The 235,855-nt window shown below is 41.9% G+C and overlaps 14 protein-coding genes across 21 annotated transcripts; 9 read left to right on the top strand and 5 right to left on the bottom strand.

Annotated features, from left to right (window-relative positions):
• Positions 1–1,556: 1,556 nt before the first annotated feature.
• On the bottom strand, positions 1,557–17,099 carry dctn2 (dynactin 2 (p50)). Its single transcript, XM_083972322.1, has 14 exons — positions 16,879–17,099; positions 16,486–16,554; positions 12,761–12,857; positions 10,236–10,297; positions 9,913–10,011; positions 8,690–8,850; positions 7,913–8,066; positions 7,598–7,663; positions 7,289–7,327; positions 7,031–7,108; positions 6,341–6,412; positions 4,810–4,912; positions 3,562–3,653; positions 1,557–2,377 (listed from the first exon to the last, which is right to left on the bottom strand). The coding sequence occupies exons 1-14, from the start codon at positions 16,912–16,914 to the stop codon at positions 2,291–2,293; spliced, it is 1,215 nt and encodes a 404-aa protein (XP_083828448.1). The 5' UTR covers positions 16,915–17,099; the 3' UTR covers positions 1,557–2,290.
• Positions 17,100–18,727: 1,628 nt separating this feature from the next.
• kif5ab (kinesin family member 5A, b) lies at positions 18,728–80,201 on the top strand (the record flags this gene model as incomplete). Its single annotated transcript, XM_083971972.1, has 28 exons — positions 18,728–18,853; positions 37,408–37,495; positions 39,127–39,200; positions 39,580–39,684; positions 40,105–40,153; positions 41,433–41,488; positions 44,496–44,583; positions 44,839–44,963; positions 46,418–46,522; positions 47,536–47,684; positions 49,047–49,195; positions 53,598–53,821; positions 54,622–54,690; positions 57,226–57,432; positions 62,292–62,438; positions 63,480–63,668; positions 64,217–64,334; positions 66,302–66,366; positions 68,230–68,339; positions 70,461–70,562; positions 71,071–71,131; positions 71,244–71,315; positions 71,490–71,594; positions 73,857–74,076; positions 75,662–75,935; positions 76,819–76,883; positions 78,958–78,985; positions 80,102–80,201. The coding sequence occupies 28 exons, from the start codon at positions 18,728–18,730 to the stop codon at positions 80,199–80,201; spliced, it is 3,270 nt and encodes a 1,089-aa protein (XP_083828098.1).
• Positions 80,202–86,976: 6,775 nt separating this feature from the next.
• Positions 86,977–102,533, top strand: soat2 (sterol O-acyltransferase 2). Its single transcript, XM_083971695.1, has 16 exons — positions 86,977–87,098; positions 89,484–89,624; positions 89,934–89,992; positions 90,158–90,285; positions 90,391–90,444; positions 91,239–91,346; positions 92,224–92,506; positions 94,861–94,936; positions 95,762–95,846; positions 96,155–96,200; positions 96,480–96,609; positions 97,785–97,882; positions 99,286–99,384; positions 99,697–99,832; positions 100,737–100,882; positions 102,161–102,533. The coding sequence occupies exons 2-16, from the start codon at positions 89,546–89,548 to the stop codon at positions 102,215–102,217; spliced, it is 1,584 nt and encodes a 527-aa protein (XP_083827821.1). The 5' UTR covers positions 86,977–87,098; positions 89,484–89,545; the 3' UTR covers positions 102,218–102,533.
• A 4,785-nt stretch (positions 102,534–107,318) lies between these two features.
• Positions 107,319–122,185, bottom strand: igsf8 (immunoglobulin superfamily, member 8). 2 transcript variants are annotated; one of them, XM_083971409.1, is made up of 8 exons: positions 122,048–122,177; positions 121,646–121,809; positions 118,012–118,392; positions 115,673–116,155; positions 113,204–113,382; positions 111,631–111,883; positions 110,560–111,021; positions 107,319–107,843 (listed from the first exon to the last, which is right to left on the bottom strand). In XM_083971409.1, exons 2-8 carry the CDS (start codon positions 121,698–121,700, stop codon positions 107,716–107,718), a joined length of 1,941 nt encoding a protein of 646 aa, XP_083827535.1. In that variant the 5' UTR covers positions 121,701–121,809; positions 122,048–122,177; the 3' UTR covers positions 107,319–107,715. The 2 variants fall into 2 exon arrangements, with proteins under 2 accessions (XP_083827535.1, XP_083827534.1); XM_083971408.1 differs by having other exon boundaries at positions 107,320–107,843; positions 121,646–121,813; positions 122,048–122,185.
• Positions 122,186–151,365: 29,180 nt separating this feature from the next.
• sp7 (Sp7 transcription factor) lies at positions 151,366–154,335 on the top strand (the record flags this gene model as incomplete). The annotated part of the gene is made up of 2 exons (XM_083971720.1): positions 151,366–151,386; positions 152,989–154,335. 2 exons carry the CDS (start codon positions 151,366–151,368, stop codon positions 154,333–154,335), a joined length of 1,368 nt encoding a protein of 455 aa, XP_083827846.1.
• An 8,217-nt stretch (positions 154,336–162,552) lies between these two features.
• Positions 162,553–169,623, top strand: tarbp2 (TAR (HIV) RNA binding protein 2). Its single transcript, XM_083972693.1, has 7 exons — positions 162,553–162,743; positions 163,468–163,782; positions 164,732–164,801; positions 164,921–165,038; positions 165,366–165,493; positions 165,718–165,913; positions 167,667–169,623. The coding sequence occupies exons 1-7, from the start codon at positions 162,691–162,693 to the stop codon at positions 167,822–167,824; spliced, it is 1,038 nt and encodes a 345-aa protein (XP_083828819.1). The 5' UTR covers positions 162,553–162,690; the 3' UTR covers positions 167,825–169,623.
• Positions 169,624–169,752: 129 nt separating this feature from the next.
• On the bottom strand, positions 169,753–178,622 carry tespa1 (thymocyte expressed, positive selection associated 1). Its single transcript, XM_083971671.1, has 12 exons — positions 178,483–178,622; positions 177,727–177,938; positions 177,313–177,355; positions 176,265–176,305; positions 175,759–175,812; positions 174,851–174,890; positions 174,380–174,430; positions 173,466–173,561; positions 173,128–173,336; positions 171,845–173,007; positions 170,521–170,590; positions 169,753–170,067 (listed from the first exon to the last, which is right to left on the bottom strand). Exons 2-12 carry the CDS (start codon positions 177,869–177,871, stop codon positions 169,976–169,978), a joined length of 2,004 nt encoding a protein of 667 aa, XP_083827797.1. The 5' UTR covers positions 177,872–177,938; positions 178,483–178,622; the 3' UTR covers positions 169,753–169,975.
• Positions 178,623–181,041: 2,419 nt separating this feature from the next.
• On the top strand, positions 181,042–189,385 carry sp1 (sp1 transcription factor). Of its 3 annotated transcripts, none has more exons than XM_083972331.1 (6): positions 181,042–181,128; positions 182,628–182,710; positions 183,546–184,956; positions 186,388–186,529; positions 186,813–187,006; positions 187,371–189,385. In XM_083972331.1, exons 2-6 carry the CDS (start codon positions 182,654–182,656, stop codon positions 187,676–187,678), a joined length of 2,112 nt encoding a protein of 703 aa, XP_083828457.1. In that variant the 5' UTR covers positions 181,042–181,128; positions 182,628–182,653; the 3' UTR covers positions 187,679–189,385. The 3 variants fall into 3 exon arrangements, with proteins under 3 accessions (XP_083828457.1, XP_083828456.1, XP_083828455.1); XM_083972330.1 differs by lacking the exon at positions 181,042–181,128 and adding an exon at positions 181,899–181,968 and having other exon boundaries at positions 186,816–187,006; XM_083972329.1 differs by lacking the exon at positions 181,042–181,128 and adding an exon at positions 181,899–181,968.
• A 173-nt stretch (positions 189,386–189,558) lies between these two features.
• On the bottom strand, positions 189,559–194,117 carry LOC310986346 (cell division cycle-associated protein 7-like; the record flags this gene model as incomplete). The annotated part of the gene is made up of 9 exons (XM_083972198.1): positions 189,559–189,604; positions 189,837–189,973; positions 190,746–190,895; positions 191,145–191,288; positions 191,584–191,736; positions 191,971–192,066; positions 192,279–192,644; positions 192,865–192,951; positions 194,070–194,117. 9 exons carry the CDS (start codon positions 194,115–194,117, stop codon positions 189,559–189,561), a joined length of 1,227 nt encoding a protein of 408 aa, XP_083828324.1.
• LOC310986345 (bone morphogenetic protein receptor type-2-like) lies at positions 194,116–198,729 on the top strand (the record flags this gene model as incomplete). The annotated part of the gene is made up of 9 exons (XM_083972197.1): positions 194,116–194,152; positions 194,846–195,049; positions 196,380–196,465; positions 196,548–196,766; positions 197,228–197,342; positions 197,764–197,921; positions 198,006–198,150; positions 198,383–198,519; positions 198,616–198,729. The coding sequence occupies 9 exons, from the start codon at positions 194,116–194,118 to the stop codon at positions 198,727–198,729; spliced, it is 1,215 nt and encodes a 404-aa protein (XP_083828323.1).
• Positions 198,730–200,544: 1,815 nt separating this feature from the next.
• Positions 200,545–202,000, top strand: LOC310985821 (uncharacterized protein; the record flags this gene model as incomplete). Its single annotated transcript, XM_083971483.1, has 3 exons — positions 200,545–200,600; positions 200,716–201,224; positions 201,953–202,000. The coding sequence occupies exons 1-3, from the start codon at positions 200,585–200,587 to the stop codon at positions 201,998–202,000; spliced, it is 573 nt and encodes a 190-aa protein (XP_083827609.1). The 5' UTR covers positions 200,545–200,584.
• Positions 202,001–203,319: 1,319 nt separating this feature from the next.
• Positions 203,320–206,972, top strand: LOC310985865 (uncharacterized protein). Its single transcript, XM_083971526.1, has 4 exons — positions 203,320–203,455; positions 204,627–204,681; positions 204,786–205,246; positions 206,308–206,972. Exons 2-4 carry the CDS (start codon positions 204,666–204,668, stop codon positions 206,347–206,349), a joined length of 519 nt encoding a protein of 172 aa, XP_083827652.1. The 5' UTR covers positions 203,320–203,455; positions 204,627–204,665; the 3' UTR covers positions 206,350–206,972.
• Positions 206,973–207,366: 394 nt separating this feature from the next.
• LOC310986716 (poly(rC)-binding protein 2) lies at positions 207,367–219,275 on the top strand. 5 transcript variants are annotated; one of them, XM_083972766.1, is made up of 13 exons: positions 207,367–207,578; positions 208,942–209,070; positions 210,253–210,276; positions 210,380–210,412; positions 210,559–210,675; positions 210,755–210,886; positions 211,056–211,184; positions 211,905–211,979; positions 212,692–212,733; positions 213,984–214,056; positions 214,641–214,693; positions 215,324–215,493; positions 217,951–219,275. In XM_083972766.1, exons 2-13 carry the CDS (start codon positions 209,002–209,004, stop codon positions 217,985–217,987), a joined length of 954 nt encoding a protein of 317 aa, XP_083828892.1. In that variant the 5' UTR covers positions 207,367–207,578; positions 208,942–209,001; the 3' UTR covers positions 217,988–219,275. The 5 variants fall into 5 exon arrangements, with proteins under 5 accessions (XP_083828892.1, XP_083828890.1, XP_083828891.1 ...); XM_083972764.1 differs by having other exon boundaries at positions 213,957–214,056; XM_083972765.1 differs by having other exon boundaries at positions 210,740–210,886.
• Positions 219,276–221,606: 2,331 nt separating this feature from the next.
• LOC310985764 (mitogen-activated protein kinase kinase kinase 12-like) lies at positions 221,607–234,962 on the bottom strand (the record flags this gene model as incomplete). Its single annotated transcript, XM_083971411.1, has 13 exons — positions 221,607–221,693; positions 221,824–222,103; positions 222,661–222,728; positions 223,858–224,569; positions 224,668–224,805; positions 225,342–225,458; positions 225,596–225,705; positions 228,379–228,487; positions 228,664–228,822; positions 230,305–230,463; positions 230,652–230,843; positions 231,187–231,370; positions 234,473–234,962. The coding sequence occupies 13 exons, from the start codon at positions 234,960–234,962 to the stop codon at positions 221,607–221,609; spliced, it is 2,805 nt and encodes a 934-aa protein (XP_083827537.1).
• Positions 234,963–235,855: the final 893 nt, after the last annotated feature.

The raw sequence follows: 235,855 nt of genomic DNA, 5'->3' as shown, positions 1-235,855 counted from the left end.
ACACTGCTAAAATACGGGAGGAACCAATAGCAGCAGGGTCACATGAGGTATCTAATTGAAAATATCCAGTGGCAGACATGCCCAAACATGTCTCCATCCAACTAAGGGGGCAATTATGGTAATCTAGGTTAACTGTTATGAAACTGATAGTCTGACTGTGTGTTTCTCTTGGCAACTCTCTGCATCCCAGTAAACTGTTAATCATCCACTGGCGGTGGCTACTTATCTGTGGATGACTCATCAGAAGCAGCTGATCTTTACCCTACTGTATGTTACCTGTCTGCCTTTTGACACCAATACCATCACCTGACATCAAACATTAGCCAGCTGTTTGATTTTAATGCCCGGCGTAAACCTCCTAACACTTGATGGATTTGAGCTTGACTTCCTCCTGTTAATTCACACTGAACGCCAGATTATGTTCTGACACATTTAAAACCACCAATTTGATCTCACTGGCCTGGGTGCTTTAGTGTTTCCCCTACATCTTCTTTGTGTCTCAGTACACTCCGCTTGCGCGTCTTCATTTCGTGTCAAGTACGACCGTGGGTGTGTTCACAGCAGGAGGGGAGTTTTTGGATTTCAGTCCTTTAGAACAATGTTTCTATCAGGTTTTAAATACTGATGAATATAGGTATATGATATATGATGTATTTTTTATAAATAGGACATTTTCTGCCTTTTAGCTGACAGTAATGTGTAGGGGAATGACAGACATTAACAATGGTAGCTCATGTTTTTAAATGTCAGTTTTCTAATGTTCTTCCATTGTGTCATATTCAACAACACTGGCATTTTTCTAAACTTAATTTAATCAAAGAATGTCTGGTTGCTTTTCTTTTGGGGATAACCATTGTACATACAAAGTGGGTTGTTGGGAATCTAACATTTTAAGGCTGTGATAATTATTTCCATTTCTCCTCCACGAGACAGAACATGTATTAAATTAAGTAAGTATGGCTGAGCAGTTTGCACTCATCTCTGAAAGCTGAATACAGTCTACACAGTGTGTTTGGCCCTTTTTATTACATGCTATGCTGCCACCTGTTGTTCACAAAGTGGCATAACAAGTCTTTCATAATAGGAAAATCACAAGAGTGTTTTCTTAAAAGCTTTTCAGCACCTATTTATGCAACAGGTTGGAATTTAATGAAGAGAGAAAATAGGATTTAAATTTTAGCTGTATGTGAATGTTGGCGTGACAAAGTATGATGGTTACATTTCTCAGTACCAGCAGCTGGTGAGTCATTACGAGGAACTTGTTTTGTGCTCATACCTCCACTGAAGAGGGTGGCATGTAACCTTGCATCAGCCTTACATTCATCTGGTATTCTCCAAACTGCAGGCATCTGGCTGAAAACATGTCCCCATGCTCTATAGAGGGGGGAAGGAAAATACTGTAAAACGTCCCACTAGATCCATCGTTATTTAGCAAAATTAATACAATAATGATGGAATTTTATATTTTCCATTGAGCTGATTCAAGAATGAGGTCAATGATTGTATAATATGTAAAAGAAAAAGGTCTTCATCACATGAAACAAATCCAGTCAAGCTTATCGCACTTTGTTTATTTATTGATCATTTTCCATCACCACAGATGAACAATACAGTTGGACTTGTAGGCAATGACAAAGCAGATTAAAAGTTTGTCTGTGGCATCTGGTCTCAGTCATAATAATATAGTTACAAGCGACTGAGCGTGAAGAAACAATAAGGTACACAGGCATATTTACAAGCTTTCCTTCCATCACTTGGCCCTGACACTGGCACAAACGTGCTCCTGCTACAACACTATAGGACAACCCAACAAGTTTTCTGTACAGCTGACAACATCTTGAGCGTGTCACCCATCAACCCAACATTGCTCTGATCCATTCAGTTTGACCAAAGTATACAGTACAAATCTAGTAATAGTGTAAGGTTCCAAAGGAATGGAAGAATTTCTTATGTTTAATACTAATAATTATAAAAACAATCCAGTCTAAAACTCAATAAGCTTAACAGGGGGACTGCAATCAGTGGCATGTACAGAGTGGAGAAAAGTGTTTTCAGTGGAGGAAAGGAGGGTGGACAAGTTTGGTCTCCTTTTTTTTTTCCTGTCTTTCCGTCTTTTCCAATTTTCTAACATTCCACTTAGTGAAAAAAAGGCAGAGGCAGGAGTGAAGAGCAAGAGAAGGACAGTCAGAAAGGAAAGCCTTAAATCCCAATCCCCTCTCTGTGCCCTCTAGCCGACGCTTATTTGTCCATGATCTACACTCTCCTGGACCGGCCCAAACTCTGCCAGCGTTTATTTAGAGAGCTTCTTCATCCGCTGGTCTAGTGCAGCAAAGTTCTCCTCTACAGCCACCAGGTTTTCCTTCATCGTCTGCTGAACCTGAGGGGGAGGAAGACGGAAGTTAGGTAAGAAGTGACCAATAGGCAGAGAGAAGGAAACAGTGTACGAGAGAGAGAGATGGATGAGAGAGGAGTGGAAGGAAAAGAAGTTGAAGTGGAGTGGAGAGAAGCAGTGATTACAAAGAGAGAGCAGAGATTCGAGATGGAGAATGGACAGTGTTTCAGGAGAGAGTCAGACAACGGCGGTAATGAAATGCAGAGGTTTCTAAATTTACACTGAACTGACAGAAAACTAACAAATATTTTGAATCCAATAACTGCTGAAGTAAATTTGCTCTTTCAACAAAAATGCCAAATGTTTACTGGTTCCAGCCTTTTAAACTTCATGTCTTCTATCAGCACAAATCAAATAATGGATTTTGGAGAGTTGTTTGGACACAATGAAAAATATATAACAGGTTAACTTATTACATTTCACAGGGAGCTAAAACACAATTACTGAAAGTGCTGTTAAAAGACATTATTAGAAAACAAGGACGGTCCAGGAGACTACAGGTTAACTGGGCTCGCTAAATAAAACACTATGTTTTCTGTGAAAGCATGTGAATGTCAGTTTCAATAACCCTCGAAAGCCTTGGGCCGTTTCAGAATACAATGCAAGTCTATGGTAAGTAAGCAGCGTGAGCAGAATGTTTTTGACTTCAGAAGATTTCAAGTTTCAACAAACCTCATCAAAAAATAAAGGCTTTATTTGACAAGGCGCTGCTTTGTCCGTGTAGCCAGAAGCCCTGAGCGGCGAGAGCGCCGGCTGATTATCGACTCCATGTGCAGGCTGTGGAGAGCCTCTGTCCTAACAGGCAGCTACACCTGGTTACTGCTGCTCATGAAAAGCTGCCTTTCCTCACACTCTGAAGTATAATGGAGGACACTTCTTACACAGTTATTCCACATGTAAAAGAAGGTTACGGCCAAGTGGATGAATTTCTCCCATATTTTAATGAATTCTCTACATTTTCAATCCCTCTATGCAGCCACCAGGCGAGGTCAAGGATCCATGACCGTGTGCAGTTCCACTAGCGTTATTTAATACTTATACATCTCTCCAATAGTCCCATGGTCGTTGTAGCTCGCACGCAAGATGAAGATACAAGTGGCCAAAAAACCAAGTCGCGCACTTAAATATTTATCTTGTCTCACTTGTTCAACAGAGCTTGAACTTCCCACCTGTGTTAGCAGGGTGTTATTATCCTTCAGAGAGTTGTTGATCATCTGCTGAGTGGTGTCCAGGTGGGTCAGCAGCTGGCCAAACTGCATGGCTACAAGACAGGGAGGGAGAGGAGGAGGAGGGGTGGGGAAGGGAAATTAAAAAGGCAGGAGATGAGAGATGGGGAGAAGAAATAATCAAGATGGGTTCACAAATTTAAACATTAGTGATTAAAAAATGCATTGTTTCTGCTCTCAGGCAAAGTGCAGGGGAGTAGAAAAAAGTGAAACCTAAATCAGAAACTGATGAACGACTAATTCAAAGATTAAACAAAGTGTCTGGTTTTGCTTGTTTGCATTCATCAGGGCGGGGGAAAGACATTGCTGCGGCTAAACCCTATCGAGCGAGGAAGACTCGGGCTGCAGACTGTGACAGATCGGTGCAAAGAGAGGCTGATGATAAATGACCTCCTTCAGCTCTCAGAAATGAATTATCAATATAATCTATTAATGCCAAGGTTCTGCTTTCATGTGCTAAATAATAAAAAGATGATAATGTGATATATAATATCATGCATCTCTTTCTCCCCAAGGGGGTGTTTAACAGTACTGCAAGATTTAGTCTAATTCTATTACCATTTTGAGTCTCCCTTTCACTGATTTTTTGCCCTTTGTTATAATAGAATGGCATGGTTTAGGCTAATTCCATTATCCGTTTGAATCCCATTTGCGCTTAGTTTTCATCTTTTGTCTCACTCACACAGACGTCCCCATTGCGGATGCAAATCTTTCAGGCCAAGTATCACTTCCCAGCGTGAATGCTGTTTGATACTTGATCCGGGTTCACACCCTGTTATGTTCACTTTCTACATCCTACATATTTTGAATCTTTAATGCTGCTCCCCACCCCCACTAACCTACATACATCCTCTCCTTGAACTCTCATGGGTGTCATTTCAAGGTTCTTCTCCCCTCACATAAAAGACTAGAACATAAATTATCCAAGTTTTCATTGTTATTATCCTTAGTGGGGTGAAATCTGCCCCCGGAGCAATATTAATACAATATTTGCAATATGAACCAATTACTCAACACCGGCACACTCATTTAATGTTATGGGGTAAAGTGAACTGACAGTAAACTTCTCCACTTCCAAACACCTCAACGACTGATATACTGTCTCGTGACCTACAGTAGGGTCTGATGTAAGGAAACAAAGTCGCCACTCATCTCCAACCTCATGCACCAGTTCCAGTTCCTGTGTGTTACCTTGCTCGTGCAACTCCTTTACAGCAACAAGCCTCTGCACCACCTGAGGTATGGAGGTGGACATAGCATCCCACTTCTGCACCACATCATAGAGCTGTGACACCTGACAGGAAATAACACACAGGCACATTTAATACCAAGAAAAAGTCATACAGCTACAGTAATATGTCATATTCATTTCAGGGAATGCTATAGAGCAGGGGTCTTTCAGGCCAAGGACCCACAAACTGACGGAGAGATGGAGCAGGGACCCCTACCTTATTAGAAAAATGGGTTAGGGTTGTATTATATTAAACTGGGTCCAGTAGGCTACCATGCATAAACGTAGCTTGTTATTTTGCATTCAATACTGATACAAAAGGTTCATATATTCATGTTACAGTGAGTAGGAGGCTGTCCCTCTGCCATTTATAAACAGACCTTGTTCACTTGTCCACTGCAGACAAGCTATTCAAATTGACTTAAAAAAAAAAAAAACATAAATGTGGAAACTAAAAGATATAAAACATTGTCCAATCAACTAAAAATTCAACGACCCCCTGCAGCACCTCCACAGACCCCCTCTTGAAGACCACTGCTATAGAGCCATAATGTACAGTGATGTACTGTAATGATATAATGCACACACAACCCAGACAGTATACAACCAATTGACTATTGTGATGTAGTCTACATCTGATCAGTGTGGGTACCGTCTGCATTTTATCATGATTAACATCAGCACCTACATTCAAACGGACTCCACGGTGCTGAGGTACCGAGGTGAAATCCTGCTCACACTACTCCAGGTCTGCCCTCCTTACTACTTTTTTTTTCGGGCCATCTGTTCACTCAGTTTACATACCAATAGGCTGGAAAGTGCTGATGCTACAAACAGCCTTCAAACTCACGTTTGCCAATTCCACTTGTATTTTATGGCTACAGACGTGAGTCCAGTTAGTGCGGGTTCAATAAAATTACACATAAGCTCACATTACAGCATGCTTTTGTACTATTCACTTTGATTCCCTTCATTCTATCCAGTAAATCTGCTGCTAATACTAATTAAAGTATTTTCTCAAAGCCTATAACAGCCATGTATAATAACCTTAAAATCTATTAAATGAAACCACTATGAGTGACTTTGTCATTCACTATAATAATAAAACATGACCTGCCCTCTGCTGGTTCATTAAGGGTAAAACACTTAATAGTTGATGGCTGAAACAGACAACACATCCCCCTACACATCACATAGACCTCACAACCACATCTGAGATGAAGTCAAATAGTAAAAGAAAAAGGAAAAAGATGGATGATTTCATTTTCAGAGGCTAAATAATTAATGAATATATTATACAACTTCTGACAAAAACATCTCAGCTCTTATTATTGCAGGTGTCTGCCATCTGAAGGTGCTTTGTATAGAGAAATTATGTTGGCTGTACAACTGTACGGACACTATTAGCTTCCACTGACACAGTATAAACGTGTCAAATGAAGCTGAGATGATGACGGCATTAAGTCTGCATTTTGTATGGGGATTACAAACCTTGTTTTGTGTATCAGCATCCTCAATCGCTGCCTTGTGTTTTGCAATCTCATTCATCTTGCCAAGGACGCTCTAATGGAAAAGAAAGAAAGAAGTGTTTTATTCTGACTTTGTTAAAGGTGTAAAAGATGTTTTAAGGCATTTAGATAAGATTAACGTTGACTAGGGAGCGGTCAATACTGTGGTAAACTAACAGTGTTTCATGGCTCCATCACAGGTGACCCAATGGTAACAAAGTCACAATTTGTCAGTATTTAATCACAAAGGAAATGCAGTTGAAAGAGAAATACTTTAACTGCTGTAAGCTGATGCCCTATCACCACAGAAAGAAAGAGGAAGCAAAATATATTGTTACAGCTGGAGTTGGAATATCCTTTCCACTTATCCCCAAACTTTATATACTGTCGATTCTTTTTATCCAGGGACCTGCACTAGACACTAATACAGAAAATAAAATAACAGTTCTATGTTCTATTTTCTGTTACTGTTTTTACATTTGTCAGATTGATAAGACGCAACACATAGAGAAGTTTGAATAAGCTGGGCAGCACTTTTGCTAAACTCCCTCCAGCAGGTCCCTCTGTCTGGCACATTCCACATTTCTCTGTACTGAGCATAAAAAAACTGCTTCAAAATAAAGCCTCCCTTTGCCCCTAACCCTGCGCTGCAGACTGTGCATGGATGAGTTACCTGCAGTCTTGCCTCCACTTGATCCAGAGTAGCAGAGTCCAGTGCACTGACTCTCGCCTGCAGGAGCTCAATGGTGTCCTGAAAACACACACACAAAAGTTACTACTAGCACAGCAAACAAACTTGGAGGAAACTGGAGCTGATGTCATCTTTGAAGTGTGACCCAGTTCTCTGGCTGCACATCAGACACACTGTTATGAATACAGACAAACTCCAGTGTGTAGTGTGCCAGTGTTGCTGCGGTGGTCAACTTCTTACCATCAGACTAGCTCCCTGTACGCTGGCGCTCAGAGGTCCCTGCAACATAAACACATAGGGGAAGAGCACATTTTAACATGAGCCAATGAAGCTGCTGCTGTGATTTACACACAACAAGAGGAAGATTTTTATTTCAATGTCACTTTCTGGATGGCTTAACAGCCAAAGAGGCATGAAAATTCTGCTGGTGCGAGAGTGAAAGAGAATGGAAGATAAACTGAATTAGTGTGAATGAAACATAAAGGCATTGAAAAGAGGATGTGTGTGTGTGAGAGTGTGTGTGTGTGGAAAGACTGAGTGGCTGTGTACCTGCTTGTCTGATCCTGAGCCAACAGCGATCTCCAGCTCAGCTAGACGCTTCTCCAGTTCCGCCATCTACGGGGACGAAACAAGGCAACACATGGTTGGCAATGACAACAGCATCCCAAAAGACACACGCATACACACACCTCTCTACCTTTTATCCTGTTTATTGCCATCAAATATTATCACATTGCTCTCATGAGAATGAAAAACAAAAACACATTGAGGAGATCACGCCGCTGAAAACATTTGCTGGTTTTGTCGCGCTGCATTCATCCCAGACTCTGGGTTCTGCTGCCTCCGTCTCCCTTTCCACTTTACCTTGGCAGACTCGTTGAATTTTTCCTGCTCTGGTCTGCTGTGTAGCTCGTAGAGTACCACTCCATCTGGGCCCTTGGCCGCCGCCGTCGGCTTGCTGTCTCCTGCGGAGCAGACACGGCTGCCCTTGGCCGCCTCCAGCTGGGTGAGCAGACGCCTGCGGGACGGAAAGAAAGGAAGACGCACAAAAGGATTTCATGTCCAATATTGTTATCGGCCCCGTGCGCCGCCGTGTCCGCGTTTCCTCCGTCTTGTGCTCCCAAGTCAACACATGCTCTGTAGTGAACTTCAAGGTCAACGTGAGCTTGGATGTTTTTAAGAACAGTTTTCATCCTGTTCTTTCACCTGTGTCGCAGCCTCTTTCCCTCTCTATCCTCAGCTGCCCTCCATCATGCTCAGTTGGGTTCTGACATTTTTCTAGTTCTCACTTAATCTTTCACCTTGTCCAGTTTTTAGCTCTCAATCCATCAGTTCGTGTGCTCCCCAGGTAGTGCTTTACTGAGACTGGCAGAGTTCGTGTGGACAATTGATAACAGCCGTACTGCCTTTTCCGTATCTCTCGCCCGTCTTATAGGGGTTCTAGTCCTCTGGCCGGTGAATTGAATTCCCCTGTAACTCTCTCTGACAAACTCTTGCTCATCTCTGCCTCTCCTCCCTCGCTCCCTTCCCTGCCTACAAGCTCATTACTCTGTCAGGGTTTGATAGGTTGTAGCATCAGGTTTCAGAATCCAGATGCTTGTCTTCGTGCTTTATTGTCTCGCCACCCTCCTCTCGGCTCACCTCGCCAGCGCTCCATCTGGATCGGCTAGGTTGATGTGTGCCTGTGGTCCCAGCAGCGAGTCGAGATGGGCAGAAACCAGCTGCTGTTTGAGCTGGGCAGCCTGCTGGGCAAGCACCACTGGGGTCAGGCGCTCCTCTGCATTGCTTTCCTTAGTGGCAGCCTGCAAGAAGAAAAGGACACCATGAGTAACTGGAAAGCAGTGACAGTTTTAATGCAGAGATTGATGAAACTGACAAGTAGAAATCTGTCTGGGCCAACTAGGCAACTTCTCCACAGAGAACATATGTCCCATGCCAAATTACAAAAAAAGGAAAACATGGCAGTAGTGACAGTGTTTGCTACACATTCGATGCAGCTGACTGAAACTGAGCAGCCTCCTGCATGAATATTAGCCACTGTCATGACAATGCTTGTTTCTCTTTGTAGGTGGGTGACTTCCTACAGGCCAAACAAAAATACACAAACAAAAGGACTACCAAGAATGCTTGCTGCAAAAAGGGAAAATATATGAAGCACATCTGAAAAACCAACATAAGTCTTTAATGCCATGTTAGAAAATAACAGATGTTTTCTTTACAACTAGCTCTGGACACACATGAAGTCATGCTCTACTGCTGGTGAACAGTCAGATGTCTAGTGTGATCCCTGCACGATAAGTTCATTGAAACTATGCCATTACTTCTCAGTCACGGTAGTCTGTGTGAGTGAATCGCAGCATGTTTTCGCCTCGTCTTTTGACTTTTGTGTTTTGAACTCATCATGCAGAGCATGTCAACTGCCACACGGAGGTCTTTCATAAATCTACATTTAGAGACTGTGACAGAAAAACAGCTTGTTCCCCCAGTAAGGCTCAATGCTCTGTCAGAACAACCTGCATGCGCTCATAACCACCAGATGCTGCCAGTGAAACTGACAAAGCCCAAGTTGAATTTGAATTTGCACTGGACTCAAACAGCTACAGACCCTGCTCTGTGTGCACTGGAGTTAATGACACCAAAGGTTTAATTAGTTTCTGGGCTGTAGGGTCAAAGCAAGTCTCCAACACTCCTCCGTGCACTGGTTTTAATCAAAACTCATTTTCAGGGTGAATTTAAAGCGTCAGTGCACACACAGCACACTGAGCTTTGGATCGGCTAGTCAGGTGAGAACTGTGCAATAGTAGTAATATGTACCATGCGTATCCAAGTGCTTTGTGTTTGTGTGTGTCTTGCTGTCAGTTCACCTGAATGGTATCCACCTCCTGAGTGAGTTCCTGGATCTCGTTCACCAGGCGCTGGTACTTCTGCTGGGGCGTCTCCTTCACTCCACAGCCCTCTCCAAGCTTCACAAGGACAAGAAGAGGGGGAAATGGTAAGGATTACTACACAACGATAGAGTGGTTTTAGCAGAGTGAGTCAACACCATCCCAGACGGTTTGACTTCATCATAAAACGCATGTAGTGAGGGAAATAAAAAGCACACTAGTGTTGTTATCGTCAAAAAAGGGGAAAATCTAAAAGAATAAAAAATGAAGTGATGCATTTCTGCTGAATAGAAGGTACTCACAATTTCAAATTCTCCCGACTCATAGCCCACTCTTCTGCTTCTACTGATTCTGTCTGAGAAGTCTGTGAAAGGGAGACAAATGGATTGTAAAAGAAATCAAGACACAGACACAAAAAAGCAAACTGAGTCAATGTGAAGTTCAAACTAGGCCATAACAAGATTTGGGGCTTTAAAATCACAGAAGTTAAGGATCTGTTTTGTTGCAGCCATAAGGGAGGGGGAGCAGCTGTTAAGCCTTGTCTTATATTACATAAAGGGTTCTGTATGTGATGTTGTGTTTTGTATTATCTATAGCCACCTTGGATTTTCTTGCATATTTCTTTCTATATTAAAGCAGAAGTAAGCGGAATGTTTGTGTTAATATAAGTCTTAAATAGTTATATCTTCCGACGGCAATCACTTATATAGAGTGTTTGGTCTGAAACACGGGTCTGTCAGTCATTCTGCTCTGCTGTAAGCCGAGGAGAAAACTTTCCTTGTATCCTACAACCTTTATCCAATGAGGAGAGAGAACGGCATAAAGGGGCAGTCCTCTCTGTGGCCCTCATTTATCAAACTTGCGCAGGATCTGGTGTAAATTCTGGTGTAAATATCAGTGTACGCCAAGTGTCACGTGTGATTTACTAAAAGAGTGTACGCTGCTGATTTCGGCGTAGAACCGGCATGGTGTTGATAAATCCGGCGGGTGAAAACGAGCGTAATTTAAATGTCACGCCCCCCAATATATTCCTGCTTTAGAGGCGTCGCCCTGCCCCTTTTACGACATGGAGACACGGAAGACGGCCAAGAAGAGACTTTACTGACATTACCGCATTGAACAGGGAGAGGGCGGCAACATTAAATATCTGGACATTGATAGATTGATAGATTTTGTGATTGATAAGCGTCATCCCGGTGGATGGAGGCTGCAGACGCACGTGTCACAGACCACGTCAGGAAAACCAGCGATCTCATGAAATGCTCCTGCAATTTACTAAACACAAGTGACTGAGGAGAAATCATATAGCCTAGGCATATTACTGCTGCGAACGCGACTTTATGACCATCAGCACCGATGATATGGTTCGGCTGATGGAGGGATGTGAAACACCGGCCCGATGTCCCGCTGACAGGTCCCGGTGACGGGAGAAAAAAAAAAAAAAAAACTCCGCCGCGGAGATCAGCTGCACCTGGACAGGTACCGCAACATGTGCTCCACATCGCTGCGTTATTAGACTATGGTTTAATAATCATTTTGACACAGCAGCACTCGTTCCTGCATGTTCTACGCTGGTTCCAAATGTGCGTACACCTGGTCAGAGCTGGCGTGAGATTTGTGCGTACCGTACGCTCACGCTCAGATTGATAAATACCGATCCTTGCGGTGAATTTGGTGTACACCCATTTTTTTGGTGTACGCAAGTTTGATAAATGAGGGCCTGTGTGTGCAGCCAAGGGATGCGCGTGAATGCGGTGACGTAGGGACGAGGGCGGGGACTGCTAACTCCATCTGCTGACAGGAAGTTAGCCAAAACCACCGGATCGCTTACTTCTGCTTTAAGATAAAAATACTGTACTTTGTTTCAAATTGTTCAGAAAAGATGGTAGCCATGATCTTAATATTTACAGGGATCTTTTAGTCACGTGACTGATAGATAAAAGGAGACAGCAAACCACCATTAAAGAGGAACTATGCAAGTCTGGTCGCTTTACCTCTGTTTTGCTAACCCTCCTCTAGGCCATGTGCATTTGTTTTTAACGAAGCTGGCGAAAAATCAATCCATGGAGCGATGGAAAACGTTGTATAACACGATGTTACAACGTGTAGTCTTAACTGTCATAAACAAAAGATTGTGGGTTACGAAGCGCGTTTGTGTCGCGGTGCCACAGAGACGAGAGCTGGGACACCAGGTCGGCAGCCAAGTACCACACTGATGTTGCAAGGTTAGTTTTCAGCCATGAGACGCCAGGTGGAAGGCAGAGAGCCTTCATTCTCACTTGTAACAAGTCACAAGTCATGTAGTTAACTATCACAATTACTCCTACAGTAGCATAGCCACGGGAAAAATCCTGCTTAGTTCCTCTTTAGCTTGACACTAAGATTAAAACTAAGTTTCTTGTTTAGCCAGTTAGTTGCTCAAAATCCCAATTCCACCAGCTGTTATTGAAGACATAAATCTTAAAAAATTCAACAACCTAACAGCTCTAACACCTGTTTTCTAGTTTTTTAGAAAAATAACTCAAAGTTGGGTATCAGTGTATTTGTTGGGGACTACTCACAGCTGCAGTTCTGTGCTTGATAGATTTAGTATGTGGGATCAACTCCACGCAAACCACAATGCTCATGTTCATTGTAATGGGTGAATAATTCATGACACAACTAAGATATTTCCTCTACCAGTGCAACCGTTTGGCTTATTGATGTGTTTTTACAGTTTGCGTACATGAGTGGTGGTTACTCACAGAAAGAAGTGATGTCATGCTTTAGATAGACGGAAAAAACATATACAGTATAGACAAGTCATCTGATTTCTCTACACACTGACCAAGTCCTTTGGTGCCGACATGCTTGTCTTTGAACTTGTCGTAGGCTGCGTTGGGGTTGACCACAATCCTCTCTACGCTGTCACTGCAAAGCTCCTCCTGTTGTTGGAAACACCAGGAAATTAAGTCAGAGAAACAAAAACAAAATGGTAAAGGGCATGTAAGCCTATAGAGAAAGCCAACACTTAAAATGAGCCTTGGTTTACCGAGTCAGTGAGCAAATAGGGCTGGACGCCCGAGGCAGACGTGAAATACGTTGACAGGTGGGTAAGATCTGAGAGGAAATCCTACACTTGATCATTGCTCCAGAATATATGATTTCAAAAGATACTGAATTATGCGTTTGAGCCCAGGGTGTATAATCGCTCACCAAGGTCTGATACCCTCACAAATTGTAGCCATGAATCATGAAAATCTGCCAGAGCTTCACGGACATTATTTGGGGTGAACCAGGTGATTTCAACATGATTTAGAGTAGCGGGAGAGACAGAAGATAAAATTAGATATCACAGCTATGCTGAGGATTGATTGTGTCATATGAAGAACAATCCCTTAAAAAGGTGTAACTCACCGTAAAGATATGTAACTAATTACAAAAATACATACCAAATGTGGCATAGCTCTTCTAGGTTAACATGAATGAAATACGCAAACTAAAGCTAGAAGCCATTACTCTCACATTTTCTAAATGATGATATTTGATTAGTGATTGTTTGGAGTCTATCATTTGATCAACACCTCCTTGTGATCAATTATGATGAACTAGAGGCCATGAGGAGAATTACAATGCCACTGACACATAGAGATAGATGACATGAGTCCGGACTCACACACAGATTCAGATTAAAAAGACAGACCGACAAATCACACAGATCACAAGACAGTTACACAGATGTCGGGGGTGAGGAGGAAGAAGAGGGAGTGGAGGAAGAGGAGGAGAGTTAATCAGGCTCTTACCAGCTCCTTGGGTTTCCAAAGAGAGTTAGAGAAAGTAACGGAAGAACAGAGGGAGATAAAAAAGTAGGGGGGAGAGAGAGAGAGAGAGAGAGAGAGAGAGACAACACAGATTAATGTGGTTATCACATGCCATGCACACAACAGGAACAGTTGGCCAGGGTCGGGGAAAGATAAGAAAGAAAGCAGTGTTCTGAGAGTTGCTGCTAAAAACCCTGGAGACACTTTGCACAGAGAACTTGTGATGTCTCCAGTTCTTTCTCTCTTCCCCGAATAGGGTGGTGTGATGGTCCATTAACACCAACAAGTTACTTTCTCTTTTCTGATATTATGTTGTATTTCATAATGCTGTGTGACCTTATGCTCATATGTAGGGCATCGTAGGTCTCACAACATTATGTTATGTATGAAGGGGATAGGTGAATAAGACAACCATGAGTCAGAATGAAGGGTAACAAGTGGTTTAAAGGGACCTGAAATAAGTCAACAACATTAAAAGGCCACAATATCCTAAAATGCAGTCTCATACAGAATTTGTTGTATATCAAAACTCAATCTCAATAACATGTAGTTATCCTAAATAAAACTCCTAGACTAAGCAATTTAAGGTAAGTACAACCATGTTAAGGCCCCTGTACACAGTATGACAAATGTAACGATATCTTTGATGGCAAATAAAGGCTGCATTGAAAGATCAAACCAATCTTCAATAAATTATACAAAAATGGGGACAGTGCAATCAAACGTCCTCTTCCGATAAGGTAACACGAGGCCAGGAATAGCTAGGCACTCAAAGGTGAGTCTGTAAAATGCTTTGACTGAACTTAATTGTACCTGAATGACAGCCAAGAGACATTACTTGTTAATGATTAAGAAACCGTCATCTCAGCATGGATCGGTCACATCTGTCCAAGAGCTGATCCACTTATCAGATCAGTCCTGGTGCAGGTGCTTTCCTGTAGCATTACTACATATGGTAAACACTGATTAATATCAGTGTTTATTGAATTCTTGACTAAAGGAAAAAATTAGGCATAAAAGAAAAAAGATGAGTGCAAAACTAAAGGAAAATGCCAAGAAGACCTCGGCCAAAGATTCATTAATTTTCAAAGTATTAACGCGTAGCTGACAGCTTGTTTTTGCTTGCATTTTCTTCTGTTTACATCATGATGCGATGTTTCACTAGATACTCAACAAACAACCTGGCATGTTTAATATCTAACAGTCTAATGCAGATGGTGACTCATATTTAATCATATTGTGCATTATATCCATCTCACAGTATAACAGGGGATGAACCTTTTAGACGTAATCACACAGTGTACAGGGACCTGCAATATGTCTAGTTAGTCAGAACAGTGTGGTTAGCCAGGAAGCAATTGTTAGAGCACAATGACAGGTTAACAAGGGAAGTCACTCACACAAACAAACAGATTTCTTTCTCCTGTCAGAGCCACACACTCACACAGACACACACTTGAGCCTTCACTGCTTTGTCAAAGCATGACAAAGTAAAAGAGCGAATTGCTGCTGAAGAGCCATCAACATCATTATGCCCTTGGAAAGTTTAAATGAGCAACACAAATAGGAGGAAAGTAATCAATCTCTTGCACTTCAAAAGAATCAAAAAATGATGAATTAAAGAGCACAGAAGGGTCACTCCATTAATCTTTTTCTCATTTCACCCCAGTCAATATAAGTAGGAAAAGTGTCCATGAGATCTTTTTAAAAAAACATGCATGAAAAGCATGGCTTGGAGATCGCCGACAGTAAAATGCAGCCAGTCTTACTTGTACAAACTAGGGTCCCGGAAGGGTTGGGGGAGAGTCAAAACAAGGGCAAGGGTATGGGAAGAATGAATGTGGACACATGGAAGGGAAAATGTCAATTAGGATTCACTCAGCTGGTCAGTAAAATGCCCAGACATGTTGAAAGCAAAGTCAATCCAGCATCTCTTCATGTGTTTACACAGCATTTCTCAACAGAACTGTCAAAGAAGACTGAACTCTGGCAATGACACAAACTAATCTAGGTGGCTGTTTTGTGTTGAAGGTCACACGTAAATAAGCACATACTATATTGATGATAACTATGATGTATAGAGGAGATGTTGCTCTGTAGTTTTAAAGGACAGTCTGGTATCTGGAATACAATTTTAACTTGACATACTTGTAGGGGAAACTTAAGCTATATCCTCATGACTTTGACTTTGTTCATTGAGCATCTTGAAGTCACAAGTTGTTTATATGCTCATCTGGATTTATTAGCAACACCCAGCTAAAATACAACACTGAACAACACTAGAGCATTCATGAGGGTAGAACTGATTGCATAATGTAACTCAACCATGAATGCCTAATAAACTGACAAAATTAATACACAATTCACACATCTGGACGTCATGATGCTTTAAGAATTGGTGTTGATGTTTTTTTTCTTTCTACAAAGAGCATTTTAAAATATATTAGTAAAGGAAAAACAAATGAAACATGACTCACAGTTCACTAGTTAATATCACTGGACACCAGATTACTTCAATGCATTAATGCAGCTAACCTACTATCACTTTTCTACCATGCAGGCAGTGTGATCATGAGCCAAGTTATTATAGTGTGGTAATGCACATTGAACAAATTAGAGAAATCGGGAGTTGGCCCGAAATATTTAGTACAAGTATTGACTAGCCAGTTGGGTTAGCTTAGTGTGCAGCAAAATAATCCAAGCATCAGTCTGCAACCTGACCAACCCCAGTGAGAGAAAAACGTCCACTTACCGACTCAAACTGAGCCTGGTCATCCTCTGGGAGGTCGCCGGTCTCGTACACGTCCGGCTCGTTAAAAGCCTGTTGAAACAAATGGGTAAACAATTCATGACAGCACCAAGATATTTCCCTTTTATTATTATCGTCAGCCTGGCCAACGCCCCGGCCCATTCAACAAACACGCACACAACAAACCACCTTTGCTCTTTTATCACACCACACCACATCACCGGAAGAGCTAGACCCTTAAATATACATGTATTAGTCGTGTGGTAGCTGGCTGTAAACAACACAAAGGCAGCGGAGTCGCCAGCTGAGGTGTTGGTGAGCTCCGCTGTCACTGACTGCAGCTAGCTCTGCCGACTAGCAACACAGCTAATCTGTCTGCTAGCGTTAGCCACTTACAATTCCTGGCAAGTTTGCGTATTTAGGATCGGCCATTGTCAGCGGGAAGCAAGGACGAGACTAACAAAAGCACTGAAGAATACGTTAACAATTCTCGAAACGAGTAAAATATCGATTAACCGTGTCTAACTCTGACAAAAAGCTATCGATAGATGAGCCAGCAGTCTCCGAGCCGGCGGACGCTTCCAGGCTGATGTGGTCACCAGCTCGATGTGACAGCGTGTGCGTTGGGTTTGTGTCAGGCGGAGGAGAAAGGGCGGTGCTGTGCTCGCTTAAGTCAATATGGAAGGAGAGCGACGGCCCATCGAGAGCAACAAAACAAACATCCCCGAGGAAGACGACCGTTTATACGCATGCGTCACATTTGACCAATCCGGACCTGTGATTTCCCGGTCCTCTGCGTCGGTCAGTGTGTTTCGTTTGGGTTTCCTTTCAATCATGATATCTGCCGTTGCAACAGCGACACATTTAATAACTAATTTCTTCAACAACAGAATTAGTTTGTTGTTAATTTTCTGTAGCTACGTGGTTGAATTGTCACACGGTGGCGCTAAAGGCACGTGCAAACAATATGTTCACACAGTCCATGCAAACAACTTAATCAATGGACCAAAGATGGTCGATAAGAAGATGTTTCACTCTGTTAGGAAAAAAAATAATTTACCGTTCATTCGTGTGCAAGTGTGTGGAAATAATAGACACAGCACATCGTGTTTTATAGCATCATTAGTATGACACATTAACTGTTCATTTGATACCTAGCTACATGTCTGTCGCACAACAGTGGTAGTCATGTTTTCAAGAACAGCCACAGAGTGATGGACAAACGAAAAAGAGCAATCAGCTCCACTTATCTCCATTGACAACCAGGGATTTTCTCATAAACATTGCTTCAACTGCTGAACAGATTAAACTTTTCATTTGTAGGTCTATTCCTTTGGGATGCAACATTGTTTTCCCTAATTTGTCTAATATGATGTTTGACGTCTGCTGGTTCCCTACTGTAAGTGATCCATTAGTTGAGAGCCCTTTAAATTTCTCAGCAGACACGATGGAGCCTGTGGTTCCCACATCCCAATCCAGTCATGCAAAACAGCATTACCATGGCGACCAGTCTGGCGCACCCCTGCTAAAAAAAAAAAAAAGAGAGAGAGAGATGCTCTTCTTAACACTCAGAACTGGTCCAGTGGCCTACAGTTTAAACTCACAATGCTGTCAGCTTTTGTGCAAGTTACTGGCATTTGGTTAAACAAAAGGTGTCACTCACAACTTCTAGTAGCCTATGTAAAGTCAGTGTAATTGTGGTAGCGGGAAAAAGAGGCAGAGTCGGAGCTCCTCTCCTCGCTGCTCAGTGGTGCTGATGAGAGAGGATTGGAGTCGCTACTTTACCACGCCCCGCCCCCAGTGAGAGAGAGCACGGATGACAGTGATGCAAGGCATGCTCCTGAGGAGCCTGCAGCCTCTCCAGACACTGTCGACCGGACCAGTGTGGACTCTACTCCCCGGTTTACAACTCTCCATTTGTTGCCCACAGCTCACCTGCACCTGAGTTCCGGTTGTGGATATTTTAACAAGAAACACTCTCAAAGGGACTTTTTTTTGTCCACGTTTTATATTTCTTCAATGAATTTGGCTGTAGCCTACTATCTCCCAAAACTCGTTGTAGTCCATTCTTCCAAATGCCTCGCCTGCTAGTCTCGCTTTGCATGTGGGTATAGCCGAAGGTTTCAGCCTGCGTACGGGTGGTTTGCGGGAAAACATCGGAATTTTTAAAAATAATCTCTTTTTTATAGGCTATATAAATTCCTCTTTCTCTTTTGGGAGCGCGTATACATTTTTTTCCCACACAATGGCCGATAATGCAGAATGCAATATCAAGGTGTTGTGTCGATTTCGTCCATTGAACAAATCTGAAATTATCCGGGGAGATAAGTTCATCCCAGTATTTCAAGGAGAAGACACAGTCATCCTCGGGGTAAGTTCTCTCTAAAGGTCCCTCCTTTTTTAATGTTGTCACCTCTCCGTGCAGTCCATGGACGCAGACGCTGGCACTTAACATCTCCTACACACACACATAGAAAAAAGACTGGCCAGACAAGCTTCAAGGCTTCTGACTGGGATCAAACTAAGTATAGCCTATCAATATTCTGATCAGCATGTTGCATCATTCAGGTGGCACCAAGGCTTCCCAAAAATCTGTCATTAAGGCTAAGCCTACCAGAAAATACAGAGTGTAGATCAAAATGATGAACAGGGGCTCAGGTCATGTTTTTTTGACATTTTGCCAGCACCACCTCTCTGTTTTTGAAATTTAGCACAAGATCAATAAATTCCACAAGCCTGGGCTGAGCCAACATGATGAATGAAAAAAAAGAACTCTTAAAAATGCATTTTGACCCCACCTTTCTGATCCCACACAGGGCCCTATTATTTCTTTCCCCTGTGGTATTGATCTTCTGAATTTTTGGTGTGCTTTCCTGCCTCAGATGATCATGCAGGATTGATTGATGTTGTTGATGGTTCTTGAAGACAGCCTTTAATACGCCAGTGAATTATCAGGTGCTGCAGATCTAATAAGAGTCATAATTCTGCTCTGTGGGGTTTTTTCCTGTCCAGCAAATAGATCTTGGCTTTATCTCAGCGCAAACCGAATAGCAGCTGATGATTACAGTGAAAATGAACCAAGCTATAAAATGTTTATCAGAGTGATGAATACGAGCTTGAGGCTGAGGTTAACAGTGTGTTTGCGAACCCTTCACCGTTGACATTTTGAGCTGAATAAGTGGCCTGCAGGGGCAAGATTAGAGCGCACTATGCAAATGTTCTCATTGTTTAGATGTAAAGCACATTAGGGCCGACACTAACACATCCACAATTCCACACACATTATACATACACAACAGAAATTGACCTGCATGCATTTACAGAAGCACAAACACACAAACACAGAGAGAGAGAGAGTAATCCACACCCATTTGGCCCAAGGGTTGACTTCCAGTGATGATGAAGACAGCAGAAAATCCCTATCAGTTTACTTTACCTTCACACACCTGCATGAACACACTTGGCACGCGCACACACGCACACTGAAATGCAAGATGCTGGCTGGGTAGATACTGTGTCCCTGTGTGTGACTGCCTTGTGTGTCTGGGCTGTAGCAGCAGGGTGTCTTCCACAAGCAGAATGGTGGCTCATTATCACATTATTTTGATGCTGTTTGAGGATGGCAAGGTTGGCATTACAACTGTGTGGCATCAGTCATTCTTGCATCAGTCATGGCAACTGCGAAAATGTATTCTGGGTAATTTTTGGAGACAGTTGTTGAGGCATTCAGTTAATTTAAACTATTGCATCCCGGAATTTTACACAAGGCCCCGACTCACTCACTGGGATGATTTATTTATTTAATGTCCATGCTTCTGTGTCATTACAGTTGTAATGTGTCTGACAGGAAATGCATATTTCATTTTATAGACAATGAGAGGCTGTGACTGCGTTCAAAAATGAAGTGAAATCATATAATGTACAGGGAACTATGATGTGTCACTGTGACAATACACATGACACACACATTACGCAGCTGTTGTGTCTATGTGGTAGGTGGAGCCTCCAAACTGATCATATCCAGAAACAAAAGCATGCACTTCAGTACTTTCTGTATGTTTCCAGTCATTTGATGCACTAACTGCCCCTCAGTTTCTCTCTATTTGGATGAATGTAATCACAAAAGCATGCGCTTGGTTTCCATCTTTGTAAATGTAATTACTTGGGAGGCTTGCAGGCTGTGAGGGGCTTTTAGCCATGCAAATGTCTTAAGTGTGCGTTTTCCTTTTCTTGTAGCTCTGGAAGACTCTCTGAGGAAGTTGTAAAAAAAACAAAAAAAACCAGATATGTCTCCAGAGAGTTTGAAATGCTGCGGCCGTCAGATTTGATCAGGATTTAAAATATCAGGCCAGCGGGGGAAGCAGGGACGCTGTGGCGACCCTGTAGAAACAGCTAAGCACTTGTATTCTCACGTTTGATAAATACAATTCTCGGCTGTGCAGCGCTGATGGCCCCACATTTGTCTCCTCATAGAAGGCTTAGCCCAGAACTTGTTGACTGACAGAGGCAATGATTGCAGTAGTTGAGTGATGGTCCGGCTGCACCTGAGTGGCAGACAGGAGGAGACTTTGGAGAGATTGTGGATTGGGTTTGGGTTCTCTGAACTGATGATCAAATGACTGTGGGGTCCCGAAAAACATTGTAAACAGGTGAGGTGTGACAGGACAGGTGTGCTGTCCAGAGAGACACTGAGGACTTGTGAATCAACTCTATGATGACTTGTCCTTGACATTGACATTAACTTGGACATTAGCTATGCATCCTTGTCAGCATCAAGATTCAAGATTAAATTTCCCTTTTTTCCAGGTCTGTTGAGTCTGTAGAGTTTTCTGAGCCCCCCATATGAAGCATGTTTGAAGCAGGGAAGACCCAAACGTATTGAAATGATCAATGTTGCATTTATATGTGGTGAAATCAATGGTAAAGTTTTAGGGAAAGCTTGTGTTATTTCCTTCAGGAGTTACATTACTCAAAAGCATCATGAATTGATTTTGCCTTTGACATTATAATAATTTTATACAGTAGCTAGTGAGCAAACATTTGCCAGTTTGTATCCAGGAGACGCAGAGAAACATTTGCCCCCTTAAGGAGTTTCTTGCCACTTGGATGTTTTGCTCTCCACCAACTCCAGGGAGAAATACCTCTTTAGATTCAGCTCCTCTGCTGAGTTCACCAGCTGGATGTACAGTTGGTTTGTCTACCTTTTAAATCTGGCCTGGTAGCGGACAGTGGTTTGTATGCTGTGGCTGGAAATGAGTCTGGTGAAAGCACTGCCATTGAAACAAACAAGAAAGCAAGCTTAAACCTACGTCCTTTGGGAGATAATTGTATGCAATCACTTTCTAGCTTGAGATTATTGATCTTTTTGATGTGATATTGGAGACAAACATGAGTCACATGAACTCATTGCATGTGCACTTGTATTTCATCCTCAGGACTTAAAGAGGAACTATATGCAGGATTTTTACCTTAACTATGCAACCATTTTTACCTTAATATAACAGCTGTGGAGTAATTGTGATGGTTAAGTAAATTACTTGTAACTTGTTCCAGGGCGAATGGAGGCTCTCTGCCTTCCACCTCTTGGTTGAAAACCAACCATGTAAGATCAGAGCCTCCGATCTGGTACCAGCACCGTACTGTAACACAAATGGCCTCATAACTGTAATCTCTGTTTATGACAAATAAGACTACACAAATATGTGTATGATATACTATAACGTTATCCACCGCTCCATGAATTGCTTTCAGGGAGGAGGGTTAGCAACACAGAAGAAAAGAGACTGGACTTGCATAGTTCCCCTTTAAAGAGGAACTATGTAACTGTTTTGCTAACCCTAGCTCCTCCTGTGCATTTGTTTACAATGAAGCCGTCAAGAAATCAATCAATAGAGCAGTAGGTAACGTATCATATACGATGTTACAATGTGTATATTTGTGTAGTTTAATCTGTCATAAACAAGACGTTACTGGTTATGGGACTAGAGCTGGGACGCCGGAGCGGCGGCCCCGATCTTGCAAAGCTGGTTTTCAGCCCAGCCCAGAGACTCAATAAGTGACACACACGTTGAGGGCAGAGAGCCTCCATTCTCCCTCATAACAAGTTAAGCCATTTATTAAACCATCACAATTATTCCAAAGCTGTTTAATTACGGTAAAAATGTAGCATAATTAAGCTACAAATCCTGCAGAGTTTCTCTTTAAGATTTAGCTTCAGCTTCAGCCTCAACAGATCTATGCTACATCCACTTGACACCAGTACAGGGAGGACTCACTGCTGTTTCTAGAGCAGCACTGCTACAATAGTGCAACAGGCATACTGACTACGGAGCAGAATCTCTCAATCAACCCTGAACCCATTGATACAGCAAAGGTTTGATCAACAAAAGAAGTGCATGTGCTGGAATGAAACACAGAAAAAACTGGAAAATCTTTCACTCCGCATCCACAAGCGAGACAGTCGGTTTTTCTCAGCAGCTGCTTGAAGCACTTTGAGAGGTTGACACACTATTTTTCCCATGGGTAATTTTAATGGCAGCAGCGATACGTTACATCCTGCACCTGTGTGACACAAAAATGAATGTGTTTATTATTATTATTAGTTTCTTCCTCGTGTGCCTTTTCATCTCTCGTGCTAGGCCACCTGTGGAGCCCCGCGGGGCTGCGCGGCTGTATGTGCCAGCAATAACCGAACCCACTCCGCCACATGGACGGCCTCAAGGCCTTTGTGTCTTCAGGTTCAGCTGTCTCTAGTATTTCACTGTCTGGACTCTGGAATAACGTTGCGTCACAGGGACCAGATTGTCCCTCCAAATCTCCTGGCAGGCGAAAAAGACTGCCACGATGAATCACGCCTTGGATTCAGTTCTATGAATAAATAAATCATCATGGCTGACTGAAAGGCAGCAAGAGATGGGATTTTTTCTTCTTCGCTTTCAGGCGATTACATATAGATATCACATGCAAGTGCAATATGAACTGTACACAGGCTAGGCGTATAAATAATAGATTGTATATGCATATATGCATCATACCAGTGGCAGTATGTGATGATTAGATACATATTAAGTGTCCGTATGGAAAATAAATCTGTGCTTTTCCCCACCATGATTGTTGTTGTTTATTATTTTTAAGCTGCAAAAGCTTCACTGGTGCTCAAGAGGATAAACAGCATCATTTTCATTCCATTTGTCCAAAATGAAATAATGTTATGGTTCATTTGGCTGCCGATGTTCCAAACCGTTGTGATTATTTTTAGCTGCACGCTTGGGCTGAGTTTAACTTAAGGGGGAGAGGGAGTATGACACAACTTGTTAACACAGAGCATTAGATCCCTCCGCATTTTCCAAGCATAACTATTTTTTAAGATTTAAATCTCCACGGTGGATTTGCTCGTCAGTGTCGCGTAAACCATAGGTCGTCGTGTCACTGAAGCCATGGGTCGCTCTTATCGTGGGCCATTACTTTCCTGTATCAGAGGTACATTTTAATGAGGCTGCGTCCCGGAGATATAGTTTAAGGACCAAAACATAAAAAAAAAAAAAGTTTCTTCTCGATGTTTGTTACCCAAACTGTCAGCAATTATCGTGTCAGACGCAGCCTTGGGGTATGAGTGTGTCTGTGTGTGTATGTTGTGTGGTTGTGCTATGACTATAGTTTGCAAAACTCATTACATCAAGCCTGTAACCTCCACACTGACCTCCCTGTCACGGTCATATGGAACTGTTTGATTTTTTTTCCTTTTGGTTGACTGTGATAAATAGGAAGGAGGGTCAACTTGTTTACACCGAACTGGGCCCCTCCACTGACATTAGTGAACTCAGTTGAAATGTGCACATCGAGGCGCTATTGATTCTCTATTTTCTGCCCACCATTTATAATTCTATGGATTACCTCTCCCTGGCGGCTGCTCTCTTGAGTGCTTACAAGTCTTCTATAGAAACTCCATGATGCTAACGGCTGCTGTTGTCACAGTTGTGAAATACATACACCTTGTTTACTTTTGTGGGAAGAATAGAGGATTAGAGGAGCCCTGTCAAAAGGTTCACAGAAATGGAGTATATTTTGCACTTAAGCTCACAATTCTCATTGGGGCTTTGCTCTCTCTGCAAGAAAGCACTGAATTTCTCATTCTGAGATTAATGAAAAAGAACTCAGATCATAAGGTGTGTTACTCTAGCAGAAAATAGGCGTGCAGTATCATTTGGAATTAACCGATTATTCATCAGAAGCCACTTAATTTTCAAAGAAGCCTGATCTCCAATGGGGCTGCGGCTCTTCTTCCTATCGTGCACGGCTGAGAGCTCATTCTCTTTTCTCCTCCTATCCCCTCCCTTGATTAGTCTCCGAGGTGGAAAACAGGAGAAGAAACAGCTGCTGTTGAAACAAACTGTTTCCAGAGAATGTCAGGCACCGCGTTAAGTCCTCTACCTGTCTCATACCTTTTGTTATTTATAGTTCCGATGGAGCTCTTTCTCCTCAAGGATATTTCTGTGCAATGGCTTTAACTGTCTGCAAACCAAACAGAATCAGAAATGGAGGTCCAAAGGGCTCCCCTGCTCTTCCACTTTAGCACTCTAATTCTATCACAGCAGTGCACACACCCTATCCAATTAGGCAGTGTAATGGGATTGCTGTGTAGGGTCAGGGTCTGCACTCATTTTTCCCGTCAGACGCTGCCATCAGAGCGGCCACCACTTGGGATCAGACATCATCTTCCCTCTCCCTTTCTCTTTCTCTTTCTCTCTGGCTACCTCTCTCTTCTTCTATACAAGCTTCACTGTATTTTTTTTTCTGCCTGGCTGTATTTCATGGTGTAATGATTCCACTCCTCGTTTCCTCATGACTCAGCAGTAGTTTTGGGGAGACGGGTGAGAGAAGAAGTTCGGTGAAGGGAGGGGCTCCTGTCCGTCAGGAATCTGAACATTAAGGGAATTCAAGTGCCAAACTACAAAGTGAGAAGCAGTCTTGCTGGAATAAATTCACCAGTACTCTGTGGCTATCTTGTCTCGCTTTAAACTGTAGAGAGCCTCGTCGAGCTACCAGCAGCCCATACCAATGGACCGCCAGCTCTCCGTCTCATCTTTTCCCAAATATTAACATTATACCAGCAGCAGTTTTGTCAGCTGCTGCCAGTTCCTTCAGCTCATCTTTATTTTTACTCATCGTGCACACATGCACAGGGTTAGATAAGCTTGCACCACTTCATCACTACCTTTTCTGTGGATTTCCTCCCCCCTTTATGACAGAAGTGGGCTGTGACTACCAGGCTTTTAGCTCCGAGCAGCGTTAATGGAGCATTCCCCCCCTCATTAGCCACGGGCCCTGCCTAGGATGCTGCTTGGTCCCCGTGTCCGCCGTCGGCCTCCACGGGCATTACATCGTATAACCAACCGCACATGCTCACGCACGTGTATGCATATGCCGAGACCCCAAGCAGCTGGCGCTATACTGTCCCGCTGATATGGCACATGAAGGAAATCCCTCAGAGGGGAAAGGAGCTTCCCTGCCCTCTGCACGAGCAGGAATTCTGTTTCCCTCGGTTAATCACAGTTCAGTTTATCGAACTGACAGTCGAGAACATGACATCCACTCTAGGTCACCGCCCCCCCCGCCCTCTCTCCGTCGCTCCTCTTTCTCAGGGGAGCCATGCTTTCAAGCACATTTTTCTTTACAGTTTTTTGATCCTGTTTAATCTAATTTGCCCTGATTTTATTTAAACTACAACAGAGAGAGACTTGGAGGATCTTGGCAAACATCAATTTCAAGCTTATTTTAATCTTACTGTGGATCAGGATTGGTCCCAGTCCAGACTTTAAAAAACACTTCTTCGGGCTACAGCACCAGGAGGCTGTGTCTTTGTGGCTCCCAGTCGACACATCAATAATCACAACACACTGAATTTTTTACCTCCACCTTCCTATTTCTAATTAATTCAGTTTTATGCGTACCTTTCTTTCTCTTTGGGTTCTTTTATTATCCACATTTCGTCCCTGCACAGCTCAGTCGTAAATGGTGGCAGAATTACAACAAGAATTCACACAACCGCGTTGTTGATTTTTAGAGCAAATTTAAATCATTTCTCACTACTAGTTCTTGGATTGCTTTCTTTTCCACCCGGCCATTCCCCACTGGGTTTAATAATTGCTGGCAGCGTACACAAGTTGAGAGAAATGTGTGCCACATTTCGACGGCTTCTTCTGTGCTACACTTCTAAAGTCTAATTTATTATTCATTCACTGGCACATGTGGTCATTAACAGGGCTCATGCTAATGGTGCCACGTAGCTCATTGGCAAAAGTGGAAAACTGCATGTGTCTTCCTCCGGCACTTTTGAGGATCAGTCACAGTGTTCAGCCTCTGGATTCAGATTTAATTGGAACTGTGGACCAGCACCACACAAAGTCTCTATTTCGACTTGGCACAGAGCTAGACGTGTCTGCGGCTGTTGCATCCTAAGTTGCCTGCATTATCATTTCATCGGAGCATTACCTCTCGACAGTTGGCTCACGGGTTTATGCACTAATTGAATTATTGGTAGAGAGGGATCGATGGCTCAGTTAAGAGCTTTCTTTCTGCTTCACTATCAAAATGAGTAAGGGAACAGTGGGCCCCCTTTTTGACAAGAAAACATACGGATAAAATTAAACTAGTGAGGAATTGATGCATTGCCTGTTCCCTAAGTGTTAAGTGGATTACTTTGCACATTTGGAGCTAAATCAACACTTTGGCATGGTGCTTTTTGAAAGTCTGTGTGAAAAACAAGATTTCTCCCTTTTCCTGTTTTGCAGGAGCGAGGCAGACAGAGACAAAGCTGCTGCCACGAGTTATCTCACATCCTGTGTGAATTAATTTTGGCTACGATTTGCTTGTGCACAGGTTGAGTTGAAAGCATGTGGCCGCTGGCTGAAATGGAGATATGACTATGACAGACCTCAGTCAGATATTTCCTTTGACATCAGATATTCCCTTTGAGATGAAGAACAGCTAATAGCAGGGCTCTCAGACTGTCTCAGGTTTTGATCGAAGCTCTTTGCCCCAGGCTGAGGGTGGGCTGTTCTCAATTCATGTCAGACAACTCATTTCTCTCTCAAAGTGGGTTTTTTTTTTTTGTGGGATTTCTATAAATCTATAACATAAACACCTGGAAGGCATGCGAAGGCTGGAGACCCAATCAAACGTGACATTGTGGGCAAGCACTGAAACCTTCAGAGTGTCATTTAGATGATGAGGTTTCTCCTCACTTCTTCCTGCTCCCTTTGTTTTATCCTCTGGGTCTCTGCGGTGCATTAGCAGTCTATTTGAACTAGGTAGGCTATAGCTTTCTGTGTGCTTTGCTGTTAGTGGATGTTCTGACCTCTCCTGGGTGTAGGCTATAGTCAGTGTGTGTATGTGTTAAGCTCTGTTCTGCTCCTAGTGTCAATATAAGAGTTGTTTCAAATACTATTGAAAATTCTTTGGGGGACACTGTTAATAGCTTTCTTGCAGAGCTCCCTGGGAACAGCAATATGCATGTATGAAAAATATGAATCAGCGGCTGGCTAGTTTAGCTTAGCCCCAAGTCTGGAAGCAGGGAGCTGACCCTAGTCCAGTGTTTTTCAACCTTGGGGTCGGGACCCCACGTGGGGTCACCTGGAATTCAAATGAGGTCGCCTGAAATGTCTAGTAGGCTTAATTGATAACTAATCATTATTCTTTTTAAAATTATGATTAAAAACATAACACATAATCCTAAACAATAATCGATACTTCCACTTTCTCGAATATAATCAAGTTCAAATAAAATGCATGCAGCATATAAAAATATTTGAGCTTGTGCATCTTGATTGACAGCCGTGATCGTGTGCTGTCACGTGATTGCGGGGTCGCCAGAAATTTGTAATGTCAAAATGGGGTCACGAGCCAAAAAAGGTTGGGAACCACTGCTCTAGTCCCTGCGAAGCCCCGGCTTATAAACACACTGTTCACTGTTTTAACACTTAAACTGTAAATCAAACACACAAAATATAATGTGGTAACTGGTGAGCTTTGGAGTTGCAGATTGTTGTTTGCCTGGATTCGCTGCTTTCCATTTCTCCAGTTAAGTGTTTTTCAATCTTCTCAAACATGCAGCGAGCAAGATAAGTTAAGTGTTTAATATTCATTCAAATAGATGCAGAGATATGAACAATATAGTTTCCATGTTGCAGAATGAACTTTAAAACTCAATTTGAAGTCAGTAATAACCAGTGGTAGAACAAGTAAACAAGATTTGCTAATCTACACTAGCTTTCAGGGCATTCAGTTTCTGAATTCCAGTGCTACAAACAAACACATTTTGATCTGAAGTATTGAGGTTCAACATGGAGTAATAGAAAAGGAGCAGGTTGAGCTGCTGTGGCACTTCTGGAGTGGTGTTATTTTCCACACGCACTAAGAATATTTCTTCACTTTGTTTATTGCTGTCTTTCTTTCTATTTGAGTCTATTATTTTTGTCATTTCCTGGCTCTCGTCTCAGTTTATCTGTCATGGTTCGCGTTCAGTCACTGTCTTCCCACTGTCTCTCCCTGCGTCGTCCTGAACTAACAGTGTCGACGTGACTCAGAAGCTCCATTTTTCTCACCCCCTCTCACTCCGGTGTCCGTAGGGAGGTCAGTGTCGCTCCTATTTTCTGGTCGGAAACTCGGTGAACAAAACTCAATCTTCCCCGTCCCTGAGCTCTCCATTCCTCTCTTCTCCTTCTCCTCTCCTCCTACTCACCCTGATGAATTATGCAGAGTATTCCACTCTGATGGGGAGACTAATTGCTCCATTTCTACGTGTGGATCTTTAATAAACAACTTGACACGGGGAAAATAAGTGAAATTATTAGCTGAGTGTTAACAATGTAATGCTGGATGGTTAACTTTGGCTCCCTAAGCAAGCGATTAAGAGAAATAGAGCTCCAAAAATTACAGTGCTAAATACAAGATAGCTGCAAGACAACTCGAAAGAATAAACCACCACCACTGGATCTCGGCATTCAATCTTCGCTGCTGTATATCCGAGGCAGTGAGAGCCGCTTTTTGCCCTCGAGGCACTGTGCCAGTCGACTCTGCTTGTCTATAGAGTGAATTAGGAGATACAGTAAGATTTGGTAATGTTATGTGACTGGAGCGTTTGCAGTTGCGAGGGGTTTTCTGTTGTCGAGAGAGCTGCTAATGATGCTGTTATCTGGAGCTGGAAGCCTGATTAGCTTGACGGATGCAGCAGACGTTGGCAGCCTGAACTCCTCTCTCCTGTCAGTCTCCCTTGCATGTGGATTTGTGTGTGTGAGGAGAGAGTGAGGGGAGACTTGATGAGTTTGTGTGGGGGAGACACACACGGAGGCTGACAGAGGCTGAGGCGCAAACACACACATACACAAGACTCTGATAAGACAAAAAACGGGGCCCCCTTCCTCCTCCTCTTCCTCCTCTGCCCTCAGTCAAGCTTACACACCAACTCTAAAACCACTGCAAACGAGCCGTGGAGCAAAAAAAGTGAGCAGTCGACTGCCTGCCTGACAGTCAGCCCACCAATGTGTAGGAGGAGGAGGAACACATGCCTAATCTTCTTATCTCACCCAGCTCTGCCTTTAAAACATTTAGCTATATGTCTCTGGTTGGTGGGAGGGACATATTGGTTTCAAACTAGATAGAGAGGATGTGACAAGCATTAAAATTCCCTGAATGGAATTGTAATGTGCGCGCGTGTGTGTGTGTGTGCGTGCATGTTGTTGGAAGGTGTTGTTCCCTCTCAGCAAGTATTGGCAATCAACAAATGCTCACCATATGCAGAGGGAGCTGTCTTCTGTGGTAGCAATTCCTTGCAGGCAATGTAACTGCACCTTTGTCCTTATAAAAAAAAGAAATGAAGACATTGGTCATTTGTGCAGACACTTAGAGCAGGCTATGCTCACAGTTACTTGACAAGTGACCTTTTACAGCCGTGTGAGTAATGTCTGTTGTCCGTCAGAAGTAGAGGTGAGGTAATTACAGTACAGTGCTGTAAAAGCTCACAGAGCAGGAGGCTGTGAATAACGTGTGACTTTGGCATGGCACTCTGCTGTCACTGTCGCTTTTTGTAACCTTGACTGATTTGTTTTGTTTTGTTTGGGCCATAATCCTGATCTTTCTGTAACCTTAGAGATGCCACGTGAGGTTTGTTGTAAACAAAGTTACCTTTTACTGATTTTCAACGTGACGTGAGCATTGCATGCATCCTTCATGATTCAAAAACTAAACAAGACAGAAAAAAAACAGAAACCACAAAACACTTCTCTGTAGCACAGACTATAAGAGTGAAAAGTTCATCCTAAATTCAAGGCCTACTGTATCTCATGATTTTGTGCTGACGTGTTTCCTGTGCTGAAAGTCGTTCTCCTGCATCTTCTTGCTCTTTGTCAGGACATATTTGAACCTTTCACCTTTCCAGCTGTTTGGATGTGTTTCCTCCAATATACAGTACGTACTGGGATTTTTGTCTGAAATTCAGATGAATTGCAGCTGTTTGAATGTGACAGAGTTATATGGTGGATGTGTTCCCCCTGTTATGAGAATTTGGCATTAGCATTCTCAGTCAGACAATCATAAAATACTATACTCCTGGGGTGATCCATCATCAGGTAAAAATGTGTTGAATACTTGGATTTATGACCAGATACATGGAAAAAAAAAAAAAAAAAAAAAGACTTCCTATTGTCCAGATGGACTGAGCTACTAGCATTGCTTATAGAGTCTCATGATATTGACTTACATCATATGCATTTTGGACTGCACTGACAAACAAACTCCATCCATCCATCCATGTGGATATAATTTATCCATGCAGGGTCATGTGGTTCTTTAACCAATCCCATCTGACATAGTTTGAGGGCAGGGTACAGCCACCACCAGCCTACAGTATATAGGTGAATGAGGCACACACACTTACAATAATACCTACAGGCCATTTACAGTCACCAATCCACCTACAGCGCATGTCTCTGGTCTGTTGGAAGAAGGAAAAACAACCTGTTATAATTAATTTTTAAATCTTTGCGCCTGTCAAGTCATGTTTGCATACACCAATATCCGCGGTCCGGTTGGATGAGTCAGTAAAGGTTAACAGCACTGAGGTTGGCAAACACAGGATTTTGCCTTGTCACTGTGAGTCACTGCCAGTGAATGGTTAAGTTGAAGGTTGCTACACAAGTACCCTTTTTCCTCTATAAAACACATTTGATAAATGTACAGTTGGTTCATAAAAAATAATATTGAAACTTCTTCAGTGAGGAAGGAGAAAGGTGGAGATATGTGCGAGCACAGAGCAGCAAGACGCAGGCGAGAGACTTTCAGCACAGGAAAGACAGGCAGCAGAAAATCAGGAAACAGGACACAAATTGAAGTTCAATTTGCTACTATCATAAAAGGTGTATTTTTATTTGGTCCATACTGGTTGGCTGATTGGCTCACCTAACCTATTTGTAAAAATGACGGCATGCCACTGATTGAATGGATCGAGATTAAATAAATACCTATAAAACTAATGACATCCCATAGCTGTTGAGCTGGTGGCACTGCTGTACAGTCTCTAGATCATACTGTATGCATTTATTTGGGACTGTACTGACAGTGTGTATTGTCATTTCATGGCAAGTTATTGTTTGCATACAGACAGAAGTAAAATTTTTGAGCCTAAATGTGTCTGTTCACTGGATTTACCATGTGTGTGAAGCTCATGCCAAGCTCTCTGGTTAGGGAGGGGCCTCTTTGGTCCCCAGGGTCTTAAACCTTACCAGCAGACCCCATCTAAATTCAACAGCCGCATGCTGCAAACCTTCATCCCTCTCTTTTTTCTTTTGCTTGTTCGTTAGCTAATTCTCCTTTGTCATCACTCGATCGTCTCTCCTGTTGTCTGTTTTCCAATCCCCTCACCTGTCGTTTTTTAGTCTTGATTGCATCCTGCTGTTACTATTGCTCTTTTTGCTGTTGTTTATACCAACGGTGGGAGAAGTGGCTCTCATCATGTCTCCTCGCTGCTGTTATCTGCTTGTGTTTTTCAGCCATCGATGAGTCTCACAGTTTCTGTTGATTATTGCGGTTTTTAATTCTCCCTCTGTCTCTCTCTCTCTCTCTCTCTCTCTCTCTCTCTCTCTCTCTCTCTCTCTCTCTCTCTCTCTCTTTCACTGCCTGCAACCCACCGCCTATTTGTCTCCTGGCAGACAGCAGCAGATTGCAGGCTGGACATTGGATGTGGGTGTTTGACATAACACACAAAGCTGAGGGCCATGAACAATGTCTGCATGTACAATAATAATTGGCATTATTTGCACACATGCGCATGTACAGACACGCACACACACACGTGCACACTCTTTGCTTGCTGTTCCAGTGTTCTACATCGTTGTGCATGTGCATAATTGAAGAGACGTGCCTTAAATTATAGAAACAGACAAACCAGTAAGTGTTTCTATACCTGGCTGCAGGAACCGGTCTGACAGAGAGATGGACATGCAGCTGAGAGCAAACAGAATGTCTGGTTTATTTACGCTATTATCATATATTTATTCAGCACAAGAGCAGATTTGTACTTTTTAGCGATGGAGCCAGTGGACCAGATGATTGGCAAAGGGCTGTTTTTCATGCAGCTTACATAACTGACTAATTTTATTCACGTCGATGAAGACCACATCACAATTCCCCTCTCTATCTCTCTCATTTAGTATATTTTTGCATTTGCACTCTGTGTTGCATTACAAATGGCTCATTGGGAATTGAGTCAGCTCTAATCAGTTCTGATGGGAAACATGTTAGTACCTGCAGCTGTGATTAATGCACTCAAAAACAAGAAATTAAGAAATAGGGGAGACATAGAGAAAAATAAATGGAAGATTGGATTCTGCCTAACGGTCTCCACCCTCTGTCGCAAACAAGTTTTATGAAAAGCTTGAACAGTCAAGTGGGTGGTCACTGTGGAAATGTCTCCACTCAGTGATTTACCCTGCAGTAATACAACCAGATTTTCAGCTATAGCTCTTGGGAGTGGCACAAAATTGTGTTTTATTTTCCTGCCTCTTTAGTGTCAGCTTTTCCTCATGAAAGAATTGTTGAATCAGTCTTTTTTATCAGTTTTGGACTACGGTAATATTATTTACAGACATGCAGCAGCTACAACCCTCAAACCTCTGGATTCCATTTATCACTCTGCTCTCAGATTTATTACTGGGGATAGATATGACACTCATCATTGTATACTATATGAAAAAGTTGGTTGGTCCTCCCTTTCTGACAGACACATGAAGCACTGGTATATGTTTATCTTCAAGGCCCTTGGTAAGCAGCCCCTATACATTCCATCTCTATTAGAATGGCGCTCTGGATCTTATTCTACTAGTTCTAGTGGCTTGCTGTTTCTTAAGGTCCCCTTTGTACATTCAGAGCTTGGTAAATCTGCCTTTTCCTTTGATGCTCCAAACTCGTGGAATATTCTCCAACATACTTTGGGGCTGGAGAATATTCTCTCTCTTGCTGATTTGTGCGACCTTTGTAAATCATCCTGCAATTGTTATTCAATGTAATTGTATTGATGTTCTGCGGCTGCTTGTAAACTTGTCGTCCCTGTAAATGAGGGAAACCTTAGTGACCAACAAGTTAAAATAAAGATTTAAATAAAATATGGAGGCACCATGTGGACCAAGAGCAAAACACCACCAATAAGCAAAACATCTTGATTCTCTAGAAATCATGTCCCACAAGCTCAGTGTCTCTCATTATTCTGCTCACAAAATATTTAATTATTATACTTTTGTTTTTATTATTGATGCACAATGTGAGTGTTCACTGTGTTCCAGTGTGCTACGATACCAGGCTGGCAGCATGTTAAACCATGGCAACAGTGAAAGGCTGCTATGCATAACACCAACTGTATCTCATGCATCTTAAAAACTAATTATTTAATTCATATATAAGGTCATAAAAATATTTATTGGTTTATATGGATACTGCCCTGCAAAATACAGTACAATGCAAAACAGAGACTATGCTAATTTACCCTCACTTTCATGACCTCTCTCCTATAACTAAAAACAACTCTAATTTAATGCATCTTAGGAGCTGAGCTTCATACTGTAATTAACATGAGCTAAACCTAATAATAACAGAGAAAAACAAGTAACAGCAGTTAAAATAGTCCTGATCATTGTAAAAGCCTGGCTCCACACAGAGCAGCAGTAAACTGGCTGCACTGAAATCCATGAGATTTGATGTGGGGCTGTGGGTGAACTACATGACATACAGCTCTAGGCCTGTGTGAGACGCTGATGACTTTATAAACTTTGAGTTTTCATCATTCATTAGTTCCCATAATTAATTATTGATCATACAAACAATAAAATCCTTTCTGTGGCAATTGTAGAAAACCTTGTGCATAAATTGACAGATCAATGCAAATTGTTAAACTGAATGTGACATGAAAACCAAACTAACTAAACTAATGCACTTTTGATCTGAAAAAGGAAACATGATGAATTGTGAATTACATTAAGAAATCACCCATCCTTGAAAGTCTGGCACAGAGTTTATTATTCAAGCCAGTGACAAATATGTAATAATATGTGTTAGGGACTTTGTGTCAAGCTTGTTGTTGACTGTGTCTTTTAAAGGGTTGAGAAGCGGGCTCCTATGCAATACTTTCAAGACTGCTGGTGCAGAAATAATTGCTGTTAAGAGCTACCTCCTGTGTTGTATGGCTTTTATGGAAAGGAAAAAAAAGCATGCATTGACTAAAATGTTTTTGTTTTTTTTCATGGCAGATTATGTAATTATGAAAAGCATATATGGATTGGTAAATCCAATCAAAAATCAAACAAACAAAACAACATCATCTAAGATAGAATGTCTGGTAACTTTACAGAGCACCTCTCCTTCTCAGTTTTTGAGTCGAAACAGCTATTCCTTTTTTTTCTTTCTTTAATCCCCCGAGGGATCAATACAGTTTATTTTTAAGGATTAATAATATGTTATTCCCATAAGAGAATTATATTTTCTTTTCCTTGCGCAGGAACAGGAATAGAACAAGACACATGGAGTCAGTATGGATTTAATGCCTTGCTTATGTAACATGGCTCACCCACTATACATCCCTCACAACAGTAAGGATAGAGAATAAAGCTGTTGGTCCGTGTCCATCACACAGTTCATCCAGATTACATAAGAAACCTTTATTGTCAGTCATGAAATGTAATGCCCTTCGGGAAGGCTGCGGCCTGTCTGGAGGCATAGCTGACTCACTTCTCTATGATTAATGATGCTTCAAGACTAAAAATGAGTCCCACGTATGGTAGGTGGTACTGTTGTCTAGTCCACGCACCTTTAATAAAACTGAACTGAATTAATGTAATTTGATGCTTTGCACATTATGCATTAAAAAATTGGTGAAGTGGTTCAAGGTGGTTGCAGTCACCTGTTGTGGCATTGACACAGAAAGATAGGAAATAGTTGGTTATGGTTATATAATGGCGCTGGTTACTAAAATAATGGCAATAGCTTGTTTAGGTTAAGGCACTAAAACTACTTGATTAAGGTGAGGAAAAGATTATGATTTGGGTTAACTTTGTAGTCAACATTAGACAATCTTTGTTGTCAGGGTTGTTAGAAACACATGGATAATAGAACATAAACTGTTGGCTGAGATGCTCTTTATGCTCCTGTCATAATTATTATGTCCAAACAATAACCATGGGTCATAATAACCTGCTGCACAAACAGCCTAGGGCTCGTTTTTTGAGAACAGTACTCCAACACAGAAAGAGGATAAAACTGTGTTTAATGACTTACTGCAAACACCACTACAGTGAATTTTATGTTCATATAGTATGCATACCCATACACCCATACCCATACAGACTCGCACAGTGCATAAAATTGGGCCTATTAGCAGTGAGGCATGTTTAATTAAAGAGACTAGACTTCTCTCACTCAATATCTTCATCATAACAACTTGGCTGATGTTGGACTAAATATATCTTGACTGAGTGGTTGACTGAATATCTGGGTTAACTTGCTTTTCAACTGAATGATGCTAGCTTGCTAATTAAATGGCAATCCCGGCCCGTGTGTTGAATTAGCACATCTCTGTGTTGGCTGATAGTCAGCTGCTGGTTGGCTGACTTGCTTGGTTCCCTCAGTGTGGAACAGGCTGTTTTTACTGCCGGGCAGGCTGGTTTGCTGACATTCAACCGGCTTCATTCGCAAACACAGACTCTTTTCTTTCAATCCTTCCTCGCCTTGTGTGTGTCTTTTTTTCTCTCACATGTAAACATTGGTTTCAGGTCATCCGCTTTCCTCTGCCCTTTTTGCATTTCCACTCCTCTGCTCTACTTCTCTACTCCATTTTTCTCTCCACTCCATCACATCAAGTCTTCAAGTCCTTGAACACTCCCTCTAATGGCTTCACCCCAGACGCAATCACTCTCTCTCTCTCTGGCTTTCTCTTTCTTGGGGTCACGCACTCTTTTGCCCAAGGTTTCATGCTGCATTGCTCTCATTCAAAACACCCATTGCCTCTCAATAGCACAAAATGCAGGATGTGACTGCACCACTCAAAAAGGGACAGATGGGCCTCTTAATGTGATATATGCACTGCTATTCTGGTCTAATACACACATATGGACACAGGGTCTATAAAGCATGTTCACTGTGCATAAAGGAAGTATTGATGTGGCACTTTCTTATATAGGCAATATGGCTTTTACATAATGTTTTAGTGATAAACATGATGTGTGAGTGAATTCACACTCTCTCACAAACACACACACACACACACAAGCTTCCCTGCGTGTATTTTATATCAAGTCACAGGGGAGGCTGAGGTGTTGACAATAATCTAAAGTACTGTCTAAACTGCCTGTGCTGTGTGGCTGACTGTGCTTATGCTGGCCTTCACAGGGGAGGACGTACGTGTTTGACCAGGTGTTCCCCACTAACACCACCCAGGAGCAGGTCTACAACGCCTGTGCCAAGCAGATTGTCCGAGGTGAGTCCCACACATCACCGCGTTCTTGAGATCTCCACATCAGTTTTGTCACTTTTACGCTCCATTCATTAGTAGCTCCGCACAGGCGGCGAGAAAACCAATTTCCGTGGTGTGATGTAGTCACACGACCTACAGGTATGAGCAGCGGCGGCACGGCGCGGCGCGGCGGGGATTGATTGAAGAATCCTGAAGATCAAACGAAAACCAACACCCCGGAGATTCAAAGCTTCTTTCCTTCGCCCCTCCCTCTGTCTGCATCTGCCCTACATGTCTGTCTCTTTTTTCCCCCTCTCTGTTAGGGTCTCATTTTTCTCCCACCTTCAAAGTGTCTGTGGAACTCCATTGAGCTGCTTCTAGATGGGATATGAAAAAGGGAGATTGATTTGGAGGGTGAAATAACTTATAGAGTGTGAGATTATGATGTAGGCCCAGGACAGGAAAAGGAAAAAAAAAAAGAAAAGGCACGATCAATGGCACAGGAAAGATTCATGGTGTGGGATTTAGGAAAAGAAAGGGATGAGATGAGATGTGTCCGGTCGGTGGAAAGGGTAATGAAGACGGCAAGCAATGCCAGAGTAAGTTGGTTTAGAGAGACTTCTTCATATTCTTTCTTTCTGTCCTTTTTTTGTGTCTCCAGCTGTTTATCTTTTTTTTTATGTCTCCTCCTTTGCCTTTGTTCCCTGTCTATCTCTCATACTCATGCTGCCTTTCTTCTCTGTTGTCTAGAGAGCTCATCTCCCGATGCCGTTATTATCTTTCATGCTCTTTATTCCTTGTTCTCTTATGCGTTGGTTTCTCACTATACGACCGGCAAGAAGAAGCAGAGGAGGACATGTTGCCAAACTGAGGGCTGGAGGAGTGGGGGGGGGGGGGGGGGGGGGACTGCGTGGTGTCGGCTGAAAGCCTCTGTGATTAGTCTGTGGTCAGCTAACGTGTGGCAGCTAGGTCTTTCACAGCGATATGTTTTTCTTAATGCATGTTTGACTTTTACCGCAGAGGTTTATGAGCCTCTGTCAGCAAAGGGACATTCAGCGGTGTAGCTGCTTTATAACCCCAACTGGCGAGGCCATCATGTTGTTTGCACTGCAGCTCCTTCCAGATGGATGGAGAAGATATACTCAGTTGGTCCCTTGCTAAGTGACCAATTGAGTCAGCCTTTTATCCAGAATTAAGGGTTTTATGTCCCAGGAGAAGCTGATTCGTGCTTGAGTTTTAACCAGAACAAAGAGATCACATCACCCCAGTTCTTAAGACCTTACAATGACTCCCAGTCAGCTACAGAATAGATTTTAAAGTTCTGTTACTGGTCTACAAATCACTGAATGGTTTTGGTTTTTATGTAAAGCACATTGAGTTGCCTTGGTATGAAATGCACTATATAAATAAAGATGCCTTGCCTTGCCTTGCCTTAAACGCTGCAGGTTTTGTTTAACGTGTGCAGCTGCAGTGGTTGAACAGCTTCAGACTAAGGTGCTCCTCAGTGCACATGAGGCACAGCCTGATCCGTCTCTGGAGCAAAGGCCAAAGATATTTGTCTCACTAACTCCTCTGCCGTCCTGTCTTATTGTTGAGGCATCTGTCAAATTTTCTTTTTGAATGACACACACATGTGCCATTCTTCTCCATTTCAGATGTACTGGGTGGATACAATGGGACTATCTTCGCCTATGGGCAGACTTCCTCTGGAAAGACACACACCATGGAGGTACAGTATCGTTAAATAATTCAAAATCTTGCTGTGGAACACACACACACACACATACACACACACACACACATACACACATGCACACACATTTTTCTTCTTTATTTTTTTATTACCTAGCATATCCCCTCCTCTGCGCTCCCAGACATTACATCTCCCTCCATCACTGTCACTGCTCTCTATCTCACTTCTCCAGCCTGCTGTGGGAACTAACCTCCTTTACAACCCTCTCTGGGAAACAACTCTGTTCCTCTTTCAACTCAAAGGCCTATCTGTTCTCCTTTCTTTGTCTATATTCTGTACTTAATTCATCTTAGGGTCCTCATGTTTCCCGACCCTTCACTCGCATGTTCAAATCAGAAGTTTTTTCTTCTTGTAGGGGAGCCTTCATGATCCCCAGGGAATGGGAATCATCCCTCGGATCGCTGAGGATATTTTTGAACATATATTTGCACTGGATGAAAACCTTGAATTCCATATAAAGGTTGGTGTGGATTTCAAATTGTGTCTCTTCATGCGTGCATTTGTTCACAGGGATGTGCCTGTTACATTTTGCTCTTACACACTGTGATGTATTCAGTGGGAATTTCGGCCTGGAACCTCTGAGGTAATCCTCACATGGCTGGGCTGAGCGGAATACATTGAGCAATAAATAAATGATGATATATAAACCACGATAATCCTGCGATATTTGTTGCTTTATTCCCTTTTACATCACAGTTTCATAACAGAGGATAATACCTCACCAGGCACACAGGATGAGGGATTACTGTACTGCAACATCATTTTTGCATATTTGTCCAATGAGCATTCATCTTCTTCCCCTCATTTATCTGTATTATTTTCTCTTTCTCTTTCCAAGTTTCCCTGTTGTTGATTTTATTTATCTATTTATTGATTCCAGGTATCCTACTTTGAGATCTACATGGATAAAATCCGGGACCTGCTGGATGGTGTGTCTATGCATGCACTGAAAATGTGAAAACACAACCCACATAATACTTTAAAGCACTCCTGCAGCACTCAGTCAGAAATTCAAACCCTTATAACATCACCTAAGGGCATCGGAATGAATTGTAACAGTGTCATTATGGGTGTGATATCCACTGAGGATAAATGGGCTACCCCATCACAAGATCCTATTTTATCCCACCTGAGAGGAAGGTTGCAGGAATAATTCAGCAAAATATGTCGGCATATTTTATCGAGTAAAACAACCTATATTTTATTTACACTTACAGGGCAAGGTAGAAAAATGAGCTGGAATTGATCATCCTTAAAAAATAGATAAGCAGAGTGCACAGCTCTTAGGAAAACGCCTTTCAAGGAAACTGAACATGCTTCAGGGTGTAAGGATGAATGCATTAACAGCAGCCAGGACTGTATGATGCCTTCTGTAATGCTTTGCTTATCAGCTTCAGACAATAAAACTTAGTGGTTTTAGGCATTACCACACACGAAGGCACCACAATGTTACAGTTCGTAGTCTTATCACTGAGATATATAACCGGTAGGAAATGATGGAGAGGCCAGAACAGAGAGCCGTAGGCAGCATCCCTGTGATTAGATCCTAAATGGAGCCAGAGACAGTGGTGGAAGCCCAAATCTGTATGCAGGGGGGTTCTCAGCCGCTGAGGGACATTTAAGCTATGGGCAAAAAGAAAAAAAAAGAAAAGAAAAAAGGAGTCAACAGCAAGATGAATTGATGCAGCACAGAGAGCAGCCTGTGTAGGTATTTGCAAAGAAGAAAATGACTGTAGGGGATAAAACATGCAAACAGAGCACAGACACACACACCTGCACACATTAGTTCACATAAGGGGAAAAAAACAGCACCACAATCGGATGAGATTTAATTATCACTGACAAGATAGGACGTTCAAATGTGAAATGACTAATGCTAGAATTTAGGCCAATAAATGGCTTATCCAAAAATGAGTATTTTGTTTGTTGACATGAGCAGAGTCCCATGCTTAACCTCCCCGTGTCTTTGGCTGATAGTTCAGCTTCATTAGGAATATTCAGACATGGAGCCTGAAACATTTTTTGCACACTGCTTTAGCAAAGTGTGACTCACAAACACAGAGGGAACATAGTCAGGTCTGATTATAGTTGTGCTGAGTGTAAGAAGCACATTCGCATGCCAGCTCTCATTTGCACACACACGCATATATGCACATAATGCTTTGGTTTAAACACTGACCTCTCTCCTTGCTGTCCCTCACACCGCAGTGACAAAAACCAACCTCTCAGTGCATGAAGACAAACACAGAGTTCCTTATGTGAAGGTGAGTCATCGCGCTCTTCGTCAAAATTCAGTGTGGCAGCAAACTCTCAATTTTCTCAATTATGTAGATGCTGTCGGTGTCAAGGTTAGATGTTAAAAGAAAAATTTGACACCCAGGGAAATATGATTCCTTGCTTTCATTCTTCTAAGGCTGTTAGCCTAGCACAAAAACTATAAAACAAAAGGGAAAGACTAAGACTGCCTCTGTCAAACCAAAACTAAATAATCCACCAGAACTTCTGAAGCTCACTAATTAACACATTATACCTCGTTTGTTTAGAGGAGCTATTCATACGTTTTACTATTGCTGCTTAATAGCCCTTTAATTAAAAGTCTCTAGAGGTCAAACCAAGAGCTGTCTCCAACAGAACCAACACCAATGTTTTTTTGTTTTTGTTTTTTTTAACCCTTGTATGGTGTTCATATTTTGGTTACTCAGCCAGTGTTCGTGGGTCTGGTGGACCCGCTACATTTTTGGGTCTCCAAATCAACACAATCAAACAATTTTATGTTAAAATACTCAACAGATGTTTACTTCATCCTAATTACAAGCCATATGAACAGCATATATGGTTAATATTTGCCCTTTACCTTTGTTAGATCACATTTATGAATTAATATGCTACTCGTTTTTTGTTAGTTTTTTTAATAAAATGTAATAAAAATAGAAAATCAGTTATAATCAAGATATTTAAATCAACAAATTTACAAATGAAGCAAGATTTTTCATAACTATTGATTTTGAACTTCATTAGAAATGTTACCTATTCAGGCCAGTTGACATAACTCAAGCTGAACACATACAGTAACCATCAGCCCCATTGAACACATTGCCATTTCACACCAGCCTATACAACACATGAGGGCTGCCCCTCATGTGCTGTATAGAGAGTTTTGTGTGGTTTTTGTCACTATCAGACTCTGAATCTTCAGAATTGTGGTCCTCACATTCTGAAACCTCTTCTTCATCATCAGAAGCTTGTCTCTTCCAAAATCAATTGCAAGGCCCTCTCAGCATATAATCTTTTGGCCGTCTTGATCAGTAGTGATCAATTGGGGCGGGAGTGGCTCAGGCCGTAGAGCGGGTCATCCAGAGGGTTGCTCTGTCCTAGTCACTGTCGTAGTGTCCTTGGGCAAGACACCTTACCCACCTTGCCCCGCGTGAATGTGTTTGAACGTGTATGAATGATCATGGTGGTGGTCGAAGGGGCCGTTTGGCATGAAATGGCAGCCACACTTCCGTCAGTCTGCCCCAGGGCAGCTGTGGCTACAGACGTAGCTCACCACCATGTGAATGTGTATAAAATAAATAATGGTTTCTGTAAAGTGCTTTGGGTGCCATGAAAGCAATATAGAAATCCAAGCAATTATTAGTATTATTTGATAAGGAACCACCCTGGCAAAGGTGTGTTGTCCCGCCCCCAATTTGTAGGTGGGACAGAGTATGAGTGCTTGAATTTTGCAACGGAGACACACACGCACACACGCACATACACACACACACACTCACACATACACACACACACTCACACACACTATCAGCAGCCCCAGACAGGAGGAAGACATAGTGAAGGTACACAGGACCTACACTTTCCATGCTAATATTAGCCCCGGGTCCAGTGGACCCGAACACCCTGTATGTAATATAAACGTGTAGGGGGGGTCTACAGTATGCGGTCATTGAAAATGTGTTCTGATATATGTTCTTCACAGAAAATGAGCCAAGGCCAGTGAATCTGAGTTTGAAAAAATAATGTATCATTTCATTTTTCTTTTGATAAAAAATGAAAACGGGTCCCACAGACCCGAACACCACACAAGGGTTAATGGGAACAGGCATACAATGTATAAACCGACAATACACTGATCAAAAAACAGACAAACAACAGAGCAAAAACCAACAACACAACAAACATGACCAATACAAGACAGAAAAGTATCTGTCACGTGGGTTTTGCAACCTTTAGGAGACTAGCAGCAGCCAGGTCTCGTGTCTTTTGACTCCAATGGGAGAAGTGAGCGTGAGCACAGATTATGGTCTATTCTTTCGCCCTGTAGTCACAAAGTGAATATTGGACTCATTTTTCACAAGCCACACATCTTCTGAGCATTTTGACATGAAAATGGCAAATTTCAGACAGACAAATCAGGAGAAAATGAACTTTGTTCAAGACCTGTCTCAGTCTCAACAACACACAACACACAGATTTGGCACAGATCTCCTATGCACTTAGCTAACGTTCCTGAATGCTCATGCTATCTCATTTTTGTAATGCTAAATATGACTGTGAGCTGCGTAATGTTATCTTAAGAAAATATACATAGCTCACGTCTACCGACAACTTTTATAAACCCACACAACACGAGGTGGGGGCACGGTTGACCATGCCCACTTAGGATGGGCCATTTCATATCATTGGCCCAGCTTGTAATGAGCCATCTTGTCATTGTAGAGTATCATTGTTGTCACTCTTCGATAGCAACTCACTGCAGCTGTTGTAGTAATGGCTGAACCTCTCGTTAACCTGCTCCCACAGTAAAACAACAATGAGCTGTTTTAAGGGTTACCTAACACACAGCATTGGTTTCTCCTGGCGTCTGTTGCAACTATTTCTTCAGAGCCAAGAAATATTTAGAGACACAACTGTATTTTTCATGGTTTTGTTTTTGTACTGATGGAGCAACAGATATAATGTGCATGCAGTTATCTTTCCCATTTTCTAGTTCTCTTGCTTTGCTCTATAAAATCTTAATTTGAATTTGATATTGGCTACCTAGCCAATATAACAGCAAATAATCTTATTTCCCAAAATGTCATAATTGTGCTTTAATGTGTGTCGGAGTAAAGGAAAATACTCACTTCTGTTTTTATGCAGACTTAGATATATCTGTCCATTTCTATGTGCAACTTAAAATGGCCTCATGTATTTATGAGTAGGTGCAGATGTGTGTGTTTTTTGTTTTTTACTGCACAAATGACTCAATGTGTGTGTGTCTCTTTGACTAAGGGCTGCACTGAGCGCTTTGTCACGAGTCCTGAGGAAGTGATGGATGTGATAGATGAAGGGAAGGCCAACCGTCACGTTGCTGTCACTAGTGAGTCACGCTGTTGATCTTCCTGATGCTCTGACACTCACACTGTCAGACGTGTCATGTCAGACATTTTTCACCGTTAAAGCAAAACCATAATAAGGTGCAAAGGTGAAAAATGCGTGATGTGGTGCAAAGTGAACATCTTGCTTAACAACTCTGTTAGGGGAACGAAAATGAATGACATTTTAGGTAAGAAGTCTGAATTAATGTCTCTCCTCTCCTCTCCTCCTCCCATCTTATCATCACTTTGTTCTTTAGACATGAATGAGCACAGTTCCCGCAGTCATAGCATCTTCCTGATAAACATCAAACAGGAAAACGTGGAGACGGAGCAGAAGCTGAGTGGAAAGCTGTACCTGGTGGATCTAGCCGGTAGCGAGAAGGTAGGGCGAATGGGCTGTTTTCTTTAAAATAACATAAAAACAATGTTTTACATCCCTATTAAATCACACAGTCACAGTCAGCAGGATTTTGTAACCGAGCGAGTTGATGTTTTTTCTCTGAAATGGGGTTTTTCGGATATCAAAAGAAGATAAACAATGTATTAAAGCTGTGAATCCTCCCTTAAAGCATGGCACTCCACTGAATTTTTAATCAACATCACATCATAAAGAATCTGTCTCGCAGACTGTGGACTTGTTAGCATTTTTACAGCTCAGCTTTGTCGCTGGCGCTATACCAGGGTGAGTGTTTATTGAGTTTGAGGAATATAATGAGTTCCTCTGATAGAGATGCAAAAAAAAAAAAAAAAATCATTTTCTGAGGACACTCAAAACTACTTTTTTGCAGATCATCATCAGCCTCAAAAGAGGTTTCAGCCTAGGCAGAGGTCACATTGAAGGGAGCCACAAACAACTGCTATCCCTTGTTTCAAGGTCTTTTGGTTGAAATCTGAGTCAGCTCGCCTCATCACATCTTTTATAAAACAATCCAGGACATAGGCTACACCCGGGAAAGCATGCAGACAGAAAATACATTACATACAGGGCTGTACGTGACCCATGACTCCTTGGGTTGATAGAATTGACCGAAAATATAGAATAGCGTGTGCTTAAAATAGCAGAGGGCCATGTGGTCTGGCTAGATGCTGATTTGCAGCTAATAAGTGCTGATGCCGCATCAGTAGGTCGTTGTGGTCATCCCTGGGGGGCGAAGGAAGAAAACGGTTCTGCTCCAGCTACTTCTCCTAAAGTTTGATACAAAATATTATGACTGAACAGGGAGCTGGTGCAAACTCCATTAAAAGGCTTTGATAGGACAACTTGCTCTCCTCTATAATTAAGCTCCTCATTATCTTGCTGTAAATAATTGTATCCCATGACAATTATGACACAAGAAGATGTGCCTTTCCTTTTGATGTTAAATGACTTGCAGAATCACTCTGAGACATCTGTTTGTAATTGTCAGTGCTATTATTATAATTATATTATAATAATAATAGTACCAAATAATGTATATTTTTGATTTTAATTTCAAATTTAAGTTATCTGGCACTTATTGTAGGGAAACTAGAGTTTGTCTGTAGTTAAACATTTTTGCATTTTCAACTGACCTGCTGGCTGTGCACTGATTAAATAGACTCTTGGTTAAGCTAGCAATTAATTAGCATTGATTAATTGGATGTCTTCCAACTAAACACTGTCAGCATTTTCTCCTATAATTAGAGCTGTATAACACTTTCATTTCCAGGAGCTTTGTTTTTTCCAGTTACAAATCATTCCACTTGATACATAAGGAACTATGGGACATGTAATATGAAGCATCCCAGGAAAAATGAATTTTAATGCCAATAATGAACTTTACCAACTAATTTCTTCCGTGTTTCTATGTGTGTCAGGTCAGTAAGACGGGTGCAGAGGGAGCAGTGCTGGATGAGGCCAAGAACATCAACAGGTCTCTGTCCGCCCTGGGGAACGTCATCTCAGCCTTGGCTGAGGGAACGGTAGGGTGGAGAAATCTCTGGCTTTCTTCTCTATGTGCTGAAGGCTCTTCCTTCCTGCTTGTTTGTCCTCTAACAGAAACTAAATGCTTGGTGCCAAAAACAATGTGTTTTTACAAAATTAAGTCCAGGCTGCAGTAAATTAGCTGAAAGTATTAGATTAGAGCAAATGAGGAGATTTGTTGAGACACCAACAGTCAGTCAAAGCCAAATCACAGTGCAGTCTATCAGCTCAGAATTATACCCACAATCCTAAACCTACCTTAAACAAATAGGTCATTTTGGTAAAATGAGCTACCATATACATTTAAAATAAAAAGTGGAAACAGGAGCAAATTGCAATCCCGGCTGGTGTGAGGTATGTAATCAGTCCTTTCTGAATGTGATCTGGGGTTTTTGCAGAATCCTCTTAAATTGACATTTTTGTGTGGTGGGGTTGGATGAATGCTACAGGGACATGTGAGCCACTGTTTTTTTCCCCACATAATCCCAATGCTGCTAAAGCTGGTAACGTATTTCCATAAGTCACCAAGTTCAACCAGCACATTCAAACACCCAATCTATTCTGCCCACTCTGTGGTACGCCGGTGCTTCATTATCGTAATTAAAACACTCCATCTATTATTATATAACTCTAAAGGCTTAGGGAAGTCTTCACAAATCTAACAGAAAAGCTCACAGACTGTAACTGCCTCACAAATCTTTCATGAATCCACTGGCATTCATTCTTAATTCAGCAGTTGAGCAAGGACACAGTCTTTTTAAAGGTGTTCCAAAGGTTAAGATGGTAGAATTGTGAATGATGCAGCAGATGGAGAGAAACCTCTTCTTTCTTTGTTCCTTGCTGATGCTCACAACACAATATTTTTAGTTAGAAGACAAGGAAAGGAATTTGCTTCTGCAGCAATGCAGAATGAGCTCCACGGCTTCTTTAATCCTTTGCCTTTCTGTCTTTTTTATGCTTTTCTCACCATCTTTGATTCCCTTTCATCCTTCCTTTCTTTATCTCTTTATAGAAATCCCATGTGCCGTACCGTGACAGCAAAATGACTCGTATCCTGCAGGACTCGCTGGGCGGGAACTGCCGCACCACCATGTTCATCTGTTGCTCTCCCTCCAGCTACAACGATGCAGAGACCAAATCCACCTTGATGTTTGGCCAACGGTAACGTGCTTCCATGTAGCCATGGGCTGCTGCACCCAGCAACACAACACACAATTGTTGTCCCGCTCAGCCGCAGCTGCTGGGATGTTTTTCTGCCCAAATATGTTTTCTACTCAGATATGCTATTCACATATTGCTGCCTCCAACTTTGCTTTTGACGGCTCACACATGGTTTCAGAGACCGGGTTGTGTTGCAATTTAGTTTCTGATCGTGCTGGGATTGCACACAGAGCATCTTTTTTAATCTTAAGAGTAAGCCACAGTGATAGAAGCAGAGATTGGGTTTGTTTGCCAGCTTCCCACTCCTATTGCTCACTGTCAGCTCAGACAAACCTCAGATAGAAAGAAAGATTTTAAAAAAACATGCATCTCCAGCCCTTTTCCTCTAACAATGAACTCTTTGAATAGAGAAAGACACGATAGCGTTGGTTGAAATAAATAATGTATGACCGGGCTGAGGGAATGACAGACTCCACAGGAGATATTTGAATTTTACTGAACAGAAGATTTGGTCTGTTATCTTCCTCTGTGAGCCGCAGCAGGTGCTGAATGCCACAATTAATCAGTTTTTCTTGTTTTTCTTTTTTTGGTAAATCAACACCAATATCACCCAAACAATATCTCTCATACTCTATTTTAATAGTTCAGTGTTATCAACTAATGAAGTGATGATAAGGTTAGGGTAAAAGTCTACAGGTGTAAGAAAAAAAGACAATCTGTGGTTTGGCTCAGGGTTTGGTTCATTATATAAAGACATAAGTTAAGACATTAAGTTTTGTAACCTGATGTTTGAATGCAACATTTCATTTCACAATGTAACTCATAACGACTTGGTAGATTGTGATGTGATGAGACCATATTTAGGTGGAGCTGTTTGTCTCACTTATTTCAAGCACAGCAGTGTTTTCTCACTCAAGTGTGAAATTATGTGAAAGTCACAACCAGAGCTGGAGTGCTGTGGCTGCAGCATCATGAATGTTTCAAGTGTATCGTGCCACTTATTTGGGTTATAATTGAGAAATAATTTATAACCACACACTGTACGTTCTCTTATGAACTATGCTGTTTGTGTATGTGAGACATTGTTGTCAAAGGTCTGAAGCATTACATTTTAATTTTTTTGCAACTGTATACCTCCCTCTACTACATGCTTCATCAAACACAGTTGGTAGAAACCCAATTTGCATAACAATTAATGAGATGCAAACCCATTCTCATTGAGCAGCCAGGGCTGAAATACCCTTGTTGACAGTTCTCCCATTCTCTGATGCTGCCTCCATCTTTTTCCTCTCACCTTCCGATCCTCACACTGTTTCCCCTCCTCTTCTCTCCCTCTGATTCACACTGTTTCCTCCCAATTAGAGCCAAGACCATTAGAAATACTGTGACTGTGAACCTGGAGCTCACAGCAGAGCAGTGGAAGAGGAAGTATGAAAAGGAAAAGGAGAAGAACAGGTCAATGAAGGAGACGATTCAGAGGCTTGAGGCTGAGCTGAACCACCGGAGGAAAGGTAATACTGACACTAGTGTGATGCTAATGGCTCACAAAAGCACTCTGCTCTGGGAGAACCGAAGTTGTTACCTGCAGAGTTTATCAGCATTTTTATAATACTGGTGTATATTTTCAGCCCCACAAGTGGAGTAGTTGTTATTGTTGTGGTTGGTCTACACTCGTGGCTGACTGAAATTATGAATACCAGTGGACAAATCTACATGAAAGTTTGTACAGATATTCAAAGTTCTCAGAGGATGAAGTGTGATCCCTGACATTTCTTTCAGCAGCACCATGAGGTTCACATTTGTAATTCTGAGTGCAATGCAGTTGCAGGGGATTTTGGTCCACATAGGCCCTATTTATGTTCCCTTCAAAGAATCTTAATGACATTGATGATCCTCTAAATATTCAACTGGAACCACACACACACACATTATATGCCACACATTGCCACAAGCACACAACATAATCAACAATGCAACTCGACCGCCAACAGTTATGCTATTTGCTGCTAATGCAGCCTCAATCTGCAGCCTCAATCTGCACACAGAGCTAAGGGATGTGTGTGGAAGTTATTGGGTTTTTTTTTTTTTTTTTTTTTTTTTTACACAACAAACAAATGAAAATTAAACAATTAAACCCAAGTTTCAAAGCAGTTGTAACCCAGGATCCTAAATGCTAAACCACGACTAAAAAAGTAAGAGGAGCTTTTTCAAGTTCAATGGACACAGCTGCTCTGTGGTCCCTTTGGAAAAATCCTATCACTTAATGTCCCTGTGTTATAAGTATAGGGGTTATAGCTCCTCCTTTTACTTTTTCTTCTTTTCCGACTGATTTTCACATAAGCCCAGTGGACTACACGTAGGCGTAGCTCACAGTCGGCCATATTGAGGACAGGCAACTTGCTCTCACTCTGGCTGCAGTTAGAGTGCAGTAGATAGGTGATCCAGTCATCTTCACTAAAAAAAACTATTCATAACTCTGTGAAAAATAAATCAGTATGTAGCAATTACTTCAACTATTTGCATAATGTTACTTTTATAAAAAAAAAAAAAAAAGTACATGATTAAAATTCTCCGTGATTTTAAGTATGCTGCATCATAACTGCATAAACATTCATAAAAAATCGAACCGTTTGGAAATCGGACAAAAACTGAGCAAGTTCTGAGGGAGAGAGAGGTTGCGGCTGGATGGCGTAGGCCTACATGAGCTGCAGGAAGTGACGTAGAATCTTACCAAATCTCGTCGAGAACTCCCGGCTGGTTAAGTTTAGTAAAACTGACATGTCCAGGTGTAAAATAGGACAAAAAAAAGCAAAAAGTAAGTGAAGCCATTGGTTGGGTTTAGGCACAGCTAAGTAACGATTGCATGGCATTCTGCAGCTCATGTACGCCATCTAGCCACTGCCTGTCCCAAGATGGCCGCAGTGTGGCTACGCCGTGTCACTGGGCAGCAGCGGCGGGCGAGTCATCTGGTCTAATACACAGGTGTGGTTCATCTGTGTTAATGAGATGACATCGCTGTGAGAGGCGTGTGCATCCACTGGAGTTAATGAGGTAATGAGACTCACCTGTGTGGTGGGCGCCGTGGCAGCAGTAACACTGGAGACACCGACCTGAGAGGAACACAGACACAACTTACACTTCTAAGGAACCAGTCTGATTTTGTTATAAAGACCTGTCCACCATTAACCTAAAACCTGAGCTGAGGGGCATAACTAGCTAACTGCTAATCCAGCTGACTGACCCACCTCCACACACTGTTTTATCCTATGTGGAAAAGCAGCCCACCTCCTCTCTGTTTCTTTTCCTCAGGCTTTTCTCCTTAACTAACCCAGGTTAGGACTATAGTATTTGTTTGTGAGCACAAGTCTGTAACACCTTTCTCTTCTAGTCTCTCCTCAGAGTAGCTACTACTCACTAGCTGGACTTAAAATTTCACTAGCCACTTAGCCTGCAGACATTACTTTTCAGTACACGTAAGTGCAGATTTAACCTCATTTGATGTCTGAACATATGCCCTATGGAGATATACGAGGAGCAGCCAGACTTTTTGGATTCGTGCCTAAAACACTTAGGAATCTCTTTTATAATATTCAGACTTTTACATTTTGCAGAGCTGGATTCCCCACATTGTGTAGGGAGGAACCGCTGGGGGCTTTATGTTTTATGAATCCTTATGTATTAGTAATCCTCAGAGCGACAAAGGTTAATCGCATCTAACAGAGAGTCATAACTTAAACTTGTCCTCCTCCGTGTCATCACACTCAAGCCTGTGTCGGTCCGCAGACAAGATCACAAGCAGGTGAAGTTTCTCCGTAATTACACACGTAGACGCACCCCAACATGCAGCCGCCCTCTCCTGCCAGACTTCAGGTCGATTCAAATGTCAGTGCTCTCAATGGTCGTGATCGGTTGACATTTAAGCTGTGTAATGAATCCTCTCCGGTGTTTTACTGAACATCATTCAATCACTGCTTGACCTGAATTTTAAAAATGCAGTAACACATCTTTATTGAACACCTATCAGAGAAAATGATTCCTTTTATTGCCTCATCCTACTCAGCTACTCTGATTCTCCTTCACACACACATACACAATCTCTCCCTCGACTCTCCTCTCCTCTTCTCTGTCTCTTACAGTTTAGCACTTTTAATTTCCTAATGGATCATTTTGACAACATCGTTGCCCCCACTCCCTCCTCACTGCTCCCTGTATTGTTGCACACCCCAGGCCAGGAACTCCCTGAGACGGATGCTGTTGACCTCTATCTTGCACCACATTACCCGACTCTTTACTCAAGGGTGTCCCAAAGACAGGAGCAGCGGGCTCACACAGCAGATTCCATCCAGTGTTCAACCAGTTAGTGTGCAATGCAGCTTTTGTAGCATTTTACCTGACAGATGTTTTTACTGATGTGCACAGCCTCAATAAAACAGAAGGATGTGATCTGAAGGGTGTCGGTTGTCTTCAGTATGGATTATTTGACCTTGTCTTGACTCTTGAAGGGGCGAAGCACTCAATTTACAAATTGATCCTCTTCTTTTTCAGTTACACTACATTAACTCAGTCAAATCAGCAGTGTGAAATGCAGGAGTCACACACAAAACAGAAGTAGCAGCCGCTTCCAGACACACAAGAAGAGAGAGGCAGAAAGGTGACAACATTTAATATGCTGTAGATGAAAACAAATACAGGCACTTAGCAACGCTCAAGCTTAGCCCCCTTCAGGCAGGAGCGTCAAGCTGTTTATGTTGTTGTGTCTTGGGAATTGTGGAAAAAGCAGAAGGTGACTTGATGAATATGTCACAAATTCAAACTGTTAGTTTACAATCTTCTCATATAATGTCACTATTTTTACACAAACAACAGAATATGACAGGAAAATCATAGTGACGACAACATTTTGGTTCAACCGCAACAATGGCACCAGCAATATAATTATGACTGACTGACTGACTGTTTTTTTTTTTTTGCTGCATTGTCAGTTGCTCTTTTATAAAATGAACTGGGATAAACCATTTCTGTTAGGGGGCATTTACAACCTGCAATGTTGCAAACATAGCTCGTTGGAAACAAATAGCCTTAGCCTGGCTCGCCTCGGGTCCGTATCATGGTTTGTGTAAGCTGTGCATTGTGAACACAAAGCGCTCCAGCCCCACTTTGCTTTTTGCCTTTTTATTTCAGCCTGGCTGTGGACAGATAACATGCCATTACACTGGGATGCTTGAAAAGCCATATAGACATATAGACAGAGGCAGGTGATAACAATAGCAGTGTGTGTGTGTACAGTTGCACAATATATTCCACTATATCACAATGTATGGCTGGTTCTTTGGTGATTACTGTATAAAAAATGGATCATTTCAGTACAGCATGTCCATTTATTTATTCATATGTCATATTCTGAGATGATTACATAACCCTGAGCATGTGTGTAAGAATTCCACTTTTGTGTGGTCTTTTGTGTGTCTTTTTATTTGTTTTTTTTACAACACTCTCAAGCTGCTCACTTAATGCTTTTCTATAAACTCATCTGTGGAAGAGCTGCTTTACAATCTTGTCAAGTAGCTGTCAATACAGGCTCTTGTTTGTGTTTTTCATGACATTAATTGCCTGTTTGTGTGAGTAAGTGTATTGAATCTTTTGAATTCACTTTCATGCTTTCAACAGCTCCCCCTCATTTTGTGAATTTCCGAAAGAATCTCGGCCAAGGCCAGGTGCAGGAAGCCTGGCTCTGAAATAGCTCAGCCCTGAGTTTTAAATGCATTCAGGAGAATAGAAAGGACATATGTTGACGATTAACCCACTAATCCCTTTTTATGCATTAAAACGTGGAGGAGGATTTACTGTACCTATGATAAGAGGCTCACATTTACAAATAAGAAAAATCCAATGTTTTGTCTATTGTTTTTCTAGTTGAGGATGATGTTGAGCTGGGCCAGTGTGGAGGATTGGAGGAAATTCCACTCGTGGCTCCAAAATCTGAAGAGCCGGTTCTTGACATCTGCAGTCCCTGCAGTCCCTGCAGCCCCTGCAGCCCCTGCTCCATTGCATCCTCCATTGTGGTTCACATTTCAGAGGAGGAGAGGCAGAAGTATGAGGAGGAGATCCGCAAGCTGTACAAACAGCTGGACGAGAAGGTGATGAATGGAAGCTGCATGAGGACAATTTGTGAGCATGAATGTAGCGCTGATTACACAGCATGGTGATTCTTTTGTAATGGTATGCACACATGAATAAAATGAGCCTATCATATATGTATTATTCATGTTAATGAATTCAGGATTAGACACGTAGTAGTGACTAATATGGCAACTCTCAGGAATAAATGTCATTTGGGAAATGGTAATGTTCTACATTTAAAGGCATTAAAGCTTTTATGTTGAACACCTCATACAACCTATGCATCTGTAGACCATACAGTACTACAAAACACATCAGTGTGCTATGATAGTGTTTTTATCAACAGATATTGCATTAAATATGCAGAAGTAGTCGTGGTGTATCAATGTGCTGGTGCAAGTTTTTTTTCCTTCACAGGAAAAAGAAAAAAATAGTCATGTTTTGTGTGTGGATGCACATACTGCGCAGGGGAATCCATGGGGATGCATACTGTATATACTGTATATATTCTCTCCTTCTGGATGACGTTTATGAGCAGTAGTAGATCTGGACACTCCGGGAACATTTTCATTATTAAATGCAGTTTTCCTTGGTGAAGGTAGTTTTTTAAAGGTAAAGGTACTTTATTTGTCACATATACAGCTAGTACAGTGATGTGTACGCTCACAGCAGACCATCAAATAAATGCTTTCTGAGCATTAATTAGAAATATTCTATATTCTTATTGATATAATTGATTTTGTTGATAGTTAGACTGTAAATAATCCATAACACTGTAAATGAACTGTGTCTTCCACATGTCTCTTTACCACAAAAGGATGATGAGATCAATCACCAGAGCCAGATGGTGGAGAAGCTGAAGGAGCAGATGCTCGACCAGGAGGAGGTAAAAGACCATGGTTTTACATCCTTTCATCAGTTTGGTTAAATGGCCCACCATAGGCTGAGCATCTTCAAATGTGGCAGAAATTTAAATAGAAATCAGTTGTGAAAGGTTTATTAGCCTGTCCTTGACAGGATGAGGAAGAAAAAAAACTATCTTCTTTTCAGGTGCCAGAAAGTACTTGAAGAGCAGAAAGAAGCATTGTTTAATCATTAGTGTTTTGCAGTTTAAAATAAAACATTGGATTTCAGTGACTGGTCTGGCACAAGTTATTGAGAGAAAGGACAGTAGAAAGACTGATTTAGGGCTGATGGATTTTATTTGTTCATTTTGATAAATAAGAGAGAAGGGAAAATTTTAGCTGAGTGTGGCTGATAACCAGACAATCAGACACACTCTGATCATCTGATATGTGTGGATAAGCATGATTTTTGTGAATTAGAGCACAAAATGGTTTATATCCACGTATCATTTAAGTTTCTGCAGTGAACAGACTTGTCTGTTTGTACTGTATATGCTACTTGCGGGGGAGAACAGAAATTAAAAGCCTCAATCTTGAGGTAATCACAGAGACGGTTTACAGCATGTGCTCATAGCAGTGGGTAAAATAAGCTGAAACAGGCCACAGTGTACCTTCTACTGCCAAGTCATTTGCCAAATTACTTCATTCATATTCCAAATTGGTCCTGCTGTGGGTTGCGCCGACAGGATAGTAACTACCTAACCTTAGTCTGTGTGCAGTAACATGAATTTACATCCATTTGGCCAAACGCAGGCTGCTTCTCAAACATGCGAGCACCCTGGGTAGAGCAATATCTACATTTAATGACTCCCATTCAGTGAAATGACCCACAGTGGGCCGCAGCAAAATACAAGCAAATATCATGCTGGCACAGCAATGGCATCTCTTACAGAGTCTCAGCGATGTTCTCAGATCAATATTTAAAATGTGTTTCATCTGATAGATTACATCTATATTGTGTGGCAGGGTACACGTGCTTATCTCTTGTTAGCAGCTGCTCTGAATCATCAATGATAAAGAAGATGCTGCTTTTGTGTCAGATTTGAATTAGAATTTCTTCATCCAAAACCCTTGTTTCATTTGCTGATGGGGAGACACTACAGGTGAATAGGGGGAAAAATAAACAGATTATCAGATATCACCATGAAACTTCCCAAGTTTATCACTTACATTAAGACAAATATTTGTTGTATTACAAGTTTTGTCAAATTTTATGTAAATGAGGCAATATCTAATGAATATGCGTTATGTTGCATACATTTCCAGAACCAAAATCTGAACAATCGATAAAGCCACTTTCAAAATTCTTGTTTTATTTTGTTGACATATTAGAGTCAGAAGTTTTTACACAGAGGATTTTGGATATCTCTTTTTATCACTCTGTAAATGAGAAAATACTGTCACAAGCCCTAAAAAATCTAATTTTGCCCTGTTTTTAGGAACAAAACATTGTATAAAGCAGGCTTTGAATGATATATCAACAATCCCCTCTGTAAAAACCTTCAAAATAAAGACAGGAATAAAACTGGAAGGTTTGGTGTCTGTAGGTGCTGCTGAAGTGGAGATTTCGGGTTCAGAGTCTGAGGAAAAACTCATTTTGAGAAAACGGCCTTTAAAGACTTCCATAGATTGCAAATGTAAATCATACTTTTACAATTGGTTGCAGATACAGAGGAAACAACAATTTTCTGAGCCTACATCACTGTTCAGGAAAGAGAGAGCTTTACAATGATATTTGATATGACCTGGGTCAGACAACAGGCACAGCACAGTATGTCACAGTAGCATGTTAAAGCAGAAGTGAGTGATATATTTGTGTTAATATAAGTCTTAAATAGTTATATCTTCCGACAGCAATCACTTACATAGAGTGTTTGGTCTGAAACACGGGTCTGTCAGTCACTCTGCTCTGCTCTGAGCCGAAGAGAAAACATTTATCGTATCCTACAGTTTTTATCCAATGAGGAGAGAGAACGGCATGCAGGGCTGTGTGTGCAGCCAAGGAACGCCGTGAATGTGGTGACGTAGCGACGAGGACTGTTATGGTGCGTTCAAGGAAACTCGTATTTTTCCGACCGTGAAGTGGTACCAGTTCGATCTGGTACGAGTTCACCGGTCGGAAGTTACGAGTGGCCGTTATAGTGATTTTCACCGGTAAAACAGGTCGGAAAAACACGAGTGGGTTGCCTGGAACGCTACAAAGTCGTAAGTTGTGACTTGAAGCTGTAATTTACGATTTCAAAAGCCTGCCTGGAACGCAGCATTAGCGAAAACGACCGGATCACTCACTTCTGCTTTAACTTTTGGTGAATTTAGGAGAAATCTACTGACGATAGAAGACAAAATGAAGTCAAATAACCACCTTAATGTGGATTTTCTACAATTTCTTTCGACTTTTCTGAAAGAATACATAGCCCAAAATCTCAAAATTGATCAGTGCATGAAAAAACAGTGTTTTTGCCCGTAGTGTCTCGCCTTATGTCTATATTTAGCTGTTAAATCTCTGTGGCCCTCAGCTTCTAGCATCATCCAAGGGCGACAGTGAGAAGGTGCAGTCGGAGCTCGGGAGGCTGCAGACAGAGAATGAATCTGCAAAGGCGGAGGTGAAGGAGGTCCTGCAGGCCCTGGAGGAGCTGGCCGTCAACTACGACCAGAAGAGCCTGGAGGTGGAGGAGAAGAGCATGCAGAACAAGCTCCTGGCTGAAGAACTGACAAAGAAAATGGTGGGTCAGGCTCCCTCTGGGGTTAATATTTCATTTTCAAAAACCAAGCTGACAAGGGAGGAAAGGGAGAAAAATAGGTGTAGAGAAAGGAACAATCAATCAGGTAGAAATAATCTGTCCATCCGTCAAACGAAGCCCCTATCTTTCAAGCGTATGTAGAACTGGTGATTCAAAAGCATTTAGGGAGATAATGAGTAAAATTAGAGAGCTACATGGAAGGAAAGATAAGAGAGAAAAGTCTGATAATTGGGCTGCCTGCAGTCTTGAACAGAAATGTATGAGCATGATTAAAATATTAGAAAGGAAGAAACAAAATAGAGAGGGGGGGGGAAATAAAATAAACAACATGAGCAGCCGATCTCTTTGGTTGAGGCGTTGAATATAATGAAAGTGAAGGCCTGTTGTGTCTCCAGACCACAATCAACAACATGACATAGCCACAAGTCGTCTGCAGCACAGCAGAATATTTACTCTTTTGCGTTGCTATGGATCCTGGGAGAATGAAAATCACTATGAATCTACAAATACCTCAAAGGATGTGAAGCTCACACTTGTGATAGAGAGGTTGAAGAGTTTCAGGTGTTTTTCTGCTGTGATGGAAGATGACAGTTCTGAAATAGTGCAGCTCTACCTACATAATACATATGGATCACTTTAAAGGATTGCATGTGAGTGAATCTTTGTGCAGCAAAAGGAAAAGTCCAACAGAGACCGGGCTAAAGCAGCGACCACTGGTCATTCCTCCATAAGGTTACTGTGACTGGCTCAGTGGACTGAGTGGACCATCACTCACCTCCTTTAAACCTCTTTAATATTTCATGCACCGCTTTACAATCTGCCACCGCGTCCTCCCCCTGCTCTCTGTCTTCCTCAGAAGCTGGTCCAGACATTGATGAAAGGAGCTGACACTGTGGCTGCTCAGTGCACGTTTTAGTCGGCTAAACGCGGCTTTAAACCCCTCCATAAACCTCTCCTCAGTCATATCACTTAGCTCGTCTCCTCCACGGCTTCTCCTGCTCTGCTCTGCTCTGCTCTGCTCTGCTCCGACCTCTCCAACCTGACACGGCTCCGTCTCTGGGGCCCCACCTGGCAGCCTGACAGGAAACTGAGCACGAGGAACCACGCACTCTCACGAAAAAATCCCCCATCCCCTCAGCCTTGAGTGCAGGATGCAGAGAGCCGCGTCTGTAATGTGCAGTGTTGCAGGTTTTTTAATTTTTCCATATCCATAGTTGAAATGAAGCAGCATTGACCTAGAAAAAACGTTGCAATGGATTCCATTCATCACTGTCCTCACCCCACCGTCTCCTCAACCGCCTGCATTGCTGCCTTCAGTGGTAAACCCCTTGTCTTCTTCTGCAGGAGGCCACAACGTTACAATACTGTGCATCTTCTATCCAATTGTCCACTTGAGCCCCTTCCTATCATTACAATTAACTCCATTCATCATTCAATCAACCGGCTCCTCTCTGCGATATCTCCTCGTAAATCTTTCTTCAACTACACTGCACATCTTCCATTAACCTCTCTCTTCTCCACTCCTTTTTGCGTATTCATACATGAATTGATTTCAGTCAATTATTTACCGTCATTTATGCCATGTAAATGTTTTGACGGGAGAAGCGACCTGGAAAATGATCACAGGGCTTGAAGTTAATGATGGAGATGAAGATGGAGAGGTTGATAAAGGACTATGTGTGACTGTATTTAAGAAGGTGGTTAATGGTGCTCTCGGTTTGGCTTAATGATTCACGGGGGCAATAACCTAAAACACGCTATTAAAAGAACAGTTAAAAACATTATCTCTGATGATAGAGAATTTCTAAGTAAAAAAATGGTAGCAAGAGTAGAAACTCTCAAAGATTTGGCTACCATAGCAGCAGCAGTTTTTTTTGTTTTTTTTTATCACTAATGTTCACACTAAACTGAAACATTAGTTGTACAGTAGGTCATGATTTTTTTTTGACCAGTGACAAAAGTCTTCTTAGGTTTTATTCATTTTTTTCAACTCGTAGTGAATCGATTGAATCCAAATTGTTTCTTTATGCTGCAGCCATCGTCATGACAGCACTGTTTAGAAGCTGCCTGCTGTACAAACTGGAGAGGGATAAAGTAAGCTCCATCATTCGCTCTCTCTCACACCCTTTCATCCAGCAGCACCACTGCCATCAACACCTATTTCCCAGTTTATTGATTTGTAATTTAGCAGCCATTATGTGTTGTTACTGGGATTTCTTGGATGTGAATGAGGTCAGGGTGTATAGTTCTACGTGAGCTTTTTTTTTTTTTCTCTCCAAGTGAGGAAATAGAATATTCTCAGTTGGCATAATCAGGTTGCTATTCATTTACATGTTTTGCATCTGTAGTGCCTTGAGATCCAGTCATCACATCAAAACAAGACAGCCAATCAAAACAAATGATCAGAATTGTCATATTGACACATTAAGTCTGTTGATTGATTCGCCTTGTCAGGTCACGCTTTGAGTAACCTGATAGAAAACATTCCACCTTAAAGCTTGTCAGTAGTGGCAGTATCACGCACTGTGTCTCCTCCACTAAAAACCTTATTCAGCCCCTCCCTTCCCCATCTCCACACCCCCTGCCCCTGTGCTTCCACCACAGTTCCTCGGCTGATACCAGAGATTCCTCATTTATTTATTTTCCCATCATTTTTTCCCCAGTAAATTTGGAAGAGGAATAAAACGACACCCAAGTGCATGCTAGAGATTTTCTCTAGGCTGCCCAAGCATCTATAGTGCTGCAACTATTATTTTCCCCTGTACTCAGTTTCTGCTGTGTTTTAGAGAAATAACTAGTCGGTAGTACAGTAGTAGTTGCTTTTGCTTGGTTGACTTTTGCCAGAAATTCCCAGTGGTGATATAGCTGACATTTTATTGTAAATTTCACAATGTCCTTTTATTTTCACAAAGTGTGTCAGCCCAAGTTTATATTGTGTGTTTTTCAATCATTCTCCCATTTCTATCAATGTTTGTAGCCTGTATTGATTTAGTGTGAAATGCCCCACTTCATATTCCTGGGTCTTTACCTGGTAGAATATCCAGGTTTGTAAACACTGTAGAAGCTGCTGATCCATAAGTCACCCAACCGTAATCAATTATTGATCTAATCATTGCTCTATCAATCATCGTTATTGACCATGTGTCAAGCCCCCAGTTGGAAGCTGCCATACACCTAAAAAGCATGTATTATGTTTTCACTAAGGGAAACCATACGTTCCATGTCTAATCCCACTCTGAAAAAACATACAACCACCTAATCCAGAGCTCTTTGAGATTTTGATCCTTCACGTCCACGTGACCTTATTATATTATATATCTGCAAAATATATAAGACCATGCTCTTTTCCCGCTCTGCTAAATATTCCTTTGATGAAAAGAAAAGGGATAAAAAACACACATCCTCCACCTTAGGTTCCTCAGATGGCTCGCTGCCACACCGTATCTACTGTACACTGACCCTGTGAAATAAATTCTGCCTGAATACTGAGAGGTGTCAGTTCTCTGAATAATTACAGAATTGATGTGATGAATAAAATCTCTATGATTCATGTCAAATGGAGAGAAGACGTCAGCATGGTTGCTCTCTGCGGGGACTTTCACAGTGCTTTGTTTTAAGTGCCCAGTTTTGAAACCCAGGCAAAGAAAGTTGTTCAGTCAAGTTTTTTTTTTCAGTTGAGAAATACAGTTAAGATTTAATCATTTATTTCAAGAAGGTGGAGAAACCCATCAATGCTTTTATGTCCTCCCACATCAACTATTGCAATTCCCTATGTACCTGTTTCAGTCAGCCAGAAAATGTTGGTACTTAACTCAGTCCAAAGATGTGTTTATATTACCTCATTGTACCATCCCTGCACTGGTTGTTTGTTTATTTTAGGATAGATTTTTCAGTTCCTTTAATTACTTTTTGGACCTCTTCCTATATTTCTGGCCTTTTATTCCCTCTTTGAGCCAGGATGCAGTCTGAGCACGTCTGATAATGCACTGCAGGTCTTTCCAAGATCTGTGATTCTGATATCACTAAATTGTGTCGACCCTAAATAAGTATATTATTATATAAGTAAAAAATATATACAGTAAGTACATTTCTGTAAATGCTTGATGTGTATAAGCCTCATAAATCTCTGAGATGTGCAGGAACTGGCCAACTAGTGGTGCTTGGAATTGAAACCAAACAGGGTGAAATGGCTTAAAGCCACAATCCTGCTTCCTGCTGGAACCGGCCCCCAGTAAATATCATATCTGCTCAAACCAAAACTTGCTTTAGAGAGAATCTAAGAATATATCTTAACCTCATTTAACCACTTAATCTCACACAGGTCAGAACTGTTTTATAATCAGTTTTTATACTTTGCTTTTTACTTCTATTTTTTATGTCTTTTATTTCTGTTTTCTACAGAATACATAAGCAACACATTCAGTGCTGTATTTTCAATTAGTTTTTTTTGTTTTGCCTCACATGAATGAGCAGTAGCTCGATGAAATCTTAAGTCAGTCTAACATTTGATTATGTGGTCAGTTATAGTTCCCTGATGCATGTAAACTTGCTACTGTAGTAAAAGTGGGCCATTATAATTTAAAAAAAAATTAGAACAAGCTTCCATGTCAAAGATGCCTCTGGTACTAGAACAAATAGCACAACGCCTCTGGGCAGCAATGAAAACCTCCCTTGCAGCTGTGTGTGCTGGCGGGTTAATGGACTCTCATTACCCTTTTCCCTCACTCCGCCCCCACATGATAATCTCTCCCTTTATTGTTCCCCTGCACCTTCCAATCTCTTCCCCCTCGTTTGTTTTTCCCTTCTCACACCCCTTTTGTCTCACTCCTCTACTCCAACAGAGTCACCTGATGGCTGTAGAGGCAGAGCTGTCCCGTATCCAAGAAGTGAGCAGCCACCAGAGGAAGCGCATTGCTGGGATTCTCAACGGGCTCATGAGGGAGCTGAGCGAGTTTAGCACCATCGTAGGAAACAAGGACATCAAGCTGGTGAGTGGAGCTGAGGCTGCAGGTTGGAAAACGCTTCATTCACTTACCAAAGATGCTGCCATCGAGAAAACAGTGCATGTCACAAAATATGGAAACACTGAAATAAAATACTCCATGTTTCCCCTGTTTCAAAAACAGACAAAAACATTCAAGTATTTGGGCTTCTTCTCAAAGTTGGAGTCATAACTCATAAACCACTATGCATGGACAGATCAAGTGACATACACATATGCAGCTTGCTTGCCGAAAATAACCCTAACCCAATGCTACTTTTAAACCTCTGATCTTGCCTAATAAATTTCATATTGTAATGTTTTCTTCTTTGGATTCTTTGGAACTATAAAGGTATTAACAAAGAAAGAAAAAAAATCAGGAGCTCAAGTGCAGCACATGACTATACAGTAGTCCTGTGGACAAAAGCGTGGTCGGAATCCTATTTCTGAGCAAAATAAGAAATGACATGCTGAGACATGTACCGACCAAAGAAGACAGTGAATAAAGTGAGCAAAAAGTCTAGGTTCAAAAGTTCACACTACACAACAATGGCGTATTTACCTGCGCGTTGCATTGCCTGCTTGTTCCAAAGCAGTGCTGCAGCTTTATCCTATTTGCACTGAGTGAAATATTAAAACTTGACAGAGTGGAAAATGCCTTGCATGTCATTATATGCACATGTCTCTCTGATTTAACTTGACACATCTGAAGGGCAATAAACATTATATTGAGCATGCATTATGTATTGCCCTTGACCATGAAGTTTTCTCTTTAAGTCCCGAGACCATATTCACTGTCATCTCTAATGTTCAGATTGATTTTGACGTGTAAGTTCATTTCAGAGCCTCTTGAATCACAAAACCTGCTAATTGATGCTCTCAACATAATGGATGTGCGTAGGAAATAAGAGAAAAGCCTCGCTCCCTTTCCTCCCTGTTCAGCCTCCCAGCTGCATTTAAATCATCTCCGTCTTAACCACACATCTTCACTACTCTTTGAACTGTCTCCCCCCCCTCCCCTCTCTCCCCCTCCCTCATTCATCTCCAGCCCATGGAGATCACTGGTGCGATTGAGGAGGAGTTCACTGTGGCTCGCCTCTACATCAGTAAGATAAAGTCGGAGGTGAAGTCCATGGTAAAGCGCTGCCGCCACCTGGAGAACCTTCAAATGGAATGTCACCGCAAGATGGAGGAGACGGGAAGAGAGCTGTCCTCCTGTCACCTCCTCATCTCACAGGTGGGGGGGGGGGCTTGTGGAGGGGGGAAACTCAAGAAGAAGCATTTCTTTTTTCTTTTCGTTGACATGGAAAAATCAGGACACTGCAACTTACAGCACAGCCAAATATTAATTAAGACCACAACCGACTGAGTGATGTTTCAAGCTCACCCAACTCTAATTATCGTCACACGTTGCTATGTAGGCCTTTGTGTGATGTTAATTACTCAGATGAAGAGCTGTGTGCTCAAATCATCGCCCAGTGGTTTGTGGAAACAACAGATTTTTTTGCACCAGAAGCTCTCAGTGTGCCGACTGTCCCGATTCTTAAAGCATTGTGTGTTTTCTGCTCTTTGTGCTGATGTGGTTGCCAGAAGCCATCATGGTGGAAATTTTTACCATCTTTGGTATTCAAATTAAATTCCCCAGTGAATGTAGATCATAAATATTCTGTGTAATTCACATCTATTCAGCAATGAGTAAAAAAAAAAAAAAGTATCTTCTATCCTTTGTATCCTCTCTTGGGTGGAGCTGTTTTGCTCATCAGTACACCCTGCTCTGGCTTTCAGCACGGGGCAAAGATCCGCTCTCTGACGGAGTACATGCAGAACGTAGAGCTGAAGAAGAGAGAGCTGGAGGACAGCTATGACTCCCTGAGCGAGGAGCTGGCCCAACTCAAAGCTCAAGGTAAAAGAACCCACATTATTAATGTATGAAATGGTTGTACAGCAGTACCTATCTCCATTAATATATGAAACCAGTCAAACAACAGAACAGATTTCACCAGTGGACAAGGCTGATCCCACTGTGAAGCTTTGAACCAAATGCTAATGTTAGCATCCTAACATGCTCACAGTGACATAACTAACATGCTAATATTAAGAAGGTATAAGGTTAACTAATACCATGCTAACATTTGCTAATGAGCATTAATCATAGATCAGCATTGACTTGAGGTGGATGAAAATGTCATTAGTTTAGCAGCCAATTGAATTAAATTAAATTAAATTAAAATGATGATGGCTTCAAAAGAAAAGTCACAAGATCAAGAAAATCATCCTCAAGAGACATGGATGTCTGAACCAAATTATAATTTCACCAATCCATCCAATATTTGTTGTTGACACATTTGGCTCATAGCCCCAAATGTCAACCTCATGGTGGCACTAAAGACAAAGTCAAGGGAAGAATCATAGAGTCAGAAGGATACACACACCATCAGAGAACTATGGTTCAACATGAGATGATGAGATATCACAGGAGAAGTGAAAACCTCAGTCAGAGGAGCATCATTAAACCAACAGGTGGAGATTTGGAGATTCATCCTCTTAAGCATTATTTCATGGCAATGCCTCAAAAGGTTGGTTGTCTGGACCAAAATGACTAAATTTACACTAACACATCCAGAACATTTGTAACAATTCATGACTCCAGGTTTTGAGATGAAATCTAGACAAACCTCAAGTTCAAGGATTGAAATACTTTACCGAGCCAATAGCAAGAAGCACAAGGAAAAGAAAAATATCAGTATGGTTGGATAAGCATTACAACACAATTATCAACAGGAAAACAGTCTCAGTAGGAATCCACATAAAGTAGAAATTCAAAGAAGAAAACTCTTTTGACTCGCCCACAAACATTTATAAGATGACATTGTGCTGAAGGGATTCAAATTATAAAGGATAATCTGATAAACACAGCGTGACATTTCTACTCAGTGCACAGTGAAGGACGATGTTTAGACTGATAGATCTTACTGAATTGCTGACTTGAGATGCCAAAGTCAAATTTGAGGTTAATGTTCTGACACAGTCGAACAAAATCACATCTGTACAAATGCGGAACGACAACGAACCCGTCACTGTGTCTCAACTCTCAACACGCTGCAACTGGAAGGAACTTCCCCTCTGCCTGAAACCATTAAAGTGGCTCCAGCAGAGAGCCTCGGCCTGTGCCAGCGGCCTCTCGGTGCTGTCAAGACAAAGAAAAACAAGAGTAAATGCTGATGAACAGCTTTGGCTCCCCAACGTTTCACAGCACCAGCACAAATAGATTAATGGTGCATTTGAAACTGTGTGGTGTCCAACTAAATGCAGTTATTCCCAGGATACTGACACAATTCACAAATCCGGCCAAAGGCAGTTAAGTTCCTAAGGAGTCCTGCAGAACTGCATTAAATAACTGGTGGATTTAAGGCCAGGTAAATCAATTTTGGCTGTGCTCCACACCTGAGCCAGGGAGTCCTGCAGTCATTATTGAAATAGATTCATATAAAGTGCGGCAGGTCATGTTGATCACGCAGCCTGCTGTGAGGTGGAGAGTTCCCAATTTTCATCATCAGACTTGAGGAACAGCAGTGAGTCAACAACAGATCAGACCAGCATGACACAATAGCTGTCATTTGTAATAATAGATATTATTACACCCAAGGCACGGCTTGGGTCTCGCTGACCTCGCTGTCAACATCAAGCGTCGATACTGCCGTGCTGTCAAAGTCAGGTCACTGTCACCTCATCAGTGCGTTACCGCCTCTCTCTTCCTCTTGTGCCTTCTTATCTCTCTCCATCTTGGTTTCTCTAACCATCAATCTCTGTCTTTTTTCTCCTGTGTGTGTGTGTGTGTGTGTGTGTGTCGGGGGGGTGTGGGTGTTTCAGAGAGCTTGTCACACATGGCCAGAGGGGAGAATCACACGTCTGCCCAGGATTGCTGTGATATAAAGGTAGTCATGACTACAGTGAGAGAAACTTAATGTAATGACTTTTCATCACACTGCCTCAGCACTCAGCTAACTGCAGGTGTGCATGTGTGGATGTGATTTGCATGTGTGTCGGTCTGTGACAGTATCCATTTTTCATATGTCGCTGCTGTGCTGTGGCTGCGCTGGCACATAGGCTGGTTACATGAGCTGAATGTTTCTGCATGTAAATTACTGCCGGGCTGCAACTAACAGATATGCACATACAGAACTGTTTCATGATCAGTTTTTATCCTTTGTTTTTTACTTCTATTTTTTATGTGTCTTTTATTTCTGTTTTATACAGAATACATAAGCAACACATTCAGTGCTGTATTTTCAATTCGTTTTTTTAAAGAGTTTGCCTCACATGAATGAGCAGCGGCTCAATTAATTTATGAACTGTTCCTTAAGTCAGTCTAACATTTGATTATGTGGTCAGTAATAGTTCCCTGATGCATGTAAACTTGCTACTGTAGTAAAAGTGGGCCAATGTAATTTAAAAAAAAAATTAGAACAAGCTTCCATGTAAGAACAAATATAGCATATAACATAGGCTGGTTACATGAGCTCAGTGTTTCTGCATGTAAATTACTGCCGGGCTGCAACTAACAGATACGTACATATTTTGACACACAAGGAAAAAGACTTTAACCTGAAAGTTAGATGAAGAAAATTCCATTCCACTCTCGTGTCATAATGATAAATCTGAAGCTACAGCCAGTGGCCTGAGATGCATTTTGCCCAATACTGTACACACTCATTGCAAAGAGCAGCATTGTTTGCACTATAAGCGCTGGTGCTGCTGCAAATGCAAATCATTTTCTTCAGACATAAAGGAACATTGTTGGTACAAAAAAACAAAACATCATGCAGCCTTACCTCTGTTTGTGTTACTTCCAGGTGTGTATCACATAGTGCACATATATAGATGGCAGCTTTATCATATTTTTGGGCACAAATCCAGAAACCAACGACTGTACTGGAATATAACCAGGGCTTTTTTGTTTTCGGAAAATGCTCCATGTGAGTGTAACGGAGGGTCCGGGTGCACTCACTCACCCGTAAAGGACGTACAAACCAGACTGCCAAGCGGTCATTGACCTCTTGGCACAACGGTTTGCATCGTCGCCTGCCTGGGGGAGACCAGGGTTCAAACCCCACCTGGGGCAGTCTGTACCCAAACACAACGCAGAGGGCCAGAAGATTAACATCAGCTACATGAGCCTGATGTAATGCAGTAACTAGTTTTTAATACATGACAGCCTTTTCTCAGAAGCAGCCATCAGATTATGTAGCAATGCAGGACCCAGGTGATATTGTATTTCACAGGTGCGAACTCCAACATACCAAAAACTAACAACTAACACAGGATGAACTAAAGGTTTTTTTTTTTTTACGCTGGAGCTTAGTTCATCATAAATCCATTCTTAAATTAAGCATGCAACACGTGCAGTTTTCAGGTGCTGAACACTTCTGTGCAACTGGCAGTGTTTGTTGTTTTCCATTATCTGCTTTTACTCGTGCACATGTTCACAAGTGTGTTTGTGCATGTCGTTGTGTGTATTTGTGTGTGAAATGCTCCAGTTTCATTAGCACATGTCACTTGATTCAATGGCAGTGTGTGTGACACAGTCTGGTATGTGTGTATTGTATTTGTGTGTGTGTTTGTGAGTGCCTACGTGGCATTGCATGTCCATATGTGCACTGGAGTGTGTAATTTTCTCCTCTCTCCTGTAGTTATTTTGTTTTTCCCTTTGTTCCCACCTCTGGGCACTCTCTCTCTCTCTCACTCTCATTATATACCCTGTGTATGTCTCTTACCCCCTCTTGTTGCTCATACCTCAGAGGGCTCTGGAGCAGCAGATGGAGTCACACCGTGAGGCGCACAGCAAACAGCTTGGCCGCCTGCGAGACGAGATCAATGAGAAGCAGAAGATCATCGACAATTTAACTGAGTCAGTATTTTACAGTTGAAATTCTTAAAAGTGCATAGGAGGGATATAAGAAATGCACACAGGTATTATACAACTGAGATGGGTGAGCAATTAAAATGAAAAGAAAGTATAAAAATTCATACAACATCATGGAAGAAGCATATGTACCTCCATATTTATGACTAGACTGTGGCAGTATCTAAGCAGGTCGTACATGTTTCCAGAGGGAGACACCTTGCCTTCTCTGTCAGCTGCCTCTGGGCTCTAATCTGAAATTCAGTTCTACCCTCATAAGCAGTGTGAAATGCTAAAATCAGGGATACATGGTGTCAGTTGTCGAGTTCTTAAAAAAGTATGAGCCTTGCTCTAGTAGCTGCAGGAGGGGCTGGAATCAATATGTGTGGGTGGTTTACATGGTGAGGAAACTGCAGTGCGGGAGGACCTGAGCACCAGGCTGCTGCTGAACCTCAGCATGAGGAGCCACTGGGCCGGACCGGCTCCGTGGAAAAAGAGACCCCCCTTCAGGTGCCTTGTTTTGAATACACTCTGTAGCAGGCGTGACCGTCTGGGAGCAGACAGCGGGACAGACAGCGGGACAGACCCTCTTGAGGGACTAAAGTACATTTCCCAGCTGTCCTGGGAGTGTTTAAAACACCCAAGGGGGCAGCTGCACAGGATTCAGAAAGAAAAGATTTGGAGCTGCTCTGCACAGCCTGATTTGGATAAGCAGCTTGACAATGGATGGATGGATGGATGGATGGATGGATGGATGGATGGATGGATGGATGGATGGATGGATGGATGGATGGATGGATGGATGGATGGATGGATGGATGGATGGATGGATGGATGGATGGATGGATGGATGGATGGATGGAGGGAGGGAGGGAGGGAGTCAGTGAGGTGGAAAGCATCTGAAATAAGAGCGGGGTGGCCCTTTAGATCCTTTAACCTTTGTCTTATGTTAGCTTTCTGCTATCATCTTAGGGTCAGTTTAAATCAGCTGTAAAATACACTAAGAACATTTTTTTCATCCAATTTGTTTTTCTTCTCTTGGTTACATTGTCAGGCTTCCCTGTCCACGAAAATATTGGTTTTAATATTTTTTATGTGGGCCTCTGGGTCTTTTTTGTCAGTAAACCCCTTGGCTTCAATTGAACCTTCCTCTTGTCAGCTATCTGCTTCCATCTCTTGTGTTCGGGTCGGTTGTGACCCAAGTCTTAAATCAGCTGTAAAACACAGCAAAACAATTATTTATCATTCCATTTGTTTCTCATCTCTTGGTTACATTGTTAGGCTTCCTTATCCATGAAAAGGTTGGTTTTGCACCTTTGATTTCAGTTTAAACTCTAATTATTGTTCTTATCATTATAACCGGGTCAAAATTGACCCTAACACCACAAATGTAATAATTTTAACCAGAGCATTTTAGAATTTAAAACCTGAAAACGGGTCACTGGTGACCCGAACACAAGAGAGGAAGAGGACGGCTAACAGGACAGGAAAAGCATGTATACACTAAATGTTCTCCAAATATTGAAGGGTTAGAAAAAATGAAAATAAATGGTTAATGGTTTATTTAGAGTGAGTACAGATATGCACATTTGCTCTATAGTCTTTAAAACCTGTACGTGTCTGTTCCCTAACCCGACACTCCCATACAGTAGTGTAGTTTTGACCTAATAACACACTTTGGTCACTCGTGTACCCCTGTGGTTTGCTAAATGTGTGGCAAGTGCTCTTATGTGATGTTAGGGCAAAAATAAATCCTTTCCCTGCACCTAGAAATAGTGTCTCTTCATCACTTTTCCTCCTGCTGCTTTTAAAGTCAGCGCACAGCATCTCCCCTCAGACTTGGGGAAAGACAATCTTTATTCACACATGACAGTGAGGTGGTACCAATCATCCTATGAAATTGAATTTTTTTTTCAACCTGAAAGCCTCACAGATGACATCCTGTGATTTTTCTTTTACATAGGTAGATAAAATACACAGTGGTTAGATTCTGTTATGGCTATAGAGTTTCAGTAAGTGGAATACAAAGGTGCTGCCCTCTATTTCCAAATGCTGTTACAGATTCTTTTACTTATAAAGTGAACCCCTGAGTGAGCCAGTTGTGACTTTTTTTTCTTTTTTTTTTAGCTGTAACCAGAAGCAGCAGCTGGAGTTGGAGCAACTGCACGATGACTTTGAACGTCTCAGGGCCCGAGAGCATCACAAGAGCCGGCAGCTGGAGGAGCTGACGTGAGTCTGTGCTTTACTGTCCTGGCCATCTTTCAAACACTTCACCATATGGAAGCCTGGGGGCGAGCTGCCCATTCTGATTCACATCTTCCACGTCTCTCTGTCATTTGTCTCCCTTTTGTCTATTTATTTTCCTCTCGTGCTGCAGCTCTGACTGCCATTCTATTTACACTGAGCTGCTATACAGATAATTGCTAAAATGAGTTGGAGGCTAGCCCTGTTAACCCACTCTTTGCCTATTTCCCTTTATCTTTTTGTGCTGTCTTACTCATTTTGCGTCTCCATTATTGGGTTTTGAAACAAGGTAGCAGCTGGCTGTTAATAAGCCCCTTTCTGTCTGACCTTTGCAGCATATTGCATCAGATGGCAGCTGGATAACGACCCAGAAACGGGGCCGACAGTTGCATGCAGCATCAATTCTTTGTTTATGAATTATCCTGGCAACAACTTGATAATTATTTGGGTAATGAGAATTTCCTTTGTAATTTTCTATCTGTTTTGTTTATAGATTTCTCAATGAGAGACACGAGCAGTCAAAGCAGGACCTCAAAGGGCTGGAGGAGACTGTTGTAAGTCATTATTTGCTGTCACGATTCACTCGGCTCCATCAGAGGCCACTGGTCTACTAAATATACTCCAACTGTTTTGACTGCACCGTTTCCTTCTCTCCTCACACTGTAGGCTCGTGAGCTCCACACGCTGCACAACCTCCGCAAGCTTTTTGTTCAAGACCTCACGACTCGAGTTAGAAAAGTAAGCCAGACGTCATGGAGTTACACAACACACATCAAAGCTTTAATTTCTCACATATATAACCATTGTAGGTAGAGTACATGCCACTCTACCTAGACTATAGGAAAATGACTTTCTTTATACCTGCCTCGGTGTTTTTCACAACACTGAAAGATGTCTTGTTTCTGCTGACAGAGTGCAGGGATGGAGCCTGATGATACTGGGGGATATATCACCCAGAAACAGAAGATTTCCTTTCTTGAAAACAACCTGGACCAGCTTACAAAAGTTCACAAACAGGTACCATCAAGCAGCAGATATAAAAAACTACAGGGTTTATAGACAGAGAACAGCATTTCTCCTGTTCACCACCACCTCTTTAAAAGGACAAATGGCCTCTCTTTACCTCAACCTGGAGGCTTGGCACAGCAGTGAGGAAGAAGTGTCTTGCCTAGATAGAATATACGGGGGCACAAAAACAGTAATCCAAATTAAAAAACGCAGCAGTGTGCACTGTTTGTCATCGCTCTCCTATGGACTTTAGTAACAGGAGCACCATCAATCATCTTGCTACAGTAGCTTCAAATGAAAGTCTCCTTGAAAACAGAGCAGCAGGAGGTGTTAAACCGCGCTGCCTTCATGGAGACAGAGCCATAAAACTGTTGCTCAGATTTGAAATGAATTCATCCTCATGCAGGTGCACACAAGCATGCTCAGTCTCTTTCTCTTTAGCCGACAAACACACACACACACGACTCTGAAAGGTTACCTTGGGTGCAAAAATATAAAACACACACATACACTTTATTTCAAGTTATTAAATGGACTATAGCAGTGGACTAAATGTTGATGTGCTGAATGCTCTGCAGAGTGGCACATATACTCGGGCAGACAGATTGGTGAGCCCTGCACTGCAGCAGTTTGTCAGGCAGAAAACCAATCCTAAAGCGGCTGCTGGGAGACCCCTATCCCATCCACCACCCGCTGATACTGTGGGAATATAAGACCAAAGTCAGGGCCATAAATCAGAAAACTCCCAATGGAAAACGTTAAGTCTCCCACTGACAGCCAGTGGACAGTGCGCTGTGGCAACATATGAGTTCCTCTGCACCAGCTAAGATAATAATAGTACTAATGTCTGTCTATCCATCTATCCTCACATATAGAACGATGATGATTTCTCTTATAACGTCACTTACTTTCTCACCACAAAACAATGCTCACGCAGAGCCAATCCCCCTGAGTCCTTTGCCAGCCATGCCTGTTAGATAACTTTAGCGGTTTACTAAACCTTGCACGTCTTGTACTCAGTATCTCTGCAGGGTGTGGATTAGGTTCCATGATCACGTACTGTAGCAACACACTGTCTATGTTCAAGGTGCTGACTCATGGATCACTAACTTTTATTTTTTTCCCATATACAGAAGGAAACATAAGGCGCATGTGTGCAGCGATGTAAAATCAATAAATCTGCACATTCATTTTGGTCCATGGGATTTAACACAAATAAAGAAAAACATTTCTGGAATATTTTTCCATTACAGGATAGATTTTGCCCTACTGACTGATAGAGTTGATTATTAAATAGATTATGTACTGCAATTTATCACCTTTTTGTAGGTGCTTTCACGGTGAAACTGTATGGGAAAAAGTTATGTTGTGTCTTCTTTGCTCACTGTTAAGTTGTTGAATAGAATTATTGGTAACACTTTATTTGACGCCTATCTCTAAAATGCAGTTATAGCACTGTATAACTATAGTTATAAACACTCATAAATGATCATAATGCTTTATAACAATGATCATAACACACTATAAAGTATTTTATCATGACTTATAAGGTCAAGTATCATAATATGTTATAATTGTTAACTCACTGACAATGCCTACATTCATAATACATTATAAATATAGTTATAATGTGTTATAATTATCTTATAAACGTGTATAACTATCATTATAAACAATCATTAATTATCATAAGGGTTTATAACAATAAGCAGAACACATCATAGAGCATTGTATAATGGCTTATAAGGTCAAGTGTTATAATACTGTGGGCATTGTCAGCGAATTACTAACAATACTGGTAATGTATTATAATACCTGACCTTATAAGTCATGATAAAATGCTTTACAGTGTGTTATGATTATTGTTATAAAGGAGTATGATCATTTATGAGTGTTTATAACTATAGTTATACAGTGCTATAACTGCATTATAACTCATTATGAGTATGGTTAATGCGTTACAGAGATAGGCGTCAAATAAAATGTTACTGAATTATTTTAGCAACTAGTGTCTGAACAGTTAATCAGTGTTAATTACTTTCCATCATTTCTGGAAAAAACCCAAATCAGTTTTTCGTGAAAAGTACTGTTACACAAGTCTGTGTATGTTGCCAATAGTGATGAGGCTGGTTCTGAGTGTTCTTGTGTGTGTGTGTGTGTGTGTGTGTGTGTGTGTGTGTGTGTGTGTGTGTGTGTGTGTGTGTGTGTGTGTGTGTGTGTGTGTGTGTGTGTGTGTGTGTGTGTGTGTGTGTGTGTGTGTGTGTGTTACAGCTGGTGCGTGACAATGCAGATCTTCGCTGTGAGCTTCCAAAACTGGAGAAACGTCTTAGGTCTACAGCTGAGCGCGTTAAGGCGCTGGAAGGGGCTTTGAAGGAGGCGAAGGAAGGAGCCATGAAGGACCGCCACCGCTACCAGCAGGAGGTGGAGCGGATCAAAGACGTCATGATTAGGGCCCGCAATCCCTTCCGCCGGCCCCATGCCGCACAGATAGGTAACACATACTGTACACCTCATTCACAGATTTAAAATGAATGAATGATGAATACAGAAAGAATGAATGATAATAATGATAAGTATTGTATTGTAGTTGGTAGGCGGGCAGTGATCCATTGCATCCATCCATTTATTTCAGTCTGATCGGTGGATGTTGTCATCTTTTATTCAAATACTGTTCCTACACTGCTCCACTGTTGAGGACGTTTATTGCCTTCCTGGTCTTGCAATTAAGTCCACATTCAGATCAAACACATACTGTATCAACAACCATTTCCATTTAATTTTATGTAGTCCAATTACACTTCTCACTTTCTCATTTGCTTAAGTACTTTTCAAAGAAAACATAAAATGCAATCATCACAGCAGTTCACACTGCTGCGGTACACCTCAAAAAGTGGTGAGTCATACACTAAAATGAAGTAAATTCATTGAGCAGTGCATCTTAGCTCCCTTTCCTCATTTCCTAAATGAAGGTGGTGCATGTGGAAGCAATGCTAGGATCAAGTCCACTGAAAATTCTGTTACTTTATTTTATCTCAAGTAATTTGATTTTACAATACCTGTGGTACAGTCTAATTTCCCTGCAGCCAACAGAAGGATTTCCATCAAAACACATGCCCCCAAACACAAACCTTAGCTTCAGCAAACCACATTTCTTATCGCATGAATCTGACGAAAGCAAGGGGATTGGAAAATTCATTGTAGATTCAAGACAAATAAAGAGAAATGTTGCACCATTCCTATCAGTTATTGCAGCAGCGTTTTTATAAAATACAATTTTAAAATGTAAATTTTCTCCACCACAATCCCATTGTGTTACTGTAGGTTCCCGCATGTAAACACTACTTCACTTCTGATACCGCTCCTCGCAATACACTGTGAGAGAAAAGCTTTTCCCGTGAAGCAACAGTCCCCTCCATTTCTCTGTTGTGATTCCTCACAGGCAAGTCCATTGTTGGATTTGCTGCCCTCACTGCTCTTAGAAATGTTTCCTTCCCCTCACCAGATTGCCATCACTCCTTACACCTGCTGGAGTTAGCCACTGTCCCCGCTGTGACAGAGTTTTCTGTACTTAATCTCGTTCTATATTCAGCACCTGAAACCACCAGAGACTCATGTTCACCCCTGTGGACATATAAACATGTTTCAGTGCTAAATTAAGTTAAATTAAAGTGTTAAGTTGCCATAAAATGAGAGCTGATTCATGATCGTTCCAGCATTTGAAAAGTTATGAAAGACAATAACAATGCTCTTTTGAGAGAATAAAAATTGATTAGAAAAGCAGTTTAATCACTAACTCACTTCATCACTGGTTCGGTTGGACATGATTTCTCTTCTACATTTTGATTCCTCTGTGAAATAAATGAGAGAAAATGAGCTATTGATTTGAAAGATCATTTGACAAATTAAACCATAGCAACTAGGATACTTTTCTGTCCAATATATTCTCCGTAAAAGGTTTTATTTTGTGCCACAGTGGACTGTTAAGCACCAACCCTCTACATAAACAAATATGTTTTGTTCTTTTCTGGATGAATGGATCAATCAATAATAGATCAATCCTCTGTTATCTCTCTCAGCCAAGCCTGTGCGTCCTGGCCACTGCTCTCCCACCAATCCCTTCTTCATCCGAGGCTACAGCGATCACCCTGTTGCCTTCAGCAATGCAGCTTTCCACAACAGTAACAACCAACAAGCGGCAGCTGCTCCTTCTGCTCCTTCTGCTCCTGCAACTCCAGAGGACGATGAACCCCGGGTACCGGAGGCCAGCTCCAACCAGAACAGCCCCGTCAAACACCCCGCCCCCCAAAACAACGATGCACACGACAACGACAATGCCACTCAGAACAACATGTGAGTTAACACAGTAGCATTGTGTTTGATCACTGAGCAATATTCTGCATATCATTATCATACCACTACCTGTACTAATTGTTTGGACTAATCTTAAAGGGATAGTTCAACATTTTAGCAAATTGGCCCATTGCCATAATCCCTATATACTGTAGTTTTAGGAGTAGGTTCGTTACCTTTACCTTTAACTCCGTCTCGTAACGTTCCATTATTATCTCACAGCGTGGTGAATGTGCAGGTCACAACTTGTCCACAAGAGCGTTTTGGAGTTATTGGATTGTGTATTTGATGAGTTTGATGGAAACCAAGAAATCCCATTAGCCTCCGTAGCGTAGCTCTGAGCAGCTCACAGCTCTGCCGTTCTAAAAATAGCTTGCACCGATAATAATTAAAGGTTACAGTATGAACCTACTCCTAAAACCATAGGGATTATGGCAATGGGCCAATTTGCCAAAATGTTGAACAATCCCTTTAACTCAACGTCCATTTATTAGCTTTTTCCCCAATCCTTTAAATCATGTCCCACTTTCATTACCTTGGATGTTTAGTTCAATCGAATAATTTTAACTCAAGGTCCACCCACCAGCTTGTTCCAGCTTCTCATCTAGTTGACTATGGACAGGTTTTCTTCAGGTCCTTTCAATCTCATCTAAATTCCTGTTCAAACTTGGCACTTACTTCCCAAGGCAGCAGTAAGGACAAAACAATTTGAACTCAAGACTTTTTTTCTGTGCTAATCTTGGACAAGGATAAGTTATTTGACAAAATGTGCTGTAGATTTTAGGTGCAATTTTATTTTAGGTTTAATTCTAAAAGATATAAGATTTTGAAACGGACCTGCCGTAGCTACACTGACTCACAAGTCACTTTGTGCTGTTTGCAGGCTCCCAGCTGAACCCGCAAGCCAAGCAGGCAACAGCACTGCAGAGATGCTCGATTCGGAAAACGGTGAGGCAGCCTGTTAAAATAATGAGAAATGTTATAATCATGATCAGTGGGGGGTAAATTCACTTATTTTTTATGACCCCTTATTTCAGTGATTGCTGTTTTGCCATCATTACCAGTCATTATGTTTGAATGTTGTTTTATACTCTCACTGAGTGCTGGCTGTTAAACCAGTTTACAGTGATTACCCTACTGCTATGATAACAACTCAACCTGCTTCCTTTTTTTATTTTTTTGATTGTTTACCTCTTGTAGTCAGAATATTTTAACTGTAATTCTGGGCCACTGATGAGTGAGTAGGAGGAGGAGGAGGAGGAGGTTTCAATGTTACTTAATGTTCTTTGGATAAAGTGTCCATATATCAGTAGGACGCAGACTGTGATCAAGACTTAGCAAGAAAAAAACAGTTAATTATGAGATACCATAGTGCTGCTTGGAGACTTTGTGCACCTTTATATTTGTGTGTGTGTGTGTGTGTGTGTGTGTGTTTTTGTCTATCAGCAACAGGGCTCTGGAGGAGATAGATTAGTCTTGCCAGTGTCATTACTCAGCCAGACAGATAGCTGGCCAGACAGGCTGAGTGCACACCTCAGCCTCTGACCCAGCGATGACAGCTGTAGAGTTGTGTAATACCACCACACCTCTTTGACTCTCCAGGAATATCAATAAAAATCAGAAACAGTCTTGGAGCCAATATGTCAGCCCGCTGCAACAGTTCTTGCCTTTTATTAAATATTAGATATCACTGATGTTGCCCTCAGTGAGCCCTTAAAGGATTTAATCAGGCTGGATTTACTTCTTATATTCTGTAATGTTCTCTGAAGTCGAGATACACTGCTCCATCAATTTCAATAAGAGCCTGCATCTTCTGTACGCCATTTTTTTTTTCTGTTGAGACGTTGGCTCTGCATTTTTTTGTCATTTTTTTCAAGAGGGAGGGGGTCAGAGTTTCATTAACTGTCACAATATTTTTTTTTTCTATTTAGGAGATTAAACGCACCAGTTTTATAATCCAGTCAAGCATGAGGTCCCTCGATAGTAGCCAACTCATCAAACTGCACACATTTTTTGTAAACTTGCCTCCATGAATAACAACGAATATATTCGCACACGTCTCACTTGCTGTAGATTGACTGCCAACGGAAACTTGGTTATGTCCGGGTGTCAGTACGCTGCGTCATGTTAAAACGCCAAGTGAATATTTTGTGTAATGGATTCATAGGAGAGAGTTTAGGGAGAGCGCAGGCCTCTCCCTAATTGTACAAATCCACTGGCTGCTTGAGATAGGAAGACATTTAACACAGCACAAAACACATTGGTGCATTAATTCAGTTCATTAGCCACCACAGACTTTAACAATGATCTTAGCACTACAAACAGAGCCATCCTGGAAGACCCTGTTCCCCGTCTAAAGAGCTGCTCTGCTGCACCGTTGGTCTAACTGTAAAGAAGGTTAAGAGGCTTTACGAGGAAGATCTCTATATGGGATCTTCTAACACTCATGGTACTTTATTATTTTTGCTATTAGGTGTAACACCGATAGTATCGAGTAGCAGAAGTGACATTTTCCCCATCAAAGAAATGGCATTTATCATGTGTAAAATGGCCCATGTTTATGAGCAACCTGTCACAGTTGTGGAAATAATGTCTCCATGACAGCATGGATCATTTGTTCACCCAACGAGTTATGGTCCATGTATGATGTCCATACATAGCAATAGAAGAGGTGATGGATGGTTACAAAAGGTACAAAGACGTGTTTTTTATTTTTTTTATTTTTTTTTTACCCAAGACAATCTTTTACTAGTTTTTGTTGTCTTAGATCTATAAAATGCTCATATGGTTTGTTTTTTAAATGCACTGACAAACGCCCTATTTGGTAATTTATGTGAGGACAGATTATGCAGCTGCTTGTTCCAAAGTCATCTGTTTCCAGTTGCTTTGGGCTGTTTCAGTTAAACCCATATGTGTCTGTGATAAAACCCACTGCTTCCCAACTTTACACACCACCGACCCCCTCACTGTGCACCTCACTGTGCACCTGCCTGCCTCCTCATGCACCTCTTTCTGTCCACAGGAAACACCACAGATATCAATGACAACAGGTAAGGCCATGCCCGTGCACCCTTTTTGATTACTGCACAACACCTGCTGCTCTCTGTTGCTGTATTTGCTGTAGGCTTTCATGTTGTCATAGGAACAGATTCATTTTGGGGTTGATTTGTAGTCGCCTGTTCTGAACCAGCAACATTTTGGCTTTAACTGAAGTTCCTAAAATGATTTATTTAAAGGGACATTGTGTAACTTCTCCTGTTATCTATTCACAAATCGATTATATCCTTCAAAAGCATGTTTTTCATTCATCAGTAATCCCCCCCATCAACAAACTGAAGTGTTCCTTTCAGCTCTGAATTTGCCGTTCATATCATTCATATCTACATGGAGCGGGTAAGCTCGGTGCTGGCTGCCATGTGGCGTCGCCATGTTTTTACGTTCACACCGGAGCTGTCGGCTCAGGTCGAGGTGGCGTTTGTGAAAAGTCACCGCGGTAACGCAGTGAGGAGGAATGGAGCGTTACACTGATGCTGCATTCACCTGCAGTCGGGCAGACGGCCGTCGCTAACAAACCAGATGTCATTTTAGTCACAGAAGTGGAGAGAAAGCCGGTAAAACGTGGGTCAGGTAAACAATACCACATCGTCATGACAACATATTGTCACGTGTATTGTTTTGCCTCGTGCTGACGGACCACTTGTTTACATAGAGGCTTGTTTATGCCGTTACGTGCAGCAGCTGTCGTCCGTCTGCCGTCTGCCCAATTTCACGTGAATGCAGCATGAAAAATAGGATTGAGTTGCTTACGATCTACAACCGCAACGCTAGATGGGAGTAATTCCTACACAATGTACTGTAGCCTACCTCTAAGTTATAAATGACTGGTTTTACATTAATGTCAAAGCTAAAAGCAATTAAGTTGATTCTGTATGTATAGAACATGATTTAAGATGGCACTGCCACATTCACCCCGCATGCACTGATTTCCCTTGTGTTTTAAGACCAGTTACTGTAAGCTCACTGATTTGCCTCCCTCACTGCTGTGTCTCTCTGCTCCATCGCTGCCCCCTTGTTGCTGTCACTGCTACTGCTGCTGTTCCTGCTGCTGCCGCTGGTGGTGGTGATGATGCTGCTACGGCCGCCTGTGATTCTGCTGTGTTGGGTAGCATGTGTCTGAATGTGAATTCTGTGTCCAGAACTGACGTCTGTGACAATCAGGGTCCTGCCAAACTCTACAGTCTGCAGCCAGAGACCTCAGCCAGCTAATAGTCCAGAGCAGGTAAGAACACAGACACGTGCCAGTCAGTGTGATTTATTTGTTACAGAAAACAGATGCATGAAACGTATCCAATTGTGTTCCAATTAAAAATCAGAGCATGGCTCCATTGAATCTACCCTTAGTTCTGCAATATTACCTTTATAAACACTGCACTCTACGGGAAACCTTACAGATAAAACTAAGGGAGCCAAACTGCTAGTTTTGGTTGTCAGTCTATTTGGAGTGCACCTGAGAACATGGACTTAAAAAGATGCCAGTAACCACATATAAAATTCAATTTAATATGAATAGAAATCCGAGAAAAACACAAGTCCATTTCAGAAAAGCAATGTCCTAACCCTCCTCCCATGCTAACTACGTCAAATCTCACTTGATTGTATCTTACAAATTGTGGAAGGTTTTGCAATACCAGCGGGACTCATTGATGTTAATGTATTGGTCTGATATAAGCCGTTTGTTTTGATTAGAGCAATGTGTTAACAAGGAAATGGAGCTCTGCAACCATCAAAGGCAATATAGTTAATGGATGGATGGATGGAAATTAATGTTGCAAACTGCAGCCTGCATATTGAAACAGGACCCCGGGCATTAAAATGGTGCGTCAGGTCTGCTTTGGTCTATACTGCATGCAGTCTTCACACAACCTTGACAAATTACAACCCGAAAGCTTAAATTTGCCCATAGGCATTCCATTATTATTAGTAGTAGTATTAGTATTACTACGGTTGTTCATACAGTTGGTATAGACGTGTGGCTCTGGCTCTAATGTATTTCCTGCAGAAAATGTATCGCTATTACATGATCTATATTCCCTTTTTATAGAAAAGAATAGGTCAGACGAAAAAATCCTTACAAGTCTGCCTGTCACACTTTAGTGCAACATCTCCTATAGTCATAGTGGCCATTAGGATGTAAAATTTAAAGAGTTACCTTTCCGAGGAGACCACGGATATGACTCAAATCTAAAGGATGAAGAACAATAACCCGTTTTTATATTGGGAGTATTATTTTCAGGCTTGTAGACCCGGTCTTATGAAACATCACTATGAGTTTAGAGGCTGTCTGGGCTCATCTCTCTGCTGCTCCAGGACTTTACAGCTGTAAGCCTGCCAGGATGAAAGAAGAGATTTTTTTCCAGGGGCCTCCCACACTAAAAATACCTACACTCAGTGTGAAACATTTTTCAAAAAAACACCCAACAAACAGCATCTGTCTCAGATCAGCATTCAGTTTTTTCAGCGGTGGGGGGATTATTTCATAAATCCCAGCTGAGAGTTAAAGATTATACAATGTTACACACGCTGCCCCTGGAAAGACCCATCTGAGAAAAATCTCCCTTTGTCTTATCTTCAGACCAATATATTTGGTGTCAGGGGCTGAAGTAAATTCACTTGTTAGAGTGAATTGGCCTCAATGGGAAACTTTAAAATATCACAGCAAGAGTACCACATTGTAACTTTTATATGATGACATACTGTATAAATGATCGATCTCATTTTTCAGACTATTACAGAATTTTCTGCTGAGTAAATATATGTTTTTACATCCTATGAAGTCCAAATGTGGCCCCAGAGTTTCAGTTTTCAAACACAGCATAAGTTTCAGTGTAGGAACCAGAAATAAAATGACTTGTGACGTGCTCCTTCTGGCGATGTTGGCATGACTCACTGGCTGCTGTCTCTTCTTTTCTGCCATCTTTCGCTTTGCCTGTTTCTCTCAAATGTGTCTGACTGCCGCTCTTACTTCCTATTTCTCTTTCTCTCTCCCTCTCTCCCTCTCTCCCTCTCTCTCTCTCTCCCTCTCTCTCTCTCTCTCTCTCTCTCCAGGCGGGCGTCTTTTCCGAAGCCTCCTCTGTAAATCTGCATGCAGCCGATCACAGTCCCCCCTGATTCCCCTTCCTCTCCCATCCCCTCCTGTAAACAGACCTTTATCTCCCGTGTCCCTTTTCCTCCTCCTGCTTGCTCCTCTGCCACCCATTCTCCTTCCTGTACAATGATGTGCGGGGGTGTGTGTGTTATCACTTTGGCAAGCAACTGCATCTCAGACACCTGACCTGGCAGCTTACACCTTGCATCTCCTCCCCGATGACTTGGAATACAAAGGGACCACAAATAGATAGATGGGGAAGAGAAGGTGCAGTGATGTAGGCGACCACTAGTCTGTGCTGTTTGTCGCAGTGACCATATCACAGTGGACATAAAAGGAGGTAAACCGAACCATTATTCTTCTTAAACATGAGTTTGGATCAGAAATCTTCAACTGTGTTAAACAACATGGAAACAGTGTGAACTTGAAGCCACTTTACTCATATTTATAGCTGAACCGTGCATGTTGATCTGTCACGTTGATCTTCAGCTTCTCTTGGAAAATAACAGAAGAAACCGAGACTGTCATGAAATGTTCCAGTCTAAACACCAGTGCAGAGGAGCCTCTGTGAGTTAGTGCAAATGGAATAAATGCTCTTAAAAATGAGTTGTGCGTGAACAATAAGTCCAACAATCTTCTTTGTTATTGCCAACAAATTCCAAGAAAAAAACAAAATCCAACAAAACCTTAGTGTTTCTTCACATCCTCTGACTTCCCCCAGGCTGTCTGCGGCTCTCAGCCCTTTAGCCTGTTTGTTCCTGCCGATGACATAAATTTTTAAAAACAGGCCAAGAATATATTTTTTTCTTTTTTTTTTAGCAAGGATTACTCAAACTGCAGTAAATTATAGTGCATTTTGTTAAGGACTATTTCCAGCCAGGGATTAATAGATGTTCAGTGCTGTGGTGAGCATTTCCAGCAGCACCATGGTGCATGTGGCACTGACTCAGAGTAAAACTGCAGTTCCCATGTTTTGTTGTTTTGTTTGTTGACACATATTAACAACACAACAGTGTGGCTCATTAATGTGCACAGTGTCACATCAAGCCGTCCTCTGGCAAGTTGTAGATCACAGTTTTCATAAGGAACCCTTTGAATCTTCAAGCTTCACATCACGTAGCGTGACTATCACACCAAGAACAGGACGAACCCTCCTGCTCATGAAGAAGTTGCTTAAAATAAAATACTCAAATATTCAGCAGCTAACATTGCTCCTCACGGTATGTCTGCCTTTTGTGACGCGTCACTTGCTTTAACTGGGTTGAAGAGCGACTGCATCTGAACCATAAGTAACAAGAATTGTGATTGTTTTGAAGAGACTGATTGTGTGAAAGGAAAGAGATTTCTAAGCTGTACATTCTCCCTAAAAAAAACACTACCTGACAGGGATCATCTGTGACATACTCAGAAATTGTCATGTCATCCAAGAGCATGGCAGAGTAAAAAAAAAAAAAAAAAAAAGTGTAGCAACTATTTTTATACAGCTAGTTCTAGTTTGAAAAAAGAAATATATATTTATCCTTTTCTCTGTTTGAAATGTTTATTTATTTGGTCTTTTCATGTATGTTATGTATTTTTGTGACATGTATTTCAGAGTGGTAAGGATTTCAGATTTCCAGTGTGATGTCACTGAATGAAAATGGGTGCACGTGAGCAGCTGCTGCTCCAAAATGAATTGGTTTAGGAGATGACTAATCCCACGCTTCTTTGTGAACCACCACAGACTGAAACCAAAGCTCTGATTGTATTGAGTCATTGAAGCAGGATTTTTGCTGCATGTACATGTATAAGCTCTGCTGGAGACGGGAACCGAGGGTTACTATAGGTTATCAAGGGCTGATACTGCTTTGTCTTATCCCTCTGATACACACACACACACACACTAGGTAGCACCTCATTAGCCAATGAGGTGCCTGACCTTTGACCCCAAAATGCAAATATATGACATATCCTGTATTTGCTCCGGTACAGTCTGACTTATCTGAGCAGATAAGGTGACTGACTGACTGTCTACTGACACACTGATGGTCAGTCGCTCCACTCTCTCCACCTGATCAACCAGTCAGGATGAGAGAGTCAAGGCTGTGTGTGTACGAGCACGTATGTGTGTGTGTGTACATTGGGGGAGATCTTGAGCTGTCTCAGCTTTTTGACTTTCACAACAAAACAGATCAGTGATGCACTGGATAACAGCTTTGCAAATGGCTCATAAAATATTTACTGGGTGCCTGGGCACAGGGAAGAAACATAAATTTGTGTTGAGAGACCTCAAAATAAATCACACTGCAAATACGTCTTCAATGACTTGGCACAAACAGTACATGTGGTAAATAATGAAGTACAGTACTGTACATACAGGGGAAGCCAAACTGTTCATTGATAACAGCTATGTAATGAAATCATAGAAAACAAAACCCTATTATGAACTTTAATATGAAATGTCATATATAGACATTGAATGTTGTCCCATAATACTCACAATTAAGAGTTAAGATACGTGTATTTCACTATAATAATAATAATAATAATAATAATGGTAATAATAATAAGTACATTTCTGTTCCCCAACTATTCAAAAAGTACTGTTCCTACTTTGTTCCTTTGAAAATGAACTTTGTATTTCACAATTAACGGTTCAATAATGTTACTAACGCCCTCGTAAGCTCAAAGTTGTTATCCCTGTTTATCCCTTTATACTGTCACATTAACTCTACTTCCCCTGCTGTTTTTATTGCTTCCCTGTATATACAAAACTATTAGACTATAAAGTGTGGGTGGAAATCTAAAACTTTACCAAAACAATGTCTGTTTTCATTCTGCTGGGGCTCATTATAAATGCATGGGGGCATTTTATAATATTATTTTCTCAAAGCTTTCAGTTGTCCACTTTTTACTCAGAGTATCCAACACTGTAGCTGTTCGCCCATCTCCAAAGAGTAAAAAAAAAAAGTAAAGGTCACTGAACTCAAGAGACTTTACATTATCTTTGAGGTTGAGTGTGTTTACATAACCTATAGAAACCGTTGAGTTGAATGTGAATGGCCTTTTTTCTTGTCCATCTGCCGTGAGTGAAAACCACAAGGAAAATAACTACTCTTCTGACATGCACTTCCAACTGAGACGACTGAGTGTGAGGATTTTATTTTCAAGTCTTATTGTTCTGTTCGTCTGACAGTAATTGTAATCAATCTGAAAATATTCTGGCAAGGTCAATAATGTGTGATACTGTAGCCTAAATATACAGAAATAGAAGATGAGAGTGGTTTAAAAAAAAAAAAAAAAAAGACAGAGGCAAATGTCTGTATTGTTTGTACAAATGTGTGTTGACTGGTTTTGTTTATGGCGTGTGATCTAGTGCATGCAGTACTCTCCTGTAGCTGCTGAGAAACAGTACTGTTATCTCATAAAAACTTCTTTCAATAAAGATGAACCTGTGTACATATCGTTATTAGACTGCCTTCTTATTACATTGAAACAGAGTTTTCTTTTTCATTTCTATGTGAAGAAGAAAAAAACACATTGTCAATAAATCAGCTCTTCATTATATTACTTTCACTCCTGATTATAGACAGTGCAATGTTAAGTAACAGGAAGAGCAAAGTCAAGCATTATATCTTCTTGGTAACTTTTGTCTGAGGTCCCTGCTCCCTCTACCTCTGTGTCCTGGGCTGCTCTACTTATTGATTTGTTTTGGTTGAATGTCACCGTCTCACTATTGGCCAATGTGTGTTTTCCTCCCTCTCCCTGTGAGGCAAAGCCCACACATTGATGTCCTCAACACAGATCACACAAGAGCACAACAGAGGAGAAAAGGTTCCAGCACAAATGTCTAGTTTAATACTCTCATAGGCTATATAATAGATTATTAATAACATATTCTGTCCTTTGAGTGCAAATTTCTGTGTAGTTTTATACTGTTCTGTGCTAAAAGTGGTGTGCACAAAAAGTAATTTTAATGCAAGGTTTCAAGATTCTCTTTATTGTCATTCTGCAGAAACATCAAAGATGCAGAGCAGAATTAAATTACAAGCAGGACCCTATAAAAACACAGATACATTCTAAAATTCAAAGTGCTCAAAAAATACACAATTTAATTTGAATACGATATTTGCTGTAAAATCCAGATTGTTTAAATTACAGCAGTTGTCATGGTTTCAGGGAGCACAGTGAATCTGAAAATAACAAACACTGTCAAACAGAGCAAAGACATCATTTGTGCCATCATTAGCACATATATTATTCAACATCTGTATCGGCCTTAAATCACACATCTGGGCTTTTCAGGCCACAGATATGTTTATTTCCACTAAAATGTTGTCTACCTGTTCTAGAATCTAGAATACTCTGCTTTGACTAACAGTCTGTCTTTGATATGATTTCACTACCAAAATGAAGGTCAAAGACCTAATATCAAATTATCAAAATGTTTATTCCCACAAAATCTATTAATATACAGATACTGTCCATTTTAAAACTGAAACAAGGTTTGACACAAGGTGTGTCCAGCAGTTCTCACTCAGTACAGTTAAGGTCTTGAACTTTCAAGTTCAAGATAACACTTGTTGAAGTTACACATGATATAAAAGTAATAATAGGTAAAAAAATAAAAAAAAGGTAAAATACGTAAAAAAAAATATATACTGTATATATATATATATATATATATATATATATATATATATATATATATATATATATATATATATATATATATATATATATATATATATATATATATATATATATATATATATAGTTAATAATTAAGTAGAGGTGAGCCTTTAGCAAATGTATGTTTTGAAGTCCTGAGGGAGTGAGGAGGAGTCGGACATCGGGACCAGGCTTGCCCACAGGGCCAGGAGCCAAAAGGACAAAGTGCAAAATGCAGCTGAGAAGAGGACACCAATCAAAAGACCTGCGATACAGACTCACTCAAACACACTCCAGCTACTCTCCCAGTGGGAATCACTGCCTCTCACCTTGTGGACCACAGACCGAGCCCAGGGCTAGAAGACTGTGTGAGTACAAACATGACACAACGACAAACTGTTTCTCATGGACGTCACGTCAGCCTGACACGTCCTGACATCGTTTTAGATTTCAGCTCCACAGGTGCTGCTCTCCTCAGATTTGTACAAGTTGTAGTCTTCAAAATGACAAAAATCCACCACGGGGTGAGCTCAGTGTGACTGATGATGAAATTCTTAGTAAAATGTCTCCATTTGTTCTGAAAATGTGACGAGCTATGGAGCAAACAGGAAGCAATAAAAGAAAAGCTTGAGTAGTCACGATAAGATAAAGAGCATAGACAGAATTTTTGTCTTATTTTTACTGACATCTGTTCTGGTGGAAAGTATTGATTTGATGAAGGTAAGTCTTCAATATGTTAATACAACATCAACTTTTTTGATCTTGTGGATTTCAAACCGTTCTGCTAACAATGAAGCTGTTTCAATCAAACCAACAGATAATCCTCATTGACTTTACTTAATCATGACTTCAGTCAACCTGTATCATCCGGACAGAATAATCATCCTGTCTTTGCTTATCTGCCTGAAATGATTCATCTGGAAGCTTAACTCATTTCTTCATTTCTTTGCTCACCCTGAAATATTTATACTGGCCTTAATTAATATAATGATAATTTAAGAAGCTGTGTTTCAGGAGGAACCTTTGAAGAAACTGATGCTATCAGGCTGTCAATGATGTAAATCTAATACACAATTTTAAATCTGTGTAATTTCTGCAGAATATCTGAGGTTTCAGTTTCTGCTAGTGTTAGACTCAAACGTAGGTGAACTAGTCTGTGCACACATGAGGAATGAATTCATCACAGCTTTTCTATTCTATCAGTTCTGAATGATTGTGGGGTTAAAAGGGCAGTTTGGTGGATGTTTTGAGAAGTTGATTGTATATGTTTTCTTTCACAGACAGATTTAGTCATGATAATATTGCGTTTTGCCTGTATGTTGAGGAGAGCCAATAAGTTTGAGTTTTTAAACATGAGCAAGTGTGATGCTTCACAACTAATCCTATACAAGATGTGTTGCAATGGGGCTGATCTATTCCAAAACATGTTTTTCTCCATCTCTGTCTCCCCCATCTCATCAGCCATATAATGTTTAATCTGTATATCTGTGCAAAGCCTATCTAGCTCTATTGACGTTTCTCCTGAGGAGTGATCAAACAGCATGGATTAGAAAATGAGGTCACTCTGTGTCTTTCACTCCTCCCTGGAAGTCTGTGCAACTCAATCTCGCTGTCAGACTTATGTGTATATCTTATCTGTGGTGTGTGAGCTTCAACTGAGGACAGGTAAACCGGCTGCTGTTTACATTCTTTAGCTTAAGCTGCACTGACTGGTGATAACACTCTTATTATGGAAAACCACTGGAGGTAACCAGCGTTCATAACCCTGCTGACATATATGTTACTGCGCTCAGAGCAGGAGGACTTTCACACGAGTGAGTTCACCTCTTTGGCACTGAGGCTTATCAGGAATATATATTCAAACATGAGGCAACCTGCCAGCAATTGGCCTGTGTCCTCAGTCAGAGATTCTCAGATTTACATTGGGTGTGTTAGCAGTAAGTCACACAGGGTTAAAAGACTGTTGCTGCACCATTAAATTAAGTTGCACTTTTGTAAAAGTTACTTAAAGGGATAGTTCAACATTTTGGCAAATTGGTCCATTGCCATAATCCCTATAGATTTAGGAGTAGGTTTGTTACCTTTACTTGTCAGTGCGAGCTGTTTTTAGAACGGCGGAGCAGAGCCGCGAGGCTCAGAGCTACGCTATGGAGGCTAATGGAATTTCTTGGTTTCCCTCATCAAATACACAATCCAACAACTCCAAAACACTCTCGTGGACAAGTTATGACCTTGACATTCACCACGCTATGAGATAATAAAGGAACGTTACGAGACAGAGTTGTTTTAGAGGTAAATTCAGAGACTACTTGCCGAAAAACTGCCCCTGAAGGCAACGCGCATAAGTGGTTTTGCATGAATTTACCTCTCATAACGTTCCGTTATTATCTCATGCAGGTCATAACTTGTCCACGAGAGCTTTTGGAGTTGTTGGATTGTGTAATTTAAGAGTTTGATGAGGAAAACCAAGAAATCCCATGAGCCTCCGTAACGTAGCTCTGAGCAGCTTGTAGCTCGGCTCCTAAGAGTATAGGGATTTTGTAAATGGGCCAATTCGCCAAAATGTTGAACTATCCCTTTAACACTTAGCCTAATTTGACATCAGTTAGTGGTGGTTTAATTTCCCATTCATATGGGTCTGACAAACAACAGGCATGGTGGGGAAAATACAAATCCCTCTATATTCATCACCAAACACCCAGCTCGTAATGTTTGATGTGTTTGAGACCAACCTGCAACTTTGATGTGCACAGGATCCTCCACATCAGTCCCAGCAGACAGCGCTGTGTGCTGCGGCCCGCTCCGGTTGGTAACCATGGCAACTGCAGAGCCGCCTAATGGGCTGTCGCACCGGAACATCAAGGCCCATCAGTCAGATGAGCTCTCCAGCCACGGTATGGTCTTTAGTGGTGTAATTATAATATTTGTTATCTTTGTTTCCAGACTGAAGCACATTTTTTAAAAAAGGATTACATACTTATTAATGGGTTTAGGGGATCATTCTTGTTAATTTGTGTTAAACAGCCACATTCAAAGTGCACACATTAAATTTCATGGGTGAAAATATGTTTGATTTGCAGAGATGTGAGTCTCATTTTTCAGTTTTTCAGCTCAGTTATGTTCAGTTTTTCAGTTCAGACAATATGTACGATAGTTTATATTGGTGCTGACAACTGAGGCAACTTGTGTTCTTCTCTCTGCAGCTGGCAGCCGTAACAATACACAAGAGGACAATCTAAGGCAGTGGAAGAAACATGCACAGGTACATTTGGTCAACAGTCCATCAGCCGCACACTGTCCCCTCTGTCTCAGTCATTTAAGAAGAGGAAATAAAGATGCTCAGACTGTACAGAGCAAAGTGAATACATATGAGGGTCCTCGTGTTAGCTGAAGGAAACAAATATTTCTCCTGTGTGTCCTCCTGTAGAAGGTAAAAGTAAAAGTCCTGGAGCAGATCCAGCATCAGCTCAGTGATATTCTGGACGACGCTCTGACGGAGTCGGTCCAGCCCTTCACCCACAACCAGCTGGGTTTGAAAGGGAAGCCCTCATCCAGGTGAGACGGATGGGGCAACTCTCAGCAGAGCAGATATGACTTCTTATTGATGTGGTTGATGTTTCCTGTTCATCATGTCATTGGCTGTTCAACGTTTTGTTTCAGATCTCAGAAAATGGATAATGGCAAAGTGTTTGTGGACAGAGCATCACTGTTGGAGTAAGTAGGAAACACTGACAGTTTATTTCCCAGTTAGTGAACAAAAAGAAAAAATGAGTGTGAACTTCAATGCAGGACTACGACTAGATCATCCATATGACAGTAATTTTCTGATTTTTCATTTGGTATATAGTGATAGCCCAAAACCCAAAAATGAAGGGGTCGGAAAACAGAAAATATGTTGTATTTATGCTTGTTATTGAATATTTGAAATATGAAAAGGTTAATTTTCTGCAGCTCAATTTATTGGCAGACTAACAAATTGTTTCAGCTCTATACCTCAGTACAAGTCAGTCAAAATATAACACCTTTTCCCTCATGCAGTAGCATGCTTCATGCTTTGTGTTCTTCACAGTGGCAGCATCCATCCGTCCAGCCTTTAACAACCTACTGTAAGCAGGCATAGAGGGAATCAAACCCAGAACCTGGGCAGGAGCAGCGGTGCTAATCACTGCAGCACCGTGCCGCCCCAGTGGCAACTTGACAATGCAAATTTTTCCATATTTAGAATGTATTTTCTTTGTTTTTTTGTATTTAATCTTTTTAAGATTTTGCTTTTAAGTCACATAAAGAAATAACAAATTGTTCATAATTGCCTTGATGAGGGCAGAAAACATTAAGAAAACCAACAATAGACCGTTGATTTGAGAGCGTGGTTCACATTTACAAATACAGATCAGACATGTGAGCTCAATAACCCTCCAGCATGAATGCAGAACAACCGCCTACACACTGACATTGTGTGTGTTTGTATGTGTGTTTGTGTGTGTGTGTGTGTGTCCTCCTCTCATCAGTGAGCTGTTTGAGATCAGCCACATCAGAACCATCTACCACATGTTCATAGCCGTCCTCCTCATCTTCTTCCTGAGCACCCTGGCTGTGGACTACATTGACCAGGGCAGGTATGTGGCAAAATGAAATACATCACATGTATTGTGTGTTTGAGTGTGAGGAAACATGTTCCCTGACACTGACATGTCCCCGTGTGCCCCTCTGACTCTGAACTAAAATCTAGAGAGGCTCAATTAACCCTGAAGCTTTTCAAAACTTCTTATCTTCTCCTTCTCCTCGTCGTGTCCCTCCCGTCTTCTCTCTCTCTGCCTCGCTGCTCGTCTGGCAGTGGGAAGATAACGCAATCAATTCCTCAGGCTACTCCTTATGTTGCTTTGGGCTGCAGCAGCAGTAATGGTCTGGTTCCTGTTTGCAGAAAAGAGGGTTGTGAGTTTAATTCTTATGCTGCTGACTGGAACAGGAGCCAGCGGGCGGCTCTCCACTGTGTGCAAATTATTCGATACATTCACCCTCAGTTAACACTGATTTTAATATGCGTAAACAGATGAAATAAACAATAATGACATCGCACTTGAGAGCACATGTTGAATTTCAAACAAATCCTCTGATATGCTGCGCTGAGCAGGCATATTAAATCTATTATTATTGTCACCAGAGGGGTCTTTTCAGATGGGAGAGAGGAATGGGGGAAAATATTCAAAGCATTTTACTGTGCCTGTGCGTTTATTAAAGGCATTCGTGCTTAAATATAATTAAAACGGTCAGTCGATGCCTTGTTTAAAACTAAAACATATAAATGAGCTGCCTTTTATGTACTGGCAACCGCTCAATTTTTGATTTTTATAGTTATTTCCCTGGACAGTGAAGTGATCTGCCTACTGACACTGAATCTGTATCAGTACTGTAAGTTAAAAACCTCTTACTGTTATAATTGCTTGTTTTTACTCAACACAACTCATCACTCCCTTTTTTTCTCCTTATTCTCAGACTGGTCTTAGAGTTTGACCTGCTCTTCTACGCCTTTGGAAAACTGGGCACGGTCATCAAGGCCTGGAGTGTGATGTTTGTGTACACGCTGCTCGTCCCCTACTACAGCCTGGTGCTGTGGGGTTCCCTGTACCACGGCTTCCCCTCTAAGCTGGGGCTGTCTCTGGGGACAGGCTTCATCTTGGCCGCCATACAGTCCTGCGTTCTTGGAGTGTTCCCGATCTACGTAGTCGTAGAAAACCAGCTGCCACCAGCTTCACGGTTCATTGTTATACTGGAGCAGGTCAGTGTGTGTGTGTTAAAAGTTAAACAGGCTTTGCTTTCATAGTTGTAGAAAACAGGGGGCAACAGATTGGGACTGTGTCAGGCTATCGTCTGTGTAAATGTCACTCACATTAGATCTTCAGATTAGATGTATTATAGTGTTTTATCTATGAAAGGTGGGCAAATCTGGAATAACCTCCCAGTCACAATTAGGGAGAGCAGCTTTTACCATGTTCAAGGGAAAACTAAAAGCATGGTTACAAGCAAACCAGACATGTGACCACCTGTAACCTGTAGGCTATATAACAACTTCCAGGGCACCAGAGTTTTTATTTCTCAGTTAATTGTACATAATGTTTTTTGTGTACGTCATTTTGGTTCTAGTAGTACTTACATAATTACAATTATGTATTATATTTCGTGCAATATCTACACACTTCTGCTTGTGCAACTGGGTGTAATGGGCATCGTGCAATACAACTTGGCACTTTAAACTGATGTGCACTTTAGGGCCTTGTGCAATACTATCTAGCACTTACATTCTTATAGGGCACTGTGCAATACAGCTTGGTACCTATATGCACTCCTGCACTCTAGCACTTGTCACTTTAACCCAGCACTTATGCACTTTATCTCCCAGAAACTCTTATGGTCCCCCTACCCATGGAACGTGTTTGTCAATATGTTTTACATTGTCATAGTCGTCATGTTGTCTTTTTGTTGTCTACACTATTACATGTGTTTTTATGTTTATGGGACTCTGGATGGAAATTAGCACTTTTGCTACAATCCGGCACATGTTACAGTACATGTTTTTATGTCCATTAATGTGCACTGTCCCATCCCAAGTAAATAGTTATATTACTTATTACACATGCTGTATAATCAGTAAATCATGAATGTTGTTGCGATAACAAGAAATTGGCCAGGCAGCAATGAAAACTTTGTTTTTGACTGTAAAATGTCCAGGTGAGGACACAGTTCGTTTACTTTCCGTTACGGAAAATGGCCTTAAAAAGTTCACACAGAGACTATCCACAGATAAACTTATTACTGCATCTGATAATTAAGTAGAACACAGACAAGGATGTGGACAAGGCATGAATCTGCACTGAGCCACATAAAACCTCAAACGACCCAAATAGAACAATAAACATGAACAAAAAAAAAGCAAAACTAGTTCACACTTGCTATTTATGAGGCTCTTGGCAAGAAGTAGACCTGTAAATTTAATTTTCTGTGACTCATGAACAGACAACACCTACTTTAGAAGATAAGGGTTTTTGAGGACAGTGAAACACAAAAACAGTCTGACCTGACTACAAATCAACAAGCAATTCTCTCTCAAACCACGAACATGTGATTTGTTATTTTGATGCTGTTCTGTTATTTGTAATGCACCTACACTCAGCTGAAAGCTTAATGGCTGTATGCTGCTATATTCACCACCACTGCTGCTGTTCAAATAGCATTTCAACAACCCCACCTGACCCATAAGTCCACCTTCCCCCAGGGGGGAATTTAGTATTGTTGCCCTCTTCACTCTCTGCTGCGCTAAGCTCAAAACATTGGTTGTTAGGTTGTTTAAAGGAGTCGTATTTTATTTATTAACTTAAAAATGATTTTACGGCTATGTAAGCTGCTGCTCAGCAAAAAAAAAAATCTTATTAGGAATTGCTTTGGCTAGAAAAAGCCAGTAGATAACTGTGTATTCTGCAGATAACATAATATTAATTGGTAATCCAAATGATAAATGCAGCCCTGCCATCAGCAGGAATATTGCGATAAGAAAAAAGAAAGAGCCTGCTGGCCACGGATGGGAGCCGTCCAACTGGAAAGCCACTATAAAAGAGACCGCATGCAGATCTCAGCGCTGCCAATGTTGGAACATCACAGACCCATCCTGTAATACCTCCTCATCCTCTTTATTACACCAGCTCCTGTCTCCCAAAAACCGCCTTAGCACTAAGATCGTTTTAGCTCCATTCGATGGAGTGAGATAATCCCATGTGCTTAGATGCTTTTGGGAAACCCGGTCCTGATCCTTATCTGACCCGGGTCCAGGCAGTCTATTTGTCACTCTGAAGCTACGAAAGCTGGCCATTTGATGCATAAACCAATGATTTTAATTCACTTAAATGCCCCAAAGAGAGACAGAGTTTGCCGATGCCGGTTGATATCACACACATTTCACGAGAGGCTACTGCAACATAATGAGTTCTCTCCAGCTACGGAGGAAGTTGACATTCAAATAAATGATATGACATTTGGTCAGTGTGTGTAAAACCAGTTCTCTTGAGACACATTGTTCACTCAATTTGGAAACTACATTATGTCTCACTTCACATTATAACTGTATCAATTTCTCCTCAGATACGATTCCTGATGAAGAGCTACTCCTTCATAAGAGAAACTGTTCCTGTTATAATGAGGAATACTCCAAAGGAAGGTACATACTGCACTGTATTGCATTGATGTCAGGTGTGTTTACTCCTCGGGCAGTGCCATTAGTCACAGTGACACTACCAGACACAACAGAAAAATGACTGAAACGGAGCTCAGCAGGACGCCACCCAAATGATTCATGCTCAAGTTAAAACTAACAATGAAAACGGATGCACACAATAAACAACCTGCGGTGTGTGGAGCCCCATGAGATTCTGCTGTAAAAGTGTGTAAATGAGAGATAAAGCTGAGAAACAACTGTGTAGTCAAAAATCTGCCTCACTTTGAATGAGGCTTTGGTATGAAATTGAAAATATGCCATTTGTTCAACGCAGATATATGATGTTCATATGTGACCTTTAAGGCAATTATCAAAAAAACAGCAGGCTTTAACACGTTTTAAATGTCACTGGTATTAGAGGCTAAAGCCAGACGTGCTGAAGAGGAGGCAAGAGAAATCGTTAATGATATTACAGACTTTTAGGCAGGTAATTTGGCATAATGGCGTAACGATTTAGCAATAAGCCCACAGTCATTTCATTTCAAAGACGGCCATTTGTTAGCAAGTTCCTTCATTAAGCCACAGTAAAGCTTTAGCACTCACAAATGGAAAGTTTAATGTCTGGTATTGTGCCAATCAATGAAAGAAGAGAAAATGAACTTAGAAGTTTATATCTGAACATCAGACCTTAAATCAGCTCATTTGAACCCTTTTTAAAAAATAATTCAGGCCACTTGTGACTCAAGGTTTAACTGTCAGAGTGTAAGATTCAAAATTGGACCTCTTCTATTTTATTGTTACACCTCATAAACTGCTGTTGGTTTTCAGGAAAAGGTCCCAGATTCCCAACGTTTTCCAGCTACTTGTACTTCCTCTTCTGTCCAACCCTCATCTACAGAGAATCCTACCCTCGGTAAGACATTTAATATTCTCCCTCCTTGGCCTCAGATCACACTTTCTTTTTCTTTTGTTCTCATGTTTATTGAAGTCAAATGACACATGGATGTCATATTATACTAACAAACTCACAAAATGCTGGAATTCAAAGCTAAGTAGTGTCAGGATTTCTTACACTGCATCGATAAAACTCTAACTAATCCTTAGTTTGTGCAGTTAGCATCAGACATTAATGTCCCAACATAGCCTACTCTAAACTCCACTGCCTGCACTGTATCACACTATCCATCTCTGAAGTCATGACATCTTATCTTTTCTTCCCAGAAACACCCACATAAGATGGAATTACGTTGGTGTAACTCTTGGCATGGTATGTGAATCGTTCGCAATCGAGTGTCTCACACCTAGTTGTACTGTATGATGTAACAGGACGTAGTGTGGAGGCCTTTGTTGGGTTAATGCCCTTGAGAAGATGATGTTGCTCACAGCGCTGGAGTGTGGTGCAATAATGTGAAGCAATCACAGGTGTTTAGTGGCTGTAAGCTTTGGATATCTTTGATCACTTTTATTCTAATGAGTGATCTGTTTGTGTTTCAGTTCCCCAGGTGTAACAAACTTTTTTTATGACATTATAATTGTGTCTTTGTAGATCTTGGGTTGCCTGTTTTACGCCTACTTCATCCTGGTGCGCCTCTGTGTGCCTGTCTTCAGACTGGAGACCAACCTGCCGCTCAGCAAACGGACAATGGTTCTAGCTGTGTTCAACTCAATATTACCAGGTACTGTAGTTTCTATCAGCGCAAAAACACCATACACTAACACACACACTCACACCAGGGCCGGTCCTAGGATTTTGGTGGCCCTAAACAAGATTTTGTTTGTGGCCCCCAAAACACTCAAAGGGTAAACACCATATCACACATACTGCTTACAACTGAATGAATACACACACACACATAATAATAATGGTAGTACATACATAAAGTAGAGATGGACAAATGAATTAACCACAAATCTCTTAGATTTATTGCAACAATAGTAATTGATGTTGCTTGGTTTCTGCAGCAGCAAAATGATACCCAACAAAGTGGAGGTGCGCTACGTTCATACGAAAACACACGATGTTCCTATGTTATTATGGGCTGCAGAAAAGTATATTTTAATAACTCTTGCAAGGAAAACTGTGTGGCACATATGCTTGTGGCCCTAAACAAGCGTGTGGAGCAGCCGGCCCTGACACACACACACACATGCACATTTATGTTTATGTTTATGTTTATTTGCACGATTATAAAAGCAACAATAAAATTGAAAAAAAAAACCTAACCCTAACCTCACCTATAAAAGCAACTGCACAAATAACAAAGCAAAACAAACAAAAGACACATTAATATATCTTGAATAGCATTATAAACAAAATAATACAAAATAGAATGAAATAAAAGAGTTTTTTTTTTTTAATAAATAAAAAAAGAATATATATATATATACAGTATACACATACACACACATAATAATAGGAACAAATTAATCAAAAAACAAAACAAAACATTTTCCAGGCAAATGTCATGAGGAAGTCATGTGCCAAAGAAACATAAAGTTCAAATGTGACTTCCCTTCCACAATCTCCATTATCTCTGACTTGTATGAGTCAGCACTGGTTAATGTATTACTCACTGTGTCAGTGGGAGAGAGGAGTCTCGGGTGTTTGTAAGCGATTGATAAGATTAAAGATGCTATTATGCAATCAAGTACAGGTAACTTAAAGGCAAGCATGTTTATTGCTCTCAGTCTCTTCTAGTGAATACCGTTTTGAGTGAGTGCTGATAAAAGCATCAGTGTCAAGTTACAGCCCTTTGGAGAGAGCTGGGAGCAATGCCCTGAATTAAAGCGTTCCTCATAACCACCTCCTCCTCCTCCTCCCCCCCGTCTGTTTTTTGTCTCTGTGTTTCAGGTATAATGCTCCTTCTGTTGTGTTTCTTCGCCTTCCTGCACTGCTGGCTCAACCTCTTCGGGGAGCTCCTGCGCTTTGCTGACAGGATGTTCTACAAGGTGTGTGTATGTGAGTGTGAGTGTGTGTGGTACTCTTGATTTTTCTGTGGCATCACCTCTCCCATGAACACATCCTTTTCAACAGCGCTTGCTTTTCCAGATGGGAACTATTTGATTAATGACAAGTTAAAACTGCGGCAGGGCGGCTGGATGGTCCCAGAGCAGTTTAACAGTTTCCATCATTTTATATTCTGCTGATACAACTGACTTAACCATGATATAGGCCGCGTCTGAAAGTGCCTAGTTGCTTTTATTGGCCTCTTCCTCTCTGAGTGTTTAGCTCCTGTGACTCTCTCTGCGAGTCTGAAGGTGTGATTATTGGAAGCTGTGGAGACACTGAACAGAAATCTGCTGTTCATCAGGAAATACCACCAAATTAAAGCATGTATATCTCCTTCAGCCACAAATTGTTGCTGTCATATTAGAGTTACTGGTATGTACGGGTTAAAGAGAAGTGGAAGTTTTAGAGCTACTGGTAGATATTTTCAAGCTCTGCATGAGCTGTTTTCCCAGACTTCCATTGTTTATGCTAAACTAAGCTAAGCTAATCGCTCCATGGGGGGCAACCGCCATTCCGACATCCCACCAGTCCGACATAGTAGGCCTCTAATTGTCTAAATGGCAACACTTAATTTTCTATCAAATGTCCCATCATTCCGACAATTTTTGCCTCCTATAGTCGGAATGACGGTATTTTTTTCTTTTTTTAAACATCCTGCCTTTCCAACAATTCCTTTAATAGCGTATTTTTTTCCCCCAAAATATTCTGCACTGGTTGGGCTTAGGCAATGATGAAAGGAGTTGGTTAAGTTTAGTAAAAAGACCAGGTAGAGGCTAGACAGGCAGACTAGTCCCTGTCTGCACTCTGCTGCGTAATTACGCACAACCATGTGTGTATTCCTCTGTCAGCATGTCTTAAAGAAGGGAGTCACCTGTTAGTAACGCACATTTCCTTATATTAAAGCCTTGTCGGAATGGTGGGACGTTCGTATGTTGGAATAGCGGTATTTCAGAATAGTGGGATGTCGGAATGACAGCATGTAACCTTGCTCCACTCATACGTTATAGTGCTGTCAGTCCTCTCATGTCACTCTCTGAAAGAAGGCACATAATCATATTTCCAAAAATGCTGGATTGTTCCTTCAAATATATAATAGACAGCTGTGTGTTTGTTTGTTTGTTTGTTTGTTTGTTTGTTTGTTTGTTTGTAATAATAATGTGTTTTTTGAAACCTGTTCTTGAACACAGCACAAGACAGCAGCTGTCAGTAAAGATGCAGTTCACTTGATTTCTCGGTTTCCCTCGTGAATAATTTGACTACTGTCTACCCAGAGTTTTTGTTTTTTGAAGTGATTATATTGTAGACACACATTCACCCACTGGTTGATCTTTTCATTTTCCAGGACTGGTGGAACTCCACATCCTTCGCCAACTATTATCGCACCTGGAATGTGGTGGTTCACGACTGGTTGTATTACTATGGTTACAGAGACTTCCTCTGGGTGAGTGCTACCACAGAAAACACACTGAAAGTTAACACATTCAATGATCGTAAGCATTAATGTCATACTGCAGTGGACTCGTCCCAAGATGAAGTGTGTTCCAATAGGCCGGTGCATATTCTCATTTGTCCAGGTCATAGTATTTCAAAGGAGGTTAAATCGAAAGCAACTGGACTTAGTTATTTGTCCTAGACAAATAACTATGTGTTCCAATAGTTACACTCACACAAGTGCTGTAATTCTACTGACACGAAATCCACACTGAACCAACCTGACCCCTGAACTCTGATCCTCTCTCTCTGATCCCTGCAGCTGTCCAACAGGAAATTCCGAGCAGCTGCCATGCTCTCCGTGTTCATCGTCTCCGCCGTCGTCCATGAGTACGCCTTGACCATGGGCTTCGGCTTCTTCTACCCGGTCATGTTCTGCCTCTTTGCAGTGTTTGGAGGTGAGGGATGTGTTCATTATACAGTGAACAATATCTGTGGCCAGGCTGCTGAAGGGAAAGGAAAGGAAAGGAAAGGAAAGGAAAGGAAAGGAAAGGAAAGGAAAGGAAAGGAAAGGAAAGGAAAGGAAAGGAAAGGAAAGGAAAGGAAAGGAAAGCGATAACCTCAACGCCTTTAGGAAGAAATAAAAGACACAAAGACACAGGAGAACAAAAGAAAATGTTTCAAGTCTAGATGAGAAATGCGAGTTGAAACACTGTGCCTGAGCTGACTGTCAATCACTTGGTTGGTTCAAGTATGTAAATGTGCCCTTTTTTATTCTGACCTGCTCTTTAAAGCTTTTAAAGTTAAAATCTGTAATTATTCACTCCAACAGACATTTAGTGGCTGTTTTCAGAGGACGACTCTCATCATGTCTAAAGCAAAAATCCACTGGCACATTTCTGTGGGACTCAATAATCAATCATCTGACTAGCAGCCTCACATCCCACAGCCTTAACACAAATACAGAGTTATTCTTTAAAGCCCCAGTATGTAACTTATTTGGCTTTTTATTAGCAAAAATCAAATATTGCTTTCATAAATACGTAATTCACTCAAGTCGAATCAACACCCACATACAAATGAAAGCTTTCTCGTACCTTAGAATGAGTTGTTACAAGTCGTTACAAATACATAAGTGGGCGATGCACCGAACCGAGGCGGCCATGTTGCATCGCCATTTTTTACGTTCAGTGGCAGCGTGACCGTAGGTAACCATAGAAACTCACCAGAGCTGTCGGCTCAGGGAGAAAGTTTTAGACGGTAAAACGTGGGTAACATCAAGAATACGTTCAGATATGCTAAATGGGGGGAATTCCATTATTATACCTTTAACTACTGACTCGTGTCTTCTTTTGTTTCTAGTGGTCTTCAATTTCACCATGAACGACAAGCGTCAGAACCCCGCGTTCAACGTCATCATGTGGGCGTGTCTGTTCCTCGGCCAGGGCGTGCAGGTGTGTCTGTACTGCCAGGAGTGGTACGCACAGATACACTGCCCACGGAAAGAGGTATGAACTTCACCTACAGCGCATGTGTACCGCTTTTTATTGGAACAGAAATGCCACCTTCACACTTTTTTCTGCCAGACCTGATCAAAAAGTTGTTTTGTATAGTTAGAACAGGTGACTTTCTTTTTATGCTTACACCTGTCCTGTCCAGTGAGGCTCATCACTCACAGCTTCAAACCTGACAAGACAGACACTACTATATTTCATAGCAACAAAAAAAATGGGTCATAAACTATAGGCTTTCTGTCACATTTTATTTAACTTTAGTTTTCTTGGCTACACCTGTGACAGATGAATCAATAAAATCTGACATAAATTGAGATTTGTGACCCTTTTTTCCCCCCAGAAGAACATGCGAAGACATGTTTTCAAAGTGAGATTTATTATGGCGTTTGAGGGCATAAACAACCTCCCCGCTGGATTGTTTTTAAGCTCAGCGAGAAGCAGTGACTCATGTGACTGCATGTTGTAGATTTGAAATGAAATGTCAAGCTGGTTGTTTGTAGTACTCTGCACCGCTGTGATGTCATTAGACTGGACTTTGTATCCAGCGTCAGAGGTACTGAAATGGAAAACAGGCCAAGGGGTTAGTAACGCTGAAACACAAATGACATCAAGATTCTCTCTAATCATAATGTTATATAATTCACGACTAGATTACACGACTCGGATTTGAGTAGTTTGGTTGTTGGACGTCACACAGATGACTGTGATTGACCCCTGTCATAAGGTCATCTGACTTTCTCTTCTCTTCTAGTCTGCTCTCATTCATGAGCACACGGACGTCATCCATGCAATAGAGACTGCATATAAATATTAGAGATAACACACGCAACTTGCACATAAAACCATGTAGGAGAGACTTTTGAGTCGAGTAACTGATGTTTGTAAAACCTCAACATGTATTAACCCTTGAAAAAAAAACCTCTCTTCCGACTCCAGGCGTTTGATGAAGTCACAGATGTGCAGGATTTGTATGACAGATGGGCACAGATGTACTTAACATACTTACTCCACTATGAACGACTGCATCTCTGTGTGTAGCCCCTAAGACCTGCACAGCCACTGGTGTCATTCACACACACACACAATGGCTTAACACAGATAGCTGCTGTCTAAAAATAGAAGTGACGTCTGTAATATGAGAACATTAGGTGAAACTAAACGGGTGTCAAATCATACAAAAACAGATAAATGTATAAAAAGATTGCAGATTATGTGACTGGGAGGAGAAGAAGACTGTTTGGATTTCGACTAATTCTTATTCTTCCTCATCAGAATAGTTTCTGGGAGATGGTGACACCTCGATCCTGGTCCTGCAGCTACCGGAGATGAGGCTGCTTTTCTCCTCGGCTTGAGGAAGAAGTGATGATCTGAAAATCACAATGGACCACACATAAAGACAAAAGCACACAATGAAAACTTGAAAGACGTGTAAATATTAAAGGTTTTTCTGTTTGTAGCCCGTAACATTTTTCTCAGGTCAAGAAAGATGTGACCATGACTATTGTTTTTAATTCATACTGTAAAAAATATTGCTGTAAGCAAACGGTTGCACATTTCTACATTTTTATCATGTTGGTATTTCAAATGCAAAGTTTTGAGAATGAGTGTATGTGCATGTGTGCGTGTGCATGCAATTAAAAAACAACAAAACACAACTTGTCGATTGGTGAGTTTTTGGCTTGTGTGACCTTTAAACAGAGCCTGGCAGGCCAGCAGTTTTCCTCTGTGTTCACTCCTGCAAATCTCAGCATTCAGTATTTCAGGACAGATACTGCTCTCTACTGTATTCAGTGTGACAGGAATCAGTCAAATTTATACAAGTCATTCATAACAAGTAAGCACGGTCAATTTCAACCTGATATTCCCAAAATTCACCACGCACATCCTGACATCTGGAAATGTGGCCGTCAGATGCCGTTCCCCCTGGGTTCAATATCACATGAAGCCAGTCAGATTTATCCTGCTGTTTTGTCCTCTTATTAAAAAAAAAGTAAGGTCTGTGAATTTAAATTTCACAGAATTCACCACACACATCCTGACATCTGGAAATATCAGATGATGTTCTCCATGGATTGAGTTTGACAGGAAGATTACAAATGAGCTCAGTCTCAATATTCAAGGAGATGTGTGATGTGAGTGGGTTTTTTTTTCCTTACAAGGTATAATGTGATGGTTTGATAATATATATTTAATGAGTAATGAGCCCTTAAAGGCCAAGGTCAAGACTCAAAGAATCTAATTCTGTTCCGTATTTGTATTAAAGCTACACATGGTTACCTGAAAACACAATCTTGTGTCATTATTCTCATCTTGCAACAACCTTGTGTCTTTGGTTTAATCTTTTCTGAGATGTACAAAACATTTCACTGAAAACAGGTCAAATCAGTGTCAGCAGGCTTCGCTGCACCTAAGGGACCTGGTCCGTGTCGTCAGTGCACGTTTTAATCCTGCCCTGGTCAACGTTCAGACGGCAGTGGCACGGATTGGTTGAAAGAGCAGGTACATGGACCAACCACAGGAAGCACAGCGTCTTATCAGTCTGCAGCAAAGCCTGTGTTTGTCCGCCTGCCACGTCCCTCTGAAGTCATACAGGAAGAAGAGGATTAACATTGGTACTGTGTTTGCATTAGTGATGTAATGCTCTGTAAACTGATACACTGTAATACCACGAGAGCTCAGAGCGCTACAGAGCAGCGGTTTTAGAGTCATTGTTAGTAGGAATGGATCTGAATACATCTGCAGCTAATGTTAACGTGGTCCATTAAATTTTAGGCTTGGAAATAAAATCCATTTGTCTTTTTTAATTTAGCATTTATGTTTGACAGCTTTTATCTCCGGCGTTCTTTCGGCTCGTGCATCAAAGAGGCCATTACATATGTTATCTCTATGGTGGATGCAGATGTCAGTGTCAGTCAATAACGACTCAGAGCCTCCACATCATAGCCACATCCCTGATTTAGTTTCATCTTTGCCAGACGGACAAAAGGAAAAAACAAACATATTTGTATAAATCCTGCAGAAGTGAAGCAACACTAGAATTCATTTGGAGGTTTGTGTCTGGACATCTCACAAATTCAAATCCAATATTTAATCTCATTTTATACATTTTCATGGATCTGATTCACCAGAGGAGCCCCAAAAGCCCCAAAACATGCACAACAACAGGTTGGTGTCTGACTCCATGTTGCCTGTAGCTGTGAATGTGAGTGTGAGGTTGTTTGTGTCCTGACCTCGCCCTAAATCAGCCTGTATCGGCTCCAGCCCCCCACGGCCCCGGGGCCCTGCCTTCATCAGCTCTTGTTTACTGACGATTCTATTTCCATGTTTTCCCATATTCAATGTTGTAAACTATTTTCTTGTCTGTATACAACATCTACTGCCCGTCTGCCGTCCTGGGTGAGGCATCCCTCAGGTTTCTCCAATTTTTTCCCTGTTAAGGGTTTTTGGGAGTTTTTCCTCAGTGGATGTCAAGAAGACAAACTGTAAAAATGGGCTATACAAATAAAAATGCCTTGCCTTGCACAGATGAGTGGTACAGACAATTGATTGGTGGATTTTCATTTACATGCATACATATTTTTCCTTTTAGCTCTGGTGCCCACTGACTTCTAATTCCCGTAGGAATGTTTTAAGCTGTTTCAATGCTCTTCACCTCCAGTATGATATGATACTGAATCATCCAGAAACAGATTCAGAAATGTTTGGTTGAGAACAAATGGTAGAGAAGATGTTTGTTAATTAAGTCTGCAGACAGGGTTAGGACCAATTAAATCGGCCCTAAATGAATAAAGTGAAAGCTGTCATATGAGATATTGGACAGGAAATGCCGGAAAGTAGAAATGCATTTCTAACCGTGTTATGCAGGACTTCCCGGCAGAGTTGATTTCAGTTCAACTTGAGTTTCGTAACGCTGAATGAGCTGTATAAAATATATTCATTAAATACTGATCAGTAAAAAGAATACTCTTTAAATTGTCAAACAAAAGTAAACCTTATTCTGTAACCACATAAGACAAAATGTTTGATGTTGTCTGCATCACAAAGTGCTGAGAGGCAACTTGACTTGAAATACAAGCCTCCGCCTGGCTGCTTGGCTTGGGAATTGCTGCAACCACAAGAAATATTTTGGCTTTTTTCATTCAATATAGATGGAAAATATGCTCAGCGAGCACACTTCTTCTTCTTCAGACAGATTGGACAATTTTTCCTCCCCACAGAATGTCCTGCAATACTTGCAAAACGTCTCCAGCAGCCTCTGACATGAACATTTCCAGGTTGAGGGAACAAATAAGACCAGAGTGACATAATAAATCCAGAGTGGTTTATTGGTTTAATCAACTGGCAGGTTTTCAAAAAAAAAAAAGCACCATAAGAGACGAACTGAGCAGTAAACCCACCTTTATACAGTTCAACGGCAGCAGGATGCGTTCAGGAGCATTGAGTAAACAATCCAAACAAAACATGACACCTTCATGAGAGGGTTTAAACACATCTTTCAAACAAAAAGCACAACTTGGGACAGTTTTTCGTACTTTGTGCTACGCTTTGTACAGCTGGCTGTAATTCACAGGGAAGAGAGAGAGAGAGAAGGGGGGGTTGGGCAGCAGGACACACTGCAGTCATAAAGGGGGATTAGAGAAGAACACGCAGATAACTCATTCACTTTCATCTGAAATGCCAGCCAGCCAGCACTGTCCTACTGCTGCTGCTGCTGCTGAGTGCACGTGCATCTATGTGTGTGTGTGTGTGTGTGTGTGTGTGTGTGTGTGTGTGTGTGTGTGTAATCATGTAGTGGGCTGGGAATGCTGGGGAAAAAAAAAAATTAAAAATCAGCTTTGAGTATTTGATCTGGAACAAAGTGGCTCAGGAAGCGTGCAGAGCTTTATTCCCTAATGTCCGTGAACAACATTTATAATCAGGGTTTAGGGAGCGCAGGTTTGGGGAGGACAGGCCAGATTTACAGGGACTCTTACATCGAAAATCAACCAGGAGGCAGAGACAGACAAGTAAAAGAGACACCGAGACAGTTGAGTGTTGCTCAGTGCAAGCACATTTAGGAAACAACAACAAAAAAAGAAGACCTGAAATAATTTCAGCCGCAAGCTGGGTAACAACAAATTTGACTTTCCTCCTTCTTTCCACGAACATGTATCAAATCTTAAATCACACGATGCGGCCACACTCGTCCCACCAAACTTTTCTTAAGTGTTGCTTTGAGCAGGAAGAGGAGGATGGATTTCACTCATTTTAAGTGCACAGACACGGTAAATCTGTCCAACAGATTTCTGCGGGCTTGCAGCGGGGGCTCTATTCATAATAGGTCTTGGCAGCAGAAATGCGTGGCCTGAACCACATGATCGCTACGATGACGACTATAGTGAGACTTCACTAAACTATCTGGTCATATGACTGCTGCGCTAAGGGCATTCTCGCCTCAGGGTGAGAGCAGCGTAAACAGTGGGAAACAGTCATCCTGTCACTCTGTAACAAACAGGGATTTTGGTTTTTCACAGCACTGATTCTGTATCTGAGTCGCTTGACAAAAGAGGAGAGGAAACACGTTTGTTCATTTGCACAAAAGAGAAAGAGAGATCACTCCAAGAGAAAAAGCAAACAAGTGACTTTTCAACTGGAGGAAAGTCAAGTAAAAAAGAAGAACAACCAGGGGCTTTTGGTCCCAGTCCCATTTGTGTCCCAAGTGCTTCCAAGGAGCAGAGCAGACTGCTGCAGAATGTTAAACACAGGTACTTTGTCAAAGACCAACATGGTGCTACAGCATAGTCTTACTTACATTAAGAAAAATAAAACAGCTCAACTCCATAGAGTATTTACATATATATATGTCAGTGCATAATGGACATCCATTTCCATTTCTCTTTGTCAAATCAACACAAGTCCGTAGAGAGAGCCTCACTACAGCGTGATGCCTCTCAGGCGAGGAATGCTTGTGTTCAGAATTGGTTCTCAATTGGTCTTGGCATCAGAAAGTCCCCAGCCAGCGCCTTGCTTATTAAGTAACAGACAGAGACTCTGTTTACATGCAGGCCGGTGCTGGACTGCAGGCAGTGGAAAGGTCCCTGCATATATCAGGTTTGTGGAGGGCTCCCATCAGGGTTCATGTGACTGACTGTCAGTGGCAGTGCTAGAGGCTAAATCATGCACATACAGTTAGACATTGTTGGGGTTGTGTGTTAAGAGGAAAACATGCAGGTTTTTTTTTTTTTAGGAGGGAAAAAACAGAAGTGTGACAATGTGTGAGAGAGCCCAGTGCTCCAGCACCGTCTGTCACCCGACTGGGAGCGGCGTACTGTAACAATCAACCCTCGGCATCTGACGGAGACTCAAAACACACCTGCAGGTCCGTCTTTGCTTTTTGTCGCAAAAATCTTGACATTTTGACCCTTTCCCAGTTAAAAACAGAGCGATAAGCTGGGATCATTTTAAGAAAGGAGGGTTAGACTTACAACAAAACAGGTTTTTAGAACATCTGAGGTCTGAGCCCACTTGACAGCAGAGCTGTGGCGCCTGGTGCCTCCAAACATCTAGGATTTTTACGCTTACTAGAGTGCGACGCAGCAAATCACTAAAATAAACCATTTTTTCAGAGAAGGTTTGGCTATAAAAATACAAGAATACAAAAAACAGACTCTTTTGGCATTGATTGTTGAACAGGTAGGTCAGAACACAGACAATCAACGTTAACAAGGTGACAAAGTTCTTTTACCACTTCGTTTGGTCTTGAAGTTGGCCGTTTCGTTCCGTGGGCATCGTCCCTTTGGGCCTCTTTGTGACCAATCAGATTTCAGACAGACGGCGGCGCTGGACGTTTATTTTCGGGCACGCTGCCTCGCCAGGCGCCTCATGAAGCAACAGGTCACCGCTCCGATGATGACGATGCCCACGAACAAGGCGGAGGAGACCCCGATAACCAGAGGGATGAGGAGGAGGTCGGCAGCTGGGGGGAGGATGAGGAGGAGGGGGAGATACAGACGACAGAACTGCTGTTAATCGCTGACAGTTAAGTTTCCTTTAAATGAGGAAGTTACAACAGGACGGGAACATTTGGTAACACTTTGCAATAAGGGTCTCTTAATTAATGTTCGTTAGTACATTATTAAGCATTAATTAACTGTTTACAGATATTACAATCATTATTATGTATTACTTAGGATTAGGAAACACATTAATTAATGTAGCCTATTAGTAAGCAGTTAATTAATGTTTACTACTAAGTTAGTTAATAAATTATTAAGTAATAATAAAAGTTGAATAATGTAATTAGTTATCATTATATATGCATTACTCAGCATTCATTAAGACATCAGTTTATATATTGATGCTTAATAATGTACTAACTAACGTTAATTAAGGGGCCCTTATTGTAAAGTGTTAACCGAACATTTTACTTTTCATAGATCCACATCAACCTGATCTTCTTTTTTTTCCCCCAATTTCTTTATTGATTTTTCATTTTAATGAACAACCGTTCATACACATAACAACAACAATATAACACATAAAAAACAGAAACAAAAACCCTTCTAACCCACCCTCCTCCCACCCACAATAAGATCTGCGGTAAATAAAGTTTTGATAACAGTATCAAAATGTATGTATGTAATACTCCAGCCATGGAACCATTATTGAGCCAGATCATAAAGGTGGTGGCAACAGATCTTGTCCAGTTCTAGGTTGCACTCATCAACCTGATCTTCTAATCTTAGATGTGTAAATGTTAAAAATGTTGTTAGGTACATTGATTAGTTTGGTTGAAATACAGACACACACACAAACACACTAATGACCATCAAGTTAATGGATTGTGCTGCTAGATGAACTAAAAGCACAGTTTGCCTCGGTGCCTCAGTTATCTAGATCAGTCCATTTAGCTTCTATCTGGTACCAGAGCGCTCCACTCTACGCTGAGCTGAGCTGCAAAAAGGTCAACAACCAACTTTTGACAAATGTTAAACATACTAGATATTTCAACTGCACTGAGATGGGACCATTGCCGCCGGAAGCAAAAAAAAATAAAAATGGGTGGGTCCTCTGGATAATATTTACTCTATAGGAAAAAATGTAGATGTCATTTCTGCCATTCAAACTTAATGAACAAATTTCGAAAAAATTCATTTTAGGGATGCACATTTGTTTTGTTTTTTCCTGACAGATAACCGACACTGCTTAACCGATTATTAACCTGATAAGAAGATGCTCCATTAAATGTATGTGACTCTGCGACAGAGGAAATCGAAGATGTTTTTTTTTTGTTTGTTTCTATAAAACACACACGCTGCTACAGCTGTGCAGCGCCACGTCCACTGTGCTCTGGCTCAGCTGACTGTCGCTCAGATGGAGGTTAGATCTTCACATCTTGTACTCTTTTATGCAAACAAAGTGCAGCCAAACAACACAGCGCAGCGTGTTTTTTTATAAAAAATGTTTTATAGCGGCACCGTTTTTACATGTGATAACACGCAGATGTCCGAAATATGTATGCTACAGTGCAGTGGGTGGGAGCAGCGAAAACCAGTTTCATTTCTATAGACTCTAAATATTAACACTGTAAATCTGAGAGGTGTCAGAGAGCAGAGCGTGGAGACCGAGAGAGGAGCGAAAAGAGTGGAGTGGATTTAACTGACAGCGTTCTGAAAATACCACCACGTCAACAGACAGATGCACTGAATTAAATAATTGGGTCCGACGCCCATGGATTTCATGAAAATAAAACCGTATTGAAGATGAAGTGAAGATCATTTTCCTTAAACCACCTCCAGATGTTGCAGATACAGATGGTGCCAGCTTATTGTCTGACATCCTCTAGCAGCACAACACAATACAAGCTCCATAAAAGACACACTTTATCTGCATAATGTTGCCTTTAAAATATTCAGAGGAGTTTACAATCAAAACTTTGAAAAGATGAACCTTCAAAAAAGAGCAGAACCAGTTCAGTTCACAGAAAACTAATCTGCAACTTTTTCTGACTCTGGATTCATCATTTCAGTCATTTTTCAAAGTCGAGTCAAAGTTGCTCAGAACAGGAACAAGAGAGATGACGAGCATATCTAAATATTTGAAATGTTAATCTAGAGGAACCATGATGTGCAGGTTGCCGGGGAAGAGGAAGAATCAATCTAATTAAAATGTGTGAGCACCATTCAAGGTTAAGAGCAAACGCTGGGAATTTTCAAGACACTAGTTTGACCCCCTCTGCTCCATCTGCCCCCTTGTGACTAGGGCTGGGACGATATGCTTTTCTGCCGATTCGACTCTTCTACGATTTTTTGGATGGCGATTCGATTCAAATTGCGATTCTACGATATTGCCGATTCTCTCGATTTTTAGTCTGCATTTTTAACATTTATCTGCACACAAATACTGTAGGTTAATACTGTAAATGATCATACTCCATTATAAAGTGAACTTAAACCCTTTTCAAAACCTGTACTCTCTGTATGTAAAAAAGGCTAACAAATGCACATTGCACAATATTTAAAAAAAATTCCAAAAAAATTCCAAAAAAGAAATTTAAAAAATAAATCGATTTTTGAAAAAAAAAAATCGATTTCAAAGTCGTCAAAAAAGATATCGCGATATTTATGTGAATCGATTTTTTCTCCCACCCCTACTTGAGACCCAAACAGACAACAACAGCACGAGTCTCTCACCTCTGGCGTACAGGTAAACAGTCACTGCGTTGGACTCGGCTCTGGCGCCCGTGTTGTACCAGCCTCCATGTGGGTCCTGACCCCACGCCTCAGCGTGACACGAGTACATGCCCTGGTCTTCCATACTGGCCGTGTGGACCCTCAGTCTGTAGCTGATGGCCGACAGGCGGTCTACGCTGATCTCGCTGCTGTTGGTGTAGGTGGCCGCCACGCCGTTGTACATGAGCGTAGCTATGAGGGTGGGCATCTCCACTACCGGGGGGTCCGGCGGGAAGCCGTCGGACGCTGGATTCTCTCCCTTCCTGTTCGCCATGGGGTCGGGGATCGGCCAGCGTAGCCAGTGCACCTGAGCCTGGGCGGGGCCTGTGGTCGTCACGGTAGCGTTGCAGATGAGGGTGATGGTGCTGCCTCTTTTCAACAGGGGTCCTCGGGGGAGCCGGGCCGCAGCCGAGACCAGCACATCTGAGGGGAGAGGGTCGTGTACACACAGTGTGTGTGAGTTTTACTGAAGGTTTTCATCCATGGTAAAATGAGACTTTTTTTTTTACAGTTCATCCTAATAAAGTGGCGTGAGCTAAGTTTCACCAACATGCATTTCTGAGGACTGTGAAGAAGATGAAACCACAGATTCCAGTTTTGCCAGTCTACCCTCCAGGCAAAACAACAGACGCTTATTATTTATTCCTTTGTCAGCAAACCCATTGTTCATAACATATAAAGAAAAACATGTCATAAAATACATTTTTGGGGCAGCTATGAATGTTTTAGGATTTATAAGGAGACATTTATAAGAAGCTAGGAGACAGATCGGTTTTCAGAGGTCCTGTTGAAGACTTGAAACCACCACATTGCAGCCAAATGGCCCTCAGCCCGGACCCCCGGGCCACTAGGACACTCAGTGAATCCAAAATGTTAAATCCTTTCTCAGACCAAAACAATGAAACAGTGCCTGAATAGAAAATGCAATTAGCAGTGGAAGGAAATCCAACAGAGAAGGAAGAAAGTTTGGATTCATTATAGCCACAGTTGCCTCCTACATGTACTGATTCAAACATGTGTAGGGCCTCTCACCTTTGGTCTTCAGGTTGACGGTGACTCCCTCAGACTTCTGGGTGAGTGTTGCGGGTGTGGACGGGCCCGGGTTTGTCCTTCCAGCGTACACACTCACCACACACCTATACACCCCCGTGTCGGACGGCTGGGCCGAGAAGAGCTTCAGAGAGTATTTCCCCTCCGCCACTTTCTCCATGGAGCCGCCGCTGCCTCTGCTCAGGTCGTCGCCCCAGCTCACAACGCCGTCTGTGCTCATCCGGGCCACCTCCACCTCAAGGTAAAAGAAAGTGGTGTCAAAAGGAGTAAAGACTGCATTGATTCATTATAGGATAGATTAAACAAAATCATGTAAAAGGGATTGTTGAACATTTTGGCAAATTGGCCCATTGCCATAATCCATATAGTTGTAGGTGTAGGTTCACCACTTTAATTGTCGGTGCAAGCTATTTTTAGAACGGTGGAGCAGAGCCGCGAGCCAACAACTCCAAAACACTCTGGTGGACAAGTTGTGACCTGCACATTCACCACGCTATGAGATAATAACGGAACGTTACGAGACAGAGTTGTTTTAGAGGTAAATTCATGCAAAACCGCTGATGCGTGTTTCTGTCAAGGGCAGTTTTTTGGCAAGCAGTCTCTGCATTTACCTCGAAAACAACTGTCTGGTAACGTTCTGTTATTATCTCAGCGTGGTGAATTGTGCAGGTCACAACTTGTCTACCAGAGCGTTTTGGAGTTGTTGGATTGTGCATTTGATGAGTTTGATGAGGGAAACCAAGAAATCCCATTAGCTCTGAGCAGCTCACGGCTCTGCTCCGCCATTCTAAAAATAACTTGCACCGACAATCAAAGGTAACGAACCTACTGCAATGACTATAGGGATTATGGCAATGGGCCAATTCGCCAAAATGTTGAACTATCCCTTTAAAGCTTAGTAGAAGTTGTCAGGGTAACACGAGCATCACAAGACCGTAAAGTCTGGTTCCTCTCTACAGTATGTGGCCAAACTTTGTCTGCTGCACTTGACAGCACCACACCACACAAGTTTGAAAATATTCCAAACGAGAGAAAATGACATGAGGAAATGAAATAGACCCTACGGTAATTTTGCATGTTTTTGAGTATAAATGATTTATGGGGACGCAAATATCTGCGATTGCTTCACTACAGAGCAACAATGTTGCATGCAACCGTTTCCACTGACAGGTTTTGGTTGCGTCTCATAACATTATGGCTAGCATTCCTACACAGACAGATCTTATTTTTGCTGAAGGATAAGATCCTTTTTTGTTTGACCAGAATCTGCCATTATATTGTTCTAATAGAAACCACCAGACTCCCATTGACAAACACAGTAATTTTACCACAGGAGTAGCTGGTGTACCACTATTTGCTTTGGTAGAGGAGGAAGTATTCCTAGCACACAAGGCAGTGCCTATCTGTGCACGCAATGAATCATGTGATCGTCTGTATGTCTGCTTCAGGTACATGCATTCATGGCTCAGTAACAGTGTGCAGATGTGCAAGCAAACACATCAACACCTCTGCATAGCCCGACTTGAGACCTGCTGTCTCTTCAGGTTTATAGTACCTCAACTCCTCCGGCGCTGACTTCATCGCTGCTCACTGATCCCCTCTTCATCCACTGCACCAGGAGGCCCGAGTTGACTTCGGACGGCAGCCCCAGCACCTCGCAGGTCAGGATGAGAGGGGAACCCACCTGCAGGGTCACCTCCCCTCTGGGTGTGGACGTTACGCTCAGGGACTCGGCTGGAGACGGGAAGAGACAGAAGAGAGGGCTTAATGAAAGTTTAAGCACCAGATATCCTCGGTGGTGAAGAGCCTCAAACCAGCACTTAGACTGTGACGGCACAGATCTGTACAGGATGTGGTTTACAGCATTGTGAGCATCATTTCTGTGGCCAGGATAAAATGGATTACCACTTTATCCAAGCAAAAAAAGGCCACACAATGGTTATTATAGTGCGTGACAAGAGCTAACACAATCACTGTATAAACGATGTTGGATTTTTTCACAATATGGAATAAAGGAGGAAAATCCTGTGTTATATAAACACAATTTAATCAAGTATTATTGCAAATGAATACAGGACTGACAAGTATGTGCAACTTCTTTTCAAATGAACGAGAAATATCACTAATGCCCTGGTATAAGATATCCACACAAACCTATTGTGCGTGCAAAGCCTCGTTTGACCACAGCACCTCTCCTCTAAACTCAGCTCTGCTCAATAATAGACACATTATGTGTGTCAACAAAAGCAGACACATCAGACCATGGCATTAGTCAGACAACAGAAAAGACAGAACTAAGTAGTGCTTGTCAGCGGGCGTCCGCGTACAACACAAACAATGCATGCATTGATGAGCTCTAATCCTTCAACTTCAGCTTCCATTTAATTACTGAATAGGGGGAAAAATGACCTAAATAACTTTTAGCTCCACTAATTAGTCAGTACTGAGCAAGTTTTGAAACTTGATGCATTCATACTTCACTTTGTAAATCAAATATCTGACAGTATCATAAACAAGGAGGAAGCTGGGAAGATAAAACATCTAAACCACTTCCCTTCCTGTGAGAAAGTACATCCAGAATGTACATGATGTATTCACGGAGCCACTTCTCTTTCCAGTGGGTGACTGAGGAAGGACACCACAGTCCTGGTCTGAGGACACGTCTTTCTATCAAAGACAGTTGTCCTCTGATTTCTTAATGATCTATGCACAGGGCTCCAGACTGCCTCTAAATCAACTTCATCTTCCACTTTATTGTCCCCAGAGGGAAATTTGCTTTGCAGGCAGGTAAAAACGAAAAAAGTTTCGATACAACACTGAAATGGGTAAGTACACAAATACCCCACAAATAAATGGGAGCATTTTGCCCCTAAAGGTTGAGACAGTGCAAGTAAATTTTTCATCTCCTCGCACATGTGCAACCAACAAATTTGCAGGTTGAACGCTGGTAAAACATGGAAAGGGCGACTCAAAGAATCTGGAATCTGTCATTACAGGTGACAGGTCAACATGTGTGAGGATCATGAATGAAAAGGAAATGTGAATATTTGCTTTGCAAGTTAGTCGGTTTACAGCGTAAAATTTTACGTTAGGGGGCCACTGTGCTCATTGTAAAAAAAAGTTAGTCTGGAGCCCTGATGCATGCGATTTATGATCTTAACTGATCCAGTTGCCCAGCCGGCTGTGAACCTGTCACATCCAGCTGGATAATCAACAAGAGAGCTGAAGGTTGACTGGACAGTAATGACAGAAAACTAACTGGTGTACCTTGTTTATGTCATTTTTCCAAGCAAAACTAAAAACAAAACCCTGCAGTTCCAGCTTCTCCAATGAGAAAATATCCTGCATTTTTGTTTTCTTCCCTATTCAATCTTTATGTTTATGTCCCAAGGATTAATCAATCAAGACAATAACTGGTGGATTAACTGATATTGGAAATACTATTCAGCTGCATCTCTGACAGTAGGACAGCTAATCAGAAAACCCCGTATCCAGGCAGCCGACAAACAAGGCAACAAGTTAAATACTGATGTGTGTCCACTTATTTAATCAGCTGTCTGTCCATTCAGTCAGTAAACTGCTGAGTCAGCCTGCCAGCGAGCGAGACACCCAGTTAAGCTCTAAGGAATACAAACATCCAGAGCTCCAGTCTGAGAACTGGAGGGAATCCAACGAACTCAGCGGCAGAGTAACTCCAGGCCGACAGAGAGAATCAAGAGCTCTGATCTGAAGAGCAGAAACCAAACTTGGGGATGTTTCTAGTTTTATTGTCTCAGATTTACTCTGTAACCGCTGTTCGGTTCTCCCTCTTTGCTGTGGTTGACTGCGTGACAAATCGCCCGCGGTAAGATTTTATCATCGCAACAATGATCACAGCACAAAATAATCAGCTGTTGTGTAATGTGCTCCTGCAGGTTGACCTTGGCACTCCGCTACATGCTAACACAGCTTTGCCAAATGTCGACAGCGCCTCTGGCACACTTTCTACTGCACGTGTGTGTGTGTGTGTGTGTGTCACACTGACCGAGTTGCTGGACGGTCAGGTTGCCAATATCCAGCGTCCTCTGCGCGATCTTCTGCCACGATCGATCGGGGTCCAGGATCCACTGCGAGGCCTCGCAGAAGTACGAGCCGCTGTCGTCCGGCTGCACCGCCTTCATCCTCATCATGTAGACGCCCTGCCCGCCCTCGCCGTTCCTCTTCTCCAGCGTGATCTCTCCGTCGTCGTAGCGCCTCTTGTAGGAGCGCCCGGGGACCACCCCCAGCATCCTGTCGATGGAGATGATCTCTCGGACGGTGCTGACCTCCTCCCCTCCGGCTCCCGCGCCGCCGCCGCCGCCGCCGCCCGGGCCCTCTCTGCCGCCACGCTTCCCGAACATGATGGACAGGTGGGTGAGCTGCTCCGACTGGATGCTGCCGGAGCAGGTCAGAGTTAATTCGGCTCCCTCCGGCACGGGCTGGCCGGTGAGGGAGCGGGAGTAGCTGATCTGGAGTGTGTCAGGGATCACTGCGGTTGCACAGAGAAGACACAGGCAGACAATTATATTACATTGAGCCACTGCAGGAGCCAGATGGGCGAAAGAAAAAAGACAGGGCAAATTTGATTTCTATTGCCTGCGCGCTGTTTAGACATTTCTATGTTTAGAACACAAAATCGAACCATGAAATAAGGTTACTGACAGTGACTCCAAGCCTTTTTTATTTTTTTTACCACCCTTTGCTTCGGGCACTGAAGAAAGGGGGGATTAACTCAGCTGCAAAACTAAGATTTGGCATCCGACTAACACGGCAGCACACAAACAATATGCTGAATACAAACGTATCTGGTAACCATGTGGACCGCGTAAGAGTGGCTGAGTGTTTTGGACAGCCTGTACGAACACATCTGACTGTGACAGGTTTGTAGAGAAGAAGAGAAACAGAAACAGAGAGGAAAAAGCAGAGGAGAAACTCCAGATGGGTGCTATAAATAACAGATCGAAGTCAAAGAGAGAGGAATGTTGTCATGGACCAAGTTAAACAATTAATCGTTGAAAAATGTCGTCCATCTGGCCGACATGGTGCGAAGTTACTGATAACATCTTCTCATATGCTATAACCCCCCTCATGACTTGAACGCATCACAGCTTAACTATGATGATGTCATCTAGTTGCAACGAGGGCTGCGTATCGTTTGAAATTCTGTGAGAGAAGTAGGTGATACAATACAAGGGGTTTGTTACATAAACCAATACTATTTTCTTCCAGCACCGATTTCAGTTTTTCTCTAACACTGAAGCCATTGATCTGAACTGTTAAGATACCTGGACACAAGCAGCTGTGAAAAAACTTGACCAAAATTATATACACTGGCATATATTTTCATTTAAAGGTGTTAGCTACAAGTTTAATTCCTCCCGGCCAGTAGGTGTCGCACTCACACTCGCCCGCTCTCACTCCAAACGCGGCTAGTAGCTAAATTTAAGCTAACGCTAACCGTATGTAACGAGCAGCAGCTCCGGTGTTGACAGCGGACTGGAAACATATCTGAATAATTTCACACTAACTCACCTGCAGACGAACCCGACAAACCCACAGCATCACGCCTGGTACGTTACAGTACCAGCTGACCGTTAGTTAGCATTAGCATTAGCACGATGCCATTTCTCTACAGAGCTATCAGAATCTGGCTCCCCCTGAGCTCCGCCTCACGTGACATCAATGAATGTACTAACGAACGCTGTTGGCGCAGAGATCAATTCATGCTGACGATGCCAACGTAACCAGATGTAAATATTTATACATTTTGGACCCGTCAAAATGTATAAAACAATATAATATATTAAAAAAATTCTGTAAAATTAATACTTTTATTCTGCACCCCTTAGACGTTCTGTGGATGTATTGTTTTTGAAAAATTTTGATGAAAAAGTTGTTGCTATGACCTTTAAAATCATGAAAAAATGTATAACATTGTTATACTATATATATATTTCCATTAAAAAAAATAAAAAATAAAAAAAAGCATGAAGGTTCGATACTCAGCCATAGGTGCTAAAAAACAGGAAGTCCAAGAAGCTTTTTCGAGCTGCTCTTTAAATGGAGGTCAGCTGATAGTCTGGGTAGACTGCTGAGATTCTCTACTCTATTTTGTATTTTCAGCAAATCCTATAAAAAGACCGACGTACTGATCTCAGTGTGGCCAGCGTGAGTTTCCACTTCTGCCTGAAAACGTCCAGCAGCCACACTGTTGCTCTGGGTGACACTGCAGTTCACCTTCATAAACATCCTGTGCACCGAACCAGTGGACCGGAGGCAGAGAGCTCGGATGGGTTTAAGTACTGTCATATGGAGCGACACAAATTCTATTTATACACCTCTTACCTGTGACAGGTACTGTGGCGCTGTAGTTCCCCTGGTAGTTGCTGTCCGTGCTGGGGGTGTAGCACTCGTATTTTCCCTGGTCCTCAGCCCGGAGTCTCTGGATCACCAGGCGGACCACATCTCCAGAGTCCCTCTCCACCCTCACCTCCCCGCTCCTCACCCGGGGCTGGAACGGAGCGTAGGGGAAACCTTGGTCCCTGGTGGACACCACTCCCATCTGCCTCCCGTTGGCGTTGTCCCTGTACAGGAACCACTCAAACTCCTGAGTGCGTGGGCCTTCGTATCCCGACACGGAGCAGGGCAGGGAGAGGGGGAACCCTGCCACGCGGTAGAGGGGTCCGGTGGGAAGAGTTACGTCGCGACATACGGCACACTGGAGCGCTGTGATGGGAAAAACACACAGAGCATGAAAGACATTATAGGGTAGGAGAGATTGTAGAGAAGGTAACAATGTCAGTTTGTGCGGGTCATGGTCTTCCCTCGCAGCATGTTTGGTGCATGGACCGAACGATCGATACCCTGAGCTGATGACTGCCTAACAGGGAATCAATACAGTAAATAGCTGTGGAGAAAAACACTAGTGCTGGAGTTGGGCCAGCTCCCTCTGAATGCAACATGTTTAATAAATGAAATACAATTATTGCAGAGGACTTGTTTGCGCATTCTCCAATTATTCTTGTCAGGCCTGAGATTTAAAGGAACAGTCCATTAAAAACACACAAAAAAAAACGTATAGTCTGTGCTACAGTTCAAGGAATATTTGCTGATATTAGCTACAATCGACAGCTACATAATCAATTCATCTGCTGATAATTTCTATATCGACTGTTTGGACTATTAATGTTTTAAAAATATAAAGAGATGGAAGATCATTTTATCTTGTGACCAACCAATCGATTAATTAAATACGTACATGTGATATTACCTACTGACAAACTTGACAATTCACAAGTCATGTTTGTGGATAGCTGTGCACAGCTGTGTGATTATATTAAAAAGAAGATGCTGCTATTGAGTGGAAAACTAGAGGTCACTGAGTGGGTCGTATTGGAATGAGCTGAACCTGATATATCCTCTAACTGCCAATCGCAGCAAAAGTGAAAAGAGTGAAAAGACTTCGCTGAAGCCAAAATGGAAAAATAAAATGTATTTTATCCCCGTCACTTTACAGTCTAATGGACGGCTGGGAATATGGCAGAGTTTCAGTTTGCTGGTTATGGGCAAAACTATTCAGTCAGAGACTAGAGTGCCTCAGGGCTGAGAGCAGCCAGCTTTCACGTTGGAGCATCAGTGTATTTCACTGAGTCTCATTGTCTGCCTTCAAAGCCCACTTCCCCTTGGGTTTCCCTTGAAATAGACATGAGCGCAGACCAACCTGGGGTATTTCCACTATGAAATCTTTCTTTAAAGCCCCAGGCACTGAAACTTCTCATGCCAACCAACACTGCTCTATTGTAACAGGTTTGTCTAAAATATTCACCCGCTGACACACATAGTCAAAGGTTACTGACCACATTTAAACAGGGTAGTGGGGTTTACACATTGTAAAAAATAATGTCCTCTTTGGTGAGTTTAATCTGACAAGACAGAAATTCTAAGAAACAAAGCTAAAGACATAATGGTCTTTTATAGCCCAATTTATTTTCTGCACAGCACAATCTTTGTCTTATACATATATTCATGTGAACTATGGTGATGGGTGAGTCTGCAAATGTTTGCTGCAGCAAGACAAATGTCATGTTTACTAACTGATAATGAAGGTGACACGAGAACATTTTAACATCGGTCTGATGCTAAAAATTGTTCAATAACTGTAAGAGTGAATTCAAACTACAGAGGTTTCATCCATTAAAAACACCATGGGGGTTAACTGAAACTAAATCAAACAAATTCCAGCAAGACATTCCCCTAAATAAACTTATTTCATGTTTTCATGTCTGAAACTATATTTTGACCACAAAACAACTAGAGGGGAAAGAATTTGTAAAACAAATAGTAGTAGTATCATGGTTAAATACCAAGTGATTTTCCCAAACTGAGCAAAACCCTTATCAGTGTCAACATCCTCAAATGCAAATGAGACATGAGTATCCTGACGTGACAAAGCAAACACACCCACACACGCTGAATGTACGTCTATAGTGACGACCACACCCGTTTACGTCACCCAAACACTGGTTAATACTTGAACAACTAGAAAAACTTGATGGGAGTGTTTTGGCCCCTGTGTGTGTGTGTGTGTGTTTGTGTGTGTATGCTTGCATGTGTGTGTGTGTGTTCGCGTCAGACCTAAAAACAACTGAATCTTTCCCACAGGCCAGGCAACGGCCCGATAGCAGCACACCCATAATGACATGGGAGACTAGTGGGAGGCTTAAGCGGATCAAGTCCTAATTAACGTCGGGCTCGGACTGATAGGGCTGGGGGACACACCACAGCTTGTCACAATGCTCAATACTGTCCGGATTATATACTGTGCAACAAGAGTGGGTGGGCATAGTGGTGGACCAGGACCACCAAACCATTCTGTCTGTTTGGTTATTAGATGAGTCATATAATTATCAATGCTGTGAAGGGATTAAAAATGTGCTGTTGAATTCTCTTTCTGCCTCAACTGTGAGGTCAAACTCTATATAACTTTATAAGAAAGTGAGGTCCAGTCACTGCTGGATGAATATCATAGTGCATAGTGCGTTACTGTCTTTTAATTGGGTTGTATGTCTTGTATTTGCCCTCATAGTACAGTAAAGCTATAATATTAAACCTTGGAGCACCTTTGGTTGGTATGGTTACTTTACAGTCAAGTCCCAACTTCCCAGCAGGTACAGCAACCCTTCCTTTTTCTATAATAATAATAATAATAATAATACATTTTTATTTATACAGCGCTTTTACAGCTCTCAAAGATGCTTTACATAAAACCAAATACAGAGGAAATAAAAAACACAAAAAAGGCTGTCTCTCAGTGTCAGTATTCAAGGTCTAGACCTTTGCTTCTGTTTCATTGTTTCATCTGTTTAAATGTTTCATTTCCATGGGAACAAAACAAGACACTTTAAATATGACCACACCGAGGAGATAAAAGAAGTTGTAAAGGCATAAAAAATGACCACAGTCAATAGGCAACCAAATCAACTTTATATCTGTGGCAAATGTTCACAACTGTGCAAACATTACAGTGACTTCTTTGAATACCACAAGAACACCACCACTAGGAACTCACTTCACTGGTGAACCAAACACCTGTTTCAGCCATTAAATTGGATGGACACAGGTCATTTTGTAAAGTAAACCGATCAACTCCCGCCCTCGTCTAGTGGGTAGCCTATAATAAAATGACTTCGGCAGCACAGGGATGTGACAGATGCTGGTAACTGCACAGAGCTGCACACTGGCTCAAAGATGGCAGACTCAACCATCACAATTAATAGGCTACAAGGTACAGGCTGCAAACACGATCTGACTGACTGACATGAAGAAAACAATCAGGCAAATGCATGAGCATGTAACAGATGGCCAGGCGGTTTTTTTCTCCCCTCCACTGTGTTTATTATGTGCACTGCACAGCAAACAGACAGACAGACAGACAGACAGGTAGAGCAGAAGACAGACGCGGCCGCTGCCACTCACTCACCCCAGTGTATTAGGACGAATAGCGTTGTTTTCATCGAAGCCATCATGATCCTCATCCTCGGCCCCAGCGTCCAGATGGATTATTATGTTGAGTCAGGTTTCTGTCTCCGTGTTCCTCCGCTCGGTTACCGACGATCATAGTTCATCCCGCCGTGCAGAGAGGGACTGTCTTCAGAGGAGACGACACACAGACACACAAACACACACACAGGGGGTCGGGTTTATTTATTATTAATGAGGAGCGGAATGAAAAATAATAAAGCACATAAATGCTAATTGTGTAGCGGTGTAGCAGTGCATGCACAGACAGGAGAGTTAGCGCCATCAGCTAACTGCAAAGCGATGTAATACCAATGCAAGTAAACATGTAAATGTGCAAAGCTGCATAATGATAATCAGTCACCTTTGTTTCATGCGCCGTCGCATCTCAGTCAACACATCGGCTGCTGCATGAGATCCACCGGGCTGGTTTCAGATCAGACCGCCTCGACAGACACGCCGTCCAAGTCCAGTCATGGAGCGGTTGGCATCACAGGGGGTTAGGGCTGGAGTGTGTGTATGTGTATGTGTGTGTGTATGTATGTGTGAGGAGGAGGAGTGGTTGGTAACACGAATGGGAGGGGCAAATATGCAAAACAGACCCTGAGAAAAACGGGTGGAGCCTGGCCACATCCATGAGCCTGGCGCATTGGTCGATGGCATTTTGAACCAATGACAATAGAGTTGAAAAGAGGGTCAAACAACGTCCGACCGCAAGGGGGCGCCAAAGCAGAGAGAGTAGCGTTTATTACAAGCCGGTAAGTGACAAATTTACTGTTGAAAATGGACGCTTTTATACAAAGGTGGGTGGTGTTGCACAATACCTGAGAGAGACGGATTGTTAACAGCACTGTGTTGTCAAAATGGACTGTCACTGAAAATTTACATTGTTCTATAAAATGACATAAGAAAAAAAAAGTAAATTATAAATAAATAAAATAAATTATTTTTGTGTATTGTTATTGTTGTACTGTTACTATTAATATTAATGAATGCATGCATGTTTAACTTAGCTGTATTTTATTGTGTTGCAGCAGTAATTCGATAATAGAACCTGCCCGAGGGACAACAGATGAAAATGAGCCATATGGCTAACTCTGGCACATAGATGGATGTTGAAACTGATATGTTGATCAATGTCCCTGTTAAGTAAATACATGAATTTGAAAAAAAGTCGTGTTTTACAGTTGTAGCTGGACAAAGTTTGTCTGCATTATGTAATTAGTTTAGTTTAGTGGTTCCCAAACACGTGTTCAAACTGTCCATGCATCAGGGTCATAAGATGATTAATGGGGGAGTAAGGAAGAAAAACAAGTTCTGTTCCACAAATGTGTTTTCTTTTCAGGGGCTGTTTTCATTTGATTTCTCTGGCTTTTTGTCTTTTTTTTTTAATATTGAATAACAGTTGCAGACATTCAGTCATCTGAGAAGCTGGGAGGCTTACAGAAATTTGACATGTAATAACATACTGCTTTTTTGTGAGTAGTCATTCACAACCAAGAAGGTTAGTGAACCTCTCACAAATGCAGCTGCCAGATAAATGGAGGACAACATGTTTTACTGCAAAATGTAGTAGAGTCAAGGTAGCCTATAAAGTGGCTGAAAAGGGCAATATGAATGAAAATTAATGTATCTTCATTTCAAACATCATTATAATAAAAACATGCAAAATAGCAATGCTATAAACAAAAATAATTGTTTAAAAAGGAGTTTGATGAGGCACATGCTTATTCGGTCCCATACTATTCTCTTTTTTTCAATATGTCTATAAATTGTTGGCTATCTTTACTTATATATTTTTTTCTTATAGGGGTCAAAGATCAAGTGTCAATTTGTAAGTCATGAGAGGAAACCACTTTTATCCTGTGAGCTAAATGGTGTAAATGAAAGAAGGTCTAAAGAGGTCTGCACATTAGATCCTATTTAGGTAAGATGTTCAATAGCTATTTTGCTTTTAAAATACTACAGCGGACCTGTTGCACTCCCTCTTAAAGGTCATAGCTACAACTTTTTCATCAAAAGGATACATTTTTCAAAAATAATGCATCCACAGAATGTCTAGAGGGGTGCAGAATAAAAGTATTAATTTTACTGAATTTAAAAAAAATAGTATATAAATAACTGTTTAATACATTTTGGCGGGTCCGAAATATATAAATATTTACATCTGGTTACGTTGGCAACGTCGGCATGGAATGATCTCTGTGGCAACAGCATTAGAACGTTGATGTCATGTGTCTACTGCTGTAACTGGCAACCGGTAAAACAGAAGGTTGGAGCGAGAGCAGGCAGTGTGAGTTCTACACCTACTGGCCAGGAGGAATTAAACTTGTAGCTATCACCTTTAAGATGTTTTTATGGAAATTCAGACCTGCAAAAAACACAAGATATTATTCCAGAAAAAAAGAGGACAGATGTATTTATGGTCCTTTTAGCTGAGGAATGATGAAAACCAACATGAAGTTGCACCAGTGCCTCTTTCCTTTTCAACTTTTCAAATAAAATGCATTGAATTAAAAGCAAGCACAAGTTTCAATATCATTCAAAAATGCGACAGAATTTAATTGAATCACTTCTGTTCTGTTTGTGGATGAATCACGTTACGATGCATCGACTACTTGCCGGAAAACTGCCCCCAACGGGAACGTGTATCAGTGATTTTGCATGAATTTACCTCGAAGACAACTCTGTCTGTGTTTTGGAGTTGTTGGATTGTGTATTTGATGAGTTTGATGAGGGAAACCAAGAAATTCCATTAGCCTCCGTAGCGTAGCTCTGAGCAGCTCGCAGCTCTGCTCCACCGTTCTAAAAATAGCTTGCACCAACAATTAAAGGTAACAAACCTACTCCAAAGACTATAGGGATTATGGCAATGGGCCAATTTACCAAAATGTTGAACTATCCCTTTAAGCTCTCTACCTAGCCCAAAGAAATCAGGGCTTGAGGTGAGCCAAATGCAGGTTTTCTTTCTTTTCTTTCTCCTCTGGCTTTAATCATGGCTAACACACTGAAACATATAAGATAAAACTATCAGTCATCCACATGGGCTTTTTGGTGTAATTGCTTGGAGCTGATCAGTCCAGGTGTGAGCAGCACTGTCATAGCTAGGGCTCCTTACTGAGATAAAAAGGTTTTAAAAAACAATAAAAATACAGATAAAATCTAAGATTCTTGTTTACAGCTGCACCATGTACCCTACAACACAGAGAGTCTACACTTCTGACATGAAATACAGTACAGTACATCCATGTGACAACAGTAGAAGGAAATTCATTTTGAATGCTATCAACACTTGCTAAGCCTTTATCCCGTGTCTGTACATGCATCAGTGTGTTTGCACTTGTTTGCAAATTAATGCTTGCACAATAGTTTTTTTATTATTATTTTCAAGAAGACATCTTGACATGTCACAGCAAGAAAAGGTGTAGGCTACCAAATACAATCAAAGAGGACTGAAGTCTGTTTCAGTAAAGTCAGAATACCTGCTGAACAAATCTGTCGCTCAGTTGTGTTTCCATGAGCATATTTTTATTTATTTGTGTGGGATTGGAATCTTGTGTTTTGTGCAAATAAGTCATGTATGTGAGTATGTTTTGCAAGGTTGGTCTAACTTGCGCGCTGTGCCTGAATCACAGCATTGACTTTGGAATTGGAACAGTTTCATTCAACCACAAGATGGCGACATTAAATTACCAGATTGAAGGCTCCAGGCATTCTTCACTTCATGTGCTCTGTCTGTGGGCACCACAAAGAAAACTTCACAATAATCAAAGTAAAACGGAAAGTCTTAACAGTGTACTATTAATTAAAAAATGTGTTCTCTGTTCCAGTAACTAGAAAGTAAATAACTTTTTGTGAAAAACGTGTAGGCTACTCCATAATCACACCCATTCATCTGGTGATGTCCACTATTTAAATTTCCTTAAACCTGAATCCTCCATATGATTTTTTTTTTTTTTTTTGCAAGAACAATTTTCATGAACTGACAGTGATGTAAAACAGTGATAAAACCCAGCTAACATTTCTGTGGCCTGCGAAAGCAGCACCACTTCATTCCTGCTTTCTCTGCCTTTTTTGTGCATTTCCCTCAAAGGAAGAGCAATAAATGAGTCTAATCAGTTATTTATAGATTTTTCCACGCTTGAAGTGGAGTCAAGAGAATATTAAAGCGTAGCATAGAAAATGGAGCAACATTACAACTGAGCAGGGCAGGATATGGTCCCATATGTGGTTATGAGTATAATGTATGTGGGGCGTTCATTAGTGCAGCATTTCTCAAACTATGGACCGCGGACCGGCGCTGGTCCGTGACAATGGTACTGCCAGCCCACGGAGCCAGTCAAAAGCTGCAGGGATCAGATCTGTCAAACCACTTCTGGAGGAGGTCAAGGTTGCATTCAATACAAGTCTAAGTGTAAATGCGTCTCCAAAATGCAGTCACAAGCTGATGCGGAAGCTCTTTCTTCTTATTACTCCAGGTAAAATCGACTTCCTCTTCCTGTCAAAGCAGGAGTCCACACAACCGTGGGACTTGTTTTTTGTTGTTGCGTGCGGAGAGGAGCAGAGAAAGTGATGGAGTGGCGACTGTCGGCTTTCTTTTCACATGGTGTCCCGTCGCTGTGACACTAAAATGTTGTAAAAGCTGTAAATAAAGTGAAATATTTTGAAATGGTTCAGCAGTCCAAAGGAAGACAAGGAGGATGTGACAAGGAACACATGATAATGTCAGGCCTTCATGGGGCCATAGGGCCCACTGTGACATGATGGAATTGTGTGGTAGATGTATACACCTGGTATTAACATGCATGTCCAGTGTCTACATGGAGATCTCTCCTTGTCTACGATTATCCTTGGCAAATGTGTGACAGTAGCATAAAATTGATTGTAGGCTCTGCCAAGGACATTATGTTTACGGTGACTTTAGTGTATCTGTTAGTGTTTTTTGTCAGCAGAACTATGAAAAAATTGCAGCACCTAATTGAGCGAAACTCTGTGGAAGCGTGTAGCATATGGGCCCCTGCAGAACACTGAGTTGTTTTTACTACTCAGAGACATAACGTCACCCATTTTCTCAAACAGTTTAGTGGAAACACAAGATTTGTGAATAGCCTACTACATTACACTTTCAGAGGCCCGTGGGAGCATACACGCTTCCAGACATAAGTCTATTTGTATTCACAATTTTCAGTCACATGACCCACGCAGAGCCCTGGAGGCCATAACATTGGTTCAACAAGACAGCTACCAGACTCTGTAAACAACAGCAACAAAAGGACTGTTAATTTTTCCCATCAATCAACCCCCAAATATTTAGGTCATCTCACTGATCATGAAAAAAAGATACAAGACAAACTGCAAGTTTTGGCCGCCAAAATAAAAGCTTCCAAAACTACAGAGAGCTATTTCAAACTGGATGGGAATATTACGCTGCTTTTTAAAGGTACTTTAAACTTTTAACTTTTTGGGAGGTGAAGGCAGGTTTTCCCTATCATTATAACACTTGCCTAAGCCGAATGAACGGGCAATATGAAACAATAATGGCACTTGTATCCTTGAAGTAACTGCTCTGTGTCGCGTACGGTACACTGGCGACTGGTAGGGGCCACCAGAAGAGAAATTGCAAACAAATTATGATATTATCAATTCTCAATGTTTTTTTTTTGTTTTTTTTATAACTATCTACAAATATAGCATATTTCGCATTTGCATTTAATTAGTGTTAGGATTTTAGTTCATGTTTATGGGTCCCTGCCTCTGCAGTATGGCTACGGTGGTGTGAAGGTGGGACAAAGCTGGGGCTACCCCTCTCTCAATGCAATGTATTGTGCATGGAAAAACATGAATGCGTAATTGCGTATACTCAGAGTGTTTACGTACAGATCACACAAGTTTAAAGTCAGCCCATGCCCCTCTACAGTGTCATTTCATATTTCAAGAGTTGATTGGCTTTCCGTCTGTGACGTCTGGACTGGTCAGAAAGAAGAGGGGAAATTTCCTTAGCTAACGCGAACGCTAACTTGGAAAAAATTATGTGGATTTTTCATGGAGCAGTGATTTTAAACCCTTAGTTTGGAGGAAAAAATTGGGAATAGAAGGATGTTCCATCACGCAAACATCTGGTAAAGTTAACCACGGGCTTAATGTGGAGGGGGTTTTTGAGGAAAAAGTGGCTAAGTTCGCGTACAAAAAGGCGCTCTTTTGTTTCCGCTGTCTGCTGTGTGGTGGAGATGGTACATGGTCAGAGACGGGTTTCAAGGACCTGAAACATCTTTCAGAGAGAATTGCAGAGCACAAGAGTCACCTGGATAATGCTGTGAAACTGGGCTTACTTGGAAAAGTAAAAATCGCTGCACAAATTGACAGTGCAGCGTACAAGCGCTCCATTGAGCGGCATAACAGACAGGTGGAGGAAAACAGGTACGTGCTCAGTTGGATCATAACACGTGTTAAACTGTGTGAATAATGTAAGACAGCTCTGCGGGGCCATGACGAGTTGGCAGACTCTATGAATCCAGGATTATTCAGGTGCATTTTTGAGACGATGTGTCAATTACGACGATGCTGGAACCACTGAAGCGGCGATGAAAGCTGATCGCTCAAACTTGAAAAAATGATGGAGCGGCTGTTATGAGCGGGAACATCAGTGGGGTACAGACGCTCATGAGGGAGACATACCCACATGCCCAATTTGTTCACTGCTACACCCACCAGCTGAACCTGACCGCTCCACCGGCCACCTGAGGCTCATCAGAATCCAGTTTAATAATAACGCTTTGTTCGGTTGTCGCAGGGCGGACTTGTTACCGAAAGTTGAATTTTCGTTGCGCAACAAGTTAGTCGCCACCTGGAGCGACTATCGCAGCCACTATGTTGCGCTACAGGCCAATGGCGGTATCAAATGGAATGTTGCGCCATTCCATTGACTTTGGATGAAAAGGTGCTTTTGGTGTGTACACAGCTTTAATGCCAGTCCACAGAGTCCTGCTCCTGGACCAGTCGAAAGGTGCAGGGGAAAATGCACCTGGGATGCACTGAGAAGGGATTAGGATCGGATCACCAAGCAAAACCACTTCTGGAGGTGGTTGAAGATGCATTGTGAGCACATTCAATACATGTAAATTAGTGTTGGACGTGTCTCCAAAATGCATTCAAAAGCTGATGTGGCTGCTCTGTCCTCTCTTCTTTTCTTTATTACTCCAGGTAAAATTGAGGAGTCCACAAAACAGCACATCTTCACAGGCTGTTGGTGAACTATTCTTATAATTATTTATTCATTGTATCCCTTGTTGTTGTTGTAGTTTTAGTGATGCACAGAGAAAGTGATGGAGTGGCGACTATCTGCTTTTTTTTCTTCTTTTTTTTGCACTGTGTCCCTTTGTAATACTGTAAATAAAATGGTTTGGTGCATGATTGGACACTGATTGGAGGCATCTTAATACCAGGTGTATACACGTGGTAACATGCTAACAGATCACAGAAAATGCACGCTGGGCTTTCAGTCCTACAGGACCTTACCAGACCAAAGCCTGACATGAGCAGGGCCTTTGGACAAAGAAGTCTCAGCCACTCAGATGCCTCATTCTCTGAGAAGGATTTATACCATCAGAGCACACATCATTAGTGATGTGAGTGGTCCTCCAGCCAGTCTTTCCTTTCCTTTCCTTTCCTTTCCTTTCCTTTCCTTTCCTTTCCTTTCCTTTCCCTCCCCCCTCACTCCTCTCTCCTCGTTTTAGGCTACATGGAAACATGGATGACTTCACAGTGTGGCCTGACATCCAGAGAGGGGAAGTCATTTGGGTATTCTGGGTTAACAAGGCGGCAAGCAGGATATGCAGACTTCAGCAGAAGCCTACATCAGCGCTGAGGGATGGCACTCATGCAGAGTAAACTTCCTCAGTCACAGCCTATGGCTTCCAATGCAATGCAATTTTTAACCAAGTTGGACGGTAAGAGAATGATGTAGTCTGAGCCTCATCCAGGGAAATAAACCTCTAAAAGCTGAATTGATCTGCCACACTGTTTGCCGCGCGTATGTCTCCCTATGAAGTCATGGCAGACAACATGGAAATCCCAAACTCTTTGCTACAATTGTAGTATAGTTTGTATTTTCTAACTGTTTAAATTCAGATTTAAGGACTTCTGGTGCTTATCAAATCTTCAGTATCAGTTTTATTTTTCCAGTCAGTGGCAGAAAGTGACTCATACTCTCATTAAGTACATTTTTGAGGTTTAACTTTCCATTTTATGCTACTTTATACTTCTACTCCAGAGCTTTGTTGTACTACTTCCACTCCATTTATATGACAGTTATAATAAGGATCATTAGCTATACTATAGGCTTATATACTATTACTGTATTCCTATATTATAATTGCTATATTATGCAACACTTGCAGCATTATACAGTAATTTAATCCATTGTTGACACATTATGATTTCAGCATCTTTTTACATCGTGGGATTGCGATTTCAATTTAAAGGAACCATTGCTATTGCGTAACTAACATTAGCATGAATAGCTTATACAAGTCTAGTCCAACACTTAGTCATTGTGTTTGTACGACAAGAGGTAATATTACGCCCTCTGAGCAGCACTACTTCTTTAGGACAGACGCTGCAGAGATTCAGAATCATAAGGTGAGTAAAGGGACAGAGTTTGATGAATTCACAATGGTTGACACCGGTTAACAGGTCTTGAAGCTAACGTTAGTTACGTAGCAAAAGCAAAACCTTATAGCAAACTTCCTCTAAAGGGTGCGTGCGGTTTTTTGTTTGTTTGGTTTTTTGGAATAAGACATTGGACATATCAACTAGTAGCCTAAAGTTTCCACCAGATGTTTTAGCTAAAATACCCATGTACAGTAGCCTATCTTTTTGGTGACCCAACATGTGCTACTTGTTGTTTGGCTTTCCTCATCGGCTGAGCATGTCACGTACAGTCAGTTTGTGGGTGCCTTTTTTTGCTGCTGCTTGACACAAGGTCGACGTGAGCAGCTTGGGGCCCTGGAACCTAAACAATGCCATTAAAACCTCTTTCAAGTTGAGGAACACAGAGTCAGATAGTAATTGTCTTGCTGTTTGTGATACTTTCCACATATATTTTTTTGTTTGTTTTTTTAGCTTACATCCTCTTCAGTTTCCATATTCCTTCTTCTTACCTTCCTCTTTGTGCGCTCACTCCCACTCTGTCTCTTTTAAGGCCACTATAGACTAAACTGTGACCTACTGGAGACTGTCTCTAATTACTTTCTAGCAGTCACTACAGCTAGGCAAACACCCCTGTCATCGCAGGGACCTCACCATGACTGTCAAAGAGAATCTTTCACCGTGTGTGGCATTGGTTCATACTGTAGCTATACATATAAATATACATATACATAGCTTGGCAGCTTGTGTTCATTCGTTTTATTCATCTTGCTCTGAAAGATGAACAAAACTAAGTTTCTCTTCATCCTTTCACTGTTTCCTATGTAAGCCTTGGTCTTAATACTTCCTCATAAAGATACACTAGATTACCATCCCTCTAGTCAAGCATATGTACACATTTACTATATATATAATATTATTTATTTAGTTTTTTTCTCACAATGCCGTCTCAGTCTCACCGCTACAGGCGACACACTCTCAGCCAGCAGTGGATGTGGAAGGATCACTGCTAGACAAAACAAAGAGAGGGAGAGGGGACATGTACACGTACAGCTAATTTACTGCTGAAAGGATATTAATAACTTTCTCTCAGAGGGCCTTTGGTTTCCTAGGTTTCCTTTCTTCATTACAGAATGCTGTAACAATGTTTAGTTAAGCATTTGACCACATCGTTTGGACTTCTTTTGGTCACTGTCCTGGACTGGAAATGTGTGAGGTTGATCAGTCAGTTTTTCTTGGAAGACTGAGGACTTTTTTTTGCTTTTCAAACGTCCCTTCAAAGAGACGTCTAAAAAAAGAGCACTGACATGTATATGATATTGGGTAAAGCCAGATGTCATATTGTCCCTTAAGAATTTCTTTGTACAAATCAGCTAAAAATATTCACAATCTTTCCCCGAACATTACACAAAAAGAAGCATCTATTTAGCATACAGGGTGTTTTTGGTTTTAAGTGTAAGTTGTGGATGGTACCACGTCCATTATCCCAAGAAATAGTTTCTTTTGAGTGTGTATATGTGTGCGTTTGAGGAGGACTTAGCCGGCCCCTGGCAGCCATGTAATATAAAATGTTTGAAGTGGTCTCCCATGGTGTACTTGGACGTGGAGTGGAGGATAGTTTTAGCTGGCTGCCACGCTACGCACAGGCCAGCAGATAGACAAATAGAAAGTCTAATAGGCAATTACGTGGACGTGGAGGGAGAAAGACACACGCAGAGGAGAGGAGAGACCAAAAGAGGAGAGGAGAGGAGAGGCCAAAAGAGGAGAGGGGAAGGTCTGCAAGGGGGAATTGGAAACATATGCAGTGGTCTGACTGCTGTCTTCCCCCCTCCGCCTCATCCAGACAACCACACACTGCAAAGACGGGAGATGGGCCAGAAATGGTGTGAGGCAGAGTGCGAAGGTGATGATACATGGGCAGTGACTGGCAGTATTTTATGGAAGAAAGACAGCAACTAAATGCTAAACAAATGCAGATGCTCTAAGTAATATAGTATATGATAAATAAGATGTGTTTTTTGCAAAAACAAATCAGTCTTGTGTGGAGGAACAGAATGATAGTTATTGATAAAAAAGGTGTATTGTGAAAAATATTCTTTACACATACACAAATTGCGTTCTCCTTTTCAGAGGGCAGACGTGACACTGCATTTTTAAGCTTTAGCTAATTAATTTCATGAGTTAGCCAAATTAAAATGGCTTGTTTGTCAAATGCACTGTGCATGCTGATGCTAGTACCAACTGCAAAGTCTGTGTGCTCTGCCAAAGATGGAAGACTCACCAGATTTGTCTGAGTGTTGTTGCAAAAAACCAAACCATGAGAATGACACATCACATTTTAATTTGGTCACAACTCATTCCAGGCATAGTTAGGCTTATAGACAGCCTCAGTGGTCAAACTTTACTGACAGACAACTAGGTGACAATCAGGAGCAAATACTGAAATCTTCAAGGTTAAACTTTTATAGTGCATGTCAAAAACAAAAACTGACGTAGTAACAATTTAGTGGTATTTATGAACATTATGATAATAAACCCTATACTGCTTAGTTGGGGATATATAGAGCTTTTTTAAATCTTGAGGTTTTTCTTTTTTTGATTTTGTATGAGAAAACTATTGTTGATGATTTGTATCAGTTCTGTTACTTTTGAGACTGTGTTTGCATGCCTTGTTTCAGGCATTGTACTGTAATGACACATCAGATGTGATTTTCAGGTTGCAGCCACAGGTTTTGAAGATTATTTTTTGTTGAGTTGTAATACATGGATATTAGACACATGAAAATTTGCTAAAAATCATTACTAGATGGGCATCTTATAGCTCCCATATACAGAGGCTACAGTCCTCGCTGCAGCAACCCCGGTTTGAATCCCCCAGCGGCCCTTTGCTGCATGTCATTCCACCTCTGTCTGCCTCCTCATTTCCTGTCTCCCTCTGACTATCCTGTCAATTAAAGGCATAAAATCCCCCCCAAAAAGTCTTTAAAAAATGATTACTAGAAAGACTTCAGTTTTTAACAAAATATTTGAAAGTAGTAGAAAGAAATAGTTGTTTTGTCAAAAAGTCCAGTCAAGTCAAAATCTCTATAGCTCACACAGTTTTTCTCTATGTGGACTGAAACTTAATTATCTTATTTCTTCTATAATTAAAGAAAAGGTTTAACAAACAAGTTGACTTTGTGTATAGGCCACAGCCCCAGCTGCCTTAATCTCCCTGTCACTCCCATTATTTTGTATTTGTGAAGCCCAAGATCTAGTTTATAACACAAGGCCATGTCTCATTTTGAATACATATTACAACGATTGTGTGAACATACATTAAACATGAATGCACACAAGCAAATAACTTGTGAACATGTTTTAATAGTGTGTGAATTTAGTCATGAATTTGGGAGAACTGTTATAATAAGTGATGTGTTATTAATGATGTCGGCCAATGGTTCATCGCAGCAACAGATGAGCTTTCTGGCCTGAGCTGTATTTATTTGTAGCATCTGAAATATATAATAATTTACATGCCAGACTCTTTGTTCTGGCAGCAGTTTGAAAACGTGAAATCACCTGAGACTCATTTGTAATGCTGAACAGATACAATACATGCAGTCTTGCTTTATTCAACCAACACAACTCCTGCTAATTAAAATGATTTTATCATCTAATAATCGGAGTGAAAACATTTATGCACTGTCCTCTGTTATTTTTCTCACTTTTCCAGTGGCTAGAATTTAAATGACATTTAACTAGATGGTTTATACCATCCCCGGAAAGTTTAGAAATCATTTCTGTATTTTAATGACCAAAAACCAAGTGACCATCTGGAACCGAATCAAAAGTGGTTCTTTTGTACCACTGACTTTGTGAATTCATGTAAATTATTGTGGCATTTTTCTTGCTTCACAACAGTAAAAGAGAACCAAGGGCGGAAATCATAAATTATTCATGTATTCTTCAGCAAAATTATGCCAGTGTGTGTGCGTGTTTACAAGCACATGTGCATAAATTCAGCAGCTTGCAAGTCGCCCACCTGCGTACGTCTGTTGCTTGTGCGTGCGTGCACAGTTTGTGCACTTGCAAAAAAAAAAGAGAAAAAAGTGTGGCTGGAGTGTGCCTGAGTGCGTGCAGTGATTAAAGCCGGGGTCCACAGCAAGAGAGTGAGAGAGTGTATGTATCATCAGTGCGGTGATGGTGGTGGTGGTTAGAGGAGGAGGAGGAGGAGGAGGGGGTGGAAGAGGAGGAGGAGGAGGAGGAGGAGGAGGAGGGGGTCGGACACAGAGAGACAGACGCCAGCCTCGGTTTGGAGCTGAGCCTGAGGAGGGACTGTGGCTGACAGAGAGCGGAGGGACTGGGGAACGAGGGAGAAGGGATGAGGAGAGAATTTGGGGATTGAAAAGCTGAAATATAGATGAATTATGGAGGACAGGAGGAAGCTGTGCTGGCAATGAAGGAGCTGAAAGAGCGGAAAGAGGCAGCAGCAAAAAGGAGAGAGATTACATTAGAATACTGAAGTGTGGAGCGGCTGGGGGAAGGAGGAAGGAAGGAGGAGAAAAAGGAAAAAGAGAAGGAAGGGGGAGTGGGGGGGGGGTCGTGTCGTATGGGTTTGCCACTGGAGGGATGCCGGAGCTAGGGGAGAGAGGGGGGGTGAGGAGGAAGAGGAGGAAGGGAGAGGGGGGGAGAGGGGGGCTCATTAACCAGTGCGAGATTGGAGCCTCAGTGGCTTGCTCGCATTCAACCACACTCGGCCTTTGATGAGGGCTGGATCCTCAAGCTCAATCAGTCCCACATGAGTCCAACTGAGAAGGAGAGGGAGACAGAGAGGCCAGAGAGACGGAGAGAGGGAGACAGAGGGGGTGGTATAGGGATGGAGAGAGAGGGAACCGAGGGCGGGATGGAAGACAGGAAGAGAGGCAGGAAACGGTAGATGTATAGAGCAGGAGGAGTGACAGCCCAGGGGGAAAGTAAAGAGCAATAAAGGAGGCTATAACGTCAGGATACGGCTAAATGGTCTGCTCGCAAAAAAAAAAAAAAAAAAAAGCCACAGAGAGCTGGTTTTGGGACTTTTCCTTCTGAAAAACAAACTACTGTCCGGAATGAGATTGTTTTCTTAATACAAAAATATTTGAGTGGATGCATGAGTCACCCTGAGGGAGGATTTTTAAAAAGAAAACACACAGGGATGTTTGTGACTGTGCATATATTTGCATCAAGCAGAACAGCTTTACTGTGGACTGGATGTTTGCACATCTCTGTGTTGTGTTAGATTTATTATTGACTCGTGTAGCCTATGAGCCTGTGTGTTCAGATCAACAACAAGTTAAACGATGTTAAAGAGTCTAGTCTCTGCATTTGCTCATGTTGTCTTCAACATGTCCACATTTGTGTACTCAAATGCAGGAACACAAGTTGTATGAATACAGCTGTTCTATTTATTTATTTTTATTCATAGCAATTCTAGAATACATGTCTCTGTTGGTTTATAAATGTAGTTAATGGGATAATTTGCAAATGTATCTACTGCCTAATGGCTTCTTGTCAGTTGCAAAGGCTGAGCATCAATTTATCTTCAGGGCAGATCAGTGAGTCGCAGCCTTAAAGTAATGAGACAGACTGACGCATGCTGATAGAGCCAGGAGTTATTATCGCTGTTGCTCTCCGTCACTGCAAACAGCTCTTGGTGAGCAGTAGTTTGATGATGAACTCTAAACGTTTCTAATAGACTGGTATGTAAACAGCTGCTAATGCTAACGTTAGCTAGATTATTTAAAGGGATACTTCACTCAAAATCGATAATTCACCAATTTTCTACTCACCGTCATGCCAACGAAGGGTTCAGAGAACTTTCTTAGTCCCAGTGCCTGCGTGAGATGCGCGAGATGTGCTGCGAGATGTTTAGGCTACATCGTATCCAATGACGAACGAACATCTCGCAGCACTGGGAGCTACTACTACAACAAGACTAAAACAGAGATCAAATTCATTTTTCCCAAACAACTTTTTCATGTAGCGGCTTGAGGACACTTGGGTGAATTATTGATTTTGGGTGAATTATCCCTTTAATTTTGGGTGAAGTATCTCTTTAATTCTTGGCCTTGAAAAATGTAATTTGACGAAGTAATAAAGCTCCACTTGGTTTCTCAGTTAGATTGAACAAATTCTGTGACATTTATGATACAGCTGAAAAAATAAGTTGATCATAAGTAGGCTCTCAACCAACTTGTGTGTTTGTATTCACTTCATTATTTCTGTTTGTGTTGTGTTTCTTTCTGTCACAACTGTTAAAAAATACAAGTGATTGTCATTTTGCTTGTGTTTAATCTGTTTGCAAGACTGAGCCCCTGTGTGTGTGTGTGTGTGTGTGTGTGTGTGTGTGTGTGTGTGTGTGTGTGTGTGTGTGTGTGTGTGTGTGTGTGTGTGTGTGTGTGTGTGTGTGTGTGTGGCTGTGGGCACATGCGTGTATACGAGTGTGTCCCTGATCATGTGACTGCCGTGTGGCATGGCATGACTGCTGTGGATGAATGTGGCAGTATTTAGTGGTTCTCCTGAAGCTCAGGTCTCTCTCTCTTTTCCTTTCTCCTTTGCTCGCTCTCTCTCAACACCACATCAGCACCAGAGGGCCACAGGATCATTACCCTATTACTCAGACTCTGCCAGAGGCAGGATTAAACTTACTGCCCCATCTGCCTCCTTCCTCCTCCTCCTCCTCCTCTATATACAGACTTCTGCAGGAACCAGTTAATGGCAGCAGCCGTAAGGGTCGCAATTAGTAAGTGTTTAACTCAATCAAAACATGTCCCTCTCACTGCTCCGCTGTTGGTTCACTGTGTTGTCAGTGGATTGCAAACATTGACTTACCTAATGAAAGGCTATTAAGCTGGCTGAGTGAGCTTGTCTTGTTGAGTGGGACTGTGATAGTTGAGATAATAAACCAACAAAGAACAAGCTCATCCTGACAACTGATAACAGATAAGTGAAAGTACCAAATGATTCAATCTGTTTTATGTGATGCCCTGTCCTGTGTCTGTGGGGGCAGCAGCAGAACTAGCCTATCGCTACATCCATAGTAGCCTACTGTATAAAAGTGGATGATGTTATCTGGATGATAACCTAAAGGCTGGATGTAACTCTATAGTCTCCAGTTGAATCCCCTCTACCACTTGGCAGACGTATAGAACTGAGGTTGCTTTATTGGTTTCCCTAATTGGTGCCAGTTTCCATTTTCATTTCCAAAAATTACAGTGGCGTAGCAGCGTTTCTGTTCATGTTGCCCACATCCATACTGTGCGTGTGTGTGTGTGTATGTATTGAAAAAAGAGAGAAACATTGAGCGGGAGAAGAAAAAAAGAGAGAGAGATGGGAGGCTGAAAAAGCAAAACAGAGATAGGGGGAGCTGAGAGACACTCTGCTGCGCTGCATGTGTAAACGTATGCAGTAACTCTGTGATGACTGTTTGCGCTTTGTTCTGTTTATGTGTGTATAATGAGTCATCAGTGATTGGCCAAGTTGATGTGGTCAGCGATGGAGGCAGAGGGAACACTTTACAGTAAGTGCATCGATGGAAAAGAACCTCTCTGGGAGGGAAGAGGGGAGGAAGGGAGGAGGGTCTGGGCAGAGCAGAGGAGCACATCATTCCTCCAACTGTAGGAGTAAATTACACAAAAATACACAAAACTCACCACAGTTGAGCACAAAAGCCACCGTGACGGAGGAGCAGAAAAAAAAAAGAGAGAATACTTTAGATTTGGATAAACACACGTGCAGGGGCTGCAGGAAAAGTAAACAAGGCAAAGAAATTTCTGGCTGGGACGAATGCATCATAGTGGAGACAGTGAGGTTCGGGACGCAGGAAGGTAAAACTGGATTTGACTGCGTGACTGACAATCGAATGCATTGGGAGGCACGTTTAGGACAGGAACATGTGTCAGAATCCCTGTGTGATCTGGTTTGGCGGAACGTGCTCACTATTCAAACATTAGTTCATCACATGATTAAGTGCAGAACAGCTTACTGTAGCTCCTGGACGACAACTATAAATCACTTCAGGTCTCTCTCTCTTTTTCTCTCTCTCTCTCACACACACACACACACACACACACACTGGGAGGGGCTGGATAAGGGAGGATACGCCACTGCCCCACACTACTACACCCACTATGACCCATTATTCAGCAGCTCTTCCCCGTAAATGTGATAATTATATCCTTGCCCATTCGCAGAACAGCACAAATATACAAACCAAGCTGCTTCTGTTTATTCTCCCTCCTTTATTTCCTCCAACACTTACTCAATCCATTATAAACCAACATTGTTACGCCATTAAGCAGTTTGTGCACTATTATATACATAAAGAGAAGAATAGGAAGCTAGTTAGGTGATGTGAATTTGAAAAAAAAAAAGAAAAAAGACCAGTTTGGATACATAATGTGAGCATCTGAGGTTCCATGCTTATCTACTTGTATGCATACATAGCATGCTCCTGTGAGTTTGTGGGGTGCATGTGTGTACATGTGCGTGCGTCTTGATGTGTGCGCGCTGGCAGGCCAAAGCGCCATTGTGCAGCAGCGACCACAATGCACCCCGCTCCTCCAACACCCCTCCGCTCCCCCCCACCCCCCACCCCCTCCAAACTCCGCCACAACAAAGAGCAATTAAACACCGCTGCCTTGCCAGCTGAGGAGCCAACCGCCAGCCACACTTCCACAAACAGGCAGATCTGTTTAAAACCAAAGGGGAGAAGCAATAAAAGCCAACCTACCGAGAGCAACCCCCCCCTCACCCACCCCCCCAATCCCCTTCCGCTGATTCAAACCAGAAGGTGACTGGCTGGCTTCACCCTATCACTCACTATCACCGTTCAGGGCCACATTTCCATCAGAAGTGTATGCAAAACTTTACCCATGCAGTGATTTTTATTCATCAGCTGTATGGCCACGGTTTGAAAAAAATCAATGTTGTGAGAAATGCGGGCGACTCGCACGGAACGCGTCGTGAGGCTAGCTGCACGACAAAGCCTCATTCAGCACTTATACAGTGTGTTGTCTCTGTATCAAAGGCCTTTTTCAGACGTGAAGAGTGAGCTCAGATGCAGCAGAGTTGTTCCTCGGGGTTTGTTGCTGTATGTTTCCTTCAATGACAGGCTACTCCTCCACAGGATGCGTACATGGAATTGCACTGTGTTTGTTTGACCTGCCAAAGATCCTTTTAAGGATTAAAGCCTTTTCTTCACCACATTAAAACAGTGGAAATGGTAGCACATAGCATACCAGCTCGTTTTCGTTCTCTCATTTTTTGGCGTCAGTGTTTGCCAGGCACCTACTACTGACTGTGCGTACTGTCTGTGTTGTGTACCGTCCCCTGTTTGTTTTGACTTCAGATGTTACAGTGATTCCCTGGAACTGTTAGAGGTAATACTCTATTACAAGTAAAACATAGAGGTATACAAGCAAAGTCAGTAAGACATACACAAAGTATCACCAATAAAAGCCACTCAGGATGGTAACAGCTCAGTGTTACCATGATATACATTGGAACTAACTATTGACAAATGAAACACCTTTTCACTGTTGACTGTTTTTGAGCCTCTTTATATACCATTGATTTACTTTACTACCATTGCTGCCACTTTACCTTACTGTAATGTGTTACATTTTTAAACCCATCAAAGGTTTTGTTATCTTAATCTACAACCGTAATCTTCAAAGTATAACTGATGACTACAGGTGGCAAAATGTTGTGAAATAGAGATACTCAAGAGAAGTACAAGTACCTCAAAAGTCAAAGTTGTAGCGATCAAATCTCACAATTGTCTAATATAAGTCAAAACTTTGAAAAAGATGTTTCCATCATCTCATCCATCATTTTAACTTCCCTGTATTTTACTTTTTCATTACATACAAAGATGGAGATAAACAAAAAGAGCATAAAAACACAAATCACAGAAAACATGTTTGAAATGTTTCTGGTTGTGTAACAGTCTTAAAAGCTTTAACCTTGAAATCCATGGCTTCCATTGGCCGTTCTCTCTCCTTTTTCGCAGATGATTTGTCTTGTCTTGTTCCTCTGTGACCCCAGCAGAGGGCAGGAGTGCAGGAACCTGCCATGAAGCAGCTGTGGATCCTGTCCTGGCCCTGGTCTAGTCCAGCCCACCCTAGCCCGGCTCGGCCTGGGTTCAGCGTGGGCCGCATCGCGGTGTCTCTGGTCAGGCAGCCTGGAGCCCTTGGGCGCTGGCAAGGGGTGCGGGCGTCCGGGAGGGGCCCCCTCAAAAGCCATCTACGAGGGGCCACACCCACACGGCCATTACGGTGGAGGCTGTTCTGGGCTTCTCCCGAGGCCGCCCGCCTGCCATTTTTAGAGCAGCAACAGAGTAGACCACATGCTGTGGCTTCAGGCAAGTGGGGGAAGGAAGGTTTCTTCTTTATTTTCAGTCAAAGTGCCATTGGTCTTTGGGAGAATTTCTACATTTGCACTCCGCTTGACTCAGTCAGTGAAGAGAAATTGTTTATCTCTGAGATGAAACTGGAAAAAAAAAACATGTTGCCGATCCTGACTATAGTTTTTGACCCAACTTTTATCCATCAATCGGGGACCTTTCATTGAGGACAAATGAAATTCCACACCCCAGTACCTTTAATGCGTCTGTTTTACTTGTGTGGGTTTGGCATTTCTCCCAATCATAAAAGAATAGATGAAAGTATTAAACTTAAGTTCCAAGATCTTGTGAAATATGTGAAGTTTGGTTGATTCAGTCCTGCGCAGTCTCAGTGTTTTTCAGGAGAGTGTGTGGGTGAAGCGTTGGGTGGTCTAAAGGAGAGAAGACTTGAGCTTCCTCTTGCACACATATGGTGCGGCTTGGCCTTTTTGTTTTGATTTTAGGGGTTTTAGGTTATAAGTAATAAAGTCCCCTTTAGGTACGACCTGCTTATTTTACCTACCTATAATGTCATTCTATTTCTGTATTGCATGCCCTACCCAGCCCTCTCTCCATTTCTGCCCTTTTTCCAGCTCCAGTCTGCTGCACATTCACAAATCTGGACTCTTTTTTTTTTTGTATCTTGTCAAACACCCGTTTTGACAGTTGTGACCTCTGCTTCAATCCACGGCTGCCGTCTTTCTAACTTTCCTCTTGCTTGTCTCGATTCCTCCTCTCTTCTTGATCAGTATCACCAGGAAGTCCCCACATCAGTCTCCTCTCCAAAAAGAGGAAACACAAGTCAAGAACACTTCACTTCTGTTCCACACAATCACTCAATACACAGGGACATCTGATACTCTTGGTCACCCGTCTAGAGCATAGAGGCGGACGCACTCTTTTGACCCACTTGAAGATATTATCCCCCTCCTGCAGTGCAATATGTCTTTCATAAATAAACGATAGTTCCAGTCCTCCAAAACCACATCGTTATGGCACTGAGACATCAAATGTAAAGCTTTGAACGATCTTCTGTTAGGCGTAAAAGAGCTAAGAGAGATGGAGGCTTTGTCTCGTGAGTGGTGGACCACAGAGCTGAAGTGGATCTCATGAGGGATAGAAAAATGCTACGCAGAAACGATCAGGGTCAGAGTCATAATGCAGGCACTCACAATTTGCAACGTGTTTGTATTTTAGGGGATTCATTAAATAAAACCTGTAAAAAGAATCATGTTATTATTTTATATAAGGTGTGAATACTGCTGAGAGGCTGAAGTGAAACATTTAGTATATAAAAAAAAGGACAAAAAGGCTCAACTGAAAGAAAACACTTCTTAAACAAGGGGTGCTTTTAGCTCCAACATCTAGGAGACAAATTCTGGTTATTTCAGTACAATAAGAACATACAGGAGGGGAGTTCATTAAATCAAGGGGAGCGGAAGTTATTTCCAGGGTGAGGGGACCGGAGGAGACTGCTGGTGGCACACACACGACACATGGAACAGATCACACGACGCATGGAGTTGGATTTGCCGTACGAAATAAAGTAACCCAAAAAAGAAAACCTCAATTTACTCCCTTTAAAAAAACCCTCCCCTCTTTTTGGCAGGGCTCCGCCAAGGAGTAATGAGCTCCCACCCAAACCTCAGCACCAGCTGCTGTCAGGGTCTGGGGGCACTGACTAAACATGTAGAAACCAGCAGGGTGGAGGGGAGGGGTGGGGTGGGGAGGGGCGGCGTGGCGTGGCGGTCGGCCCTGTGGGGTACAGCACGGCTCAGCCTCAGCGTACCTCCCGACATGTCAGCGTTCAAAGAGATCGATAAGAGTTAACATCCGAGGGGATAAAAGCGGTGAAGTCATCAGAGGGATCACAGCAGGGAAACACACTTTGAAAGCATCCAAACACACAAACACCACACAAACACACACACAGCGGGGGGTGCAATAATTACATTTTTCATTTTTGACACAATAAGACGGAGCTGCTTTCAAGGCATTCAAAGCAAGTCTCTTGTGAAGTTTTAGTTACACCTTGACTAGTTTGTTTCTAACATGTCATCTGAAGGAAACTGTGTTTAGAGAAAGCACCATCCTCAAAATGAAGCCACTGAATAAGTGGTAAAAAAGTAAACTTCCTCAAACTGAGGGAAACTCCACTGAGTTACACAAATAACAATTTGAGTCTCAGTAGCCAATTTCCCCTTACTGGCAACTGAACATGAGAGAACTAACCAATCAAAATTTTATCGAAGCCCACACACTGAGTGACAGGTAAGTGAACCATAACTAGGGTTGCAAAATTCTGGGAATTTTAAACGTTGGAAACTTTCCATGGGAATTAATAATAATATATATGGGAATTAACGGGAATGTGGTATGGGGGTAATATTTTTACTCAACATTCATGTTTTTGTTGTTCAGTAAAATAATTGATTGTTCATACAAGAATTAAAACTTGATAAAGTTCTACTCATAAATAAATCTGTTGAAATTTTTAAATTGTATTATTTTGCATGGATGTCTGCTTATGACAAAACAAAAATATTTACATGATACAGTTAGTTTAAATTACCAATTTGGAATATTTCCCCAGCTTAACTTCCCATGGAAGGTTTATGGAAATTTACTGGAAATTTTCCACCCCTAACCGTAACTAAACCGGCCTACACCTAAGTCTCACAACCACACACAGCCAACCTCCTTCGTCCATTTCTGAGTTAGATTTTTTTGCCCTCGGAAATCTATGTGCCACCAAGGCTACTATAGGTCCACTATCTACAGCTTTTATATACTGTATTATGGCTGAGATTTAGAGACAATTGTGCATTCACTGGAACTTCTGCACATCTGGTGAATAACTGTATGTGGTGGTACACATGCTTGTTGAAAGCTGTCCTGTCACTTATTTGAATGGAGTCAGTCCAGGTGAGCTGACACAGGGGCTGTTTGACAAAAAAGCAGAACCAGCAAAACGTCATGATCTGGCAGGGTGCAGCGGTGGCCCCTTGAAAATGTGAGCTCCCATTGATGCTACATTTCTATAGAAACATGAGCACTTCTTGTGTTTATCTTACAAAATAAGTGCCACCAGATAATTGTGTAAGATGTTGAGATGCCTTCACATTCACAGATTGGATTTCATGAAATTTAATGGCTCGCCTGTGCCTGAAGTAAAATGGCCCCCTACCAAGACACCCATCAGTCAAATCATCACTGTTTGATCATCCGACAAGTATCTTATCTGAAGCAAGCACCTTTTTGACATTTAAGATCATTTTCTGTTCAAAACTTTCCTAATTGGAATTTCAACTGGAATTTCACCAAGCCCAAGGAAAGTCAGAAATCCTCATTTCTTTTGTCTTGAATTTAAAGGATAGTTCAACATTTTGGCAAATTGGCCCATTGCCATAGGGTTAGGGTTAGTGTATAGTCTGTATAGTCTTAGGAGTAGGTTTGTTACCTTTAATAAGCTATTTTTAGAACGGCGGAGCAGAGCCGCGAGCTGCTCAGAGCTACGCTACGGAGGCTAATGGGATTTCTTGGTTTCCCTCATCAAACTCATCAAATACACAATCCAACAACTCCAAAACGCTCTGGTGGACAAGTTGTGACCTGCACATTCACCATGCCATGAGATAATAGTTGTTTTCGAAGCAAATTCATGCAAAACCGCTGATGCGCGTTCCTGTCGGGAACAGTTTTTCAGCAAGCAGTCTCTGCATTTGCCTCGAAAACAACACCATCTCGTAACGTTCCGTCATTATCTCATAGTGTGGTGAATGTGCAATGGCAATGGGCCAATTTGGCAAAATGTTGAACTAATCCCTTTATGGGTTAGGGTTCAGTATACAGATAGAGATATTATATTCTTTAACAAAGATACTGCCATTAAACAATCTAATCTTATATATTTTCTAAAAAAGTCCAAGATGAAAGTTGGATAAGAAGCCTGTAGTTCAGAGGAGATTGCTTTAGATATTAATCCCGCTCATACACTCAACCCTGCCACACTGCATGTATGTCGCCTCAACCTGCCAGTGTCCAGTCAAAAGCGGAGTGCTCCTCCAGGTCCCTCTCATTTCACAAAGTATGTATAAAGAGATATTGAAACAGACTGTCATTGCTGTCATTGCGCCATCCTCAGCAATTGCATGCACGACGCCTGTTGGGGTCATTAGGTGGCCACAGGTCTCCTCGACAGACGGGGAGATTACAGGCCAGATGTCGGCTTGTATACAGCAAGAAGGCGGTGGACTGGGATTTGTTTGGGAGTAGATGGACTTCTGTGTTTCTGGAGCTGATACTTGCATGTACTGTAATACTCTGCATGACACAAACAGCACATTCAGCACGTTACACAACATTCGCAATTCCACAGCCGGATAATAATTCTGTCATTCTTTGAACAGTAAGAAATTCTTCATAGAAGAAAACAATTAATGTCTCCCCAGTGCCATGTTAGATTATTTCTGACATGTGCGGTCACTGAGACATCACTGCGAGACAGGAACAAACTAGACTTTGCTGGGGGTGGGGATGTCAGACTGAAATTATGTTGCTCTTTCAGGAACACGATTCAAAGTAAAAGCAGGCGGGAAACTTTTTTTTTTTTTTTTTTGCTCTTGTTTCTATTTTCATTTGCTCAAAAGTTCATGTGCTAGAAGGAAAAATCTTATAGGGAAAGGATTACTTTCTCCTCATTACTATATGTGATCACCGCCATGTCTGGTGAGTGAACATGTTCTGTCCACTGGTTGAAATGCAGCCTGTTGGTGGTTGAATTACTCAAAACCACCAACATGCCCCAAAGTAGAGACAGACCACTCGAGCCGGCCAGGTCATTTTATTAAAAGCATGTTGTTGCTTTTCATGTCTGACATCAGGCTTTAACATCTGATGCCATAATCAGCAGCATCAACAGCGCTACAAACGGACATGATATGTCCCTGGTACGTTGTATAACCCACCGCCCTGTCTCTCTCTCTGTCTGTCTCTCTGTCTATACGTCTCCCTCTTTCTCTCCTCTCCCCCACTTCTCTCGCTCTCTCATTTTCCGTTGACAAGCTCTCTGAATCTTTGACCACACAGCCTGGAAAAATAGCACGGAGTCATGCTGCAAGGCAAGTCTATCCCTGACCCTGATTCCCTCTCACCACATTTCCATCAGCAGCGAAGTAAAACACATCTAATCATTTCAATTTTCCCCCTCCGTCGCAGTATTATTAACATTGTTAATTTTCTGAGGGTTGCAGCCCAGAGGGGAATGTCAAGGGAAATGCATTATGGCGAGATATTCCATTGATCCACCATTATACACACTTACTTGGTTGCTGTAATGGCCTAATGACACCAAGAGGCCAATTTAAAACAAATGTAGAAAACAGAAGGCTATTCACCCCCAAAAGAAAGATGCATTAAAAAGCATGTGATGTCAATGTAAAGACATATAGCCTCAAGAGTCTCACTGCTTTGTTTCATGCTTGTTTGTACTGCTGCTGTGCCTTCGAGTTACCACCATGATGAATTAGCAGGCGAAAGGTTCACTACTATTTCGAGACGGATGCCTACTGGATGAACTTGCTAGGACTTGAGCGCACATTATGAAGCCACTGGGAGCAGTGTGGACTATGAAGCACTCCTAGTACATGACTGAGATGCTAATAATTTTAATGGGTAAGATCCAGGAAATAAGTCATAGTTTTATTTTATTCAAAAAGTTAAGTTTGTACCCATGTGTGTTATTTGTCGGCAGGATTATGCACACAGTACCGACTTGGTGGCAGGACAGGACATTGGCCAAGCATGAATTTTGAGGCAGATCTGGATCATTCGCTATGAATTTGATTTTTTTTTCTCTCTCTCTCTGAAGTCTGGTCTATGTTGTTTGACACTGGCATCAGTGAAGGTCTGCTTTTAGTTGGAGATTAAGAGACATCATTATTTTTGAAAGTTTGAGGTCAGTGTTCACAGTAGATTGTTTTACAAGGATAAATCCCAAACTACAAAATCAGAAACAAAGTCATGTGAGATCTCATATATGAGCTGCACAGTGTTTTCCAGTTTCTAACCAATCAGGATGGTCTTGAGCAAAGTGTGTGATTCCCACTGTTTGTCCACCTCCTCAATTAAGGCTCAATGAAATACAACAGGATAATATAGCACCAGTACAAGTATGTTTCTGGTCTTTTAAATGTAACAATAGAAGGCAAGCTTCCAAATGAATAAGAGTTTCGTGTCTGAAATTCTAATGATATGCCCTTTTTCAATCTACCAAGGCATTTTTATGTATGTGTGAACTGTAATCTGAAAAATTTGATCAAACAATAAGAAACATGACAGGAATTTGAAGAGAGCCCTTTCTGTTTTTAACAGTTTTCGGTGCACTATAGAAACGCAGTGGCACTCCCAAAAGTGTTGAGATTCAATATGTGATTAGCTCCTTTTGCCTTTTCCACACTTCATCACCTTTCCCCTCTGATTCCTCCTCACACACTTGAGCCTTGTTGGCACACAGGACAATAATCTTGTGCCACTTTAACTCTCAGCACCTAATCGGCCGTCCAGTTCTATACCAGTGACAACAACACAACGTGAGACTCTATCTCTGCTCAGATGACTTGGTTGTAAGCAAACACACTGCGCACTCACTGCCATCACTTCAATCAACTCGTCACTGGGAGCGGTTTCATTTTCTATGGAGCAGAGCAACCAGAGGAAGTTTCGCCAAAGTGAAATGGCTCGGCAACAGCGTTTGCACGGAAAAGTTGACCACTGGTGAGCATAATGGAGACAGCCTATGTTGGAGACAGCATTATTGCTTCCTGTTTTTTTTTTGTTTTTTTTACCAAAGCAAAATATTTTCTGGAAAAAAAAATGCCAGCAGCAACAATCAAAATGTACTTAACTATTAAACAGATTCAAATTCGAAAAAACACACAAATGAACTTATACAAAGAGTCACACTGTTCTACATAGATGTGAAAAAATGTAACCATGGTACTAACTAGCATATGGCTTGTAAGCACAAACAGGACAACAACAGGACAGTGAGGGTAATGACTTCGATGAAATGTAATCACCTTGAACATACACACCAGCAGCGCACTGTAAACCAGTCAGCCATAACACCAAAACAGGTGACTCAGACTACAAATGAAGTTGCAAATCAAATTACCAACATTTCAGAATGAACTCTTAAAATACCAATGAGCCACAACATTAAAAACAGTCACTTGCTTTAATGTTATGGCTTATCAGTACATGCCTGTAGGCTTATGGCGATAAAGATCTTATTGTCTTAAGATTTGTTTTGCTTATAGTGAAGTTAAAACAGCTCCACTGTTAAGTGTATGATTCGAACACAATTGGATATCTCATATAAAGAGATGTACAAAGAGGATGCTCCTCAGATACAAAAATGAAATAACTTAGTGTTAAATGTGACCATTTCAATTGGGCAGTCATTTTTGATTTGCACTCAGACCATTTTTTCCCAATGACAAGGAACATCTTTATAAAACGAGCCATGTTCAGTCTCATGATCCATTCAGACCGCTCAGTTATCACCAAAAACACGGATCAAATCAGAAAAGGACTGGTAGCCCAGATCTGATTAACTGAGGTCCACGCACTGAGACAACCTGAGGTCTTTACCCAGAATTCCTTGAGGTCCACACTGCAAGAAAAAGACACAGAACTCCTGTTTGATTCTACGTGTGAATCATTTGTTGCCGTGTTGCAGTGTTATCATCAGGTCACTGCAAAGTTGATGCAAATACATACATACATACATATCCTTGGCTAATCCAGCCATCACAAACCTGGGCTACTGTGCTAGCAACACCCCAGAAACGAACGAATGTGATAGCTGTCAGATGGACAATAACTAGCCGTACGAAACATATAATCAGCCCAGGGCAACATACAGTAATGATGCCCACCCAACGCCCCGAGGTTCATCAAGCCTGCAGCGCCTTACTGTACGTACCCAAAGATCTAAACCACACAGGGCAGAAAATAGTAAATACAGCAGAGAAAGCTTTTTGAAGAGGCTGTTAAGAGCTTAACGCATTCTCTAATTATAGATCTCATTTAGTCTCTTTTGAAGAGAACTGTAAATGGGCGCACGCCAAAGTTCTAGATTACTACAAGTCTTATAAAAATGAGGAAAGGCAGCCCATTGCGGCCCACCTCTCAGCAGCACGGGAGCTTTCTTAAGTCCCCTCTCATTTCACTTAAACGTAAAACATATAAAGCATTAATGAACGCTAAGAAGAAAAGGAACACTTCACTTAAAGACTCAGATCAGTGACACAATATGTGTCAAATGAGAGGGGAAGGAAATGCCTCAGAAAGTGTGAAAGGTTTGCCACGTACAGCGCACATGTATCTGCGAGGATCCTGGCACGACACGGTCGGCTCATATATAATAGGAGACATGGCTGATTACGCTTCCTGTGGATGTCAACTGATAGATGCTTAGCAGGTGTTGTCACTGTTTGCCTTCTGTGACACTTTGCCCTCAGTTTGATGTGAGGTTTATATGAGTGCGAGTACAGTCCTGTAGGAGTGTGTGACAGTGTAAACTATTGCATGTAGCAGCCTTTGTTCTTCTACTCACACCCCTTCTGGGATAAGAAAATAAAGCAATGAAGGTCAGTTGGAGAACAGACTGCCAAATATAGCCTCTGTGTTCATGTGAGGGCCAGACTCTCCAGAACGACAAGCCCTGCTCCAACCATGCCCTGTAATTGAGGAGAAAATAAGGACAGAAATTATATGTTTATTTTTGACAACAATTTTAATCTTCTGTGCTCTCCTTCAGAAAAACGAGACGCCCACAAAAAGGCGCTGAGAATCTGTCCTGCTCGAGACTTAGAGTTGAGTTTTTTGAATTTTTGAACCAATAAATGAAATCAATAAAAATGCACACAGTCATTGAAACATACACGCCAGTTTACAGTTTCAGTCTTTCCCTCCCTTTTCTGTAGAGATTCACCTCCAGCCCCATGGGCAAAACACAGTTTAAGAATGTAATTTCACTTTAAACTAATGAAACAGCAGAATGTTTTTCTAATTAAATACAAATTCAGCAACCAAAACATCACTTATTATGACCGATTAACGCTTATTTAGTAACACTTCACCCTGAAAATTTGTGTTTTTTCACTTTCATGTGTTGTACCACTGGTGGCATAAAAATAAGTGACCAAACCTGCTTAAAATGAAAGGTTACATGAGTATATCTTTACTGTACTGTGCTGTAATGTAATAATAATGTACACAACACTTGCTTATTTCTGCTATGGTTGTGAATATTTGTCACAGGTACATTCATGCAATAAAAACTATAGTCTCATCCACCAAAGACAAGTACAGCTGGGTTGGGTTCAGTGCATTGCTGGATGCAGTTCTTTTGTTAGATAAAATATAGATAAAAAAGTTGAATAAATTCCTCAAAACTTACAGTTTATAATGAATTAATATAAAGTTTGTGATTTTTGTCATGATTTTAAACAGAATACTACTTTAAGTTCACATTGCACATACAGTATAAACCACATACTTTGAATTAGTAAGTCAGTAAAATCAAGCAAATACATATATTTTTAAAATGTTTTTCTGTAAAAATATATGAATGCTTAACTCGAATATAAATAATGACACAATGAATCTGGACGATTTTGAAATACCACAAATGTTTTTTTTTCTCCTTTTTTTGTGTTGTTGTTGATGCACTTTTAAACTTTCAGCTTTCATCCTTCATTTGTCGCTCTGTCTTGAAGGAAACAATCCTGCCAGTCTCTTGCTCTCGTCAACTCGCCGTATGAATTCATTTTATTTGATGCGATAATCTCTTCTTTATTTTATTTAATGACTTGATCCTTTTCTTCTTCGCTCGTCTCTGTGCTTCAGTCTCTTTAACCATCACAGTTAATGTCTCTAAAGGCAGTTAACTGCATTTAAGAATATTGGAAACAGAGAGAGAGGCTTGAAACCAGAATAATAAAATCTCGGATGGAAACCACAGACTCGGTCAGCTTCATTTTTTTGATTTATGTGGCGTAGGCCGAGGCTACATGTTCTTTTGTTATTTTTCCTCCCTCAGAGGAGGCCGGGGAAGAGTTTTATAGTCCTATTTCTTATTTACACTTCTCCTGCAGCACTGTGTCTAATAGGATTTACTGTACGTCGAGCTCTGTTATCTTTACGGAGAAATCGGGCTGGAGATCTCTCTGTGAGATGATGTTAAGTTTAAATCTCCTGCCTCAGACTCCACTGGACTAATCCCAGTGGAAAAAATAATGCCAGTGAAATTGAAATAATGTCCACATGGTGATTGATGAGTAACCCATTCATACGTTTATCTTGAAAAATGATTCGACACTCGGAGTTTGGGGAGGTGGGATGTCCTCCGTTCATCCACCAATCTCCGTCCGCTTTCCTCCGTCTCTGGGTTTTTATTGCTTCTTAGCGAGTCTTCAAAGAGGCCGGAGCCTGTAATTAGGGGGCGGGCTCCCCGCGCCTCAAAACACTTCCCCGCGTTACTGGCCGACTTCTCCCAAACTGTCCCGGGACTCAGAGCTGCGCTTCTCCCACTCCCCTCAGCTTCCTTAGGATTTTGTTTCTCAGGGATGGCCGCATCTATTCTGGAGGTAGGGAATGTAATTGTAAGTAGATTTTTTCTTCTTCTTCATATTAAATCCAGCTTTGATGATGTGAATATTGTTATAATTCATGCTAGAACTTTTATTAAAAAGGAAACGGAGCCCTGGAGTTATGTGACAGTTAATAATGTGACTGACTGTAAATCCGTGTTTTCACAAGATAATGAAAATATTAATTCTTCATTCATAACCAAAGATAGGTTTTCATTAGAAGTGATTTAAAGCAGCTTGAAGTTGAGCTTCTGACAGAGTGACTCACTGCACTGAAACTTCACTGCTCACATTTTACCCTGTGGGTTTACATTTCCTCTGTGGGTTACACATCCTATAGCCTGTAGAGCAAACAACAAAATGATGAGGATGATTTAACAAAAGCTTACCGTATATCTCGCGCGACCATGGAAGGTTTTTACAGTTACAGCAGTGGCTGTAGGAGCAGTAAAATACCTCAAAGTCAATGATCAAACTATATGAATTTGAAAACAGAGCCAAATCAACAGGGTGCAGAGGGGCCCACCCCAGGGCTTGTTGTAAGACAGGGGGATAACCACTAACGCCTTTTGAATGTGAAGTCAGTCTGCGTGGAAAGACCAAGGATTATGTTTAAAAGAGGTGGGAATATTTTAGAAGACTTCAATTCACATTTGTTTAAAGTTAGGGGCTACAAAGACTATGGGACACAGAGCACATAAACACAGTAAATGTTTTCTTTAAGGCACATTTATTCACCATTAATACGAGAACAAATGAGTAATACTAAAAAGACTACAAACAATTAAGAACAAAGACAGTATAAAGTCACTATTCTATCACAGTGATATTCAATAGGACATTAACAGTATGAGAAATCATATTAACACAAAAAAACACGCCCCTCATATGTTGCTATGGCGTTAGTTGCCTGCCACATGGAGAAGGGAAATACTAAAGTTAAAAAAAACGACAAATGAACTACTTTGTAAAGTGTCTCTTTCAGGAGCGTTTCAGTGACGATTCACTTCAACAGTGGAAAGTGTTTTGTTTTCATAAAGGACAAATGGAGATTTTAGATGTTTACAGGAAACGCCATAACTGACAAACACAGACAGCAGTTGCATCTAAATCTATAAGAATTTGAGAGGGATAATAGTGAGACCGTCGTGACAAACTGTTGCATGAACTTCAGTGTCATAGCGACCATTAGATAAAAAAAAAACATGTTTGACAATCTGCTACAAGGGAGGCACGGTTACAGTTTATAGTGCAGTGCTTACGTGTGTACGCAGTATATTTCTATATGTCGCTGACAGGTGGAAAAAACAAATACAAATTTAAGAATAGCTGGTAGACAGTGGTTAAAGTTGAACAAAAGAGTGAGGGAATTCCGCCTTTGCTGAGCAGAGCAGATCCTTCGCAGGCATAAACATCCAGCGCTTAAAATTGCCCTGACCACTTTGAAAACGGAGAGAGCAGGAAAAGCCAGCGGTGGCAGTCAGACATAAGTTTTTTATTAGAGTTGACACTGACAGAAGCAGCAGCAGCAAGCAAGCAGCCATTTCCTGCAGACAGACAGTCTCATTTTCTCCCATGTCTCCTCCTCCTCCTCCCCAGGAAGACGCACGCTATGGCTCCAGTCCTCTGGCTATGTTAACTGCTACCTGTAACAAGTTTGGCAGCACCAGCCCCATCAGGGATTCGGCCACTCCCGGTAAGACCGGCAGCAACACTCCAGTAAAGAAGATCTACACCATGACCTCTGACCTTCAGACAGCCAAGAACGGACGGACCGCAGACGGCAGTGGCCTGGCGGACTCCTACACTGGCTCCTTCACCACAGCGGGAGGAGGAGGAGGTGGCGGGCTGCTTACCCCGACTGGAAGCCCCCCTCCTTCAGCCGGAGGCTACGCTACAGAATATAATCCTTTCTCCCACTCCTTCCAGACCTCTGTCTCCCAGGACCCGTCTCTTTTAGTGTCCAAGGCCCACGCTACGGCCGATTGCCTCACCAGCGTCTATACCTCGCTGGACATGACACACCCTTATGGCTCCTGGTATAAAGCCGGTATCCACCCTGGCATTACTACTGCCCCGGCCAACGCCACATCCTCCTGGTGGGACGTCCACCCCAACTCCAACTGGCTGTCAGCGACGCAGCCCCAGGCGGACGGAGGCCTCCAGGCCTCCCTGCAGCCTGTGGCCCCTCAGGCCTCCCTGAGCCCACAGCTGCCCAGTTACAGCACCGACTTTACGCCCCTCAACCCGGCTCCCTACCCCTCCGTGGGACTGGGCTCCTCCTCGCACCTCCTCCAGCCCTCCCAGCACATGCTGCCCCAGGACATGTACAAGCCCAAGCCTGTGCCAGGCGCAGGGCTGATTGAGAGTCCCATGGGCCTAAAGCCTGCTCGGGGATCAGGGGGCTACAGCGGGGGAACGCCCACTCGGTCCTCATGTGACTGCCCCAACTGCCAGGAGCTGGAGAGGCTGGGAGCCTCCGCCGCGTCCCTGAGGAAGAAGCCGGTCCACAGCTGCCACATCCCGGGCTGCGGGAAGGTCTACGGCAAGGCCTCCCACCTGAAAGCCCACCTGCGCTGGCACACCGGCGAGCGGCCCTTCGTTTGCAACTGGCTGTTCTGCGGGAAGCGTTTCACCCGCTCTGACGAACTGGAGAGGCACGTGCGCACCCACACACGGGAGAAGAAGTTCACCTGTCTACTGTGCAACAAGCGCTTCACGCGCAGCGACCACCTCTCCAAGCACCAGAAGACCCACGCGGATTCCGCCATGCAGGGGAAGACCGTGGCCGTGGAGGGAGAGACGGATCCTCGGAGCGAAGACACAACAGAGCTCAACACCAGCGCTGTGGCTCCCAATCCTGTCGCTGACCAAATCACCAACGGGGATGAGAAGACTGGCACACCTAACGGAGTGGAGAACAGCAGTGGACTGTTGGAGATCTGACTTCATTCAATCTCCCGTTCAGCACGATGAGACATGATGGGTTCGTTTCTATGGTGAAGAAATCCATCTTTTAAATAAAGAAAAGGACAGTATTTTGGTTCAAGGGGAAACAAGGGACACCAGATCAAGTTTAAAAAAAGACTTGATATGATTAATGACAGCATGTTGCAGGTAGCAATCACTTCATTTTCTCTGGACCACACTCACACACAGTCGCACACACAGACACACAAACATGACATTAGCAGGCCTGCAAACAAATACCAATGCACACAAATGTATGCAGGCACACACAAATATGAGGAACCAGGCCAGGCTGTACATGAACACAGACACAACATGCGTGTCCCATGTGCACATAACTATGAGCAAATGTGCAAGCATATATAATGCATGAGCACACACGAAACTACGTCTGCGCACAAACGCATACAAGTAAACAGGCTTCATGCACACATTTTGTAGCCTCCACACATTTTCTGCCTTTCAAATGAGACAAACCACTGGGGAAATTTAATCTGCAAAAGCAGAGGGAAAAGATCTCTGAAGCCGCAAAAGGAAAGCAGTTTTAGAAGCAGACTTATGGTTGGGATGATGGAGTTGATGGAGCATTGCATGCCTTGAGATAAAAATCTGATTTACAGCTGTACTTTGATACTTATTCATTATTCTTGAAACTATCAAAGGACAGTCTTATTTACTGCTTCTTGTTGCCAAAGATGTTTTGATGTAAAAGGGTTTTGCATTTCACTTTTGTTTGCTGTTTGCTTCTTACTATGTCTAATTTAATTTCATATTTACATAAATAATCTAATTTATGTCTTAAATTATACACATGGAAGATTATCTTGCACCCTGCAGGAAATATAATGCCTGAAAAATAAAACGCAAGATGGTTGAAGCTGGCCAAAAAGAAATTAAAATGCATTAAATTAATACTTTTGTTTCTTATTTATTAGTTAAATCGTGGAGCTTGGGGCTATGTTTTTAAAGATTTATTTATAGATCTTGAAGTTAGATGTGCGTGTAAACTATTTCTATATAATCTTTTAATTGTGAAGTCTTCCACACCTGGCAAAGTAATAATGATAAGATAAGGGCTTCTCCTTGTTTGTACATACTATATATTTACAACAATATATAGATGCTGTTAGGTGTGTTATTTTTCTACTTTTGTTTTTAGGTATTTTCTACATTTTGTATAACTTCCACAATGAAAAGGATGTCTATGTTGCTTCAATTAAGAGAAAGATAAAGAGAAAAGCTTCATTTGTTGTTGATAATTCTGCTCAGTGGCGGTGTCCAGCCACCTGTGCTTTCTGACCTGTTGTGAAATGAGTGTCTAAGATACTGTAAATAGTGATAAAGCATGAAACCTGGCAAAGGTACACATGTTGTAAGATTTAAGGTGTGGAATCATGACAATTTTTGGTGCTTTTTAAAAGTAAAGAAATTTCAAATTCATTTTCTGCGCTGGTGTTATTCTTATACATGCATGTTCAAGTCGATGTAAGCTTGACTTTAAAATGCAACGGTGAAAAGCGGCTGTCAGCCTTCCACACTTCATCCCCTTGTCTCCTCGCTCACCGTCGTTCTTTTCATATCTGACTTTATTTCCATCTCACCGTGGCCAACCGAATACTTTCATTATCTTCTGCAGCACAAACAAAGCCGTCCACTGAAGCAAAGTCTTAACTCCACACAATGACCCCCTTTCAGAGAGCCACTGTAGTTACACTCAAGACAATTACTCCACTCTCCAGCTTGAGAGGGGTAATTACTGAGAGCGATGCTCCAGCAGAGTCAGGAGAGGGGAGAAGAGGGGATTAGGACATGGGAGCTGTGGTTGTATTGTTTATTGAGGGAGGTGGTCAAACAAAGGGCCCCAATTAAGGCAGGATACGGGACATGATGCAGGGATATGAACGCAGAGAAGACGTTAGGTTTGAGCATCAAGTATGCTTTGAACTGTCAAAAACAACCTCCTGCTGCCACTGTGCATGGCATTCTCTTGTATTTCTGTAACAGTCACAGCCACGCTCTGGACAGTTTTCTGTCAAGTCACTCAAGCTAAACTGCAGAATAATAAAAATACTTGAGGTGGGTGGACTTCCGATCCACTTAAAAGGCGAGATAGCCTCAGGAAAGACTAAATGAAGCCAGCAACAGATGTGCTCTGCTCTGTATTAGCACCAGACATGGAATTATAGGAGTTAATCTTTATGACATGCTAATAACCATACTGGTAACAGGTGAGGTTTTAAAAGAATGACAAGCACACAAAACTGACTAAGGGATTAGATCAACATTGAAATATTCACATTGTGCTAAGGAACAAATAGGAAATCAAACATTTACGGATACTGATCACAGAAGTGAAGACCTGTAGCTAGAACCCCCCTGAAGCCACCGACTCTCCTGTTGTAACATTTACACTTCCCTGGCTGCATGGTTCCAATTTAGGGTTTCTAATGAGCTGTACTTGAGGTCAATTTATATAAAATGTCCCGGGGCCGACTCTGTCATCAGGGACCGACATGTTTATGGTGGTCTGAAGTGGGCGCACGGTCGAGTCCACAGCATAAAAGGAAGACAGGGGAGAATAGGGTATGGGTAGGGTGTGTCAGGTCAGCAAAGTGAGGAGGGTGGGGGGGTTAAGAAGACGGTCAGTAGCTTTTAAAACCTCTGCTGCTACTGGTATTTTCTGCCTTTTGAAAACACACTCCCTCGGTGGCGGCGGTGGCATACTGTAGCCTTCACTTTATTTTTACTTCTTTTATTTAGAAAGCCAGGAAACATTAAATGTTGCTTCAAATAAGGTCATAAAAAGAAAATATACATGCAGTGACACATAGCAGCAGGAGCCGGACAATCTGTTCCATATGGCCTCCCCACTCCATGCCCCTGCACTCCATTTACAAAATCAAATTACTGTAGACTTAACAGGACTAAAAAGGCTATTCCAGAGGATCCCGGAGTCGGACACACCTGTTTAAGCCATCACACAGTCCATTTCTGACCTAACGCAAAGAAGTAATTTGAAAACATTCACTCGACCAGTGTTTAGTTTAGTCATGATGAGCAAGACAAACTGGCATTTAATGAATTACTCCAGGGAGTTTCGGCTTTCTGACAGAGTCTCTGACAGAGTCAGAAAGCTCTTTAAAAAAATGAGAGAACAACTCATCATGATGTGTTGAACAAAATGCTAATGAGCCCTGTTTTCCTGCTATTATCTGGTCCTAACTGAGTGGTCAAGTAAAACAAAGGACTGTGCTCTGACATAGCCACAGGCACAGGTGTCTACTACCAGTGTATGTATGGTAAGTGGTGGAGTTGGTTGGGGGTTGGAGAGGGGGAGGGTGGGGGTGGGGGTGTGGAGGACTGCAGGAGGCCTGAGGCAGGACAAAAAGCACAGGTGTCTGCAGGTGGGGCTGGGTCTCTGCGACAGAGTCGGGGGATAAAATGGAAAAGAATGTCAGCACGCCCAGAGGCTCAGCGGTCAGGCCGTAAGTAAAAACAAGATAAGGTTTTTTGGCAAAGGGGAAAAGGTAAAGTGACCTGAGTGAACCATAACATGACCTGAAGAGCAGAGGAGGTCAGGCTGAATAAAACTGGGGGGGAAACAGAGGAAAACAGATAAGAGAGGGCAAGAGGTAAGAAGGTCAAGCTATCCTCCTGAAGGTGTACTTTATGTCTTCTTTTCCTTATCATGTTAAGCCATCATTTACATGTGAGGAGAGGAAGCAGGGCCATGTCACAAAGAAACACAAAAGATGTGCCTATCATCATGTGCTTCTCTTCACTCATGCAATCCATCCAGTTCAAATAACGTGCCACAGTTTGAGTCTGTAAGCTGATGCAACAGTGCTGTATCTTGCTGCACTATAACGTCCTATCGGTCCCCACTGCAACTGCTTGAATCATTATGACACTGCTGATGGAGGTTAGACCACCCTCTTTTGACAAAACAAACAGCAGCGTGCGTGCCTTGCATCATCAAACTTTGAGTGCTTCTCATATTTCCGCCTCGAATCTTACGATGTCGCAGTCCTTCCTAGCCCGAGAGCTGTCTTTAAAGTTTAAAGGGAGTCCTCCCCTTGTTGCCCAATGCACCAAATGCACCACTAAACGAGGCCATTTTGTTTATAGGAACTGTGGGAGGGTTGTGGGTGACTCTGTGCCCCTTTAAAAAGATAATATCCTTCCCATTTAATGGCCTCCGGATGACAAATTGCTTCCAGGGGAAAATTAAGTTAAGAAAATTGCATGTGTGACACGTAAAGTAAAGACAAATCCACTCTACTTAAGATGTTTGACATCCATAATTCAATTATGTGCAGCAGTAGGTGCAGTTAGTTTTCTTTCTTTCTTTTTTTGGAAAACCACATTGCTCATGAGGCCTGAACAGAGTACATGCTTTAGCTCTTAATCAGTGATCTCAAGAAACATCAATGTACATTTCTAATTAGGACAAATGATTAACTTTACATATTTCTTATTCAGGATCACCTATGGAGACCTATAGTGAAAACATAATATCATAAAGGTGCCATGGTTTTCTTGATTTTGGCCACAATGGAAAGTTTTTTTTGTCATTGACATGAAAAACAGCCCTATATCTCATGGTTGATGGTTGGAAAAACACTTATGAAATTGATGGTCCATTATAACCTCATACCCTAACAAATATCTAGAACACCCATAAACTGTTCTTTCCTTTTCAAAGTGCTTACTATCTTGATGGTATTCTGTTCTGACTGACGTACAACCCAAACCGTTTTTTGTTTGCTTTTTTTTTTTTCAAGCTCAAGCCACTAAATACTTCCTTGGAACATTTAAAATGAAGGGATTTAAGAGAGACAGTACAGGGGAGGACTGGTGGATAAGTAAAAACACAAAACCCTCAGGAGAAAAGGTAGAGAAAACACAATCAGGGAAACCTGCCACAAAAAGTACAGCGGTAAGTGAGAAAAGAGAAGGCAGCCAAATAGCAAATGAATCTGGATTTGGATCAACTGAATGAGGAAACTGTAGAGGGAAAAAAGAGTCAGGGAGGAAAGGAGGGAGAAGAGAGAGAGAGGGAGAGAGAGAGAGAGAGAGAGAGAGACAGTGAGACAGACAGAGAGAGAGAGAGAGAGAAAGTCAAAATGCAGAAAGAGAACTGAGTGATTTGGGTTGGAAGCAGGAGCACGGAGCCAGGGTTGGCAGGGTTTTGGTGGAGGAGTGTGGTGGTTCAGAAGTCCTCCAGCGCGAGGCGCCAGTGTGTCCAGCGGGGGCCCTGACCATGAGCTGCCTCACCCCCCCAGAGCCACGGCCACAAACCCCCTCTCCCCCTTCACCACCAGCACCGCCACCCATCCAACCCAAAACCCACTGGCAGGCAGCGCTTCACTGAAGCTGCTGCTGCTGCTGCATGTTTATTTAATATTCTGAAGAAATTGAAATATCTTTGTGGCTTAACTCACATACATACACAATTACATATCACTCACCCGCACACACTCGCTCGCACACACACACATACATACATGCACGCATACGTTCACACACATTACCACCACAGTATATAAATAAATAAAGTAGAGTAATAACGTTCACTTGATCTGAGGCCAAGAATAGAGTCGGAGAAAATCTTTTTCAAATGGTGTTTTCAGAAGTGTAGAGGGAGGAGCGTGAATGTCTGACACTGCATGTTGCCTGAGCAGGCAGCGTGCCTCAGACTGACTCCCACAGAGGAGAGAGAGAGCATTAACAAAGTGGTTGACAAACAAGAAGTAGCTCCCATGTGACAGGAACAGACTGATTAGGACGATTAAATAAGGGCAAATATTTAGACTTGTTGGTAAATAGAGACGCAGGTTTCCGTCATACATGGATGATTCTATGAAAAAGCCAGCACTTTGCAATGTTGAGCAATTTAGCACGTCTGAGTGTGTGGTCTGTAAATGAGAACATGTATATGAGGTGTTTGTGAAGTGCTAAATGTATGAATGTGCATGCCAGGCCTTTTCTGCGTGTGCGTATGTCCACGCTCGAGAGCACACACGCACACATCCGTAATGAGTCTCTGATCATTACAAAGCAATTCCTTCAGACAGAAATCCCTTAAACAGCCTCGGTTTTTTTGGGCTTCACGCTACCCCCCCACCCCCACCCCCACCCCTTCTGTCTCCTCTCTCCTCAACAGCCACCAACCACTGCTGCTGCCAAAAATAACACAGGAGCGCCACTCGAACCCGCGCCTCACCACAGCACAGCCTGGCCGCAAGAGAGGGATCAAAACACACACAAAAAAGGAAACACATCATATTGTGGAAGGAGGGGGAAAAAAGAGCATTCATACAGCTCCATGCTTGAAGATATCTACTGATGATTTTGGCAACCGAGGAACCACACATACTAATGCGCCAGGCCAAGACAGGGGAAAAGGAAAAGTGTGTTTGTGGATGTGTGCGTCTGCGTGTGTGCATACATTTTGGATGAAGTATATTGTCACTGCTAGGACAGCATTCATTTCAGGTCTCATTCACTCAGTCATTTAACCACCGGCTCAATAAAAACACTTATATTATCACGTTATGGGTCAATAAATCAGGGCTTTTCAACCAACAGATGAGTGCCCGGAGAACGAGGCAAATTAACACTGAACGTATGAATAATGAGCAAAAGGGGAATACTCTGGTCACAAATAAATCATGGTGCTTTGATTGTAGGTTTGGGAGTTCAAATGGGAGACAGCTTCACTCATTGTCATGGACAGTTCACTTTGTGTTGCGTTTGGCAAAATGCGCTTATCCACAGTGACACACTGATGCCAGTGAATGAAGCCATCAGAATCCAAGCTCCGATTCAACAGCGGCCAGCAGGGGTTTACGAGCAAACCATCATAGGATTAATTGTCCGGCCACAGAAATAAAGGAAATGATGGAAAGGTGGAAAATGTACTGAAATATTTTATGGAAGTGCTGCTATATTAGTTGGGCAAGAGGTTGTGTAATTGTGGCTCCAAAAGGGTCTGCATGATTCCTCTGGGTTTTTTTCACCAAAAAGGCGAAAAGATTCAAACTAAACAAGAGAACCTGGAACCACAGTGATTCATTTTTATTCTATAATTAATTTTATTGCCATCACTTTTCCTTAAATTATGTAACATATTAGACTATTTATTTTCTTGGGTTGTATTTTATTTCTAAACTGCTTGGCACCACCAAACATGTACAGGACTACAGTTTAGACCAGAAACTTCCTATTTCATTTTGGTCCTTTCATTATTGTGATCAAATTGTAGTGCTAAGAACTTAGTGCTGCCCTGAAAAACTTCTTTTAACTTTTATAAAATGTTGTATAAGTAAAAAAAAGTCTAATTAAGTCTAATTTCTGTAAGGTGAACTAATGAAACTGGTCTTTGGTGGAGATGACAGGTGCCAGGGTATCTCAGGCCCCGGGCCGCCAACAAAGCACCGACTAGGAGGCCTGTCAGTCGCACAGATCAGTGACCGACAGTCGCCCTCTTCTGACCCACTGTAGTCATAGCAACTACCTGAGCCAGGGAGGATGCAACAAAACTTTTGAAGCACGACAGGTACGATTGGGTAACTTTTCTCTTCACTGCTGCAGCGTAATATGAGCAAATAAAAGAAGCCACCAAAACTTAGATAAGCCAACAAAAGGAGACAATAAACACGTGCTTAATTACAACCGGTACTCACTTGAAAATGTCCATTTTGTGCTGTTTTTTTTCTCTTCGGTGCAGTTGTTTGACAACAATAGTTTGAAGTTTTCAGTCGGCTGCAAAAAAAACAAAACAAAAAACATACCAAAAACACAAGAAACGACGTCATGCTCGTTAAGTGCATTTTGTAATGTAACGGCTAACTTAACGTACTAACTTAGCTAACCTCAGGTAAGCTTGTAACGTTAACGTTACTACAGTTGTACTTCGTCCACTTTCACGGGGGATTCTGCTTCACATTTCAATGTCAGTGGAGTTTTTATTTATTTATTGTTATATTGTTTATTTTATATTAAATTTACATTATATACTGGCTTATTCACCTGTGTCCGCTGGTTGCAGCCTGGCCTTACGTACGCTAGGCTCCGCCGGTGTCTCCCAGTGCAGAAATCAAACTTACCCCTCCGCTTCCTCGGACCAATGACAGCACGACTTCCGCCGTGACACGTCCTACGTCACATCTGTTTTCTGTCGGAGCAGAGGGCGCCGCGTCTGCTCTTCACATGTCGCTGCCTAATCATCTGTCTGGGAAAACAACGTCTAATGAAAAGCGGAGTGGGTGTTTTGGCGGGGGGATTTGCCATCCGAAACCGATCGGCTCTGTCTGCGTGAAATAGGGAATGAACGACGAGACAGCATCGGACAGCTGGAAGAGAAACTCCGGGTGCTCCAGGTGAAGCTAAGCTAACATAGCACTGACTATTGATTGCATCCCACTGCTAGCAGATTGCCTGACCGCCTGCGATGACAATACAACTGGTTGTAATTCTTTGTCACATGCTCCAGCTCCGCCAGTACAAACGTTGCAAAGCAAGCCACACAGTTAGGTGCCACACGTGGTTCTGATTCAGATTAACCCTAACTCGTGGACCTGTTGATCAATGTGTGATTATTTACTTATTGAATCAAGAGAGACCCAAATACCCCAGAAAGCATCTGAAGCCTAATATGTAGCTGTGTTAATAACCTGTATCAGTGTCCTTCTCAGTCATATAAAAGCTTAAAACAGATCATGAACTCTATCTGCTTGAATAAAGATTATACATCGCAATCTGTACTGTTCTATCTCTGTACTATCCCTCATGTCCTATTATGTGGATGTAATCATGTTCATATCTACTGCTGCTGCACACACAATAGGCTACAAAGGTGATATGTGAAATTTTATTTTATGGTTATTTGGTTTAACCTCATTGTAGTAATAGCAGGACATATTTTGGTAGATGTTGGGAGTACTGTTAAAACTCACCTCAAATTGTTTATGGAGGTCTTGAGAGAATTCAGATGAGTATTTAATAAATTTAAAAAATGCAGATAAGAGGATAAAAACTCACTGTGTTTGACATGTTTTCTTTAATCAACTGTCCACCTCATGTTCTGGCTTTTCTTTTTTTCAGTATTGAGCAAATGCTGGCTGTGAATCCCGGAAAGACGCCCATCAGTCTGCTGCAGGAGTATGGAACGCGGATAGGCAAGACACCAGTGTATGACCTGCTGAAGGCCGAGGGACAGGCCCACCAGCCCAACTTCACTTTCCGCGTCTCCGTCGGAGAGATCAGCTGCACCGGCCAAGGGCCCAGCAAGAAGGCAGCCAAGCACAAAGCAGCCGAGGCTGCTCTGAAGATGCTCAAAGGAGGTCTCGGAGGTCCCACCGGAGTTGGGGTTGGAGTAGACGGCTTTATTGGGGTTGACGTGCCTACTGATGGAGATGGGTCAGCTTCCTATTGATTTATTTTCATTTCTAGTCACTGGATCTTTAATGAAGTGATATATATTTAAAGGGATAGTTCACCCAAAATTCAAATTTCACTCATTATCTACTCACCCTCATGTCGACTAAGAGCTGTGAGAATTTTCAGAGTCCTCCGTTCCTTCTCTGAGTTACGGGGGGGTCCGCGCAGCAGTATTTGTCCATATAATGGTTGTGAATGCACACCACTTTTCTTCGTTCAAAAAGACACACCAAAAAACATCCAAATACCTCCATACTGCTCGTCTGTAATGTCCCTCTTGTATTGAAGCCCCGACATGAGAAATTGTTCCAAAAAAAATGAAATAAGTCTATATTTTAAGCTTGTTTGTAGCGAAAGCTCCCAGTGTCTCGGTTCACTGCTCTTCCTGTGTCAGTGCAAATCTCTCGTGATTTGCACTGACCGGCGGAACAATTTCTCGTGTCAGGGCTTCAATACAAGAGGGACATTACAGACGAGCAGTATGGAGGTATTTGGATGTTTTTTGTGTGTCTTTTTGGACGAAGAAAGTTGGTATCCATTGACAACCATTATATGGACAAATACTGCTGCGCGAACCCCCCAGTAACTCAGAGAAGGGACGGAGGATTCTGAAAATTCTCACAGCTCTTAGTCGACATGAGGGTGAGTAGATAATGAGTGAAATTTGAATTTTGGGTGAACTATCCCTTTAAGTCTCTTAACTTGAAATTACATACATATAATAATTAAAAAAAAAAAAAACACTGTAAGTCCTGCACCAGTGGATGTTTTTTAGCCAAATTAACACTATATGCTCTACACAGCTAATGGCTCATCATCTGCCTCATATCATGTATACTGTTTCAACATTGGCCAGATGCAAGATTTACGTATGTGTGGTTTCATCACTTCCTCTTCTGAGTCATTATATCTCTTTTCTTCTGTGCAGCTCCCAGTCAGAGATGAAAAGCTCAGGCAGTTCTCAGCAGTCTGAATGTAACCCTGTTGGGGCTCTGCAGGTAATTAAGCAAGGCAAATTCACACAATCCTGTCATTGTTAGATCAGTTCTTCCCAGTTTGTCTCATTAGCAACATCTGCATAGTTTCTGGTTAATTCCCTTTTCTTTTTTTTTGCCAGGAGCTGGTGGTGCAGAAAGGATGGCGTTTGCCAGAGTACACAGTCACCCAAGAGTCTGGCCCGGCACATCGCAAAGAGTTCACCATGACCTGCAGGGTTGAGAGATTTGTGGAGATCGGTAAATGTGTTATATTCGTTCATTGAGTCTGCATGTTGTGTATGTTTGCAAAATGAAAAAAAAACTGGCACAGGTTACTGTTGCCACTACAGGAGAGAAATGTTACGGTTTAGAACATCTATCAAAACATGCTTTTGTATTTATGAAAATAAATACAAAAGCATGTTGTATTTCACAGTTTTTTTTTTTAAAGTAAATTCCTAGTATCTTATAAACCCATTTCGCATTAAAAAGTTGTAAAGTAAGTAAAGTCTTAGTGAATGATAATCAACATGTCATTGGTTGTTATCTTTGCAACGTGACTGATAACTTCCAATGTATCAATAGGAAGTGGAACATCCAAGAAACTAGCCAAGAGAAATGCAGCAGCCAAGATGTTATCGCGTATTCACGACGTCCCGGTGGACCTGAGGACCAGCAACGATGCCGACATAGAAGATGACACGTTCACCATGGTGAGAGACAGAGACAAAACTACACCCAATCATCAGTTACGACCTCTTAATGGCGCACAAAGATTATATTTGCATCACATAGAGATTAATGGTGTCTGCTACTCACACTCATCATTTGTCCTTCAAATATTACGTACTCCACATCCCATTACCCCCCCTTTTGTGGCTCATCAATCCTTCCAACAGGTAATAACGGTGTCATTTCATCTCTCCTGCTCACACAGCACATGGGGAGCAGAGCTGAGTCGGGCAAAAGTAAAGGCTTCAGCTGCACGTGGGACTCGCTGCGCAACTCTGCTGGAGAGAAGATCCTGCAGCTGCGCAGCCACCCTCTGGGCATGCCCTCCGACTCCAACTTCTGCTCCCTGCTGAGCGACCTGTCCGCCGAGCAGCGCTTTGACGTCAGCTACCTCGATCTGGGTGAGTTCAGGAAGAGCAGCGTCGATATATCTACCTCTGATGAGCACCACACCTAGGGCTGGGTACCTTTCACATTTGAACGATACGGTATCAGTATACAACGGTACCTGTTTGTGGAATTCATGTGTGGTAATTCAAGTTATTTTGTCTTTTAAAAGAAATACATTTTGAATATGTATTTACAACATCACAAGTGAAATAACTCCAACATAAAACCTTGAGAAAAAATGTGTGGGGGAAGGCAAATAACAAAAAAATCAGTGATGGGAATAATGGTGTTATAAAATAATGGTGCTACTTTTATCAGTAATGAGGAATCAAAAAAGTTACTGTTTCCCCTGTTATAGATTAAGTTTATAACGCTGTTACCGTTACTGACAATGAAATGTGCCGTTACTTGACTCAAGAAGTCCCATCACAAAGTAAGTGAGGGAGAAGTTTCAGAGTCCTCCGTGCCTTCTCTGAGTTACAGCGGGGCTCCGTGCAGCACTGCATGTCCATATGACGGTTGTGAACGGAGCTCACTTTTCTTCGTCCAAAAAGACACACCAAAACACATCCAAATACCTCCATAGTGCTCGTATGTAATGTCCTCTTGTGTTGAAGCCCCAACATGAGAAATTGTTCCGGAAAAAATTTAATAAGTCTATGTTTTAAGCTTGTTTGTAGCGGAAGCTCCTCTATCTGGTCCGTCCAAATCTTGCGCGATTTGCCCCGGCGTCAGCACTGACTCCGGCACAAACCGCAGACATTACAGATGAGCACTATGGAGGTATTTGGATGTTTTTTTGGTGTGTCTTTTTGGACGAAGAAAAGTGGTGTCCGTTCGCAACCGTCATATGGACATGCAGTGCTGCACGGAGCCCCGCTGTAACTCAGAGAAGGCACAGAGAACTCTGAAACTTCTCCCAGCCCTTAGTCGACATGAGGGTGAGTAGATAATGAGTGAAATTTGAATTTTGGGTGAACTATCCCTTTAATGGGTCAATTTTCGATAAATATATTGCTTTGTCATTATAGTTATTTTGATATTATTATTTAGTGGTCGGCTCGTTTCCTGGTTTCCCTGGCGCTGCCCGGCGGGTCATGGGAATAACGCCGCCGCAACGTTAGTTGGCATCGTTTAAGGTCGGAACTACGACAGTATCTGATCGTCTTCGAAACTCCGACTTGAATGCAGCATGAAAAATACGATTGAGTTGCTAGATGGGAGTAATTCCTACACAATGTACCTTTAAGCGTATGTTTTGGGCGTTTTGCCTTTAATGGGCAGTATAGTTACAGTAAGACAGACAGGAAATGGGAGGCAGAGAAAGGGGTGCCTGCTCTACCAACTGAGCTAAACGACGCCCCTTTCACATCTGGTTTATAACACCTGCACAAATGTTCATTTTGATGTCAGCATTCAGCATTGTTTGGTTACTAGGAGGAAGTCTCCTCCAGCTCCACACAGTTTAGTGCAGGTGAACCACTTCATTAGTGAAGGGCAGCTCACAGAGGGAGAATTTAAGTTGTGTTACAATTTAGGATCAGTTAAGTGCGGAGGTTTATTTGACATTTGAGACATTGAGACACGTCATTATGTGCATATTATTATAATCTATTAACCAGAAGTGAATCAGTTCCAGTTGAATGGAGTGGAAACATTTTCTGGTTTCGGGTCAGAGTTGTTTTCTCAGTTCTGCATCAGTAGATGTGTCGCTGGCTGTCCGTGTCCATGCTTTTCAACCTTCTTGTTGATTCTTTGTTTCAGAGGAGCGCAGCCTGAGCGGCCTGTGCCAGTGTCTAGTGGAGCTGTCCACGCAGCCAATCACAGTGTGCCACGGCTTTGCCCCGAGCATCGACGCCGCTCGAGCCAACGCTGCCCACAATGCACTGCAGTACCTTAAAATCATGGCTGGAGGGAAGTGATGTCATCTTCCCCCTCAAGGACTCAGACTACACATCTACACATTGCCAGGATGAATTTCCGCTTTGGACGAAGGAGGCACTTTTTTTGATGAGTTAAAATACCGTGAACCACCTCAGATTTGGAATGAGAGACGTTTTCTGTCCCCACACCAGCCCTGTCCCCCACATGAAGCCCTTCTTTTGTTCATTTAGATTTTTTAAATTGTGGCCAATGGACATTTACTCGCCCAAAAACTCATTTATACTCCTCTCCTTGACATTTTGCATATTTGCTAGAAATTCTTTTAAGACGCATTGTCAGTATTTTTTTTAGTTTTGTGCTCGTCATCCATGCACAGCACTGAGTTTTCCTAAAATCGAGAGTTGGAAAAAGTCTTTATTGGAAATTTTAAATGGTGCTTTTGGAATCGGTGGAGTCAAATTCTGGTTAATAAAAAAAGGTGCAAAAGGTCAGAGAGGCTTGTAGAAATTGGGCTGTGGAATCACCTCTCATGGACGGACTATAAAAGGAAAATTACAGCCACGCTGCTGAAACATGGAGAAAGAGACTCTGCTGAAAAAGAATATCAGAGGATTATTATTTTAAAGACCGCCCCTTCTACAAATGAGCTTGTGAGGAGTCTTGAGGAAAATGCGGCTTCTCCTCTCTATACTAATTTGAACCCCTGAACTCAAACTGTTTGTCCCTGTAATCGTCTTAATGTTTGGCTTAAAGATTAGAATTTGGGATACTCCGCCCCCCCCACTCTTGTAAAAAAAAACAAAAAAACAACTCTTGACAGTTAAAACTCACTATTTGATTTGTGTGTTGCATTTTGTCAAACTCATTTGGAATCAACCTTCTCTAATCATGTCATTCTTTCATTCTTTAGCATTTACTGAAGTAGACTTGTGGGGAAGATCAGTAGACTCGGGGGGGGGGGGGGGGGGGGGATGGAGATTCGTATTAATTGCCCTTGTAAAGCTCTTTTAATTTTCCCCCTTAGTAAAATTGGTGGAGACCATTTTTGGACCCTGGTCTATTCTGTATGTTGATGTTGAACTGAAATCATTAGAAGCTTTTCCGTCATAAACCTGATGAATCAAAATAATTATACCTCATCTTTTAAGATAACATAACAGTTAAATTTAAAATCTACGGTACTTATTGTTTTTTCAGTTCAGATCCGTGTGTCTTTATCACAACATCAACATTTTCTTTATTACCCCTATTTTAGTCTTCATGTTTTGCCTTAGGACCTTTGTCATTCCTCCAATCAACAATGAAATGATATTATGGATTAAACAAAGCCTTACTTTTCATTCCCCGTATCATTGACCAGACAAGTAACTGACTGAGGAGGTTTTAGCGCTGATAAAGTCCAGTATTGTCTCATTCATCATTTGTATTTTTTTCTTCCTGCTTCCTGTCAGTGTGACTGTGACTCCCTTGATGACATTTGATAAACTGATGATGGCGATTGTCCAGGTCATATTCTCAGACTAGCCGTGTCTCGGTGTGTGAGGTTTCCTCACTGTGGCTGCATATCTGTATCCGATTAAACCGCCCTGCACAGAGGTATTGAAAATCAACAGTTAACATTTTGCACTACTTGAAATGATAATGTCTTTTGCACAAAGCAGGCTGACCATGTTCCTGTACATCGCCTCTGTCTGATATCAAGTACAGTACAGTGTGTGATGTCATTCTGACCTCATTTTCTCCTCATTGCTGAAATAAGAACGTTAACAGATGGGTTTTAGTGAATTTTAGGTGCTGACATTATTACATTGAGTTCTTTGTCATTGTGAAGAATGATGCCCCATTTTTGTTTTTTTGTCGTTGTTTTTTCTGCAAACTTGTAATAAATTGAACATTCTCTAAATTCTGTCTTGACTTATTCAAACATGAGCCACACAGAATCTCATCAAGCCTCTAAACATTTTAATGTTTATGTATTTACATTTTTCTGTACTGGGTGTAAAACATAATGCTTTGATACAAGCCGTCTTCACTTGTGGAGGAAAAAACGTTTCTTCAGTTGAGAGTCATAGAAAACTTCACGTGTGACCAAGTCTCTCACAGAAACATGACATTTCACAGCAGGGAGTGGCCACAGGGAACAAAACACAACTTTGAACATGGTTTAAACGGAGCGCCGTGTTTTCCTGTCATCTCCCATGTCTGTCTGATGAGGGACTGACTTCTTCATCTGCATAGCCGCTGCTGTCTGACTGCACGCTGTCGCCCCGGCCCACGCCACCTACACATGGACACACAATACAATACAACACAATCAGAAACATTTTCATTGTTATCCTACCACATACATGCTCCTCTGCATCTGTGTCAGTCGAAACTTAATCCTCATGTCGTAAAACGTTACAAATTTACCAAAGAAATTCTGTGCACACAAAAATGTGCCTGTGCATTTCTGCAAACAACCCTGTGTCAATGCTTTGAGGAAGGGTGCTGTACTGAGAAACATGCTTTTTGTTCCCGTACGCTTCACGATAATCGTTTTAACAGGACAAGCCACAAACTGCTTATCAGTGTAAACAGCCATTAGAAAATGATGACAAGTCATGTTCCTGTAAAACATGACTATAGTGCAACCAAGGCAACAGTAGTCCAACTATAGTCTGTGATCATCATGCAAAAAAAAAGAATTTAAAAAAAGTTACTCACACACTAAGAGAATATAAATGAACTGTACCTTTGCACTGGTGTTTTGTAGACAGTGTAGTATCTGACTGTCCATAATCCTCCTCTCCTGCACTATGTACCTGTTGAGACAATAATATCAATAATTTATTATGCATGTCTGCTGTTACTCTTCAATAATTAGGAAACAATATTTAGTAAACCTTAATATAAGATTTGAAAAACAATTATCACCAATGTCGTATTCACAATACATTTTACGAAGTCTTCTGGTGCACTATGTAAACCTTTTTACTGATAACACAGGTTCTGTGCTATCACTTGTTCATTTTCCCCAGACAAACAGTTCAATCTAAAAGCAAATTTTGTAAATCCTGTTTCACTTGTGGCTGGCAGAGTGGTGCACCGTTGCTTCGATCCCCGGGCCCGGGGCCGATCTGACTGGAATTTGCATGTTCTCCCTGCGCCAGTTTGGGTTCCCTGTCTCTGCCCACAGGCATGCATGTCAGTGTGTGTGAGGTTGTTCCCCTACAGTATATGCCTTGTGATAGACTGGTCACCTGTCCAGGGTGTTCTCCGCTCCCACCCTGTGTCAGCTGGGATTGGCTGGATGGGTGTATGGATGGATGGATACTACTGGATATTAATATTTGACAAGTGGCATTGAAAAATAATGTGGTGAAGAAATAACAGGCACTGTGCTGACAATGCACCAAAGAGCCATGAATGTGGTAAATTAGACAGTTGTTTTCGAGGTAAATTCATGCAAAACTGCACATGCGCGTTCCCATTGGGAGCAGTTTTTCAGCAAGCAAGTCTCTGCATTTGCCTCGAAAACAACTGTCTCGTAACGTTCTGTTATTATCTCATAGCGTGGTGAATGTGCAGGTCACAACTTGTCCACCAGAGCGTTTTGGAGTTGCTGGATTATGTATTTGATGAGTTTGATGAGGGAAACCATAGCGTAGCTCTGAGCAGCTTGCGGCTCTGCTCCGCCATTCTAAAAATAGCTTGCACTGACAATTAAAGGTAACAAACCTACTCCTAAAACTATAGGGATTATGGGAATGGGCTAATTTGCCAAAATGTTGAACTATCCCTTTAAAATGTGTGGTGTGCTTGGTGTGATTTTTTATTTTTTAATATATTTTTAATTCATTTATTATGATGGGACATTATGAGAGACAGGAAATGAGGGGAGAGAGAGATACGGGGAATTGGACACACCCAATTTATAAGAGGTGCATACTAATGTTATTTCTCCTTATGAAATACCAAATTGTAGTAAACTAAAACAAATAAGACACGTTGAACTAACTAACTGTTGCAGCTTTACATTCCTGTACATATGGAGCAGTATTGTTTCATGACCGTACCTCCTCCAGCTCCAAGGAGTTAAATGTTTGTGGATGCGTCAGTGGATTCAGGTACTTCAGGCCTTTTCTGCCGTTCGGCGACTCCTCGCATGTCTGGACAGGAGGGACAGTGGGAGTATGAGTGGAATCTGGTGTGATCAAGGAAGAGGAAGAGGCATTGTCCCCCTCCCAGCCAGTCACGGTGATGCAGTAATGGGTGCAGCTGCCATTGGTGGCCAGGACAGAAAGTGAGCTGGGTGTGTCTGCCGGTCCGGCCTCTCCTGATGGAGCAACATCACGTGCAGGGACAGAGGTTTGTACATGGGGTTCATGTGATCCAGGACATGATGTGTCTGCGCTCTCTGACTCAGAGCGGATAAGAGGTAGAGTGTTTGTTTTTGGGCTCTGTGCGCGTTGACAGCAGAAGGGCGCCTGGTGTACGCTCTCAACTATCTGCGGGCAGATTCGATCGTACGTAACCTTGGCAACAGGCTTCAACTCGGCTGTCCTTGTATCCCTTTGAGGGGAATGTGAGTCTTGCTCAGTCTGACATGAAAGGAGGTGATGATCTGTTTCTATCACAGTGTCTCCTGATATGGTTGAGGCCAGAGACGTTCTCATACTGTGAGTCCTGCTGTCAGGCTCTTCTGGTTGGACACCAGCATCATCCTTATCTATTTGTTTACCACTCTGAATCTCATTCTGACCGCTTTTACGAAGACTGTCCGCGTCCACCTCGGCCTGCTGTGTTTGCTCTTCCCTCTCACTCTTAGAAGATTTATCATCATCCATGACTCGCCTAACATCCAGAGCTGAATTACTCCTGTTAAATTCCTCCAACTCCAGTTTCTTGGAAGCAGCGGTCTTGACTTTCACCAGGACTATATCCACGAGGTCAGGGAGACTGGACCTTTTCCTGGGCGAGGGCTGTGGAGAGGTGGAGTCTGACCCGCGAGGAGAGCCTGTGTACAGGCACATCTTGGAGACGGTGTCCTTCAGCCTCTCCACCGGAGAACGCGGCTCACTGCGGACGCTGCTCCTGAAGCGTTCGATCCTCTCCACGGGAGACGAGAAGGTGAACTCCGGCGTGGCCAGTTTCTGAAGAGGCGTGCGGGACACGTGGGAGTAGAGGGAGTAAAAAGCGTTGGCCATTGCTGTGAGCACTTGGACTTGTCTGAAACGGCCTGTGGAAAGAATAAAATGTCAATCAGTGCATGTCATATACAGCTCATTTCCCACATTATTTCACCTTATCGCACAAAATCAGATGACAAAGATAACCTAGTTTATAAATTCAGTCTTACTAGCAAGAGAGAGGCTGGGGTCCTCCTCTCGTATCCGGCGTAGCTGTGCATCCAAGAAGAGGCGGAAGTTGATGCCCTGAGCCTGAGAGGGGAAGGTGAAGAAGCGAGGAGGGATGCGAACAGTGACCTGCGGCTCATCGCAGCCGAAACCCAGCTCATACAACGTCTCCTCCGCATCCTCAGAGCACATCTGCAGGACCTCAGACACACTGGAGTGCAGGAGAAAGGGAGAGAGATGTCAGGTTAAGGCCAGAAAAAAAGAAATCTCGTCAAACAGCTCAACCAAGAGCAAAGAGCCCGGTGAAGAGTGTTGCAGTGTTGCAGTGTTGCAGCCTTACCTTGATGTGGTTTTACAGGTGGAGGCGGAGAGGCAGCTGGAGGCCATGCTGTGGCCCAGCTTCAGAGAGGGCGGACATAGTCCAGTACGAGGGGTGCTGCAGACAAGACATGAAAAAAGTTACGTTGTATATGAAGCAATAATTACATCGATACATAAGAAAAACCTATAGTTGTGCTATGGAATGTTTTTTAAAGGGCATTTCCAGTCGTAATCAATGTTTACCTCAGATATCAGGTCACCTATGATCATAATTCGCTTTACAATTAAATTAAATCAAAATTCGGACTAGTCAGAATTTTGACTTAATTTAATTGTAAAGCGAATTTTAAAATTTAAATGATGGTCAAAAGGACGTTACTTGCGAGCACAGAACAATTTTAAAATTAGCCCATCAATTGGCTAATTGATGAACGTTGAAAAAATGATAGATTCTTGAACAAAAACAAATATAAACGTCCACACGCTGCAGTTGGGAGTATGGATGGTATGAGATGAACTGAGGTAAACATTGATTACGACTGGAAATGCCCTTTAAGACAAGTCAGCAGACAAACACAATGTCTAGCTTTGAGTTTGACTTACATTTAAAAAAAAATTAATTCTATTGAAAATTCTGCCGATAATAATGATCATAATTAGAGATGCACCGATCCAATACCTGGATCGGATATCGGCTCCGATATTGACTAATTCACTAAATCGGATGTCGGATGAATGAGGCCGATCCAGCATTCCGATCCAAAAAGTCATTCCTTTTTTATTAATATCATACACAGCAGTACAGTTACAGGGATCAATTTATTTCTTTTTGCTGCTAATGTACACTTTGTTATTTGGAAAAAAACTGCATCGGTGCATCTCTAATCATAATAATCTGATCTGTTGACTTTAATAGAAGATGTTGTTACTTGCCTGCTTTTGAATCTGCTGTGCTGTCGTTCAGGGGCTCGCTGCTGTGTGAAGCTGCACATTCAACACGGACAGAGAAAAGGAGATAAAACAACAACATTCTGTCAGACCTCCTTTTCTTCAAAGTCAATGCACAAAGTCCTGTGTCTTCACAACTAAAAGATGTGAATGAAATGGACCATATTTTAACCGACACTGGTGTGATGAATTTCATTCACACTTCTTAATCATATTCATTAGAAACAGTCCCTGTGTGCAGGGGTGTTAGCAGGGACTAAAAATATCAGTGAGCTGACTTGTTGTAACATCTCGATGTGACTGAAACTTGAATTTGTTTCTCTTTCTCTCTGTGCCTTTGTTAAGAAAACCTCTGATGATTTAAGTAAAGTGGTTTAGTCTTTTTCACAAATTCAACAGTCCATTCATATTTCACTGTGTTAGTGTGAAAACGATAACTTTACAATTGCTACTCACCCAGGTACACCCGGAATTTCTCCACCGTTTAACACAAAAGCTGAAACAATGAATGGAAAAACAACACGTTAAGCATCAGAATGCTGGTTTCTAGATTAATTCACAAACTCGTGCCTCTATATATATATATATTTGTATGCGTAAAGTGAGTGACCGTGATGTAATCTAGACTTAAGGACCAGTGTGTGGGATTTAGTGGCACCTACTGGTTAGATTGCAAATTGCAACAAATACAGCTGCCCTTACTCCAAAGTGTCACTCAAAGATGACAGTTCTCCAGTCTATCACAGTGCCCTCAAGGATGAATTTTTAAGTCATCTTTAGTAATAGTGAAGTAATGATGTTTGTGTAATATTACAAAATGTTGATAACAAAAGATGTATCTTACTTGCTTTAAGTTACAGAGAACTTAAAGGCATCACACAATACTTTACCCTGCTGTTACACCCAAAGACTTTCCTTCCTTTTTTTTGACTCAAAATGATGAACTGATCTTTCGATCTGACAAACAATTCTCCAACTTTCTTCTCTGATGTAATTACTGCATGTTTAACTGCATGTTTATGATATAATATGTAACATTTCAAATGAACAGCGATCACTTATGCACTTTTGAGGTGCTAACAAAGAAGAACTTTCTTACTGACAAAATATCCTCAGGTGCAGTAAAAGTGTCTACCACCTGACTTTTCTGTGACATGTTACAGTCGATTTGCATAAGTGGGCCAGTGTCACTCACCACAATAACAAACACAACAGAACAGAACAGAACAGAGAATACAAAACATTCACGATACACACCTCATTTTCCTATAAGAACATTTCCTGCTTTGTTCGTTTCCTTTGTCTGTATGCATGTGTCATGTGTGTGTGTCTGTGTGTGTGTGTGCTCGTGTGTGGTTGCTTACCATCAGCACCGAGACTCAGGTCATCGTCAGGGTTGTTGGCTTTGATCACAGACTCTGAGGAGAAGACGTATTCATTGATTCAGCGCCTTCATATCTACTTGCACATTATATATGAATTTCTGAGTGTATGTTATTAGAAGTCGATCCTTAAATTTGAGGTACAACATATCAAATACAATACTCTGTTGTACTAAAGTTTACTATACTCGATACTACAGCAAAATGCTACTAATGTAATGATCCACTGATATGATCTTTAGTAGTAGTGGTATACGTATGAGCTTCACACAGACACGTTTTCTGGAAGAACTTTACTGTATATTTATATTGCAAGCCTTGCTACTTTACTTATATAAAGGATGTGAATACTTCCTCTACAGAAACCGGGGTAAAAACAAAAGGAAAGTATTTTTGATCTGTATGAATTTGAATTGCATTTACAGTTACATAAAGGTAATTATGGTAAACGATGCATTATTCATGACATGATTTCAGTTCGTACTCACCAAAACTCAGCTGGCCGGTGTTCTCTAAGCAGGCCTCCGACCTGTCAGACATATTTTAATATTCAATGCATTAATAAACTCAGACGCATCTCCGCTCCGTGTTATCTGCATGTTTCTTCTATCAAATAAGTGAATGCGTTTGCATATGATAGCAGCCTAATCTGCAGCACACGACTGCGAGAATCACTCAGATCTGCTCTCTAATCAGCTCTTGACAGGCAGCTGAAGTGTGTCCACTTCCTCCTGCAGAAATGTTCACATGCTGAGCTCAACTATGGTCAACACCTCCAAACCAGTGGGACTGTTCTCATGTCGACTTCTCAGCATATACAGAAACCATCACACCACTGCCTTTACTGTAATATTTCACACAGTTGGGAGCCATTTAGATGCACACGTGCTGTTTCTCTAATAGCCAGCAGTGCAGCTTCCTCGTCGGTGACTGTTACCGGAGACAGTGAATGATGTCTCTGTGCGCTGAACTTCTTCCTTCAGTCTGTTCTATTAAAGGAAAAAGGAACTGTAATTTTAGTAACTGTTACTTTAAACCATCAGGAAATTTGGAGAAGGCTCAGGTTGTGTGATTTCTTGGTGAAACAGCCTCAAGGCTGGAAGGCTGGAAATGAAATATTTACATGTATATCCTGAGAGAAATATATTTAAAAGTACTCAACACAAGCCCCAAAGGCTCTGTGTGTGTGTGTATGTATGTGTGTGTGTGCGTGCGTGCTATGGCCTAGATAACATCAGACAAAGATCAGACTCATACTGTGGCTGTTAAGAAATGAAAGAAGTGTGTATTTCCAGTGGAATTATAAAACTGCACCATCTAAGGCTATTGTGGTGAAAACAATACACCGTCTACCTTCCTGCGCTGTCTTCCTGGAACACCTGCCCTCAGAAGAGTTTCCACTTTCTACTTGCTTTTGTTTGTTTAATTCGGTTTCCAGTGACTGACGCCTTGTCCCTCAGAGACGGCTCGAGCCTGCTCTCAGAAAAGATCATCTTACATTTATCATACAAAAAAGTTGTTAAGCATCTGACTCACCCACAACCCAGGAGCCAGTTCTCAATCTTTCCTGTGCAGCATCCTGTGGAAATCACATTTAACATTTAGCTGTATGAGTAATCTTCATTAAACAAACAACTCAGCAAGTTCTTTTGCACAGTTTTGTTGAACAAACACCCACCCCGTCATCCTGTCTAACTTTGGGCATATTCTGTTCTGAAAAAGTGGAACCTCAGCCTGCATTTAGGTAATACTGTAAATTATGCCATTTCTAAAAGAAGAAGTAATCCAACTTTTTTTTTAATCATTTGAGATATGTATTTTATCATTTGCATTTTGTAATTCAAAAAAAGTTCAGATAAACTGGTCACAGAATTCTTCACCTCCTCCCCCAAGCTCAACTAATAAGTTAAGTGAACTGACAGATATGTGGGTGGATCTCAAACTCCTCACCATCAGAAAAGACATCGTCGTCTGCGATAGAGGCAGATTTGAAGTTGCACAGTGGCCCCTCGGGGTCCAGTTCCTCCACAGTGGGCCACTGCCGGCTGCTGTTGATCCAGGCTCGTCGCCTCACAGTGGGGGACGGGCTCTCCATCGCCTCAGGTCACAGACAGCCGACGGGACATGGTGGAACTGAAGCGACTGAGAAACAAGGGCCAAGCCTGACATGACATAAGGACAATAAGTAGCCTATTCGTTTTTCCTCATTTATGCGCCAAAGTCCATGAGAGTTTGTATATGTTGGTATATTATAAATGTAATACTGCCACAGATTATTAACAGTGCCCAACTGGTAAACAAGGTGACGTTAAAACGATTAATACAACATGTTGAACTGTTTTCCAGACAGATGTGTTACAGATGGATGACATGAAAACTTGACCTGTAGCCTCCTGCACTAATAAGGTTCAGGTTCAAGGTCAAGTTTAAGTTCAGGTTCAAAGTTTAAGTTCCAGTCACAGACATTAAACCTGCAGGTGAATGGAAACCCTCTAGTGCAACAAAGAGCATAATAACACAAGATTTAGACTGGACACAGTGTCAAATGTGAAGTGACATAGTGAGACACAAGTAAAAGTAGGCTACTAATTGTACCAATAAACATACGAGTCCAGCCAAGCATCAGACTGTTTGATAGTAGCCTACAGTAGATATCATACAAGGTATCGATTACCTGATTGTGATCACCAAAAGAATATAATCTACCTTTGGATTCGCAGTTTCTCCATCGATTTTAAAGTCCGTCGTTGTACGGTCCGTTTAAATGTGAAATCATCTTCCCTTTGTGAAGAGTTAAACAGCGAGCAACAGTCAACAGGGGGTAAGCAGCTTTACCTTCACCGACGTAGGTTTCAGTTCTGCGTCAGTGGCGCGCGCTCTCTCTCTGTCTCTATCTCTCTCCTCCCCCCCTCTCTCTCTTTCTCTTTCTCTCGTTTCCTGTTGTCGCAGACTAAGCTGTGTGAAACTTGTCTGCAGTCTCCAGCAAAGTCTCCAACAGCCTCCAGCCTCGGCCTGCTCTTTTCAGTGGTTCGTGCTACTATAACGCGATTGGTGTAATTTCCTCAGAGATGCTCTCCGGTCACCTGTGCCTGCAGCAGCGGCAGCAGCAGCAGCAGCAGCGGATCCTCCTGACATGCAGCAGTACAGGGGGATGGATGATGGGGTGTGAGCAAACTGTAGGAAGTGACTTTGCATCTCATCATGAAATACAACAGTTTTATCGGCGTGGGATGCAGCTGCGACACATCCTGCAGTAACAAAAGCTGACAGACTGAAACCTGCTGCTGGAAATGTCAGAGATGAAGGTTGACGAAAGCTTTTAAAAGATAATGATCTCAGCAACTATGTCTTTTTTTTTCTTTTTTTTTTTTTATCAGGTAGGCTAGGTAGACTGTGACCTCCAACACACAAACACCCACACAGTTAAATTCCACATGATAGTCATGCTGTTTGACTTGGGATGTGTTGTGTTACACCTCAGCTCAAAACAGATAAACGTTCAGATAAAGTTTAAGATGTGACAAACTGGTTCATTCATGATGAAAAAATGATGATCATCTTCTTCACCTAGGCATTTCTGTTACTTCCACCTCACTATATTTGCTATGTTTTTACTCCACAGGATAGTTGGGTCAGTGACAAATAAAAAATGGTTTTAGATAAATGAAAAATAAACAAATAAAACTGTTTTAAAAGCATTGGATTTGTTAAAATGCACATTTTTGTATTCATGTTTGTCATTTCAAATGACATTTGAACTTGTTTTTAACAATAGTAAGACTGAAGCCCCTGAAAATGTCAAATGGTGTAACCACAAAAGAATATCTTATCCACCGACAGTAGATTTAAGTGTAGGCTACTTATAAAACGTACACTTTCTTCAAAAAACATTAAATTGAAATACTGTGTTTCTATATTTGGATTTTAATGCATTTTAGCAACACCGGGCAGGACTTATCATAAAACACCACTTTTCTAAATAATGTGACAAATTATGTAGAATTTTTCAACACAGTGTTGCATTGCAAAATATTTTCCCCTGTATATAATCAGGATTTTATGAAAATATACTGGTTACACCACTTGACACTGGGCTGCATGACGTCCGGTTATAGTTTGCAGGATTAAGATTGAGACCGTACTATGCATTATAGATCAAAGCACACAAATGTACGCTATGTATGATGCACTTTGACTCGGCTGCAGGGATCACTGCTGCATGACAACTACTTTGACCTTATGTGAAAAATGGTCTATGGATTGGTCACAGACCCTCCAATCAGCTCACATAGAATGGAGTATTTCCAGTTAATTTTACAAAACTGACTGTGATTTCAGTTTGAGTAATTTAAGCTTTTAGCAAGCTGTCAAATTCAGTAATGTTTCTACTTCACTACAGTCCAGAAGGAAAATGAACATTTTACTCCACTAGATTCATACATGTTACTAACTATACTGTTACAGGCATATAGCAACTAAAATACCCTCACCTTCATTCAGCCTGCTAATGATCGACCACTAATATGAATTAATGCAGGCTATAACTGTCACATTACAGTGACATTTTTCTTAAACATTTAGTCCTTTTATGTTTGATGCTTTTAGCGGGGCCTGGTAATGGTGAATATTTCTATTGTAATATACTTATAAATACTCTGATTAACAATGGTAAAATATAGTTTATAAGGCCAAAATCACTTGTTTGACCCAAGGAGGTCAATGATCTGTACAGCAGGTGACCTTTGTTTGTAATACTGGACTAGGAAAAAGTGAGACAAAAACAAAACAAAACAAAACAAAACATGAATGCCCATGAAATATGAGCAACTCTTTCAACACTGAGATAAGTTAAACCAGGGCATAGTGTGAGCCAAGTAGTTTATAATGAAAGATTACACAGTTATCTTATACCATGGGGTGCTGTTTGTGATAATTGAAATAAGAGGAGCGGGCGGATGAGACACATCACAGTGTGTGAGTGTGGACTGGGTTGGGTGGATGCAGGCCTGGCTAAAGGATGAACTCCACCCTCCGTCCTGTTTACATGGGCACATGTGCTGCTTCACTGACAGCCCCCTCATACATCCCAATAATAAAAGCCCTCCCACAAGCGAGCCATTTTCCTCCTCCCAGCGCGGCTACAGCCAGTGTGTGACGGTGATGGGGTCTCTTCTCCTCCACCCTGACCGGCTCCTCCCGCCTCCTCGGTGTTTCCCAACCCACAGGGCGCCACCAGGGAGTGGCCAGTGGCCACGGAGGCAAGACTTAAACACCCAGCAGTCCGCCTTCCTCGTTCCCCAGCCCCGCTTTCAAAGTTAGAGCCGAGCCCCTCGGTAGTTTCACAGCTAAACGGTGAGACAGTATCGCCAGTGGAGGGGGAGGTATTACTGTTTCTGAGGACATATTTACTCATGGCGCCTTTTGAGCGGAAAACAGATAACCCAACGTCAATCATACTCAGGGATACAACCTACCCTGCTGGGTCCGGCCCCTTTCCCCGCCTTTGGCCCAATTACATTGGCAGGTAGAGACTCGTAGGCAGAAACAACCTCCTCCATTGGAGAGGAGCAGCAATCCTTCACAAGCAGCTCCCACAGGGGTGCGTTTATTTTAGCTACCGGCACGGTGCGATGTCACAGTAATGAGGCTGCATTTGAAACGATGTTGTGTCTTGAATTATGGGATTGAGGTGACACAGTTATGTTAAAAACTAAACTCCAGTAGTACAGCTAAAACTATGAATCCTTTATTTGACTGGAGATTAATTAGCAACTATTTCTGATGCCTAAATCCGCTTTTAACCTTTTTTCTTTTCTTTTCTTTTTAATAACGCAAATCTATTACATGGATGTGCTGTTCTCAGCTTCAAGCAATTCATGCAAGAATTTGACACTTTTCTTAATCATAAGTGAATATCTGTTAATTGGGATGGTGGCCAGACACTTCATTTGAATAGATTATGTTTTATGTAACTGTAAGTGTTTGATATTTGAAATGAAAAAGAAAGTTTGGTTGATCGATGACCGTGCTCAGCGCCGGTTGTCCGGCCGCGCTGCTCGGGTGAGTTAATCGAGCGCACCGGTGTTTTTCTCCTTCAAAGCGGGCGGCCCCGTCAAGTTAGTGTGAAGTTGTGAAAAGTTGTCAACCCGAGAAAAGAGCAGAGAAACTCCTCCCGTCTTCAAATTATGAGCAGTAAGTGAACTTTTAAAACTCGGCGGCGTGTCACGAACCGAGCCTTAAGTTAACAGTTGGTGGAGAAATCAAACTACAGTGGTTTTAAATGTACTCGCCCTGTTGAATGTGATGTTTTATTGTTTTTTTCCAGCTCGCGTCTGGAGCAGTTTAAAAGTACCAACTACTTAACTGCTAATTGTCGGTACTTAGCTAACAACATTTAGCCAGTCAGGTAACGCTGGCTCTCTGGTCAGTGTTGACGTAAGTTAACTTCTGCTCTTAAACGACACCGCTGGTTAAACCACAGTATACCTCGGTCCAGCTTCCTTGAGCTAGCTCTCTAGTTAACCCTGGCAGTCCAGCTGAAACTCGTTAGCTAACACTTAGCGCTTCTCCTTCACACTGCTTGTTGTGGTGAGTTTGTGTTAGCTTAGCTCGCAGGCTAGTTGGCCCTCCGAGCACTTGTGGCATGGATTTCCTCGCATTTCTTCGCTGCATTTCTTCACACCAACTATAGAAATGTTCGGTTAATTTTTGTGAGCTGGGTCGTGTGGACGCAGCGGGGTTGTTTACCCGGGTTATTGAATGCTACGTTGACTCGGTTTTGTGGTCTGTTGCTGTAAAGCGGTGAGCTCCTTCTTCTCCCAGGACTGATCTTACAAACTCTTCCTCCGCAGATCAGCAGCAGCAGCAGCAGGGCGACATGGCCGCTGTGGGGAGCGGTGGAGGCTTCAGTCAAAAGCGAAACACAAACTCTCAAGTAGGTTCACCGGACACACACTGCTGCTTTATTAGCAAATATCTATCTACACTCCCCGGTCGTCTTTGCGGAACCTATTATCGATTTCCTATTCGATTGATTTGGGTCTGTAGCTCATCTGTGTCGGGACTTGTGCGGGGTTGTTGATTTTTGTCTCCAGAGCACATGTCACCGGGGTGGGGAATGGGCAGGTAAATTGCGCCCACACGGGGTGTTCCCGTCAAACCCCGGCACTTCGTGTGCATTTCGCTCGGCCCATTTGGCTGGCCTTGGAGGGGGTGGCTAGAGGAGTGTGTCAGTTTATAGGGCAAAATAAAAGTGTGGGAGGGAGATGGGTGGGTTTGGGGGGAGGGTAAGCCGAGCCCGCCGCTGCTCTGGAAAAAATGTGGTCCCTCCCATACGCTCCCACCCGGCTTCCCCCTGGACCTCGCGCTCCAGCCCACTTCACGAGAAGTGCTGCACACAGACCTGTGTGACTGAGAAAGAGCCTGTTTGATATTTTAATGTTTAGTTTAGGGAACTGTGCAGTGTAACATGTTTAGACATTACAAAGCAAGTCACTTCTTTTTTTTGCATTTTAAAAATGTCATTTTTACATTAACACAATTTATTCAATTTTTCTAAATCACATTTAGAAAAAAATATTTTTTATCACTGTATTACTTTTATGTTTTAGCGTGGTTTCCTTCAAAAATATTAAAAATTGTCATTTCTACAGTAAGTTAGAAATCAAAGCCATATATACTAACCTAAAGCATTCAGATGTGTAGTAGATTGTATTTTTAATTCATAAATTCTCTCTCTTTTCCTTCCTCTTCATTTATGCTCTTTATAGGACTCACAGCAACCGTCTCCTCTCGCTTTGTTGGCCGCCACTTGCAGTCGAATTGATACCCCAGGAGAAAACGATTCACCTTCGGACCAACAACAACAAAACCAGCAGGAGCTGGAAATAAACCAGGGGGTTTTCACCTCCACTGCCAACGGCTGGCAGGTTATCCCCCTTAGTGTTCAAGCAACCTCAGGCACTAACACGATCACCACCGACACTTGTGTGATGACCGGAGGAGATCTAGGAAAGAGCAGACAGGTGCTGTCACCTTCAGCAACTGTGGTAAGCACTCAGGGACAGCAGCACCAGCCACAGCAGTATGTCGTAGCTCAGGCTCCATCGATGCAGGGTCAGCAGGTGCTCACCACCATATCAGGAATGATGCCCAATATCCAATACCAGGTTATTCCCCAGTTTCAGACAGTAGATGGCCAGCCACTGCAGTTCGCACACGCTCAGCAGGAATCTGCTGTACCTGCGGCAGCAGGGCCAGGGCAACAGTTTCAGATTGTGTCCTCTCCAAATGGCCAGCAGCTCATAGCTGCAACCAACAGAGCTGGTGCAGCAGGAAACATCATAACAATGCCCAGTCTCCTCCAGGGAGCTATCCCCATACAAAATATAAGCTTAGGTAATGGCATGTTACAAAATCAGCCGCAGTTTTTGGCGAATATGCCTGTGCAACTAAATGGAAACATCACTTTGTTACCCGTCAGTGCTGGAGCAAGTGGCACAGGGGGGGATGCAAGTGGCGGCGGGGATACGGGGGGAAACCAGCTTATACAACAGCAGTCACAACAGCCAGTGTCTTCCAACAGTGGGGCAAGTTACATGACAAGTGCATCCACTGTCACCACGCAAACCTCTTCATCCTATGGAATGACCCAAGCACAGAACAACAATGGGGCAGGGACATTTCAGCAGAACACGGTATCTTCTCTGGGTATCCCCATACAACCAGATAACAGAGATGGGCAGCAGCCACAACAGATCCTGCTCCAGCCTCAGCAGGTTATCCAAGGTGGGACAGCCCTCCAGACCATCCAGGCTGGGACAGTCGCGACCGCAGGCGGTCAAGTTTTTGCGGCCCCAACACTCAGCCAAGAGGGGCTTCAAAATCTTCAAATCATGCCAAACACAGGCCCCATCCTGCTGCGCACCGTAGGCCCAAATGGCCAAGTGAGCTGGCAGACCATTCAGATCCAGAATCCGGCAGGAGCGCAGATCACGCTGGCCCCAGTGCAGTCTCTCCCCCAACTCGGCCAGAGTCAGGGAGCTGCTGCAGCTGGAGGAGTATCTGTCAACACGGTGCAGATCCCAGGCATCCAGACCATAAATCTCAACACGCTTGGAAGCGCCGGGCTACAGATGCACCAGCTGCAGGGTGTTCCCATTACCATCGCCAGCGGTGCAGGTCAGTCAGTAGCCTGCCGTCCAGGAGTCATTTATATTCCATGTATATTATGTATGCATACTAAAGTGCAAATGTTTGCATAACCTTTTTCAGAAGTCGGCTATATTAATAAATTAATTAACTAGTGTAATTGGAACAGTACAGATATTGAAGGAGGGAAAGCAGCTGCTCCGTGTGTAAAAGAAAAGCCTTGTTTGTACTAAATAGTAATTGGCCATATGTGTATATATGTTCTCCCTATTTATTTTGGCCTGGATCAAATTCACAGAAGTTGTGTAAACCTTCAATTGTGGTTAGTAGTTTGTTATTTTAGTCAGGCCAGGTAAGTTCAGCTATTGTAGTACACTACACAGTATTTGTAGAGCAGCTAACTGACAGCCATGCTGAGTAAATATTTCTAAACTATGTTTACTAGCTGTGTTTTTCTCTCTAGTTTAAAAAAAAAAAGCAAACTAGTGTCTTTATACTTGATCTCCTTTTCCTCTTTGTGTGAAGTGCTGGTAAGTACTGGTTTAACCAGTTGAGCTGGCCCCAAGTGTTTGTGTTCATGTTTACGTTTTTTCTTCTATGTCTTTCTTGTTAACACTGGATCTTGTCAGATGACGGTCACATTACAGTGCCGTAGTTGCAAGTTGACCACAGCTTTGTCATAGTATGAACATAACTCGATTCCTCCTGTCCTATAGGAAGTTTTATCATGACCAAGCCCTCCTTGGGTGAAGTCACTGGCAGTTCCTCCCATTTTTTGGAATTGCTCACTAGTCTACTTTTTTATAAAATACGAATGTTTGTGATGAGTAATTGGCCTTGTCATCCTCATTTTGAAATGATGTGCTTTTGCCTCATTTGCAGTTAGACTTTGTTTAGGCTACAGCAGAACTAAATGGTTGAATGTTATATCGGTGTCAATTCTGACATTAAACTAACATTTACTAGCATAGTAGATACAACTTTGAAAGCTCAGACTGGTATTAGACTGTGTATTCATGTGTCATTTAGAATACATGTTGAATAAATATATTGTGAATGATAAGAGTAAAAGATAAAATTCCTGACTCTTCATGTTATCTTAAAAGACTTAAAGTAGATATTTTAGTAACAGGTTAACAGTTGTGTGTAGCTCATATTTCCAATATATATGTTAAATGGGGTCTAAAAATTGTAGTTTTCAGGGCTCATTGTGTAACTGGTTTATCCTCTGTAGTCAGTAAAAGCTCCAATTTCAGCCAGGTTACTTCATCTGATTATCTGACATTTCAGTAGGCTGTAAAACACTGTCATGTTGTAATCTCTGTGGATTTTCCTAGAGGACGAATTGCTGAAAAAATAGATGCATGAATTAGATATTGGAAAATCAAATCAATCAAAAACGATGTTAGACCACTGTATTGGTAATCTTGTGCTTGAATATTCCCTGTTCCATCACTACAGGCGAGCAGGGGCTACAGACGGGTGGAGAAAGTCTGGATGATGGCACAGCCATCGATGACGGGGATATAAGCCCACCACCTCAAGGACGACGTAACCGGAGAGAAGCCTGCACCTGCCCCTTTTGCAAGGACGGAGAAGGACGGTATGTCTGTGAACCATATTATTTTGAATTTATCGTCATCAGAGTTGTATTAATAATGTTAGTATTTAATTGAAGGGAAAGTACTAAAAAAAACTGTTGTCCAACAAAAATAAAAACATCAGTTATTGGCTTTTATAACAGAATGTCAATAAAGTGTAAGTCATTTTACTTGACATAACCAGGAATAAACAAATTTTGTCATTTCATCTCCTTGTACTAGAACCCTCTGTATATGACAGAGAAAGATCACTGTTTCTCTAACTTTTTTTTTTTTTATATTAAGCAGCGACCCAACTAAAAAGAAGCAACACATTTGTCACATCACTGGCTGTGGGAAGATCTACGGCAAGACATCCCACCTGAGGGCCCACCTTCGCTGGCACACAGGAGAACGGCCATTTGTCTGCGGCTGGTCTTTCTGTGGCAAACGATTCACACGTTCAGATGAGCTTCAGCGCCACAAGAGGACGCACACAGGTACACACGAGGACTTAGTTTATTGGACAATTGTATCCTCTTAGAATGATTCAACATCCAAAATGAATTTGTAAAAGCACACTTTTCAAGGTTCTGGTGTTGTGCATGTTGACTCATTGTCTGATTTTCCTTGGCGAGACCAATAAATAATGGACCCATCTTACAAGTTTTGCTTGCAACAACTGGGATTCAAGGATAAAATATAAGCTTGTGTGCATAAGTGAACATGTGACAGGCCTATTTCACCATTGTAAAATCTTTTTTTTTCATCTTCCTCTTAATCATGATAAATAATCATAAATTATTCGTGCATAAATTCATGCATATTATCTTACTGATTTTCTTCACTTCCCGATTCTTTCAGGTGAGAAAAAGTTTGTCTGCCCAGAGTGTCCCAAACGCTTCATGCGCAGCGATCACCTCTCAAAGCACATCAAGACCCATACGAACAAGAAGGTCGTGACCGCCACCAGCGGCAGCACCTCAGTCTCGGCCGACGCCGCCTCCCCCGCAGCAGGAACAGAAGCCGGCACCGGGGCAGTGTTGGCCAATGAGCAGCACACCATTGTCACCATGGAAACCTTATCTGCAGAGAGCATAGCTCGATTAGCCAGCAGTGGGATCAACATGATGCAGGTGGACCTTCACCAGATGAACGGCAGCAACTACTAAGGACGGTGGGAGGGGGGCAGCAAGATGGCCTTGATGGACGTTGCATTCAGACATTCGGGGTTAAAAAGGGCACGTCTGACTGCAGAAGCTAAACCCCTCAAAGGCTTCAGACTGGAGAGGTGGTCACACATGCAACACAACAGATGCTATTCAATTGGAAAAGCGAGGCAGGAATATGATTTCCTTCTTGTACTCAGAGATACCTGTGGCATTTTAAGGGTCAGAGGTGAATGAGCTGGATTAGAATTCGACATGTTATCATGAAATCTTATTTCCCCTGAAAGGAAATGGCACTACACTTACATTTGTCCCACGCAAAGACCCAATCTTACTGTACTGTGGGGCAGCAATAACACACAGACCAGCACAGTCGGTTTTGAACTGGTAGCTAGTAATACTCGAAGATTACACTACTAAGTCAGACTCTCACACTCGTGTCCAAGCCTGAGCTTCGCTATCTGTCCCTCTTCACCTCAGGTGTTTAGTGCCCTCTCAAACTGGGCTGCTGTTCCACAGCCCTCAGGCCGATATGCCCACGACAGCCCCTAATGCTCAGTTACCCCCTAAAACAGAAATTGTAACAATCCGGAGTGGCTTCTCAGATTTCTGTGTTTTTTGTTGTTGTTGTTTTTTTGGAGAACTGGGTGGATTCATGAACTAGCAATCTCAGTATCATAGGAATAATATGCAAAGTATTTTGGGGTTTCTGTTAGGTAGAGGGCTGGAATACATGAGGTCACGATCAGGTCAGAGCCAGCAGCACTAATCAATATGAGGACGTAGGTGTGTTTGCACTGAAATCCTGAGCATAACTCTTTAACCTCTTATTGTAGGTACACACATTCAAGCCATCATGCTTTGATACGTTTATCATAGCAAAAATATTTTTTTTTATGTATATATATATATATATTTTTGGTAAAGGCTCCAGAAATCCTTAGCATAGGCAGGATCATCTTACATGATTGCGAGAGAATGCCTTTCAGTTGTATGACCCTCTCATGCACAATCAAATCTTAATCTTATGTTATTACTTTTATATATATATGTAGATGAAATGTGTAAACTTAAAACTCTGTTATAGAATAATGTTTTTCTATATAGTCCAGATCTTCCCAGTGCTTTTTCTGTGGTATGCTAATCTTCTGAGACTCTTTGCCTTGCAGTCATGTTGGTTTCTATTTTCTTTCTGTGAAAAACCATTTGTTAAAGTCATATCTGGTCAGAATGAATCATTTTGTCATGTCCTGACAGCATAAACATGTAAGCTCAAAACCAAAGGTTCTTGTTCATTTTATAAGAAAACATAGAAAATCTCTCTTTGGTCCATGGACTTTCTAATAATTTTTACTCTTTATGAATGTTAAACTTCTAACTGGAAAAGATCCAGCATGAGGCAAACCTCAGACACACATCCCTTTGTTGTTTAAATAAATAAGTTGCAAAAGGTGGCGTAGTGGTTACATCAGTTTCCCGAACAGACCTTTTTTTTTCACCATTGTTTTTCTTTGCTTCAGTATTCTGCTTAATTTTACATGACTCATTTGTAACGTGTAAAGTGTGTTTAAAAGCTATCCTTTGAGACTCTAGAGTAAATTCAGACAAGTGCTCTTACTTTTCATTTTACCCCATTTTAAATAAGGGATTTTATATTGTGTGTAAACAACTACTGCAAATGCCAACAGCTGGATTAAAATTATGAATATACTTTGTCTCATTCCTTTTTAAATGTGTGTCTCAGTCTGACAAACAAAACTTTCAGTTGACCAAAGAAAAAAATACTTTATTTGGTTAAAATCTCATGTTAGGAACGTTTGACAGACTAAAAACGTCAACAGATCATAAAACAGTTTGAACAATTGCTCCCTCCAGTGTTAAAGTCACATCTCTACATCGTCACTCTCATTCTTCAATTTGCTACGGAGGCTGAAAGAGAAGAAGTAACACATTTTAGAACATTGTCAACTTCAAATTTGAGACAATCAGAATTATAACCAGGCTGCTTATACAGCTTATTAGGATCTCCTTCTTCATCTACACTTGCATTATTATTTCTAATGTAAAAAAAAAAATACAATACTATTCATTGTCTGCCAAAATGGTCTGCAATTTAAACACCTTAATTTATCAAATACAATCTTGAGATGCTGTAGCTCACCTGCTGAGGTAGGAGTGGACATCAGAGAAGCCGTGGTACTGAGCCAACGGGAACAGGATGCCAGTTGGGCAGCGGCCGTCGCGCTGGCGGCAGAAGCTGCAGTTGCAAATGCCCCGACAGGGAGGGCACTTCCACTCCTGGGAAAAGACAAAATAACACAACATTACCAAATATCTCAACCAGGGTTTCTGCAGTGTTTCTAAAATTAAATCCAAGACCATGGCCCCTGCAGCACAGCATCAGTGACTTTGTCTCTCCAACTGCCAAACAGTTAACAGGTCCAATGCACTTTTTAATTCAAAAGGCCCAATTAGTCATCGACTTGGAGCGTAGCGTGCCAGTCAAGTTAAAGGAGACATATTACGGAAATATCACTTTTTGAAGGCTCTTTAACATATATGTTATATGTATAGGGTGTTTGTCTTGCCTTCCGGCCCCCAAAATGTGAGAATTGGCAAAAAAAAACGTGGTTTTACAAGCTGTTCCCTCAGTTGTCTACCAGTGATATAACTAGTTTTCAAATTTGCATAATACCACCCTTACCTGGGGCCGGTAGAAGGGGCGGGGTGAGCAGTGGCTGATTGCATTTAAAGGGACAGGCACTGAAACCGGCCGTTTTGAATAGGGCTGTTTTGAGAGGATGAAAAGAGCTGTGATGTTTGATCCTTGGGGTATTTTGACTGAAGCATGTCACAGACATGTCTTTAAGACACCTGGGAACTATTTTAATCTGTGGAAAAGGGGCAGAATATGTCTCCTTTAATGTGTAGTTAGTGTCTCCTGAAGCAGTTTGTTGAGCTCTCAGGGCCACTGTACCGGTCCCAAAAATCTCTCTTTAGACAGCTTTGTCTAAATCTCAGCACTAGCACACAGCTGCAGAGTGTGGTGCTGGTGTATCAGTTAACTGACCGGATCAAGCAGCGCCTTCCTCACGTCCTCTCCGTATCTGTTCCTCAGGCACGGCCCACAGAACTGACCCAGAATCCCCCGGCAGTCCTCGCTGCGGCAGCACGTCTTGGTGTCGACGGTTTTCTGACGGCACTGATGACACGTGGAGCCCTGAGCATCCGCAAAGCACCATCAACAACAGGGTGGAGCACAGTAACACTGACGCTTTTATTCACTGGAGAACGTCTGTCAAAATGTTGTCTGGTACAGAGGAGGAGGATGATGTCACTTCGTAGTGACATCATGACCTTTTCCTAAAATATCCATTCTCCAAAGCTGCCACAGCAATTCACTGGGAGAACTGATATCGTTCCCACATCGACCAGCGACCAACAGACAGAAGCGCGGCTGTCGGCTCACCGTGACTCTGTCGTAGACTTTCTCAGTCATGTTGTCTGCGACCAGCCGGAGCTCGTCCTCTGTGATGTCCTCCACAGGACGGACCAAATGAGGTTTAGACTGATGAGGCCGCGGTGTGCCACGGCGCTGTGGCGCCCGGCGTACCTTCAACACACAGATAAATGATCCCTTTAGTTTGAAGTTTCACACAGAAACTGATAATAATATAAAAATAATAATGCATTTTATTTATAGGCGCCTTTCAGGACTCTCAAGGTCACCTTACAATGAAACAATTAAAAGTACAAATAGTAAAACAATGAAACAAACAGCAACAGACATAAAGTTTAACATGCTTATTTCTCATTCCATATCATATATGTAATAAAATTGATGAGAAAAATTGGGTGTATCATTTTACTGTAGTTTCATACATCAACAAACGTGTCTTTGAACTGACCTCCAGTAGCTCCTCCTCCAGACTAAACTCAATTTCTTCTTTCTTGGGGGCTAAAAGATCCTCACCTCCCCCCATGGAGCGGGTCTGTCTGCGGGACACCCGCTCTGAGCTCCTCCTGGACTCTCCTCCAGCTGCACCGGAGCGTGGTGGGCGCTGCTGATAAGGTTGATTAAAATCACTAGAGGGCATTGGTCTGCACAGAAATTCTGAGATTCAGATCTTTACTGAAGGTTGATAAAGAGAACGACAAGGATTTTGTCCACATTGTTAGCTGAATATATGTTGTTGAGTATGTATGAGACTTAAAGTGTAAGGTGTTTAAAATTCTGCAGCTTTCATCATATTCATTATTATTGGTTTCACGTTTTCCCTTCATCTTCTACTCACAGAGCTTCTCTCCTTTGGCGTCTGTTTGCCTGCTTGTTTTTTCAGCAACCCTGTAACGCCGGGCATTTTCTGCAGGTCTGCCATCAGCTGAGCCAGCTGTCAGAATACACCAGATAAAGAGCATTCAAGAAATGGCAGGTGACAAACATCTTGAGTCACTGTGGAGGGGGAAATATTGATAAACACCTCAAACTCAAAGTATTTCTTGCATGACACCAATATCACAATACTCTGAGGGCGCTTTTGTGTTGGGACCACAAGTTTTTAAATCCATCCTCTGTGTTTGTGGGTCTGTGTTGCTGGTTTACCATTGCTTTGTTGGCCTTGATGTTCTGCGCCCTCTTGTCCAGGAAGGACCCCGACACCTGGTCGCCTGAATCAGGTCCACGCTCCTCACCGGGAGGCGGACGGGTCTCAGCTGCCTCTTCATCTTCAAATTTAACACGTCTCTGAATCCTCCTTCCTGCCTTCTTCACCACTCTCTTTTCTGTCTTCTCAGCCTCCTTTCCTGCCTCCTCATCATCATCATCATCATCAGTGGACTGCTGGGTGGAAGCAGCAGAGCGCAGGGCCACCCTCAGCCTGAAGACCTGCTTACCACCACTGGGTTTGGATGTGGCTCTCTGCTTCCTGGGTGAAAGGTCAAGGTGGGCTTCATCCTCAACATTTGAATTCTGCTAGGACATGAACACAGATTATTGATCACTTTGTTAGTGACGCAGCTCTTAATGTTACACCATAGACACCATCATGGTGACAGCACATTACAGGTCATGTACTACTCTTGATTCAACAGTGTTATATCTTAACGTGACTAAACCCAGTTGAACCAGAGACCCTGTTGTCCCCCCCCCAGTGTGTCATAACTTGTCTCTTCATGGATGTCAAACGCACCTTGTCGCTGAGTTCACTGTCAGAAAAGCCGTAAAAAGTTCTCTCACTTTCTGAGTCCTCGGTAAAAATATCAGCTAAAGCCGCCGCCTGGACACAAACACATCAACACAGTTAGATTTACAACGTCACGTTAATGGACAGAGATTAGTGAAAGTCATGTTACCATTTTAGCTCGTGGCTAACGGGGACTGTGGACAGGTGCTAGCTTCTGAGGTAGGCTACCTGAGCAATTAATGTGATTGAAAACTGGGTGCGCTTGATTTGTAGTTTAGTGCAGCGCGGCTGAGCGCGTAGAGCACCGGTTTGGTTTGGTTTTTAAACTCCGCCCTCCAGAAGTGAACTGAACAACTGAACGTGCAGCCCCCCCGGAAACAGAGAGACAGCAGCAGTTGTTGGCGGTTGGTCAGTCATGGAAACGTTTTTTTTTTTTTTAGCTTGAGAACTGTGGTGATAAAAAGCGTTGAGTCTCAGCAAAGGTGATTTTCTTTTGTGTATATGGACGAGCAGAAAAACAACAAAACAAGAGTGGGTACAGCTGAGCCTGGTGGAAATGTCTTCAGTTATGTGACTTTTGTAGCTACGGATAATTGGTGTTGGAGATAATAGGATTCATCCTCTGGGGACAATGAATAGCCTAACTGTAACTAAATTACATGGCTGTCCATTCAGTGGTCCATAAAACCAAAGATATTTTGTGAAATATTCTCATTTCTTGGACACAGTTCATAAATCAAGCAGTATCTCATATATTTAATTACAGATATTACAGTTTGGATTTAAAACCATGACTTTGGTTTAATATCTCATAATCATGACACTGGATAGTATTAGTTGATAAATTAAAATTATGAGATTCTTTGCTGTACTCTGATTTACCATGGCTGTTGTCATTCCCTGTTCTATCTTGCTGCAACATCCTCAAATCCAAATTACATGTGTGGTTGGGGGGAAAGTAGCTGCAAAACTCATGTTGTCTCTGAGTTATAGCGTTTTCCTTCTACGGTCCCAGTGTGTTTGCCTGAGAGGTCTTGGTTTGTACCTGTGGTCATAAAGAACTGAGGCAGCTGCAGCTATCTACTCCTACAGAGATGATTATGTTTATCCTGTAGTCCCACACAGACTGTTATTTGGCCGACAGTACATGCAGCACATGCAGGTGTGTGGCAGTGGGAGTGATGCTGGGAAACGTGGGAAACTCCTCTCACATTCCCAGAACACTCCCTGCTTGGCTGCTCTGGTCTCACAGGGACCATGATCCTGCAACGGTGGCGGGTGATTTTGGCAGTGGGTGAGTACTCTCTCTCTATTCTGAAATCCACTACTAGACCAATGGAGCTCTTCTAATGCACGAGCATGTGTTTTACAGTTTTATAGTTGAAAGCATGTAATTGCTTCTAAACCTGACTTGACTTTGTCTCCTAAACTTTATAGTAACACCGTCATCACCTCACAAATTCATGAATATTTTGAATACAAGGAATTAGATCTTATATTAAATATTTATTTTTGGATTATAATCACCTGCATCAACGATTAGAACAGATTAACCACCTAAATGTTGTAAACAATTGTGTTTCTATTGAGGCTCCTCAAAAGATTCCCAACTGGGTCTCTTGAGTAATCCACATGCACCCAAACTTCAAACTGAGCTAAAGTGCTTGTGTTTTGATAAATTTGTGCAATTTGAAGATGATTGCCAGCGAACATGAATTCAATAAATGTAATAATGATGCATGTTATTGTTTCCAATAAATACTTTTTCATGATAGAACCATTATGATTTGACACCATAGGACTTAAGGATAAAACTGTACCTGGTGGTAAAATACTTTATTTTGGTGAAGCACTATGACACTATTGTTCACATAAAAAACAAGTTTCCCAGCAAAATACGAGCACATACAACCAGAAAAAATTTGGTACGTTTGCACAATAGAAACCACATCTACAGCAGCTGTTTGTCATTGTCTGTCTTCTGCAGAATGCATCTTTATCTGTGTGTCCGAGCTTTCACTTGAGAAGAGACGGTGTGCATTCCAGCTCAATGGGAAGACAAATTCACAACAGATCTACAAATTTGTGACCGCTGGCAACGTGAGCGGCTCGGTGCAGGTCTGTGAAAACACTCAGTGCTGCGTGGGGTATTATCAGATCATCGATGGCCAGCCGAAGGTTGACATTCTTGGTGAGAAAAGCCTAAATCTCATCAGGTTTCTGGACTAGTGCTTATGAATTGGACTTGATTATATGCTGAATTGTTGTTGTGCCATTATAAAAACAAGTCAAAAACATTCAATTCAAAGTCTCAACACCAGTCAGTATGACTGCTTTTAGCTGGTGTTGTGTATTTCAGTTGAGTCAACAGACATTGTTTAGTTCTTTTCCAATGTGTTTGTGATTCTTCTGTGGCAGCTTGTGCTGTGGTTAAAAAGTCTTGCCCAGAATCAACCTGCAAAGCAAAAACAGTGTTATACGGCCGCGGAATTTCATGTGCATGCAGCACTGATTTCTGCAACAGCAACATCACATGGACTCCACACTCAGAACAGCGTCAAGTCGCCTACTCCTACTCTAAAGGTATGACGATAATAAGATCTCTATACAGGCAGCAACTATCACTTGCACCCAATATTATCTTGACAATATCCATGAGTGAGTGTTACCATTGTTTCAGAAGACAATCTGAACATGTCTGCCTTTCATTGTGACAATCTGACACTTGGAGGAGTGCCAGATTCATAGCAAATAATAACTTTCATACATTTTTTAATGATATTGCTCTCTGTTTTCTTAGGTGAATTGATTACATGGAGTGTGATGATTCTGGTTGGATCTTTGCTCATGGTCTGCTTCATGATCACTGCTGCCAAATGGAGAAGGCTCCTCAGAGAGAAAAGTAAAGTCCTCTTTCTGTCTGACAAATTATTATTTTAACTGTAGTTTTGCAGGTGATGTTGGTTGTTTAGGTTAAAGGGATAGTTCAACATTTTGGCAAATTGGCCCATTGCCATAATCCCTATAGTTTGAGGAGTCGGTTCGTTACCTTTAATTGTCGGTGCAAGCTATTTTCAGAAAGGTGGAGCAGAGCCGCGAGCTGCTCAGAGCTACGTTTTAATTTGATTGCATTATGCTTCATACCGGCTTCCACTGCATTGCTCATCCTAGGACAGTTTAAAATATCATCTCCTAATAATCTGTCACAGTCCTGTACCGCTTCAGAGTTTTTGTGTTATTTTGTATCAAATACCCTCCATGCTTTTCAAAGGATCATAGAAAAACATTCCACATTTCTTAAAACTCAAATTCAAGTCTCATGACGTCTCTATCATTTGACCTTGAATCTGTTTCATCCTTTGTGCTGAACCGACCTTGGTGTTTATCTGTCCACTCCCTTCTTTGTTACTACTCTGTCGGAATTCATCTGGGTTTTCTGTAAGAAGAAAATGTGATTGTAACAGTATTACTTTCAATGAGTGAGTGTTTATTAAAAGATTTGTCTACTTTCATTGTTTTAGAGGAGAATGTACAGGCCCGCCTCCTGTGTTCCTGCCAAACAATAAAAACGGATAAGATTGACATAGATGACATTGAATTACAGCAGGTAAGTGGTGTGATCTTGGTGATTTGCAGTGTGCAAATCTGGCGGACAGACTTTTACCCTTCTGTTTATATTTTTTTTCCAGATTGTGGGCCGTGGGGATTTTGCAACTGTTCTGCAGGGGAAATACCAAGGATCCACAGTGGCTGTGAAAGTTTTCCCTGCAGACTGGAAATACAAATTCACAGCAGAGAAGGAGGTTTATGAGCTACCACTGATGAAGCACGCTGGGATTCTCCACTTCCTGGGCACTGGGAGGAAACCGGAGGGAAGTTGTTTCATTGTGTCACAGTTTGCTGAACATGTAAGTGGCAAAGATTTGTCTACAGAAAACAAGCTGCATGTCTTCCCATTACCAAGACATCAAAAGTTATTCAAGGAACAAAGAGAAGGAGTCAGGGTGGGGAAACAAAGAAAGGCCACAAGGTTTTGACTTTTATCAGACTGAGAACATTATCTTAAATTCAGAATGTCTGGAAAGTATCTTTGTAAATTAAAGTTGTTTTGTATTCAATTTGATTTGATATTTGAAATAGATAATTTCAAGTTGTGCACTTTCACACACTTTCACACCACAGCCACAGTTTAAACTGTTATGGCTTTTCCATACTTCCACATAACTTTTCCCATGCAGAGGTGGATAAGATGTGTATAATTACAAGCATTTTGAACCTAGTTCATCGTCTACAATCGATCTGTCAAAATCCTCTAACATGGAGAAACTTCCTTGTGTGTTTTAATAATTGTGTGTCCTTCTGATTTCAGGGTTCCCTCCATTCCTTTCTGTGTGAACACACCACCAGCTGGACGCTGTCACTGAAGCTGTGCCAGTCCTTATCGCAGGGACTTTCCTATCTCCACTCTGACCTTCGCAGATATGGTATTGTCCAGAATATTACTGTGTACAAATAAGTGGCTCTCTGTGTTACAGCTTACGTATATACCGTGGCAAGAACAAAATATGTGAGGCCTTCAGATTGACCTTGTTTTCTGCAATGATTTATTATGAAAATGTACAGACAAAGAGAATATGCTTCAGATAAAAGACTCAAATTGTTTGTGCGATATTGTGTCTGTGTTTTGAACACAGTTGTTAAAAATAAGTGGACCTCCTCTCTGCCTCAGCTTTGGGATGTTGTTTTCATTCATTCACACAACATTTTCAAGATGCTCATTATTGGCAAGCATACTCCATGCAACTATGCACCATAATTTGTATGTGGTTGACCCGTGTTGACCAGATCGGGTGGTTCCTTTAAGCCCTAAGGTGTTATTCTGAGGTCCCTGTCTTGTTTATGCAGATGAGCATAAACCTCCTGTGGCCCACGGAGACCTCAGCAGCTCCAATGTGCTGGTGAGAGCTGACAGCACCTGTGTCCTGTGTGACTTTGGATGTTCCACCATCCTGCGTTCTTGTTCAGGACGTCACAGCTGGCAGAGCGACACCATGGTCATGAGGGTGAGACACATACTTTAGAACATCACTGAATGAAGACAAAGACTCTGATATTTCTGTCCATCTTCTGGTTGGTTGGTTTCTCAGTCAGGCACACTGCGCTACATGTCCCCTGAGTTCCTGGAAGGCTGTGCAAACATCAGCAGCAGCTGCTGTCTCATGCAGGGGGACATCTATGCTTTGGGACTGCTGCTGTGGGAGATCTGGACGCGCTGCTCTGATTTGTTTGAAGGTAAACCTCCTTTCTCCTCCTTTCTGGTATCATCAACAATTTAAAAAACCCTTCAATAACTGACTTGAGTGTACATTGACTTGAGGAATGATCATCTGGCATTGCCTAGTTTTTTTTTAAGTTCATCTGTGTGAACAGCTGTATCTCTGTGCACTGCTTGGATAGATATAGTATCTTACTTCCTGTTTGATGATAAGGACGTTATAATTCATGCAGATGTCTCCACCTGCAGGCAGCGTTACTCCACAGCATCTGTTGCCTTATGAATCTGAGTTGGGAGGTAATGTAACGCTGGAGAGCCTCATCTCATACGTGTCCAATCTGGATAAGAGACCGCCCATACCTAAAGACTGGGAGCTGCTCCCACAGGTATCCTACCCAGGTGCTTCTTACTTTGACATGTGGTTCGACTGATTTCTAGTTTGATGAAGTTACTAAATTTGCATCTGGCGACCTTTTTCTCAGGGTTCTGCGCTGCAGGAGCTCCTGACAGACTGTTGGGACCGGGACCCAGACGCCCGGCTGACAGCTCAGTGTGCTGCAGACAGATTAGTTTCTCTTCAGTCTTATTTCTCATGATGTGTTTTTTGCCAGGCTGACATTTGCTGTGTTCTTCATATCAAGTATTTATTTACACTGTTCTCTTTATGCTAGTACAAAGTTGGCGAAAACAAGAGTGCTGACTTATTCTTAAGTAAGTCATGTAGTTACTTAAGATGAGGTTGAATTTTATTTTTCTTATATATTCTTAATGTAATCCTTCATGCAATCATCTCCATATGTCACAGTTTTCTGGTGTACTCTGATACTCTTAGTTGATAATAAATTTGCGCACTATTAAGTTCAACTCATGTTCAACAAATTGGTCTCATACTCCCTTACCATATGTACTTTTGTTTTACAACAATGATTTTCTGTGATGTATCAATTTTGTTTTGTATTTTAATAATAAACTGAATTTACATACTTAGAACTAAGTATTAAACAACTATGCATATATTTAAATTGATAGGTATTATGACAGTATAGACATTCAGGCTGATGTTAGTAGAAATTTAACAGGCAAAGCTACTACTGTTAATAGCTCTGTTACAATGAAGTACTGTGATAAACCACAGCAGTAACATAGAAAGCAGAGTGGGTTGTCTCATGTCATAGTACGAACAGCACAAGACAGGTGTGAATAATTAAATTAAATAAGCTAAATTCCATTCAGCTGTTTGAGTGTCAGGGTCCTGGTTTTGTTCACACCACCTCACTGTCTCACTTGGTCACATCAACGGAACAGTCTTTGTTAATGTTATATGTTACAGTAAGTCAAAGTGCCTTTACCCAAACCTTGGCAGCACATCTAAACTAAATGCAGCCATGCAGGGCCGTTGTATAGGGGAGAAAAGCAATGATAATTCTAGGGGCCCAGCACTCAGTAGGGCCCACAAAAAAACCCAGTAGTCTAATCTTTGTACAACTGAGTTATTCTGCATAAGACCCTGACTAACACTCATAGTAATGCTGCATTAGCATCAAAACAAAGTAGGCTAAATAAAAAATGATAATACATACGTAGTCTAAGAAAAAAAACTGGAAAAGTTAGAGGGTAGGGGCCCACTTTAGTATTCTTTCAGGGGGCCCAGAATTCCCAGCAACGGCCCTGCAGCCATCATATAGCCTACTTAATATCACTTTTAGATATTTTTTAAAAATCTGATTTTTTCAGAGCGGCATCTCTGTTGTTGCGAAGATAATATAATCTGTTATAACTGCTCCATACATTCATGATGTAATGTATATGATTCATGTGTCAGGTACTTGTGTCTGTTCCACCCTCCCGTCATCATTCCTCTCTTGGGTAACAGAAACTAATAGATCAAGCGAGTTCTCATTCAAAGCTTTCTGGAATTTCTCCATTACGTGAATGAGGGGTGTGGCTTCCTGGTGCCTTTTTAGCTGTTGCTGTTCACCTCAATGCGGAAGACAAACACAGAAGTAGCTTGACAAAACTTACCCAGACGTGAGGCAGGTTTCCCAGGTAAGTCTCTGAAATGTAGCCATTGACAAACAGTGATTTTAAGTAGATTGTATGGGACAAAACAACCATGAAAGACATTTATGAGTTAGACCTATTTTTAATGTTTGTTTTTGTTTGCTGTTGGACCTAAATTTGAAGAAGCCTTAATGGGCTTTAGGAAATTGTGTTGATTTTCCATTATAGCCTATAGATAGCTGACAGAAATCATCATCAGTAAAAACAACTTTTATTTGAAGCACTAATTGATTGTAGAACTCAATTTTTTTGTAGGAATATAGTATTTGAAACTTAAAATGATGACGATATTTTGTATTCTGGTTGGACATTGTTTTGACTAAATATTCATTGCATTCATTTGCTCACAGTTTCCCCAGGTTTTCCTCTGAAGTACTTGAACTCTCTCTGATGTGGCCAAATCAAGGTGGGATCATGTCACACATGAACAGTGATATCTCATGACTTTTTATTTAGATTTTTATACCATTTTAATAAGTTGTCTTAATGCTCAGATGTGCATGTTCTTTTATGTTTATCAGGACCCCCTCCTCCAATGGGCCCACCACACCCTGCCTACCCTCCTGGCTACCACCCTGCATATCCTGCACCACCTCCAGGAGTCTTCCCCCACCCTCCAAATCCAGCGTTCCCACCTGGCCCGTACCCAGCTCCTATGAACCCAGCCATGATGCCGAATGCACCTCCAGGGGCGATGCCTTATGGAGCTCCAGGACTTCATCATCCACCTCATTCTTATCCACCTCATCCTTATCCTATGGCTCCTGGTGGATATCCAGTGGTTCCTCCTGCAGGTGTTTACCCAGGACCAGGACCAGGACCATACCCACACTCTCCAAGATGGGGTCACCATAAAGGCTGCTACAGATATCCACCTCATGGAGGGATGCGTCCCATGACTGGAGGGTTAGCCGGAGGACTGACTGCAATGGTCATGGGGTCAATGACACACAAGGCCAACAAAAAGATGATGAAGAAGATGAGGAAGGCAAACAAGTGGCACAAGCATGGGCACTACAGATGCGGCAAGGTGAGATTGGGTTTTATGTAAGAGTTTTGAAAATGGCCCCACCTGCAGGCCGCATATTAAAGCAGAAGTAAGCGATCCGGTCGTTTTGGCTAACTTCTTGTCAGCCGATGGAGTTAGCAGTCCCCGCCCTCGTCCCTACGTCACCACATTCACGTGCATCCCTTGGCTGCACACACAGAGAGGACTGCCCCTTTATGCCGTTCTCTCTCCTCATTGGATAAAGGTTGTAGGATACAAGGAAAGTTTTCTCCTCGGCTTACAGCAGAGCAGAGTGACTGACAGACCCGTGTTTCAGACCAAACACTCTATATAAGTGATTGCTGTCAGAAGATATAACTATTTAAGACTTATATTAACACAAAAATATCGCTTACTTCTGCTTTAACACAAATATTCCGCTTACTTCTGCTTTAATGCTGCAGCTGATTCCAGTTAGTCCGGTTCATCTCCTTTGCATGACGTGGCCATTTTGGATTTTACTATCTCTCTGTCAGATAGAGCTGATGTGGGTGTGAACAGGTTCAGTTAAGACCGGGGCTTTCACAAGTTTAACACACAGTAGTGGTTTAATTTTCCAGGTGTCATGGTTGCTGTGAGTAGTGGCTGTGCAGTATACAAAAATAAACACAGGGGTGGAATTGATAGAAATAAGGCCAAGTACAAACCTGTCTGTGACTTCTCGACATTAAACATGTATAATCTGAATATTATTCTCTTTGTCGCTACAGTACTCCAGCAGCAGCAGCAGCAGCAGCAGCAGCAGTGACTCGGACTGAGACCACCTGTTGAAGACATGGCTTTCACCGCAATGCTACTTCACAAGAGAGCAGCCAGACTATAGATCACTATATATAGAAAACTACTATTTTATCATATTGTGAATGTGAGGTATTTTTAAAGTTGAATGCTTGAATGTATGTTAACATGTTTCTTTACTTTTTATTTATTTTGTTGTGTTCACGTCAACCATTCTGTGTTTCTGTCAAAAAAAAAAAAAAAAAAAAAAAAAAAAAAAATATATATATATATATATACTGTACATTATAATTATGTGCATTTTTATTCTTTTTTGTGTGTCTGTAAAAAAAAAATGTAAATATGTTTTTTTATATTTTCTCATGAAAATTCACCCCAGCGGGGTAGCTGGCACATTTATTGAGTGTCTTTATTTAGGTTTCTAATTTGACTGCAGATATCAAGGTTTATCATGGTAGGGAAAAAATCATGTGGAGCTAATAGCCTACTGTTAATTGTGGCTCTGTCACATCACTCTAGTTGCCATGACAACAAGTTATCACGTTCTTCAGAAAAGCTTGGGACAGGGTGTGAATAATAAAATTAATGAATGAATTAATTCAGTTTACGCTGCTTCAGTGTCAGGGTCTGTAGTGTTCATGCATGTAGTGTTCATCAACAAAATAGAGTAATTGTTAATATCAGCAACAGTGCTTCTCCTATGTCAGGTTGGTCTGTTTGCTGTTAGAAAGGCCTCTAGTAACCTAATGGACTCATAATTAAATGCAGCCATGATGATTGTTATTAATTCAGTCATGAAATGTTTAAATATCTGTACTGGTATTTATTATAAAAGCCTAAATTCTTGCCACATTTTTCAGAGACATAATGGAGTTTTTGAACATTTACAAGTTAATTTATGATATTTAAAATTAACTTGACTCTTTTACTCTTCTGTGATTCCTCAGTTCAATGGCCTTCTATAATCTAGAAGGGATTGTATCCACTAACTGAACAAAGTTCAGTTCAGAGTTATTCTGGGTGACATCTTTGTTGTCTTTGTTCAGATGGAAAATTAAAGCAATAGGACACTCTGTGTTGTATTTTACTGTGTTGTAAGACTACATTTACTGATGATCCATGATGTCATGGACTTGTGAGTGACTCACAACCGTTAATAATAATCATTTCACGTCAAGCATGTACGCACACGCGCTTGTGTGTTGTGGACAAACCCGCGTGACCCCTCCCGTTGTAATGACTTATTGGTAAACATCATCACCCCATTATCAATAGAAACTGGTAGATCAGCTTCTCATTCACTGTTCACAGGAATGTCGTCATTACGTAAAGTATGTGCGTATCCTTTAACAGCGGGCGTGGCTTCCTGCTGCTGCTGTTCACCTCAATGCGGAAGACAGAACAGTGAAGGAGCTCAGCTCAGCCTCAGTCTGAGTTCTGGACAAACTTACCTAGAGCCGAGGCAACTTTCTAAGGTAAGTCTATGAAACCTCTCCATTAGCAAACAGTGATTATAAACAGCGACTTTCTGACATAACAAGTCCAAACTGCATCACTCAGATGAGTTAGACCTATGTCTGTGATTTCTGTCACATCATAGGCTACCTGGGGTAAATGATCAAAAAATGTTTTGAAATTACAGGTGATCGTTTAGGGATTATAAAGTAATTAGACATAACATTATATGAGTTGTGATAGATGAGCACGTAATTGTGTTGGAAACGTACTAAAATTATGTAAATTTGTGGTTTCATGTGTTTTGTAAGTTGTTGTAATAAAGTTTTATAACAAAGTAAGCCCATAATCTACTGACGTATACACTTGGTTATCATTTTAAAGGTGCACCCACCTCAGGAGTTAGCAGGCTACTAAATGATACTTTGTTTCAAGTAAAAATGATTCAACCACTTAAAGTCAGCAATATAAGTGACAGCATTATTCTTTTCAGTGTTATATCATTTTAATTTGCCTAAATTATTAAATTTGAATATCACTGTGGCAATATTGTGTATGGAACATTTTATATTAGGCTACTCATGGTCAAGATGGAGCCAATCATAATATCAAATTTTACAAAATAATCACATCGCCTATTTTATTTGTAAAACCAGACCTTGCAAAATAACTAATTCTGTCAAATAAACATAGTGGGGTGGATAAAAATGTATAATATTTGCAATTTTACGCAGAGGGCACATAAATGTAATAATCAAGTAAAAAACAACAACAACAATACCTCGTGCAACACTTAAATAAATAGGTAAATATACTTTATTTGATGTTATAACAACATGGTCTTGAAGTATAAATGTGTGATAATATTTGAAAATGGCTATATTGACAAAAGGCGTATTTTGTAATTCACTTTTATTATGAGTTGTAATAAAGTTTTATAATAAAGTAAGTTTATAAAGTACAGTAGATCTACAGATAGTAGTTTGTATGCAGCATGCAACATATATATGTACAGGCCTGCTCTATAACAACCAGATGTAGTAATAACAAATATGAAAGGTGTTATCTCACATCAGCAGACAAAAGCATTTGGAAAAAAAAAAGAAAAACACTCCTTCCAAAAGTTGCTTTTTACATGTATGTTATATAAATGTTATATTCATTACATTTGAATACTCACTGTTTCCTCAGGTTTTCCTCTGAAGTGTTTGAACAGTCTGGTCAAAAAACATGTGGCCAAATCAAGGTAGAATACGACGCATATCATTTTAATAGTTCTTGACTTGCTTATAGTTGTTTGAAAATATTCAAGGGAAGAGTGAAATGTTCATGTTCATTGATGTGTAACAGGACCCCCGCCTCCAGTGGGCCCACCAAACCCTGCCTACCCTCCTGGCTACAACCCTGCATATCCTGCACCTCCTGGAGGAGTCTTCCCCCACCCTCCTAATCCAACGTTCCCACCTGGTCAGTACCCGGGTGCCATGAACCCAGCCATGAACCCAGCCATGATGCCGAATGCACCTCCAGGGGCGATGCCGTACGGAGCTCCAGGAGCTTACCCTATGGCTCCAGGTGGATATCCAGCGGTCCCTCCCGCAGGTGTTCACCCGGGACCATTCCCAAAATCTCCAAAAGGGGGTCATAAAGGCCACCACAAAGGTCATCATGGAGGAATGAATCCCATGGCTGGAGCGTTGGCCGGAGGAGTGGCAGGAATGGGAATGGGCATGGTTGGACACAAAGCCCACAAAAAGATGAAGAAGATGAAGAAGAAAGGACATAAAGGGAAGCACCACAAGCATGGCAAGGTGAGGTTGCATGTAAAGGTAAACCATGTAAGAGTTATCTAAAGTGGCCCCTCCTGTAGGTGAAAGATCAATGACAATACTAGATAAAAAACATAAACTTGAACCTGCCAACGCCCCACACCCCGAGGCCTCACACTTAATTTCAATCTGCAAACATTACCACTGACTCCATTAGTGCAAAGTGCAGCACAACCAGTGAAACACAGTGCTACTGGGAATTAGCATGACTAAGGCCGGGTTATACACTGTTGCCCATAAAGTTGGAATAATTTTTATGTTGGAATAATTTTGTTTTCAGACACATTCCTCTTTTTATTCCCATTATAAAGGTTAATTGTGGTTTAATTTTCACAGTGATAGCCTATGTTTGGACGAAATTGATCAATACATTGTTGAGAAGATACACTTGATCAAGAATAAATTGCATTGTCACAATCATTTCATGAGAAGAGTTTTTAAAAAAAAATCCAACTTTATGGGCATCAAAGTATTTAATATTATCATAAAATAATTGTTATTATTACTGTAATGATAAATGTTATATTATTAAATACTATACTGAGTTGTGTGAGGACAGAAAGATAGTAGTCTGTTTTATATGACTCTGCAACCAAACATGAGTTTGAATATTGATTATCCAGCTAAATAGCTGAAAAAAGAAATTGTGATTTTCTGTCAGGTAGAAAATTGATACTAGATTAGAAATATCTGCTTGAACGGAAAGAACAAAAAGGAGAGAAAACATAAAAATGCTTGTTTACTCCTAAATACTTGCAAGCCTTGACTAACCTATAGAGACCACAATGATCTCTAAATGCATCTGGGAGTCACATACATCTCAGTTCTTTTGGGGAGGGTCTCATAACAAGTGTGAGATTTAAGATGATAATAACTTTCTTTCCACTTGACCATTGCATAACCTAGTCTACTTAATGAATAATAAGATGTTATCCCCAACCTTTGACCTGGACAATTTAGTTTTTTTTCCCACATTTGTCTTTTGTTTTATCCAGCTTTAATTGAACTGAATATAAATATTTCTTCTTTTTCCCCCTCCACAGTCCTCCAGCAGCAGCAGCAGCAGTAGCAGTGACTCGGACTGAAGACATCGGTTTAAGACAGGGCTTTGGCTTTCACAGATATGCTGCTTCACAAAAGAGCTTTACTATAAATCATAAACACTCAAACAGCATTGTTTCCACTTGTAATGAAAGTTACTGAAAAATGCACATCTACTGTAGTACATCTAGTATGTACTATTTACTATTATTTCACTAAAATTGGATGCAAATGATGCATCCCCACAACAGTAACTTTTCCTGGCACACATGATTTTTTTGTAATGTTTGTGTCAAAGTTTTTGTGTTTTTGGTTTCTTTTAAATAATAAAAAAAGACACTCATACTTTGCAAACATATCGAAGTATTCTCAAGAGGGAATACAGCAAAGTACACACAACTATCTTAACAGATTAATGTTTGCATTAAAAAAAAAGACTTACACTGTGATTTAGTAAAAACAAAAAATGTAAATGTTTCTTTTTTTTTCCTCACAAAGATTAACCTAGAGGAGGCGATGATAGGAGTGAATGTCTTTATTTAGGCCTACTGATTTTTTTCCTCTTATTTTTTAAAAATGTATTATTGTACATTACTTTATGTCATTGCTCGTGATTACTTATAAAGTACCTTTAATTATTCCTATGAAATAAAGAGATGTATGAGAAGTCTGAGTTGCCTGTGTTGTCTCCATTTGCAGTTATAAACCAGTTGCAATACACCTTGCGCCCACTAGTGGCCTTCTACATTTTATTGAAGTTTGTAAATATGAACATATGAGAAAAAACTTATAAAGCATTGTGCCTATTTGACAGTTAATTCTACATACATAATGTGGGGAATCTGTTATTTCAGACTGCAGACCTGGCTGATTTACACCAATACAACTACCGTATGTCTTCATTGTACGCAATAACTTTAAAAAAAATATATAAGATCCTTTTTTTTTTTTTTTTTTTTAAAGCCGCTATATTGTAGCATTTTGTCCAACAAATGTGCTACTAGGTTTTTGTTAAAGGAAGGTTTTTTTTTTGGAGGGGGGGCTTCGGTCAGAGCCGGGATGGGGGGAGTCTGGGTTGGGTGAAAGGGGAAAGTTCAGAGGTGATGATTTTGTTGTCTTTGTGTAAAGGAGTGGAGCTCGATCTCACATCACTCTTCCCTCTTCCCCGAGTCCTCTCTAAACTCTCCCCCGGGTTTCTACCCTCCCGAACCTCTCCCCTTCTACCCTTACAACCCCAACCCTCCCCCCAGTCACTTACCAGCGCAGGAGTCAGGTGAGTTTTATTTTGATTATCGCTGTTTTTATATCTGTTGTTGTGATCAGAAGTGGTAGAAAGAAATCGCGCCCAGCAGCAGCAGCAGCAGCAGCTAGCTGCTAACAGGCCGCACCGCGATGAGCACGCAGTCTCAACGTGGGGAAGTTTGGTGTTAATGTCGCCTTTAAAAACCTCCTGTCTCCTGTTCAGTGTCCGCTCTGGGTCTAAAGAGAGCCACGATACGATGGCTTCAATGATATCTCTTTTGGGACCATTTTTAACAACACTGAGCAATTTAGCTAAGTAGCTAGCGTTGCTAAGTAGCGCGTGCATGCTCCATTCATTTCCCCAACACGGCGCGAGACCGAAATGCTAAACGGCTAACTGACTTTCAACAACATTAATAGTTAAATGGACTTGGTTTAAACTTATAAACATAGCAGTACTCAGCAGATAATATATTTACTTTTCGTTCCGAACATGCTCGTGAGGGAATATTACGAAATACAGCCCCAAGTGTGATACCGAGGGATGAATTGTCCGCATGTTTGTTGATAAACTTGATTCATTGCTAATGATGGAGGCAGCGTTAGCTCGTTAGACCCATATGTTTCCCAGTTAACACTGAGATGCGTCCATGGCCAATTTACTTGTTTAGAGTCGAATAACTGGAGTTAGAGCAGCATCCAGCTGTCGGGAAATAAAATGCACCAAACTAGCAGCATGTAGTTTGCACAGTGAGAGTGAAACCTTAGCAGTTTTTCCTTTTTTCTTTCATCGTAGTACGCATCAGCTTTCATTGGCATTGTCGTTAGCACAGGCTGTGGCACAACTGTATCATGCACTTTATGAAAGGTTTATATGTATTTCCGAAGAGGAAGTTAGTCGTCTGGAAATTTATCATGGTATATTTTTAAATTTGCCACCTAACTTTGCACAGTTAGCCAAAAGATGTGACTAAACTGGATATTTTTAGTTTGTCAAAATTAGTAAGGAAGGGGCCTCGAAATACTTTGTGTCATTATGATTTTTGACTATAACAACCAAGCAAGACTGTATCTGTATTCTCAATAAATATAATATATGAAGAAATGGGTCCGAAATGTTTCAGCCAGTGCATGGATAACCTATGAACTGGCCAGGGGGTATGCAGCATGCTGCTGTAGGTTTATACAACACAGTGAACCACTGTTGTTTAAGTCATTGTTAAGGGACGTGGGATAAAGACCAAAGACACACCATCTGTCTCTCTTCTTTTTGTCACTCCTTATATCTTCTTTCATGTTGTGTGTTCTCTTTTCACCTTCAGTCTTGTCACGTGATCGAGTTTGATATACAATACCTTATCTGTTGTGTGTGTGTGTGTGTTTTGTCCCTTTAGATCCATCTCGGAGACCAAAGACCCCAGTTCTAAACGGACGGAACGGTTGCAGTTGCAGTTATGGACTCCGGTGTGATTGAAGGAGGACTCAATGTCACCCTTACCATTAGGCTGCTCATGCATGGCAAGGTGAGGTCACCCATACAGCTGCTTGTGTCTGCACTCTAATAGCCTATGACGTTATATTTATGGAAATGAAGTCCCCGTGGGGATGGTAAGGGCAGGGACTTTGATGTGATGAGTAAGGGTATTGACACTGATGGCATCATGTATCTCAAAGTAAAGTGGAATGGTGTTTTGGTGTGTTATACAGCTGCGGCTAGCACGTAGGAGATCGTGTTTGCCACATGCCTGAATCTGATGCATATCAAGTATCAACTCAATGTACTACTAAAATATTAAAATGTTCCTCTTTGCTGATGTCTACTTATTTCGGAAATACTGCAATTCTGGCCACCTTCTGAGCTCTGCGGTTATATCCTTTATAGCTACTAAAGTTGCACTCCTCTCCAAATGATCAGAGTAGCTTCAAACATCAAGTAATATCACAAACAGCAATTTCTACCCCTCATTCAAACAAGATTTACCAGCAGGATGTGCTTTGCATTGCAATTGCCACAGTTCACCAATTCACCTGTGCTGTGGCTTTACACTTGTTGCATCTTAAATTCCACGGTGACCTGTTGTTATTGAGACTTCACATGCTGAGATGCCCCGTGGTAAGAAGCAGCTGCTCTAAGTCAGGTTCTGACGCATACGTCCGTCTTTACTGCTGTGAGAGCAAACTGTGCTGCATCCAAAAAATAATATCCTCCAGAAGCGTTTCCTAGCTTGTAGCATCCTAAAACAGGCCCCACTGTAGCTGTGCATTAGTAGTCTACAGCTTGACTACACCCTGTGTCTCACTGTGGTCAGCAGTGCCGTCCTAAGACTGTGTCAGATGAGATAAAAACAAACTCTGACTGTGGGGGAGATGCTGGGAATTCATAATGGATAGTCCTGAGCATTTTTCCCTCAGTTAAAAAAAGAAAGAAAGAAAAAAGAACCAATTGATTGATATTTTGTACCTATTTGTTGTCCTGCTTTAATCAGCAGATGATCAATGGAAGCATCCTCAATTATTATAATGGGTCACCCAGTCATTTCTGAAGATTGTGCCCCTACACTGCTTTGCTCATTTAAGACTCCTCATCACTGACAGATAAACCAGGCTATAGCTATAGAGGCTCGGCGTGTCCTGCTCTGTGGTACTAAAAGTTGTGAAAAGACGATTATACAGTCTAATACGACTCTTTTTCTGTTTTCTTTTAGGAAGTCGGAAGTATTATCGGAAAGGTAAGCCACTGCTTGACACGTTTAATCTTGATCGTCTTTCACCATTTGAAGATGTGTGTTTGTAAGTGTTAACGAGTCTGACTTTGTGATCTTCTGCTAACAGAAAGGTGAATCTGTGAAGAAGATGAGAGAAGAGGTGAGGGCTTTTTTCCCCATTTCTTTACTCTGGTTATGGCACAATTCAGCAGGACAACAGGACACAGTTGGCAGATTTACACCGTTTGTTACTAATCTTCCAAATCTCTTCATATTCTATTTGCTTTCCTTCTTCCTCCTCTGTAGAGTGGGGCTCGCATCAACATCTCTGAGGGCAACTGTCCTGAGAGGATCATTACATTGGCAGGTCCAACCACGGCCATCTTTAAAGCATTCTCCATGATCATTGAAAAGCTGGAAGAGGTAAGTCCCGTTTTATACTCGCTAACAAATTTGCAGTGACCAGCCTAAATACCAACCAGATTAGCTTTTTTATTCACAGGACATAAGCAGCTCAATGACAAACAGCACAGCTACCAGCAAGCCCCCAGTGACCCTACGCATTGTGGTGCCTGCCAGCCAGTGTGGCTCCCTCATTGGGAAAGGTGGCTGCAAAATCAAGGAAATTCGAGAGGTACGCAGAGATGAGAGTGTATACAAAAGAAAGCTGTAACACAAAAACATGTGGGCTCAAAAATCTTCAATGTAATGTGACCATTTCATTGTGCATGTGGGATTTAGTGCATCAAACACTGATCTGGTCTTATATTCTTTTCTTCTTTCTCTCCGTCTGTCTGCTTCAGTCAACCGGTGCTCAGGTACAAGTGGCAGGAGACATGCTCCCCAACTCCACGGAGCGCGCCATCACTATCGCAGGCACTCCCCAGTCGATAATCGAGTGTGTGAAGCAGATCTGTGTGGTCATGCTTGAGGTCAGTGGACACATGAAAGCAATGAAGCAAAATGAATTGGCAGCTGTTGTCCTGTAAATTAATAATGTGAAATGCTGCGATCTCTGGACCACTGGCTGTTGTGTTTTTGGGCTTGAAACATGAAGGTCTTCAGCTGATCGATAGCAGCTGGTAGAACTTTAAAGGTATTATAAACACTTTAGGGCCCTGTATGAAATTTAATTACAGAATTTACATATTTTAGCATAATTATATGCAATACAGGGAAATACAAACACCCAATTGAGACAGATGTTCAAAGGATGAGGCGAAGCTATATCATCCTGTGTCTTTAATATTACTGTTACCAGGTTAAAACTGGATTGCACCATATGAGGTTTAACTTTTAAACCAGATTAAACCGTTTCTCAAATCAAAATTCAGCAGCACCAAAATTAAAATTCAAGCCTCTTTCAGCTCAGTTTAAATAAATAAACTGTGCTTCACTAAACTAAGTTTCATTTGAAATGTTGCAATTAACTTGAACTTAATTTTAGAAACTGAATTACATTTTTTTTGTTTGTTTTTGTTTTACTAAACTCTAAATAAAGCTAATTTTAAATCAAATGAAATACTGTTGCTGCAGTCGAGCCATAGTGTATTACAGCAGCAGTTCACTATTAATGTAACTTCGATTTCTTCCAGCATATGACATGTGATATGTGTAGTAATGAAGTGATGCATCTTTTGTCTCCTGTACAGTCTCCCCCTAAGGGGGTCACTATCCCCTACCGACCCAAGCCCTCAGGATCGCCCGTCATCTTTGCAGGAGGACAGGTATATACAACACTTCAGAGGGGCACGGGATCCCACGTGTGTGTTCATGATGTATTGGGGGGTGGGGGTATTTATGTTGCAGTAGTTAGTTTTGATCAGGATAGAATATCATATACCTAGAAACCTTTAATGTGATGAAAAGGCTCAGAAGTTCCTTACCTCAAAGTAAAGTAATCTCTCAAATCAAGCGTGGCTCTCCTACGCTCAGCAGTCACTTAGGTGAGCAGCTGTTGAAGGTATTTGAAAATGATAGTCTGATCATTCAATATTTGCCCTAGAGGCAGTTTATTACAGGGCCTTTTATCCGTTTGATTACACAGTCTGTTTCATTGTTTTGAACATTTGCTTTCTAAAGTGAAGTGGCCTGTTTCCTGCTATTGTCGGTCTGAACCAAACGCTTTCTGGTGCTTGTCGGAAGTGCTTGAAGGTTCTTTTTTATCTTTCTAAATGCCTTTTTTTATTCTTTGAAGGAAAAAAATCTCTCCTTCTGGTTTTCCTTAATTCTACTGCAATGTCTCTAAAGATTTCACTTTTCCCAGAAATGTGGAGATTTTGGACAAGACATACCTGTTGATATTCTTAGATCATATAAATCTGAATTTATAAAAAGCTTCAGTGAGATGTATCCACTAGGAGGATGTGGCCGGAGCACTACGGTGTCCGACACACTCAGATGTGAGGCCTATGAAAGCTTTGTTCTCATTTGTTTCAGGCATATGCCGTACAAGGACAACACGCGATTCCACAGCCAGATGTAAGTGCAGTAGACATTTTTACATGAAACACCCCCACCCACCCTCTCCCTCCCCTCCTCCTCCCTCCACCTCCACACATAATTACAACTGTTCTCCTCAAAAGTACGCCCACCCACCCGCACAACCCTCGTTTTCCAGCCTGTAACTGTGGATACACTTGCCCCCTTATTTTATTTTACTGTGCCCCCCTGTTCAGCCCACTATTATCAGATTTTTGGAGAGCAGCTCTGTTAGTACCTCATGTTTGTGTAGTCCCTCAGTTGACTGGCAGTCGGTCCTCAATGAAGATGACATTTGTTGTTTGTGTTTGTCCAGATTCTCCACTGTTCCATGAATAATAATCTGTTCCTGCTGCTCACTCTTTTCTTTTTTTTCCCTTTTTTGTTCCGTCTTGTTTGACATGTTTTGTTCATCGCAGCCTGTCCCAAATAAAAATGCTTTTTTTTTTTTTTTCCCTTTCCCAGCTTTATTAACCCATCATTATTAGTTCATGCTCCGCCTGTGTGTCTCTTTACTTAACTTTATCTTCTTTTATTTTAATGAGTTTTTTAGATGTTTGTTCAAAAGTTTTGGTTGTGTTAGAACGAACAGATATTATAAGCTTTACCTGTCATTGAATAGCAGTAAAGTAGAAAGTACCGGTCGGATAAGAAGCTGTATGATAAAACATATGCAATCAGATATATATAAAAAAAAGCTGTCATTATGTAATAGTTAAAGTGTCTTTATCAAGGAGATACGGAAAACTCATCTCTTAAGTATTCCCTTCCAGCTGTGATGGAGATAACTTGTAGAGTGTTAAGCCACGTATCTGTCTCAGTTCATGTCTGGGTCCTGTATTGGTGTTGGTTAGGAAGTCCTCTACATATTGAGAGCTCCCCTCCTTGTGTTTTGTTCCCTGACCCTGAAGACCAGAGAGAAGCAGCCTGCACTTTGGATGAAAGCCTATGGGGTACCCAACATAGACAAGTCCCAAAACACACTGATTGACAGACACCAGTGATCCACGCAGAGTTTTTTTTTTCTTTTCAAAGCACAAAAGATCTTTCTACACACTGCTATATTAACCTAAGTGTGTGACGTTGTTTGTTTCTGTGTTTGGAAGGTCCTCTGTGTGGCTGTCTGTACTGACTGTGATTTTTTTTTTTTGCTCTGTTTTTCCCTCTTCCTGTGTTTTCCATTTCCTCCACCTCTCTCCCTGTCTCCTCTCTCACTCTCACAGTCTTCCTCTGCTGCTATCTCTCCACAGCTCACCAAGCTTCACCAGTTGGCTATGCAGCAGAGCCCCTTCCCCATCGCACCAAGCAACCAGGGATTCACTGGTACGCAGCACGACATGAGCCACCGCCTGTCGATGCAGCACTTTATTAACTCGTTTGCCGAGGAGCACGATCGGTTTGCTGGCTTATCGGTTGTTTTGCGTCTTCAGACATATTTGATGAAAACAAGAAATGCATTGTCATTTGAATACACTGATAAACCCAAAAAGACTTCACTGATCGTCCAGGGCAGCTTAAATGTTTTAAATCCCACGTTTTCTACAGACACCTGCTGGACTGTGACCGCGTCAGTCTTCTCTGTCCAGCGTTGGCTCGCCATGATTTTTCTTTGGATTTTTGGTTGCATAGATTTGTCGTTTTACCTGCAGAGATCAGTTCCCCGATAAAGTTTACGGATACAGCTGCTATGTCAGGTCCTTTTTTGGCACGAGCTACTTGTAAAAATCCTTAGTGTGATTGGAAAGAAGATGTCGTTGGGATAGATCACAATATAAAAACGTCAGATTGCCTAATTCTCATCTAACAACATCTTGATATCCTGTCATCCAGGTGGCTGCACACTTTGTATTACCTGTGGACTCATTTGCAACATTGTTTTGGTTATTTAACTGTTGTTTATTTTTCAGGGATAGATGCTTCTGCTCAAACCAGTTCCCATGAGATGACCATTCCAAATGATGTAAGTGCAAAAAGTAGCTTTTTATCACTGTCGAGCAGTTAAAGTTGAGGCTTGTTGTCTCATCCATTCACTGTTTCAATGCTAACCCCAACCCTATTCTGTGAGACTGTAGTTAAAGGGATAGTTCAACATTTTGGCAAATTGGCCCATTGCCATAATCCCTATAGTTTTAGGAGTAGGTTCGTTACCTTTAATTGTCAGTGCAAGCTATTTTTAGAATGGTGGAGCAGAGCTGTGAGCTGCACAGAGCTACGCTATGGAAGCTCATGGGATTTTGGATTGTGTATTGGATTGTGTATTTGATGAGTTTGATGAGGGAAAACAAGAAATCCCATGAGCCTCTGTAGTGTAGCTCTGAGCAGCTCTGCTCTGCTGTTCTAAAAATATCTTGCACCGGCAATTAAAGGTAACAAACCTACTCCTAAAACTATAGGAATTATGGCAATGGGCCAATTCACCAAAATGAAAACTAAAACTAACAAAACTATCCCCTTTAAGAAAAAAAAGAGTACTTACAACTCATTATTGTGGCTCATCCCAGGTGGCTGTCTTTATCATGTGTTCATTATGTAGATGAGGTCTGCCCAGCTCTGTTGTGATGCTTAACGTTCCCGCTCTCCTCCACTGCAGCTAATTGGGTGCATCATTGGCCGCCAGGGAGCCAAGATCAATGAGATCAGGCAAATGTCAGGCGCCCAGATCAAGATTGCGAATCCAGTGGACGGATCGACCGACCGCCAGGTCACCATCACGGGCTCGCCTGCCAGCATCAGCCTGGCTGAGTACCTCATCAACGCCAGGTGAGATAACCAGTGATGGCATTTGTTAACAGGTTTTTGATTCAGTCACAGGTTTTGAGACATGAAAACGTTGCATCAGTTGAATATCAGTTGAATATGAGCTAGAAGTTATAAAAAACTTTACTCGGGCCTATCGGGTGTTTTTTCCTTTTTTTTTTGTCCTCAATCTTTTCTTGCTCTCAGGCTGTTGTGCAGGGCTGTCACATTTCATTTCTCCTAATCTAAACTTTAGAAGAACATCCCAGTTTATGTGCCTACTATCATGTGCTCTTCCATGACTGACCTAACCTGCTTATGTGCGCAATGCACCTGACATCGCTCCATCACAACAGATGTGATCTTTTTTCCCCTCCCCCCTCTCTTTGTTTTTTTTCTTTGTAACTGACACTTTTATTTCTAATGAAGCTTTTTTTTTTTTTTATCCTGTGTTTTGGTCTCTTCCCTGAGTGATCCCCTCCCCACCCCTCCCTCCACACACACACTCCCCACCACTCTTCCGACCCCCTCCTCTCCCCTCCCACCCATTGCTCACCAGCCTGCCCTGTGACCCATCCCGACTGTGTTGTCCCTTTCTCCTTGTCTCTCTTTCTACAGTGTAGAGTCCTCTAAACCTCCTCCCTCCTCCTCCTCCTTGAACCCTGAACAGACCAGCCTGTGCCCTCCCTCCACCTCTACTACTACTACTACTACCACTACTACTACTACTACTACCACCACCTCCTCTGCCGCTACCTCCTCCTTCTCTTCCTCCTCCTCCTCTTCCTCCTGTGTGGTGCCCCCCTCAGCCTCCATCCCTCTGTCCTTGTTGGCTCCAGGGCCGCCTCCTCCCTCCTCCTCTTCCTCCTCCTCCTCCTCCACTGATTCCCTGCTCCCCAGCTCTCCTGCCTGTGTGTCGAGTCTCCTCAGTCTCAAGCCCCTCCCTCTCCTGGCCCTCCATGTTGTCAGCGGGGCCAGTAACCCCGCACACCCAATCCCCACTGAGCCCAAAATCGCCCCAGAGCTCGGCTCCAAGTCTAAAAGGCGAAGGCTCTCCCCTTACTAACGAAGGAAACATAAGTCATCTACTACTAAAGTACTGACAATGCTCTTTGTTGTCTGTACCTGCACTTGCTTTTGTATCTGGCTGTGCCATGCCATGCTTACTACAGAAAACAAATGCGCACAAACAAGTGATATACAGCCAGGAAGATGGTTGCTGCCATATTTATAAACTAGATACCTGTAGATTGATCTGGCCTGTCTCCTAAAGAAACGACATGTTGAGTGCATTATATTTTTCAATAACTCTGAACTTAGCATGGACGGTGAATTATTTCACTGATGTACCGAAGCATTTCTCTCTTTGTGTAAAAGCTCTGCTCAGGTAGCGGCTCTCTTTTAAGATGTCAAATTGTATTTATGGGGATAGTTTTTTCTTGTAGTGAATTTTAAGTGACTAATGTTAGCTGTCATAACGGAGAGTATATATGTATCACTTTTTTCTGCTTTCTGTGTAAGAAATTATTGTAATTTGAATTCCAACAAAATCTGCCCTCAGGTATCAAAGGCACCAACTCCCGCTTTTTTGTTATTAAAACCATCAGTTAAGCCTCAGCTTCGCTGGCAGAGTTAAAGATGGATACCAGTGTTATGTCCATACAGTGAATATTTAACTGGAGTAAGAAGTAGTTATCTTAGCGTAGCATAAAGATGAGCAGAAGTTAAAAAAAAAAAAAAACCTCCCTTCTTTTAAGACAGCTGATTGTCATGTTGTAATGCAGTTGCTTAATATGTACAGTGTAGAAGTGAGCTGTTGTGGGTTTTATAGCCATTTGTGTGTTAGGCTTTTTCTTGGAAATCACTTCTTGGCCTGAGAAGTACACAATCTGACTAAGAAATAGTCCAACTCATGTCCTCCTTTAAAACCACAAGTGTTGTTCTTTGGTTACACTCACAACACTTTAGTTTGTGGACGGATTAAACAAAGAGGATGCAGTGTTTTGGTTCCTGAGCAGCAGATGAGGTTTGTAGGAGATAGGAGATTGATCCCCATGGCTTACAGTCCGTATGCTCAGCTAAGATGACCAGTGTATGGACATGAGAGTGGTGTTGAACTTCTAACTCACCCATTTCTAAGCAAGAAGAACAAATATGTGCATCTTCCAAAAACATTGACCTCTTTCTTTTTACACAGCTCCATTATCAGACAACTCGGTATCATTTTCAGATCTGACTCATCAGCTGTTGAATTAAAGCTATCATTGACAATAGGAGCAGCCAGACTGGACACCTGATGATCTTTTCTATATCAGAGCATAAAATTCCCCATTCAGTAAATCCATCTGATCTGCATCTACTGTTTTATTCTATTATTGTAATGTACAGTTAATAAGGTTGACATTTATCTTGTCCGTTGATTGCATGCCTTATTCTCTCTCCCTCCCTGGTCTCCGGGTGTCTCTCTGTCTGTTTCTCCAGGCTTTCCTCTGAGGCCACAGGACTGGCTGCCAACTGATAAGACACTGCATCTGCACTAAATCTCACTTTTATATCATCGGCTACCATAAAGCAGTCAATGCAACTATCCGACTTAAGAGTTTATATATTATACTGCCTCTTCCTCATTTTGAAGGTCAACCGCCACTGATTTGATCCGCTGAGTTCATTATTTATTTTCTTTTTGTTCTGGTTTTTAGTCAAAAGAAGCAAACAATTAGGTTTTTAATTCCCTGTTTTGAGTCGAGTTGGAGGTTTTAATGATTTGTTATTAGACTTTTTTTTTCTTTTTTTCCCCCCTGGATGGATCCCTCGCTCTCTTCCCTTTTTTTTCTTTCTTTGCCATCACAGAGGAGTAGAGTTGGAAAACTCTGAATAGGCATATAGATTTAGTTCTATACAGTCAGTTTTTTTCTTTAAAAAGGAAAAGACAAAAAAGGAAAAATAAACAAAAGTATCAAAAATAAGAATAGAGTGACTGTTTTATTCTGTGTTTATATACGCCCCGACCCACCTCACCTTTTTTTTTCTCATCCAGTTCCACAAAGTCGGTCTGTCCACTTCCATGTCCACACTCACTCGCTTTAAATATACACGGCGTTCTCCCCCTTGGTCACCTTTTTTCAATTGAAGTGCTTGTAACATGGATTATGCTCGTGTCACTGAGGAGAATACGTAGCTGTACATGCACTGTCACTGATTATATTTGGTTATGACGACAAATGTTTTAACTCTCACAGTTGAATTTATCCAGATTATTTAAAATGTGTATTACTACGCATGTCAGTCCCTCCCCTCTCCTCCCTCCCTCTCCCTCCCTCCCTCCCCTCTACACGTCATTCCTGTTCTCCCCCTCTCCTGGTCCTGAGATCATGTGTTGATATTTTGCTGGGATGGGGGGTTTTTCGGGGTTTGGGCTTGGCTCAAGGGATCGGAAGCAGAGGGTTCTCCTCGCTTTTTTTGTAAAGACTGATATATACTAAAAAAAAAATGTTGGAATATTTGTTTTAAATGGAGGAAATATTTTTTTTTAACTACCAAAGGGGGGTTAACTCCTGGACACTGACTGATCTGTCTATTAAATGTGATGAGGCTGAGAACTGAAATCATTGAAGCTCTGGAACTAGACAAAGAAAGGGTTGTGATTTAACACTAGTTTCCTGCTCTTTGCTTTGCTCAAGTCAGAATTTATTTTATTTTTTATTTGCAGGAAAGAAAACTTTTGTGCACGTTTTTGAGACTGTAGACCTGGGTGCCACAACATTGTTAAAAAAATACGGAAATAAAGATGTGAAATGCTCAAACCACAGATTTTCCTGAGTCTTCTGTCATTGAACACACGAGTTAGCTTTTTTAGAGGTTTGACTTTTATTTTTAAATTGTTTCTTAAATATATTTATTGTACAGTTACAATAATGCAGTATAAAAAAAGAAAACATTTCAGTTCATACCAGGTTGTTTCAATCGGCATCAAAGAAAACACAAGTACCTCCACAGTCGAGACACTAGAGGGCAGTAGTTTTGCTTTTTGGCAACATTTTATCCTGCGTGAGGATTTTTAGCTTTACACCATGGGGGCTCAATCAGTTTTAAAACGCTCTATAAATGTATACTTTAAAATATAACACCAGATTTAAAAAAGAAAAGAAAAAACAAGCTGCCATTTATAGCTTATTGAGTTTGACCCGATGGGTCGTGTTAATGGAACAGGATGTAATGTGCTGTTGTAGAGTCAGATTGAACCACGTGCACATAAAGAAGGCTTGTCAAGAGACACAAGTACATCAGAGCAGCACAGTTTTATCTGTCACTGTTAATTGTGAGGGAGCCCTTACACATTAGTGCAAACAAAATGGTGAGGACAATGTCAGAGTGATCTTCCCACTGTGGGCTTGTAAAGCTTCAGCAACTGAGGTCATCTGCTATGTTGGGGGGGGGGGTGGGACAAACTGTGGTGCTTCAGGCCGAATGGGAAATGGGGAGTTTTTACATTTTTGCACCTGACCCAGAAGGAGCCAGAGGTTAATTATCTTGATTTATTTACTAAAACACCACTAGCATCCACAGTATAGAACCAAGTGGATATTTGCATACATACGCTATATTATAACATCTTCTCCTGTGTTAGCACACTGCGTACAGTGTGTGGCTGCTGGGAGCTGAGGGAGGGGCAGCAGCCGTGAATGTGATCATATTTTTTTTTTTCAGTGATTCTGAGTTGTGTCTTGGTGTTTCGTGTCCCCGTCATCCATACGCCTTCGCTCATTGGACTTGTCCTTTAATGTCTACCATAAATCAGCAGACTTAGAACAGTTGCATTTGTCCTCTATGGCTGGGTCTGGACCTGAGTCACAAACAGTGACAGGTTTTAATTGATGCACTCCAATGAGCTATTCATACCTTTTCACAAGCATGCTTGATGGATGCTATATACACACCTAGATGCTCAGAAAAGGATTTTTAACCTGTATTGCATTTTAATACAATAAACACTGCAATACTAATAAAAACAAAAGCCAGTCTGCCCTGACTGAAACCACACATGGTTCCTTTAACCTGTGACAGACACCACAGGATGTTTTTAAACCCAGAGCAGACATATTGCTTTTTCCTTTGTTCATGTTGTTCCTCTTTTCTCTGTGTTTCGATGCTCAGACATGAACAGCAGCTACAGTACATTCTACTACCATAAGCTTTTTGAGGTTCAAATAGAGTAGCGCCACCTAATTAGAAACATCAGCACCTTTAAATTATACAATCTCACATTTTTAAAAATTTGTTCATTGTACAACATCACATATTTACACTGATATTAAAACACAGAAGTAGAAAATGGCAACATAATCCGTGTTACAAATAGAAATAAAAAAATGGAAACAAAAAATGGAAAAATGTAAACTTTTCTGTTTCTTTTTTCTTTTTTAAAATTCGCTGTAAATGAACAATAAATTAGTCAGTGCATAATGTTCTGAGAGGATATGACACAACAATAACAAGGAACATTTTCATAAATTAAGTGCAAGTAGCAACATCAGTGGGTGTCCCAGTAACGTTGACGACGGAAACCGTTAAAATATAATAGAAGCCCTGATAGGATTTCATAAAACAAGTTCTCATATGACACAACATGATATAACATGACACGTTTTTTTTTTTGACGGAGATAAAATACAAACTGACATGGTAGACGACAAGAGACGCGAACAGACGGTTGCGTAGACGGCCTCTTTTGACCGAGGCCTCTATCACTGAGGTGTCATTTCATGTGTTTTCGTAAAGCTGATCTCGGGCCAGTTGCTATGGAAGGAACTAACGAGGCGGCAAGCTCCGTCAGCTCGGCAAGTGCCCCGGGTCAGTTTCACATCCCTGTGATTTATCTCATACGGAATAATGATTTTCCTGTTTTTCTTTTGTTTTGTTTAGTTTTCCTTTCAGGATGTCACGTTCTTCATCCCACTCTCCATTTTTTTTCCAATGGTTTGTTTTTGTGTTGCTGCCTGGAACGAAGGAGACGGGCCTTCGCTTCCTGTCTCTCTCCAATGTCCCTGATCATGACTCATGTGTTTTCTTAGGTCTGTGAGAGCAGAAGAGTCCTTCAGAGGCCAGATCTCTGAGCGTCTGAGTGGGTTGAGGTGTTTTCACCAGTTGGTTGTGGGTTGACTGGGCTCTGCGATGCCTGAATGGTCCAGCTCTGCACTGTCACAGTCCGAGTCATCGTACAGGCCCTGGAGCACAAACGTGAAAGATTTGAACAAATTCTTAAAACACATAGTCACACTTAATCTACAAAATCCCATTTGTGAAGGTTGATGTAACGTTTGCCTGCTATTGTTCATTCACTCTTGTCTTGCCTACCTCATAATTATGGTCATTAGAGGCGAGCTGGGTCTTGACTTGTCGTAGAATCGCTTCCTTCTCGGACAGTCCGTCGGACGGGTCGGCGGGAATCTCCGAGCCCTGAGACAGCATGTCGTCGCTCTTGTCGTCCAGACGCTCGTCGGTGTTGGTGCTGACCACGTCCGGCGTGCCGCTGTGGGAGTGGTCACTGGTGTTTCCCTCCTCCCCGTCCGACACCGACAAGTTCTCTGAGCTGAACGTCGACAGGGACTGGCATTTGGTCATGCTCACGGGACGCCTGCGGTAGGAGAGAGGCCATTACTACAAGTGAGCTCAGGTAATGTCTGACAAAAGGTCTAATCAACTAAATGAATTAAAACAGCATCATCAATTCAGAAAATAAATATTAATATAAAGGGGACAAAATATGGAAATATCACTTTTTGAAGGCTCTTAACACATATGTGGGTGTTTGTCTTGCCTTCCAGCCCCCAAAATGTGAGAATTGACAAAAAGGTTGAAATCCATGTGGTTTTACGAGCTGTTCCCTCGGTTGTCTCCCAGTGATGTAACTAGGATTCGAATTCCTACCTGGGACTGGTAGAAGGGGCGGGGCAAGCAGTGGTTCATTTACATTTAAAGGGACAGGCACTGAAACCAGCCGTTCTGAACAGGACTGTTTTGAGAGGATGAAAAGAGGTGTGATGTTTGATCCTTGGGGTATTTTGACAAAAGCATGTCACAGACATGTCTTTAAGACACCTGGGAACTATTTTAACTTGTGAAAAGGGGGCATAATATGTCTCCTTTAAAGCAGAAATTCAACACTTCTGTCCACTGTTCAAAAACTCTTACCGTCTTCTTGGTAGCTCCACTTCACTGTCCACTTCTCCTTCCTCCTCCTCTGACGACACTCCCCGCCTCTGTGGAAAATATTTACGGTAAGTATGAGACCATGTTTGCCTGTGTCACTGCTAATAATCCGGCCAATATATCAGAGCCATCTGGGAGGTTACGACCCTGATGACGCACTGGATGCACACAGAGCTCAGTCCGGTCAGGTTGGAATTGTCTGAGCCTGAGGTTCACTGAGGGACTATTCCTCCTTATCATTACATTTTGTAACAGGTTCAATTTACAGATAATCCCAGCTGTGCATGGGTACAGTAATGAACTAAAAAGTGAAGAAAAGCTTGCACACTGTAAGGGCTCTTATACAGTGCAATTTATTCACTAGTGACAACGTTTCGAGCCACCGCTCTTCATCAGGTCATACAGAACAATGGAAGGCACCATAGGTAAGTGGTCAGACGGTCAAACAGCTGATGCCACTTCCACATAGATTATAGAAAAACGTCACTAGTGAATAAATTGTACTGTATAGGAGCCCTTGCAGTGTGCAAGCTTTTCTTCACTTTTTCAGCTCTCATTCTTTTAGCTCAGCACCTGCACAATTTTTTTCATGGATCTGAATGCTTTCTACTGCTTCTTTATAGTAATGAACTACCAATAAAGTCTTTACACTGAGCTCCATGACTTGTGTGTGTGAGACTAAAAAGATGGCTGCATGTCAATGGGAAGCTGATTCTGTAAATCATAAATCTACAGTTATTTGTTGGGCATCAACAAATAGCTGTAAAAAAAGTTTATCATGTGTGTAAATCGATACAGCATAGTATTATGCAATATTTTGTGAGACATTATTGTACCGATACACAGATGCCAAGCATTTACCTTTATAATATAAATTGCAAATACAAATTGAAGTTCTTTGCAGTAGAATACTAGAGTATTTTTTATGACTGTATTGTTTTGTAACATTAACAATAAAATTTAAGTGAGATTTATCTTATTAGATAAAACAGATGTTGATAAAGCTATCCAGGACATAATTTGCAGAAAGGTTAGAATAAACTGCAACATCACAATATGTTATTGGAATACTCAGGATAAAGACAAATTTATTTAATTACAATAATATTATATTATGATAATATCATACTATGGGGTCTGTGGTGATTCCCACCCCTAGTCAGCATCATCCAGTCTCACCTGGCTGCGTGTCACTGCGGCCCTGTAGAGCAGTGCTGAAGGGGTGAGGCGCTGACTTCTGGGTGAGCGTGTGATCACGGGCCCTTCCTCCTTCTCCTCTCCCTCGTGGGGGGCCCGGGGGCTCCCCAGCCCAGACGCCCTCCCGGCGGCGGCGCCCCTGCCACACGGCGAGTCGGGGCTGCTGGAGAACGGAATGGAAGCTGCGTCTTCGCTGGGCGTGTCACTGCGTGGAGGAGTTTCTGCCAGGTCATCGGTCCCCACCCCCCCATCCGGCCCCTCGTCGGGCCCTCCAGTCCTTCTGTCCTCCCCGAGGCCGGCCGAGGCGCTCTGACTGCCCGCTCTGTCCAGCCCGGGCCTGGCCTGCCCCCTCCTCCGCCCCTCGGCCTCCAGGGTGGTGGAGATGAGGTCGGGGCTGGAGGAGGACATCTTCTTGAGCAGCAGGTCGTGCTGCAGACCCCGGAGCGCTGCGCTGGGGTCTAGGTGGTGCTTGCTGCTGGGAACGGAGGAAGTGGCGTTGACCATTGCTAAAGATGAAGACAGGGTGGCTTTTAGCTGAGCCAAATCCCCACTGCTGCCTTTTCCAGCCTTCCTGTAGCGAGGTTTCCCTCGGCGAGAGCGGCCAGGGGAGGTAGAGCCTTTGTTGGGTATCGTGACCTGGGTCATGGACGAGTCCAGTTTGGGGAGGATGACTTCTGACTTTAGTAAGTCCGGCCTGGAAAAGACAGAGACAGAATTAATTAAAAAAAAAAAACAGACTACATGAATAAATTACTTTAGTCGACACACTGGATATTTCACTTCATGTCTCACCTCTTGCTGTTGGAGGGCAGTTTCTGAGGTACGTTACGTTTCTTCATGAGCTTCTCCATGGAGTTGGAGGAGGCTGACTGTCTGGAGCTGTGGTGCTTGAAGCAGCCTGGGTACTTCTTGTCCAGTGAATGCTCCCTCCTGATGTTTCAACAAAACACAAGCCAAATCTTTATTAAATGGATGTCAATGGACACTCAGCAGAGTGTACAAGAGCACTTTGTTACATGCAATGTCCCTGTGTCCCTGTGTAACATACTGCTTGACTGATGTAGGTGAATAACAGGCTGTCAGTCATAGATATTTGAATATATAAAACCCTATTTTTTTCCAACTCTACACCTGTAATGATACAACTATTATAGGGACAAAGATTTGAAAACAATTTGCAGTAACACGTTATAAGCATTAGTTAAGCATTAAATACTGAATTCATCATTTATAACACATGAATATTCATTAGTATGTAGTTTATAAACATAGTTAAAAATGTTTTACTCATCACTGATAAGCACTGACTGTATTTATAAACTACATACTAATGAGAATTCATGTATTATAAATTAAGAATTGTGTTTATTAATGCTTAACTAATGCTTAATTGTGTGTACTTATTATAAAGTGTTACCCAATTTATTGCACTGAGCGCCCTTCATTGAAAATAATAATTTTCTTACTTGAGCAGCTCCTTCTCTTTGATCTCCAGCTGCAGCATGATAGCATTGAGCTCCATGTAGAGGTTGTTGGCTCTCTCCAGTTTCCTCTCGTAGTGCTCCCGGATGTCCAGTGCATGTCTGTGTGGTGAGGAGAGTCAACAGAAGGACATAAATACACAGAGGTGCAAACCTGTCTGCTACTACCACGTTTTAATGGTCTTAATAACTACTGTATACCCCTTGTCCTATGTGCCAAGGTGTGGGCCCTACTGTACCTGAGCTCTTCTCTGCGTCGTTTGATCAGCTCCTCGTCCAGCCGGTGGAGACACGTCCCCTCGGACTTGATCTTCTCAAAGTGGTGCCTCACCTCGTCTCTCCACTCCACCTGGTGAGACACATAAAACACATTTGTTTTTACATCATTTCAAAATTTCACAGTCAGGGATGACAAATCCTGAAAAGAGATTGTGAGGTAAAAAAAAAATCTGTGTTTAAAGGGATAGTTCAACATTTTGGCAAATTGGCCCATTATTGCCATAATCCCTATAGTTTTAGGGGTAGGTTCATTACCTTTAATTGTCGGTGCAAGCTATTTTTAGAACAGTGGAGCAGAGCCGTGAGCTGCTCAGAGCTACGCTACGGAGGCTCATGGGATTTCTTGGTTTCCTTCATCAAACTCATCAAATACACAATCCAACAACTCCAAAACGCTCTGGTGGACAAGTTGTGACCTGCACATTCACCACGCTATGAGATAATAAGGGAACATTACGAGACGGAGTTGTTTTCGAGGTAAATTCATGCAAAACTGTTGATGCACGTTTGCCGTTCTAAATAGCTAATAGCTTGCACCGACAAAGAAAGGTAACAAACCTACTGCTAAGACTATAGGGATTATGGCAATGGGCCAATTTGCCGAAATGTTGAACTACCTCTTTAAGTTACTTTACTTTTAAACTACAAATGGTCTAATATTACAACCACACCTACCACAACTTGTATAATCACCGCTTCTATTCCCACCAGTATTTCTACCAGAAACCTGCAGCCTGCACTTAAGGTGATAGCGTCATACTAGTGATTTGTCTGTAGCTGACATCAAAACATGAAACAATTTTCTCAGCAGCTGCTATTAAATTCTATGGTATATCAGATTCTTGTAGTTCCCATCAGGATAATAAAATGTGACTTGACTTTATTTGAATGATGACGTTTACGACAAATGAAATTTATACCAAAATTAAATGTCATTGCACCGTGATACAATATAGGAAAAAAAAAGAGCTTATAATTTGCAGACAGACTGAGGTTCATGTTTATCACTGAAAGAAAACCCATTAAGCTGTCACATAATAATCAATACGCAGGGAGTGGTGCTGAACATGAACTGACATGACATGAAGACCAAAGAAAAAAATAAATAAAACTGCAGCGTGGGCATTTTCTTGTTCACATTGATGCATGACAGCTGTTATCTGATACCTGTCATATCAAAGGACAAAGGAAGTCTGATATATGAACGTGTGCGCGTACGTGCACGCGCGTGTGCCCCTGTGTGTGTTTTCGTCTGTGCACGAGCGATGCTGTTCTTATTAAGCTAATGGACTCTGTGCGCACTCTCCTGTGTCTCCAGTCCCCTCTTCCTCTCTCCCTTTGCTCTCTCTGCTCCCTACCATTAAAGCAATCAATACACTCCAGCAGAAAATACTTCTTTCTAACGTCACAAGAAAAATCCATTATGGGGCAGAGAGGAGAGAAACTGGGGAGGGTAGCAGGAGGAGGATGCGGGGGGGGGGGGATAAAGGATCAAGGATAAGTGGAGGGAGTGAGAGAGGTTTGTCTTTGGCATCATGCAAAAAAAAAAAAAAACAGAGGCGGAGGAAAGGGGGGGGGGGGGTTGCAGCTAAGCTAAGATGAAATCAAATCGAATTATTTAATGTGTGTGTGTGTGCGCGCCAAATTGTGACTTGTGATCGCACATGCGTGAGTTACAAATGGATCTGCGCTTTTAACGCATATCTTCCACACAATTATACTTTTCTAAGTCTCTGCCCCGTCCTTCATCTGTTTGGAGCTGCAGCGGTCCCATCCCCCACCCACAGCGGCAGGCAGGCAGGCAGGCAGCGCGACACGCCCTCTCCGCTGCACAGACCTTCTCCTTGTGATGTGAAAGGAGGTTGGGAGTGAAGGTTCTTGCTTTGACCACAAAGCAGCACTCACACGTGACGGGGGGGACGGGGGAGAACATGGACCAAAAGAACCAACAATAATATGTTGTGATTGAAAGGAAAGGTATTATTATTAGTGGGAGGCTCCCGAGAGGCCTGGGGCCCCCCCGGGCAAGCTGCACACCGCCCTGCACTAGCCTGAAAAAATCACTGCAGCAGCAGACTGGAGACAAATGGAAGAAGCTTGAGAGCAAAATGACTGGATGTTGTTCTCTAGTCTAGTAGAGCGACACACAGGAGTCATTTCTCCCTTGGACTCATGTTGACTTATTTATTTGATCAATGAGACTGGGACTTGAGAAGAAGAAACTAGAGAATGCATTTCCTGAAGAAAATACGAGTGAATGCTGAAAGCTGGAAGCTGAATGAGCTGAATAAATTGTTGAAGCAATGCTGAATTAAGTGAAGAAATTGCTGAACCAATCTTGAAGAGATGAAACAAACAAGTCTCCCTCAATAATTCTGTGCATTTATATGAAACAATAACATGCACAGTATTTTTACGCAGTAGTATATGAAACTTCTTCAATTAAATTAAGTGATGCTGTTTAGAGATTATAGGACAGGTTAGACTGGTTGTTCCTGATGTTATTGTTCCTCTTATTCAGGAAATCTTGTTTTAAAAATGAGATAAGTTGAGATTGAAGCAAATATGAAGCTCGGGCACACTGGGTTGGACAAATTAAATCGGTATCTTCCAAAATTAAAGTGATTTTAGTGCATTTTTTTTCTCTCTGAGTTACATCTCCACACTCACTGAAAAGGAGGGGACACCACACTAAAACTCAAACCTGATAAGATGTAGATAGGGATAGATAGAGGGAGCTCACCTGAGACTGAAAGTATGTTTCTTGCGGCGTAGATAAGATATCTGCTGAGGCGATGTCCAGATGCAGGAGAATCTGTCGAAATGATGGTCTGTTTCTTGGCTTGCAGTTCCTGTGAATGGATTAAACAATGTTTTTTTTTTTCAGGCCTGTTTGTTCCTTCCATTTTATTACATTCTTCCTGCCGCTGCTTGAGTTTTCTTTTTCCATATCACTCTTCTTCCCTCCATCTCTCATTCCCTCCCCTCCCCTCTCCTCCCTCCTCTCCTCCCCCAGCAGCGTGCTCACCAGCATTGCCTCAGGAGCAGTTTGAAGCTGTCTGGACAGCCGTCAGGTACGGGCAGCTGTAGACTGTTGTTCCCCACTCCCCAGATGATCGCAGAGGAGTCCACATCCTTGTAGGGCACCTCTCCTGTCAGCATCTCCCACAGCACAACGCCGAAGGACCTGCAGAGAGATGTGACACAGTTACTGAGTGATGAAGAAGATGAAAGGCAGCACAACTGAAATGTGAAAGAAAGAAATCTTTCACTGGTGCAACTGTCCTCTCTGTAAGAAGACATTTAGCTTTCATGAAAACATTTTTTATTTAAGTGTCTTGATGAATTCTGTTTAATATGAAAAATCTGGTGATTGGTAAGTTTTTCATCATCGGAAACATATCTGCTAATACTGTTACACTGGTAGTAGCCAAAATGATGTATTCTACCAAATCCCAGTGATTGGTCCCATAGGTGTATGTATGTGTATTTATTTATTTATATGTATGACAGATGTTTAATCATTTTACTATATTAACCCAGTTGTAGATGCATCAAAGCTCCAGAGAACAGATGTTGAGAGATTATATGATTTTGAATTGAAACTTTACTTAATTTCAGTTCATTGATGAAACACTGAGCTGTTTTGCAGGAGAGCAGGACAACGAGGCCCACAGGGATGGTAACTAAGGAAAGTCTGTTGTTGGTGACCCTCTGGGTTGCCATGGCGATCATATGCAGTATCCAAGGTGCCAGTAGCATCACATTTAGCATTGAGGGGGTGTGTGATGTTGTGTTTGTATGTGTATTATTAGACTCTCTCCATGTTGTTTATGATTTACAGTATATTCCTACAGCGTATCATATCACTTATATCATTATATTATTACACATTACAGTATTTGTCAGTAATTGTAAAGTAATGATAAAAGAAAATACTCTACTATACTTAAAATAAAAATCACTTAATTTAAAAAAAGGAAAACAACAGTGTTATTCATCAAATCCAGCTTTGGCCAGAAGAAACTATGCTCACACAAATTCTTCTTATTGTACATAATATAATATAATATATATAATTTATACTGAAGCAGATTAATATAAGGGTTCCACTTTTTCAACATATTTACATACATTTAAACAAAACTGTACAGTATACACCCATGCTGTGCTTTCTTTCTGCATCAAAAGCTTTTTAATCCTATTTTCACTTCTCTGCTAATGCACTGTTGGCCCCGGGCCAAACCATCCGCAGGCTTGGACGGTTATTCCAGCCTTTCCTGAGCACTGCAGCATCTGGCAAATCAATTATTAAATTAGCCAGCGTTCCTTTCAGGACGGAAAGGCAGAGTGATGGAGGGATGCAGGATGGTAGAGAGAGAGAGAGAGAGCGAGGGAGGGAGAATTTACAGGGGGGGGGGGGGGGTCAGGCCTACACACAGGGCAACCCATCAGACATGGCAGAGACCCTATAGAATTTCATGTAATGAGATATTGTACATAATACTGAATAGATTTTCTGGAAACAGGATCCTGTGCTCCATACTGTAGCTGCCTGTAACTAATGAGATTCTATGTTGATTCAGCCACAGATAAGACGGATCAGGAGAGAAAACTGCAGAGCTTCAACAATGTAAAAGGATAGTTTCAGAGGGATCATGACACCTACCAAATATCCACCTTCTCCGAGACGGGCTCGTTGCGAATGACCTCGGGAGCCATCCAGGCCACCGTCCCCGCGAAGGACATCTTGGTGCTCTTGTCGCTGAGCTCCTTGGACGTGCCAAAGTCAGAGATCTTCACTGAATCGTCGTAGGTGATCAACATGCTGGAATCAGACGTTAGATAACATTTCTCAGGTTTATGTTTGCTGAAATCAGCCACATGTCACATCATCACATCATTTGCCAAAAAATCGGACCAGTGGGTGGCAGCCAATTAATTATAACCTCCATGTAGATTTAAGCTCAAATTGAAAATGATTAAACATTTGTGGTTTGTCTCGACCAAACTCACTTTGGTGACTTGAGGTCTCGGTGGATGATCTTGTGGAGGTGAAGGTAGTTCATTCCCCCTGCGATGCCCATGGCCCAGTCCATGAGCAGGGATGGGTGGATCTTCCTGCCTGCTCTCAGCACCTCGTACAGCTGCCCCTGGGCACAGTACTCCATGAGGATGCAGTAGCATGGAGCCTGAGTACAAATACCCCTGAGTGTAGGAGAGCATGTATAGTATGTCAGGATAAAATATCAGAGAGTTGTTACAAAGCCAGAGAATAATGGGTTCAAATCATGCGACAATTATTGGAGCTTGGAAACATTTTCACAATTTCTTAAAGACCCATCATTAAAATCCAAGACTGCATTTCTTGGATTCTGAAATTCTAACTATGAAACTTTAAATTAATGAAGAGAAAGTGCATTTGCTAATAAGACAGAGATAATAAAGGCATGAAATGGAAATTATAATCAAACATATTCTGTGTAAACTGCAATTTTAGTAGAAAACTCAATTCTTCTGATACAATAAGCGAACTGATTATTGTACTAACTTGAAAGTGATGATGTTGGGGTGTTTGAGCTTGCGCAGGTGCTTGATGTCGGTCTCTTTGATGTTTCTCACTTTCTTAACGGCCACTTCCTGTCCGTGCAGTTTACCCAGGAAGACGGCACCCTGGGCTCCGCTGCCCACCCACTGCAGGTCTGATATCTCCTCGAACGGGACCTCCCATGCTTCTGAGGACGGGGAAGTCAACAAATTAGTTGGTGAGACTATTATATCAACATTTCAATTAGAGATACAGACAAAGGTGATGACTGTATTTACCAAAACTAAACATCATCATCATGTTCTTAACAGCAGCTGATGTTTATATTCGGGGTCCCCAGAGGATGAATCTTAATCATCCTCTGACTTCTCCTTTCAAGTCATCAGGTCAAATTTTAATTTGCTCAGTAGTGTGGTTAATGTTCAGGTTGTAATTAGTGTGACTGATGTTGTCTGGCCTGCCCTGAGTGGGTTTCGAACCCGGGTCTCCCGCACCACGGGCGATGATGCTAACCGTTTCACCAAGAGGTCAATGACCACTTGGCAAGTGGATTAGCACGTCTTTCATTTCATTTCATTTATTAAAGACTGCACAACAAGTCGGCGGAATTTGCTTTTATGGGGGTGAGTGAGTTTAACTTCAGTACCACTAACTGCCACACGCTGTCACTTCTCCTTACTGGTACCTCGTGACTGTGACTATACCCATGGACCTCCGTTACATTAGCAAAATATTAGCATGCTTACAGGCTGAATTGGTAAATATTATAGCTGCTAAACATCGGCATGATAGTGTTGTCATAGTGATAATGTTAGTACCACAAAGCCGTGCAGAGCTACCAGTGTGGTGGTAGAGTTTCAGTCTACTTTGAGGTTTTTTCCCCCCATATTTTCCTCTCGTCTCTTCATCTCGCATATGTCAGGAAGTTTTATAGAGCAGCATTCTCTTACTGGTACAAAATGCTGATAAAATGGAAATGTAGATTTCTTGATCTATATTTAACAGCCAAGTGGATTCAACAACTATGTCAAGATGCAAACATCCAAACACGCATCATCGACAGCACCACCTCACACGCTGCCATGTCTTAACATCCTGTTGTAAGCCTCAAAAACACAGGTAGAGTTTACAGCTTGAACCTCACCTCAACCTAAGACTCAGGGTGTGCAGGCAAACAGACAGGGAGCTCTAATCTCCTGTGGATAAGTCTCCCTCAGCCTCTTAAATCCTGCTTAGTGCCATTGTGGGGCTGACGCAAAACAGGGGTCCAACATGTAAGGGAGGGGGGGGATGGAAGAGGGACAGGATTTGAGAGTCTAATGTGGATGTATGGTGAATAGAAGGTGGAGGGGAAGTGATGGTAGCTCTGTGTGTGTGTGTGTGTAAAGAGAAGAAGAGATGGGAGGGGGATTCCCCCCACGGGTCGACGGGGGGTCCATGTGGCCAAAGACAGACTGTTAATACAGAGAGAATTTACAGCCTGCTCTGCTCTGGTTCTTAACAAGGGGGAAGAAGATTCAGCCACATTTATCACATTAATAAGGATGATATGAAAGATTAATGCTCGCTGGTGATTGATTGAGGGCTCAGCCTCTAATGAGCCCCTCAAATTTCCTACAATAAAGACCACATCTGATACAGCAGCATTTCCATTGGCCTGCTTTGTTTGATCTGAAAACTGTAGCCCATCACCAGACACCCCCAAAGTCCTCCCCGAATCAATAAAGGACACACGATTTTCTTGATTTCCATTGTGCCACATTGTTCCTTTCGATCAAAGCTTTATAATAGGGCATTGTCACGCGTTAGGCAGCCAGTCACTTGAAATACCCCCTATTTATTTCACTTTCACAATATCCGTTTTGCTCTCCTCCTCGGTGTGTACGGCTCCCTGTGATGCCGCACAGAGGAGGGGAGCAGCGAGGTGCAGATGGGCTGGGAGTGATAACAGCACAGGATGAAAAGGAGTGGAAAGGAGACAATGAGAGATGGGAGGAGGGGAGCGGAGGGGAGACGTGGAAGTCAAACGAGAAGATAAAATACCAGGAGGCTATAAAAGACAAGGACAGATATAAAACTGCCACCTTCATGCCTGATGCGCCATGCTGTATGTATCTTATCAAGTTTGTTTTTTGGCATCTTATCTGACTTTATGTCTTCACATCACTGCTAGATATTAAGTGTTTCTATTTGTGGGTGTGTTTATGCATTCATCCTTGGGTGCATGCTTTGCTTGCGTGTGTGTGCGCGCGTGTCAGGTTTGCGTTAATAGAGATGAGAGGTGCGGGGTCAGAGCATGGCCATGCATAATTCATGAAGCAGATTTGGCGGAGGAGTCCCAGGGGAGCTCTGCGCTATTGTAGTGGCTGCAGACATAAACAACACAGCGTCACAGGGAGCTAGTTTCATTGGGGAGGGTAGGAGTGGGAGGGAGGTGGTGGGGGGGGGGCACGGGGAGGGAAAAGGATGGGGAGGGGAGTGGGTGTCAGGGGAAAATAAGCCCTTTGCAGCTTTGATAGAGTCTCTCTCTCTCTGGCTGCAGCTCGTTCGTGTCAAGGAAAGTGTTTGTTTACAGCGTGGCCTTTGTGGGAGAGTCATTTTCCTACCAACTGTTTAATGTAAAAGTAAGAGTAAAGTGGGGGGTGAGATAATTTAATTAGCATATCAAAGCTTCAGACTGGAGTTTTATGGGAGCTAGTGGCTGCTTTTATCGGAAAACAAATGAAAGGCGACACTGATCTACTGTACACTGCCCTACAAAGGCAAAGTGCAGTATCTGCATTTTTTCAATTTTTTGACCAATCAAAAGTGTGGCATATTCTCTTCAATCTGGTAGAATTTGATAATTTGATATATAATTTGTCATTGGGCTTTTTATTTTGCTGTCCATCCAAAAAAGCACTGTGAAACCAAGGCAAAGTGCAGTATCTGCAAAGAGTACTGTACTCCCTACATTCTATCATTTACTCTAATTCCATTGGAGTAAAACCAAGGCAAAGTGCCATATAGCTAATACCAAGCCAAAGTGCAGTATCTGCCATAAAACGGTCAAAATTGGTCAGAAAGACAAACTACAAAATACATTTAATTCAGTCCACCTTTATCTAATCAATTATAGACTTGGTAGTTATTCATAATTTAATGCTTAAACCTGACAATGAAAAACACAAAAAGCTGTTTTTCTCAGTTTGGGCATTTTTACAGATACTGCACTTTGCCTTTGTAGGGCAGTACAGATGTGACTGTGTTTGCATTGTGTTCTCAGATGTAAATCGACCGCCACACTTACCATCCAGGTTGTGTTTGTGCTCCGTGGAGTAGGCTTTGCCGATCATAGTCCAGACCGGCCGCAGACATCCAAACAAGCCCTCCAGAAACCCTCCTCCCCCGGTGGACTGGCACTGCAGCCTGGCATCGCCCGCCTGGCTCCGGACCGCGCTGCTGTCCGGCTCCTGTCCCTCTCCCAGCTCCGTCCTTCCTGGACTCCCGTCGTGCTCGTGGAGCTTCAGGACGCTGTTGGCAAAGTGCTCCTGTTGTTGGTCCTCACCTGGTGTCTGGTTGTGGCCCGCGGTCTGACCGTCTCCGCCTCCGGGCTCGATGACGCCCCCGGTATCGATGGAGAGGACGTTACGCAGGACGCACTGGGTCGGAGTCAGGTCCATTTCGGGGGTGCATGGCGTTTCGGCATCCAGCCGCCGGAACGATGGCGGGTCAGAGAGAGGTGAGTTGAAGCCAGAGAGAGAGGGGGACGGGGCACGAGGTTCATGAATGAGCGCCATGAGGGACTGCGGTCATCCAAACAACTGGAAAACTGGGAGCCTTGACAGGAGCAAACAGAGAGAGAGAGAGAGGGAGGGAGGGAGGGAGAGAAAAAGATGGATGGAAATCATTAGAAAGCACATCAAAAGATGAACCATTGCTTCTCCCTTCTGGGAGCCATCTAGGCCAAACTGGCTAAATATTGACTTCACTGGATGGAGTCACATCTGGAAGATAATTATTTAGGCCCAATATAAGTAGATCCTTTAGCTATAGTTATTAAGTTATCACAACAGGAGGAGAAATTCAGTTGAGTGATTGTTCTGCTCCATAAAAGTCTGACCTACGAAGCACTGAACCATCTGCAAATGGAAGCGAGCACGTTCCCCCTCCAGCAATGATCAATATCACAGAAATGCACATTCATAGTTTCTATGCTCATCTATTGCAGGTCAGTGTTTGGTTTTCTTGTATCAGCCTGATTCCTGTGCAGCTTTCTATGAAAACAACACAGGGTTGGTCTATGATGAAGGATACACAACAACAAATACAGTTCATCATTAACATGAGTATCACGGAACAACAAATTCCCCCATCGGTTTGAGAGTAGCTACTGACCTATTGTTTGCTTGCACCACGAGTGCAATTTTGAAATGTGATGAAGGTGAGAGTATAGTGGTTATTACTCCACATGCACCATATGATCTGGACTCTGACATTAACTAATGAGTCATGATGTATGTGAGGATATTAAATCAATACTAGAATGTGAAATGTGATTCAGGAGGGACAAAAGAGCGGCCCCCGCGTCTGGACCATCAATCTGAGAGAGCCTCGGGTCACTGCTGGCTGTGATGAAGTGCACGGCAGATAAGACAATACAGTCCACTCTTGGTCTAACTTTACATCCACA

This window comes from Trachurus trachurus (genome assembly GCF_905171665.1).
Source record: "Trachurus trachurus genome assembly, chromosome: 5".
Classification (NCBI taxonomy): Eukaryota; Metazoa; Chordata; class Actinopteri; order Carangiformes; family Carangidae; genus Trachurus; species Trachurus trachurus.
The sequence above is the reverse complement of the archived record's forward strand: the minus strand, read 5'-3'. Positions and strand labels throughout refer to the sequence as shown.

Bases quoted from the DNA above. Each gene is read 5' to 3' on its own strand.
- sp1 (XM_083972329.1), top strand. The intron at 186,530-186,812 runs GTATGTCTGTGA...TTTTATATTAAG, and splicing joins TGCAAGGACGGAGAAGGACG to CAGCGACCCAACTAAAAAGA. The intron at 187,007-187,370 runs GTACACACGAGG...CGATTCTTTCAG, and splicing joins CCACAAGAGGACGCACACAG to GTGAGAAAAAGTTTGTCTGC.
- soat2 (XM_083971695.1), top strand. From the start codon at position 89,546: ATGGCAACTGCAGAGCCGCCTAATGGGCTGTCGCACCGGAACATCAAG. The intron at 99,833-100,736 runs GTGAGGGATGTG...TTTTGTTTCTAG, and splicing joins CCTCTTTGCAGTGTTTGGAG to TGGTCTTCAATTTCACCATG. The intron at 100,883-102,160 runs GTATGAACTTCA...CTTCCTCATCAG, and splicing joins TACACTGCCCACGGAAAGAG to AATAGTTTCTGGGAGATGGT.
- LOC310986716 (XM_083972763.1), top strand. From the start codon at position 209,002: ATGGACTCCGGTGTGATTGAAGGAGGACTCAATGTCACCCTTACCATT. The intron at 210,887-211,055 runs GTACGCAGAGAT...TGTCTGCTTCAG, and splicing joins AAATCAAGGAAATTCGAGAG to TCAACCGGTGCTCAGGTACA. The intron at 212,734-213,956 runs GTAAGTGCAGTA...TCACTCTCACAG, and splicing joins ACGCGATTCCACAGCCAGAT to TCTTCCTCTGCTGCTATCTC.
- igsf8 (XM_083971408.1), bottom strand. From the start codon at position 121,700: ATGAGGATCATGATGGCTTCGATGAAAACAACGCTATTCGTCCTAATA. The intron at 116,156-118,011 runs GTAAGAGGTGTA...GTGCAACCGCAG, and splicing joins CGCCACAGTACCTGTCACAG to TGATCCCTGACACACTCCAG. The intron at 107,844-110,559 runs GTGAGAGACTCG...TCCTCCCCCCAG, and splicing joins TGTTTACCTGTACGCCAGAG to CTGCCGACCTCCTCCTCATC.
- tespa1 (XM_083971671.1), bottom strand. From the start codon at position 177,871: ATGGAGAGCCCGTCCCCCACTGTGAGGCGACGAGCCTGGATCAACAGC. The intron at 174,891-175,758 runs GTAAGCAACCAC...TCATTGTTTCAG, and splicing joins CCTGAGTCTCGGTGCTGATG to CTTTTGTGTTAAACGGTGGA. The intron at 170,068-170,520 runs GTACAGTTCATT...GTCCATGTGTAG, and splicing joins TACAAAACACCAGTGCAAAG to GTGGCGTGGGCCGGGGCGAC.
- dctn2 (XM_083972322.1), bottom strand. From the start codon at position 16,914: ATGGCCGATCCTAAATACGCAAACTTGCCAGGAATT. The intron at 16,555-16,878 runs GTAAGTGGCTAA...TTGTTTCAACAG, and splicing joins ACGCAAACTTGCCAGGAATT to GCTTTTAACGAGCCGGACGT. The intron at 7,109-7,288 runs GTAAGAAGTTGA...GTGTGTTTTCAG, and splicing joins TACAGGGAGCTAGTCTGATG to GACACCATTGAGCTCCTGCA.
- LOC310985865 (XM_083971526.1), top strand. The intron at 205,247-206,307 runs GTGAGGTTGCAT...CCCCCTCCACAG, and splicing joins AGCACCACAAGCATGGCAAG to TCCTCCAGCAGCAGCAGCAG.
- tarbp2 (XM_083972693.1), top strand. From the start codon at position 162,691: ATGAACGACGAGACAGCATCGGACAGCTGGAAGAGAAACTCCGGGTGC. The intron at 163,783-164,731 runs GTCAGCTTCCTA...TCTTCTGTGCAG, and splicing joins GTGCCTACTGATGGAGATGG to CTCCCAGTCAGAGATGAAAA. The intron at 165,914-167,666 runs GTGAGTTCAGGA...TCTTTGTTTCAG, and splicing joins CGTCAGCTACCTCGATCTGG to AGGAGCGCAGCCTGAGCGGC.